Below are 288,358 nucleotides of genomic sequence, written 5' to 3'. Positions count from 1 at the left end.
TTTATAGCACCATACCGGTTCCATTTAGAACCTTATGACCATGGTACTGTACTTTATAGAACCTTAAACAAACCTATCTGGTACTATATAAAACCATCATATTTTAATGTATATGTCCTCATGGTTTACTGTTTCTTTAATCTTTGTTTTTAGCCGAAAAATGTCTCCCAATCCGTTTTGCTCTCTCTACACCTTCCTTACCAATGTCTTTATATTTCTCTTAGTGCCTGCCTGCCTGCCTGCCTGTCCGTCCCTCTGGCTCTCTATCCTTATCTTTCTCTGCCTCTTCCTCACCTTTCTCTCTCCTCTTTCCATCCCTCTCCCTTAATCTCATCCCTCGTCTTCATTTCCGGGCCACTCTGCTACCTACACCAGAGAGAAATGGCACTTAAGGTACAGGGCCAAGCAACAGGCCTTCAAGGCAACCATCCAGACAGTCGTGGTACTCCCAGCCCTCCCAGCCAAAGAGCAGCTGTTTTTCCCCAGCCATGTCCACAGCCCCTGGCCTGAAAGGAACCACCACCTCTGCAGAGGGCTTTTATAAACCCATAAATCATTCCTCCACTCAGCCGAGTTATGAGTCAGGGCCCTTTGCTTCACTTAAATGCATAATTAGTTCATCCCTTCACTAATTAAGAGCTCAACCAGAATGAAATATGTTGGCAAATTTTGCTACTGACAGAGACATTTGGGAATTTTTTAAGACCCAGCCCTCCGCCCTCACCCGCGGACCCTACTTCTTCCTCTCTCGTTTCCTCTTTCCGACCCAGTTGAAACTCTTAGTTCCAATTCAGACGCCATTAAAATAGAAATGGGATGAAATGAGATGGGAGGGCGGGGGGAGATTAAAAAGTTATGAGCAGAGTTTCTTTTTCCAGTTTTCGCTCATTGTACAGTACGTCACCTAAGGTAACCTTGGTGGTGTGGTGGTATGGCAGCAGGACATTCAGCGTTCCTTCTTATTTTGAAAAATGAGTTCAAATATATTATTTTAAAACACCTGAGGTGTGCAGAATACGAGTTATTCTTGTTGAAGATCTGCAGTGGGCAGCACATAACTTTATAGGCATACGACACCTAACGGCTGCCAATGCCCAGAGGTGGAGCCATTCCTAGCTTTAATTTACTGGTAATTTATAACCGAGCTTAATGAGATTCATACCCAAGGCACCGTTGGCAAGGGTTTAACTAAACAAGCTCACACAGAAGCACTACCAATGCTAATATGTAGTACGTACCATCTAGCATTAAGCCAGACATGAAATGCTCTTTCGTTTCAAATATATATTTAATTTTTTCAGAAAATGAACCTTGCTGGTTGATGACGGTGCATTTTTTTCATTCTAATAATTTAGACGGTCAAAATGTTCTGCTCAAGAATTCAATAGGTGGTATAGTTTTCAACATAAACCAACATCACAATGTCTGAAGCCACAAATTGAATGTCCAAGAACGTGATGCATACACATCAGCCCAAACTATTTAAATGTTGAAATAGGAGACAGCTCAATCTTGTAAATAAACTGGTTTAATGGTGAGAAAGAATGAATAAGCCCAAATAGTACTTAAGCCTACAAAGCACTTTCATTTTCCCTAAATCTTCAATTCCATAGTTCCACTGAATAGTTCCCCTCAAATGAACAGTGTATTCCACCCTCCCCTCTCTCCATCTCTCTCTCTTTTTCTTTTGTTCTCTCTATGGTTAGATGCCCCCTCTTTTTTTATAGCCCCCCTTCTCTCTCTCTCTCTCTCTCTCTCTCTCTCTCTCTCTCTCTCTCTCTCTCTCTCTCTCTCTCTCTCTCTCTCTCTCTCTCTCTCTCTCTCTCTCTCTCTCTCTCTCTCTCTCTCTCTCTCTCTCTCTCTCTCTCTCTCTCTCTCTCTCTCTCTCTCTCTCTCTCTCTCTCTCTCCCACCACTTCCACAGTGAGTATCTTGCCCTCAGCCTATAGGACAGTCTTTGATCAGTGGTGCTAGTGATGTGCTAACAGTCACTGACCACTGAAGGTCAAGGGCAGAGAGGGACTCGACATGAAGCTCCAATTAGATTATTACCAAAGTAAACAGTTCATGGAGTTCCTTTTGGACTTCTAAATGATATGAATGTTCATAATGAGGATATTTATGCAGGTTTTATTTCCTACCTAGTTTTGTAAAACCCCAAGTTCAAATTTCAACTAAATTCCACACATGCATGAAGAACTTACTTTGTTTTCTTTTATTCCACAGGCCTGGTCAGCAGAGCTGAACATGCATGTACATACAGTATGAGGTTGCTCCACGAGCTGACTCCAACACAGCTAACTCAAGCACAGCTAAATATTACTCTATAGTACCTACCTACTAACCTACTCATCTAGCGCAAGAATCACCCCTAAGCTCATTCTGAGGTTTCTGAACCAAACTGATTGAAGTGTAATAGGGCTGTGAAAATGTAGAACGTGTGTGTGTGTGTGTTTTCGCCTGAGACCAAAGTGAGCGCGCGTGCGTGTGTGTGTGTGATTCTGACTGAAGATGACCTTCAATATCGTCGATGAGCAGACATCATTTGATAGCTTCTGACACGTCGTAAATGATAGCTCAAATCACAAAATCACCCGACGTTGGATCAAGGAGAGGCAGCTGAGCTGGGGAGGGGAACAGAGAATCAATGGGCCAGAGAATTGGGCCACCTTTTTTTCATTGTTACACAGTGTTTGACTGGGAATTAATAGAACAAGGGCATGGGAGATTAAACCCTAAATGCATTTGTATGGAGCTAATGGAAGGAAGGAAGGAAGGAAGGAAGGAAGGAAGGAAGGAAGGAAGGAAGGAAGGAAGGAAGGAAGGAAGGAAGGAAGGAAGGAAGGAAGGAAGGAAGGAAGGAAGGAAGGAAGGAAGGAAGGAAGGAAGGAAGGAAGGAAGGAAGGAAGGAATGTGTGTTTTAATGAATGGATGAATGAATGAGAGTTGAGGCAAACTGTTGAAAAGTTCGACATGTAGGTACTGTATGTAGTGATTGCGTCTGTCTGAGTCATTCATTTGTCTTCATATAACTCTACTCTAATTTGATGAAGTTTAATTCAACATTGATTTATATTTGTTGTGCTCTGGTAGCCGTTTTAGCGTGTGGGCAAGCGACACACACACACACACACACACCCACACACACACACACACACACACACACACACACACACACACACACACACACACACACACACACACACACACATACACACACACATACACACACTTTAACCCGATTTCAATTTGCATTCCTCTTCTATACATGCATAACCATTCCTTGTTCTCTCCTCCGCAGAAAGCAAGGAACATCTGTTGGAGATCATTTAACCAGATGTAACCAACATCCCCAGCTTCATATTCATTTTTCAATGCAATCAAAAAACGCTCCGGCACATTCTTGTTTCTAAGCCTTTTGAAACTCCTCTTTCTACTCCCACTGTTTTCTGTTACAGTACTCTCTCTGTTACACACACACACACACACACACACACACACACACACACACACACACACACACACACACACACACACACACACACACACGCACACAGACACGTACATTGGTTCATACTCACATAACATGATAAAAGAGGTCACTCGTTTTTTGGATAGGAAGTTGGCGCATCTTAGATAATGGTCACAGATTGGGTAGTAGTATTGGGTCATCCCTCGCCATCTGGTGTAGTGAATATTTGAATCCCAAACGGCACCCTATTCCCTATACAGTGCACTACTTGTAAACAGCCCTGATCGAAAGCAGTGCTCTAAATAGGGAATAGGGTGTCATTTGGGATGCAGAACATATGTGAATATGGTTTATGGACTCCACTATGGACTTCCTACTGTCAAGCCATTGGACATTATTCAGGTGTCTGGTAAATATGCTGTCATCTCTGAACAGCCGCCAAGTTACGAAACAGTGCTAATCATTGATTATGGTGTTTCTTTATTTCTACTATTTTCTACATTGTAGAATAATAGTGACGGCATCAAAACTATGAAATAACACATATGGAATCATAAACAAAAAAGTGTTAAACAAGTCTAAATATATTCCATATTTGAGATTCTTCAAAGTAGCCACCCTTTGCCTTGATGACAGTTTTGCTTGATGACAGCGTGCAAAGCTGTCATCGAGGCGAAGGGTGGCTACTTTGAAGAATCTCAAATATAACAAATATTTTGATTTGTTTAACACTTTTTTTGGTTACTACATGATTCCATATGTGGTATTTCATAGTGTTGATGTCTTCACTATTCTACAATGTATAAAATAGTAGAAATAAAGAAAAACCATTGAATGAGTTGGTGTGTCCAGACGTTTGACTGGTACTGTACATATATATATATTTTATACCATTATATATCTTTTTTACGTGTAATTATCCCTGTATTTTAGGCACTAAACTATATCCACATACTGTTGGCATCAACATCAACCACCATAGTGGTTAGAGCGTTGGGCTAGTAACCGGAAGGTTGCAAGTTCAAATCCCTGAGCTGACAAGGTACAAATCTGTTGTGCTGCTCCTGAACAGGCAGTTAACCCACTGTTCCTAGGCTGTCATTGAAAATAAGAAATTGTTCTGAACTGACTTGCCTAGTTAAATAAAGGTCAAAAAATAACTATAGAATAGTCTAAAACTGGTACCGGGGACATTTAGATGAGTATTGTGGTGCTTGTGGGCGTCCTAGAGTGAAACGGATAACACCACCGTGTTCGTGAGAGTTTCCATGAACACAGTGGTAGTTTCCCCTTTATGCAAGTTTGTTACTGGATAATTTGGCAACTTGAAATAAATTGTCTCATTTGAATATTTTGGATTCCTGGCAGCATAAGAAGAAAAAAATGTTGTATGTGAGACGGATTACACTGTAAAAAATCACACTTTAAGGATCATAATTTCAGAACTTAATGCGTCCTCGTTTCAATGTTGATCACAGCCATGTTCCAGCATCCTCTCCGGTGAGACCAGTCAAATAGTGGTAGTATTAATTCCTGTCTCACTCAAACACTCTTTGAGGTATTTTATAAATGGCGTAGTGGAGCTTAAAACCTCCACAAACGTCTCTAGAATCTCCTAATTGTACTGATTGAATTAGGAATGATTGCAGCTTCATAGGACCAAATGTCCTCAGGTCAGAGTAGAGAAAAGAGATTGTTTCTCTGTTCGGACAATCAAGCATATCATTTTTCTGTCAAGAGAAAAGCAACAAAATATAAAAGAAAGTCTGTAAATACGGCACAATGTGTTAGTTCAAGAAGACGTTTTATAGATCAGATCACGTAGATCAGATCACATAGATCAGATCACATTAAAAAAAAACACTTCTTCAGATCACGGTTCCTTTTGATGGGAGAGTGAGGCAGAAAGGAAGGAAACCCCTGCTTGGGCCTGAACCAGCTCAGGGTAAAATACTGCTGTGGTTTGCTAGTTTCACAGGTTGCGATTAGCATGCGTTAGTTGCAGCAGTCTGACACTGGCCCCACACTACACTGGCTGACTGGCTAACATCCTTAAATCGGTGGGCAGACAATCTTTGAGAACTTAAAGCAGCAATTACAGTAAGGTCAATCGATAATGACAGGTTTCAGACAAGGCTAAACGACTTGATTGAATTTTAAAAGATGGCATAAATAATGCAAGGGCTTATGGGTGGCCAGACCAGAGCAGTCCAGTGGCCTGTGTTTAACCAAATGTATGTAAAGCAAGGAAGAAGCTCTTCTGCAGACCACAACTCTCCCTTTTCCTGCATTAATGAACTAAGTGTTAGGGGCAGGCCCGTGTCATACAGTAGCAACTACAGTCAAGCTGTCATTGGAAATTAATGGGCTTCAGATTGCCTTATTTCTTCTGACTCCTGCCACACACAGCTAATGTACTGTAGGGCAGATTGAGGTTAGCCTGTGAATAGGCTTGCCAGCCATGCCAAAAGAGGGTAACAGTGTAAATCATTGACTGTTTTGTGTTCTTAAATTATTTATTTTTACTGCTAGTGCTTTGATGCTGTGACTGATTGAATGTGCCTGGTGTTTAAGCAGCATTTAAGCACGGGCTTAGCCCTTACTGGCCCAGAAGAAGATTTAAATTGAACATGCAGAGTAATTAGTCTTCTAAGTACAGCTAAACTGCAGTTCAAAGGAACAAACAAAAGAATTACAAGTGCATAAATTAGCCTTTTTCTTTCATGCCATTGTGGTCGCTAGCTATGCTGAATAGAACAGTTTTATTTTATGAAGATCTACCAACAATCATTTACGCTCCGTCCAATGACAACTATTGTTTCCTTACTGCAATCCCTCCCTCCCTCCACACAAACACACACACACAGACAGACACACGCACACCTTGTATGGGTTGTGCTCATAAAGCATGTCGCCCATTTCATCAACATTTTCTCTTCCCGTCTCCCCTTGTTCACCTCCGTTGATTCTGACGGGAGAGAGGCAAAGAAGGAGAGGGAGAAATGTATGTGGAAGTTTGGCTCCTTATAAACCTAACATCTCCTCAGCCTCGCTCCCCAGCCCCCCTCAACTCCCCCTCCCTCCCCTCCCTCCCTCCCTCCCTCCCTCCCTCCCTCCCTCCCTCCCTCCCTCCCTCCCTCCCTCCCTCCCTCCCTCCCTCCCTCTCACACCAATACCCCCACCCCTCTCCCCACTCTGATAAACCCCCACTGAGTAACAGTATCTGGTATACCTGTACTTACAAGGCTAGTAGGCAACTACCCCATTGCAATCATGTCTGAACCAGTTCATAAGCTCATCGTCTTCGGTTGTAAACACGTGTGCATGAAATAAAGATGAACATCAGAGGTTGCCAGGGTACCTGCCGCTCTCTATGATCTGAAGGGAAAGAGACAGGACTTACTGTAGCAGAGGGGTTCAAAAGGAATAGCAGGATTTCTTTCAGTGATTTCAGTTTCTGAATGTATGACTCGGGTCCTTTGAGTTGTATTGTTATTAAACTAAATGAAAACTGACCGTTCCTCTATTTTACCGTTGTATTCCTCGCGAGTCTAGACTGGACAAGGGGACATTGTAAGCAGTTTGCTGATGTGGAGTGGGACTAACATTCAAAATCTCTCTCTTTCTCGCTCCCTGGCTATTCAAGCGATGATCAAGGGCTTCACATTCACAACGTCATCCCCTCGTTTATTTTTTTCATCCGCCTTCTCTCGTTCTCGCCCTTTCAAAAGTCCAGACTGGCCAACACAGAGGGCTCTCTCTCTCTCGACGTCTGTCTGCCTGTCTCTCTATCTGTCTGCCTGTCTGTCTGCCTGTCTGTCTATCTGTCTGTCTGCCTGTCTGTCTGTCTGTCTGTCTGTCTGTCTGTCTGTCTGTCTGTCTGTCTGTCTGTCTGTCTGTCTGTCTGTCTGTCTGTCTGTCTGTCTGTCTGTCTGTCTGTCTGTCTGTCTGTCTGTCTGTCTGTCTGTCTGTCTGTCTGCCTGCCTGCCTGCCTGCCTGCCCTCCTGCCTGCCTGCCTGTCTGCCTGCCTGCCTGCCTGTCCGTCTGTCTGGCTGTCTGTCTGTCTGTGCGGCAAGTGGCTTAGCGATTAAGAACATTGGGCCAGTAACTCACCAAAGGTCACCGATTTGAATACCTGAGCCGATTAGGTGAAAAATCGGTTAATGTGCCCTAGACCAAGGCACTTAACCCTAACTGCTCCTGTAGATCACCCTGAATAGGCAGGCTGCTAAAAAAGAAAGAGCAGGGTTGGCCTGGCTAGCAGCTGACGGTGTGTCTGCCCTGGAATGGGGAGAGAACGAACCCTGAGAGCGGGTTTACACATCAAACAGTTCTGTGACACATGCAATTCCTAGAACTGCAGTGGTTTATTTTGGAATTTGGTCCAAAATGAAATAGTTTGTGTCATCGACATAGCCGCTGTACAAGTTGTGGATTCAGAGTGTGACACATGGGGAATTCAGTCAATAAGAGACCCAGTCTAGACCAAAGTCTGATCTAATTCCTGCAAATGAACCAGAAAGAAATACGACCCTTGGCAGCAGGGCGAAAACGGATCAGAACAAAAAAACTTCTGAAACATTTGACTGGAGTTTAAACTTTTTGAAGCCTGTAAAATCAAAGCAAAACTCTGGCTGCAAGTGAGTGAGTGTGTTTCCCTCTTTACTCTTGCAGTACTCTGTAATAAGCTTCCATCGCTGACCTTCTAAATCTATTGATTGTTGGCAAACAAAGATAGCCACTGGCTAACTGCTTATCTCAATAGACTATGCTCTATTGCTTTCTCGTCCACCTCAAATCCACATCACTCTTCTTCCAAATGAAGGTCAGCCATTTTGGAGCTGTGTGTCAAGCCAGATCTGCAATGGCCTCACCGTGTGACTGAAATCAATAGCAAATTAAGAATATTCAAATGACAGCTGTTGACACTGGGAGAGACACCAAGGTAACGACATGTATTTAAGTATTGCCGTCTTGTTGTCCACAAATCCCACGGTGATTAGGTCCAATGAAATTAAATCATTTGAGTAACATTGTGAAAAATCGCTTATCTTGACAAGGGGTGGATATTGACATTTTGAAGTTAATCAACTGTGACAATCACAGGGATTATTGCAGATCCTTGATGGAATGGAAAATAGACTGTCGGCAATACTATATTGAACCTGATATTTTCCTAAACTCTAAGAAACAAAGAAACAAATACTTTTTCGAGACTTCTGACTTAATACTTCACATGTAGTCATCATACGTGACACACTACCTGGATTCGGTCTTATGTAGCTACATTTGAAATTCTGTCTTTTACATTGGATAAAAGGAGAGACTCAGAGCCACAAAATGGTATGCCATACACTGCATTTGAGGAGACAATGAGTAAGTAATTCTGCTTTGAAAGTTGATCAACGTGTAAACTCACTTTTGAGATAACCGCCTTTCAATGTTTTGGTACTACTATTGGAGAGCCCTTCTTTGTCTTCACCCATTCAGCATTGTTCACACCCTCTTAAGCCTTAGCTCCACCCATCTCTTTAAGGGTTGATTTGTGCATTCTGTACTAACTTGCAAGCTACTTCCAGACATCTAAGAGAGAGAGAGCAGTACAATGAACATCGCCCTGGCATAGCTGGTTAGGCTGTTATGTCATCCAGACCGTTCTGCAACTGTGCTGTCAGAATGTCCGTTCATAAAATGCATAGCGTTTCACGTTCAGAGCGCACACTGGACACTCTGGCCAATAAGTTTTTAAAAAATCATACCGTCCCTAGGAGGGGTGCGTCACTTGAGTGGGTTGAGTCACTGATTTGATCTTCCTGTCTGGGTTGGTGCCCCCCCTTGGGTTTGCCGTAGCGGAGATCTTTGTGGGCTATACTCGGCCTTGTCTCAGGATGGTAAGTTGGTGGTTGAAGATATCACTCTAGTGGTGTGGGGGCTGTGCTTTGGCAAAGTGGGTGGGGTAATATCCTTCCTGATTGGCCCTGTCCGGGGGTGTCCTCGGATGGGGCCACAGTATCTCCTGACCCCTCCTGTCTCAGCCTCCAGTATTTATACTGCAGTAGTTTATGTGTCGGGGAGCTAGGGTCAGTTTGTTATATCTGGAGTACTTCTCCTGTCCTATCCGTTGTCCTGTGTGAATTTAAGTATGCCCTCTCTAATTCTCTCTTTCTCTCTTTCTTTCTCTCTCTCGGAGGACCTGAGCCCTAGGACCATGCCTCAGGACTACCTGACACGATGACTTCTTGCTGTCCCCAGTCCACCTGGCCGTGCTGCTGCTCCAGTTTCAACTGTTCTGCCTGTGATTATTATTATTTGACCATGCTGGTCATTTATGAACGTTTGAACATCTTGGCCATGTTCTGTTATAATCTCCACCCGGCACAGCCAGAAGAGGACTGGCCACCCCACATAGCCTGGTTCCTCTCTAGGTTTATTCCTAGGTTTTGGCCTTTCTAGGGAGTTTTCCCTAGCCACCGTGCTTCTACACCTGCATTGCTTGCTGTTTGGGGTTTTAGGCTAGATTTCTGTACAGCACTTTGAGATATCAGCTGATGTACGAAGAGCTATATAAATACATTTGATTTGATTTTGAAGTAGAGTTGATCCGAAAGATGACCTCACAACCACAGTCAAGCACCCAAGCTGGCTAGCTACTTCCAGACACAATGAGAGAACATCCCACTCTGACCATTTTACTCACCCTAGCAGAGCTGGTTAGGCTATTTTCATGTTATCCAGAGCGTTGGTGACTGTGCTGCTGGCAACAATTTAATTATGCTTTGTTGCCGATTGAGCGTTCAGAGATGTATCAGTTATTCTGCGCTCTGGTACACTAAGACGAGAGTCTTTTACTAAGAAACATAGCTAGATAGCTAGCTAGGTAAACAATGAATCCCAACGCGTGACGTAACTTTAGTTAGAGAGCCAGCCAGCTAACGTTAGCTAGCTAGCTAACAGTACACGTTAACTTGAAATGAAAATACTTTGTCAAAATTAGGAACGTGTAATATCTGAAAATGTAGCCTGCTAGACATCACGGTTGGACGCGTCTCCTGTCTGATGCCATGCATGGTTACTCTTAGTTTGAAGATGTAATGCAGACTGGTGTTTTCTCCATCTCCTTAGCTATCATACTTGAATTGCACTGATTTCAAAACTCGGTCCTCCAGAAAGTGGAGAGCATACACATAACGTTAGCTAGCGAGCCAACCAGCTAGCGTTAGCTAGCTAACAGTACACTTTAATAACTTGACATTAGGTTTATGTAGTTTTACTACGTGATAATATATATATTTTTTAAAGCTGCGTTCGACACGATTACCTAAACATACTGACCAGCTCCAATAAGAGGCGTGCTATAATCCAAACTCATCTCTTGGCATGTCCAGCCCACTCATTATCTCAGCCAATCATGGCTAGCTGGAAGGTTGCTCACTTTTTCTGCGGCTAAACTAACTAGGCTCGTAATTTAACAATTGTATTCGTATTTTCCAGACAGTTCACATGTTCGAGAAGGCATTTCTGCCCCAAAAATAATTTTTATAAAAAAACATGTTTTACGTTCACCCGGCTCTACTGTGAAGTCCTGACTTGTGACATATGCCTAGTTTCCTGAAGTGGGTCATGTATCTATAATGCGGTATTGGTTTTGCTTTCAGTTAGAAATCATCAAATGGGTATGCATTTTCAGATGCAGGATCTTAATTTGATCACACGTTTATTGCTGATCATTTTCCTGTGTCACAGGAAATGCAGATGATTAACATAAATTCACATAATCCGCACTATATTCTTGTAATAACAGTATTTCACTTTTCATGAAGCCTCATTTTGACCAGTTAATAGCCTCACCACCGATCAAGCAACATTATGGACTAAACATTCACATCCTGTTGCTGCAGGATTATTTTGCTGCAACAATTCTACATCTGTATCTGGCTGCGTCAGGTGTGTGTGTGTGTGTGTGTGTGTGTGTGTGTGTGTGTGTGTGTGTGTGTGTGTAAATCTTGTGATTTTGATGTGTGATGAGCGATCGCAGCTTGACGGCTCCCCATGTAAAGATAGAGAGACAGGTGGCGCCGGGGAATCTGACAGGTTCACAATGAATAGTATGCAAATTAGGCTAAGGATTATTGTGTTTTACCGGTGTGCTTGAAGACAACCACCGGCGGCCATGTTTATGAGTGTGTGTGTGTGTGTTTATGAGCCTGTGACGCAAACACAAGTCAATAATAAGAGGTGATCAACCATGACGTATGCAGTGAAGCGCTGTGAATGCTACGTCAATCTGTCTCCCCCCTCCGTCTCTCCTGCCTCCCGGGCTCCTTAGACAACTCTGTCAGGTGGTAGAGGAGTGATAAAGAGGGGCTCCTGCCTGGCCTCTGAGGAGCCCCCTGTCTCACACGCACAGATAGACAGACAGACACACACACTGACAAATGCAGGCAGGCACACACACACGGACGAGTACAAGCGCACGCACACACGCACGCCCACACGCACGCCAACACACGAAGAGCCCTAGCCGTCAGCCTTCGAACACAACACTTACATGTATGTCCTGGAAGTTTGATGACCTCAAAGTGAAATTCTACACAGAGTTGATGTGCAAATGAAAATGAATTATAAGATGGGGAAAATACTGACTATAACTAAAATGTTAGTCTGTTTTATTTACATATTTCAAGAGACAGAGAGCGAGAGAGAGAGAGAGAGGGAGAGAGAGAGAGAGAGAGAGAGAGAGAGAGAGGGAGAGGGAGAGGGAGAAAGCAAGACAGCAAGAGAGTGGGCGAGAGAGAGAGCGAGAGCGAGAGAGAGAGAGAGAAAGAGAGAGAGTGAGGATGACTCACGGCTCAACACCAGATATATTGTGCCCCTTTCCTTCCCAGTTGAGCTGCTCTCTGTCTTGCATCCTACATTTCAGACTTTTCCAACTCTCCTCGGCACCGCCACATTACAGCAGTGGTGTTTTATCTCCTCCTCTAACACATATTGTAATTCCAGCTTAACAGGGTTTAATGCGACCTTGTAGCTTGATAGCTTGCAGATGAGCTGTCTGATCCCTCTATAAGGATGCCTGTCCTTGGATCGGGAATGAGGAACAGGGGCGGGCGAGAAAGAGGGGGAGAACAGGGAAGAAGAATCTGGGGAGAGAAACCAGGGATCCTTTCACAGTTGAGGATTAGAACTAAGAGGGAAAGAGGGATGGGAGTGCTTCTTTTCAACTGGAAAATTATAGTATTCTTCAGGCGACCGAGCATGTTGTCGAATGAGCAGTGAACACGCTCTGTGTATTATGGAGGGAGGGATGCGTGTCATGTCATGTCCTTAATTTGGTCGAATAGCAGAGCTACGTGCCTCCCCCCGCTAACGTTATACATATATATAGGATGTGTTGGTTAACTTGTGTGTGTTTATGAGGGTTGTGTGTGTGTGTGTGTGTGTTTATGAGGGTTGTGTGTGTGTGTGTGTGTGTGTGTGTGTGTTTTTGTGTTTTGACTGGTCTCGCTCCCCCTATCAGATAGGTAATTCATTAGGACTGATGGATTTAGGGGCCCGCGATAATGATCTCGCTGTGACATCTCATTTATTCATCTCAAGGAGAGACAGAGGCGTTCACGTGGCTGATACACTGCCTTTACAAAGTGATATAGCCCTACAGACACTCAACCTCACACACACTCGCATACACACACACGCACGCACGCGCACACACACTCACAAAGTCACCCACCAAAATCTAAAATATTCCTCTAATGAACATATTCATAACTCTGCAGAATTGGGCGTCCCTAAGAGATCCCATATTCAAGATCACTGACATGATAAATAGCCGTGCAACGTGGGCTAAAAACTAATTTCACCGGAGACAAGTCCCTCATCATCCTCGATAACAACCGGGGTCTTCTCAGCACGTCTCAGACCCAAGGTTATAACTGGAAGAAACCATTACAGCAAGACAGATCGTCAAACCTACGGGGACCCCCCCCAACACACACACCTCCGTTCCCAATGCCTATCAAAGGCAATTTGTTTATTTCCATTCTGATGGCCAGCACCGAGCTGTCACATCACTACTGCATATTCCAGCTATTCCTACTGCCTCCTCCACACTCCTCCCTATTTCTCCATTGGTACAATTGGCTGCTCAGCACATTTAAAACACATTAAAATGTGCTTGGCAGCTACCTATTGTTACCCCCCTCTAGCGGTACCTCCGTAGGTCCTTAATGTGATGTATACCATAGCAGTGGGTAACAGCCCTCACCATCCACCATCCTTTCCTCATGTCTTTTTTACTGCGTTCCAAATGGCACCCTGTTCCCTATTTAGTCCACTGCTTTAGACTAGAGCCCGGAGGCTCTGTGCAAAAGTCTTGTTACTATCTAGGGTTCCATTTGGGATGCGGAGTCACTCTCCCCTGCAACATGCAAAATTCAAGGCAAAATTTCTTTCTTAGATTGTTGTGTGTCCAGCATGGATCAGGAACATTCCACATCCGCAGAAATACCGTAGCAGTATCCGTAGCAGTAGTCTAAAATACCTGACTCAAATCAACAGGAATCCTCAGGTGAGCTGCGACTCAAGTTGCACTAAAATGTTCGATGATTACAAATATTATCATATCACAAACTAAGGTTATTTCCTTCTGGCAGAAAAAATCCCCCATTAAATCGAAAACCATTACATCCACTTGCGTCCAATCATTCCTATTGTGCTCTCTTAACTCGATCCAACCCCGCCTCTCTGATTGTCGAGGCAATTCCAATTAACTGGTCATTTGTGTTTGTTTGCTGTCGGAGGCTGGAGGGAGTTAACGTGCCCAGGGGGTCGTGGCGGAACCGTGCCTTCATGATCTCCTGATCTGTCCATTGATTATAGAGGTTGATACGATGGGGCCTAGAGGGTGCACCCGGCTTCCTTGTAACACAGCCTGCTGTTTGCTCCCCAGGTCTTAGTGAGGCTGTGGAGGGAGGGTTGGTTAGATCTGTGGGGGTTGTAGACAGGGGGTAATCTTTGTGTGGGGAGGAGGGGAGAGTGAGTGTGGGGAAAAGGTTGTGGTTGCGAGGTGTGTGTGCGTGCGAGAGAGAGAGAGAGAGAGAGAGAGAGAGAGAGAGAGAGAGAGAGAGAGAGAGAAAGCGAGAGAGAGAGAGAGAGAGAGAGAGAGAGAGGAAGACAGAAAAACAAATCACTGACAGACAGCGCCACACACACAGAGTGTGTGTTGTTTGTGAATGTGTGTGTGTTGCTCAATGGCCCAGGCAGCAGCCAACCACTGCTGTCGTCGTCTCCCCTTCATTCCTTCCCTCCTCCTCCCCCTCCACCCCATTATCGCCTGGCGCATCAATGCAGCCAGTGTAATTGGAATGATCAAACTCGGTTTTCCAATAATGCGGACACTATCATCACCTCTAATGAAGTGGATAGTGGCTCTGACGGCTCTAGCTGAAACCGCAGCTGGGGGGGGATACACCTGGGCCATGTCCCAAATGGCACCCTATTCAAAGTGCACTTCTTTTGACCAGGGACCAATAGAAAATAAAATATGGTGCCACCTGGGATACATCCTTGATCAAAATGGGCTAACGCATTTGTCCTCCTCCACCACCAAGCATTTTAGATGGCCGGTTTGAGTGTAATCTCTGTGTAACATTGGTGGGAAATGGCGTCACAAACTATAAAGATGTGTTTGGATACACGGGGTGTGACATGTTAAACATGGCTCCTTGGCCTGGTACTGGAGAACAATTGAGAAGTCAGTAGGTGAGATGATGGTCTATACTGTACAGTAGAATAAGAGGGGATGGCAGGATGGTGGTCTACTGTATTCAGTGTCTATTCAGGGTCTGATTGGGTGCAGTGGAGGTGTTCTGGTTAAGCTAGGGGATGCGCTCTCTCTCTCTCTCTCTCTCTCTCTCTCTCTCTCTCTCTCTCTCTCTCTCTCTCTCTCTCTCTCTCTCTCTCTCTCTCTCTCTATATATATATATATACTCCAGTATCAGTTACTCCTAGGCTTTCCATCCCATCCTATCTAGCCACACACACAACTCCATTTGTTCCGTCAACGGTCTGAGCGAGCAGCTTGTTAACTGCTTCACTCCAGCGAGCTTCGGCAGTGATGGCAGGGAGGCAGCGGGCTGCACTGGCTGGGGGCTCTAATGGCCGACACAGCCAGGGAGACAGAACCTGGCCAAGGAAAGGGAGGGATGGAGTCAGAGGGAAGGGGAGAAAGAGATTGGGGGGGTAACCATAGTGAGAGACACGGTAGGGTAGCCTAGTGGTTAGAGTGTTTGGACTAGTAACTGAAAGGTTGCAAGTTCGAATCCCCGAGCTGACAAGGTACAAAATCTGTCGTTCTGCCCCTGAACAGGCAGTTAACCCAGTGTTCCCAGGCCGTCATTGAAAATAAGAATCTGTTCTTAACTGACTTGCCTAGTGTGACGACCCTCCCACTCTGTCTGCCGTATTCTGTCTTTGTTCTTGTTTCCTTATTAGGATGCCGGTGGGTGGAGTTTGGAGGGTCGTCAGCTTCATGGGAAACACCTGGGCCATGTGTCTCCCAGGATAAATATACCTCTTCCAAATTCATGGGGGAGACTCTCTCCATGCAGACACCTTTGTAGATTGTGTTGGGGTTCTTGGTGGCCTTTTGTTTGTTTGCTTTGGCACCTTTCAACACCCTGCATTATCACATTCATGCATGCAAAACACTCACTTACACTACTGATTACTGCTTACACACACCATTGTATATTTTCCTTAGTTGCTTTAGTTAATAAATATATATTTTGTTACTCCTTATCTCCACGTTGTCTCCCTTTGTTACGGGCTTTGAGCCGGTTCGTGACACTAGTTAAATAAAGGTAAAAGAGAGAGAGATAGTTTACTGTAAATGTTTATTTCACTTTTGTATAATATCTACTTCACCTGCTTTAGCAATGCTATCATATGTTTCCCATGCTGAGAGAGAGAGAGAGAGAGAGAGAGAGAGAGAGAGAGAGAGAGAGAGAGAGAGAGAGAGAGAGAGAGAGAGAGAGAGAGAGAGAGAGAGAGATGCGTGTTTCTGATCATTGAAAAACAACTGATATGTTTAGATGTTTCCATCTAACAAAACGTTGGGGATGGAGAACTCGTAAAGAAAGTGTTGTGTGTGAGAGAGACATGTCAGGATGGGTGGACAATTGCTGCAGTTTGCTGTCTCTGTACTTCTCAGTGGACTTAGTGGGTAGCGTCCTGCCATGTTTCCAGAGTGCTTCAACAGTGCTTCGTGGGGGTCACACACAGGGCTTCTGGGTTGAAAGAAGAGCTAGTCCGTTCTTTTTTTCATTTCTTCAGGGGACGTGTGTGGTTGTAGTGCGTTTAGGGCACGTTTCAAAATCAAATGTCTCTCATCTTGTTCATGTCGGTGTGGCATCATCAGTTTATGTTTACACGGATACCAGAATAATACAATACAAAACCTGAGGAAATGACATTTTGACAAATTTAAAAAGGGCCCTACATCACATCTAGTTCATTGTCGGTGTGTTCAGTACAGTAATCAGCTATGTTTACACGGATATCAAAAATAATACCTTGATCCATCTGCAAATAGGGCAACACAATGGAAATCTGAGGAAATTACACTCTAGCTGGAAAATGTTCTCTTGCGTTTTTCTCTCAGGAGAGCGTGACATGGGCTTGTTATTCATCATTCATGAATAGGAAGATAATGGTTATTTTGAGCAGCGTACTCCACGATCCCAAAAAAAGGTGAACGAGAGGAGCCTATTTTGCCAGAGTTAAAGGAAACACTAACACTCTAATTGGTTAAGGGTGACTTGAAATAAAGGCATGCATTCCAAATGGCACCCTTTTCCCTATATAGTGCACTACTTTTGCCTAGGGCCAAGTAGTGCACTACGTAGGGCACAAGGTGCCATTTGGGATGCAGACGGTCTTGTTTCCTTGTGAGCGATAGCTATAATAAAGTGTTCTTGTTTGAGGAGTTTTGATAACATTTGGTAAAGTAAGACATTCATACCATATAAAGTATTACACATTACACAACATGGCACAAAGCTGGTTTCATGGTGTTGTGAGTCGAGCTATTAGTTAGAGGGTGGGAGGGTTTCCAGTGTTTGTTTGTTTACTGATGCTGCATGGGACTGAAGAAAAAACCAGACATCAAAACGGCCAGCACCATCTGTTAACAAAAGGAAAGTCTATGACCTAGTTTGAGCGCAGATCGCTCCAAATGCTGGATCTCCTCTCTCTATCTCTCTGTCTGTCTGTATCTCTCTACTCTCCTAGATCAAACATCTCTCTCTCATTATCTTCCTATTGAAAATAGAGGCTATGGTAAGAGACACTCCACTCTGTCGACTACACCACACGTAACATGACATGTTGAGGTCCATTAGGCTGCTGTGTGTGTTTTTTATTTTATTTAACTAGGCAAGTCAGTTAAGAACAAATTCTTATTTACAATGAGAGCCTAGGAAAAGTGGGTTAACTGCCTTGTTCAGGGAGCAGAACAACAGATTTTTACCTTGTCAGCTCAGGGATTTGATGCAGCAACCTTTCGGTTACTGGCCCAACGCGCTAACCACTCGGCTACCTGGCTGCCATGTGCTTGTGCTTGGTTACACTGTGTCTTTAACATGGAGCCATTGTATGGAACTAGAAGTGCTGTAGTTTACCACTAGCAACTATGCTACCACTTGTGGGCTTGAACTAACTGTATGTAGAGCGAAGAAAAGTGAGTAACTGACAACAGAAGATGAATCGGTTAGCGATTATACTCCATGACAGCAGACAGGGAAGCCAAGTAAAAAAACTAAAACAAACGACACAGACCACAACATAAAAAGCCAGCCTCCTGTTGGGAATAATAGAAAGCCACTGAAAAAAGAAGACAAACAATTGTGGTTCCTATTTAAAGCCGGGGACGGTAATTGGTGATGCACCTGTGCAATTGTTCCTGAACGCTGTTGAAAAGAGGTATGGAAAAAAATACAAAAATACGAAAATGGAACAACTCCACTGGGGGACAAGCATTATTATTCGCAGAGACCAACAGAAAACTCAAATAAACGGTTGGAAGAAAAGGAAAATAGAACGGCCATTAGCTTTTGATTAAAAATATTTTTTAAAGTGAGGACAATTTTCTGTTACATTTTCTATTATTTCCTATTTCGTAACAGGTTGGAACTGAACAAAGCCTGTTGAGGAAAATGGCCCCAGTGACTATAAACAGGACTGGTAGTGGTGGTTGGTGGTGGTTTCTACAGTGAATACAGTGATTTAATCTTTGACTAGTTTCTCAGTTGGCTACCCAAAGCATCTTCCAGGATCAAGCTACCAGTCAAGTATGGTGGCTGGTGGTTTTGCACACTGCATACAAAGATTTCAGCGTTGGCTAGATTGCCATTTTATTTGGCTATCAAATGACTTCCAGAAACATTGTTAGAACTACCACACAAACAAGGCAGGCTACTCCACAAGTGAGACATTTTCAGTTCTTCCTCCGGAGACAACCAGTTACAACCAAACCTAACCAATTTTTTGTTTTGAGGTTTCATTCATTTCATTTCTCACGGGATCTTATTTATCTCTCTGTATCTAATTCCCCTCTCTCTCTTGATCTGTGGATTGAAAAGCATGCAAGCAATTCCATGGTGCTGACAGCTGTCCTGCTCCTCCGTGGAGCGAGAATCACACTTTGTGTCTGGGACTGGTGATGAGAGTTACTGCCTGCGTCCCAAATGGCATATTGAATAGGCCGCTATTTGGGACACTATTGGGACATTATTATTACCACAATACCCGTCATGTTGTTTGTGGCTATTTCTTGACCTCTCGCAGTGTTACGTTTCAAATAAGGTTCTTGATTTACATTTTCCCTTGTCCTGTTGTCCGCAGTATTGACTTCCTGAGTTGGGGTGCTGCTGGAAATGTTGTTCCTGTATGTTAGAGTTCAGTGTGGTCATACTGTTATTGACGGTTAGGTTGACTTGAGTGGTTTGCACCTTCATGGTTGAGTTTACATTTCCTAAGTGTTGGAATGTTTGTTCCCCGGTAACTTTTAAGGGTAATTTATGTTTGATTTAATTAACAGATATTACCTAAGTTGAAGATGTATTACTGAACTAATTTGTTTGTTCTCTACATTGGATGAATGGAAGCTTTACTTTCGAGTGACGATAAGCCAACCAAGCAAGGTATGGCTTTATAAACAGGGAGCTATGTCGTCACGCAAGCGAATGCACAAATAGAACCCTAGGGGTGCTGGGGCACCTCCCCCTTTGCCGTCCTATGAAAAAAAAGTGCCTTTTTGATTGGTGCCGGGTTTTTTTTCTCTATAAATTGCCTATCCAACTAGATCATTTCTCGTTAACTCATTAATCAAAAAGTCTTCTCCCCCGCCCTTCTGCCACAGTGAGTGTGGCAGTGCGTTGCTGCGCGTGTCCTCGCCACATCGTCACATGCACGAGCTTCCCACCTGCACCAGGCAGTGATTTTTGAAAGGAATACCAACATAGGTTACTTTGACATTTCGAGAATGTGTTGTGTCATGGTCAGGGACACGAAAGAGGGCGACTGCAGTTCACATCTGTTAGCAGCAGAGCAAGTTCAAATCGAGTAAATAATAGTTTGTGGAAGTGTATGAATGGAAGGAAGGTAGATTTTGAGCGCCTGCCCCATCAAAGGTCTGAGCACGACCCTTCCTCCACGTATAGTCTGAATTCGTTTCATGAGGGTTGCATAATTCCATAACAAACAACGATAGGGTGTGGCGACATCACCATCAATTAGTTATGATACAATATGCACAAAAGATACGTTGATATTGCGACCACGCAGTACTGCTGTTTACTAAAACACTCTCTCCCTCAAGGTAATAGCCGTAAATAGGCAGTCATTAATTGAGGCCAAATATTTGGAGTCGCTATTAAGTGTTTAAGTATTCATTGAGATTCATAAGATGATACATCCTATATACACAGAAAGAGCAACTTGCCTGCAGACTTATCTACCTTTCAAGTTATCTTTCAAATGAGCGTATACATTGTCAAGATGGCATTTTATGATAGTAAAATACAAAACGTATTAAAAGACTTGAGTACAATGAGTATATCTGGGAAACACCTTTTTATCTGCAATTCAAATTTTAATCACTGCCTTGTTAATTAAAAAACTCAAGCACACATCATTTTTATCAAATCATTCCACATTAATTGAGTCTCATTATCAGAAAATCATCATCAATCTGAAGTCCTGAGACTCACATGCCCCCCCCCCCCCCCCCCAAAACCCGTATCTTTCCTTTTTCTATTTTTACCCAATTTAAACAGAAAATGTGCTGGACAGCTATTCAATGAGAGGGTGCTCCAAACTCCGCACTTCAACATCAAACATGTTTGAAGATTGCAAATATTCACGATGTTAGGAAGCTTTTAGGAAGAGGAGGATAAATACCTCCGATATTATTACAAGTATGCAGAGAGAGAGAGAGAGAGAGAGAGAGAGAGAGAGAGAGAGAGGGAGAGAGAGAGAGAGAGAGAGAGAGAGAGAGAGAGCGAGAGAGAGAGAGAGAGAGAGAGCGAGAGAGAGTGAGAGAGAGAGAGAGAGAGAGAGAGAGAAAATCATTCCTTGGACTACAGTAGCAGACTAGACAGTCACAGTACCCTGAACTGTGTCCAGCAACAGCAGATCTATTCCGAATGTTGTTTCTTTCTATATACAGTACTTCTCTGGCGTAATCGTCCTATTTAGAAGGAGCTTATAGACAAGGTATTCACTCCACCAGTGGGTGTCTTGTGGAAGGATAAGCAGTGGATGAGAGGGAGTATGACATGGTGATATAAGGCTGAACAGGGCTTTTCCTCTCTCTAGCTTGGGCCCAAACATCACTGCCCTCGGACAGGGGGATCACAGGTACACAGACTGCAGACTGCCCCACCTGTTTCCTCCAGGTTTCTTTCCTGTTCCCTACGGAGACACCAGAGAAGTGAGTTCCAGGAAATGAGATGGAAATTTGTCACACATGCAGAGGCGCAAGTACACACACACACATACACACACACACGCAGAGTCACACACACACACACACACACACACACACACACACACACACACACACACACACACACACACACACACACACACACACACACACACACACACACACACGCAGAGTCACACACACACACGCAGAGTCACACACACACACACACACACACACACACACACACACACACACACACACACATGCACATGTGCGCAGTCACACACACACACACACGCACGTGTGCGCAGAGTCACACACACACACGCACACACGCACACGCAAACGCACACACACACACACGCACACACACACACACGCACGCAGAGTCACACACACACACACACACACACACACACACACACACACACACACACACACGTGTGCGCAGAGTCACACACACACACACACACACACACACACACACACACACACACAGAGGTGCAAGTACACACACACACACACATACACATGCACATGTGCGCAGTCACACACACACACACACACACACACACACACACACACACACACACACACACACACACACACACACACACACACACTATAGCCCTTCTTCAAACACACACACACACCTATTCCCTGAGCAGCTGGTGCAGCCGAGAGCTCTTTCAACTCCTCTCCACAGAGAGAGACATAACTCTCATGACTAATTCTGTAAGGCTTAGCTAAACTGACCTCCCGACCTCTGTCCCTGTCATGCCCAAAGTTTCTCCAAATTGTGGCAAACCCTTCACATAACATTCATTGGCCATGAAATGTGATTATTCTTCAAGGCGGTGATGAAGACATTTTGGCGAGTGCCGACGAAAACAGCAGCTTTCTTCCTTCCCCCAAAACAACAAAAAACATAAATCACAACTAAATTAATATGATGCATATTAGGCTCGAATTACGTATGCCTACTCTTTGGATCTCAGTCCAGACATCTGCAGGAAAAAATATTTTCTATCATCTTTCCGAGTGATGTGACTTATAACATACTCAATCCTCATCTCTCACTAATGGTTTTTGACAATCTAGGGAATCGGCCGGTAATTCAATTTTGGCAGGGCTCTACAATGCAGAGAGAGAGTGTATGTACTGTATGCTTTCATTGGAATACTCTAATCAATCTATAAAGCCATGGAGGTTTAGGTTTAGTGAAGGGTGATGATAAGCATTAGGTTTAGTGAGGGGTGACGACAAGCATGGAAACCATGGTCCCATTCATTAGGGCAGACAACGGAAAACATTTTCAAACGAATTGCAACAGAAAATGAAAATGAGCATTTTTGATTGGACGAGTCCAGGAAGTACCTCCCCATTTCCGTCTGTTTATATCCATTTGGAATACAGCCCATGTAATAAGGAATCTGTGACCGGTCTCCATTTTACAGCAACCACCAATGGATTACTACTGTAGCCTATATGTGTGAGACTTATGGAAGCTTAGACACATTTTGAGGTGTAATCCAACCGTTAAATATTTCATTAATTCATTAATTTGATGAATAATGACGAGGATAATTTATTAGTCGTAATTGGCCTACAGCTGCAGAGTTAGGTGGAACATCACTCACGCTAAACACAGAAAACAGAGACATCCTAAATGGCTAAATGAGATTAATCTTATTTTTTTGATCTAATAGGGTCATATGAACACAGTTCTAAGAAAACAATGCATCCATAATCATCTGAACGAAGTAATATTGTCTCTAATCAACGAAGGTCATGTTTTTGATTAGCGAACAGAAGCCTGAATGCGTCAGCCCAATGAACTACCAAGAAAAATGACTCACCTCGCGTACAATCATCCACTGGTCTTGTAAAACATGCTTCTGTAAAGCCCCCTTTTAAAATCAATGCAAAAACCAACAAGGATTTTACTGCACCCAATAAAACCATGTCTTGGAAACCATTTCTCACAATCAAATCTCCAGCTATAATTACAAGTGATAATTGTTTGTTTTAGCTCAACAGAGACAGTGATAGGATGGGATTATATTACGTGTGAAAGAATAACTGTTGACTGAAGATTCTATCGATATTTCATAATGTAATTAACCTAGTGTAATACTATACTACCAGTTCCTACAAGGCGAGCACTCAGTCTGGCCCTTGAAGGTAGTCTAGGACAGACTGAAGTCGAGTCTCAAATGGCACCCTATTTATTATTTCTGGAGAGAAGTAGTGCACCATATAGAGAATAGGCTGCCAATTGAAACACAACCTGATGAAATCTGTCAGAGGACAAATAAAGTGAATCAATCAAAAGTGAACAGGAATCTACATGCTTGGTGGCAGTGGTGGGATCCAGACAGGGGCAGAATATAGTGACCATATAAAACTGAAATGGCACACTATTTCCTATTTAGTGCACTATAAAACATAGTGTACCACATATAGAATAGAGTGCCATTGCAGACAAATTATTTAACACTGAACAGGAAGCTACATGCTATCTTACATTTGGTGGCAGCAGTGGGATCCAGGCCTGGGTACATTATGCAGAGACCATATAGCTAGTTGGCCTATATATCAAAAACCAACTGACACCAATGAAAGTTCGGAAATGGTGTTGGATGAAATGAGAGGACATGGGGGTGAGGAAGATATAGTACTCTGGCTGTCTAGATGAAGATACAGAAGATATAGTACTCTGGCTGTCTAGATGAAGATACAGAAGATATAGTACTCTGGCTGTCTATATGAAGATATAGAAGATATAGTATTGTAGCTGTCTAGATGAAGATATAGTCAATATAGTACTGTAGCTGTCTATATGAAGATATAGAATATATAGTCCTGTAGCTGTCTAGATGAAGATATAGAATATATAGTCATGTAGCTGTCTAGACGAAGATATAGAATATATTCTATAGTAATGTAGCGGTTTAGATGAAGATATAGTACTGTAGCAGTCTAAATTAAGATATAGTACTGTAGATGTCTATGTGAAGATATACAATAGTACTGTAGGTGTCTAGATGAAGATATAGAAGATACACAATAGTACTGTAGCTGTCTAGATGAAGATATAGAATATATAGCACTGTAGCTGTCTAAATGAAGATATAGTACTGTGACTGTCTAGATGAAGATATAGTAGATACAGTGCATTATGAAAGTATTCACCCCCTTGGCATTTTCCCTATTTTGTTGCCTTACAACCTGGAATTGAAATAGATTTTTTGGGGGGGGTTTGTTCTTAACTGACTTGCCTATTTAAAAAAGGTTAAATTTAAATAAAAAGATTGAAATAATAATAATAAATCACACGGATGTAGACCAGAAAACACACACACACAGTTCTAATAAGAAGTATGCGGCTGTTTGAAGTTAACAACAAGCATGTATATTCTGGGCTCAGTTTTTGACAGTGCAACATTGAGGTCATGCTCAGCATTGTTTCTGTACTTGTTTTTTAAGTAGAGTTGTGAACCCTGACTCACATAGGTACGTGGTGCCAAACAGGACCAGAAAATCTACTGCTTTCTTAGCCAGGCAGGAGACCGCTTCCTGCTGTAGATGAGCAATCCAGAACTGTGTGTTCGCCTCAAAAAGTACCTTGCTTCAATCAGTTTATTCCAGTTCAGAATAAAAATGACTTACTAGACTTATTTTCAACAAGAACTTCTACAGCAAGATGTACATTAGGCCTGATCATTTGTCATCTTTATCTGTACTGTTACTAAAGGGTTGCACTATCAGTAGCTAACTTAAATTATTTTGCTAATGTTAGCTATTAGCTGTGTACAAGGCCAGGGAATTGTTTGAAAGAGAAACTCACATATACTAATATGAGATAGTACTCCCTTATCTCTGCTTATCATCACCTTTTATAAAATAAGAACAATGTCTTGCAAGCTGACTTACTTTTCCACTGTTTCCTGAAGCATTCTGCCCTTTTTCTGAAAGAATTCCCTGGGTGTACCGCCATGCTGTGGATGTTTGGTCAGGACGTGTCGTTCTATGAATTTGTTAGTATTGATTGACTCTTTAGTAAGAACTTCCCCACACCAAACACATTGCGGGAGCTCCTTGTTAATTCTCAAAGTTTGTATGAAAGAGAGAATCTCATTGGCTTTTCATGACGATTGAGGTCAGTCAGAACTTGTTGCGAGCATGAGTCCATTTGGCATGTGGGAATGACAAGTCATTGGTTTACAGCGCATCATCTGCTGTTGAACGACAGCGCTGCAGCGTGTGTCGTGGAGTGATCTTCAAGAAAACTCCAGAAAAAAATATCTGGTAAGCCGCGAAGCACAAGGGCATCTCCCTCTTCCACTCACGCAGTTGACAAACTGAGCAGAGACAGCTGCTAAGCAGAGAGCGCACTGAACAGAGACCGCAGTTGCACTTGGCCAAATCAATTCATTAAATAATTCTTAATTTACTTATGTCACGACCCACCATTAACAGGTCTTCAAGAAAGGCTGGTCTAGATGAATATATAGATGATATAGTACAGTTGCTGTCTAGATGAACATATAGTAGATATAGTACTGTAACTATCTAGATGAAGATATGGTAGATATAGTACTGCAGCTGTCGAGATGAAGAGATAGTAATGTAGCTGTCTAGATGAAGATATAGTACTGTAGCTGTATAGATGAAGATATGGTAGATATAGTAATGCAGCTGTCGAGATGAAGATATAGTAATGTAGCTGTCTAGATGAAGATATAGTACTGTAGCTGTATAGATGAAGATATGGTAGATATAGTAATGCAGCTGTCGAGATGAAGAGATAGTAATGTAGCTGTCTAGATGAAGATATAGTACTGTAGCTGTATAGATGAAGATATGGTAGATATAGTAATGCAGCTGTCGAGATGAAGAGATAGTAATGTAGCTGTCTAGATGAAGATATAGTACTGTAGCTGTATAGATGAAGATATGGTAGATATAGTAATGCAGCTGTCGAGATGAAGATATAGTAATGTAGCTGTCTAGATGAAGATATAGTACTGTAGCTGTCTAGATGAAGATATAGTACTGTAGCTGTCTAGATGAAGACATTGAAGATATACAATAGTAGTGTAGGCATCCCGGTGGCCTTCATGTGATAATAAACCAGGTGACTGACATAGTGGTTGATAATCATATCATCAGTTAAACCAGGTGACTGACGGATTGGTTGATGATCATATCATCAGTTAAACCAGGTGACTGACGGAGTGGTTGATTACATATTTTTCTTCTTTATTTCACCTTTATTTAACCAGGTAGGCCAGTTGAGAACAAGTCTCATTTACAACGGTGACCTGGCCAAGATAAAGCAAAGCAGTGCGACAAAAACAACCACACAGTTACACATAAACAAATGTACAGTCGATAACACAATAGAAAACAAAAATTGAAAATCTATGTACAGTGTGTGCAAATATAGAAGAGTAGGGAGGTAGGCAATAAATAGGCCATAGAGGCAAAATAATTACAATTTAGCAGTAATACTGGAGTGATATGTGCATATGATGTGCAAGTAGAGATACTGGGGTGCAAAAGAGCAAGAGGGTAAGCACTAATATGGGGATGAGGTAGTTGGGCGTGCTATTTACAGATTGGCTGGGTACAGGAACAGTGATCAGAAAGCTACTCTGATAGCTGATGCTTAAAGTTAGAGAGGGAGATATAACACTCCAGCTCCAGAGATTTTTGCAATTCGTTACAGTCATTGGCAGCAGAGAACTGGAAGGAAAGGCGGCCAAATGAAGTGTTGGCTTTGGGGATGACCAGTGAAATATACCTGCTGGAGCGAGTGCTATGGGTTGGTGTTGCTATGGTGACCAGTGAGCTGAGATAAGACGGGGTTTTACCTAGCAAAGACTTATAGATGACCTGGAGCCAGTGGGTTTGGTGATGGATATGTAGTGAAGGCCAGCCAACGAGAGCATACCGGTCGCAATGGTGGGTAGTATATGGGGCTTTGGTGACAAAACGGATGGCACTGTGATAGACTGCATCCAGTTTGCTGAGTTGAGTGTTGGGGGCTATTTTGCAAATGGCATCGCCGAAGTCAAAGATTGGTAGGATAGTCAGTTTTACGAGGGTATGTTTGGCTTTATTGCAAAATAGGAAGCCGATTCTAGATTTGATTTTGGATTAGAGATGCTTAATGTGAGTCTGGAAGGAGAGTTTACAGTCTAACCAGACACCTAGGTATTTGTAGTTGTCCATATATTCTAGGTAAGAACCGTCCAGAGTAGTGATGCTAGTCGGTCAGAAGGGTGCGGGCAGCAATCGGTTGAAGAGCATGCACTTAGTTTTACTAGCATTTAAAAGCAGTTGGAGGCCAAGGAAGGAGTGTTGCATGGCGGTGAAGGGCCAGATATATACAGAATGGTGTCGTCTGTGTAGAGGTGGATCACCAGCAGCAAGAGTGACATCGTTGATATATACAGAGAAAAGAGTTGGTCCGAGAATTTAAATCCCGAAGAGATTGCCAGAGGTCCGGACAACAAGCCCTCCGATTTGACACACTGAACTCTGAGAAGTAGTTGGTCAACCAGGCGAGGCAGTCATTTGAGAAGCCAAGGATATTGAGTCTGCCGATAAGAATACAGTGACTGACGGAGTCGAAAGCCTTGGCCAGGTCGATGAAGACGGCTGCACAGTACGGTCTTTTATTGATGGCGGTTATGATATCGTTTCGGACCTTGAACATGGCTGAGGTGCACCCACGACCAGCTCGGGAAACCAGATTGCACTGTGGAGAAGGTACGGTGGGATTCTAAATAGTCGGTGATCTGGAAAGGTGGATTTTTTAAAAGTAGAACCTCGAATTGTTTGGGCACAGACCTGGACAGAACTCTGCAGGCTAACTCCGCCCCCTTTGGCAGTTCTATCTTGTCAGAATGTCACGAAACGGCTCGAAGTTGGTGACAAAAAGGTAGACAACCTGGAGATAAGGAATTACAAAATATATTTATTAACTGACGTAAACTTAATACAATTAACAATGGTGTGTGTAGTCAGTAATCAGTAGTGTAAGTGAGTGTTTGCATGCATACATGTGATAATGTGGGGCGTTGACAGGTGCCAAAGTAAACAAACAACATCTACAAGTGTATCTGCATGGAGAGAATCTCCTCAATGAATGGGGAAGAGGTGTATTTATCTCGGGACACATCCGGGCCCAGGTGTGTCCTATGTCGCTGACGACCCTCCCAGCTCTGCCCGCCGACATCCTAATGAGGAAAACAAGAGCACAGAGAAAGAATACGGCAGACAGAGTGGGAGGGTCGTCACACCACCACCCATAAAACCAGGGACCAACAAGGACCCTGGAACATCATACCAGTCACACAAACAAAATACTCTGCTGGATCCTAGTAAATTACCCAGCCTGCGTCCCCCCAAAAACTCTTGCTCTTCCCATCTGCTGAGGACACCAGACCGAACCACAAGAGAAATGACTATCACACTGGGCACCACAGAAGAGAGATGAGATATATATGGAGCTTCCCCAAAACCTACAATAACTCAACCCTAGTCTTCGTGCGGATTTGCGGTGGGTAATTACGCAATGTAGCCCGCTGGCAAGGATTCCCCCAAACCACGGATTCCCCCAAGCCACGGGTGTGCCCTCTAGACAACTGCTCAGTCCACGGACACCCCACAAAAAAAACAGGGGAAACCCAAATCTCCCACTGAGGTACACAACTGATTGTACTCACCTCTTCGGACCGATGTCCCAACAGCAAGTAGAGCAAGAGTCTCCAACCTGGGATGGGGCCTGGAAACTAACCAATGTACTCTCTCCAACGCAGCACACAACCAACTATCCACTGCAGTTTCAAGTTTACCAAACAAACAAAGGCAACCAATACTGGGCCTACCAAACACTACAACTCAAAAAAGCTGTAACAAAAAAATGCAAACAAAGCACCTACAGAGTTTTCAAACATTAACTCCATGTTTTCTCCGAAACACAACACCTTCAAGATTCCGGATGAGCCCCCACTTGTCACGAACCGGCTCGAAGTTCGTAACAAAAAGGGAGACAACGTGGAGATAAGGAATTACAAAATATATTTATTAACTGAAGTAAATTAAATACAATTAACAATGGTGTATGTAGTCAGTAATCAGTAGTGTAAGTGAGTGTTTGCGTCCATACATGTGATAATGAGGGGTGTTGGAAGATGCCAAAGTAAACAAACAAAACAGCCACAAAAATGCCACAACCAAAATCTGTAAGTGTGTCTGCATGAAGAGAGTCTCCTCAATGAAGGGGGAAGAGGTGTATTTATCCTGGGACACACCCAGGCCTAGGTGTATCCCATGTTGCTGACGACCCTCCCAGATCGGCCTGCCGGCATCCTAATAAGGATAACAAGAGCAAATAGAAAGAATACGGCAGACAGAGTGGGAAGGTCATCACAGAAAATGTTATAATTAGGGATGGAAATTTCAGGATTTGTGGTGGCCTTCCTAAGCCAGGATTCAGACACGGCTAGGACATCCGGGTTGGCGGAATGTGCTAAAGCATGAATAAAATAACTTAGGGAGTATGCTTCTAATGTTAACATGCATGAAACCAATGCTTTTACGGTTACAAAAGTCAACAAATGAGGCCACCTGGGGAATGGGAGTGATGCTGGTGGCTGCAGGGCCTGGGTTAACCTCTACATCACCAGAGTAACAGAGGAGGAGTAGGATAAGAGTACTGCTAAAGGCTAAAAGAACTGGTCGTCTAGTGCGTTTGGAACAGGGAGTAAAAGGAGCAGATTTCTGGGCACGGAAGAATAGATTCAAGGCATAATGTACAGACAAGGGTATGGTAGGATGTGAGTACATGGGAGGAAAGCCTTAGCATTGAGTGACGATGAGAGAGGTTTTGTCTCTAGCGGCACCATTTAAGCCAGGTGAGGTCACCGCATGTGTGGGGGGTGGAACAAAAGGGCTAGCTTAAGGCATATTGAGCAGGGGTGGAGGCTCTACAGTGAAATAAGACAAAAATCACTAACCAAAACAACAATAGACAAGGCATAATGACATTAGGGAGAGGCATGTGTAGCCGAGTGATCATAGGGTCGAGCTGGAGGCACGGCGATTCAGACAGCAGGCCGGGCTAGCAGATCCATACCATATTGGGTGAGGCGGGTTGCAGGAGTGTATGTTCAGTCCATAGATGGAAATGTTGATTAAAAAAATATACAAAAAATATAATAAATATTTACGAAGAAAATTATATATACACGGGACTGGACAGGACAAGACAAACAAAACAGACATCCGACTGCTACGACATCCTGGAACAGATCATCAATCTTGGAAAAGTCATATTGTCAGTATGAAAAAAACAACAGTGAATGATTCTGAGAGGACCAGAACAGTGTCTGAAAGAGCTAATTAAACGATATAGGGAACAAAGCTCAGACAGTCAAAGTAGCCCACCATATAGGGAATACTGCGCCATATCAGGCACACATAGCACACCATATAGGGAATACTGTGCCATATCAGGCACACATAGCACACCATATACAGTAGGTGTCATGACTGTCCTGATCAGGTCAGGTTACAGGAGACCACAACCCTACAGATTATCTCTCAACCCCAGGAGAAGAGATCTAGGGGTCTGAAGATGTGGGGGTTTTATGACCCCTCACGCCGCTGGTAAATCTCAGGCCACAGACAAATTCCTTTGTCCTGTTACTATGGAGAACCAGCCTAAGAACATTAAACATGAAATAAAGGGTCTTTGGAACAATGGTTTCCGTCAGCCACAATGGTGGTCATGACGGTAGATGGAATATGAAAATGTATGTCATTTTTGTTTTGATATTAAAGGTTAATAGATGACATTATTGCGAAAGCATTGTAACGTGAAGAGTTTTCCTAGTATATGTTTGATGTTTATACATTATACGTTGTGTGGAAAATGTCCAAATCAAAGGGAATGTTTTGGTAAAGATGAAATGTGAAGTTATGGCTTGGTGTGTGTTTAGAGAGCCACATACATCCACATGTTACCCTCTGTGCCAATTCCCCTCCCCCTGTCTCTTTGTGCTGGAAGGGTACACAGAGGAGAGCTCCAGCGGAGCAACAGTCTGCATGCCTAGAGGCAATGGTCCCATTTCAGAGAGCACTGGTGTGCGAGCCATAGCTGGTCAAACACAGAACAGACACAGAACCCACCCCTCCCATCCTCCCCTATTCAACCAAATGGCTAAGGGTTGCCACTCAGCCACTCTTACACTATAAGAGCTGTCACCGTGCATGTCACAGTGCACTCCACAACCAGGGTTAAAAGCCTTGCTTCTGAATAGGGGACCTTCTGTGACTGACAACAGCACACGTGCCTACTCCAGGGCCGAACAAAAGAGGCAGTCACAGTCTAGGATAAACATGTCTGCCACCAAGATCAGAGACACATATTTCTGTATATTCGGTGCTCCACACTGTGTCGTCTCTGTGCTGAGTGCTGTTGCAGAGAATGTTCGATTTCTGTATGAACACATTCTACACTTTCTCTGACTATTGTTCAAACATTGTGTAAATGTCACAGAGTGTACAACACATTATTAGGAACACCTCCCTAATATTGAGTTGCAACCCCTTTTGCCCTTAGAACAGACTCAATTCGTTGGGCCATGGATTCTACAAGGTATCGAAAGCGTTCACAAGGATGCTGGCCAATGTTGACTCCAATTCTTCCCACAGTTGTGTCCAGTTGGCTGGATGTCCTGTGGTGGACCATTCTTGAGACTGGTGAGCGTGAAAAACCCAGCAGCGTTGCAGTTCTTGATACACTCGAACCAGTGCGTCTTGCACCTACTACCATACCCTGTTCAAAGGCACTTAAATATTTTGTCTTGCCCATTCACCCTCTGAATGGCACAATACACAATCCAAGGCTTAAACATGCTTATTTAACCTGTCTCCTCCCCTTCATCTACACTGATTGAAGTGCATTTAACAAGTGACATCAATAAGGGATTATAGCTTTCACCTGGATTCGCCTGGCCAGTCTGTCATGGAAAGAGCAGGGGTTCCTAACGTTTAGTCCACTCAGTCTGTCACAAGTGGTGCTTTAGGCTGATCCATTGCATTCTGACAGACTGTTTGCATGACAATGTGTTGCATGACTGCAACCGAGGCCGGCTTTCTCTCTAAAGCATGTTGTTTGGATGTATTTAAAAACAACATCTGATAAGTCTTATAATGGGTGAGTTTGGCGGTTTTTATTGGGATACACAGTGTTTGTATCCCAATGAACGTGTGTGTGCACAATCACGTGTATTAGTGTTTCTCTTCATATCTCTTTTTTCAGTCAGTGCTTTCCATAATATAATGGTCATTACATTGCTCAACACCAACGCAACAGCTGCATGTCATTAACTAACTCCAGTGCTGTCAGCTTTTACAAATGATACGACAAGTGATTTTCTGCCCTGCGTGACACTCGCTCCTAATGAAACTCTACATTTCTGTTCAATACTTTCCCACTATTGAGTGTCTAATATGACAGGTGAACACTTTACGGGGTGCCATGGAGCGTATATATCTTTTTTTTTTATAAGCGATTTGATAAGAGATGATTTGGAGTGTCACACAGTGGCAACGGAGTGTGTGTGTGTGTGTGTGTACAGATGTGGCCGCTCACCATGTATTCCATCCAAGCTGCCCACTCTCTCCCTCAATTACAGTGACATAGTGCCATACAGAACAACAAACACCAGCTTCCCTCTTTTTTCCCTGTTTTGTTCATCAGAGTGCCCACTCTGAAGAAAAAGAAAAACATCCCCTTTAAAAGTACACTTACATTGGGAGCTTCATTTATCCCTGACATGGAAAAAAACTTGAGTAATTCTGTTGTTACTCAGCCGTAATACGATCCGTGTTTAACTTTACCGCGCTTGCGTTTGAATATTAGTCATTTCCCCACCTATTGATTCCTTTAAAAGTGAATTTGTGCTTTGGTCTTAGGTGCTGCTTGCCAGACAAAGCCTTCATGTAGTTATGCTTTTTATTATGGTAAAGCCACAGTTGAAAGCAACTGTTTGCTTTCGAAATAATTGTCTGTTTGAAAATCCAGGTTGCCGTGGAGAAAGTATATCCCGATTTGATTAAGATGACCTGGATTATGGGGACAGTCCAGGAAGGCAATAATAATGTGGGTTATTGGGACACACCAGAAAGGCAATAACGTGGGTTATTGGGACACACCAGAAAGGCAATAACGTGAGTTATTGGGACACACCAGGAAGGCAATAACGTGGGTTATTGGGACACAGCCAGGAAGCCAATAACGTGAGTTATTGGGACACACCAGAAAGGCAATAATGTGGGTTATTGGGACACACCAGGAAGGCAATAACGTGGGTTATTGGGACACACAAGAAAGGCAATAACGTGAGTTATTGGGACACACCAGAAAGGCAATAATGTGGGTTATTGGGACACACCAGGAAGGCAATAACGTGGGTTATTGGGACACACCAGGAAGCCAATAACGTGAGTTATTGGGACACACAAGAAAGGCAATAATGTGGGTTATTGGGACACACCAGGAAGGCAATAACGTGAGTTATTGGGACACACCAGAAAGGCAATAATGTGGGTTATTGGGACACACAAGGAAGGCAATAACGTGGGTTATTGGGACACACCAGAAAGGCAATAATGTGGGTTATTGGGACACAACAGGAAGGCAATAACGTGGGTTATTGGGACACACCAGGAAGCCAATAATGTGGGTTATTGGGACACACCAGGAAGGCAACAATGTGGGTTATGGGGACACTCCAGGAACCTTCTTCCATAACCTTCCTCCATACAGCTTCTATCTGAAGGCAGACTGTTAAATAGTCACCACTACCTGGCATCCGGCCAGTACTCTGCCCTGAACCTAAGTCACTGTCACTAGCCGGCTACCACCCGGTTACTCTACCATGCACCTTAAAGACTGCTGCCCTATGTACATACTCATGTAACACTGGTCACTTTACTAATGTTTCCATACTGTTTTACCCCCATGAGAAGTATACTGTTTTCTAGTCAAGCTCATTCCTATTTAACTATTGCTGTACATATACTATTCTTCAGATATACTACATATACTATCCATATAATGCCCGTATTATCTATACATCCAATAACACACACACACACACACATATATACAGTATATTTATACTCCTGACTACGACATTGCTCGTCCTAATATTTCTATATTTCTTAATTCCATAATTTTTCTTTTAATATTAATCTATATTGTTGTGTATTGTTAGATATTACTGCACTGTTGGAGCTAGGAACACAAGCATTTCGCTACACCCACAATAACATCTGCTATATACTGTATGTGTATGCGCCCAATAACATTTGATTTGATTTGATTTTGAGGGAACAAGGTGGAGGAGATAAGGGAGTATCTCTCAGGTGCTTATGAATGTTTTGAATTGAATTGAATTAGATAAAGGCCTATAGCGGTCCTCCAACATTTAAAAGAGGAGGAGGAAGGATAAGAGAAAAAGCCACTTTTGGTTTTCATATCATCTCTCCCCAGGCAGACAGAGGGAGGAAATGGGTATACAGACTCTTCCCAGCAGGTATAGTGGCAGGTATCACTACCGACTCCCCACCCGCGACACACACACTAAACCTGCCCAACCTTATCAGTATCACTGCCCCCATGCTAAACCAGCCCAACCATTATAGACACAACGATAAGCATTCTACAAGTGACATCATTTAGTTTTGATGATGGTACTGCTATATGGATTTTGGGAGGTAAGTTCACTATGTCACGGATCATCGCAAGGTCAATAGGTTTTTAGCTCTATTCTGGATATTTCTATAATTCAAATGCATGTGTTATCTCACATCTTCTCCGCGTCCACTTTTGAGCCGTATTCAAGCCATCTATGGGGTCTTATCGACGTTCTACAATTCACTGATTATTTTAAGGATCACTTGAATTCTGCTCTACATCCTTCACGACACCTTCCTCTCTCCACTAGAATACCTTGGCAAAGGATGATTTTGCCCCAGGGGTTGAGATAATGAATTCTATATCTAGTATGATAAAATGTGAAATGTCGATAACACACATGCAAGATGTCTGCCTCCATTGTGAAATCATGTTTGGCGTTTTGTTTTTGTTTTTCAGAAGAAAGGATGGTTTTCTGAAGCAAACTTCTGTTTTTTCTCTTTTCTCTTCATAACAAAAGAGAACATATTTTATTCTTCCCCTGGGTGAATACCTACCTTCCATCCTTCCTTTCTCTGCTTCAAAGACAAAATAATTTGCTCCTCTGCAATTAGCTTTTAAAAGGCGTTTCTCAGACCCTATTGACTCGTTGGTTTATCTTTTCGCTATAGAGATGGAGTAGGCAACACAAATAAAAGTCATTATCACCAGTGTGCTCTTCACTATGCTCTACCTTTTTCTACAAGCAATTTGTCTGTGTTTGCTGCCATTTCTTCCCAAGATTGAATGTTACATTTAGTGCCGATCTCGGCCACCCTGGCAGTCTGACAAATGGAGCCAATAGGCGGTTTGGGGAGACACCTAGTGCAACAGTTATTGAAGTTGATCACTTATAATTTGCATATAGATAAGGCATTCTTCGGCAGACTAAATGTTTAGCATATAAATTAGATGTGTACTTTTTTCTTCTGAAAGGCCAAAATGTATTGAGCGGAAAAATTCAAACAAATCTCTGTGGTATGGGTGTTTGAAAAGTTTAGGAGCGCCCTCAGAATTTAATAATTGTTAAGATGTCAGGATGTTTGTTCCGGGCATAATGGCTGTCTGCAATTACCCTAACCACTTTGGCCTCAGTGTTGATCCATACCCTCTATATTGGTGAATCATACAAATGTGTTTCTCGACGATTTCAAAGCAAAATACGTCTGTACATCCTTTCACAGCTCATAAAAACCAAGCAGCATCTGTATACAAGTTCAACATACAAGGAACCCTTAATTTACACAAAAAGATTCCCCTAGAGCTATTTAAATATCACTCACAAGTTAATATTTATATCAAGGCCATTCCCTTCTATATTTAGCTCAAACATATGTGTATTAAATACCCAAATACCTTTGGGGCTTATTAGGCTATTCACCGGAGGTCCTGCTACAGCAATTGCCCTGTATATAAAGAACCTGGATGGGTTAGCAGGGATAAGGAGCTCATCAGAGACTGCTGGGATAAGCCTTGTTAATACGCTATGAGTTAAATGTCACACTGTTAAAGCAGACTGCTATTGTACATGCTGCCAAGGATGGAAGGAATTACCAACAAGGTGATACATTTTCAAATGACTATGTAAAATGGGGTTCTGTCATCAACAATTGCAGCGTGGTATGAATGCGAGTTATGTCAATTCTGCTGTGAAGGAATACATATGGTTAAGCTTAGCCCGGTAGGAACCTTGTGATCTTACGTTGGTAATGTGTAAAGCATGTTATCATCTGTGTTTTATTGGTAACTAACATTTCACATATGAATGGTTATATTCTCTCAAACCATGTAGATGAAGTGTAATAAAATATTAAATAAGCATAGGGCCAAGAACACAACCTTGCGGAACTCCTTGACTTTGATACTGAAACAGCAGATTGTGCAAGCACTGAGACCGTAGTTATCAATACAAGCATTGGTGTTGAATACAGCTCTTTCATTTTCTTTGTCCTTCAACTTTGCAAGTTTGTGTCAAACAGATTCTATTCAGTCAGTATTTATGGATGTTTGCACCATAGATATGTATTCCCTATTTGCAGTGAGGTGTCTCTCATACATAACAACTTTTGATTACATTCACCTCTTTTCTGTCCATTGTTTTGGTTTATCCATGGCAACACAGTGACCTGCCACTGCCAAGGAAAAGCAGGTCAGAACTGTATGAATGCTGGAGAGCCTTGTCGGATTAAACCAATTTGAGATGGCTTCCTTTTCCTGGCTCTCAGAATAACAAACTGTAACTTGTATTGGGTCCACAGAATGTTCTGCATCTGAAAAATGGAAAATAACTATTCACATCGAATCTGTACTGATTAAGAAGGACATCAGTTAACCAGAATAAGTCCATTAAGATAGGAAGGGTCTCTGTATTTTCTACAAGGCACCTCAAAGCACTTGAATTAACATGTAATTATTCAATATCACTGGTGTTTTGGAAAGGCCTGATCTATTTGATGATCTAATTGGAGAGTTGCCCTTTAGTGGTGCCTTTGAAGTGGTAGAGAGTCAGTCCTGGAGGACGATTTTTCTAACTCTCAAATAGGCCATTAACTCTCAAGTATGATCAAAATTCCAAGTCTCAACACCTCAATTTGGTCATATCAGCACTCTAATATTAGGTAATTGTGCAGTTTATGGGCCCTTTTTTTACTTTCCTTCCTAAGACTTGCAGAGAGAGTGAGGGAGAGGGGCTATGAAAAAGGAACACAAGTAGAGCGGGGTAAAAAGGAAAGAGAGGGAAGGAGAGAGAAAGGGAGGTAGAACGGGAGGGGAGAAAACGATGAGCAAAGCATCTTGGATTTGACAGATGGACTGATCTACTTCAGGGCACAATCAGGGGAGGGGAGGTCATGCACCATGGAGCAGGCAGAAGGTCAGGTGAGGTTTGAGCAAGCCAATTTTACCCATAATATCAATAAATCAATAATGACAGTAGTCATCCGAATCGGTGCTTCAGCAGGACAAGGAAAAAACACACAGCTCTATGGCCATTAGGCAATCACACTATATTTGAAGGGAAGGGAAGGAAAGGAAGGGTTATCAAAGTGGACCACAAAAGGCTAAGATGGTAAGCACACACACTCTTAGAAAAAAGGTTCCAAAAGAGTTCTAAGGCTGTCCCCATGGGAGAATCCTTTTTGGTTCCAGGTATAACCATTTTTGGTTCCAGGTAGAATCCTTTTGTGTTCTTTGTAGAACCCTCTGTGGAAAGGGTGGAACCCAAAAGGGTTCTACCTGGAACCAAAACTAGTTATTCAAAGGGTTCTCCTATGGGGAAAGCCTCTTTTAGGTTCTAGATAACACCTTTTTTCTAAGAGTGCAGGGTACTTTTTTAGAGTTACCTTCACAGCTTAATATACTGTGAAAAACCAAACCTGGAACTCTTTCTCTGTGACATAAGAAAACCTGACAACCTTGTGATGTAGGTTATTATATCAACAGTAGAACAGTCTACAATAATACAAACTATCATAGGTAATTGTTCTGTCGATGGTCTTTTCTTCCCCTTTGTGGTTGGTCATTATACTGTCCAAAGAGAACGATCATCATTCTCCAAATGGTTGTAGAGTGTTCAAATAGGCATAGCTTAATTGCCTAATCGTAGGTGGTTAAGGCTCCAGGAAATGCATTTGGCTTGCATACTTGCCAAGATAATCTCTTCATTAACACCTAGTTAATATGCTTCTTCTACCTACAGAGTCACTCTATAGTAATAGCTTTTTGTCCCCTGTCGAGTGACTCGGCTACTGCACCACTTAGGAACGCCAGGCCCCACATTTCATTCCCCAAGAGTGAACTAAACCCCTACGGATGGCCAAGTCTAAAAGACCAGGCAAAGAGCATTGGGCATCGCTTCAAAACCGTGCCTCAATTGTTCTGACCTAAAAATGTTTTTCCCATCGGAGCCAAGAGCCGAGCTACCGGCCAGTTTCTCTCCCCAAACTGGAGGGGCGAGGAAACTGGGGGCGCTCGTGGCTCCAACTCCAAAGCTGCCAGTGGTGGTAATGAGGCGACCCGGGAACGATGGTCCTATTTCAGCTACTGTATTAGCGCTCTGAAAGGTTAACCCTGAGCCCAATTAATTCAACCAGTTAAAAAGGTCAGTGCACTTTGTAAAGGGCTAGGGAGCCGATACGCTAGTGGCTTGCGTATCTACGACGAGCTCATTCCTCAAGCATCATCATGATTCATTATAAAGTGGCAAACATGGTTTAAACATGATTGTAGGGGCCGAGAATCTGAGAAAGGTAGTGGATGTGGTTAGTGGCATAGTTTGCCAGCTTTATAATCTGCAAATGGAGAACAATTGCCATCTTTATTTGGCTGGAATAATCTGGTAGGACTCCCCCTTTGTCTGTTCAACTAACAATGTGCAGTCTGAGGAACAGAAGAATATGTAGCAGTGCAAAGAATGAATGGTAAAAAGACAAAACCCTTGCAATGAATAAAGTGAATGGTAACAGACATAACTATGGGGGTAAACATATATACTGATCAATGCCAGTTCAAAGGTGCAGATAGCTATATTTCAAGACATGGTTGCCCTACTTTCGAGGCAGTTTTAGAACTATGCTCAAAGTGTATTCGGGTAGAACACATTGTACAGTATGTTATGCCTTTGGAAAACGGAAACCATACCAACCGAACAGCATAACCTACTTCATTAGCACACTACACTCACAAACATCTCCCTCACATTTACACGAACAACCCATTGCTCTTGTGTAACAAACTAATTAGCGATGGATGTGTCATTTAATTAAGTCATTAAGTCATTTGTTTCTCGATGCTTCGGATATTCTGATATGAGTCATTAGTGCAACAACACGTGTACCATTCTATTCTTAAGAGAGACTGTGGTACGGTAACAAAGGTAGTCCAACTCCTCCTCTTTCCTTTTACTCCCCCCTTCTCAATTATTCTCTTTAAATTAACCACCTGCAGAGTCAGGTGGGGTAGGCCAGATCAAAGGGCCTAGCCTGGGATAATTAAGATCTGATCCTCTGGCTCCCCTTTGAAAACCAATCTATCACTTTCGAAAACTCAGAATATTGCACTTTTATTTGAAAGGTGTTGACTTAACTATGAGTGAAGTGTGTGGTGTAGCGAGGAGACTCTAAAACAAACTGTCACTAATAATGTATGAACACTTATCAAACATATTGTTACGATATCTGTCTTGTCCCTTCTGCGTAACATCACACATGTCCTCGTTTACTCAGAAACCCCCAGACATCAGCTACCCACTTGAACTTGACCTGGAACGTCCAAGGTCTTGATTGACTAGTTAAGTATTCATTCTGGTCAGCCTCCCTGTGTAACTAGCTTGACAAATAAAGAACTTTTGTGTTCCTTCTGTGAGGATCAGAGTAGCCATCCAAACTAGTTCATTACAGTTGCCACCGGTGGAGAGCACGGAGGACAGGCCTGTGGCAGAGCCAGACAGAACTTGATACACCTCGCCGCGGTGATAATTGAATGCGACGGTATTTTCATGGCGACTGAGAGAAGTGAGAGAAGAAAATGAATTAAGAGGATGGGTAGTGGACGGTGGTAGGAAGGACAGATGCTGATGAGCAGAGAAAGAAAGGGGGTAAAGTAAAGTTGAGTGTCTCCACTTTGGGACTTGGCACATATATTATCAGTCTTGGGCTTTCTTCCAATATCCAGTATCCACAATAGCATACCACTTGAAGAAGAGAAAGAAGAAGAAGAATGTCGTATTCCTTTCTCTCAGCATTGCATTAATTCAAACCCCCCCTGTGCATGTGGTTCTGCCTCTCAGCATTGTGGGGATGGAAAGGGAACTTATTCTCACGCATTTCATAACTCCTCTCGGGAATGTTCTTAGAGCCACACTTCACAAGGAAGACTAAAGAATCAAAGGCCTAGGGATCAATAGGTTTCCATCGCTTGAATGTTTGTGTCAATATCAATATCTATCATAGTGCAGTCACTGCATTGTTTTCGGGTGGCATAGGAGGTACAGTATGCAAATCAAAATGGAGGCACATTTCAGCGTTGGACCTAGAGAGCTGAGCTGGCTGCACTTTCCCATTAATATTTATACTTTAATATGAATATCAATGGTTTTCATAACCACATTCCTCTTTATATCTCTCCTCCCAACTTGTTTTCCCAGAGCTGGCCACAGTTTACTGATCTCTTCTCAGTGATCCATGCAGGGAGGCATGCTTACACACATGCTATACACAGACACACAAAGGCAGGCACGGATACACACAAACACTCACATGCACACACACGCATGCAGGACCCCCCCACCACTACCACCCACACCCTCCTTCTCTCTGAACACCCCTGAACAGTGTTGGCTAAGTAATGTTCTTCACCCTTCTCTCTCCAAATGGGACCTTTAAGATATATTGGCCTTTGAAATGTTTGGATGATGAAAATGGAAATTCCCATTGAACAGGTTCTGGAAGCATCTTCCAACCTCACAGTGACTACAGCTTTAATCTCTTTCTAAGTCTCCAGACCTCCCACTAGTTGAAATTGCTCCCTGCATTTAAACAGAAGAACATCCATTTACAGTGGAGTTTGGAGGAAAAGGAATACAGGAATTGAAATTGCTCCTTGCATCAGGTTAAAAGCATCCATTTATGAGTTCGGAGATGGAATACGCAGCTAGATTTGCTTTTGAAGATCGCTTAGGTAAAAGCAACAGAGTCTGTTTGTGCTTGGTATCGGCTGTTTACCATTCCCCCGGGTTTCATACCTGACCTACCAAATCCGGAGAGAGAGAGAGAGAGAGAGAGAGAGAGAGAGAGAGAGAGAGAGAGAGAACTCTCCACAGGTCATAAACACGCTTTGCCCATCAGGACATCTTTCTTTGTTTTTGTTTTTTAAAAGTGTATCTTTTCTCTGTCTTTCTTTTCCCCTCTCACTCTTTTTTTCTAGGGGGAAGATGGGATAAAAGGTGTGTCATGTCCTGTTCGCCGAGCAACTCACCATTGTGAAGAGGTTCTCCACTCCGTAACGGCATTGTATAAATAATTCAGCAAACACTGGAATAAGACACAGATTCTATTCTTTTATCTTTAAGTTAGGGGAGATGGAAGAAATTGTACACGAAGAGACTCACACAGGGTGATATCTCTGCTTGGGCGATAAACACAGCACTGGGAAAGATAATGTGGAGATAACTTCGCAAGGCAGGACATCCCCATGTTGTTATGAAAAAGGGGAATCGTGGTGTTGTTGTTCAGGCCTTTCTTTGCATTATGGGTATTGTAAGGATGACCGTTGCGGTGGATCAGTGAGGAGGGCGACCAAATGCAGGTGCTTCAGGATTAACCTAACAAATTAACGCTATTTAAAAATATGTACAAAATGTACAAATGAAAGAAAGGCTATGTATACATGGCTCAAAGTATTTCAAGGCACTTTAGCTCTGGCCTGGCATAACCCTCTCTCCTCCCTGTCAAATGGCAAATCACAGCTCCTCATAGCCTTGCAGGAAACCACCTGACAGGAAACATGACTGATCAACCAGTCAACAGTTACGTACATGGTTTCAATAAGGCAATAATTCACAATTAACACATCAAGGAAATAACATTGGAATTCCCATAAACGCACACATTTCAATAATAGTGTGAACCCTTGTCAAAAGGACATGAAATGAAACCATAAAAACTATCCTCCCCGGGATAATCTTTCCGTGTCGCGCGCCCCCCTGACACAAGATAGAATTGCTTGTCTCAAAACCAGCTGACCTCCCAAACCAGGAAGAGCAAGAACCCTCGACAAACAGTGAGTACTAATAATAATGATTTATTAATCCTTTACAATGAACAGGCATACAATTCATGAATAATGCTAAACATCTTTACATTGTCAATAATGATAAATAGATCTCGGAAACCGCCGCAGCTCAACAGACAAATGCCCGCATTTAAAGGTTCCCAGACTGTGTCTGGGAGGAACTGTGTCTGGGAGGAACATTGTGGGGACGTCACAAAATATAAACTGTCCAAATATAAACTGTGCAGATGATTAACAACGTTTATACAACGTTTCTTTTAGTGTGCAAAAATCCTTCACCTGATGGTTCAAGAACGTTCCCAGATTATTATTTTTGTAATGTTCTGTAAAAGTTCCTAAAACATTTCTTCAGGCTGTTGGAAGATTGTGGGGAAATGACAACAGATAGGTTCCCAAAACACTAAAACTGGAACTTAATGGGAATCTTAGGTAATGTTCTGGGAATTTTCCAGGTTTGCTGGGTAGTTATGTGCTCACAATGGTGTATTATTCATTAGTCCAAGCACAAGCGTTTGAAAGGTAATGTGGTATTAGTCACTGTACTACACTCAAAACCTATGCAATAACAAACGTGTTGACGCTCAGACCACACCCACACAAATCAATGGCGTCACCATGGTCCCCTGAGACTGTACCCAATAAAGATAGTCAACATCACAGGTCTGCAATGTTATTACTTACTGACCGAACCACGTAAAGAGACAACCATTAAACATTTAACACAAAGCAAGTGCATTCAATGTGTCACCAAACAGACCACTGTAATTGTATTAGGTTCCATTGGATCAATAGCCACACGATGATACACAGTACATACCCCCAAAGCCTTTGGTATCCAGCACGTTTCAAGACAACATGAATGTGACATTTGAAAGAGGCTTACGTGGGTTGACTGCTTGGCCTGTTGTCGTAAAAGGTCAGGTTTTGATAGAGTCCTTCGAAATGTGACTGCAATTTACCCTTTGAGTCTGATAATGAGACTAATATCAACATAGAGCACCTTATGTGTTACATACGCTCATAATCAAACACATGTTAGTCCAGCTCTACCCGTGGATGTTCTGTACAAAATCCCTTCCACCAATTGTTTAAGCTAGTTCTCTCTGCAGCTTAGTGCCAACTGTTTTGTACAGTACGTTACTGAGGAAGCCTCTGAAACCTCTATTGGAAAACACTAATACAACCCTAAATATAGGTATGTTTTACAAACCACATGAAGCATACTGTTAAAAGTCACCATTTGGTGTCATCTTCCCCTTGCCACCGCACACACACCCTCCAAATAACCTATTACAGATACTGTCAACCGGATCGTTACCGTGGGAATTACAGTGTCTGTCTCAAAAGATCATAACAATGATTTTGAGCCAAGTTGGCGGTGGCGATAAAACGTGTGAGCTTTTTAAAAACTTTGTCAAAGTAATATAATAATTAAAGCTCTTAAATTAGACTTCTTTCTCCCATTAAAGAGGACAGCGGGGGGAGTCAAGTGAATAGCAGGAATATTGATTTTCGCATCAATCTTATATACAGACTGACAGTGAAGATTGCTGCTTGGTTCTCCTACAAGCCGACTCACAATCTCGTCTCCTTCACATGTGTACTTGCCAATGGCAGGTTTGTACCCCAATCCATTTCATAACAACATCCATCTTCTCACCTCAGGGTCCTCTGTAGGCAGTTAGACTCCAAAATAGCTGACTTAGCTGTATTCAATTAGGGCTTTTTGGGGGAAACTGAGCCATCGCTGTGCAGCCTGGTCTCAGAGACTAGAAGTAAGATAGTAAATGGAAATCTGGAAATCTAAAATTAGTATGATATGTTATGTTTGGTATTGTTACAGAGGATTACTTAAGACAAACACTAAAGTAGGGTGGGTGAGCATATAACAAATATCTAGTAACCCAAAGGTTGAATGTACAAATCTCATTATGGAAAACTTTAGCATTTTAGCTAATTAGCAACTTTTCTACTAGTTACTACTTTTTAGTTACTTTGCAACTACTAAGCATGTTAGCTAATCCTTCCCCTAACCTTAGCCGTTTAACTTAACTCCTAACCCTAACCTTAACCTACCTAGATAATGTTATCGACAACAAATTGGAATTCAGAACATGTTATACATTGTGTAAATTCGTATTGTACAAAGGTTGCATCTATGCATTATAGTGACATACCTCAAGGACATGTAGGTGTAGGTGCAGTAAGCTCAGGGAAGAACAAGGTCTCTGGAAGTCTCTAAGTTTCCTTTTGATGTAGATTATTGAAAGTGCTGCTTGTGCCTATGAAAGGAATTTGAGTATATTTGGAAGAGGGTGAAACTACTGTATAGACTGTTTCCTTGCAATTATGTGTGAGTGAGTTCACTGTGAGTGAGTTGACTGCTTAGTCAATAGGGACGATGATAGACAATGACACATGTCTTTTTTATTTTGTTAATTCAAAGTCCCTAAGCAAAATGGTTGCTTCCGGTCCTGCTGTGTTGAAGGTGAGTGGCACATTCACAACAAACTCACAATTGCTTCCAATTTGAGGGCTCTTACATTTCTTGGAATTCACATTCCCAATAGGCCTACTCTATTGAATGCCACTGTTAGGTGCCCTCAGATGGCCAATAAACAGACCAATCATCAGGAGAAATTCCAATCTCCAAAAGCCATTCAAATGTCAATTGACCTACATTGCATTGTACATCTTTCATTTTTCATCAAGGTTCCCCTGCTTTTCTCCAGAAAAACACAAGTGAACATCTCTCTAGACTAGAATGACAAATAAAAAAGGAAGGAAGGTGGGAAGGAAAGAAAGAGGGAAAGAGAGAAGGGAGGAACTAAGTTACTAACTTTCCAACTAACCAACTAACTACCTAGTAAAGACACTATCCAATGAACAGAAGATATGAAGCTGTAGTAACATGATACAAGAGTTCTGTATGGATTGGTAGAAAAGACCTACATTCAGTTTCGCCAGGCATGATCTATTTAAGTGATAATGCCCTCAAAGCCGGTGTTTGGGGAATATATTGGCATGGAGTGCCGGCCCTCGACTTTGTCTCAGGTCTATATATCTTCCAAACACCTGCTTCTCTGGCATTATCTCTTAAGTAGAGACTGGTGAAACTGAATGCAGGGTTACTATTAAAAAACAGACAGTGTGTTCTGGGAACGTTCTTGCAACATCAGGCAAATGTTTTCGATTCAGCTGTGGGAAAATTTATATCCACATCAAAGTCCTTTCCTAACACTCACAATCAAAGAGCGTCAGAAATTGAACTTTTCTTGGATTCCTTTTGAAATAGTGAGAACAAATGCATACACATATTGAGCTTTTATGTACAGAGTATATCCTGGTGGTTTATAGTCTTTTAAGGGTTCGAGGGTTGTACTAGAGGTATTTTTTTTACCAATCCATACAGAACTCTTGTACAATGCTATCTCAGAACCTCAGTTCAATTGGAACTCATTGGCTTTCAAACCACTTCGGTATGCTACCGTTTGGCTGGAAGCGGTACCAGTAGCCAACTCACATATTTTTACATACTGAGCAGGCGGTCATGTTCAGCTTCAGGGTTCGCAGGCAATACCAGGAAAAATGCATTTCGCTAATGACTAAATGTGGAGCCATTGACCCCCGCGTCAATTATGGTACAAATAAGAAGCCAGAAGACAGTAGATCATCCATAGCGTGAGTGCTGATCCTTGTTGTCTATAGGCTATGATCAGGAACAAGAGGGTAAGGCTTACAACAGAAGGCCCTATAAAATGACCAACTGGGTTCATATCACATGTCTGCATACCAACATAGATTCACCGGTGTTATCTGACAAAACCGGTAAGTTCAAGATTCAGAGATTTTGGAATGATTGTATCCGTTTAAAAACCTTAAGAAGGATTAATAACTTCAGCTACATGGTATAACTGATGGATGGGTGGGTGATGTGACAGAAAATAAGGATTTATGCTCCATTTCATTAAAATCTCATTAAAGCCATAATCATTCCTACAATAATTATTTACAGTTGCCTCTGTAAAAGTTGAAATGTTGATCATTCTTTAGAAGCCTTGGTCCCGTTACATCACATAGCCTTATTGGGCTATGTCCCAAATGGCTCCCTATTCCTATATTTCCCTTGTCTAAAGTAGTGCACCATAAAGGGAATATGGTACCATTTGGGAGGGACATTAGACATATGGCAGTGGTTTAACATGAAATTAGCAAGAAGATTAAACGGCTAAATGGCATTTTTCCATCCCCAGGAAATGTTCAGTCACTGCATCCCAAATGACACCCTGTTCCCTATATAGTGTACTACACTCTTAGCAGTAAAGGTGCCTGGTAGAACTTTTTGGGTTGCTACACCGGCAAAACCTTTGCAGTTGAAAAAGGTTCCTCAAGGAACCCCTCTGAAAAGGGTCTTCAAGGAACCCCTGCGTAAAGCATAAAATCAGAATCTTTTTGTGATGGGAGGGGTTCAATTTGGAACCTTTTTAATAATATATTGTAGAGGTGGCAGAATGTCAGATGGGAGACGTGGCTTATTGGAGGAGTGTGTCACGTTCTTTCAAAATCGAACCCAGAAGCAGACCAGGACAAGGAGAGTAGGAAGAAGGTGAGTATTTATTTACAAGTGAATGTGAATGGGTAGATATATCCAGGTGGCGTAGCGGGCAGCGGTGGTGAGTTGATGGGAGTAAATAGGTGGATCCAATGGGGAAGCGTAATCCGACGACGACCAGGCGGGAATGGGGTAAATAATCCGGGTGAGTAATGTTCATGGCTAACGATCGGTCCGGGCTTATGAAGAGGAGAGATGATGATCAGGACCAAGTGTGCAGATAGCTGATGGGATACAGGTGCGGGTAATCAGAACTCCCAACTGGCTACATTGCCCGCCAACCAGACAGGGTGCGTTCCAGGACGCCGGAAAAAACACTCCAGGAACACAGGCAAAAAACAGACTCAGGAAACGGGATTCGTGACAGTACCCCCCCTCCGACGAACGCCACCGGGCGGACTACCCGGAGCGCCAGGGTGGAGGCGGTAAAAGTCACGAAGCAGGTCATCGTCAAGGATCTGACGCCGAGGAATCCAACTCCTCTCCTCAGGACCATATCCTTCCCAATCCACTAAATACTGGAACCCTCGACCCCGCTGTCTGGAGTCCATGATGCGGCGCACCGTGTAGACAGGACCACCTCCGATCATCCGAGGAGGAGGGGGCAACAGAGGACTGAGGAGAACCGGCTTGAGGCAGGAGACATGAAAGGTGGGATGTACTCTTAGTGTAGCAGGCAACTTGAGTCGGACCACAACAGGATTAATGATCTTCTCCACTACAAACGGACCAATGAACTTCGGTGACAGTTTCCTCGACTCAGTCCGTAGAGGAAGATCCCGTGTAGCCAACCAAACCCTATCCCCAACGGTATAAGCGGGGGCAGGAATACGGCGACGATTCACCTGGATCTGATACCGGTCAGAAACCTTAAGGAGGGCCTTCCTGGCCCGATGCCAGGTGCGGTGGCAACGACGAATGTGGGTCTGGACAGAAGGAACCGAGAGATCCCGCTCCTGAGAAGGAAACAAGGGAGGTTGGTAACCGTACAGGCACTGGAAGGGAGACATCCCAGTGGCAGATGAAGGGAGAGTATTATGAGCATACTCGACCCAGGGTAATTGAGAGGACCAAGAGGTGGGATCAGAGGAAACAAGACAGCGCAGCGTGGACTCCATCTTCTGGTTGGCTCTCTCCGCCTGACCATTAGATTGGGGGTGAAATCCAGATGTGAGACTGACTGTAGCTCCAATGGCCAAACAGAAGGATTTCCAGACAGCAGAGGTAAACTGAGGACCACGGTCAGAAACAATGTCACAGGGCAACCCGTGGACCCTGAACACCTCCCTAACCAGGATCTCGGACGTCTCAGTGGCAGAAGGCAGCTTGGAGAGGGGAACAAAGTGGCCAAACTTGCTGAATCTATCCACAATGGTCAGAATAACCGTGTTACCAACAGAAGAGGGCAACCCCGTGACAAAATCCAGGGCCAGATGCGACCAAGGTCGCCGGGGAATAGGTAGGGGGTGAAGAAGCCCAGAGCTGGCCCGATTGGTACTCTTATTCTGCGCATAAACAGGACAAGCGGCAACAAACCTCCGGGTATCTTCTCCCATGGCAGGCCACCAAAATAGTCTGCGCAGTAGCGCCATAGTCCGAGCAACACCAGGGTGACAAGCTATCTTGCTGGCGTGGGACCACTGAAGGACAGCAGAACGAACCGACTCAGGCACGAACAACCGACCGGGTGGACCGTTATCGGGCCCGGGCTGTGTCCGAAGAGCCGCCATCACCTCCTCCTCAATCCTCCATGTAACGGCTCCCACGACAACGTTCTGGGGAAGAATCGTCTCAGTCTTGGCCCCACTCTCCTCCGTCTTGGAGAACATCCGGGACAGGGCGTCCGCCTTCCCGTTCTTCGACCCAGGTCGGAACGTCACGGAAAAATTGAAGATTCCAAAAAACAAAGCCCACCGGGCCTGACGGGAGTTGAGACGTTTAGCCGATTGCACGTAAGCCAGATTCTTGTGGTCAGTCCAGACCACAAACGGTTGCTCCACTCCCTCCAACCAGTGACGCCACTCCTCCAAGGCAAGCTTCACAGCGAGAAGCTCCCGGTTACCCACATCGTAGTTTCTTTCAGCTGGAGAAAGACGACAAGAGTAGAAGACGTAGGGATGGAGTTTACCGTCAGTGGAGCTACGCTGGGACAGGATGGCGCCCACTCCCACATCAGACGCATCCACCTCCACAACAAACTGACGGGAAGTGTCAGGTTGAGAGAGAATTGGGGCGTTGGTGAATCGGCTCTTCAAATCTAGAAATGCTCGGTCTGCCTCAGGAGACCAACAGAACTTTCTGGTGCAAGACGTCAGTACAGTTAAAGGGGCGGCCACCTGGCTGTAATCACGGATAAACCTCCGATAAAAATTCGCTAACCCCAGAAGTCTCTGGAGCTGCAATCTCGTACCGGGCTGGACCCAATCCCGAACCGCCCGAACCTTCTCTTGGTCCATCTTGATCTCTCCCCTGAAGATGATGTACCCGAGGAAGGACGTCGTGTGGGCGTGAAAATTGCACTTCTCATCCTTCACGAACAGACGGTTCTCCAATAACTGCTGCAGGACCTGCTTGACATGCTGAACGTGGCTAGAAAGCTCCTTCGAGAAGATGAGGATATCATCCAGGTAAACGAACACAAAAATCCCAATCATATCTCTCAGAACGTCATTCACCATACTTTGGAACACAGCAGGAGCGTTGGTCAGTCCAAACTGCATCACCTGGTACTCGAAATGTCCCATCGGAGTATTGAACCCAGTCAACCACTCGTCCCCCTCTTTGATCCGAACCAAATGATAAGCATTACGTAAATCAAGCTTCGTAAAAACCGTAGCACCCTGTAAAGAATCGAAAGCCTAGCTCATCAAGGGCAGGGGATACATGTTCTTGACCGTAATATCATTCAAACCCCGATAATCAATACACGGTCGAAGAGAGCCATCCTTCTTGCTCACAAAAAAAATCCTGCTCCCAGAGGTGATGACGAGGGCCGAATGAGACCTGCAGCTAGAGACTCCTTGATGTAGGTCTCCAAGGCCTCACGTTCAGGTTGAGAGATACTGTATAACCGTCCCTTGGGAAAGGCGGCTCCAGGAAACAGATTAATCGCACAGTCATAAGGTCGGTGGGGAGGAAGGGACAGAGCCTTCTGTTTACTGAATACTTCACCCAACTCGTGATATGTTTCTGGAACCAGGGACAAATCAGGAGGAGCAGAGTCACTGACCTGACTGGAAATGGCAGGGGAACAGGCAGTTCCAAGGCAGTTAGCATGACAATCAATGCTCCAACTAGTTACCTTACCCGTCACCCAATCAAACGAGGGATTGTGTTCCTTCAGCCAGGGGTAACCAAGAACCAGAGGAACATGGGGCGAGGACAGAATGAAGAAGGAAATAAACTCTGAATGATTCCCCGACAACAACATCTTAACCGGTTCAGTCCTCATAGTGATCCGTGCCAGACTACTGCCGTTCAGAGTGGTTGCTTCAATGGCTTCCGGCAATTGCTCCTTGGAAAGCCCCAGCTGTTCCACCAAGTCGGCATCAATAAAGCTGCCATCGGCACCTGAATCGATGAAAGCGTTCATCTCTAAGCTCTGATCCTTATTCATAAGGGTCGCAGGAAAATGGGGTCTGACAGGATTCTTGAGAGGTTGAACTGGCTCGCTAAAATTCCTCCCAAAACTAGCGAGCCGGGCAGTTTAGCAGGCGCTGTGGACAAGCGGAAATGTAATGTCCTGAGCTACCACAGTAGAGACAGCTGTTGGTCTCACGTCTACGTTGGCGCTCCTCCCTAGTTAGCCCGTGTCGCCCCACTTGCATTGGTTCAGGATCTGGTGGCAAGACCCCTCCACTAATCCCGTGTGGGGAATAACGATCAATACGTTCTGGTTCACTTCCTGAACCGAATGGTAACCGAGTTGCTGATTGATTGGATGGGCCCCACTGCTTCTCCCTCCTTCTCTCTCGGACTCTATTATCTACCCGAATAGATAAAGTGACCAAGCTGTCTAGGTCACTAGGCTCTGGATAGGATATCAGCTCGTCCTTGAGTTGCTCCGACAACCCCTGGTAAAAAGCCGCTTGTAGTGACTCCGCTTGTAGTCACTCTCCACAGACAATGTCCTGAACTCGATCATAAAGTCTGCCACACTGCGAGCTCCTTGGCGAAGAGTGAACAAACGTTTAGCTGCGTCCTTACCTCGGACTGGATGGTCAAAAAGCCTTCTCATCTCTCCCGTGAATACCTGGTATGAAGCCATGCAGGTCTCCTGTCGTTCCCAAACGGCTGAAGCCCATTCCAGAGCTCTTCCACGCAGCAGTTCAATAACAAAGGCTATCCTAGCCTTGTCAGTGGCGTAAGAATGGGGCTGCAGATCAAACACTAACCCACACTGCATAAGAAACGAACGGCATCTTCCCAAATCCCCTTCATATTTATCAGGCGTCGGTACCTTGGGTTCACGGAAGGAAACCGCACCAGACACGGCAGGTGAGATGGGTGAAACAGGTGGTGAATGAATCACCGGCAAACTGAGCTGATCCTGGATTTGTGTCAAGCTAGCAGATAAGTTATGGATTGAACCCGCTATCTCCTGTAGCGCCGTCTGGTGTTGTCCCAATGTCTTCCCCTGCTGGGTAATGGCATGGCAAACGGAGTCCAGGTCCGCTGGGTTCATCCTTGGCCGGATCGTTCTGTCACGTTCTTTCAAAATCGAACCCAGAAGCAGACCAGGACAAGGAGAGTAGGAAGAAGGTGAGTATTTATTTACAAGTGAATGTGAATGGGTAGATATATCCAGGTGGCGTAGCGGGCAGCGGTGGGGAGTTGATGGGAGTAAATAGGTGGATCCAATGGGGAAGCGGAATCCTCCGACGACCAGGCGGGAATGGGGTAAATAATCCGGGTGAGTAATGTTCATGGCTAACGATCCGGCAGGGAATGGATGTCAGGTCCGGGCTTATGAAGAGGAGAGATGATGATCAGGACCAGGTGTGCAGATAGCTGATGGGATACAGGTGCGGGTAATCAGAACTCCCAACTGGCTACATTGCCCGGCAACCAGACAGGGTGCGTTCCAGGACGCCGGAAAAAACACTCCAGGACAGAACACAGGCAAAAAACAGACTCAGGAAACGGGATTCGTGACAGAGTGGCTTTAAGATAGTTATTTTTAATAGCTATTTTATGTTCACATCTGGAGCTGGAGCTATTGTTGCGAGTGGCATGTTAATGACTGATCGATATCTCAATTCATTCTTATTCTAAATTGCTATACATTTCAACATGTGCAGACCTTCACAATCAACCGGATACCCCAAATAAACAATTTTGGATAAGCCTAAATTAATTATGGGCATGGTTGACCACCCCCTTCCCTCCCAGCACTCATTCTTCTGGCGTTTCAGTTCGTCCTCCCAATGGCACATGTTCAAAGTGGATGGCCCTTGATAAAGTCTCTCCCCTGAGCCGCCACTGTTCTTTACAGTCCATTATGTCTTTGTCCATTTTCCTACCAGTACACCAGCAGCATGAGAGAAGTTTGGACGGGATCTCTCTCCATGCTCACTCCACATGGACTCATGCCGCACTCCTGAGAGAAAGGGCAGTTGTTGGTTCGACTGGGTGCTGTGTATAGGTTACTGGCTCGGACACAGGTCTCAAGGTAGAAATAATGAAGGACCATACTGAAGGCCATTGTTGTCATTACCTCAGCCAGTAAGGAGGGGTTTACATTGGGTTTTTCAGTACATATCTTATAAAGAGAATTTACATGTGTGCAACCAAAACTCGGACATTAGATACCTCAAAGATTTTCATTTGTGTGCCCTTTATGGTGCATCCTTTCCCCAGGAAGCCTTTCAAAAGGAGAGATACAGAATCATGTCAACAAGAAAGACGTGGTAGCAGACATTCCATAAGTCTAGGAAGAAAGAAAATAGACATCTTAATCTTTCTGAACATGTTGCATTGAAATACAGTGGCTTGCGAAAGTTTTCACCCCCTTGGCATTTTTCCTAGTTTGTTGCCTTTACAACCCAGAATTAAAATAGATTTTGGGGGGGTTTGTATCATTTTATTGACACAACATGCCTACCAATTTGAAGATGCAAAAAAATATTTTTTATTGTGAAACAAACAAAAAAATAAGAAAAAAAACCTGAAAACTTGAGCGTGCATAACTATTCACCCCCCCAAAGCCAATACTTTGTAGAGCCACCTTTTGCAGCAATTACAGCTGCAAGTCTCTTGGGGTATGTCTCTATAAGCTTGGCACATATAGCCACTGGGATTTTGCCCATTCCTCAAGGCAAAACTGCTCCAGCTCCTTCAAGTTGGATGGGTTCCTGCTGGTGTACAGCAATCTTTAAGACGACCACAGATTCTCAATTGGATTGAGCTCTGGGCTTTGACTAAGCCATTCCAAGACATTTACAGTATATCACAAAAGTGAGTACACCCCTCACATTTTTGTAAATATTTGAGTATCTTTTCATGTGACAACACGGAAGAAATTACACTTTGCTACAATGTAAAGTAGTGAGTGTACAGCTTGTATAACATTGTAAATTTGCTGTCCCCTCAAAATAACTCAACACACAGCCATTAATGTCTAAACCGCTGGCAACAAAAGTGAGTACACCCCTAAGTGAAAATGTCCAAATTGGGCCCAAAGTGTCAATATTTTGTGTGACCACCATCATTTTCCAGCACTGCCTTAACCCTCTTGGGCAGGGAGTTCACCAGAGCTTCACAGGTTGCCAATGGAGTCGTCTTCCACACCTCAATGACGACATCACGGAGCTGGTGGATATTAGAGACCTTGCACTCCTCCACCTTCCGTGGTGCCCCACAGATTAAGGATGCCCCACAGATGCTCAATAAGGTTTAGGTCTGGAGACATGCTTGGCCAGTCTATCACCTTTACCCTCAGCTTCTTTAGTAAGGCAGTGGTCGTCTTGGAGGTGTGTTTGGGGTCGTTATCATGTTGGAATACTGCCCTGCGGCTCAGTCTCCGAAGGGAGGGGGATCATGCTCTGCTTCAGTATGTCACAGTACATGTTGGCATTCATGGTTCCCTCAATGAACTGTAGCTCCCCAGTGCCTGCAGCACTCATGCAGCCCCAGACCATGACACTCCCACCACCATGCTTGATTGTAGGCAAGACACACTTGTCTTTGTACTCCTCACCTGGTTGCCGCCACACACGCTTGACACTATCTGAACCAAATAAGTTTATCTTGGTCTCATCAGATCACAGGACATGGTTCCAGTAATCCATGTCCTTAGTCTGCTTGTCTTCAGCAAACTGTCTGCGCGCTTTCTTGTGCATCATCTTCAGGAGAAGCTTCCTTCTGGGATGACAGCCATGTAGACCAATTTGATGCAGTGTACGGAGTATGGTCTGAGCACTGACAGGCTGACAGGCTGACCCCTTCAACCTCTGCAGCAATGCTGGCAGCACTCATACGTCTATTTCCCAAATTTAACCTCTGGATATGACGCTGAGCACGTGCACTCAACTTCTTTGGTCCACCATGGTGAGGCCTGTTCTGAGTGGAACCTGTCCAGTTAAACCGCTGTATGGTCTTGGCCACCCTGCTGCAGCTCAGTTTCAGGGTCTTGGCAATCTTCTTATAGCCCAGGCCATCTTTATGTAGAGCAACAATTTCACAACAACTACCCTATACACACAAGTGTAAAGGAATGAATATGAATATGTACATAAAAATATATGAATGAGGGATGCCCGAACGGCATAGGCAAGATGCAGTAGATGGTATAGAGTACAGTATATACATATGAGATGAGTAATATAGGGTATGAAAACATGATATAAAGTGGCATTGATTAAAGTGGCTAGTGATACATAACATCAAGGTGGCAAGATGCAGTATATGGTATAGAGTACAGTAAATCCATATGAGATGAGTAATGTAGGGTATGAAAACATTATATAAAGTGGCATTGTTTGAAGTGGCTAGTGAAAAATTTAATTACATCAAGATGGCAAGATGCAGTAGATGGTATAGCGTACAGTATATACATATGAGATGAGTAATTTAGGGAATGTAAGCATTACATAAAGTGGCTAGTCATAAATTGATTACATCAATATTTCCATTATTAAAGTGGCTAGAGTTGAGTCAGTATGTTGGCAGCAGCCACTCAATGTTAGTGATGGCTGTTTTAACAGTCTGATGGCCTTGAGATAGAAGCTGTTTTTCAGTCTCTCGGTCCCCGCTTTGATGCACCTGTACTGAACTCGCCTTCTGGATGATAACGGGGTGAACAGGCAGTGGCTCGGGTGGTTATTGTCCTTGATGATCTTTTTGGCCTTCCTGTGACATTGGGTGTTGTAGGTGTCCTGGAGGGCAGGTAGTTTGCACCCGGTGATGCGTTGTGCAGACCTCACTACCCTCTGGAGAGCCTTACAGTTATGGGCGGAGCAGTTGCCGTACCAGGCGGTGATACAGCCCGACAGGATGCTCTAAATTGTGCATCTGTAAAAGTTTGTGAGTGGTTTTGGTGACAAGCCAAATTTCTCCTGAGGTTGAAGAGGCACTGCTGCGCCTTCTTCACCACGCTGTCTGTGTGGGTGGACCATTTCAGTTTGTCCGTGTTGTGTACGCCGAGGAACTTAACTTTCCACTCTCACCACTACTGTCCCGTCAATGTAGATAGGGGGCTGCTCCCTCTGCTGTTTCCTGAAGTCCACGATCATGTCCTTTGTTTTGTTGACATTAAGTGTGAGGTTATTTTCCTGACACCACACTCCGAGGGTCCTGACCTCCTCCCTGTAGGTCGTCTCGTTGTTGTTGGTAATCAAGCCTACCACTGTAGTGTCGTCTGCAAACTTGATGAGTTGAAGGCGTGCATGGCCACACAGTCGTGGGTGAACAGGGAGTACAGGAGAGGGCTGAGAATGCACCCTTGTGGGGACCCAGTGTTGAGGATCAGCGGGTGGAGATGTTGTTACCTACCCCCACCACCTGGGTGCGGCCCGTCAGGAAGTCCAGGACCCAGTTGCACAGGGCGGGGTCGAGACCCAGGATCTCGAGCTTAATGACGAGTTTATGGTGTTAAATGCTGAGCTGTCATAGATGAACAGCATTCTTACATAGGTATTCCACTTGTCCAGATGGGTTAGGGCAGTGTGCAGTGTGATGGCGATTGCCTCGTCTGTGGACCTATTGGGGCGGTAAGCAAATTGGAGTGGGTCTAGGGTGTCAGGTAGTGTGGAGGTGATATGGTCCTTGACTAGTCTCTCAAAGCACTTCATGATGACGGAAGTGAGTGCTACAGGGCGGTAGCCATTCAGCTCAGTTACCTTAGCTTTCTTGGGAGCAGGAACAATGTGCCCTCTTGAAGCATGTGGGAACAGCAGACTGGGATAGGGATTGATTGAATATGTCCGTAAACACACCAGCCATCTGGTCTGCGCATGCTCTGAGGATACCGTCTGGGCCTGCAGCCTTACGAGGGTTAACACGTTTAAATGTTTTACTCACGTTGGCTACAGTGAAGGAGAGCCCGCAGGTTTTGGTAGCGGGCCGTGTCAGTGGCACTGTATTGTCCTCAAAGTGAGCAAAAAGGTTGTTCAGTCTGCCTGGGAGCAAGGCATCGTGGTCCGCGACGGGGCTGGTTTTTCTTTTTTAGTCCGTGATTGACTGTAGACCCTGCCACATACCTCTCATGTCTGAGCCGTTGAATTGCGACTCCACTTTGTCTCTATACTGACGCTTAGCTTGTTTGATTGCCTTGCGGAGGGAATAGCTACACTGTTTGTATTCGGTCATGTTTCTGGTCACCTTGCCCTGATTAAAAGCAGTGGTTTGCGCTTTCAGTTTTGCGTGAATGCTGCCATCAATCCACGGTTTCTGGTTTGGGAATGTTTTAATAGACTCTGTGGGTACAACATCACAGATGCACTTGCTAATAAACTCGCTCCCCGAATCAGTGTATTCGTCAATGTTGTTGTTCGCCGCAATGCGGAACATATCCCAGTCCACGTGATCGAAGCAATCTTGAAGCGTGGAATCCGATTGGTCGGACCAGCGTTGAACATACCTGAGCACGGCTGCTTCCTGTTTTAGTTTCTGTCTATAGGCTGGGAGCAACAAAATGGAGTCGTGGTCAGCTTTTCCCAAAGGGAGGGCGGGGGAGGGCCTTAAATGCGTTGCTTAAGTTAGAATAACTGTGATCTAGGGTTTAGCCAGCCCTGGTAGCACAATCTATATGCTGATAGAATTTGGGGAGCCTTGCTCTCAGATTAGCCTTGTTAAAATCCCCAGCTACAATGAATGCATCCTCAGGATATGTGGTTTCCAGTTTACATAGAGTCGAATGAAGTTCTTTCAGGGCCGTCGATGTGTCTGCTTGGGGGGGAATATACACGACTGTGATTATGATCGAAGAGAATCCTTTTGGTAGATAAGGCGGTCGGCATTTGATTGTGAGGAATTCTAAGTCAGGTGAACAAAAGGACTTGAGTTCCTGTATGTTGTTATGATCACACCACATCTCGTTAATGATAAGGCATACACCCCCGCCCATCTTCTTACCAGAGAGACGCTTGTTTCTGTCGGCACGATGCGTGAAGAAACCAGGTGGCTGGTAAAATCAGCTAGCGTGTCTCGAGTGAGCCATGTTTCCGTGAAACGAAGAATGTTACGGTCTCTAATGTCTCTTTGGAATGCTACCCTTGCTCGGATTTTGTCTACCTTGTTGTCAAGAGACTGGACATTGGCGAGTAGTATGCTCGGGAGCGGTGCGCAATGTGCCCGTCTACGGAGCCTGACCAGAAGACCGCTCCGTCTTACCCTTCTACGGCGCCGTTGTTTTGGGTCGCCGGCTGAGATCCGATCCATTGTCCTGGGTGGTAGGCCAAACAGAGGATCCGCTTCGGGAAAGTCGTATTCCTGGTCGGTTAGTTGACATTGCTCTTTTATCCAATAGTTCCTCACGACTGTATGTAATAAAACCTAAGATTTTCTGGTGTAACATTGAAAATAACAAGAAATAACACGTAAAAAAACAAAATACCTCATAGTTCCCTAGGAATGTGAAGCGAGGCGGCCATCTCTGTCGGCGCCGGAAGTCGCCGATGCTGCCACCACCATGCTTCACTGTGGGGCTTGTGCCAGACATAGCATTTTCATTGATGGCCAAAAAGGTCAATTTTAGTCTCATCTGACCAGAGTACCATCTTCCATGTGTTTGGGGAGTCTCCCACATGCCTTTTGGCAAACACCAAACGTGTTTGCTTATTTCTTTCTTAAAAAAATAGCCACTCTTCCATAAAGCCCAACTCAGTGGAGTGTACGGTTTAAGTGGTCCTATGGACAGATACACCAATCTCCGCTATGGAGCTTTGCAGCCCCTTCAGGGTTATCGTTGGTCTCTTTGTTGGCTCTCTGATTAATGCCCTCCTTGCCTGGTCCGTGAGTTTTTGTGGGTGGCCTTCTCTTGGCAGGTTTGTGCCCAATTCTTTCAATTTTTTCATGATGTATTTCATGGTGCTCCGTGGGATGTTCAACGTTTCTGACATTTTTTATCACCCAACCCTGATCTGTACTTCTCCACAACTTTGTCCCTGACCTGTATGGAGAGCTCCTTGGTTTTCATGGTGCTGCTTGCTTGGTGGTGCCCCTTGCTTAGTGGTGTTGCAGACTCTGGGGCCTTTCAGAACAGGTGTATCTACAGTTGGGGCAAAATGTATTTAGTCAGCCACCAAACGTGCAAGTTCTCCCACTTAAGAAGATGAGAGAGTCCTGTAATTTTAATCATAGGTACACGTCAACTAGGACAGACAAAATGAGAAAAAAAAACAGAAAATCACATTGTAGGATTTTTAATGAATTTATTTGTAAATTATGGTGGAAAATAAGTATTTGGTCACCTACAAACAAGCAAGATTTCTGGTTCTCACAGACCTGTAACTTCTTCTTTAAGAGGCTCCTCTGTCCTCCACTCGTTACCTGTATTAATGGCACCTGTTTGAACTTGTTATTATTATAAAAGACACCTGTCCACAACCTCAAACAGTCACACTCCAAACTCCACTATGGCCAAGACCAAAGAGCTGTCAAAGGAGACCAGAAACAAAATTGTAGACCTGCACCAGGCTGGGAAGACTGAATCTGCAATAGGTAAGCAGCTTGGTTTGAAGAAATCAACTATGGAAGCAATTATTAGGAAATAGAAGACATACAAGACCACTGATAATCTCCCTCGATCTGGGGCTCCATGCAAGATCTCACCCCGTGGGGTCAAAATGATCACAAGAACTGTGAGCAAAAATCCCAGAACCACACGGGGGGACCTAGTGAATGACCTGCAGAGAGTTGGGACCAAAGTAACAAAGCCTACCATCAGTAACACACTACGCCGCCAGGGACTCAAATCCTGCAGTGCCAGGCATGTCCCCCTGCTTAAGCAAGAACATGTCCAGGCAAAACTCATTGTGTTTGGAGGACAAAGAATGCTGAGTTGCATCCAAAGAACACCATACCTACTGTGAAGCATGGGGGTGGAAACATCATGCTTTGGGGCTGTTCTTCTGATAGGGACCAGGATGACTGATCTGTGTAAGGGAAAGAATGAATGGGGCCATGTATCGTGAGATTTTGAGTGAAAACCACCTTACATCAGCAAAGGCATTGAAGATGAAATATGGCTGGGTCTTTCAGCATGACAATGATCCCAAACACACCGCCCGGGCAACGAAGGAGTGGCTTCGTAAGAAGCATTTCAAGGTCCTGGAGTGGCCTAGCCAGTCTCCAGATCTCAACCCAATAGAAAATCGTTGGAGGGAGTTGAAAGTCCGTGTTGCCCAACAACAGCCCCAAAACATCACTGCTCTAGAGGAGATCTGCATGGAAGAATGGGCCAAAATACCAGCAACAGTGTGTGAAAACCTTGTGAAGACTTACAGAAAACGTTTGACCTCTGTCATTGCCAACAAAGGGTATATAACAAAGTATTGAGATAAACTTTTTTTATTGACCAAATACTTATTTTCCACCATAATTTGCAAATAAATTCACAAAAAATCCTACAATGTGATTTTCTGGATTTTTTTTCCCTCATTTTGTCTGTCATAGTTGACGTGTACCTATGATGGAAATTACAGGCCTCTCTCATCTTTTTAAGTGGGAGAACTTGCACATTTGGTGGCTGACTAAATACTTTTTTGCCCCACTGTACTTTCAGTTTTTTCAGAATTCACTTCACTGCACATATAGAGGGATGCTTGCGCTACCGGTGCTTGCACATATGCAACTCAAATACACAGCTGGAATGCCGACTAAGCTGTTTACGTGTCCCAATAGTTTGAAATATTGCTCAGAAAACCAGGTGTTTTAATTTACATATGCTTACTTCAATTTTGACCGTACGCTGATTAAGCTAAGCAGAGTAAAATGTTTTCATGACTATATCCATACTCGCCCTACTGCCACAATCAATTTAACATCGAATTATTCGTGTGAATGTACTCATGAAAGCTGCAAAACTGTCAGTGTTCAACTTTAACATGTTATGGCAATACAACAAAATAGATGAACAGGAATGACATTTTCTTAACGGCTGGCCAAAAGAAGATACACAAGAAGTATTTGGATACCTGCTCGTTGAACATCTCATTTCTAAATCATGGGCATTAATATGGAGTTGTGTTTTACCACGGGGAATAGCGTAATTCCTTGCCAAATCCGCCCAATTCGTCTTATTGATTCTGCGCTGGGCCCTCTCTGCACGCACACTAGAGCTCAATTTGAATGCTCCAGCCCAGTACACTACTCTGCCGTCAGACTCGACTCCACCGTGTGTGGCTCGTTCATTTCTGGTCGCGTCTGTTGGCTGTCATGAGACATAAATGAAATTGATGACAAGATTGTTTCATTCTTGAGCATGCAGAGACACAAGCATTGCGCACAGGTCTATAATAACATATACCTTTAACAAACCACACCTCAAACTGCTATTTCCAAAAAGAGGATGATGTCTGGATCAGCGGACGAACTGGCCAATCAGTGGTCTATTCACATGAATATTTTTCATGACCAGTATACCCCACACAGTTCTGTTGTTATTGTATGCCAACACCATTCCAATAAAGAAACATAGGTAATGAAAAAAGAATCGAAGCAAAACTATTATTTCAGTCATATTGTAATTGATATTGTAGTAGGTCATATTTCATGGAAATCTGGAAACACTGAACAGTTACTTGAATACCTTTTCTCAAATAATAACAAGTTAATAACTGGACAATGTCTTTAATGTTCTGGTTGCACAAACATCATTTTTATTAGGCTGCTGATCTTTAAAAAATGCCGTTGCTTTATTGCGCTAATAAATCCCTCTGTGCGCACATTAACCTTTATGTCATGACATAATGGAACATCTAATTGGCAAGAGTCTAAGGTGTCAGAGCACCTGCTACATTAAAGTAATTTAGATGCATTTCAGGAAATACCGTTTCCTTTGGACAGGAGTACATTAAAAACCAATTACTTTGATTCCGGTTAATAAAAAGAATGACTTCTGAAGCACTGTGAAGATTATAATGTGTTGGACATCCTGGTCCCTAATCACATCAAGCATCGTTATACATTGACACCATTGATTTGACTCTGATATGAACATCGTCAGATGTTATCTATCTGGTGAAAGCTATGTTGAATAGGTATTTATCGGTCATATCATATTCGATTACTAGTGGGCTATCACCATCAGTGTGAAAGCCACGGCGCATCTCTCTCTCTCTCTCTCTCCCGTTTTCAGCTCTCGCTCTCCTCTCGCTCTTGCGTTCGGGTTCTCTCACAGTCTCCCTCTCATCCTGGCGCACATTCGGCAGCTCGGCTTCGATACAGCTCCTCCCCTATGTGGTGGCTCCCGCGACCAGCTCCTTGAACGTGAACAGTTTAGCTGAAGAGCGCTTTTCTAAATACCCCAACAATCTCACCGACTTCGGGAGGAGTTGGTCCTCGGTTGGATAAGGTTTTCCCGCTCCGTGTGTTGGACAAAAATCTCTAACAATACCAGCAATGGATACTTGGCTTGGCTTCTGCCCAGGCTTGCACTTAACTCTGTGTACCTGGTTTCTAATCTCTGCTCATACCCCGCTAAATGCCAAGGCGGAGATAACTTGCGCATCGTGCCAGTCGCCGGTCCAGCTACACCTGAAGGAATTACAGCTGGATATCGGTACGCACGCGGCTGATGGTACGAGGCAGGCGGCCAAAGCTCTGGAACAGGTCCCGCTGGAGCGCCAGCTACTCGGAGTTACTGACCAAAATACTGGAGTACCAAGCGACACCCAACAGGCAGGTGTTCTTGTGAATGAGCCGAGATTCAATGACGATGGAATTACCCCAAAAGTCACGCTGGAAGATTTAACTGGGTCTAGTGAAAACGAAGAAAGGTACCGTGGGGAATATAATATTGGGGTGAATGATTTGGGTAAAGTCAAGGATGGTGCTGAGGATGTTGCGTTACAGAGAGCGAAGCGAAGCGGTCCCGAAACTCCCGAGTTTAGGGAGAGCCTTATGACCAGTGGCCCGGGTTTAGAAGGAGAGACATCGGATGAGAGAAGGAGTCCTGGTCCGTTACTGGACGGACACAGACTGGGCCGATCTGAATTCAAGTGGAACAGGGATGAGGGTCGAGGGACTTCCAGAGGAGATGATCCCAAACTAAGCAGCACTACTTTCGCCTTGACCGGAGACTCAGCGCATAACCACGCAGTGGTTTACTGGTCGGGGCAAAACAGCAGCGTAAGTGATGATTATTCACCATTTGTCATGTGTATTTGTTTTTCACAAAATAAACATTTGTATATTATGAAGCACCACGGTTCGTCAAGGACCGTAAAGGCTTATTTTATCCAAACTGTTTTCCGCACGGAAATATTCGCTTGTTTTAGCGAGTTATGTGTCCACTGTAACAGGTGCATTGGTTCAGTTGCGCACAGCAGGGCAATATCCCACATAGGTTTCAGCACCTCCAGAAGCATTCGGGGCCAGGTTGGGCTGGTATTGCTATTGCACACGGAGATATGCTTGCTTGCTGCAGACTCCGTGCCCGTGCCATACCGATAAGCAGCATTGCTTCACATAGGGGTTGGAAAACACTCACTATTCTTGCGCATATAGGTTACTTTAACAGTGAATTCCACTAGTTTTAGTTCATTTATATGTAATGAATACGACTGAAATAAATTATAACTGTTAACGTGCCCTGTATTTTGCAATATATATGTTTTGTTATAGATCGTTTATATGTCGCTTTGGATCCAATATTTTTCATCCAATCTTGGCCAATTGATCGGGAAGATTTGTAAATATTTTTGACGGGGATATGAATTATTTGAACTCTTTACTTGTAATAAAGATATTTCGCATTGAATGAAAGCAAGCCTATGTGGTCCTCTGAATTGCTGGCTTGTTCCTGTTGCTTCTATGTTCACAATTCCTTTACAAAAGCCATAGATTTAATAGGCCTAGTTTAATAATTATATTCCATGCCTATGAATTATGTGGACTTTATATGCATATTCACCATTCATATAGATTTTTTATAAATTAGTCTGCAGACTATCTTCATGCCAGAGTAAATTCTATTCAGAATAATGCCTCGCTCCTCAATCGGTGCACTGGTTACCTGCACTTACACAGCCACTCCAAAGGGTGGCGTACAATGTACGAGAGACTATCATTGTGCTTCCTAAAAGCTACATCTGCAGTGGTGTGTTATTGTAGGGATACAGAGCCTGAGACAATGGTCTCCAATGGAATCATCCAGGGACGGACCCTAGTGAAGCCTGAACTTCCCTAGCAAACATTCACAGCACTTAGAACACTGTTCTTAATATGCCTTGGCATATGTGATCAATACCTGTGGTGATGAGCCCGTAATAGCAGCTTTACAATTGCACAGAGGAGAACTGGTATGTCATATCTGATTTTGGTCCATAAATGTTGTTCTGCCACCAACATCTGTCAGTCTACATAAGGGTATTAATTGGTGATGCACTACAACCCATCTCATCCTCTGTGAGTGAAGACAGCTTGTACTTTAACTGAGGTCACAATTGAACGTGTAGGCCATGTTAATGATAGGACCTGTCCCAGTTCTGGCTAATACTCCAGGTTTCTAATAAATACCAGGTTGTTATGACACAGATGAATCATCTTCCAGAAGCATCATTCCATCCCAATTTGATTTTGAAACGGCTGGAATACTGACATGATTTCATCCCCCCTAAAAGGGCTTAGAGGCTTTCATTTGAAACAGAATAACATGGTGAAATAAATTGAAGTTATTTCCACAATCATGCAGACTCAAAGAAGAGAAAGCCACTGGGCTCTTTTAATAATTCTTATATGTTTCTTTTGTTGTTGTGGCTGCCTCTTTTTGCTTGATTTCATTTGGATAAAAAAAATGAATCCCTCAGTTTCAGTCCTCTGTCCGAAATTATTATGACACACTGCATGAACTTGCTTTTTTAACTCACAGTGATGGCTGCGGCGGTTTGGGGACATTGTGTGTGTGTGTATGTGTGCGCGTGAGTGTGAGTGTGCGTGCGGACTCTGTGTGTGTGTGTGTGTGTGTGTGTGTGTGTGTGTATGTGTATGCGCTTGGCTCTGTGTGTGTGAAAACGTTTTTCTGGGTATATTGTCCACCACAGCCAGCCCAACTCCCTGCCTCCGTTCCCCCAGTTGTAAATCTGTAATAGTTATCTTGAATACGGAAATAGGCATCCATTTTGAAATATTTTCTTATGGCCAGGCAAGTGGGATTGACTGCCTACTCAAGCATGTTTTCTTCAGCTCTCAGACACTAGTACTGGACTACTTCATCTTCATTGGGCTTTAGCTCCTGATTGAATGGGTGATGAATTATGCCCTCAAGGACGGCCTGATGGAGCCTGAAGTTCTCTAACTCTAACTTAACCACAGCAGTTAGGGTTGGTGTGTGTGTGTGTGGTGGGGGTGGGTGGCTGAACGAGTCTACTCTGGCCTCACCCATGCATTCACTCAATTGTCGTTGTGCCACCACACTCCCTTTCCATCTTTTCCCTTTTTTGTTTGTTTTTTACTTCTACTCAGAATGCTCCGCTTGTGCTCCCTGATATGTGTTGTGCCCTGTGCCACTACTCCTCTAGGGTGACCTGGGTAGTAGAGGTGTTATGGTGTGTTCTGTTCCCCAAGGCAAGTGGTACCCTCTGAGGCAGGTAGACAAGGCTAATGTGGTCTCTTCTCTGTCTGTCTGTGTGCTTGAGCCCTGGGTGGATACTAGCCTCCCTATGGGGAGAAAGCCTCCCTATGGGCCGAGTGTCCAGTTTCTCATTCTCAGTGGTGTTTATGAATTTAATGGCAGGGTTCCTTCTTCCTGCCAGTGTGGATACAAAATGGCCGCCATTATTGTGCTTCATGCTTATCACTACTATCATACATGCCACTTTCCTAAGTGATTTTCAACCTTGATAATGTATTTCACCCATCCACTCGCTTTTGAAGGCATTGCTTCCAGTAATGCACTTTGCTGATAGTAAATATCTACATACGGTATATGTCAATAGTGCAGGAAAATCGTGTGTTGTATCATGAAGAAAAAACATCAAGATAAAAAAGATATATGGCCACTTTTTTATCTTGATGTTTTTTCTTCATGATACAACACACGGTTTTCTCTTTGTTCTTCATACATCCAGTGGGGAAAACCTAAATATGAATTTGCATAAGATGCAGATTAGGACTCTGTGAGTGGTCTTTAATGTAAGGAGAGTTCATTATAATATCTGGCAGGTTATCAATGTAGTTAGCTGGTTAAAATGCCTACATCTCTTTCAGAGAGCTAATTGACACACACACACACACACACACACACACACACACACACACACACACACACACACACACACACACACACACACACACACACACACACACACACACACACACACACACACACACACACACACACACACACACACAAAGTCGTTTAAGATACCCATTTTGTAAGGCTACAGTAATGTACTGTACATGAGGAACTCTTTCATACACATTCATTAACTATACTGTTGGCATACTGTCTGGACCATAATTGGAGACATTTCATTTCTTCAATAATTGCAGTACATTTAGTAGACTTAAGCACCTGGCTCCTCAACCTGAATGAAGGAATATGTTAGTACACATGGATTCTTCCCCTCAAAATAAACTGAAATGAATTGAACTGAAATGAACTGAAATGTTCTGAACTAAATTGAAATGTATTGAACTGAAATAAACTGAACTAAACTGAAATGAACTGAACTAAACTGAAATGAACTGAACTCAGCTGAAATGTACTGAAATTAATTTTACAAACTGAAATGAATCGAACTGAACTGAAATGAACTTCCTTAGTCAACCACATCCACTCGTCTGGAAGAATATTTTTGTTCGCCAACCCCCTTACTGCACCCCCCAACAGTGAGGAGAGGGTGGCGTAGTCGGTTGGCATAGCTAAACACAGCTCTGGCATCCATGCAGAGACCTGGAACATGATTTAGGATGTACACAGTGGCTCGTTCCTAGCCCTGTCTGTGTCTCTTCTCACCCCTTGGATGGCTTCCCTTCCATTTAGTGATGCTAATGGCTTGAAAAGTGGCACTATTTTGCTACCTATCGCTGTGGAACGAACTAACTGCTCTAGAGGAAGAACAGAAGAGAGGAGGATAGGATGGGATAAATAATGCACTCTTCCAAAGGGACTCTTCCTCTTTTCATTCCTCCATCCCCTCCCCTCTTTGTCTACGTCGTGTTTACAAATGTGTTTTCCCAGCCCTTGTTTCCTCTCTGCAGTGGAAGTAGTGAAGCTTGGTGGCAAGTCGTCATGCGCCGCCATGACCAAATGGAGGATTCGTCTTGACTTGCCCCCAAGAGCTAACGTCTTGGCACTAGACCCAACCTTTTCCGGCTAGCGTTTAGCATCTTGTTTAGTCGCTTTATCAAGATTGACTACATGCATAGATAACTTTATTATCTAGTTAATGGACTGGATTGAGAGAAACTTGTGAAAGGTGATGGAATTATACATAGGGTCCTCGTTTTACCTTAGTGAACTTTCCCTGGTCGGGCCAGGTCATGAAACTCCTTGTCATACCTGCTCTCCAAGACCGACCGATGAAGATAGTTTAATGTAACTACAGTTGGCTTATCAGCGTTTGATAGAAACACATTAACCCAGTATGCCTGCATTGATGCTGCATTGATGCCTACATTACAACACATTCAAGTTCAATTACACTCACATTACATAGCACCTGCTGTTGGAACAGAACAACATCTAAGACCTCAGAAGTCACTAAAAACCTTGAGACTTCCGTCTCCTGCATGGCTCGGAGCTACCCATTGGATGAAAGGTTCTGAAGGCAGTCAATCACCAAGCTAATGGTCTCATTATGTTTCCTGTGCCATCGCCACGGTAGAGGTACTAGAGTAGGCCTTTGAGGAAGGACACGTTAAGAATGTATGACTTGAGTGTAATAATACGCTTGGCCACTGATCCCGTTCTGCAATACAAGGATTTTGACAGAGCACTGAGCTGCATTTGTGGCGTACGTGTGTGTGAGTTTGTCAGTGTGTGTTAGAGAGAGTCTGTGTGTGGGTGTTAAATACATTCATATAAAAGTGTCAAATGTGATCTTCTTCATTCTATTAAACCTCTTTTTCCACAGGGGGTATCTCAGGATAAAGTAGGAGCCGACCGTGACATTGTCTCTGGATCTCTAACAGCTGATCCCAGTACAGTTTGGATGGTAGTGGTTGGACTGATGTAGTCTGACTCTCTCTAATTCTCCAACACCAGTTTTGCATGGTAGTGGTTTGACTGCATGGTGCAGTGTAGTACGTAGATCGAAATAGGTGGTATATGCAGCATGCTCCCCCTGGGCACAGAGTCTTGACCTTTACCACCGTTTTTTTAGGCAAAGTGCGATACCTTGTAACGTCGATCTCTCTTGGCATTTCCTGAATGTTAGCACACTAGGCAGAACGCAATGACTAAGTAATAATGTCAGAGAGGATGTTGAGGTGGGAGATCCCCTACCTCTCTCTCACTCACACTCCCCCCTCCACCCCTCCCCCGAAACACTTTCCCTCCCCCTTCCTCTTTCTGTCACTCTCTCTCTCTCTTTCTCACTCAGTCGGGTGAATGGTGTCACTCTTGTGAGGGGTTGCCGTTGGTGCAGACCAATAATGACACATTATACCCCAGGACCCACACTCAATTAACACACTGTCTAATTAGAATAATCTAGCGGTTTATCTATGAAAAAGACTGCGAGTGGTTGTAAAACTGGGCCACGCCACATTAACTTTACTATCCCCTTCTCCTTCTCTTTTTATTCCCATTTATATTTTAATGATAATAACCTGCTCAAACATCGGCCATTACCAAACATATTGCGTAAGCATCTTTCATTTAGTGGAGGGAAATTGATGTGGCTTGATGATAGAAGATGTGCTAACAGAGTCAGTCTGGGGAAGCAAGCAGTATGTGACTTCGAACTCCTGTCTCTCCCATTGTATTTTCTAAAGGAAGATAATATTCCTCTCTCTCTCTCTCTCTCTCTCTCTCTCTCTGTATCTCTGAGTTTGACTATTCTCATGAAAGTCGCCTCTAAACAAATGATAGTCACCCGCTCTGCATTCACACATTTACATTTTTAATAACTCTTTAAGAGAAGTAAAGACGAGCTTGATTTGAAACCTAATAATAGAGCAGGGCTCAGTAAAACAGAGAGAGAGAGAGAGATCATAGATATCAATGCATTATTCATTTGCCTTCTGTTTAGAGGAGTTTTGCTGAGTGGGAGGGGCATCAGAAAATGAGCTCGCTAGGTTCACTGCTTTGGAGTTTTTTTTTTGACAAAATGTGTGATTGTTATGAATGAAAAGGGCCTGGAGTTATCCCTGACTGCATATCCCAATACTTTGGGCCCATGTGATAGCCTATACTTAGTGCCTAAGGTAATACTCTGGGCCCTTCTGATAGCCTATAATAACTAGTGGCCACAGTTTAATCAAGTCAGGAAATGCTCCGGGGCCTAGTCATGAAAACACTTCACCACTAGGAAGGTGTTGTCAATGTGGACCTCATGAGGTAAGGTGGTAATTGCCCTTAGGTAAGGTGTTAATTGCTTCCAAATCTCTTTGATATCGTACGTAGGCTAGCACCTGTCTGCTCCATTGGACAATAGCCGATTTCTACCTACAGACAGTTTACATAAACACAGAAGGGTTGTTACTGCTCTCCTTATGTATCTGGATATTACCTGTCTAGGGCTGCGTCCCACATGGCACCCTATTCCCTATGTAGTGGCCATATAGCTCTGGTCAGAAGGAGTGCACTATGTAGAGTATAGGGGACTCAATCAGTCATTTGGGACTCATTCTAGCAGGCCTCAATAAAAAGTCAAGGAGATTGCCTGACATCCTGGTATGTCTGGGTGTGTGCCTTGAAGTTTCCTCAGTCCCCAGATTGATTATACTGTAAATAGCTACTACCACTGTTGTTGTTGAAATGTGAGGCCATAAGGGGGAAATGATGATGCAACTTTGTTTTAATGAGGGAATGTGATATACTGTAAGTTGATTATACAGCAGTAGCATTACTTAACAAGTGTTTGGTGGTAAATTGCTGAATGAGAGTTTGGCACAAACACACACACAAACAGAAAAACACACACATCACCCCCTGTTAATTAAAGTATGTAAAAATCATTAGTTACAGTCTCTCTCTCTCTCTGTTCATACTTTATTATAAAGCCTGAGTTCAGACAGAGTTGAGTTGAAAACCTGCAGTAATGTTGAGTAATGAATGGTAACAAGCGTGTAACTAAATAAATACTTCCCCTGACACATTTTTGGTGTTTCAGCTTACACACTACTTTTAGCTCTTCTGGCTGCTACGTCGACAACGCAGCAATTTTCTGCAGCGAGGCCCATTGAGCTGAGCACAGCACATAAACACATCCTGGTTCTCTCTCTCCGTCTATCTATCTATCTATCTATCTATCTATCTATCTCTCTCTCTCTCTCTCTCTCTCTCTCTCTCTCTCTCTCTCTCTCTCTCTCTCTCTCTCTCTCTCTCTCTCTCTCTCTCTCTCTCTCTCTCTCTCTCTCTCTCTCTCTCTCTCTCTCTCTCTCTCTCTCTCTCTCTCTCTCTCTCTCTCTCTCTCTCTCTGTCTGTCTGTCTGTCTGTCTGTCTGTCTGTCTGTCTGTCTGTCTGTCTGTCTGTAAGTATTATTTTTGGGGGGGCTCTTGAAAACTAAACAGTGCATCTCAAGAGATTTCATCCTAACAAAATGTCAAATAAATAAATACCTCTCTCTCTCTCTCTCTCTCTCTCTCTCTCTCTCTCGCTCTCTCTCTCTCAATTCAATTCAATTCAATTCAATTCAAGGGCTTTATTGGCATGGGAAACATGTGTTAACATTGCCAAAGCAAGTGAGGTAGACAACATACAAAGTGAATATATAAAGTGAAAAACAACAAAAATTAACAGTAAACATTACACATACAGAAGTTTCAAAACAGTAAAGACATTACAAATGTCATATTATATATATATATATATATATATATATATATATAGTGTTTTAACAATGTACAAATGGTTAAAGGACACAAGATAAAATAAATAAGCATAAATATGGGTTGTATTTACAATGGCGTTTGTTCTTCACTGGTTGCCCTTTTCTCGTGGCAACAGGTCACAAATCTTGCTGCTGTGATGGCACACTGTGGAATTTCACCCAGTAGATATGGGAGTTTTTCAAAATTGGATTTGTTTTCGAATTCTTTGTGGATCTGTGTAATCTGAGGGAAATATGTCTCTCTAATATGGTCATACATTGGGCAGGAGGTTAGGAAGTGCAGCTCAGTTTCCACCTCATTTTGTGGGCAGTGAGCACATAGCCTGTCTTCTCTTGAGAGCCATGTCTGCCTACGGCGGCCTTTCTCAATAGCAAGGCTATGCTCACTGAGTCTGTACATAGTCAAGGCTTTCCTTAATTTTGGGTCAGTCACAGTGGTCAGGTATTCTTCCGCTGTGTACTCTCTGTGTAGGGCCAAATAGCATTCTAGTTTGCTCTGTTTTTTTGTTAATTCTTTCCAATGTGTTAAGTAGTTATCTTTTTGTTTTCTCATGATTTGGTTGGGTCTAATTGTGCTGCTGTCCTGGGGCTCTGTAGTGTGTGTTTGTGTTTGTGAACAGAGCCCCAGGACCAGCTTGCTTAGGGGACTCTTCTCCAGGTTCATCTCTCTGTAGGTGATGGCTTTGTTATGGAAGGTTTGGGAATCGCTTCCTTTTAGGTGGTTGTAGAATTTAACAGCTCTTTTCTGGATTTTGATAATTAGTGGGTATCGGCCTAATTCTGCTCTGCATGCATTATTTGGGGTTCTACGTTGTACACGGAGGATATTTTTGCAGAATTCTGCGTGCAGAGTCTCAATTTGGTGTTTGTCCCATTTTGTGAAATCTTGGTTGGTGAGCGGACCCCAGACCTCACAACCATAAAGGGCAATGGGCTCTATGACTGATTCAAGTATTTTTAGCCAAATCCTAATTGGTATGTTGAAATTTATGTTTCTTTTGATGGCATAGAATGCCCTTCTTGCCTTGTCTCTCAGATCGTTCACAGCTTTGTGGAAGTTACCTGTGGTGCTGATGTTTAGGCCAAGATATGTATAGTTTTTTGTGTGCTCTAGGGCAACAGTGTCTAGATGGAATTTGTATTTGTGGTCCTGGTGACTGGACCTTTTTTGGAACACCATTATTTTGGTCTTACTGAGATTTACTGTCAGGGCCCAGGTCTGACAGAATCTGTGCATAAGATCTAGGTGCTGCTGTAGGCCCTCCTTGGTTGGTGACAGAAGCACCAGATCATCAGCAAACAGCAGACATTTGACTTCGGATTCTAGCAGGGGGAGGCCGGGTGCTGCAGACTTTTCTAGTGCCCGCACCAATTCGTTGATATATATGTTGAAGAGGGTGGGGCTTAAGCTGCATCCCTGTCTAACCCCACGACCCTGTGTGAAGAAATGTGTGTGTTTTTTCTCTCTCTCTCTCTCTCTCTCTCTCTCTCTCTCTCTCTCTCTCTCTCTCTCTCGCCATAGCTTTTATTGTTTCCTTCTCTTTATGTCTCTACTATATCCATTTTATCACCCTCACTATGGAAAGGTTTTAATACGCAGGAGGAACACTAGGGCAAGCAGTCTGCTTTATGTCATTGTTATCCTGTGTCCCAACTATGATACTCTTGATACCTGTATAACAGTAAATAAGGAAATACTGAACTCTGCAGGTATTGTCTGTAGCTACCACTTCAGGGCAGCCCAAATAAAAGCCTCACAACATATGTTGTCTGCCACCAATGCCTCTCTGTGTCTTTTCCCAACTGGGGTATAGCTAGCTAGCAGTAACAGTAGCGCCTACCAACAGCTACAGTTGTAAGGATCTGCATTTATTTTCTTGGTCAACCTCATGTTCTGTGTTGTTGTGTTCTTGAACATAGCCCTGTTTCTTTGTGTTCTTGAACATAGCCCTGTCTTTCATTTTTGTTCATTGATTTCACCTGTGTTAGTTACTCAGTTCAGTTCATTCTATTTGTGCCTTTTGTGAGGTATTGTTAATTTTGACTCTACTAAGCCTTTCACTAGCTTGTTTGTGAGAACCAGTTATGTCTCTCCACTACAACGCCGGATTCCTGCCGTAATCCCTGGACCATTACTCCTGATCTTCACAGCTAGCTAGCTAGCACCCACCGAGTTACCCAGTACCGAAGCTATCCCTGAGGCCCACCTCGAGGCATACTCAGTTGTTCACCCGGACTCCACCAAAACACAGCTAGAACCCACTACTCCACCGGCTCCTTGCCGTAAACTCTGGACCTTGGCACCGGATCACCGCTGCTGCCGATTGGCTATAGTGGCTAACGCCCCTGCCCAGAAGCTAGCACCAGTTAGCTGTGAGCCAGGCGCCTCTCCCGGCTAGCAAACTAAATTACTATAACTACAATACCTCTTTCGCCATCTGGCTTGGCTCCTTTGTCGACACGGCGCCCCACCGCACCACCACGACTGGTCTGCCGACGACTACTCCATCCGCTGTGCCTTCAACCGGCCTCCGTCGGACGTCGGAGCAGACACTTCTACGAGCCCCAGGCTACTAACTTTAAATGTTGTGTCGCCCGCGTGCTAGCGTAGTAGCGACTACCCTTTTCCATCTATTGCTGCCCCCTGGACCCTGTGATCACTTGGCTACATAGCTGATGCCTGCTGGACTGTCCATTAATCACGGTACTCCATTCTGTTTATTTTTTGTTTATCTGTCGGCCCCAGCCGCGAATCGACCCTCTCTGCCCAGTCATCGCCATTTTACCTGATGTTGTTGTTTTAGCTGATTAGCTGTTGTTGTCTCACCCGTTATTGTCTTAGCTAGGCTCTCCCAATCAACACCTGTGATTACTTTATGCCTCGCTGTATGTCTCTCTCAAATGTCAATATGCCTTGTATACTGTTGTTTAGGTAGTTATCATTGTTTTAGTTTACAATGGAGCCCCTAGTTCCACTCATCATGCCTCAGATTCCTCCTTTGTCCCACCTCCTACACATGCGGTGACCTCACTCATTATAACCAACATGTCCAGAGATACAACCTCTCTTATGATCACTCAGTGCCTGGGCTTACCTCTGCTGTTACCACACCCCACCATACCCCTGTCTGCACATTATGCCCTGAATCTATTCAACCATGCCCAGAAATCTGCTCCTTTTATTCTTTGTCCCCAACGCTCAAGGCGACCAGTTTTGATAGCCTTTAGCCGTACCCTCATCCTACTCCTCCTCTGTTCCTCGGGTGATGTGGAGGTAAACCCTGGCCCTGCGTGTCATCAGGCACCCTCATTTGATGACTTCTGTGATCAAAAAAGCATTGGTTTCATGCATGTCAACATCAGAAGCCTCCTCCCTACGTTTGTTTTACTCAGTGCTTTGGCACACTCTGCCAACCCTGAAGTCCTTACCGTGTCTGAATCCTGGCTTAGGAAGGTCACCAAAAATTTGGAGATTCCCATACCCAACTACAACATTTTCCGTCAAGATAGAACTGCCGAAGGAGGAGGAGTTGCAATCTACTGCAGAGATTGACAGAACTTTGCAGGCTTACTTTCCAGGTCTATAACCAAAGAACTTCTAATTTAAAAAATTAATCTCTCCAGAAATAAGTCTCTCAATGTTGCCGCCTGCTATCGACCCCCCTCCGCTCCCAGCTGTGCCCTGGACACCATTTGTGAATTGATCGCCCCCCATCTATCTTCAGAGTTCATTCTGTTAGGTGACCTAAACTGGGATATGCTTAACCTCTCTGCGCACAGAACCCGCTAGCGGGCTGAAATCCCACAACATACGGTGATCGCTACATAAATAGTAATATTAAATATTCATGAAAATACAAGTGTCTCACATGTATCGAAAGCCTAGAATCTTGCTAATCCAACTGCGTTGTCAGATTTAAAAAAGGATTTACTGCGAAAGAATAGGATGCAATTATCTGAGCTTAGAGCCCCATAAAAACAACAATTTTAACCAGCACAGGCGTAACATAATCACAAACTGCATTAAAATAAATTGTTTACCTTTGACGATCTTCGTCTGTTTGCAATTCCAATGCTCATTGTTACACATGAATGATCTTTTGTTTGATAAAATCCATTTTTATAGCTTAACACGAAACATTTTGTGAACAGCTTGTGTCGTGAATTCCGTCTCATTCCATTTTCGACGACACATTCCAGGTAAATAACTCACACAGAACGTGACTTTTCCAGTCATGTTTGGGGTCACTGCAATCAACTGGTTTGTTTGTAACACAATCAAACCTGATGGGTCATTTCGCGGGACGTATTGACTGAAAGAATCCGATTTGAAGACAACAAGTCATGACACCATTGTGCACCAATGATTTGCCCGCTGTTTCATTGATTGACTATCTTTTAACCCAATGACCACTGATCCTCTTGAAATCTAGCTGGGTAGATAGCCAATGAGCTGAGGTGAACGGCAGTAGGTCATGTTTATGTGTTGCAAGACCAACCCATGTAGTAAGCTCCAGCGTAAAGAGAATAATTCGCTATTGAAGTTTCATACCGGAAGGAGAAACACCTATTACGCACTGCATTGTTGGATAAACGCGCAGATTCAGCTGTTTATATATCAATCATTATGGCGACTAAGTCAGGGAAAGCTAAATCTAAGTCTAGAAATAGAGATGTACACACAATGTCAGAATAAATTGATTTGGAAAGTGAGACAGAGATTGTTGTAGGACGATTCATTTAGCGATTGTGGAGGAATATTTTTTGAACGGGAGAGGACATCGTTTTGGACTGGTAAGTTCTTATCATGCTAATGCCCTTGTTGGAAATTTATAATATACAATATTATTTGTGAATTTTTTTTAAATTTTAGAAGCAATATATAGACATGTAATGCGTGTGTCTGCCGCCCCACCCCACCCCCAAATGAAATAGCCTATTCAAATAGGCTGTTGATGGGAAGGCAGGCCCACAACAATGGCCAAAGTGAAATGGAGACGGTAGATACAGCTGGTCTGTTGTAATATAATAAAGACAGTAGATCTAGCTGATCTGTCATAATATAATAGAGACAGTATATCTAGTTGAAATGTCATAATATAAAAGAGACAGTAGATCTAGCAGGTCATAATAATATATTCAACCTTATGTTCCCTGTACTCTATATGTATATATGTTTATTATGCCTGTTGATACAGGGCTCATATGTGAAACTATTCTAACTTAACATTTTCTTTCACAGTGACACTGACTCCGAATGGCAGCCCCCAGGGCCAAGGTTTCCATCCCCCACTGAAGCTGGTTCATCCAGCTCCTGCCACAAGTGGTGTTCATCTGCCTACATTTATTTCTGCAGAAATGGATATGCCTCAGGGCCAAAAGGGCACAGCATGGAGGCATCGCTGTGTTCTTTGCAAAATTAAGTCCCCCATCACCTGCGCCACATGCTTGGTGACCCTCTGTTTTACAGCAGAAAGAGACTGCTATGGCACCTGGCATCAGCAGCACAATATTGTGTACGGCTTTGGCAAAGTGGGTGGGGTTATATCCTTTCTGTTTGGCCCTGTCCGGGGGTATCATCGGATGGGGCCACAATGTCTCCTGACCCCTCCTGTCTCAGCCTCCAGTATTTATGCTGCAGTAGTTTATGTGTCGGGGGGCTAGGGTCAGTTTGTTATATCTGGAGTACTTCTTCTGTCTTATCCGGTGTCCTGTGTGAATGTAAGTATGCTCTCTCTAATTCTCTCTCTCTCTGAGGAGGACCTGAACCCTAGGACCATGCGTCAGGACTACCTGGCATGATGACTCCTTGCTGTCCCCAGTCCACCTGGCCTTGCTGCTGTTCCAGTTTCAACTGTTCTGCCTGCGGCTATGGAACCCTAAACTGTTCATATTTACTCTTGAGGTGCTGTCCTGTTGCATCCTCTACAACTACTGTGATTATTATTATTATTTGACCCTGCTGGTCATCTATGAACGTTTGAAAATCTTGGCCATGTTCTGTTATAATCTCCACCAGCACAGCCAGAAGAGGACTGGCCACCCCTCATAGCCTGGTTCCTCTCTAGGTTTCTTCCTAGGTTTTGGCCTTTCTAGGGAGTTTTTCCTAGTCACCGTGCCTCTACACCTGCATTGCTTGCTGTTTTGGGGTTTTAGGCTGGGTTTCTGTACAGCACTTTGAGATATTAGCTGATGTATGAAGGGCAATATAAATACATTTGATTTGATAGAGGACTGAGGGTCTTCCAAATATTGAAAGTGTGTAAATAGTTACCCATGTTATTTTGTAAATGTTTTTTTTTCTTCTGTGGGGTGTGTTAGAATACCATGTTGGTGTTTTGTATATAGTTATTTGTTTCAAAATGTATACCTTCACCAATTTGGCCACTTGGGTACATTTGGGCTACTTGTGTGGGACACCTGGGTGACTTCATGATAAATATCATGTAGCACACTCATTTTTGAAGTTATCATTCTGAAACTTTGCAGAAGTACTGTTGCCCTCTTATGTTTTCACTGAAATTGTCCCCATCATCCTATCTGAATGTTTGTTTTATCTTGTTCATTTTAAAGATTATACAAAAATAAAAATAAAAAACGTATGTTTTTTTTTCATTGTATTATCTAAACCAGATCTATTGTGTTATATTCTCCTACATTCAATTCACATTTACACAAACTTCAGAGTGTTTTCTTTCAAATGGTACCAAGAATATTCATATCCTTGGTTCTGTGCCTGAGCTACAGGCTGTTAGATTTGGGTATTTCTTCAGGCGAAAATTGAAAAAAGTAGGGGGGTAGCTGTAAGAGGTTTTAACGGCAGTCCTACAATCAAAGCTAGATGCCCTCAATCTCACACAAATCATCAAGGAAAACACCAGGTACAACCCTAAATCCGTAAACATGGGCACCCTCATAGAAATATCCTGACCAACTTGCCCTCCAAATACACGTCTGCTGTTTTCAATGAGGATCTCAGCGATCACTGCCTCATTACCTGTATCCGCTATGGGTTCGCGGTCAAACGACCACCCCTCATCACTGTCAAACGCTCCCTAAAACACTTCTGCGAGGAGGCCTTTCTAATCGACCTGGCCCAGGTATCCTGGAAGGACATTGACCTCATCCCGTCAGTCAAGGATGCCTGGTCATTCTTTAAAAGTAATTTCCTCACCATCTTAAATAAGCATGCCCCTTTCAAAAAATGCAGAACACAGAACAGATATAGCCCATGGTTCATTCCAGACCCGACTGCTCTTGACCAGCACAAAAATATCCTGTGGCGGACTGCAATAGCATCAAATAGTCCCCACGATATGCAACTTTTCAGGGAAGTCAGGAACCAATACACGCTGTCAGTCAGGAAAGCAAAGGCTAGCTTTTTCAAGCAGAAATTTTCATCCTGTAGCTCTAACTCCAAAAAGTTTTGGGACACTGTAAAGTCCATGGAGAACAAGAGCACCTCCTCCCAGTTGCCCACTGCACTGAGGCGAGGTAACACAGTCACCACCGAAAAATCCATGATAATCGAAAATGTCAATAATCATTTCTCAACGGCTGGCCATGCCTTCCTCCTGGCTACTCCAACCCCGGCCAACAGCTCCACCCCCGCAGCTACTCGCCCAAGCCTCCCCAGCTTCTCCTTCACCCAAATCCAGATAGCAGATGTTCTCAAAGATCTGCATAACCTGGACCCGTACAAATCAGCTGGGCTAGACAATCTGGACCCTCTATTTCTAAAACTATCCACCGCCACTGTTGCTACCCCTATTACCAGCCTGTTCAACCTCTCTTTCGTATCGTCCGAGATCCCTAAAGATTGGAAAGCAACCCCGGTCATCCCCCTCTTCAAAGGGGGTGACACCCTAGACCCAAACTGTTACAGAACTATATCCATACTGCCCTGCTTATCTAAAGTTTACTACCTCAGCCACGCTCAAGGTACTAAACAATATCATAACCGCCATCGATAAAAGGCAGTACTGTGAAGCCGTCTTCATCGACCTGGCCAAGGCTTTCGACTCTGTCAATCACCGTATTCTTATTGGCAGACTCAATAGCCTTGTTTTTTCTAATGACTGCCTCGCCTGGTTCACCAACTACTTTGCAGAGAGAGTTTAGTGTGTCAAATCGGAGGGCATGTTGTCTGGACCTCTGGCAGTCTCTATGGGCGTACCACAGGGTTCAATTCTCGAACCAACTCTTTTCTCTGTATATATCAATGATGTCGCTCTTGCTGCGGGTGATTCCCTGATCCACCTCTACGCAGATGACACCCTTCTGTATACATCTGGCCCTTCCTTGGACACTGTGCTAACTAACCTCCAAATGAGCTTCAATGCCATACAACACTCCTTCCGTGGCCCCCAACTGCTCTTAAACGCTAGTAAAACCAAATGCATGCTTTTCAACCATTCGCTGCCCGCACCCGCCTGCCCGACTAGCATCACCACCCTGGACGGTTCCGACCTAGAATATGTGGACAACTATAAATACCTAGGTGTCTGGTTAGACTATAAACTCTCCTTCCAGACAGATATTAAACATCTCCAATCCAAAATCAAATCTAGCATCGGCTTCCTATTTCGCAACAAAGCCTCCTTCACTCACGCCCCCAAACTTACCCTAGAAAAACTGACTATCCTACCGATCCTCGACTTCGGCGATATCATCTACAAAATAGCTTCCAATACTCTACTCAGCAAACTGGATGCAGTCTATCACAGTGCCATCCATTTTGTTACCAAATCATCTTATACCACCCACCCCTGCGACCTGTATGCTCTAGTCGGCTGGCCCTCGCTACATATTCGTCGCCGGACCCACTGGCTCCAGGTCATCTATAAGTCTATGCTAGGTAAAGCTCCGCCTTATCTCAGTTCACTGGTCACGATAACAACACCCACCAGTAGCACACGTTCCAGCAGGTATATCTCACTGATCATCCCCAATGCCAACACCTCATTTGGCCGCCTTTCCTTCCAGTTCTGCTGCCAGTGACTGGAACGAATTGCAAAAATCGCTGAAGTTAGAGACTTATTTCCCTCACCAACTTTAAACATCAGCTATCTGAGCAGCTAACCGATCGCTGCAGCTGTACATAGTCCATCTGTAATTAGCCCACCCAATCTACCTACCTCATCCACATACTGTTTTTATTTGATTGACTTTTCTGCTATTTTGCACACCAGTATCTCTACTTGCACATCATCATCTGCTCATTTATCACTCCAGTGTTAATCTGCTAAATTGTAATTATTCGTTTATTGTGTTATTGGCTTGTTTATTGTTTACTCCATGTGTAACTCTGTGTTATTGTCTGTGTCACACTGCTTTGCTTTATCTTGGCCAGGTCGCAGTTGTAAATGAGAACTTGTTCTCAACTAGCCTACCTGGTTAAATAAAATGTTAAAGAAATTATAGCCTTCAGTCCTAGTTTTGATTCACCTGCCTGTTTGCCTACGTCTGTATGACCATTGCCTGCCTGTGACCACGATTCCTGCCTTCTGCAAAGGTCGAAATAAACCCCTGCTGCGCTTTGCACATGAATCTACACATTTTTCTCCCTGAGTATTCATTACAGAATACCTCACCTAAAAACGGAATTGATTCAGTGGAGCAACATCAGCGCCTAACCCAGCAAGAGGAGCGTCTTCTCTGCCTACCTATCCCTACTCCTCCGATGCCAGGTATCGTAACCCATAGCCCTCCTTCATTCATATCCATGCCTGGAAAATATGACGGTTCACCTGGGAAATGTCAGGGATTTCTGATGCAATGCAGCAAATACATTGAGCACAATCCCACTAACTTTGCCACCGACAAGAGCAGGGTGTATTTTGTTGTCCCTACTCACAGGCAATGCCGTGGTTTGGGCCACCACCATATGGACTGAACAACAACACAGAACTCAGATCTGAGACCCATTTCCACACCCTCTTCAAAGAGGTATTCGATCACTCTCCTTCTGGCCGTCCTATAGGAGGCCTCCTCATAGAACTTCAGCAAGGACGCAATTCAGCTGCCGACTATGCCCTCAAGTTCCGCACCGTGGCTGCAGGGAGTGGATGGAGTGAGGCTGCTTTACCTACCGTCTACTGAAGAGGGCTCAACAGGGAACTTCAGGCAGAGCTGGCCTGTAGAGGTGACCTTCAGGATTTAAATCAATACATTCGTATGTCCATCTCCATCAACCAGCTCATCGCCGCCAAAGAACTCTGCCACCCAGGAACCCGAAACCTTCTCTTTCCATGATTCCGTCATCCCGTCCGAGTCTTCCAGAGTCCATGCAGTTGGGCCATGCTCCTCTCCCGTGTGTCAAACATCAAAGGTGGATCCATGAAAGGCTCTGCCTATACTGTGGAGGGAAAGATCATCTACTCAGCCATTGCCATGTTCGCCCCCCTACGGAGAGATGAGAAGGGTCCCTCCGCTGCCATGCAGGTAGGCGTGTCCTTATTTCTAAATATCTCCCAGAAGCAGTTCTCCATCCCAGTATTGATAACCGTGAAGGGGGTTACTAGGTACATAGAGGGCTTGATAGATTCGGGAGCAGCAGGTAATTTTATCGGTCACCAGCTAGTACAAGAGCTTGACATTGATCTAAAACCTGTCACCCCTCCCTTTAGGATTAACACCCCTGGACAGGCAGCCATTGGGCATGGGCTTCATTGCCCACCTGACACAGAGCGTCACCCTCCAATCTTCCCGGTCTGGAAGATTGGAGTCTTCCACACAGAAACCATTCAAATCATGGAACTCTCATCCCCCAAACAGCCACTCTTCCTCGGACACCCCTGGCTTTGTCGTCACGACCCTGCCATCTCGTGGCGACAAGGTGAACTACTGTCCTGGTCTTCTACCTGCTTCACCAGTTGTCTCAGCCTAACCTGCTGAGCCACCACAATTGAGGACTCTGCCTCTGCTGTGCCACCCACCATACCATCTGAATACGCTCAGTACAGCAATGTCTTCAGCAAAATCAAGGCCTCCACTCTGCCACCACATAGCCCAGGGGACTGTGCTATTGACTTACTCCCTGGAGTGTCCCTACCGAAGGGCCGTGTTTACCCCCTATCTATCCAGGAAAATGAGGCAATGGAGAATTGCATTGATGAAACACTGGAAAATGGTTTCATTCGCCCTTCTTCTTCCCCGGCTGCGTCCAGCTTCTTCATTGGAAAAAATGACAGTACTCTTCGTCCATGTATTGATTACCATTCCCTGAATGACGTCATGGTCAAGAACCGTTTCCCTCTTCCTCTGATCCCAGCGACCCTTGAAAAAGCGGGCCGCGCCAACATCTATACAAAATTCGACCAGTGAAGTGCATATAACCTTGTCCGTATACGTGAAGGCAATGAATGGAAGACGGCCTTTATCACCACACGAGGGCACTACTAATCCCTGGTCATGCCCTACAGCCTTACTAACACCCCCGCCGTCTGCCAATCCTTTATGAACAAGATTTTCCAGGATATGATCAACCGCTTTCGCATCGTCTACAATGATGACATCCTGATTTACTCCCACTCCCTGAAGGAACACATGCATTATGTGCAAAAGGTTCTTCAATGGCTCCTTGACCCTTAACGTTTATGTGTAGACTGAAAACAGCACCTCGGTAAACTTCCTTTGTTTTTTACTGACAACTGGAGGGGTCAGCATGGATGAGAACAATATCACCGCCGTCAGTAGCTGGCCCAAACCCACCACCGCTAACTTCTTATGGCTTGGGGGCAGTATTTCGACGTCTGGATGAGAAGTGTGCCCAAAGTAAACAAAGTAGGATATGCATATAATTGGTAGATTTGGATAGAAAACACCCCACACTTTCCAAAACTGTTAAAATATTGTCTGTGAATATAACAGAACTGATATGGCAGGCGAAAACCTGAGGAAAATACATCCGGGAAGTGGGATTTTTTGATGTGGGTATTTTCAATTGAATGCCTATAGAGTATCTAATGGGTTAGGACCCAGATTGCAGTTCATATGGCTTCCACTAGATGTCAACTGTCTTTAGACATTGTTTCAGGCTTGTTTTATGAGAAATGAAGAAGAATGAGACCTTTTTGTCAGTTGACTGAGGAAGAATGCATAGCTGGTTAGGCACGTGTGACCAATTCGGCACCCTTCGTTGTTGTTCCTTTATATTGAATACGCTATTGTCCGGTTGAAATATTATTGATTATTTAGACAATTGACAACCTGAGGATTAATTATAAACATTGTTTCACATGTTTTGACAAACTTTACCGGTACTATTAGGATGTATTCGTCTGCATGTTTTGACCACCTTTGAGCCAGTGGATTACTGAACAAAACGCGCCAACAAAACAGAGTTTTTGCGATATAAAGAGGGACTTTATCGAACAAAACAAACATTTGTTGTGTAGCTGGGACACTTGTGACTGCGAACAAATATGAAGATCTTCAAAGGTAAGTGATTATTTTTAACGCTATTTATGACTTTTGTAATTCCTTTACTTGGTTGTAAAATGTTTATGCTTTTGTAAGTGGGGCGCTGTCCTCAGATAATCGCATGGTATGCTTTCGCCGTAAAGCCTTTTTGAAATCTGACAAAGTGGCTGGATTAACACTTGTATTTTTTATGAATGTTTATTATGACTATTTCTGTATTTCTAATTTGGCGCCGTGCAATGTCGACTGGATGTTGTCGAGGTGGGTCGCTAGTGGATTGCCTGCGCCAGAAAGGTTAAGGAACTCCAACGTTTAATTGGGTTCTCCAACTACTATCACCGGTTCATTTGGCACTTCAGTTCTACTGCCGCTCCCCTCACTGCCCTTACCAGCCAAAAGACCCAGACCCTTCAATGGACTGATACCACCTTGACTGCCTTCCACAACTTGAAACGCCTCTTCACCTCAGTTCCTGTCCTTCGCCAACCTGATACGACCCTTCCTTTCACCCTGAAAGTGGATGCCTCCGAAGTAGGAGCCATACTCTCTCAGCGAGTGGGAACACCCCCAAAATCACATCCCCGTACCTTCTTCTCCAGGAAATCCTCCACTGAGAGGAATTACGATGTGGGGAACAGAACTCCTTGCCATCAAGCTGGCCCTCGAAAGGAATGGCACCACTGGTTGGAGGGCGCACAACATCCCTTTCTTGTCATAACAGATCATCGTAATCTGGAACATATCAGAGGGGTCAAGAGGTTATAGTCCAGACAAGCAAGCTGGGCTCTTCACATGCTTCCATTTTCATGTTACTTATGTCCCTGGAAAGAAACATGTAAAAGCTGATGCACTCTCCTGCCAGTTATACATTCGACCAGTAACTCAGACCCTACACCCATTCTTCCTTCCTCTTGCATTATGGGACCGGTACAGCGGGAGGATCACTATGTCATACAAGAAGCCCTAACCTCAGACCCGGTTCCTCCTGAGACACCTGCTGGGAGGAGTTTTGTACCAGCAGCTGTTAGACCCTAACTGATGCAATGTTGTCACACATCCTTGGGGTCAGGACATCCGGACATTACATGAACCAGCAAACTTCTAGTCCGTAAGTGTTGGTGGTCCTCACTGGCATCAGACATAAGGGATTACGTACTCTCCTGTCCAGTCTGCACCCAAACCAAAAGCCCTTGTCATCTCCCTTCTGGTATGCCTCAACCTTTGCCAATCCCTCACAGACCCTGGTCCCACATAGCTGTTGACTTCATCACAGGCCTTCCTGAATCCTCTGGTAACACATCCTTGTCGTAGTAGATAATTTTTATAAAATGTGTTGTCTTGTTCCTCTTCTTCATTTACCTAACGCCATGGAATTGGCTGAGTGTATGATCCAGCAGGTGTTCCATTTGTATGGGATTCCGGGGGACAGCGGCCCCCATTTTGTCTCCCGGGTATGGCAAACGTTCTGTGACTGACTGGGGGTAAGCCTTTTCCTAGCTTGTTTGTGAGAACCAGTTATAGCCTTCAGTCCTAGTTTTGATTTACCTGCCTGTTTGTCTACCTGTGTATGACCATTGCCTGCCTGTGACCACGATTCCTGCCTTCTGCAAAGGTCGAAATAAACACCAGCCGCGCTTTGCTAGTGATCGAGGCTTATACTATTGTAAGCCTCAAACAACATGGGTAACATACTTTAAAATAATATGTTGATGAATGTCTTTGTCTGTAACGTTGTTTCACTTAAAATCCAAAGTGTTGTAGTACAGAGCCAAAACAACAAAAAATGTTTCACTGTCCGAATACTTTGGAGCTCACTGTACATAAACTCATTACATCTCCAAATGGGAGACGACAGCTAAGGTTCTAGTGTGTTCAGGGATTCCCCTGCACTCTAACAGTGAATACATTGTTGTGTAATCCCACTACACTGAAAGTAAGTCGGTTATAAACTCAACAAGAAAATAAACGTCCTCTCACTGTCAAATGCTTTTCTTTTCAGCAAACTTAACATGTGTAAATATTTGTACGAACATAACAAGATTCAACAACTGAGACACAAACTGTGACTAACAGAAATTGAATAATGTGTCCCTGAACAAAGTGGGGGTCAAAATCAAAAGTAACAGTAAGTATCTGGTGTGGCCACCAGCTGCATGAAGTACTGCAGCACATCTCCTCCTCATGGTCTGCACCAGATTTGCCAGTTCTTGCTGGGAGATGTTACCCCACTATTCCACCAAGGCACCTGCAAGTTCCCTGACATTTCTGGGGGGAATGGCCCTAGCCCTCACTCTCTGATCCGACAGGTCCCAGATGTGCTCAATGGGCTTGAGATCTGGGCTCTTCGCTGGCCATGGCAGAACACTGACATTCCTGTCTTGCAGGAAATCACGCACAGAACGAGCAGTATGGCTGGTGGCATTGTCATGCTGGAGGGTCATGTCAGGATGAGCCTGCAGGAAGGGTACCACATGAGGGGGGAGGATGTCTTCCCTGTAACGCACAGCGTTGAGATTGCCTGCAATGCTAAGCTAAGTCCGATGATGCTGTGACACACTGCCCCAGACCATGACGGACCCTCCACCTCCAAATCAATACCGTTCCAGAGTACAGGCCTCAGTGTAACGCTCATTCCTTTGACGATAAACGTGAAGCCAACCATCACCCCTGGTGAGACAAAACTGCGACTTGTCAGTGAAGAGCACTTTTTGCCAGTCCTATCTGGTCCAGCGATGGTGGGTTTGTGCCCATAAGCGACATTGTTGCCGGTGATGTCTGGTGAGGAACTGCCTTACAACAGGCCCACAAGCCCTCAGTCCAGCCTCTCTCAGCCTATTGCGGACAGTCTGAGCACTGATGGAGGGATTGTGTGTTCCTATAACTAGGGCTTTTGTTGTTGCCATCCTGTACCTGTCCTGCAGGTGTGATGTACGGATCCTGTGCAGGTGTTGTTACACGTGGTCTCTGGGACTACGGGATGCTGGCCTTCCAGGCAGAGTTGCAAAGGAAAAGCCATATCTCAGATAAAAAGAAAAGTTTAAGATGGGCAAAAGAACACAGACACTGGACAGAGGAACTCTGCCTAGAAGGCCAGCATCCCGGAGTCATTCTTCAGTCATCATTCTTAAATGGAAGAAGTTTAGAACCACCGACACTCTTCCAAGAGCTGGCCGCCCGGCCAAGCTGAGCAATCGGGAGGTGGGAGGGAGGTGACCAAGATCCCGATGGTGACTCTGACAGAGCCCCAGAGTTCCTCTGTATTTGTATTTATTATGGATCCCCATTAGCTGCTGCCAAAACTACTTAGTGCATGACACAAGTAATTTTTCCAACAATTGTTTACAGACAGATTATTTCATTTATAATTCACTGTATCACAATTCCAGTGGGTCAGACGTTTACATACACTAAGTTGACTGTGCCTTTAAACAGCTTGGAAAATTTCTGAAAATGATGTCATGGTTTTAGAAGCTTCTGTTAGGCTAATTGCTATCATTTGAGTCAATTGGAGGTGTACCTGTGGATGTATTTCAAGGCCTACCTTCAAACTCAGTGCCTCTTTGCTTGACATCATGGGAAAATCAAAAGAAATCAGCCAAGACCTCAGAAGAAAAATTGTAGACCTCCAAAAGTCTGGTTGATCCTTGGGAGCAATTTCCAAATGCCTGAAGGCACCACGTTCATCTGTACAAACAAAGTACGCAAGTATAAACACCATGGGACCATGCAGTTGCCATACCGCTCAGGAAGGAGACGCGTTCTGTCTCCTAGAGATGAACGTACTTTGGTGAACGTATTTTGCTCCTGTAGTCCTCTGCAAGCAAGCAGTTGCTACATTGAAAGTCAGCTCAGTCCACATTGTCCCGGAACAAAGCAAAGTAAACGAAGCTGCTGCAATGCTGGAAACATTCAATAGCGGCCTCCATTTGAGATCACCGAGCCAGCTAGGCTAGCTGGGCATTCGCGTCCCTCCCCTGTACGGAATCTGGCAGGATCCCGGGATAGACAGCAGCGCTCACAGCAATTTAGCCCAACAGAGCCGCAGGATTCAACATAAAATAAGTATATAAAACACTGTCAGCTTTTAAGCTTGAGAGGATCTGTAGAGCAGATAGGTAAGAACTCCCCAAATACAGGTGAGCCAAGCTTAATAGCGTCATTCCCAATTACTCGAGGCTGTAATTGCTGCCAAAGGTGGTTCAACAAAGTACTGAGTAAAGGTTCCGAAAATGTATGATAATGTGGTATTTGAGTTTTTTACTTTAAATACATTTGCAAACATTTCCAAAAACCTGTTTTTGCTTTGTATTACTTTGGGGGATTGTGTGTAGATTGATGAGGGGGGAAAACATTTAATCCATTTAAGAATAAGGCTGTAACGTAACTAAAGTCAAGGAGTCTGAATACTTTCCGAATGCACTGAACGTGTGTGTGTTTGGGGGGGGGGGGGTGAAATGAAGCGTAACCAGTTCAGAAGGGAAACCTGAGTGTGGTTGATTGCATCAGCTGATATTGCACCAATTGGATTCACACGCCAATTACATGCAGTCTATTTAGTTGACCAGTTCTACACATGCTTCCTCGATGCCAGATGTCACCCGCTCTCATGCGCTGGTGTCTCTTGCTGCTGTAACTAGCTGTTACCCTCTATGTTTGCTGTTTCTGATATCCCACCACCAACCCAGCCTCCACCTGTATGGGTTCTGTTTCTTCCATCAGGGGATTTGATATAGCATATCGTGCTCACTGACTGTAGTTATAGTACCATCTTCATATGATGCTTGGCTTTGGCAGTGAGCTACCCTGATGGAGCAGAGCCCTATTGACAAACCATGCATTGTTATATTTTCTAATGGGTAAATGTACACGTGGGGTTTTCTTTCTGAACATACTTTGCACATAAGGGAAGTGTGCAATCAGGATTGGTGTGAGGGATGTATTTGTGAGAAAGAGAGACAGATAGAAGGACAGAGAAAGAGAGAGAGAGGGTTGTGCATGTGTTTTTATTCAGTATAGACCTATATCCTAAGACCTACAGTATCAACCATCCTCTCAATACACTATGTTTCCTAGTTAGCAGTGGGGACATCATATTATCACTTACAATCTAGCCTGTGTGGGCTGTCTGTGTGAGTCTGTTGTGGATGGCAACATTCGCAGTGCCTGTTGGCCCATCCTCAGGAATTGCCTGTGTCCATCACTAGAGGGAGTGTTCAGCCTGGGGAAGATTTACACTAACATGGGCCAACGGACATGATGAGTAGATGGAGCTGGAGTGGTCTGAGACAGGGAGATAGAGGGCTAGGAGAGAGGTTGAGAGGAGAGAGAGAGAGACAAACAGAGAGAGAGAGAGAGAGAGATACACACACATAGGCACACACAGAGAAAGAGAGACACACACACAGAGAAAGAGAGAGAGACACACACACACAGAGACATACAGAGACAGAGATAAATACAGACGGAGACACACACTCAGCACAGAGAGTCATTACTAACTGGAGTTCGCTCATGTTTAATATCCATAGTCTGACTTGCCTACTTAAATAAAATTAAAATAAAATTAAAATAGTCTCTACCACCACTGTGTCAGTCTTGGCCTCAGTCTCTATTTAAATAGCTTCCTCTTGCTCTCTGTCTCCTGTCTCAGGCCAAGGTTGTTCGTTGCCATTCCCGTTCACAGCTCACTTGCCACATATGAAAATATGTATGTGGGTCTAATTGAATTTAGTGATACATGACTTGACAGATAAGGAAGCATTTGTAAAGCAGGCTGGCTATGAAATATAATGCATTCTAACTGGTAAACAGGCCACTGTCCCTCTGTATTCTTCCTTCATATTGTAAGCAGTGTTTCAGCAAGTGCCGAGGAAGTTTGAATGGAATTGGTTTGTTTTGTTAATCTGTATTTACTGATGTGCGATTATTGGAACAGAGCAGGCCTCTCTCTCTCTCTCTCTCTCTCTCTCTCTATTATTTACTATTATTTGACCCTGCAGGTCATTTATGAACATTTTGACACCTTGATGAACAATCCGGCCTTAATGGCCATGTACTCTTATAATCTCCACCCAGCACAGCCAGAAGAGGACTGGCCACCCCTCAGAGCCTGGTTCCTCTTTAGGCGTCTTCCTAGGTTCCTGCCTTTCTAGTGAGTTTTTCCTAGCGACTGTGCTTCTACATCTGCATTGCTTGCTGTTTGGGGTTTTCGGCTGGGTTTCTGTATAAGCATTTTGTGACATCTGCTGATGTAAAAATGGCTTTCTAAATACATTTGATTTGATTATAAGAACACAGCAGGCTTTGTGTGATTGCACAAACTGCAGACATTTGTTAGTATGACAGCATGGCTATAGTGTGTTTATGCTTGACTTAACCTGTATTTAATGTAAATGTATTACATGTACTATACATACATGCAGAATTCAAGCTACACTTAATTTGAACTCTGCCTGACATTTGACATGCATTGTGTAGAATAGACATTAGTCAAAGCTGCTATGATTTAAACAAAAAAACTATTCTGGTATTCTAACATCTCAAGATGAACCTAGAAGAAGACAGAGGTTAAAGCGGATGACAATACATCAAAATATATTCATATTTGTATATATACCTTCTATCTACCTTTTCTTCTTACTCAACAGGAACGGCATTAATATCATATTTTGTGTCATCGCCATGCCAGCTGCAATAGTCATGAAATTTATGAGACGCTATTGCTGCAACTTGTGCTTGTCCGAAGTTGTCAGCGACATTTTTATTTAAAAAATGTCTTGTTGTTGTAAGTTTACCCCATTTTCCTGATATACAATTGCAGTCTTGTCTCATTGCTGCAACTCCCCAACAGGATCAGGAGAGGCGAAGGTCAAGTCATGCATCCTCTGAAATCTCACCCGCCAAACCACGCTGCTTCTTAACATCCGCTCACTTAACTCTGCAGCAGCACCAATGTACCGGAGGAAACACCATTCAACTGACAACCGAGGTCAGCATGCAGGTGCCCGGGCCTCCAAATGGAGTCGCTAGAGCACGAGGAGCCAAGTAAACCACCCCAGCCAAACCATCCCCCTAACCCGGACACCAATTGTGCTCTGCCCTATGAGACTCCCAGTCACAACACACCCTGGGATTGAACCCTAAGATGTAGTGACACCGTAACATAGTGCCTTAGATCACTGCACTACTTGGGAGGCCCGGCAACAACAATTACCCCCCCTCCCGAGCTCAGAGTGATGGGCACCAAAGAGCTGCTGTGATGTCAGACAGGGCCGGGTCAAACCATTCACTGACATACCGAGGGGGGTTGGGAGCGCCACAGTGTAGAAAACCTCAGGAGTGGGTCCTAATACAGTAAACAGTATTAGGGCTGGGTCTGATACTGTTAGCTGTTTAAGACATGATGCTATATATTGGGTGTTAGGTATGTGACGGTCATGGATTTTTGGCTGCTGGTTATCTGTCAGATAAATGACCGGGGTCACGTTATAAAATGAAACATATTGGGGTCTGAAAATATGGACAATTTCGATAAAGATGGACAGTAATGACTGAATACTATTATAAATGAATATTATAAAAACGGAGCTATATATACTGTATGCTAAAAACCGTTGGAAAATGATCTAATTTTATGCTAAATACAAATGCTCAGAGAAAGAGATTTTGTTTAACAAGTAATTAAGTTTTTCTCGTAAAGGTAGGGGTAAGCATTTTTTTAAACGACCAAAAGATTCTTATATGTTTGGAATGTTTAGTCCTACATATATTCCTAGCACAAAAGTACTACATCAAGCTTGTGACTCTACAAAGTTGTTGGATGCATTTGCAGTTCATTTTGGTTGTGTTTCAGATTATTTTGTGCCCAATAGAAATTCATCGTAAATAATGGATTGTGCCATTTTTTTAATGTTATTGTAAGTAAGAATAGAATATGTTTCCAAACACTTCCAAATTAATGTGGAGGCTACCATGATTTCTGATAATCCTGAATGAATCGTGAATAATGATAAGAGAGAAAGTTACATAGGGTCAAAGATCATACCCCCTAAAACATGTGGGATGACAGGTAGCCTAGTGGTTAGAGCATTGGGCCAGTAACAGAAAGGTTGGTGGATCAAATCCCCGACCTGTCAAGGTCAAAATCGGTTGTTCTGCTCCTTAACAAGGCTGTTAACCCACTTTTCCTAGGCTGTCATTGTAAATAAGAATGTGTTCTTAACTGACTTGCCTAGTTAAATAAAGGTAAAATAAAACACCATCCCTTGTTATTGTAATGGTGAGAGGTTAGCATGTCTTGGGGGTATGATCTTTGACCCTCTGTATAATTTCTGTTGAAACGGTTAGGACAGTTATTTTATTTTCATGACAGTCTTCATCCATAATCTGCGGTTTCACGATTAAGCAATTAGCGTGCCAGTCCTAGGTGTTATGACAGTAGGCCTACTGTAGGAGAGATGTGCTCTAGTATGTTGTATTTCTACAAAGATGTAAAGCCTTAGCTTTACATCTTTACATTCACGATTCATTCGACACAGTCGATAAAGAAGGCAAACAAGCCAGCTTAACTGAAAAACTGAAAAACTAACCAACAACCAACAACAGCCCCCATCATAGAGCTCACAGAGCATCCAATGCTTACATTTGATCACAAAAGATTGAAAAAAAAACAGTCAACGAGAGAACTATCTTATTTTTTTATCAAATGCTTATCAAGAGGGAAGTCTTTGAAACAAAATAAACTACCGGCTGTGTGGGGCTGCTGACTACACACATGCAGACACAGACACACAGACACAGACACACAGACACACAGACACATACACACAGACACACAGACACATACACACACACACACACACACACACACACACACATACACACACACACAGAGAGACACAGACACACATTTGGAGATATACATTTAAAAGATCTGAAAACACGGTGGATCTGGGAAGTATCATTTCCTGCTTCGCTGCACTATGGCATCATGGGATGTCTAATTCAGTGGAGTGGAAAGCAGACAAAGAGAAGCGCAAATAAAGGCATTCTATTCCACACACACACACACACACACACACACACACACACACACACACACACACACACACACACACACACACACACACACACAACAAGTAAAGACAGAGAAACACATACAAAGAGAAACCACACACAGAAACATTTTGAAGCGACACACACACACACACAAACACACAAACTCAAGTACACAACACATACACACACAGAGAGACACACACAGCCCACAATGCCTCAGCCATAATTTAAAATGAGATATTAAGCGCTTAAAAGTGACTCTAGAGTAGAGGGAACTACATAGAGGGAACTAAGTAAGAACATTGGGGGTCAAATCTAGATGTAGAATCTCTGTCACTACAGTCTCTGTCTTAATCATCTCCATCTCACACATGTCAAACGCATGTGTTGTCTATATGATCAGTCATATGTGTCTGTCAATACATATGTAGCCTACAGAGTGTGGAGGAATTCAATTCACAACTCCATATCTAGTGTAGTGCTTTGGTTCTGAACCCTATTGAGTCCCCATCTTCAAAAGAGGATTCCACTGTACAACCCCACATACAGTGTCACGTTGTCTAATGATTGGAGACAGGCACAGGGGGTTTTATTTACTCCACCCAAGAAAAAGAACGAGGTGTAAACCTCTAAACAACACCGGTAAAACAAGTGTACAATAACACGTAGCCGATACAACAGCACAGGTACTCACAGGACTAACGGACATGGTAGCAATAACCGACAAGGACAATGGGCAACAGTGGGCACAAATATAACATACTAATCAGGGGGAATGGGAACCAGGTGTGCGTAATGAGACAAGACTGTCCGGGGTTGGTGGTAATGAATCCAGTTCAGTGATGCCTAGAAGGCCGGTGACTAGACCTCCGGAGCTGGTGAACGGAATGAACAGCAGTACCTGGGGATCCGTGACATACAGTATGGATTTACTATCTGTAAAGAGTATCCCACCGTACAATCCTACATACAGTATGGATTCACTATCTGTAAAGAGTATCCCACTGTACAATCCTACATACAGTATGGATTCACTATCTGTAAAAGGAACCCACTGTACAATCCTACATACAGTATGGAATCACTATCTGTAAAGAGTATCCCACTGTACAATCCTACATACAGTATGGAATCACTATCTGTAAAGAGTATCCCACTGTACAATCCTACATACAGTATGGATTCACTATCTGTAAAAGAGTATCCCACTGTACAATCCTACATACAGTATGGATTCACTATCTGTAAAAGAGTATCCCACCGTACAATCCTACATACAGTATGGAATCACTATCTGTAAAAGAGTATCCCACCGTACAATCCTACATACAGTATGGATTCACTATCTGTAAAAGAGTATCCCACCGTACAATCCTACATACAGTATGGATTCACTATCTGTAAAAGAGGATCCCACTGTTTAATCCTACATACAGTATGGATTCACTATCTGTAAAAGAGGATCCCACTGTTAAATCCTACATACAGTATGGATTCACTATCTGTAAAAGAGGATCCCACTGTTTAATCCTACATACAGTATGAAATCACTATCTGTAAAAGAGGCTCCCACTGTACAATCCTACATACAGTATGGATTCACTATCTGTAAAAGAGGATCCCACTGTTTAATCCTACATACAGTATGGATTCACTATCTGTAAAAGAGGATCCCACTGTTTAATCCTACATACAGTATGGATTCACTATCTGTAAAAGAGGATCCCACTGTTTAATCCTACATACAGTATGAATTCACTATCTGTAAAAGAGGATCCCACTGTACAATCCTACATACAGCATGGATTAACTATCTGTAAAAGAGGATCCCACTGTACAATCCTACATACAGTATGGATTCACTATCTGTAAAAGAAGATCCCACTGTTCAATCCTACATACAGTATGGATTCACTATCTGTAAAAGAGGATCCCACTGTACAATCCTACATACAGTATGGATTCACTATCTGTAAAGAGTATCCCACTGTACAATCCTACATACAGTATGGATTCACTATCTGTAAAAGAGGATCCCACTGTACAATCCTACATACAGTATGGATTCACTATCTGTAAAAGGAACCCACTGTACAATCCTACATACAGAATGGATTCACTATCTGTAAAAGAGGATCCCACTGTACAATCCAACATACAGTATGGATTCACTATCTGTAAAAGGAACCCACTGTACAATCCTATATACAGTATGGATTCACTATCTGTAAAAGAGTATCCCACTGTACAATCCTACATACAGTATGGATTCACTATCTGTAAAAGGAACCCACTGTACAATCCTATATACAGTATGGAATCACTATCTGTAAAAGAGGATCCCACTGTACAATCCTACATACAATATGGATTCACTATCTGTAAAAGGAACCCACTGTACAATCCTACATACAGTATGGATTGACTATCTGTAAAGAGTATCCCACTGTACAATCCTACATACAGTATTGATTTACTATCTGTAAAAGGAACCCACTGTACAATCCTACATACAGTATGGATTCACTATCTGTAAAGAGTATCCCACCGTAAATCCTATGTACAGTATGGATTCACTATCTGTAAAAGGAACCCACTGTACAATCCTACGTACAGTATGGATTCACTATCTGTAAAAGAGGATCCCACTGTACAATCCTACATACAATATGGATTCACTATCTGTAAAAGGAACCCACTGTACAATCCTACATACAGTATGGATTGACTATCTGTAAAGAGTATCCCACTGTACAATCCTACATACAGTATTGATTTACTATCTGTAAAAGGAACCCACTGTACAATCCTACATACAGTATGGATTCACTATCTGTAAAAGGAACCCACTGTACAATCCTATATACAGTATGGATTCACTATCTGTAAAAGAGTATCCCACTGTACAATCCTACATACAGTATGGATTCACTATCTGTAAAAGAGTATCCCACCGTACAATCCTACATACAGTATGGATCCACTATCTGTAAAAGGAACCCACTGTACAATCCTACATACAGTATGGATTCACTATCTGTAAATAGTATCCCACCGTAAATCCTATGTACAGTATGGATTCACTATCTGTAAAAGGAACCCACTGTACAATCCTACGTACAGTATGGATTCAATATCTGTAAAAGGAACCCACTGTACAATCCTACGTACAGTATGGATTCACTATCTGTAAAAGAGGATCCCACTGTACAATCCTACATACAGTATGGATTCACTATCTGTAAAAGAGGATCCCACTGTACAATCCTACATACAGTATGGATTCACTATCTGTAAAGAGTATCCCACTGTACAATCCTACATACAGTATGGATTCACTATCTGTAAAAGGAACCCACTGTACAATCCTACATACAGTATGGATCCACTATCTGTAAAAGAGGATCACACTGTTTTATCCTACATACAGTATGGAATCACTATCTGTAAAAGAGGATCCCACTGTTAAATCCTACATACAGTATGGATTCACTATCTGTAAAAGAGGATCCCACTGTTTAATCCTACATACAGTATGAATTCACTATCTGTAAAAGAGGATCCCACTGTACAATCCTACATACAGTATGGATTCACTATCTGTAAAAGAGGATCCCACTGTTTAATCCTACATACAGTATGGATTCACTATCTGTAAAATAGGATCCCACTGTTTAATCCTACATACAGTATGAAATCACTATCTGTAAAAGAGGATCCCACTGTACAATCCTACATACAGCATGGAATCACTATCTGTAAAAGAGGATCCCACTGTACAATCCTACATACAGTATGGATTCACTATCTGTAAAAGAGGATCCCACTGTACAATCCTACATACAGTATGGATTCACTATCTGTAAAAGAGGATCCCACTGTACAATCCTACATACAGTATGGAATCACTATCTGTAAAGAGTATCCCACTGTACAATCCTACATACAGTATGGATTCACTATCTGTAAAAGAGGATCCCACTGTACAATCCTACATACAGTATGGATTCACTATCTGTAAAAGGAACCCACTGTACAATCCTACATACAGAATGGATTCACTATCTGTAAAAGAGGATCCCACTGTACAATCCAACATACAGTATGGATTCACTATCTGTAAAAGGAACCCACTGTACAATCCTATATACAGTATGGATTCACTATCTGTAAAAGAGTATCCCACTGTACAATCCTACATACAGTATGGATTCACTATCTGTAAAAGGAACCCACTGTACAATCCTACATACAGTATGGATTCACTATCTGTAAAAGGAACCCACTGTACAATCCTACATACAGTATGAATTCACTATCTGTAAAAGAGGATCCCACTGTACAATCCTACATACAGTATGGAACCACTATCTGTAAAAGAGGATCCTACTGTACAATCCTACATACAGTATGGATTCACTATCTGTAAAAGAGGATCCCACTGTACAATCCTACATACAGTATGGATTCACTATCTGTAAAAGAGGATCCCACTGTACAATCCTACATACAGTATGGATTCACTATCTGTAAAGATTATCCCACTGTACAATCCTACATACAGTATGGATTCACTATCTGCAAAAGAGGATCCCACTGTACAATCCTACATACAGTATGGATTCACTATCTGTAAAGAGTATCCCACTGTACAATCCTACATACAGTATGGATTTACTATCTGTAAAAGAGGATCCCACTGTACAATCCTACATACAGTATGGATTCACTATCTGTAAAGAGTATCCCACTGTACAATCCTACATACAGTATGGATTCACTATCTGTAAAAGAGGATCCCACTGTACAATCCTACATACAGTATGGATTCACTATCTGTAAAAGGAACCCACTGTACAATCCTACATACAGAATGGATTCACTATCTGTAAAAGAGGATCCCACTGTACAATCCAACATACAGTATGGATTCACTATCTGTAAAAGGAACCCACTGTACAATCCTATATACAGTATGGATTCACTATCTGTAAAAGAGTATCCCACTGTACAATCCTACATACAGTATGGATTCACTATCTGTAAAAGGAACCCACTGTACAATCCTACATACAGTATGGATTCACTATCTGTAAAAGAGGATCCCACTGTACAATCCAACATACAGTATGGATTCACTATCTGTAAAAGGAACCCACTGTACAATCCTATATACAGTATGGATTCACTATCTGTAAAAGAGTATCCCACTGTACAATCCTACATACAGTATGGATTCACTATCTGTAAAAGGAACCCACTGTACAATCCTACATACAGTATGGATTTACTATCTGTAAAAGAGGATCCCACTGTACAATCCAACATACAGTATGGATTCACTATCTGTAAAAGGAACCCACTGTACAATCCTATATACAGTATGGAATTACTATCTGTAAAAGAGGATCCCACTGTACAATCCTACATACAATATGGATTCACTATCTGTAAAAGGAACCCACTGTACAATCCTACATACAGTATGGATTCACTATCTGTAAAGAGTATCCCACTGTACAATCCTACATACAGTATGGATTTACTATCTGTAAAAGGAACCCACTGTACAATCCTACATACAGTATGGATTCACTATCTGTAAAAGGAACCCACTGTACAATCCTATATACAGTATGGATTCACTATCTGTAAAAGAGTATCCCACTGTACAATCCTACATACAGTATGGATTCACTATCTGTAAAAGGAACCCACTGTACAATCCTACATACAGTATGGATTCACTATCTGTAAAAGAGGATCCCACCGTACAATCCTACATACCGTATGGATTCACTATCTGTAAAAGGAACCCACTGTACAATCCTACATACAGTATGGATTTACTATCTGTAAAAGGAACCCACTGTACAATCCTACATACAGTATGGATTCACTATCTGTAAAAGGAACCCACTGTACAATCCTACATACAGTACGGATTCACTATCGGTAAAAGGAACCCACTGTACAATCCTACATACAGTATGGATTCACTATCTGTAAAAGGAACCCACTGTACAATCCTACATACAGTACGGATTCACTATCGGTAAAAGGAACCCACTGTACAATCCTACATACAGTATGGATTCACTATCTGTAAAAGAGTATCCCACCGTACAATCCTACATACAGTATGGATTCACTATCTGTAAAAGGAACCCACTGTACAATCCTACATACAGTATGGATTCACTATCTGTAAAGAGTATCCCACCGTAAATCCTATGTAGAGTATGGATTCACTATCTGTAAAAGGAACCCACTGTACAATCCTACGTACAGTATGGATTCAATATCTGTAAAAGGAACCCACTGTACAATCCTACGTACAGTATGGATTCACTATCTGTAAAAGAGGATCCCACTGTACAATCCTACATACAGTATGGATTCACTATCTGTAAAAGAGGATCCCACTGTACAATCCTACATACAGTATGGATTCACTATCTGTAAAGAGTATCCCACTGTACAATCCTACGTACAGTATGGATTCAGTATCTGTAAAAGGAACCCGCTGTACAATCCTACATACAGTATGGATCCACTATCTGTAAAAGAGGATCACACTGTTTTATCCTACATACAGTATGGATTCACTATCTGTAAAAGAGGATCCCACTGTTAAATCCTACATACAGTATGGATTCACTATCTGTAAAAGAGGATCCCACTGTTTAATCCTACATACAGTATGAATTCACTATCTGTAAAAGAGGATCCCACTGTACAATCCTACATACAGTATGGATTCACTATCTGTAAAAGAGGATCCCGCTGTTTAATCCTACATACAGTATGGATTCACTATCTGTAAAATAGGATCCCACTGTTTAATCCTACATACAGTATGAATTCACTATCTGTAAAAGAGGATCCCACTGTACAATCCTACACACAGCATGGAATCACTATCTGTAAAAGAGGATCCCACTGTACAATCCTACATACAGTACGGATTCACTATCGGTAAAAGGAACCCACTGTACAATCCTACATACAGTATGGATTCACTATCTGTAAAAGGAACCCACTGTACAATCCTATATACAGTATGGATTCACTATCTGTAAAAGAGTATCCCACTGTACAATCCTACATACAGTATGGATTCACTATCTGTAAAAGAGTATCCCACCGTACAATCCTACATACAGTATGGATTCACTATCTGTAAAAGGAACCCACTGTACAATCCTACATACAGTATGGATTCACTATCTGTAAAGAGTATCCCACCGTAAATCCTATGTAGAGTATGGATTCACTATCTGTAAAAGGAACCCACTGTACAATCCTACGTACAGTATGGATTCAATATCTGTAAAAGGAACCCACTGTACAATCCTACGTACAGTATGGATTCACTATATGTAAAAGAGGATCCCACTGTACAATCCTACATACAGTATGGATTCACTATCTGTAAAAGAGGATCCCACTGTACAATCCTACATACAGTATGGATTCACTATCTGTAAAGAGTATCCCACTGTACAATCCTACATACAGTATGGATTCACTATCTGTAAAAGGAACCCGCTGTACAATCCTACATACAGTATGGATCCACTATCTGTAAAAGAGGATCACACTGTTTTATCCTACATACAGTATGGATTCACTATCTGTAAAAGAGGATCCCACTGTTAAATCCTACATACAGTATGGATTCACTATCTGTAAAAGAGGATCCCACTGTTTAATCCTACATACAGTATGAATTCACTATCTGTAAAAGAGGATCCCACTGTACAATCCTACATACAGTATGGAATCACTATCTGTAAAAGAGGATCCCACTGTTTAATCCTACATACAGTATGAAATCACTATCTGTAAAAGAGGATCCCACTGTACAATCCTACACACAGCATGGAATCACTATCTGTAAAAGAGGATCCCACTGTACAATCCTACATACAGTATGGATTCACTATCTGTAAAAGAGGATCCCACTGTACAATCCTACATACAGTATGGATTCACTATCTGTAAAAGAGGATCCCACTGTACAATCCTACATACAGTATGGATTCACTATCTGTAAAGAGTATCCCACTGTACAATCCTACATACAGTATGGATTCACTATCTGTAAAAGAGGATCCCACTGTACAATCCTACATACAGTATGGATTCACTATCTGTAAAAGGAACCCACTGTACAATCCTACATACAGAATGGATTCACTATCTGTAATAGAGGATCCCACTGTACAATCCAACATACAGTATGGATTCACTATCTGTAAAAGGAACCCACTGTACAATTCTATATACAGTATGGATTCACTATCTGTAAAAGAGTATCCCACTGTACAATCCTACATACAGTATGGATTCACTATCTGTAAAAGGAACCCACTGTACAATCCTACATACAGTATGGATTCACTATCTGTAAAAGAGGATCCCACTGTACAATCCAACATACAGTATGGATTCACTATCTGTAAAAGGAACCCACTGTACAATCCTATATACAGTATGGATTCACTATCTGTAAAAGAGTATCCCACTGTACAATCCTACATACAATATGGATTCACTATCTGTAAAAGGAACCCACTGTACAATCCTACATACAGTATGGATTCACTATCTGTAAAGAGTATCCCACTGTACAATCCTACATACAGTATGGATTTACTATCTGTAAAAGGAACCCACTGTACAATCCTACATACAGTATGGATTCACTATCTGTAAAAGGAACCCACTGTACAATCCTACATACAGTATGAATTGACTATCTGTAAAAGAGGATCCCACTGTACAATCCTACATACAGTATGGAATCACTATCTGTAAAAGAGGATCCCACTGTACAATCCTACATACAGTATGGATTCGCTATCTGTAAAAGGAACCCACTGTACAATCCTACATACAGTATGGATTCACTATCTGTAAAGAGTATCCCACTGTACAATCCTACATACAGTATGGATTTACTATCTGTAAAAGGAACCCACTGTACAATCCTACATACAGTATGGATTCGCTATCTGTAAAAGAGGATCCCACTGTACAATCCTACATACAGTATGGATTCACTATCTGTAAAAGGAACCCACTGTACAATCCTACATACAGAATGGATTCACTATCTGTAAAAGAGGATCCCACTGTACAATCCTACATACAGTATGGATTTACTATCTGTAAAAGGAACCCACTGTACAATCCTACATACAGTATGGATTCACTATCTGTAAAAGGAACCCACTGTACAATCCTACATACAGTATGAATTCACTATCTGTAAAAGAGGATCCCACTGTACAATCCTACATACAGTATGGAATCACTATCTGTAAAAGAGGATCCGACTGTACAATCCTACATACAGTATGGAATCGCTATCTGTAAAAGGAACCCACTGTACAATCCTACATACAGTATGGATTCACTATCTGTAAAGAGTATCCCACTGTACAATCCTACATACAGTATGGATTTACTATCTGTAAAAGGAACCCACTGTACAATCCTACATAGAGTATGGATTCACTATCTGTAAAAGAGGATCCCACTGTACAATCCTACATACAGTATGGATTCACTATCTGTAAAAGGAACCCACTGTATAATCCTACATACAGAATGGATTCACTATCTGTAAAAGAGGATCCCACTGTACAATCCAACATACAGTATGGATTCACTATCTGTAAAAGGAACCCACTGTACAATCCTATATACAGTATGGATTCACTATCTGTAAAAGAGGATCCCACTGTACAATCCTACATACAATATGGATTCACTATCTGTAAAAGGATCCCACTGTACAATCCTACATACAGCATGGAATCACTATCTGTAAAAGAGGATCCCACTGTACAATCCTACATACAGTATGGAATCACTATCTGTAAAAGAGGATCCCACTGTACAATCCTACATACAGTATGGATTCACTATCTGTAAAAGAGGATCCCACTGTACAATCCTACATACAGTATGGATTCACTATCTGTAAAAGAGGATCCCACTGTACAATCCTACATACAGTATGGATTCACTATCTGTAAAGAGTATCCCACTGTACAATCCTACATACAGTATGGATTCACTATCTGTAAAAGAGGATCCCACTGTACAATCCTACATACAGTATGGATTCACTATCTGTAAAAGGAACCCACTGTACAATCCTACATACAGAATGGAATCACTATCTGTAAAAGAGGATCACACTGTACAATCCTACATACAGTATGGATTCACTATCTGTAAAAGGAACCCACTGTACAATCCTATATACAGTATGGATTCACTATCTGTAAAAGAGTATCCCACTGTACAATCCTACATACAGTATGGATTCACTATCTGTAAAAGGAACCCACTGTACAATCCTACATACAGTATGGATTCACTATCTGTAAAAGAGTATCCCACTGTACAATCCTACATACAGTATGGATTTACTATCTGTAAAAGGAACCCACTGTACAATCCTACATACAGTATGGATTCACTATCTGTAAAAGGAACCCACTGTACAATCCTATATACAGTATGGATTCACTATCTGTAAAAGAGTATCCCACTGTACAATCCTACATACAGTATGGATTCACTATCTGTAAAAGGAACCCACTGTACAATCCTACATACAGTATGGATTTACTATCTGTAAAAGGAACCCACTGTACAATCCTACATACAGTATGGATTCACTATCTGTAAAAGGAACCCACTGTACAATCCTACATACAGTACGGATTTACTATCGGTAAAAGGAACCCACTGTACAATCCTACATACAGTATGGATTCACTATCTGTAAAAGGAACCCACATTCCTCTTCCATGTCTGCTGTCTGTTTCCCTGCAGCACTGCCACTACACTCAGAGTCTGAAACATCTGTCACATGGAGTTTACTTTCACAGAGAGGATTACATTGCGGTTTCGGTACACAGTACAGTAAGCAACACATTGTCCAGAATCTGTGATTATTGTTTTGGCAGAACGAGTGGTGGAGAGTATTAAAACGTTACCTACAGTGAATTAAGCAAATGACGACACCATCATAGCAGCGATGTTGGTGACCCCAACGTTAACTCCTTTTAATCATGTTCATTCAAATGGGTTGGAGGGGTGGTGGTGGTAGGTATGTGTGTGCGTGCGGGTTAGGCCTTGCGTGTGTGTGTGTGGCCGTAGCTCAGTGTGTGTGCGTGTGTGTGTGTGTGCGATACTCCTGAATCCATTCCTTTCGTGCTGAATTAAGTCAATGGTGTCTTCTTGGGAGTAAACATTAAGCTTAACTCGGCATGCACAGTCTTCTAACTCTTTCACAAATGCTTGCCAGTAGTCTGGCATATGACAGCAATCCAGAAAGGTTAAGCAGCAGCATATGGTTCCTAAAGGAAAGAATCTGTGTGAATTGGCTACTCTCCAAGTCCCCAAAAGGACAAGGAACTCAGGCAATAAACTTGTCTGTGGATTATTATTGAATTCCATCTATTTGATCTATTTGATCTATTTTTTAAATATATTTTTTTCACTCCTATAATTTTTTCTCGTGGTCTTCTCTCCTCTCCGTTTATTTCTCCTCTTTCTCTCCTCCCTCTCCTCCTATTCCTTTTCCTCTCTCCTTCCTTCTCTCCTCCAAGTGTCCTTCAATTTCTGTGTTAGACATCAAGTGCCTGTCTTATTCATTGGAATGACCTTGAGTACGATGTCTTTCTATTTCCACATTAATGATAAACTCCTTCACCAGAGAGCGGTTGGCTACACTTTTCACCCTCATCGGAAGAAATGACATACCTGTTGAGCCAAATTGACATTTTTTCATTTGACAGACTGTGGCCATTTCCTCCCAGGGGATCGTGGGTAAATTAGCTTTCAAAACAAGGACGTATATACTGTAACTATGTCGTGATACGAAACCTTCAGCCCCGCCCCTTGGCCGGCAGCGGGGTGCTAGAGGTGGTTAGCGCTCCGTTCCCTGGATAGGCAGGGCACTCTAGATGCTTTAGATTATGTCGGTATAATCAGGACCGCTCGCATGGTCCTGCTTCTCTTCCTGTATCGATGGTTGTCCGCGTAGAGAAGTCTTTTGCCTTGTCACTCCCACCGGTCTAACTCTAGCAGAGATGTGCGAACCCCACTATGTCCTCGTAGACTATTTACCCGCTATTGGTCCTGGTTTGATATTATGCTTTACTCTACTAGCATCTATTATTCCCTTAATATGGTTGAGTGTTTCCTTACTGTGATCTATCTAGATTTAAGATGTGAGAACTTTAGTCAATTAGTTCCACACCTTGCACGTCTGCTATTGCCTCTTGGATAATAAAACTTAGATAGATCTATAAGACATTAATGTTCACACCGGACACAATAACTTGTCTTTTTATTGGTAGCTATTTTGTTATAGAGCATTGGTCTCTGTTTTCAGTGTCCCGGTAGAGGGGAGTGTCAAAGTTGTTATCTCCCGTGCCGTTAACTGCCTTGAGAGGGCGGGTACTCGAAACAAAATAAAACTACCGTTTATTCTGTTTTTTGTCTTTTACAATCAACAACATCAATTTACACAATTTGTTACCTGGTTACATACAGCGTTACTCAAAACATGCAAATGCCTTAATGCTCTAAATGCCTGGTACAATGATAACACTTATCTCTAATAAAATATAATATTTCAACTTAATTACCTTTAAAAGATGACAGGGAGACCCACGAGATCAGGAGCGGTGTTTCAGTCGGTCTGAGTTCTTTAAGAATTTAGTTAGGTAGCGACTCCCCTCTACTGGCCGAGAGGTTGAATTGGAGTCGGTGGTTTACTAAATTTAGAGATTCAAGTTTGGACTGGATGAGAGAACCCACTGGTGATTCCCTGCCCCAATGGAATATCAAAGAGTCTGTGGCACGCAACGAGGCCGAGGTACTGAGCTCAATCGAGAGGTTAAGTTACTAAGACTTTCTCTGGATGTAATTTGCATAAGTATACACGCACCTGGTCAGTAGGCGACAGGGTCAATTCAGATAACCATAGGTATAAGCAAGGGATCAACTAAAGGACTAGAGTGACTCTCAGTCCCGTTGAACTACCGCAGCGTCTGTGGCGCGCAACGAGGCCGAGGTACTGAGCTCAATCGAGAGGTTAAGTTTCTGAGACTTTCTCTGGATATAATTGCAATCAGTATACACGGACCTAGTCAGTAGGTGACAGAACAGCTGTTCAATAGTTAAACGGTATAAACCAGAGTCCCTTCTCAGATCCAGCAAGTTAGAATCTTTGTAACTTGAGTTTAGGCATCAATGCCTTTTAAAGTCAAATGGTTGTCTTAAAAATTCAGAATTCAAAAAGTCAGCGCAGAAGTATCGGCAGTCTCTCTATATATACCTTTTTATCCATCACTCGAGGTCACGTGAGTGTCCTCCACTCTAGAAACTTGGAGGACACACAGCTGATTAACCACACATTAACAACAGTTCATATATGGGCATCCGTTTATGACAGTGCCCTTACTCTTATAACAGTACATATATGGGCATCCGTTTATGACAGTGCCCTTACTCTATCAGCAATGAGTCTAACAGCTGTTCCCATTCAGAAGTGTCACTTGAGGCAGAGGGTGGTTCTTCCTGACACCATTCTTGTTCAGTAGTTGGTTGGCTTGAGTCATCTTCTGGTGACGTTGCCCAATCCGGTATTTCGGTAGGCGTGGTCATCTCTGTCTTTACCATTGGTGGGTAAGGCAGGGGAAGAGGACCAGGAGGTAGATCCATTTGGCGTTTCGCTACAACTACAAATGAAGTACTACAGTAGCCCCTAACAGCCAATGTATTCAGCAACTTACCTGAGGCTTCTGCTGGCCAATCACTGCTTTGTGTTTGCCTGTCAAGCTTGCCCTAACGTTTGGCTTGCTCTACCTCACACTCAACGACAATGCCATCTGATATTATCAATAGCCTCAAAGCAATTGTACTATAGGTAATTCAATTTACGAATTTGGCCCATATTGTGAAATATGCAATATGCAGGAAAATAGGGCCAGAGAGAGAGAGAGAGAGAGAGAGAGAAAGAGAGAGAGAGAGGTTGAGAAACCTGTTGGACAAAATCGTGCCTCAGGTTCTTGTTTCGGTTCGTGTCTATCAATATCCATACACGCGGAACAAACATTGCATGCATCACATAGTCTGTGTTGGGAGCCTCCCCCAGTTCAACGAGTCATTCATCTCTGTCATTTCTCTTCAGGCCTCTTGCAGCTCATAAATCCACTATTGGGATGAAAGATTAGGGAGCCAAGATGGAGGGGGCTTTGCAGTCTTCCCCCACAATGCATGGACCATGTGTCCTAAAACTTAAGTTCCAATGAAGTTTCTAGTATGGAATACACTTATCCATGTCTAAAATTGAATAAACTGTTTTATTTCTGTTCACCCTTCCCATCGGGCAAAACTGGTTGAGATTACGTCATTACAACCGTCATTATTACCTTCGTTCAACCAGTATTCCACAGTTTTGGCCACTGGGTTTCTTCTAAGAGTGTGGATCCTTTTTCTCTATTTCATCAGTTTCCATGTTGTAAACATGTATGACAAAACTGTATCTCTGGACTTCGAGAAAGAGAGAGAGGAGGACAGAGAAGGGAGAGAGAGAGAGAGAGTCAGGTCACATTAGAAATGCTCCCCAATGGCCGCATTTTCACAGGTAGCCAAATTCTGATTTTCTTTCCCACTAATTGGTTATTCGACCAATCCCATCAGATCTTTTCACATCAGATCTTTTTCAGAGCTGATCTGATTGGTCAAAAGACCAATTTGTTCAAAATGATCAGAATTGGGCTCCTTGTCTAAATGCAGCCAACGGGGGATCAAATCAAATGATATTGTATTTGTCACATGCTTCGTAAACAGCAGGTGTAGATTAACAGTGTAATTACTTACTTACCAACAATGCAGATCATTTTTGGTTGTCGAAATAATAGAAAAATAATAACACAAGGAATAAATATGAGTACTGATAACTTGGTTATATGCAGTACACGGGTTGATGTGCAGGGGTACGAGCTCATTGAGGTACAGTAGATATGTACAGGTAGGGAATAAGTATAGGTAGGGAATAAGTGATTAGGCAACAGGATTGATAATAAACAGTAACAGGATGTGGTGTACAGTTTGTCTCTGTCCCGGGAGGCTGTAGTGGTGTAGGATACTGGCTCGGAGCATGAAGGGGAGGATCACTGCGGGAGAGAGGGAACAATGTTTTAGAACTGTCCTGGTAATTAAGCACCATCGTACAGAGTAAACCTCTCTCCTCTCCTCCGCTCAGCTCTTCTGATCATCCCTCCATCTCTCCCCTCTGTCTCTCTCTTTCTCTTCTGTTCTCCCTCTTTTTATCTATTCTCTTTCTTTCTCTTGTTCTCTTCTGCTTTCTCTCTTTTTAACTTTCTCTCTTTCCCTCTCTTTCCTTCTCTATTTATTTTCCCTCACTCTCTCTTTCCGCTCCCCTCAGTTTTTCTAAGTGGGGAAAGGAAAGGAGGCCAAACAAAGGGTATTCATCTAGCCTTGTAATTAACGAGGACCGTCAGGTTTTCGCTGGTATATTTGATACGTCTTCAAATTCTATGAAACTCCTGATTTTGCATAAAGGTACCTTGCAGTTAATTACGGCATGTTAATTATTTTGGAGTTATACTTCACCATTTTTAGATCAAGGTCAGTGATTGATATATTGGGGTTACCGGTGACTTAAATTTCACCACGGTTTTTAATCATGCAGTGTTACCTGTTTGAGCTACACAATGGTGTGCTGTAGTCAGGGGAATTCAGCCCAGGCATTTTATCCACATCAGCCTACGTCACAGTGCGCGTTGCCAACAAGCAGTGAGTGAGGTGACAATGTAGAATGTGCTCTTTCTACTGTACGATTATAGGCAGAGTCGCAGCAGGTCTCTTTGCTGATGCCATGTCACATTTTAGTTTAATTTTTTTTTGTGTGTGTGTCAACCACCTACAAAATGGTCCAGCCCATCTGGCATTTGCCAGAATTGCCAGATGGCCAATCCACCCCTGGCTGGAGTATGCCTATGTGGTATCCAGATGATATTGATGTTGCATTTCGGTTATAGAGTACTGCATGACATCCACATATTTCATGTAACAAGACGCATGAAAATACGAGTATAGGCCTAGATTCTCATGTTTCGGGCCATAGATAACGGTATGATGCTATAGTTTCATGTTATCCATCCAACGTGGAGAAAAACTGACATTACGGCGATATACTCAATCCAGTGATGTTCCCTCTTTGATGCCATAGCAGTACATGACTCTCGTCACTCAGACCTTCTTAAACTGTATTTATGAAGGAGGGAGGGGGAGAGAGAGAGGGAGTAAGAGAGTCCTGTGGGAAGTAGCGAGGGAGGTTGTAGCTGATAGTTCCTCTACCCCCCTAGGCTAGCTACCTAAAGGTCTTCCTTCCATCAGTCAAAGAGAACGCTGACGAACAATCAAGCTCCTCTCATCTCCTCTCAGTACCTGCTGCTGCTCCCTAGAGGACAGGTACAACGTTGCAATGTGGCTTTTCACTCCTGTTGTGAACTGTACTGGTCCACATACAACATCTTGGATACAGGATGATATTACAGTAGCTCTTACATTCTGTAAGGGTTTCACTCAGTCTTCATCAGTGTTATGTAATCCTGGTCCTGGGGACCCACAGTATGTGCAGGGTTTTGTTCCAGCCTAGCACTAACGCACCTGATTGCACTAAACATCTAATCATCTAATCACCCTTGTAAAGTTAAATCAGGTGATAGTGCAGGGCTGAAATAATAGTCTGTGTGTCTCCATGGCCAGAATGGGAGAACATTGATCTAGATAGTTCCCCATGTTATTATAATCATACATGGAAGGACATTCTGTGATTTGTTCAAAACACCTGGCAGACACTAATTCAGTTTAAAAGTTGTTGCATATTTGTGTCATTTGAACCACCTTGCTATGGAGTGGGGAAAGAACAGGGGTCAGGAGGTCACAGGCTAATATGTGAGAGCTTGTCGGGTTCTTGTTTTTACCAGGGAGTTATGGAACAATGAAAGAAGTGAGGAGGGTGTTGAGTGGAATGAAAATTCATGGATTGTGTATATTCTGGATAAGGAGGCCTATAAATCATTTCAGATGATTTTCACTGTCTTTGTTCTTGATTTTATAATGTGCAGTATATTTAATTTATCTTAATGTCATGCTACAGTTTCAGGATGAATTCATCATGATTCCATCAGTGAAATGCTGTCCTTTGCTCTCCTATGGTTGTTTTTGTATTAATCTAACCAATACAGTTAGACAATAATTCTGTCCTCACTTGTCAATCTGCTCCTCATAATTCACACCTTATCCTCCCTCAATTACTCCCATGTAGCCCAATCTAGCAGGGAACTCATGTTTAAACAGGCTTCATCCCAGATGGCATCATATTCCCTACATAGTACACTATTTTTCACCAGGGCCCAAAGGGTTCTGGTCAAAAGTAGTTCACTATGGAATAGGGTGCCATTTGGGATGAAGTCACAGTGTGAAAAGTTCACCTCTTTAAGGGCCTATGACCTTCAAATTGGCAATACCAACAGTAAGGCAAGGCTTATGCTGTATGATGTAAATGCATAAAGGTGTTGGGCAAGGGCATGTGAATGGACTTTAATAACAATGAATACTAAACAAAAGCAACAAACCGACAAACAAACAGTTCTGTAAGGTGCAGCAAAAAAAACACTAAACACAAAATAACTACCCACAACCCATAGTGGGAGAACAGGCTGCCTAAGTATGGATCTCAATCAGGGACAACGATTGCCAGCTGCCTCTGATTGGGAACCATACCAGGCCAAACACATAGAAATAAAAAACAGAGAACACAAAACATAGAATGCCCACCCCAACTCACTTTATTTTTATTTATTTTTATTTCACCTTTATTTAACCAGGTAGGCAAGTTGAGAACAAGTTCTCATTTACAATTGCGACCTGGCCAAGATAAAGCAAAGCAGTTCGACACATACAACGACACAGAGTTACACATGGAGTAAAACAAACATACAGTCAATAATACAGTATAAACAAGTCTATATACGATGTGAGCAAATGTGGTGAGATAAGGGAGGTAAAGGCAAAAAAAAAAGGCCAGGGTGGCAAAGTAAATACAATATAGCAAGTAAAACACTGGAATGGTAGATTTGCAATGGAAGAATGTGCAAAGTAGAAATAAAAATAATGGGGTGCAAAGGAGCAAAATAAATAAAATACTGTAGGGGAAGAGGTAGTTGTTTGGGCTAAATTATAGGTGGGCTATGTACAGGTGCAGTAATCTGTGAGCTGCTCTGATAGTTGGTGCTTAAAGCTAGTGAGGGAGATAAGTGTTTCCAGTTTCAGAGATTTTTGTAGTTCGTTCCAGTCATTGGCAGCAGAGAACTGGAAGGAGAGGCGGCCAAATAAATAATTGGTTTTGGGGGTGACTAGAGAGATATACCTGCTGGAGAGTGTGCTACAGGTGGGAGATGCTATGGTGACCAGCGAGCTGAGATAAGGGGGGACTTTACCTAGAAGGGTCTTGTAGATGACATGGAGCCAGTGGGTTTGGCGACGAGTATGAAGCGAGGGCCAGCCAACGAGAGCGTACAGGTCGCAATGGGGGGTAGTATATGGGGCTTTGATGACAAAACAGATTGCACTGTGATAGACTGCATCCAATTTGTTGAGTACGGTATTGGAGGCTATTTTGTAAATGACATCGCCAAAGTCGAGGATTGGTAGGATGGTCAGTTTTACAAGGGTATGTTTGGCAGCATGAGTGAAGGATGCTTTGTTGCGAAATAGGAAGCCAATTCTAGATTTAACTTTGGATTGGAGATGTTTGATATGGGTCTGGAAGGAGAGTTTACAGTCTAACCAGACAACTAAGTATTTGTAGTTGTCCACGTATTCTAAGTCAGAGCCATCCAGAGTAGTGATGTTGGACAGGCGGGTAGGTGCAGGTAGAGATCAGTTGAAGAGCATGCATTTAGTTTTACTTGTATTTAAGAGCAATTGGAGGCCACGGAAGGAGAGTTGTATGGCATTGAAGCTTGTCTGAAGGGTTGTTAACACAGTGTCCAAAGAAGGGCCAGAAGTATACAGAATGGTGTCGTCTGCGTAGAGGTGGATCAGAGACTCACCAGCAGCAAGAGCAACCTCATTGATGTATACAGAGAAGAGAGTCGGTCCAAGAATTGAACCCTGTGGCACCCCCATAGAGACTGCCAGAGGTCCGGACAGCAGACCCTCCGATTTGACACACTGAACTCTATCAGAGAAGTAGTTGGGGCGGCAGCGTAGCCTAGTGGTTAGAGCGTTGGACTAGTAACCGGAAGGTTGCGAGTTCAAACCCCCGAGCTGACAAGGTACAAATCTGTCGTTCTGCCCCTGAACAGGCAGTTAACCCATTGTTCCCAGGCCGTCATTGAAAATAAGAATATGTTCTTAACTGACTTGCCTGGTTAAATGAAGGTAAAAAATAAAATAAAAATAAAAAAATCTATCATTTGAGAAACCAAGGCTATCGAGTCTGCCGATGAGGATGTGGTGATTGGCCAGATCAATGAATACGGCTGCACAGTAATGTTTCTTATCGATGGCGGTTAAGATATCGTTTAGGACCTTGAGCGTGGCTAAGGTGCAAAGTAGAAACCAGCTCTGAAACCAGATTGCATAGCAGAGAAGGTATGGTGAGATTCGAAATGGTCGGTAATCTGTTTGTTGACGTGGCTTTCGAAGACCTTAGAAAGGCATGGTAGGATAGATATAGGTCTGTAGCAGTTTGGGTCAAGAGTGTCCCCCCCTTTGAAGAGGGGGATGACCGCAGCTGCTTTCCAATCTTTGGGAATCTCAGATGACACGAAAGAGAGGTTGAACAGGCTAGTAATAGGGGTGGCAACAATTTCGGCAGATAATTTTAGAAAGAAAGGGTCCAGATTGTCTAGCCCGGCTGATTTGTAGGGGTCCAGATTTTGCAGCTCTTTCAGAACATCAGCTGAACGGATTTGGGAGAAGGAGAAATGGGGAAGGCTTGGGCGAGTTGCTGTGGGGGGTGCAGTGCTGTTGACCGGGGTAGGAGTAGCCAGGTGGAAAGCATGGCCAGCCGTAGAAAAATGCTTATTGAAATTCTCAATTATGGTGGATTTATCAGTGGTGACAGTGTTTCCTATCTTCAGTGCAATGGGCAGCTGGGAGGAGGTGTTCTTATTCTCCATGGACTTTACAGTGTCCCAGAACTTTTTTGAGTTAGTGTTGCAGGAAGCAAATTTCTGCTTGAAAAAGCTAGCCTTGGCTTTTCTAACTGCCTGTGTATAATGGTTTCTAGCTTCCCTGAACAGCTGCATATCACGAGGGCTGTTCGATGCTAATGCAAGAACGCCATAGGATGTTTTTGTGTTGGTTAAGGGCAGTCAGGTCTGGGGAGAACCAAGGGCTATATCTGTTCCTGGTTCTAAATTTCTTGAATGGGGCATGTTTATTTAAGATGGCATCCTCTACTGACGGGATGAGATCAATATCCTTCCAGGATACCCCGGCCAGGTCGATTAGAAAGGCCTGCTCGCTGAAGTGTTTCAGGGAGCGTTTTACAGTGATGAGTGGAGGTCGTTTGACCGCTGACCCATTACGGATGCAGGCAATGAGGCAGTGATCGCTGAGATCTTGGTTGAAGACAGCAGAGGTGTATTTAGAGGGCAAGTTGGTTAGGATGATATCTATGAGGGTGCCCGTGTTTAAGGTTTTGGGGAGGTACCTGGTAGGTTCATTGATCATTTGTGTGAGATTGAGGGCATCAAATTTAGATTGTAGGATGGCTGGGGTGTTCAGCATGTTCCAGTTTAGGTCGCCTAGCAGCACGAGCTCTGAAGATAGATGGGGGGCAATCAGTTCACATATGGTGTCCAGAGCACAGCTGGGGGCAGAGGGTGGTCTATAGCAGGCGGCAACGGTGAGAGACTTGTTTTTAGAGAGGTGGATTTTTAAAAGTAGAAGTTCTAATTGTTTGGGTATTGTTTGGGTACAGACCTGGATAGTAGGACAGAACTCTGCAGGCTATCTTTGCAGTAGATTGCAACACCGCCCCCTTTGGCAGTTCTATCTTGTCTGAAAATGTTGTAGTTTGGAATTAAAATTTCCTAAGACAGGATTCAGACACAGCTAGAACATCCGGGTTGGCAGAGTGTGCTAAAGCAGTGACTAGAACAAACTTAGGGAGGAGGCTTCTAATGTTAACATGCATGAAACCAAGGCTATTACGGTTACAGAAGTCGTCAAAAGAGAGCGCCTGGGGAATAGGAGTGGAGCTAGGCACTGCAGGGCCTGGAGTAAAATAAGGGTGCGGCTAAAAGCAATAAGAATTGTTCGTCTAGAACGTCTGGAACAGAGAGTAAAAGGAGGTTTCTGGGGGCGATAAAATAGCATCAAGGTATAATGTACAGACAAAGGTATGGTAGGATGTGAATACAGTGGAGGTAAACCTAGGTATTGAGTGATGAAGAGAGAGATATTGTCTCTAGAAACATCATTGAAACCAGGAGATGTCATTGCATGTGTGGGTGGTGGAACTAATAGGTTGGATAAGGTATAGTGAGCAGGACTAGAGGCTCTACAGTGAAATAAGCCAATAAACACTAACCAGAACAAGGCAATGGACAAGGCATATTGACATTAAGGAGAGGCATGCTTAATCGAGTGATCAAAAGGGTCCGGTGTGTGGAGAGGTTGGTTGGGGGTCATGGCGATTTAGACAGCTAGCCAGGCCATCGGTAGCAAGCTAGCATAGGATGGAGGCCTGTTATTAGCCATCTCTTGCGTTCCGTCAGTAGATTAGTGGGGTTCCGTGTGGTAGAGGGGATTAATCAAAATCACACAACAACAACAAAAATAAAAACAATAGATATAGTTATAGAGGCCCAAGAAGAAAAAATAAATAATAATAATAATAAAAATAAATAATTAAATTGTCAGATTGTCTATTCAGATAGCAGCCGATAAGACAGCTAATGGTTAGCAGGCCGCAGATGGGCGTTCAGGTAACGTCGCGACGGAGGAGCCAGCCGGATAACTCCTTCGGGTAGATAACGTCGGTAGTCCAGTTGTGAAGGCCCGGTGGGGCTCCGCGTAGGCAGTAAAACGGGTCCGGATAGGTGACTGCAGCCCAGGAGTGATTGATGGAACTCTTCAGCTGGCTAGCTCCGGAATAATTGGTGTTTTCTCCGGAAACGACGAAAGCCGATAGTCACACGGATAGCAGCTAGCTAGCTGTGAGATCCAGGTATGAATGTCCAGAGTTAGCGGTTGAAATCCAGGGACATGGAGAGAAAATTGGTCCGTTATGTTCCGTTCCGAGCTGCGCTGCGCCGTACAAAACTGGCGATAGATTTTCGAGCTAAAGGAGAGCTGATGACCACAAACTGTGGTTAGCTGAATACTAACGATTTGCCAGTAAAGAAGCTAACTACCTTCTGAACTAGCTTCTGAACTAGCTTCTGATTAGCTTCTGGATTAGCTTCTGGCTAGCTTCTGGCTAGCTCCTGGCTAGCTCCTGGCTAGTTTCTGGCTAGCTTCTTGGAGTTTCTGGCTAGCTTCTTGGAGGATTACAGATTTTAGGTAAATAATACTTTTTTATAAATATAAATTGGTGAGGCGGGTTGCAGGAGAGTGTTTTGAAGATGAGTTTATGGAAAATTAAAAAAATGTATGTGAAAAAAGTTGTAAATATATATATATACGGGACACGACAAGACGAGGACAAGAGACGTCTGAACTGCTATGCCATCTTGGAATAGAACCCAAGACGCCCTGACCAAACTAAAATAGAGACATAAAAAAGGAACTAAGGTCAGGACGTGACAAACGGCAGATTTTTTATGGATTATCTACATAGGCGTGCAGAGGCCCATTATCAGCAAGCATCACTCCTGTGTTCCAATAGCACATTGTGTTAGCTAATCCAAGTTGATAATTTTAAAAGGCTAATTGATCATTAGAAAACTGTTTTGCAATTATGTTAGCACAGCAGAAAACTGTTGTCCTGATTAAAGAAGCAATACAACTACTATGTACTATGCTTCCTTAACAACGTCTACTGTCATTACTCTTGCTCAGCACAACTTAAGAGCATATGAAGCAAAATGACATCCCAAAATGCTTTTTAACATTAAACCATTGTTCCTTTGAAACAATAGCCAACAATAACCAACCTCTTAATACATGGAATAAAGTTTTTGCCTGTAGCTTTTCTTTTAATTAATTTAAATAAACATATTAACAACTTTCCTCAATAGTTTATTCCCCATGTTTACATATACAAACCACAGCAATACAAACTGCATGTAAGCTTTGAGGAAAAAAAGGTTGGTTTGGTAACTGTTAATTATTGTCCTTTTGTTATGTAGACCAAAGAAAATGAACATACTAGCAACAACAGGAGGATGTGGTTTCTTGGGGGCAGAATCATAATGACTGGGAAATAAATACATAATATAAATATATAATGTGACCTCTTCATTAATTGTAGCAGGGAGACTGCTGAGAAGTGTTTCCTCTCACATCGCACCAACACTGCCACCCTCTCTCATCATATTGGAGGAATTTGAGGAAGGAATGGGGGGTCGGGGGGAGAGGGTGTTTGTGTGTGTGGTAAGCGGACTCATTGGCACATTTGCTCATCTCTGGAATGTATTTATCAAACAATTATTTACCTGATATTTTCAACTATTTTTACATGGTGAAATGGTTGTTTATTGTGATGTTTTTAAGTGTTAGTGTATGGGGTACTGATGGTAGATACTGTGTGGGGTACTGATGGTAGATACTGTGTGGGGTATTGATGGTGGATTCTGTATGGGGTATTGATGGTGGATACTGTATGGGGTATTGATGGTAGATACTGTCATGACGTTGCCCTCTTTGGGTACAGCGAGCCCCATCCCCCTCTCCCTGTCTCCTACACCCAGGCTGCTGTGGTCAGAGAGAGGTCGTAAATTCCTGGAGGAGATTATCTCCTCATGGCCACAGTATAGAGACAGGGTGAATTTTCATAGAAGAGAACAAAGGAATTTCTTCCACCTCACAGAACTTGAGGTCCGAACCACATTTATGTTCTGGAGAAGGTATAAAAGATTGGTGGAGAATCCAGCTACGAACTGGTCCGTTTAGTACAATTTTGTGAAACATGGGAGACAATACGGCCACATTACCATAACGCTGTTTATATAATAGCCTCAGATATGAGGCTTACATCTAATTGTTGTATAAGATGAATGAGTGTGGATGATACTGTTTGTGAAATTGTGTAATGTGATTTTGGACTGTTTAATGAAGGAAACTCCAATTCCCTTTGGAGTTTAACAAAATCAATAAAAAACCCACTTTGATAATTCCTCAACAGACCATGTTTCTCTCCATTACAAGAGGACAAAGGTTGCAGACCAGCTTACCTCGATAATGAGAGGGCCAAGGTTTGAGGCGATTGCTGAATCTTTTAACCATCCCACGTGGTTAAACTCTTAGACTATCGATACCGACAGAATAAGAACAAGTCTTTGATATTAATTACTAGTCTGCAGCTAGGAATTCGGTATCATTGAACGCGAAGAACGACAACCGCCGAAAACATCTATCCATAACGACATGAATGAATGTCACTCTGAACTATCCATTCTAACCACGACAGAGAGGGTGGACAAACTCTCCAACAGAAACAAACTTTTCAACAGAGACCCCGACGACACACTGAGTGTAAATATATATATTGATTGCAATTGTTCCCGAATGAGTGAGCGTTCATGTGCAAAGGATTAGCATTTCAATTGTTCTAATTATCAACTATGTGTTGTCTTATCTCCCTTTTGTACACCATGCCGCAATGCCGGGTTTATCCCACTATGGAAACTCCGTTATCATGAGACTGGGTTTGTGCAGATAACCAACAATTTACGACGTTTGGAATGAGACTAACGTGAGGTAAAATAAAGAAGAATTCATTAATCAGAAGACTATTGATCAGATATGAAAATATCTGAAAAGTTATATTAGGAAAATTATAACTTTGTAATCTGAATATTTTCCTTGGTGCCCCGACTTCCTAGTTAATTACAGTTACATGATTAATCAGTTTAATCGCATAATAATAATTACAAGAGTCATTTGATAAAGATTAATCTTCAGTTTAATGATGCCAAAGACATGACAATACTGTATGAGGTATTTATGGTAGATACTGTACTGTATGGGGTATTGATGATGTATTCCGTATGGGGTATTGATGGTAGATACTGTATGAGGTATTGATGGTAGATACTGTAAGGGGAATTGATGGTGGAGATGCTTTAGAGATGGAAAACGTAGTGGCAACATGGGAAAATGTACAAAGATATGCATAGATAGGTCTAACACCTTTTGAAAAAACTTTGTTGTCATCAGTCTGCCATTGTTGTCATTAGTCTGCTCACAAAGTGCTCTAAGTTCAGTTGGTGCCCACTGCTGCTAAAGCAGACCATAACACTATAAGTATGATCTATTCTAGCCTAACGGTCTAAGTGACCCAGGTCACACATTCACAAAGTGACTCAGCACAATGCTGATCTAGGATCAGCCCCCCCCTTCTTAATCATGATTTAAAAGGCTAAATGGGTCCTAGATCAGTACTCCTACTCAGTGGTGTAAAGTACAGTACTTAATTAGAAAAGCTTAAAAGTACTTAGAACATGGTGTAGTTTTTAGGGGTATTCGGATATAAAAAAAATACAAATAATAAATGTGCCGTCGGGTTTTCTTAATATAAGGTATTTTAAATTATTTAAACTTTTATTTTTGATACTTATGTATATTTTAGTAATTCCATTTACTTTTGATACTTAAGAATATTTATAACCAAATACTTCTAGACTTTTACTCAAGTAGTACTGGGTGACTTTCACTTTTACTTGAAGTATTTTCCATTAACGTATATTTACTTTCACTCAAGTATGAAAATTAAATACTTTTTCCACAACTTCTCCTTCTCTGAGATGCTTCGTTTATACAGGTCCAGGAAACTAGTCCAACAAGTAAACACTGTTTTCCAGGATCCGTCTGTTTTTTTAAATACCAATTTGTATTCTTGGCGTGGGTGTAAGACAAGGCTGGCAGTGCTTTGCTCTCAGTCTGGCAAAGTAGGCCTTCATTCTGGGAGCATATCCACTCAGTTTCACTAGGTGGTGCAGCAATTAACTATACACAGTGAAACTGGCTCTTTATTTAAAATCTTCTCTGTAGACAAATGGCTACTTTGTAGTGAAGATGTGAAGGAAAACTTCATGTGAATAAGGTAGATTGACATGTAGATTGACATTAGGGAGGTAATTAAAGCCTACAAAACAGCAAAGTAACATATTTGAAAAAACTTCTTTGCATTTCCATACATTGAATGACTAGAGTATGTATTGTGGATTCTTTGAAGAAACACCACTTTCTTTCAGACTCGGAAATAACAATGTTTATTGCTGCATGTTGGGTTCTGAGGGACTGCATATACTGTAGGCTACATACAAGTTGACAAAAGAGACCAAAAATATACAGAGCTAAAGTTAGACTGTTGCCGTGACAATCTGGCCCAAAGGGATCTGAAAGTAGTGCACTTCATATGGAGTCATTTTGGACACAGGCAACCTGGAAAATAGTTACAGGGGAGAGGAGGGGGATGAATGAGCCAGTTGGAAGCTGGGGATGATTAAGTGGCCATGATGGTATGAGGGTCACATTGGGAATTTAGCCAGGACACCAGGGTTAACACCCCTACTCTTATAATATATTTAGTGACTTTAGAGTGTCAGAACACCCGTTTATGGTCCCATCCGGAAGACAGCACCTTACACAGGGCAATGTCACCAATCACTGCCCTGGGGCATAGGGATCTCCTTAGACCAGAGGGAAGAGTGCCTCCTACTGGCTTTCCAACACCACTTCCAGCAGCATCTGGTCTCCAATCCAGGGACCGACCAGGACCAGCTCTTCTTAGCTTCAGAGGCAAGCCAGCAGGATTACTCAGTCAGCCACCTCAGTGAACATTTTATTTTCCCGTTATGCTCAGCGGTGCAAGTGCACACAGAGGACTAACAATGGACATTCTAATGACTCCCCACACTGATTAGCTTGATAATTTAATTCAAATGGAATAATCACCAAAAATAATGAACAATTAAACACAGTATTTTGAAGTACTGTGCTTCATTTGACTCTTTAAAAGCTTTTAATTTGTCCACATTTCATTGTACATTAATCATGGTTCTAAAGCAGAATCAGATGTCCAATCATATGTAGGCAACAGTAACATCATACCATAATTCAATATACTTCATGCAGATGTAGGATCTTAATTTGACCTTTTGTGATTTACATAAATTCACTGAAAATCCACACTATCACATGATTATATTAACAGTATTGTACTTTTCATGTAGCATTCTTTGGGCCAGCTTATTGCTAACCACCGATCAAGCAACATTGTGGACTAAACGTTAAAATCCTGTTTCTGCAGGATTATTTTGCTGTGACTGAATATTGGTCAAATTAATATCCTACATCTGTATGGAATCCTTTGATGACGACGTATAGTCTTGATGTTTCTGATTCACAGCGTCTAATTAGATTGTACATGTCTTTACTGTAGCAAAGTTTGTTTGATTCCAACACATCCAGTACATCTAGTATGACACTTAAAATGATGTAACCTTTTAAACCCCTTCTCTTGTCTAAACTCTTGCACAATCCTCCTCATTAAGCAAACAACAAGTGGTACATGAGCTGCGTTGGATCAGGCTTTCATTTTGCACCATGTTCTAAGACAATACACAACATCAAGTAGTTGATGGTTATAGAAGGTGGTTGATGGCTATAGAAGGTGGTTGGTGGTTATATAAGGTGGTTGATGGTTATATAAGGTGGTTGATGGTTATATAAGGTGGTTGATGGTTATATAAGGTGGTTAATGGTTATATAAGGTGGTTGATGGTTATATAAGGTGGTTGATGGTTATAGAAGGTGGTTGATGGTTATATAAGGTGGTTAATGGTTATATAAGGTGGTTGATGGTTATATAAGGTGGTTGATGGTTATATAAGGTGGTTGATGGTTATATAAGGTGGTTGATGGTTATATAAGGTGGTTGATGGTTATATAAGGTAGTTGATGGTTATATCAGGTGGTTGATGGTTATAGAAGGTGGTTGATGGTTATATAAGGTGCTTAATGGTTATATAAGGTGGTTGATGGTTATAGAAGGTGGTTGATGGTTACTTTTGTCCTGGCTTGAAAAGTTTTTATTTTCCCCCTATCAGTTTGTAGCTTTTTTATTCAGAGTGGTGGAGGGGTGGGAGGGGGTTGTTTAACCCTCTGTTGTTTCGGGTTGCTTCATATTACAGTATTTGTGGCAGTTCTATTTTCTATTTCATTTTTGCGCTGCGATGGCTGTAGCATTAGACATTGACAGGGGATAGTATTTTCAGATGGCTCTCACAGGGCTACAATTAAGCAACTCAGAGATGGAGGATAGAAGAAGAACATATCATTTTCCCTCCTGCGTGCTTGCACAGGGGTCATCCTCTCTTTCTTTCTTTCTTTCTTTCTCTTTTCTCCTCCTTATCTTCTTTCTTTCCCTCTGTATCAGTCCTCTTCTTCCTACTTCTCCTCTCCTAATACTATGTACTTAAAAGGATCATACAGACACAAGATTCCCTGGAGTTTTGACTGAACACTCTCTCCTCTTTGATTGTTTCGCACAAGCCAGGTTCTTTTGAATTATGTCAATTCGACTCAAAATGGACGTGTAGAATTATATGACTCAACTGGGCTGCAGATCTGGCCTGGGAGTGGCCTAGCCAGTCTCCAGACCTGAACCCAATAGAAAATATTTGGAGGGAGCTGAAAGTTCGTATTGCCCAGCGACAGCCCCAAACCTGAAGGATCTAGAGAAGGTCTGTATGGAGGAGTGGGCCAAAACTTGGTCAAGAACTACAGGAAACGTATGATCTCTGTAAATGCAAACAAAGGTTTCTGTACCAAGTATTAAGTTCTGCTTTTCTGACGTATCAAATACTTATGTCATGCAATAAAATGCTAATTAATTACTTAAAAATCATACAATGTGATTTTCTGGATTTTTGTTTTAGATTCCGTCTCTCACAGTTGAAGTGTACCTATGTAAACAGGTCCACAGTCTTATAAACCATGATCTGACAATGGAAGAGGCTGTTCAGAGAGTACAGCCTAATGTATACAGGTCCACAGTCTTATAAACCATAGTCTTACAATGGAAGAGGCTGGTCGGAGAGTACAGCCTAATGTAAACAGGTCCACAGTGTTATAAACCATGGTCTGACAATGGAAGAGGCTGGTCGGAGAGTACAGCCTAATGTTAACAGGTCCACAGTGTCATCAATTGTGCAAACATTCCATAGGGAAAACCAATAAATATGTACTCGTTCTTTACTTTTCTTCTACTTTACTTTTATTTACTACTTTACCAAACTGTCTGATTCTAGAATAGGCTATGTAAAACAAACTTTATATTTATTTTCTGTGTTACTATATAGAGAATAACGTAACTGGAAAGACATGAAATGACCCACATTCTTGTTTTTGTGGACGAGGCTGGGTTCCATCTGGCCAAAGGCAGGAGGCGTGGCTGCAATCTCATTGGACACCGGGTCACAATTGGCACACCAGGCCAACGTGGGGGCAATATTACAATATGTGTTGCCATTTCTGAGAATGCTGTGAGCACACATATTCCACACATTGGGCCCTGTAACACCCAACTTCTCCTGGCCTTCCTAAATACTTTACAGAACACGAACAAGGTTTAGTTAGACCAGATTTGCCAAATTATGTAATTGTGTGTGTCGTGTCTTTACTATCATTAAATCATGTAACTGTAATTAACTAGGAAGTCGGGGCACCAAGGAAAATATTCAGATTACAAAGTTATAATTTCCCAATATAACCTTTCAGATATTTTCATATCTGATCAATAGTCTTCTGATTAGCGAATTATTTATTTTACCTCACGTTAGTCTCATTCCAAACGTCGTAAATGGTTGGTTATCTGCACGAACCCAGTCTTCACTATGAGTCATCCATACATCAATTGTCTTAAATCATTTACTTATTAACTAACTAAACAATCACAGAAGTGCACAAACAAACAAAGTAAATATGGGTACAAGAAATGATAGGAGAATGTACCCTAGTGGGCTAAACCGACATGGGGGCTTGTTAGACAAAAGGGAAGTGGGGGTCGACTAAGAAGTCACTACAGAGTTAATAATTATACCAATAATCCTTTGTACATTAACGCTCACTCATTCGGGAACAATTGCAATCAATATATATATTTACGCTCTGTGTGTCGTCTTGATCGCTGTTGAAAAGTTAGTTTCTGTTGGAGAGTTTTCGTCCTCTCTCTCTCTCTCTCTCTCTCTCTCTCTGTGTGGTTAGGATGAATCGTTCAGAGTGACATTCATTCGTTTCGTTATAGAATGGATGTTTCGGCGGTTGTCGTTCTTCGCGTTCAATGATATCCCGAATTCCTAGCTGCAGACTAGTATAATATCGAAGACTTTTTCTTATTCTGTCGGTATCGATAGTCTAAGAGTTTAGCCACGTGGTATAGTTAAAAGATTCAGCAATGGTCTGCAACCTTCGTCCTCCTGTGATTGAGAGAAACATGGTCTAGTGATAATTTCTCAAAATTGGGGTTTTATTCAGAATTGCAGAAAAGGGGCTGTCCCAGGATGCCTGACCCTAACTGGGCTCATAGGCGGTCCTTTGTGTCACGGCCGTCCTCCTCTTCATCTGAAGAGGAGAGGCGAGAAGGATCGGACCAAAATGCGGCGTCGTAAGTGTCCATGGTAAATCTTTAATAAAGCAAGTACTGACACTGTATACAAAACAATAAACAAATGACGACCGTGAAGCTACAACATAGACAATCACCCACAAACAAAATAAATACAAAACAAAGGAAATAAAGGTCAGAACGTGACACTTTGATTTAGTTCAACTCAAAAGGGAATTGGAGTTTCCTTCATTAAACAGTCCAAAATCACATTACACAATTTTACAAACAGTATCATACCCAATCATTCATCTTATACAACAATTTGATGTCAACCTCATATCTGAGGCTATTATATAAACAGCGTTATGGTATTGTGGCCACACCGTCTCCCATGAGCTTCCCCAAGTTGTACCAAATGGACCAGTTCGTAGCTGGATTCTTCACCGATCTTTTATACCTTCTCCGGAACATGAAATTTGTCCGGACCTCAAGTTTGTGAGGTGGAAGAAATTCCTTTGTTCTCTATGAAAATTCACTCTGTCTCTTAAACTGTGTGGCCATGAGTCAAGGTCTTCTCCTCAGGAATTTATGATCTCTCTCTGACCACAGCAGCCTAGTTGAAGGAGGCAAGGGGGAGGCAGGGAGAGGGGGATCGGGCTTGCTGTACCCAAAGAGGGCAACGTCATGACATACCCCCCCTGGTGGTTTGGATCTTGTTTGTCCTGCAAGTAACAAATCAATGCAACAGGTGTGACAGAGATGGTCACAGAGCAGAGGACTGGTGTTTTAAAGACGAAATTTGTCACAAATGCAGTAGAAGTGGGCACATTCAAAGAGCATGCAGAGCATGCAGAGCATGCAGAGCATGCAATTCAGTCACAACAGGAAAACTGAAAAATTGAAAGGGTCTGTGAATGCACTAGCAGAGAACAGTGGCAGTGATTCAGATGAACGATTAATTGGTACAATGGAGTTAAACACAGTGACTTCTCCCAGCAGTAGCATAATATGGTTGACACCAGATATCGAAGGCAAACCCCTCAAAATGGAGCTGGACACAGGATCTGCAGTGTCTATAATTTCCACTACTGTCTACAATGAGCACTTCAAGGCTATCAAACTGAAAGAACACAAATGTGTTGCTGAAGACCTACTCAGGAGAGAGATTGAGCCCAATGGGGGGGCATTGCAGGTCAGTGTGTGGTATGGGGAACTGGCCCCCCATTATTTGTCAGGGAATGGTTTTCAAAAGTAAAGCTGAACTGGTGTGACTTGAAAATGCTCCACACGTTCCAGTCCAAAGAGAATGGCACAGACCAAACACTGGAACACTTGCAGAAGAAATACAACACAGTGTTCAGTGATCAGATGAGAACAGTAAAAGGCTTCACAGCCAAACTTGTACTGCGAGATGACGCAACCCCGAAATTCTGCAAAGCCAGATCTGTTCCATACTCCCTGAGACCAAAGGTGGAAGCGGAAATCGATCACTTACAGGATACAGGGATCCTGACGAAAGTAGACAGAAGCGAATGGGCCACACCCATAGTTTCTATTGTGAAGAAAGACGGGTCTGTTAGAATGTGTGGGGACTTCAAGGTAACTGTGAATTCAATGTTGCATGTGGACCAATACCCCCTACCACGTCTGGATGACATCTTTGCTGCACTAGCTGGTGGGAAACACTTCAGTAAAATCGATCTGAAACAGGCTTACCTGCAGCTACCGGTTGAAGAGAGCTCCAAACAGTACCTGACAATAAACACACACAAAGGTCTATACAGGTATAACCGCCTGGTTTTTGGCATTGCATCGGCCCCAGCCATTTGGCAACGAACTATTGACCAGATTTTGCAAGGAATCCCAGGAACCCAATGTATCCTGGATGACATGATCATAACAGGACGCACCGACAAAGAGCACCTGTCTAACCTGGAAGATGTCCTGAAAAGACTGAAAGAGTATGGTCTACAGGCAAACTTACAGAAGTGTGAGTTCTTCAAAGACAAGATTGTCTTCTGTGGACATGAAAATGACTGCAATGGATTGCACAAAACACAGGACAAAATTGAGGCAGTGGTACAGGCACCACGACCACAAAATATCACAGAAGTGAGATCTTTCACGGGACTGATCAATTACTACAGAAGATTCCTCCCAAACCGTTCAGCAGTACTCCAGCCTCTAAATCAGCTCCTGGAAAAGAATAGGACATGGCGGTGGACAGAGCAGTGTGAAAATGCATTTCTGGAGGCAAAACGGCTCATAACATCTGAACAGGTCCTGATGCATTACAACCCTGAAATGCCAGTGAAATTGGCTTGTGATGCGTCCCCTTATGGCTTAGGGGCCGTCCTTTCACACACACTGAAAGATGGGTCAGAGAGGCCAGTTGCATTCACGTCACGAACATTGAATGATGCAGAGAAAAACTACTCACAAATCGACAAAGAAGCACTGGCACTAGTGTGGGGCGTCAATAAATTCCACCCATACCTATATGGCAAGCGTTTCACACTGGTTACAGATCACCAGCCGTTGCGGGATCGAGGCACCACCAGTACAGAGCCTGCTGAGAAATGGCAGCAGGCAGGTGTGAGTGCATCTGCATGCACAGTGAGGCTTTTGGAGGATGTCCTGGTGTCAAGAAGGGCAGCAAAGAAGCCACTTCTCTCCAGGAAAAACATCAGACAGACTGATATTCTGCAAAAGGTACAGGGATTGGACTGCTGAGGACTGAAGTCATTTTCTCTGAATCTCCTTTCCTATTGTTTGGGGCATCCAGATAAAAGCTTGTCCGGAGAAAACAAGTTGAGCGCTACCATCAGTTCTGTGTCATGCCAACAGTAAAGCATCCTGAGACCATTCATGTGTGGGGTTGCTTCTCAGCCAAGGGAGTGGGCTCACTCACATTTTTGCCTAAGAAAATAGCCATGAATTAAGAATGGTACCAACACATCCTCAGAGAGCAACTTCTCCCAACCATCCAGAAACAGTTTGGAGACGGACAAGCCTTTTCCAGCGTGATGGAGCACCTTGCCGTAAGGCAAAAGTGATAACTAAGTGGCTCGGGGAACAAAACATAGATATTTTGGGTCCATGGCCAGGAAACTCCCCAGACCTTAATCCCATTGGGAACTTGTGGTCAATCCTCAAGAGGCGGGTGGACAAACAATAACCCACAAATTCTAAGCATTGATTATGCAAGAATGGGCTGCCATCAGTCAGGATGTGGCCCAGAAGTTAATTGAAGTTAATTGAAGTTAATTGACAGCATGCCAGGGCGGATTGCAGAGGTCTTGAAAAAAAAGGGTCAACACTGCAAATATCGACTCTGCATCAACTTCATGTAATTGTCAATAGAAGCCTTTGACACTGATGAAATGCTTGTAATTATACTTCAGTATCCATAGTAACATCTGACAAAAATATCTAAAGACACTGAAGCAGCAGACTTTGTAAAAATTAATATTTGTGTCATTCTCAAAGCTTTTGGCCATGACTGTATATGACATGTAAGAAATATGTAAAAATGGACATGCAAATGTGAATTTTCTAAGAGACATGTAACACATTGCTACAAACATAAATTGCCTGTATACATACAAATGTGCATATTCCTTTTCAGTATTGACTTTTCCCAGTAAACTTTTACCTACTGTGGAAATCGGTAAATAAAAGCTCAGTGTGATACACAATAACATTCAGCTAGACAACACTGACATTCTTGTATAGTGCATTAAGCCGTCAGTGTCAACAAAAATGTAGAACAAAGCTGAAATTTGTATATAACAAACATTTACAAGGTTGACTGCCATGGTGAAAAAACATCGAAACATTTTGACCAGTACGGCTCACACGATGACATTTTTTTTTATTCAGGGTACTAATTTTGCCAATTTACTGACACAATAATTCGATTTTGAAGCATAAATGAAATGTTTTGGGTGAGTTTCTACATTTTGCAGACATGGAATAGAGTTGTGATGTCCCATAAAACAGTTGTGACAATTGCACTTAAAGTTTCGAGAATGTTAAGACAGTTTTAAAAAATGAGTGAAAGCGATTGGGAAAAACTGTAATACACTTGTACATGTGCGAAATAGGACGAATATGAGCACCCAAATTATTATTTTTATAAAAATCACATGGAATTAGATATACTGTATTCTGAAGAGTGTATTCTACTCCTTTCACTGGAGAAAAACATCCTACTGGCCTTGTTCATTTATCAAACGAAAGGTCAGAAAACAATCTTGAGCGTTTTATCCTGTCAAGGATAGGATGCTTAGAAGACAAGTACAGAATTATGGCATTTCCTTGTTTGATATTATCCCTGGTAAAAAAATAATAATATATATAAACAATTGTTTCTCTGTTCTTTCGTCTTTACACTTTGTGAGAAGCTTCTGTGTCTGTGTGCTGTCTGAGAGTAAGTATCCCTGTTAGTAAACACTATTCGAGCAATACTCAATAATTGGTTTCAGAGATAAGGTCTGCCTTGTTCACAATGGGGATAACTCAATCCCTGATCTTGTTAGAGAGCTTTTAGGGGATAGAGAGGATCGACAGACTCTGAGTCCAGCCTCCTGTTTTTATCTCGCGGACACCATCTTCTCTCCGATGGCTCGCCTTAAACCCCATAATGGTCTCGGGAAAGATTACATTAAGCATTCTACTACGAATCTGATGAAAAGATTGTACAGCTAGCCAGCCACATACAATGAGACGAGGACAAAACGGCACTGTCTGACTGTCTGCTCGCTTGGATGTTTACAGTTTCTTCACACGTCTTTCTGTACTACAGTAATTTGAGCTAGCCAAGCAGCCGTAAAGGCTACCATTGCAGTGAGATTTGCAATTCAGTCCTTCATTTCAATCATTGTGACTTGTGTATTTTAGCAGTGTGTAAAAACAGTTTCATGTCAGTGGTCGACCCATGGTCCTGGGAGGTCCCCAGGGAGGGAGTTAAGGAAAGTATTAAGGAAAGTAACATCATTATTTCATCAAGCGGAGTAAATGTTTTCAGCTTTTGTGGCCAGGGCTTGATATAAAAATCGATGCGGTGGATATTGAACCGTGGCCTCCCCTGAGGGAGCACTGGATGTAACGGATCTCTGTCTTCTCTGTCTCCAGGTTTATACATTCATCTGGCAGGGTTTTGACATTATAGTACACTTTAGAAATATACCAATTACACCAGACTCAATGCTGATGTACAGTATCACATGTGTAAAAGGCTTATAGGTGATTATGTTGGTTCAGAAGCACCCGTCGGCACCATACTAGGTAGCAGGCAGTTATTGTGTTGAATTATTTGAAGTACCATGAAGCAGGGCTTCCAAAACTCAGTCCTTGGGTCCCCCCACCCCCAACTCATCAAGCTTTGAGTATTTGAATCAGATGTTTAGTGCTAAGGCAAAAACTAAAACGTGCACCCAGTTCTTGAGCTCTGTTTATTGAAGCAGCTTTGGGTCATCTTAGGAGGTATAACAATTCCCGGGGGGGACTGTAGAGAGACCCCTATCCTAGCTCCCCCCACCCCTCCCTTCCTTTTTGAGTATTTTCTTAGCCATCTCAAATATGACAAATATTAATATTACCGTGCAACATGAACCCGCATGCTGCTAGGGTTTATCTCTATGTTACATGACCTGGTCGTGAACCTCCTTACGAACCTTCTTACTCTACTGGGGTGTTCTGAGGAGAGATCTAGTTTGTCTGGTGCATTTCCTCAAGTGTTAGTGTTAGTGGGGAAGCATCGCCCTCTTAGAAGTCATTTAGCTTCAAAGTCCTACCCTTTAACTACTTACCACAGTTTGGAAACCAAATCTGTATGTACAGTATGCTCACTTAATCTGTTTTTCAGGAGTCATTTCACTGGACAATCTGTGCCAAAGTGACAGTAGCTGTGAAGGGCTGGACATTTGGGTTTGGAGCCCAGTTGGTACCCAGTTGATTTGATTTGACGTTGGAAGGGAAGCTCTACAGAAAGAGAGAGACGGTCTGGCGGTACAGATCGACCCCTGTTATCAGTCTGTTATCCCAAGCAGACCTCTCTCTCTCTTTCTCTATATCTCTCTCTGTATCTATTTATCGCTCGCTCCCTCGCTTGCTTAATTGCCAAGTAGGGTAGAAAGTGCTTCACAGATTACAGCATCCAGGAGGGCCAACTATGATGATGCTGTCCTGTGTCACGGGTCCATGTTTTGCACAGAGAGTCATAGAGAATGTTTGGTAACATTTCAAATTACACTCCCCCTATACTCTTACCCCTAAAAAGCATAGCACTGATAATGGCACCAGGTGTCAATCTGCAGTGACAAAATGTCTAGTCGCCAAGTGTTAATTATACCATCCGATTCAATTCTTAGATTGTGAAAGATATTTTGCAAGACATTTTTATGTCCAAGGGTTGACTGTACATTTTACCCAGGTATCCCTTGTCATGCAATCGCATTGTCTCTCTTTAATGCTTGTAAAGTAAAACATCTTGTCTCTGAATCACAGTCATCATATTCCGTCATAAAACACAATGTGTGACAGGGAGAGGATCGAGGCAAGAGAAACCATAAGGTCTCTCAGACAGTTTACAACACTGTACTGTCATGTGTTCCACCGCCTACACTGCAACCCTCTGTGTAACGTTATGCAAATTCAAAACAATGAAAACAGATGAACACAACACAGCTCGATTGGTAGGTTTGAAGCGGAACTTTTATTTTGGAATAATATTCGGCCGCGTTAACGTACTCCGGGATCTCATTACGTCATGAGGGACGAGGCATGTTACGGTGGTCATTGCCATGTCATGCTAATTGCTAATGTTTTCCAACCATGTAAATGAATTAAACACACACATTAGTTGAGCTTTAATGGGTGCTTCCATGTTGTATAAGCAAAGCCTTCACCGGACATTGCACGCGTAGATGCATCAATTCTCAAAACTAGGGTTAAAGGGTTTATAAGCACACAAGGCTCACCATCGTGGAGACGGCTTCTGTCTTTCCTTTAAACATCTAGCAGTATTGTCTCATTACTATGTATCTCATGTGTCGACGGTTCAGAGTTTCGTTTAGCAATTACAAACCGACAATTAACATTACCTCATCACGTATTGATAATGTCAGAGCGTGTCACAATGAGCTGGAGTAGTGTGTTATGATTGGCTGACCATCATGGGGAATTTGCCACTGAAACCTCTCGCTGACAAGCGGTTGATGGACTCCATTGGTAAATGAGAGAATTGCAGTGACAGTCATCTCGTCACAGCTATTTGTCCACATGTTCATTTTAATATGCTTTCCCACGGAATATAACCCTGAAACCAAAAAGGACATGACTTATCTAATCATCAACTAAATTATTGAGAGAAGGTTGACATTGCCATCCTAAGCCTATTACTTCTCTCCTCAAACCTAGAATAAGTCCACACTGGAGGTTTTGTAGAGAAAAACATTAATAGACAGAGTGAAGATTTTTCTGTTTTAGGAATGTGGTCCTAAGTGGTCAGGACACAATGTTCATGGGCCATTTAGTTGTAAACACATCACTTCTGATGCCATCTGTTTTCCTTCAAGATGAAATCAAATCCCACAATGCACTGTAATTAGACATGGGGAGAAAGTCCCCTCCGTCGCTCTGGTTTGTGAAAAATAATAACATTTAAGATATCCACGGGAGTCCCGTACTCACATGGTAAGGGTTCTCATGTCATCCTGACAAACTTGATCTAAAGGACAAATGTTGTCAACAAGGCATTCAAACAACTTTCAAATCCGACCTACTTCAAATCTGTTGAATAATTATAGTTTTCCCTAAATCATCTGTGGAAGATCAGCCAGATGTCAAGTTAATTAGTACCCTGAATAAGCTTTTTTTTCATAGTCAGAGTTTCAGTTCACAATACCAACTATGAATGGTGAAACATGGGGAACACTATACGCCAAAAAACAACGTGGAGGGCCATGGGTTAAACCTCTGACAGGCAAGAGTCAGTTGAAAAATTGCACAAAGTGGTGCAGGAACGATCATTTCTGGAGGCAAAGAATGTGAATAATAGTCATTGCTGCAGTGAATCATCATCAGAAAGTGAAAAACAAGTGGAGAGAGGGGAGATGGAAGTGGAGCCGGTGGTGGGGTGGAGTGAACAGGGGAGGGAGGAGACGGTTGGAGAGATGAGAGAGAAGAGAACAAATTGGATTGTGCCTTCGACGGGTATTTATGGTTCAGATTGTGTACGAGTTGGGAGAAAATGTGAGGATTTAAGGGATGAGGTGTGTGATGAAGGAGGGATGATGAGGGGAGCTGGAGTGATGTCTTGTGTGGATCTCTCGATTTCGGTAGGAATTCAGCCCGTGTGAAAAGCAAAAGAAATCTGAGGATGCGGAAAGAAGACCACATTGGCTATGACAAAAGTGTGGGAACACCAACTAAAGCACAATGGTGAGGATATGATAGGAGCGGATAGAGAGGGAGGGAGTGGGCCGGGGTTCAAGGTTGTTGCCTGGATAGGACTAGAGTGTTGTTAGAAGTGAAGAAGGATACCTGAGGAAAGAATGTCAATAAAAGTGTTTTGACATTAGAAAAATGTGATGTGACATTGTCTTGCTCTTTTGGATGGAGAAGGTACTGAAGGAAACAATTAACTTGTTGAAATGGGTTAATGATTTGCCAAGGCCTATTGTGCTGTTAAAGAAAGTACATTGCAGTTTATTAGTATGTATTTTATTAAACAGACTTTTTAAAATAATAAATGATACACTCATCAGCCATTGAATGCCTTCAACATATGACCCCTCATGGATTTGAATTCATAATACATTTTGAGTCCTTCTCTCATCTCCTTTGTATAACCACAAAGTACAGTGCTCTTACACACTGAGAGGAAGAGCCTTGGATCTCAGCAGTTTTTTGTGAACGTAATGGATTCATTGCTGCTCTACTCACATTCAAGCCCAAGGCAATGTTTAGTCACTTCATTAAAATGGGACACAAACGGAGAGTCCTGTAGTTTCTGCTCCATTTGACTCTGAGAAGTTCAGCCGGAATTGTCCTACTAGAGCTACACTAAAGATCCAGTGTCTTTGAGATTCTCTACTGGAGAACAAGGGTGATGTGAAATTACTACAACTCATGAGAGATGTGAAGCTAAACAGTTAACATCTATGTGTGTAGAGATTCTCAAATTCAAAAAAAATTCTCAAATTAATAACTATGCTAATATGATCAATATAAGTAAATGTAACGGATGTGAAACGGCTAGCTAAGTTAGCGGTGCGAGCTAAATAGCGTTTCAGTCGGTGACGTCACTTGCTCTGAGACCTTGAGTAGTGGTTCCCCTTGCTCTGCAAGGACCGCGGCATTTGTGGAGAGATGGGTAACGATGCTTCGAGGGGTGACTGTTGTTGATGTGTGCAGAGGGTCCCTGGTTCACGCCCGGGTATGGGCGAGGGGATGGTCTAAAGTTATACTTTTACATTGGTGCCATGACCCGGATCACTGGTTGCTGCGGAAAAGGAGGAAGGTCAAAAGGGGGGTGAGTGTAACAGATGTGAAACGGCTAGCTTAGTTAGCGGTGCGAGCTAAATAGCGTTTCAGTCGGTGACGTCACTTGCTGGGTAATCGAGATGGGTAACGATGCTTCGAGGGGTGACTGTTGTTGATGTGTGCATAGGGTCCCTGGTTCGGGCCCAGGTATGGGCGAGGGGATGGTCTAAAGTTATACTTTTACATAAAGAGCATTACAGGGGGTTGCTTGAGACTATTTACTGAAGAACTCTGATTATGAAAAATGATCACAACTCTCAACTTATGAAAGATTGAGAATGACATGAAAAAGTGTACATCTGTGTACCAAGAGTTCATTATGTCTCTGACGATTCCACTTTTTCGTATATGACAGGAAAAACAGAATGCATTGACATTCCCATTTCAAACCCCTTGGTAAACAGCTCACACCATCTGTTCCTAAATCCAATGAATTACCTTTCAGGGGAATACATGTTGAAATGCTATGGCTCCCAGTTTGCCAGAGGCATGGAGCTCCCAAAGCCTTTCTCTCCATGTTCCTGACATGGTTTGGGCAGGAAGCCGACAGTGACAGAAAATTGGTGTATGGAAGTGGCTTCGTTTCATGTCTCTCTGATTGGATTGTAGAATTGACTTGGGAGTGTAAGGCTGCGTAAGACCATAGACATGCTAGATAACCCCGCCCTTGATGTTGTTTCGATGTTGTCTCCAAAGTCTATATTGTATTAATTGAGTTTATCCTTCTCTGAATCTTCTGATCATTAAAACAAACATATACTGTATGTTGGCAGGATGCGTCTCAAGAACCATAAATGTGTCTGAGCTTGTAAAGAGACTTCTAAGAATGTGTTTTGATGTGTGTAGCACTGGAGAAATATAGAGTGGGTTTAAGACCATTTTCAACTCTGGATGGAGATAGTATTTTGTGATATTTAATGCGTTAACACAAGATTCAGTCTTTGAAATTGACTAAGGAGTAGAGCGGAAGGGAGAAACTACTCAGAGAGGATGTAAATGTGGTTTAATGTGAGAGAGGACAGCAAGAAGGTGGAGGACACCCTCAGGTGGTTGGCAAAGACGAACAGGAGGAAAGTCTGTGACCAGCATGATAGAAGGACAGAGGGAAGAACAGAGAGCAGAAAAATGAAACATGTTGAAGAAGTACACAAGTATCATCTGCATAGGAGTGATAGGAGGAAACTGGGAAAGGCAGTGAGATGTCCCAGTGAGTGGGTGTCGAGTGGGAAAAAACAGCGCTGAGAACAGAGCTCTGGGGTACTCCAGTGTACTGAGGTTAATGAACAGAGCAATAATCTCCAGGAGGCCAGATGAAGTGAATGCCATTGGAAGAGTGGAGAGGAGAGCAGACCTGCATTTAGCCTACTGCCGGGTTCAGAGATCTGCACCACAGCGGGAAATTGAGAGCAAAAAACTAAAATAGTAATTTTTTAGGTTTTCAAAAAGAAGGGTGACATCTTTGTTCTGTACACCCCTATATGTTGAGGACATAGAGATCAATGAATAAAAAAAATTGTTGCACCAAATCCCTGGATATCATTGAATGTTTTTGTCGCTTGGGAACTTCGAATGTGGACTGTACGCATCTGAAACCACCCTGCTTCAGGCTTGGGCAGTGGCTATGGTCAATTGATAAGGAAGCCACAACAATCAAGTCAAGTGTAGTGGCTTCATTATCAATTGACCATAGCCATAAAATTATAGAAAGTCCCATATAGGAAGAGAGTCCATCGATCTGTATCAGAGTTGAAGTGTTCAGGTGTTCAACTTCCAAAAATGTCAAGAGTTTGACATCCAGAAATGTAAGAGTACAACATCCAAGAATCAGAGGTGCACATGATTCAAAGATGGAGCACTGCGTGTGTGTGTGTCTCAATCAGCCGCCTATGTCCCCCCAGTATTAAAGTGATGAATGGCAATTCAATCACTGAGATTTCATGACACTGCATGCAAGTTCACCTAGTGCAAAATGAGTAAAAAGCATTAAAAGTAGCAGTAGAAAACCTCTATTGAAAACAACCATCTTGAGCGATTCCCAGAGTGCTTCCACAGCAACAACAGCAAGAGTAACAACAAAGGAATGCAAACATTAATTATATTACTGTTTCACACACAGTTGTTGAGTAGGACCTATTTTTCCACAGTTCCAGACAGTTGGTGACTTCTCGCGTGGGGATTTGCTGCTGTAATATACGTGCACTGAACGAGTGAAAAAATGAAAGGGCATTTGTAAATGAGCCTTGTCAGTCATTTGTTGTATTTACTCTGCATGTTCACACAGCGAGTTCATATTGTCAAGCTACGTTTAATTTTGCGGTGGTTAAATATGAGATCAATTCACCTAGGGTGAGCCATATGAATTGGGTCCCTGTTGTAGCCCTGTCCTCATCTCTTTCAGTCACATTTAACTCATATACAGTGACTTGCAAAAGTTTTCACCCTCCCCCTTGGCATTTTTTTCTATTTTGTTACCTTACAACCTAGAATTAAAATAGATTTTTGGAGGGGATGCAAAATATTTTTGGTGACACAAACAAGAAACTGAACTTGAGTGTGCATAACTAGCCACCTTTTCAACAATTACAACTGCAAGTCTCTTAGGGCATGTCTCTATAAGCTTGGAACATCTAGCCACTGGAATTTTTGCACATTCTTCAAGGCGCGACTTCTCCAGCTCCTTCAAGTCGAATGGGTTCTGCTGGTGTACAGCAATCCTTAAGTCATATCACAGATTCTCAATGGGATTGAGGTCTGGGCTTTGACTAGGCCATTCCAAGACATTTAAATGTTTCCCCTTAAACCACTCGAGTGTTTCTTTAGTAGCATGCTTAGAGTCATTGTCCTGCTGGAAGCTGAACCCCCGTCCCAGTCTTAAATGTCTGGAAGATTGAAACAGGTTTCCCTCAAGAATTTCCCTGTTTTTAGCGCTATTCATCATTCCTTCAATTCTGACCAGTTTCCCAGTCCCTGCCAATGGAAAACATCCCCACAGCATGATGCTGCCACCACCCTGCTTCACTGTGGGGATGGTATTCTCGGCGTGATGAAAGATGTTGGGTTCGCGCCAGACATAGCATTTTCCTTGATGGCCAAAAAGCTCAATTTTAGTCTCATGTGACCAGAGGACCTTCTTCCATATGTTTGGGGAGTCTCCCACATGCCTTTTGGTGAACAACAAATGTGTTTGCTTCTTTATTTCTTTAAGCAATGGCCTTTTCTGGCCACTCTCTGGAGTGTACGGCTTAAAGTGGTCCTATGGACAGATACTCCAATCTCCGCTGTGGAGTTTTGCAGCTACTTCAGGGTTATCTTTGGTCTCTTTGTTGCCTCTCTGATTCATGCCCTTCTTGCCTGGTCTGTGAGTTTTGGTGGGCGGCCACATGAGATCATGTGACAGATCATGTGACACTTAGATTGGACACAGGTGGACTTGATTTAACTAATTATGTGACTTCTGAAGGTAATTGGTTGCACCAGATCTCATCTCATCATAGCTAAGGGGGTGAATACATATCACACACCACTTTTACGTTTTTCATTTTGTAGAATTTTTTTAAATAACTATTTTTTTTCATTTTACTTCACCAATTTGGACTATTTTGTGTATGTCCATTACAAATAAAAATCCATTTAAATTACAGGTTGTAATGCAACAAAATAGGAAAAAACGCCAAGGGGGATGAATACTTTTGCAAGGCAATGTAGCAGTAGACTGGGAAACTAAATAGGAAAAACACAGTCCTGCAAGATGGACAACGTTTTCTCACCCCTTCTTCTGCTAGGTTGCCAAAACAGAGATAGTTCCCAAATTGTTGAAGCATGAAGTGCTTACAGCATCGCTCAGGGCTAAGTTCAACCATTTCACTCTAGAAGGGGGAGAGATGTCTATTGAATACGTCATTGTTTATAAGCCTAGTCAGTGAGGAGATTAACTGGGAGAAATCTTGCTTGGTGGAACAAGGGAGAGGCACAGGGATGAGAATATCAATTACTCTTCAGACAATTCGCACCCTTGTTACTACCAGCAAAATATTCTGCAAAAATAGACCAACTTTTTAGAAAATGAATTGGTCATCAAATGGTCATAAATAGATGATATTTGTTAACTTTAACATTATTATCAGGGCATATTATATTATTGGTCATAATCTTCACAATCTTAAAATGACATTCGTTATTCATTTTCCTTTTAACCAGGCACTGATGCAAAGTTAGCGAGGGTGCACTGAGGTATGATAGAACCATCAAGGTCCATGAGAGACATGACATGAGAGAATGATCAATGCAATTGACTAAATGACAGAGCGGATCATATCCCTTAAACCTCCTGTGGGACAGGTGTTAGCTTGAGTGACAAGTCACAATTATACCCCAACTAACAAGGGATACTCACCAAGAGTAAAACTAATTAGGACCTGGGAGATATCAGATCAGGTAAAAATGATTTTTTTTAAACCCAGCAAGGTTTGTCTCAGGTTGTGATCGTACTCATTGGGATGCAACATATTCCTATTGATGGCAGCTGCTTTGGAAGTGTTGCAGTCTCGCAGTCACGCTGACTGGTTGCACTTGCCCTTTTAAGGCGCTCCTGTCTTTCTGTCTCTGTCTCGCAGACTTGGAAAGCAGGTGTTTGACAGCTGATGGGTCTAGCTAAGTCGGGGAAAGAACGCTCCTGATCCCAGTAATGAGGTACATGAGAGGGATTGTGTCCTTCATTTGACTTTAACACAAAAGTCTTTAAACAAAACTGTTTGGATTTTGTCTGGGATTTTCTTTGTTTCTTCTACTTTGAGGCTAAAGAGAAGCAAGTGTCTCAGAAAGGTCTCATAAGGTGTTTTCAATTATTTTCCATTGCCTTTAATCTATTTCTCCATCTAGTTGAATGTACATAATCCGTTTTTCAGTGTAACTTTCTTTGCTGTGTTTCCAGACTAGAATACCAGTGACATTTAAATTAGGCGATCATGGGAGATTGAATGCGTGTTTTGTGGCTAGTATGGGCTTATGGGTAATGCCATTAGACATAAAAAGAGAATAATCTATCCTTCATACTGCATAATACTCCCTTAGTTATAAAACGTGGAAATGTTGAGTGCTGTTATGATGTAATGGACATTTAAATAACTAAACAAACTCAACCCTCATCACCACATCTGTCATTACGAAACCCTAATTATTCAAATAATTAGGTTACGCATCATCCCACTTTGTAATTGGAATCCAACCAGGCATCTACAGTACAACAGATTCTGCTTTGAAGAAGTGAATAAAAACAAAGGGTAAACAAACTAAAAAACTAAGTCAGATTACTGTATCTTGGCTAGTCATCGTTGGACCCTGGTTAAGAATACATGATCATAGAGGAGAGTCCCAGACGGTCTCTTTGTGAAACAGTGATTGTCTGTGACGTATGGACATCAGACGAGGATACACACTAAGTAGACAGACAAAGTGTTTTTCCAAATATCTCAATGACTCCTTCCTTGTTCGTAAAATGAGATAATATTAAGGAGTAATGACTGAAGGTGATTTTGCTGCGAGGCTTAATACTCTCCGACTTTCTTAAGTATTTGGAGTAGTCGTTAATCGATAGTCGTTAAGGGGTTTTAATAATTCTTAACATGGCAAACACATGCAAAGAATATTGTTTTACATCAAATTATGTATTTGTAGATCAAGGGAGGGCAAGACATTTCACTTGGTATTGTGCGGTAGATAATGAAAATGACGTTGAAAATGGTGGAGTTGCCCTTTAACTTTGGTTTTAATAAAGAGGCCAGTCGTTTTCCAGGTGGCTCGACAAGCGTTTCTTATCAAAGCCCAAAAGTACAGGGGGAAGAGAGAGAGAGAAAAAGGTTAGATATGGGAGGATGAGAATAAGTATTTTGCCGGGGACACCATATGGCACACACCTAACATGAGTGAAAACCAGCGGAGCCATGAGCCGAGGCAGGAAGGATGATGGATTGTGTCGAGGTTAAAAGCAAAGGAAGTGAAGAAATAAGTCATATAAAATCACATCTTCATGATTTCATTCGTTTTACCGAGAGGCACTGGAGCTTGTTATGTTGTTAATGGTGTCAACTCTGACTCTCTTCCCTCGCGGTGCTGTTTTAGCTGCAGAATAGAGTTGGAATGAACCATTTAGTACTTGATGGTGGGTTCACAACCTCTTTCCTTGTGTAGTCCTGCACTCCATCCATCAACTGCCCACTGTGGTGTGGTCAAGGTTTGCTGCCTTGGTCAGTGTTCTGTTTTCCTAGCCTCTGGTCCAGCAGAGTGAACCTGACCAGTGGAATGTTGCCAGATTGGATTTGTCTGAATACCCCCTTTTGTGATGTGCTGGTGGTATGGGGGTAGGCAGGGTGTTAAAATTAATATAAATGACCAGGATGGTTCTGTTACCATGGAGTTCTGCTAGTCTGTCCATAGTGAAATTTAAGAGGAATTTAAATTGCCTGAGCAGATGGGGGTTGTGTAATTTTACTGGGACTGGGAATCTAAAAATGGAGGGGGAGTTGGAATCAGAGATAGTTTGTTTCTGAAATAGTCTTGTTACCTGCACATAGCCATTATAAATCCATGTTCTGTGACTGTTAACTGTCGTCATGTGATAACATTTACTTGGATGAACATAAGGTCATCCATCCCCTCTCTGGTAGGGATTTGAGAACATTTTAATAGTTTATAACTCTGAAAAAAACACGATTGGGACTGTTACTAAGACTATATAAAACGTTCAGTCTATTCTCTTGAGACGGTATTAAGACTGTTGTTTCATTAATAAGGAACATATTCATACCTAAGTACCTCAGAACACCTCACAAAACAACAGGATTGCCATTCAAGGTTAATAAGACTGCCTATCAGATATCACATTTAGCATCATGTTACATGTCCTTAATCACTGTAACTGTCCTGCCTTTCACTTTCCATCAGCAGTTTCTGATCTGAATTTGACCTTCAGACTAAAGTTCAGCCTAGAAGCTGGTAGGAGCTTGTAGTCCGTCAGGCTTGATGAGGTGTCATTAGAGAGTGATTGATATTGTCAAATGGAAGTGTGGCGGTGAGAAAAGGCAACGTTTCCCCCTCAGGCAGACGTCTGTATTAATAAAACATTAGTAGGAATAAATCACCAGCTCTGTCTGTGCCTTCAGAGGTACTTAATGATATTTGTTTTACCTCAGGTAGGTATACGTGTTTAGATACAGTACTAGCACTTCTAGTACTGTCCTAAAAGTCCTAAAAGAAAAAACCCCTGTGAACTTGTACCCACGTCACATTTCAACAAACATCTGTTCCGTCCGTGATTGCTAGGCAGCAACACTTCTTCTGTGTACAATTATTTTCCCTCCTAGCTATTTCAAATACAATCATTTGAAATATCAATCATTTGTCACTGGTTTCTAAAACCATTTTCATTCAATTGGTTGTGAATTAAATCATTATAGTGTTGGGGGAGACAATGTTTTGGCCATTACCTGGTGGTGATATTGCGGGAGCTTGTCGTTTTGTTTACCAGAAAGCCATTTGGAGGTAATTAGTTGTGCAAATATTTCCAATTTAATCTATATTCATTGTCCCGACTTGCTGTCTCTTTGTATTGTGCCTTTGCATGATAAACAGGGCAGTAACGATGAGGAATTCAATTCTGTCTGCACAGGACCATTCTGAATCTAAAGTAGATTCACACACCAGCTGAAACAATTAAAATGTGAAATTGTCTGTCCTTGTCAAAACTTCTAATTCATGTGTAGCCTACTTAGTTATGTGTCACATTCATTACACAGGACCATTTTCTTTCCTATATGGATAATGTGGACTGTGTTTCCGGTATGATAATGTTTTTAAAGTAATGTTCCAGGTACTGTAATAGAGATACATGTGATTTTTGTTTGGCTAAAGCATTTAACCAAAGGCTACAATAGAAATGGACCGTGTGTACCCTCAAAACTCATGGGAGAACACATGTTGATTATTTAGGAACGTCATGGGAATGGCCACATTACATTGTAAAAGAGGAATGACAAAAAACATTTTTTCTCATCACTCCATTCATTTGGAGCATGTTACAATGTATAATTTTGTCAACATTTGTGTTCATCAGGCCTCTCAAATCCTCAGTGACAGAAAATGAGGATGATCGTCATCAGAAGTTCATCACAGTGTAATGATGGGGATGAGAGTCGGTATGAAGCAGGGAGGAGGGAAGCCATAATAGAAAGAGATTGGAGTGGTGGCTACACTGGCAGAGCTCACAGCTCACCATAATGTAAAAAATACCTTGTTGAAGAGCTGCCAACATACATTAAATAAAGTGCAATCCTGTACTCACTCACTGAGTGGGTTAACAAGGCAATCTTCATGAGGAGGGGACTGTGGCAAACCCCCATGTGGGAAAACAATGGGCCTCATTCAAATCCAACCCAATCTGAGAAGCCATAAACCAAACACTTGCTCGCTCGCTCGCACACACACACAAACACACACACACACACACACACACAACCTGAATAGCCTTGAAATAGCATGTAGCTTTGTGTTTTACCACACCATTGAAAATGTGTTTTCCTGAGGACCCCTGCAGGCAGGTAGATGGTGGAGGAGAAGAGATGGTGGGAATAAGGACGTCTGGCAATTGTGCTGCTGGGAAATGACAGTAAAAGGATTTCCATGTCAATCACTGTCAGTCACTTTGCTAGCGGAGGCTATTCACCCCTTAGCGATTCCATTGACTTAAAACTAACAACAGCTGATATCTATAGTGCATTCCGAAAGTAGAAACCCCATAATGACAAAGCGAACACAGGTGTTTATAATTGTTTTATAAATGTATTACAAATGAAAAACAGATACCATATCAAGTTCCTTGGCATCCTTATCACCAACAAACTAACATTGTCCAAGCACACCAAGACAGTCGTGAAGAGGGCACGACAAAACCTATTCCCCCTCAGGAGACTGAAAAGATTTGGCATGGGTTCTGGTATGGCAAATACTACAGAGGGTAGTGCGTACGGCCCAGTACATCACCGGGGCCAAGCTTCCTGCCATCCAGGACCTCTATCCCAGGCGGTGTCGGAGGTAGGCCCTAAAAATTGCCAAAGATTCCAGCCACCCTAGTCATAGACTGTTTTCCCTGCTACCGCACAGCAAGCGGTATCGGAGTGCCAAGTCTAGGTCCAAGAGGCTTCTAAACAGCTTCTACCCCAAGCCACAAGACTACTGAACATCTAATCAAATGGCTACCCAGGGTATATGCAATGCCCCCCCCCGGAATGCTGCTGCTAAACTTTGTTATTATCTATGCATCGTCACTTTAATAACTCAACCTACATATACTGTACATATTACCTCAATTACCTCAACACCGGTGCCCCCGCGCATTGACTCTGTACCGGTACCCTCTGTATATAGCGCCGCTATTGTTATTTACTGCTGCTGGGGGTATTTTTTGAAACTACATTGTTGGTTGATGGCTTGTAAGTAAGCATTTCACTGTAACTTCTACACCGGTTGTATTCGTGTGACAAGTATCATTTGATTTGATTTATTTACACAAGTATTCAGTCCCTTTGCTATGAGACTTGGAAATGAGCTCAGGTGCATCCTGTTTCCATTGATCATCCTTGAGATGCTTCCACAACATGATTGGAGTCCACCTGTGGTAAATTAAATTAATTGGACATGATTTGGAAAGGCACACACCTGCTTATATTAATTCCCACAGTTGACAGTGCATGTCAGAGCAAAAATCAAGCTGTGAGGTCAAAGGAATTGTCTGTAGCGCTCCAAGACAGGATTGTGTCGAGGCACAGATCTGGGGAAGGGTACCAACAAAATTCTGCAGCATGGAAAGATCACAGTGGCCTCCATCATTCTTAAATGGAAGAAGTTTGGAAACACCAAGACTCTTCCTAGAGCTGGCCGCTCGGCCAAACTGAGCAATCGAGGGAGGTGACCAAGAACCCGGTGGTCACTCTGATAGAGCTCCAGATTTTCTCTGTGGAGATGGGAGAACCTTCCAGAAGGACAACCATCTCTGCAGTATTCCACCAATCAAATTACATGTATTTGTCACGTACACATGTTTAGCAGATGTTATTGTGGGTGTAGCGAAATTCTACACACGCAGGAACATCTGGCCTTTATGGTAGAGTGACAAGACGGAAGCCACTCCTCAGTAAAAGGCACATGACAGCCCGCTTGGAGGTTGCCTAAAGACACCTAAAGGACTCTCAAACCATGATATACAACATTCTCTTGTTTGATAAAACCAAGATTGAACTCTTTGGCCTGAATGCCAAGCGTCATATCTAGAGGAAACCTGGCACAATCCCTACGGTCAAGCATGGTGGTGGCAGCATCTTGCTCTGGGGATGCTTTTCAGCAGAAGAGACTGGGAGACTAGTCAGGATCGAGGGAAAGATGAACGGAGAAAAGTACAGCGAGATCCTTGATGAAAACCTGCTCCAGAGTGCTCAGGACCTCAGACTGAGGTGAAGGTTCACTTTCCAACAGGACAAGAACCCTAAGCACACAGCCAAGACAACACAGGAGTGGCTTTGGGACAAATCTCTGAATGTCCTTGAGTGGGCCAGCCAGGGCCCGGACTTTAACCTGATCAAAAATCTCTGGAGAGACCTAAAAATAGATCTGCAGCAACGCTCCCCATTCAACCTGACAGAGCTTGAGAGGATCTGCAGAGAAGAATGGGAGAAACTCCCCAAATACAGTTGTTCCAAGCTTATAGCATCATACCCAAGAAGACTTGCCAAAGGTGCTTCAACAAAGTACTAAGTAAAGGGTATGAATACTTTTGTTATGTGGTATCAGTTTTTTATTTGATTACATTTGCTAAAATGTCTAAAAACCTGTTTTTACTTTGCCATTATGGGGTATTGTGTGTAGATTGATGAGGGAACAAATGATTTAATCAATTTAAAATAATGCTGTAATGTAACAAAGTGTGGAAAGAGTCAAGGGGTCTGAATACTTTCCAAATGCACTGTATTAACTGTACCATGATTCGGGCCATGACTTTTCCTGACCACAAAAAAACACAGCGTCTGCTGTGGTTTGCTCTGTAAAATATTATCCACGTCACTGTGAACACATGGCATTTCACTCTGTCTATACAGAGCCATCAGAGTATTGTGCTGTGTCATGAACATTCACATTCATGCTGGAAACATTGACTTCTCACTCTCCAAATGGAAAAGTATAGGCCAAGTATAGCTCTAATGGGGATGGTGAGAACAGCTTGTTGGACACATACACACACACACACACACACACCAGTGTCCAGTTTATCAGGCCAGTGTCCCCACAGTGATGTATATTCTCTCTAGACTCCTTATCTGAGATGACATCATGCAGTAGATTTGGCACGGCCACACAGAGAAGAGTCCCTCACCATGGGATAAAGAGCTGTGTAGATTAACCTCAAACCACAAAGGAGTTCCTTACTGGGTGTCAATAAGGCTGTTCAAAAGGCCTGTCTCTTGAGGCTTATAAGGTATTTCTTTGGCAAATGGGCAGAGATTTTATACCATACTCTAATACGTTATTTAGTTGTAGTGTTTAGCAGACATTTTATACCATACTCTAATATGTTATTTAGTTGTAGTGTTTAGCAGACATTTTATACCATACTCTAATATGTTATTTAGTTGTAGTGTTTAGCAGACATTTTATACCATACTCTAATATGTTATTTAGTTGTAGTGTTTAGCAGACATTTTATACCATACTCTAATATGTTATTTAGTTGTAGTGTTTAGCAGACATTTTATACCATACTCTAATATGTTATTTAGTTGTTGTGTTTAGCAGACATTTTATACCATACTCTAATATGTTATTTAGTTGTAGTGTTTAGCAGACATTTTATACCATACTCTAATATGTTATTTAGTTGTAGTGTTTAGCAGACATTTTATACCATACTCTAATATGTTATTTAGTTGTTGTGTTTAGCAGACATTTTATACCATACTCTAATATGTTATTTAGTTGTAGTGTTAGACAGACATTTTATACCATACTCTAATATGTTTAGTTGTAGTGTTAGGCAGACATTTTATACCATACTCTAATATGTTTAGTTGTAGTGTTAGGCAGACATTTTATACCATACTCTAATATGTTTAGTTGTAGTGTTAGGCAGACATTTTATACCATACTCTAATATGTTTAGTTGTAGTGTTAGGCAGACATTTTATACCATACTCTAATACGTTTAGTTGTAGTGTTAGGCAGACATTTAACAATGTTTACTTTAAGTGTCAAGGCAACAGAAGAGCTATTTTGTTCATACAGCAATTTCTTTAAAGGGCAAATGGGATTGGGTTGAGTAAACGCATGTCATTATCCAGTAGTGAGTCAACAGTTTACTGTGGAGGGGCTCCTTGGTGATACAAGTGCCAGAGCAAGATCCTTTAATTAATCTTACCATGTTGTATCAACATCGCTGTGCCTCTTTGACTCTCTCTCTCTCTCTCTCTCTCTCTTAGACACACACACAGGCACTCACACAAATGCCGGTCACACAAACATGCATGCGTGATACGATGACACAAACACTAGCTCCTACATACACACAGATGAACGCATGCACACACACACACACACACACACACACACACAACATCCCTGCATGCAAGCACCAACACACACACACCTTCTGTTTGCCCACCTTGACTGCTAAAGAATTATGGCATTACATTCAGTTTGACTGACTGCTGGACTGCGAGTATGCGTTAGCCCTGGACAGCTGTCTAGCCCACAGTGAAATGTGATGGATGAATAGGGGAGCTATGGGGGACATATGGAAATACCCAGGCATGAAAGAATGGAAGAAATTCTCTGTCTGGGCCTTTGTTTCACAAACTCACTCAAGGCGAATTGCCCATAAAATAATAATTGCAGTTTTTATTAGGGACGAGAAAAAAGCAATCTCAATGAGGTTGCCGATTGTTTTCAAAAACAGAATCAATAATCAATCTGGATTTTATCGACTGCGAATCATTTTATAGACTGCGAATCATCCCCTCTTTCCCAAATAGCTCCTTAGGGGTAATTTGTAAAGATTCACTGGCTAAGCAAACACATCGAGATGCAGCTGTCTGCTGTTTAAGAGACATCTGTCCCTCATTTGTAGCCAGAAACAGTACGGAGGGTCACCCACAGCATTGAGCGGGGTGGTGTCTGTGATGACAGGCGGTGGACATTAGGATTGACAACGTGGGTCATTGTTTGTGACGAAGTGGCAGCCGGGTAAGTCACCATATTTGCCGACACCATTAGTCAGCTAGAAGGGCCCAGACCAACCATTCAGGAGAATTGATCTGGAGAGTGTGTGGTGTATTATATATGTGTGCGTGTTGTTGTTGTAGTGGTGAGAGAGAGAGAGAGAGAGAGAGAGAGAGAGAGAGAGAGAGAGAGAGAGAGCGAGAGAGAGAGAGAGAGATTGTGTGAGGAAATACTGCTAATGTCTTGCACGTGTGTGTGAATGTGAAACTCGGAGTGTGTGAGTTGTGTCCACCACTTCCATGAGAGCTGGCTGAATACAGAGCTAACGATGAGCCTACAGTCTTCACATGGCAGACTGAGGTTGAAAGGGTGACAGGGGGTTGGCGTGTGTTAACCGTCTTCTAAAAGGCCCAGTCCGCCAGAAGAACCCTTGACAAGTACCTCTTGGTCACCTTATCGTTCACATTTCAGATAAGAGGTTCATGCCTCTGAGTTAATCATGAAACCTCAGATAGAGATTAGAACTTTTCAATTGACCAGATAACCTTTGGTGAAGAAATGTGCCGACGAGCTGTATCATCCAAAGGACTTAAGGAAACTGTCGGGGGGTCTTGGTTTGGGTTTAGGTAATCTTGGTTCACCCAGAACTAAAGTCTTTCATAATTGGTCAGATGCTCGATTAAGTTCTGAGTCCATACGTGTTAAGAGAAGCGATAGAATGAGGATGAGAACCGGAATGAAGAGCTCCGCCCTCTCTCTTTGCAAGTTATCGGCAAGTCTATGGGAAAATTGTCCCCTCCCCTTCCGAAATTCGAAAGTTGATAACATAAGCGAGATCCTGATTTGTTCTAAAATAACCAGTGATCTAAAACCCAAGCACCGGAACTAATGATCTCACGCATCCCGTTGTATAGTGACAGATCTACGGTACTATTTATGGTTACATACAAGTCTGTAAACGAGAGGTAAAGGTTAAGGCAATACTGTCAGGAAACAGGTCCTTCAACAGGTCCTTCAGGTCCTTCAGGTCCTTCAACAGGTCCTTCAACAGGTCCTTCAGGTCCTTCAGGTCCTTCAGGTCCTTCAACAGGTCCTTCAACAGGTCTTTCATTTTACATTTGCTCACTTCTCAAAGTACAGACCGGGGTACACTTTTTTATTAAGATTAGTCCAGAATGTTTCTTCTGATGTGCCTCTGCTGCCTCTGCTGCCTCTGCTGCCTCTGCTGCCTCTGCTGCCTCTGCTGCCTCTGCTGCCTCTGCTGCCTCTGCTGCCTCTGCTGCCTCTGCTGCCTCTGCTGCCTCTGCTGCCTCTGCTGCCTCTGCTGCCTCTGCTGCCTCTGCTGCCTCTGCTGCCTCTGCTGCCTCTGCTGCCTCTGCTGCCTCTGCTGCCTCTGCTGCCTCTGCTCAAAGTAGTTTCTGCAATAATATTGTGAAGTGCACGGATGCACTGTGTTTTGAAAGCCAACTGGGGGGATGGTTGGGACCCTGCCTTAATGAACCATATAGGAAGCAATGTCAATAAAGGTTTTATGGTCTTATTATTTGAAACTCTGCCTGGTTTCACTGGCTGGTTTCATGGCTTTGGAATATGGATGAGGTAGGCTTGCAAGCAGTTGTCTTGCAAAGCGTTATAGGATTATATAAAGTTAATATTTGACTGGTTGCAGGTTTTGATTCTCAGAAATTTAATCATAGGAGGGGCATTTTTATTATTTTGCTGAATTCGACCAAAATATGAAGTAGCAATGACAGCAAAAGCCAATGCTTCCTTATTCCAATATATAATGTCCCAAAGATTCTACTCTGCACTCCAACATTGAATAATTGGAAAAGTAGTTTTGTTGTTGTCAGTAATATGTCGTCTTAAATCAACATTGATTTTGGAAGTTATTGCTTAGGGTGTTTCAGTTTATGGGTAAATGAGAATATATATCTGCAATGCTGAGAGTTTGCGCTACGTGCATTTAGTTTCCTCCACGGTCCAGTGCTTTTGTTTAATTGATTCCCTCAATGTACATTCATTTATTTCGGCTTCCTGCATTCCGGTTGACAATTCTCCTTTGTCAAACACACTGAGGTACATGTAAAATGCATAAAAAGGGACCATTTATAGTGTTACAATTTACAAAAAAGTAATTACTCGTATGTATTTAAACATCTCTTTCCTTCCATCCTAATTCAACAAATCTTCCCTAAATCGTCCCTAATGTATAGATGATTTTGTCTTAACAAGACTGCAGTGTATTTAGAGTTTTTTTTTGTTATTTAGATCTGAAACATCAGTCAGACCGAACCAACCTGGTTAGAGCGTTGGGCCAAACTAGGTATCCCCCTTTTCCTTTCAGGCCAGGGAACGGAGCCGTTGTTTGCATTTGCCCATCTGAAAATATCTGCAGGGCAAGAACCAAATTCACCTTCCAGGCCCACAGAGACAAAGGCTAGAGCAGGAGAGGATGATGGGAAATAAAACAAACAGGAATCCACTAAAGGAGCTTGTGCTAAGACAACGGGCCACCTTTTAAATGTTAATGATGATGATCATTGTACAATTAGAGCGAGGTGACAATGCCAATTTGTGTACGTGACTGGAGAGCCTTTTATACTCCACTGGTGCATTGTACTTTCAGCACCTCCTCCTGTTAGTAATAAGGTTGTGGTCAGGATAACGTGTGTGGTTTTTATTGTTCAGTAGATGACTAATATGAGACCCTAATAACGTTGTAGGAAATTCCTGAGAGTAGAGTATGACGGACACACCAATAAAGTAGTTTTCAACCAGGGAGTTGTTTGCAATTTATGAAGTTGTTAAGATAATCAAAGTATAATACAACATGCCAACATTTTATTTCTTAACATAGCAGCAGGTGACACTGAATGACTCAATCACGTAATTGACAGCATATCTAACACATCAGACATCACAAAGCTACCAGCAACGTTTTACTCCACAGAAGGACACCGGCCCACTCTCAATTTACAGACTGCAATCCTTAAAGCTCTGAAGGCAAGGTGCCAGTTCTAATTCACTGCAGTCTACAAGCCGTCCGATTGGTTGACTCTACTCCAGCAGAGAGAGTGAGAGAGAGAGAGAGAGAGAGAGAGAGAGACCTGGGAATAAAGTCACTGAAGGTTTTGATCTTGAGGAGTGAGAAGTACCGCAATGTCCTAATTGAGCTGACTTTGAGCCTCTGCATGACCAGATTACACCTGACCTGAAAGCTTTCCGAAAGCATACCCACACTCGTGTGCCTCCGCCAAAAGTGTTCAACCCCCGTTTATTCCTTGCCTGATAATGAGGCCTTTCCTTGGAATGATGCATTAGCCTGAATGGATACATAGACACGTTGCCATAGCTGTCATTCTTCAATGTGATATTGATGCTTTGACAGCTTTATTAACCTGCATGCTTTCCATGGTTTCTTCTATTTATAGTCAAGGTAACTTAGGAGAGGAGCAGGAGGAGAGATAGTCAGATGTGCAGAAATAGTCAGACATTGTACTGTAGCTACAGCAAGACGAGTGCGATTCTTTGATGTTTCTAACACATTTTTTAAAAAGAAACAAAGGGCATTAATAAGCAGTAGGATACTAGGCTTCTTGGGTTATGAACAAGGCAATACCAAGTGTTAGTTGTGTTGTTGTTGTGTACTGGCTGTTGTCACAAATAAAAATGGCTGCTCATTTAGAAGTTATACCTCTTCTTTGGCATTTGCAGGATATCCGTCCCTGATGTTGATGTATTCCAAATGGATGTTTTTTCTCTCAATATATTACTTTCTCCCCTACTTTCTCTCCCTCCTGAAATCCCGGTGTAGCTACAACATCGAAATCACGCTTTGCAGAGAGCATCCATTGTATTAACCAAGCTTGTTGTGAACGGTGTGTCGAATGAATCCGCCAAGACTGGAAGTCTATGATTATCTCAAATCACATCAAATCAAATGTATTTATATAGCCCTTCTTACATCAGCTGATATCTCAAAGTGCTGTAGCCTTAAACCCCAAACAGCAAGAAATGCAGGTGGAGAAGCACGGTGGCTAGGAAAAACTCCCTAGAAAGGCCAAAACCTAGGAAGAAACATAGAGAGGAACCAGGTTATGAGGGGTGGCCAGTCCTCTTCTGGCTGTGCCAGGTGGAGATTATAACAGAACATGGCCAAGATGTTCAAATGTTCAGAAATGCCCGCATGGTCAAATAATAATAATCACAGTAGTTGTCGAGGGTGCAACAGGTCAGCACCTCAGGAGTAAATGTCAGTTGGCTTTTCATAGCCGATCATTCAGAGTATCTCTACCGCTCCTGCTGTCTCTATAGAGTTGAAAACAGCAGGTCTGGGACAGGTAGCACGTCCGGTGAACAGGTCAGGGTTCCATAGCCGCAGGCAGAACATTTGAAACTGGAGCAGCAGCATGGCCAGGTGGACTAGGGACAGCAAGGAGTCATCATGCCAGGTAGTCCTGAGGCATGGTCCTAGGGCTCAGGTCCCCCGAGAGAGAAAAAGAAAGAAAGAGAGAAAGAGAGAATTTGAGAGAGCATACTTAAATTCACACAGGACACTGGAGAAATACTCCAGATATAACAGACTGACCCTAGCCCCCCGACACAAACTACTGCAGCATATATACTGAAGGCTGGGTCAGGAGACACTGTGGTCCCATTCGATGATACCCCCGGACAGGGACAAACAGGCCCACCCAACCCCACCCACTTTGCCAAAGCACAGCCCCCACACCACTAGAGGGATATCTTCAACCACCAACTTACCATCCCAGCATGCTAGTGCCAAAATCCCAAAATATCCCTTTAAGAAAATAGGGATTCATGGAAAGGCATTGACTCGGTCTGGGGCGCCTCTGACAAAGAGAATAAATGTGCATTTCATTGTAATAATCAGTCTAAGCCCAGTGGCCTTATCTCCGTAGCATGCTGAAAATCTAGAAGCACAGCACACAGTCCCATGTGGACTGAATCAAAGCCACTCGTGAGACTTAATAGTCTTAATTCACCTCCCTCAACAGCACATCCTTTATTTTCTAGTCCACACTTAGAGCTATAAAGTCGATTAGAGCCTCACAACAACAGGAGGCCTGGTATTTAGGTATTTTGATGTGCCAAAGGAGATAATACAAGCTTGGAGGATTGTGATTTGGGCCGGTTAGTTGTTGCAGGCGTGTTATTTACATGAAAGGGTTGCATAAGCAGTGATTCTTTACTTTAGAATAATATTTCAAAGAATTAGGCGAGATGATTATAGAAAATGGCGTGTTCTTTGAATGGGCTTGAGTTTGTTGTGGAATATATTTTAGTACACATAAAGCCTTGAATAAAAAGAAAAGAAGACCGTTATTTGTCGTGTTATAGAACAATCCATATGCAGTACTTGTAATCTTTCGTTATTCAACACTAGTAAGCTATACTTTCTCAAATGAGCATTTAAGTTCTTTCAGCACCTATTGTTCTCGTCAGCAGTGTAGAACATCTCCCAGCTTTACTTGTTAGCTGACTTCTGAAATAGTTTCGTTTTCGTTTTTGAGTGCTCTATTGAGAATAATGAAGAGCTACTTAACGTATACACGTTGACAGATCCTTGTTAATAAACCCATGTCCCTCTCCACTCCGCTGCAGAAATCTCAGAAAGAGAGAGGGAGAAGAAAGGAGCAGAGCTCTCACATTGTCTTATTATCATGCTCAATTTAATTGCTAGGTAAAAAGTCTGATGATCAAAATTAGAACATGGGCTTTGGGTTTTATCTTTTCCCCTCCAAGGCTGGGACCTTTTAGACTTCAAAATGGTTAATAAAGAGTCTCTCTAACACACGAGTATTGCAACTTCACTAGATGACTGTTCAGTTAGAGTCCTGTAAGGATACCTGAGGTTTAAATTACCTTTATATAGTGCATATGTTCTCTTGTAGGGCCAACACTTTGCTAGACAATTCAAGCTACTTTCTGTATCACGGAAATAAATGTTTTAAAACGTTCACATGACCTTTAGTGCTCATAGGGGTCAAATTGTAGGTCTATCGCCACAGCTAAATGATATATACAGTATACAGTTCAGCTAACCCTACATCTTTTTTGATGCTGATGTGATGGATCATATATTGAACCTTGTTCATCCGCATGACTCAAGAGCAGACTGCCTAGCCTTTAGCTCCAGGGGCTCTAACTAATCGGTCTTTATTGGCTGTCCCCACTACACTGTAGGCATAACTGACCTTAAATCTCACCAAATCACCACAGCTTTTTCTGTGAACCTCCATAGTGACCCTACAACCCTGCGAGCGTATCCCAGGCCTAGTCCGCATTTCTGGGGTGACTCATCGACCTGTGAGGTCGCTGGATGACCATGGATTTCTGAATTAATCATACTAGGCAACTAATGGCAGAACTATTTCTTAGGGCTGCCTGGAACTGGGTGATAAGTAGTGTATAAGTGACCATGCCAGACCTGAGCCAATGGATAGACCTTCAGGGCCTGTGTTCAATCATGACAGCTGAAGAGTGACTTTCTGTATGACTGAGTCACCATGTTTACCAATTGACCTCAACTGTATGCATATATTACCTAACATCAAATTGTCACTAATCTACAGAATGCAGTCCTAATAAGGACACCGTGATAATATTCGGTGTAATATTTCTGTTGGTTCTGTCTTAGTTGTGTTTTTAAGAAGAAAAAATTGCACTTTAATTGAACAATAATTTCCGTGACTCATATAATTAAATCTCCTCACAATTAAAAACACTTTTTTGTTTTCTTATCCTCAACACTCCAAAATTCAGTTAAATGATTTAGTAATTCCCAGGTCTATTTTAACCAACAGGGCTCTTTTGAATTGTAAGTATGGAGTTAGATATTAATTTGCTGCCATTTAAATAATTTACTGATTTGCTTTCAGGACCATGTCTCTCAACAGGGGAAGATAATGGAAATGAATCTGTGACAGACAGACTGTGTTACAGTAAGTGTATTTACACACTGTTTTCATCCCCTTTGGGTCTGTGAATCGCTAACATCTCTCATCGTTTACTCTGGAAAGACATAAATCACAAAAAGTGCAGGGAACAACAACTGCCAAAGCGATTCTCCAAAATGGCTGATCAATCATAAACAGTCGCAAATAGCAATAATGGATGGCATCGTGACTGGTGGGATGGTGGGAGAGGATTGGCATGGTAACACACACCAGCCGTCGTCTACTACCCTGACACTGTTTTATCAGGATGTTAATGCTGGCGGGTGGCCCCCCCAAGTCGAGCCGCGTTATTGGTGGGCCGTATCACATTGAGCCAATGGATCACTTGGTTGATGGATGACAGTGACCATTCCCCCCGGTGTCACCTGCTGAGGGAGAAACCATATCTCAATGCAGGCCACTAAAAGGACAACATATTGAATTTTTAATTGCACCTGACAGATGTTATGACTACACCGGCACACTATCGGTAACACTCCACTTTGAAAAGGGTCATCTTTATTTTTTAACAACTCCTCCTCCATATTGGATACAGCTAGGTGACTGACAGGAAGAACAAAGTTGAAAAAATATAATTATGAGATGCCGCTCCGAGTTAATCAGGTTCTGTCGCCTCATCATGTCACCTCTGAGGAAGATTGACAATGACACACACTGGTATGCCTGTGGTGAAGAAAGACTCCCTCCCTCTTTCCCTCACCTCTTCTCTGCCTGACAGGGGGAACAGAGGAAAATGCCAGAGCTGTGAAAAAAAGAGAAGATGAGAAAAGACTCCAAACTAATTCCTGTCCCTTATTTGATTAATAAAGTAGAATATGTCTCAGTAACCACAAATGATATGTGTGGTTAAATTAAATGTAAAGGGAAAGTGTTTGGGATTTGTTGCAGTGGGTGGAGGAGGTGTTCGGTCATAGAAGATGTTGACATTGAATCTAATTGCACTTTGAAGAATATATTTAGACCATTCAGTTGTCTTGCTACTTCTATTGTAGTGAACTCTCCACTTATGGCCGTGTTCTTAGACCCTAGTCTACTTATGTCTTCTACCCTGATGAACACTGTGCATTAGACCATACCAACGCCCCAGTATATCTCCAAACCTGGTCTCACATCACATCATCCTGCATTTTCTCTGTCTCTTACTCCTTAACCTTCTTGTATTTTACTCCTTTACTCTTTTAGTACTTGTCCTGTGATTAATGTACCAGGAGAGACATTGAAGTCTCTGGTCAGAGGTTCACGGTTCAAAGTTGAAGGTAGAGAAAAGGAAGGAGATATATCACCACTCAAGACAGAAGATAAGATGGAGTCAGAGAGGGAGAGTGTCTGGGTCCGCCAGGCCTGGCTTGTGCTTTTATCCTTCTTCCTCAGTGTGCACGTTCAAATCCCCACCAAGGATTCTACTGGGCAGCCAGGTAGCGTTTGATTCCCTTGACTAGCTCCAAGACCTAGCGCCAGCCTGCGAGACAGTTGCCCCATGGGAAGGGAAAAAAGGGTGACCGTAATGTAATATAAGAGAAAGACACAGCTTGTGCCCTCACTCTGGAAATGTCAAACATACAGAGCAGATACAGAGAGTATTGAAAGAACACTTTTGATGACAATTTAAGTTAGCATTAAGTTAGCTTTTCCAGAGTTCCTGTTTGCCAGGGATTAGGGTTGTATTAGTCTGACTCTGATCTGTTTGTGCTGTACAGTAAACTCATATGTTTGTTAGGTTGTTATGCCTGCTGTTATACCTAGCATTTGATCTATGTCTGTGTCTGATGAGATGATGATTAATGATGAGACATATTGGATATGTCTCCAGTTTGGACAATAGGGTACAAACTGGTCATGGTGACTTTGTTGTGAGCAACAGCAGCTGTGACCCAGTCTCACCAAACGTCATGGTCTGGTAGAGAGTTGTATCCATCCCAATGATAGCTGTGCCTGGTTAAATGTTACTCTTTGGTTTCCAGAAAATATCGATCCAAAAGGGCACCGGGAAGAATCATTCTGTCCCTGTGAATGTACAGGGACATTTCAGAAACATTTAAGTTGTTATGGTAGCACTCTTCTATCACTGGACATTGAAGTAGAAATTGGAAAGTGTTTATGACAGGTGATTATGAAGTGGAATGCCACCACATAATGCCCTCAGATAAAGATAGAAGAAGGTTGTGTAGGAATGTGCCATATAATGGGAACATATGGAAACCAGTGTATTTCTGTTGGTGTGAAAGGTAACATCTTCCAAATTTACGAAAATAAGCCATTTCTCTTGAGATGGTTTAGTTAAATGAAAATAAATATTGACTGTGTTGTGTATGTTTCAGGTGTATTTGTGTAATAGCCTATGACAGTGGTGTGATCAATCGATCACGTTTTAAAAACCAATAGTTAGGTGAGAACTCTCTCACTTTGCATTTCATGGAAGGTATTTAATTCAAAATCCAAACAGACCACCCTTCCGCTTTAACGAGCATTCAGTAAATATAAATTGATTTTAATTAGGCCTCCTCCTTGCTGTAGGGAGAGAGATAGAGGAGGGAGGAAGAGAGAGAGATGGGTGGAGCGAGATGGTAGAGAAGAGAGACAGAGATAGGAGACGGAGAGAGAGAGGAGGGGCGGAGAGAGGGCCCACTCTCCCTGCTCCCGGTTCATCCTCTCCACCTGCCCATTGGACTGAGGCCTATACCTGGAAGTGAGGCTGACGGTGACCCCAAGCTTCGACATAAAGTCTCTCCATACCTGTGATGTGAATTGGGGGCCACGGTCGGAGACAATGTCCTCTGGAAGGCCATAATGCCGGAAGACCTGCTGGATTAGTGCCTCGGCGATCCGGAGAGCAGTAGGGAGACCAGAGAGAAGAATAAAACAACAGGATATTGAAAATCTATCCACAACCACCAAAATGGTGGTGAAACCGTCAAAGGAGGGGAGATGGATAGATGAGACCAGGGATGCTGAGGCACGGGAAGGGGAAGGAGTTTCCCTGCTGGAGTGTTACGGGGGGATTTGGATGCGGCACATACGGATCAGAAGTTGACGTAGTGAGAGACGTCCTGCGCCAAGGTGGGCCACCAGTATTTTTCAGAGATAGATTGGGTAGTGTGAGAAATACCTGGATGTCCAATTACAACAGTTGTGTGTGTCCAGGTCAGCAGCCGATCCCTTATCCCTGTGGGAACGTAGATGCACTCAGGAGGAGGAGGACAGTTATTGGGCGTGGGCTCCCTCTCCAGAGCCTGGCAGATGTCTACATCTACGTCCCAGAACACAGGGGCTACTACTGTAGAGGATGGGATTATAGATACATTCTGGACAGGACCCTCTCCCAAATTGTAGAGACTGGACAGGGCATTGGCTTTGGTGTTCTTTGAACCTTGGTGATAGGTCAGCGTGAAGTCAAATCTTGTGAAGAAAAGGGTCCACCTTGCTTGGTGTCAATTCAGACTCCTAGCTGTCCGTGTGTACTCCAGGTTCCGATGGTTCGTGAGAATGACGAATGGGTCCTTGCGCCCTCCAGCCACTCCGCAGGTCCAGTTTGGTAAAGAACCAGGCCCCGCGGAGCTGATCGAGGGCTGTTGGCACCAACAGGAGAGGTTAATGGTACTGAGTGGTGATTTCATGGAATCCTCTGTAATCAATACAGGACGCAACCTCCATCGTTCTTGGCCACAAAGAAGAAACCAGCCAATGCAGGAGAAGTGGACGCGCGGATAAAACCTTGTTGGTGTGCCTCTTTGATGTACTCCTCCATGGCCTGGGTCTCAGCCACCAACAGAGGCTAGATGGGTCTGTGCAGGGGCGCAGAACCTGCAAGCTTGATGGCACAGTGCCAGGGGCGATTAGAGGCAGGTGGCATGGGTCTTGGAAAATACATACTGCAGGTCCTGATATACCTCCAGGATGTTATGCTGAAGGGTAACCACAGAACTCTCAACCGATGTGGAACCACAGGGATGGGGAAGCAGGTCCTCCGGCTTACAGGTGACCAGTCTGTGATTTTCATCCTCGACATTGAGATGGTGGGGTTATGGCATTGAAGCCAAAAGAGGCCGATGATGATCTTGGGAACAGGTGATGAAGAAGGGGATGTTCTCCTGATGAATAGACTCCACAGTGAGGGGGAGTGGTTGGATGATGTGTATGATGGTTCCTGATCATAGTGGCCTATTATTGAGGGCTTTAACCGGGAAAGGAGAGGAGAGCGGGTATGAGATGATGTTAAGAGAGGAGGCAAGGGTCTGGTCAATAAAGTTCCCCTTGGCACCGGAATCCACTAAGGCTGGTGACAGAGTACATGAGGGACATCAACTAGTGTGATGGACACCAACAAGGGTTTAGCAGAAAGTGATGAAGAGGGAATACTCACTCCTGTCCCAGGAGTTGGGAGATCATGTGACAATCCCTCTGCTCTTGTGGATCCCAACGTTGTAAAGTAACAGACACCACTGGAGCTGGTGCCCTCCTTGACCACAATAAAGACAGAGCCCCATCTGTCTCCGTCTGTGTCGCTCTGCCGCAGGGAGATGTGTGACCTCTACCTCCATGGGTTCAGGCTCTGATCCAGAGTGTTCACTGAGGGAGGGAGAGAAGCGATGAGAGTACCGATGCTCCCAAAGTGGGTTATCCAGACGGATGGCCGTTGCGAGGTCCAATGAGAGGTGCATCCAAGGAGAGGTTGTCGTCTCGACAGGTTAGTTCCTTCTGGACCTGCTCGCGCAGCCCTCTTCCGAATAGCATAGGAAACGCCGGCTCATTCCATCCACTGGGTGCTTTTACTGTCCGGAAGGTGAGAGTGTACTCGGCAGCTGTCTGTTCCTCCTGTCGCAATTGGAGTAGGCGCTCACCCCCGTCTCTGCCTTCCTTTGGATGATCGATGATACATTTGATCAGAGCCATGAACCCCTCATTTGAATCTAGCTCCTCCTCTCCTCTCTCCCAGATGGCCGTAGCCGGCCTCCCAGTCAGCAGAGAATTAACAGTGGCAACCTTGTACCTCTCGGTTGTAGGGGCTCCCATCTGGTGGGCAAAGTAGAGGGAGCACTGAAGTAGGAAACCCCGGCATTTACAGTAGATGGGTTGTAGTCATATTCATCTAGGGGGGACAAACGAGCATCTCTGACCTGAGCGGGTTGCTGAATGGGCTGTTGTGCTGGCTTGTTGGGTCAACTGCCTGTAGAATATCCTCTGCTAGTTGACTGCAATGACTCCAAGGTATGTTTGAGACATTGCACACTGCAAAGAACCTCTTCCATAGCCGTCCCCAGTTGTGCCAGCTGGTTGTGGTGTTGAGGAAGAAGGCATCCCTGCTCATCGACCCATATTCTGTTTTCCTGCTGCTTCCATTGTTTGAGTCAGTAGTCTGTAACGAAGACGCTGAGAGTCGAGAAGCAGGTGTTACATTTAATAAAACAACAAACATGGAATGAGACAATATAGCAGTGGCATCTACACATAAACACATAAACAATACTGACTGGGGAAAGAACCTAAGGGAGTGAGGTAATGGAGTCCAGGTGTGCCTCATGATGAAGTGGTTAGTATATCGGGGATGCGAACGCCAGAGGGGGAGTAGAGTGACATCACTTTATCATTATGGGGTATTGTGTGTAGATGGCTGAGAAAACATATATATTCAATCCATTTTGAATTCAGGCTGTAACTAAACAAAATGTGGAATAATTCAAGGGGTATGAAAACTTTCTGAAGGCGCCGTAGCTAAATTCTAAGTGTGCAATCAAGTAGAATAGATACTGAAGTCTTTGAATGAGAGGAATCGTTGTGTAAACAGGCAGAGGTCTCCTTAACCTACATCTATGCACGTGTCTCAAGAAAAAAATAAGATATAATCAGCAAATGGTCAACTACTACTACATTCATGTTTTAATGATTATTATGTGATATGTTCCATAACGCCGCTACTGTGTGGTTATTGCAAGAATGGTGCAACACTGTGGTCGCAATTCTGCGCCAGTTTATCCACAAGGACACAGACATTCTGAGGTGTTATTTTATTAGCCAGGCGTTTCCACCACACCACACTGATTTAACACTCCTGAGGGACTAGATACTCATTCACTATTCACTGCTGAAAAGCACAGTTAATTTAGTGTCCTTGTAACCGTGCCGCATAGCTTTGACCCCGGCGATAGACACCAGCAGTTTGCGAGGCTAATACAATTAAACTTCCGATTGGCTTGGAGGAGATATGAACTGTTTTCTCAAAGTCATTAGTGACCTATCATTAGCGTGCCGCAGAGCTAAATCAGCATTCAAAGTTGTGTTCGCTACTTTGAATTGGGTCTTTGTGGACATGGGACATTTAGTTATGCAAATAACATGTTTTCACCACAGTTGGTTAATTGCGAGGCAACAAGCTGACATTTTCTTCCATGCATTGCCGGTCAATTAGGGTTTTCGAAGAGGGGAGAGTATACTTGAAAAAAGGCTGCCTAGTGAAATGTAATTCTTTACAGTTTGTGTCATTCGTATTGCATTGAATCCATTGTCAGTCGACTAAACAGAACCAACAAAGATCGGCATTATGTAAACAAACTTGACAATATGTTTCAAGGAGTTGCTGAATGTTCAGTATTCTTTGCAACCGCCCCACATTTATTGATTTCACCGTTTGTATTCCGTTTGTGGCATTTCGGAGACATGATTATGATTTTCATGACGGTGATACAAGCTGACAGGATAAAAGTATTCTCTGGGATTTCAGCTGGTGCCCCAGTTATTCAATGTGCATTTTCTATTCATGCTGTCATGGAGGGGGACTGCTTCCTGTCTGTGTGGTGCCACCCCCTGGCAGAGGAGAGCAAGCTTGTCTGACAAAACATCAGACCCCTTCAGAAATCTCCATACACAGGAGCATGCAAGCGCACACACACACATGCATACGTACACACACACACACACACACACACACACACACACACACACACACACACACACACACACACACACACACACACACACACACACACACACACACACACACACACACACACTCTCACTATCAACACTCCAAGAAAAGCTCCGTTTTGCTTTGCATATTACAGGCATGGCATGAATCCAATTTCCTTCTTCTACGTTATTATTCCTCTCTCTCTACATTGCCCTCTCTGGCAGTGCAATCTTGCTTGGCCTGAACCATCTGCTCACAGTCTTAGGAGGAGCAGAGAGGCCCCGGGGTGGTGGCACCGTCTCTCAGAGAGAACCATCAGTGGCTCCCCAGTGAGGTCCAGGCCAGTCCTTGGGGCTCTTAAGGCCTAGCCAGGCTAGTGAGGCCAAGCCTGGAGCCTGTACACATGAACCACCGAGGTCAGATCTAACAACTGGTGTAGGCTTTATTCCCTTCTCCCTCCTGAGTTCCATTTTCCTGATGCATATCTCTAAATGTAGTCAGGCAAGATGAAGAGAGACAGCTAGCGAATCACCTTGCAGCGAAGTGACTCAAGTCAGGCTTGTCGGTTTACTTTAAGGAAGCATACGCTTGGCGCAAAGCGGGGGACGGTAACAAGAGACAAGTATTCAAATAAATAATTAAAGACAGATTCTATTTGGTTTGAAACGTTAGATAACAAAGCGACTGCTGTGAAAATAGCATTTATTATGTAAAAACTCATCCCTCCGTGCGCACTTTCAAGTCATCTGTGTCGTGACAAATGGTAAGTAATTAAGGTTCGAGTCATTCTGTTCCATGTTCTTGTATTTAACAAATTCCAGCATCAACCTTGGAATTAACGACGCAACCCGGAGGTGGTAATGTAAATCGTTAGTAACGCTGTGACCATCTGGCTGTTGTGGCATTTATATAAAGACAGTGTTGTCTTCCCAATATTACTCTTCGTTTGTCTCCTCCACAGACTCCATATGTGCCCAGGTTATAGCCTACCATATGCTGAATTCCAAATCAATCCCTTGGCCCTTTCTACCCACTAGCCTCTTCTGTAGATCTATGATAGGTTAGGCTGGATAGGTTTAAGCAGAATGGTAATAACATTTTAACAATTTGCCTTCTAATAGGTGGGGGGGGGATTTTTGCCATACAGCTTGGACCTACAGTAATACAGGAATACAGGAATACAGGAATACAGGAATACAGGAATACAGGAATATAATCCTGCAGCACAAGGAAATGTAAATGATTATGTGAATTATAAGTATATATATATATATATTTTACATTGCAAACTTCATAAGCCTTTTTAAATGTTAAATACACTACAAGTTGAACATTTCCTACATGACAGCCTAGGAGGAGTTATAGGGGTTGATTTTGGATTCTGTGATGGACGCCACTTCAGGCTTCACCGAGTCCAAAAAACACCGAGTTCTCTGGTCCTCTGTTGTGATATCAAATCTGACCAAAGCTATGGGAACAGAGGGGCTGACTGCAGGATCATGCTTGTTTTTGTTGTTTATGCTGGTTTTGATTGTTTTTTAATAGAATACGTAGGTTGGTGTTCTTCTAAGAGAATATAACATAAGTGTGCCAAGTCTCTCTTGTCTTCTCAGAGAATAACCTGTGGCAATTCTTAAAGGCTTATAACATACTTATAACACCTGTGATGTCTGTTTTGTTTCCAGGTGATCCTGATTCTGACCAAACTCTACGACTTTCACCTGGGGAGTGTTACAGAGAGCACCTTGTGGAGGTAAGACAGTAGCCTTTCTTCATATCTCCTTCTCTCTCACTTCCTCTCTCCCTCTTTCTTTCCCTCCCTCCCCTGACACGTATTCAGAATCATCATAGGAACAATAGTGCAGTGCCCCTCCATCTTTCTCTCTCCCTACCCCTTTTCTCTTTCTCTCTTCCCTCACTGCTTTGTACAAGACTGCTAGATACAAAGCAGCATTGCACTACTGAGCATTGGGCAGGGTGCCCCAGGTGAACAATGACTAGTCTCTGCTCTTGTGACTGCATGTTTAACATGATGTACCACTGATGTACCTCTGTCCCCCTTCCACTTTCCCAGGGAGACTAACACAAAAACAACACTGAGTAACACAAGCGCATTAAAAATACACTGACAAAAGGAGAATGATATAAGCCCCCTTTGAGTCAATGGGAAGCTATGAGCATTACCACCATCAATATATTTTTGTACCGGTGTACCGGACAGGTTGTCTTCATTCATTACTTTCGTTACTGTTTTTTCTTGTTCTTTTTGCTGGTAACTGTAGTGGTGACACAGTAAGAGCTTGTGGTCCTTTCAGGCAATTGTGTGTGTCAACACAATGAAAGTTGAATGATTCTTGTAAGATTATAGCGATGCGGCTCTCGGTGTGTTTGTGGGACCCAGATAGTTAGACTGTGACGTGCGTAGCTAACTCTCCTGTTGAGTGAGTCAGACTGACGACAAGGAAGAGAGATGGAAGGAGAGAAGGGGAAGGAGAGAGAGGGAAGTAGAGAGAGGGAAGAAACAGACATTCCTAATTTAATGTTCTGTGTTTTGTTATTCCAAGACTTACATTTAGTGAAAACTATAAAACCCTTGTTTTTTTTCCATGTGTTTCAGTACAGCATTTATTTTCCATTGTGTAACAAGGGAGGATTCAATCTTCATCTTTTTTTGTTCATTTCATTTCATTTCAATTCATATTTGTATTATTGTTAGTTACACATAATACTGCACCATGTTTGACTCCAGTACAGACTCCAGTAATTGGGCTTGTTTAGATTGCCAGCTACAACACTATCCATTACAGTTACTAGATACCTGTCCAAAATTGTAATCAGTAACGTAACTTTTGGATTACCGAAACTCAGTAATGTCATGACTCACCTGTGAAGATCTGAAGGATCAGGTTACAGTGGGTCCACTCTACAGCGCCCTCTCTCTCCCATGGAGGAGGAGAGGGGTGAAGTTGGCCGTTTTATGACTGTCGTAAATACCTTGTAGAAACTCTCCCTCTGGGCTTTGCAGGAGGAGGGGAAAGAAACCTCTTTGTTACAAGGAGATTCCTCCCACCAAAACGGTAACATCAAAAGGTTGAATAATGAAACACTATTTCTGTAATCCAAACAGTTGGAATAGCCCTTGGGTACTGAAAGAACAATTGTCAGATCAGTTGTTGTTTTGGGATCTCATTAAGGATGGTATAACAACATAACTGTATCTCTGAATGTGTATATTTCCCAGTTATCAGATTTACATCTAAATGTTGTGGAACTTATATGATTAAATATGAGAAGATGTGAGAAGATGAAATGTGCCTTCTAAATTAGAATTGTTTTTCATATAAAAGTTTGAACCAGTCAGTTACCGCACCCACGTGAGCACAGACATTATGTCGACGTCATAGAACGGCCCGTTTGCCAGAGTGCTTAAAAGGACTGGAGGACGGGAGTCCCCACGTTGAAATGGCTACAACTCTATAGACCAGTTACATGCAACGTGAGCTGAAAGGTACGAATGGTTAGAAACTCTGAAACTCTCTGTCCATATTTACGATGGGCGTATTTTTCACATGTATGTACAATAAGCCCACTATCTGTCTCTCCCACTGTCTTTCCCGCTCTTTATTTGCCACCACCCCTTTCCATTGTCTACCAAGCCATCATATCAGGTTAGTCCACGAGGGACTTTTCATTGCATTGTCTAGTGATCAATGTGTGAGCTATCCTGTTTGTGTGTTTATGTAATTCTGCGTGATTATTTAGTTAGTTAGTTAATATATAATTAAGCCAATTTGTGTATAGCTGATTCATCATTTATTCTAGGGTTCATGCAAATATCCAAGAGTTTGCAACATTCAGAATGAGACTGAAGGTAAATACAATGAATTAATTGACTGTGACTAATGTAAGATATATTTATATCTTTAGAGTTTAGTTGGGAGATAGTAACTGGTTAAATAACTTTTTTCTGTGGTGCCCCAAATTACTACTTAATTAATTGTTATACGATTGAAGGTGGTATGTAATCAGTTTAGAAAATAACATGCAAACATTAATTATAGTCATGACACGACAGTAACGTAGTCTGATTACTTTCTGTTACTTTTAGATGACCTTCCCCTGTATCACAATCGGCCATGATTGGGAGTCCCATAGGGCGTCGTCTGGGTTTGGCCAGTGTAGGCCGTCATTCTAAATTACAATTGGTTCTTAACTGACTTTCCTAGTTAAATAAAGGTTCAAAAATATATTAAAAAATAAGAGGCATTAGAAGATGACAAAAATATATGTTACCAATTGAATGACATCTATTTCAGGATGAATCAATGTTAAAGTTTACATAGCTGGCCATATATGGATGTTAAATCTTACTTTACAGGTTGGTTATGTAGGCTTCTTCTAACCCATCACTTTCTACCTGTCACGTCCTGACCATAGAAAGCCTATATTTTCTATGGTAGAGTAGGTCAGGGTGTGACTAGGGGTTTTAGTCTAGTTGATTATTTATATGTGGGGTTCTAGGTTTAATTTTCTATGTTGGGGTTTGTGTATGATTCCCAATTAGAGGCAGCTGGTAATCGTTGTCTCTAATTGGGGATCATACTTAAGTTGCATTTTTTATTTAGTGCACGTAGCATCTCCTTAGTCACGGTTCATTGTTCGTTTATTGATTATTGTTTTGTGAGTTTTATTTAATAAACATGCGGAACTCAACATACTCTGCACCTTGGTCCGACATTCATTATTATAACGATTGTGACACTACCACATATAATAATACAATTAAATTATATATTTACATTAAAAACCTAAGTCTATCAGTATTCTAGTCATTACAATAAATGTTATACCCCTTGATCTTCAACAATAGGACTTGGAAATGTGGAAGTATAGATTAGCCAAATTGTTTTACCTGAGCATGACCCCAAAACGAAGGACGTATTAGCAAGGCCTACTCTGTGGTTTTACGATTTTGTTGTCCTGGAGGACTGAATGGAATCATTAATTCGACCTAATAAATAAATGCTGCGCTCATGTAATGGCATGCTTTGATCACTACTGAAAAGTGCTATTTACATGTGAAAAATGAATGCCATTTGCTGCATTTGCTATAGTCCTATTGTTTACCTTTTTGTTGGTGACACTTTCATATCTTGATAATATGTAGCTGTTTAAAGGGCAAATCCACAGATGAAACAATAACAAAACGGACACCCTGCATCTGTTTTGGTAAAATGCTGAGGGGTGGACCTGGAGAAATGTAACCACTCTCAGATTAATAGGCAGAGCTATGGATGCAAGTGTTGAACATCCATGATATTAAAAGCATTGTTTTAACCATGTTATGAGGCTATACAGTGTTTGTTTACATTTACACTGTTTACAAAAATTGGGGGTAAAGCAAGCTTATATTTTGGGTTCTCATGGAGTGTGACAGTTGAAGTAAGCTCATGAGCCATGTATAAGTTATATTCTTCAAGAATCAATGGATAACTGTCACACGATCTGTAGTTGCTACATCCATTTTTGGACTTATACATTATTTATAAGTCCAAAAATGGATGTAGCAACTACAGATTCCCCCTTTCTATCAAAAGGGTGCAAGTTTGAGCATGTATCCATTAGGCCTATGGATTTTTTTTATCAGCATGAATTAGATGGAGCATTAAAAGCCCCACTTTTATTCCATAGGCTTGGATCCACAATATGCAGCTGTTGCAAGTGTGCATTTGGTTTGGTGTGCATTTGGACTGGCTGTCCACTGGTTTCAAAAACAATGATTTATAGGGTGCTTAAACTTCTTGAATTCAACCATTAAACAATGGTGTAATAATCCAACAGGGGCAGGCAATAGACAGGTCAAGGCAGGCAGGGGTCAGTAAATAAGAGGTGGGGCAACGGTACAGTGGTTTGCAAAAGCATTCACCCCTTTGGCATTTTTCCTATTTTATTGCCTTATGACCTGGAATTAAAATAGATTTTTGGGGGTTTGTATCATTTGATTTACACAACATGCTTACCACTTTGAAGATGCAAAATATTTTTTATTGTGAAACAAACAAGAAATAAGACAAAAAGACAGAAAACTTGACCGTTCATAACTATTCACCCCCCCCCCCCCCCAAGTCAATACTTTGTAGAGGCACCTTTTGCAGAAATTACAGCTGCAAGTCTCTTGGTGTATGTCTCTATCCCATTTAGCCACTGGGATTTTTGCCCATTCTTCAAGGCAAAACTGCTCCAGCTCCTTCAAGGTGGATGGGTTCCGCTTGTGTACCGCAATCCTTAAGTCATACCACAGATTCTCAATAGGACTGAGGTCTGGGCTTTGACTACGCCATTGCAAGACATTTAAATGTTTCCCCTTAAACCACTCGAGTTTTGCTTTAGCAGTATGCATAGGGTCATTGTCCTGCTGGAAGGTGAACCTCCATCCCAGTCTCAAATCTCTGGAAGACTGAAACAGGTTTCCCTCAATAATTTCCCTGCATTTAGCGCCATGTATCATTCCTTCAATTCTAACCAGTTTCGCAGTCCCTGCCGATGAAAAACATCCCCACAGCATGATGCTGCCACCACCATGCTTCACTGTGGGGATGGTGTTCTCGGGGTGATGCGAGGTGTTGGGTTTGCGCTAGATATAGCGTTTTCCTTGATGGCCAAAAAGCTACATTTTAGTCTCATCTGACCAGAGTACCTTTTGGCGAACTCCAAACGTGTTTGCTTATTTTCTTCTTTAAGCAATGTTTTTTGCTGTCCACTCTTCCGTAAAGCCCAACTCTGTGGAGTATATGGCTTAAAGTGGTCCTATGGACAGATACTCCACTCTCCGTTCTGATAGCTTTGCAGCTCATTCAGGGTTGTCTTTGGTCTCTTTGTTGCCTCTCTGATTAATGCCCTCCTTGCCTGGTCCGTGAGCGGCCCTCTCTTGGCAGGTTTGTTGTGTTGCCATTTCTTTCCATTTTTAATGATGGATTTAATGGTGCTCTGTGGGATGTTCAAAGTTTCTGATATTTTTCAATAACCCAACCCTGATCTGTACTTCTCCACAGCTTTGTCCCTGACCTGTTTGGAGAGCTCCATGGTCTTCATGGGGCCGCTTGCTTGGTGGTGCCCCTTTTGTAGTGGTGATGCAGACCCTGGGCCTTTCAGAACAAGTGTATATATACTGAGATCATGTGACACCTACATTGCACACAGGTGGACTTTATTTAACTATTTATGTGACTTCTGAAGGTAATTGGTTGTACCAGATCTTAGGGGCTTCTTAGCAAAGGGGGTGAATACAGTGAGGGAAAAAAGTATTTGATCCCCTGCTGATTTTGTACGTTTGCCCATTGACAAAGAAATGATCAGTCTATAATTTTAATGTTAGGTTTATTTGAACAGTGAGAGACAGAATAACAACAACAAAAAATCCAGAAAAACACATGTCAAAAATATTTGCATTTTAATGAGGGAAATACGTATTTGACCCCTCTCAATCAGAAAGATTTCTGTCTCCCAGGTGTCTTTTATACAGGTAACGAGCTGAGATTAGGAGCACACTCTTAAAGGGAGTGCTTCTAATCTCAGTTTGTTACCTGTATAAAAGACACCTGTCCACAGAAGCAATCAATCAGATTCCGAACGCTCCACCATGGCCAAGACCAAAAAGCTCTCCAAGCATGTCAGGGACAAGATTGTAGACCTACACAAGGCTGGAATGGGCTACAAGACCATCGCCAAGCAGCTTGGTGAGAATGTGATAACAGTTGATGTGATTATTCACAAATGGAAGAAACACAAAAGAACTGTCAATCTCCCTCGGCCTGGGGCTCCATGCAAGATCTCACCTCGTGGAGTTGCAATGATCATGAGAACGGTGAGGAATCAGCCCAGACCTACACTGGAGGATCTTGTCAATGATCTCAAGGCAGCTGGGACCTTAGTCACCAAGAAAACAATTGGTAACACACTACGCCGTGAAGGATGGAAATCCTGCAGTGCCCGCAAGGCCCCCCTGCTCAAGAAAGGACATATACATGCCCGTCTGAAGTTTGCCAATGAACATTTGAATGATTCAGATGACAACTGGGTGAAAGTGTTGTGGCCAGATGAGACCAAAACGGAGCCCTTTGGCATCAACTCAACTCGCTGTGTTTGGAGGAGGAGGAATGCTGACTATGACCCCAAGAACACCATCCCCACAGTCAAACATTATTCTTTGGGGGTGTTTTTCTGCTAAGGGGACAGGACAACTTCACCGCATCAAAGGGACGATGGACGGGGCCAAGTACCGTCAAATCTTGGGTGAGAACCTCCTTCCCTCAGCCAGGGCATTGAAAATGGGTCGTGGATGGGTATTCCAGCATGACAATGATCCAAAACACACAAGGCAACAAAGGAGTGGCTCAAGAAGAAGCACATTAGGGTCCTGGAGTGGCCTAGCCAGTCTCCAGACCTTAATCCCATAGAAAATCTGTGAGAGGGAGCTGAAGGTTCGAGTTGCCAAACGTCAGCCTCGAAACCTTAATGACTTGGAGAAGATCTGCAAAGAGGAGTGGGACAAAATCCCTCCTGAGATGTATGCAAACCTGGTGGCCAACTCCAATAAATGTCTGACCTTTGTGATTGCCAACAAGGGTTTTGCCACCAAGTACTAAGTCATGTTTTGCAGAGGGGTCAAATACTTATTTCCCTCATTAAAATTCAAATCAATTTATAACATTTTTGACATGCGCTTTTCTGGATTTTGTTGTTGTTATTCTGTCTCTCATTGTTCAAATAAACCTACCATTAAAATGATATTTCTTTGTCAGTGGGCGAAAGTACAAAATCAGCAGGGGATCAAATACTTTTTCCCCTCACTGTAAATATGCACGCACCATTCTTTTGACTATTTTGTTTATGTCTGTTACTTGTAATAAAAAAATATATTTCAATGACAGGATGTAATGCAACAAAATTGGAAAAACGCCACGGGGGATGAATACTTTTGCAAGGCACTGTACAGGACGGCAGGCTCACGGTCAGGGTAGGCAGAGGTCAATAATCCAGAGCTGGGGCAAAGGTACAGGTCAGCAGGTCAGCAGAGTGGTAAGGCAGGCAGGCTTAGGGTTAGGGCAGGCAGAGTGGTAAGGCAGGCAGGCTTATTGTCAGAGGCAGGCAGAGTGGTCAGCAGGCAGGCTTAGGGTCAGGGGCAGGCAGAGTGGTCAGGCAGGCGGGCTCAGAGTCAGGACAGGCAGAGTGGTAAGGCAGGCAGGCTTAGGGTCAGGGGCAGGCAGAGGGGTAAGGCAGGCAGGCTTATTGTCAGGGCAGGCAGAGTGGTAAGGCAGGCAGGCTTAGGGTCAGGGGCAGGCAGAGTGGTCAGGCAGGCGGGCTCAGAGTCAGGACAGGCAGAGTGGTAAGGCAGGCAGGCTTAGGGTCAGGGGCAGGCAGAGCGGTCAGGCAGGCAGGCTCAGAGTCAGGACAGGCAAGGGTACCAACCAGGAGGGCGAGAAAAAGAGAGACTGGGAAAAGCAGGGGCTGAGACAAATCCGCTGGTTGACTTGACAAACAAGATGAACTGGCAAATGACAAGAAGAGAACACAGGTATAAATGCACAGGGGATATTGGGGAAGATGAGCGACACCTGGAGAGGGGTGGAGACAATCACAAAGACAGGTGAAACAGATCAGGGTGTGACAGTTATTGGGTTCAAATACACATTTAGATTTGTGAACAGCTATCCACAACAACCACAATCCATAAGCCGCAAATAGCTACATGAGAGAGCAGCAGTGTGATTTGGCAGGTACAGTTGCCTAGTGGTTAGAGCGTTGGGCCAGTAACCGGAATGTTGCTGGATCGAATCACCAAGCTGACAAGATAAAAAAATCTCTTGTTCTCTTGTTCATGGCAGTTAACCCTCTGTTCCCTGGGTGCCGAAGACGTGGATGTCGATTATGGCGTCCCCCCGCACCCCTCTGATTCAGAGGAGTTGGGTTAAATGCGGAAGACACATTTCAGTTGAATACAATCAGTTGGACAGCTGACTAGGTATCCCCATTTCCCAATGCGCTATGTAGATATCACAAACTGCAGTCATCCTTACCTCCAAACATTTATTCAAGCTGGATAATCTTTGGGTGCCGACAGCAGTCGCACCATTGGAAGACATAACATGGACTTTAGCATACAAAAAAGCCTATTCCTGCTCATTTCCCGCGATCCATCAAACACATTTGGTGTGTCATCATAGTGTTCTCTGACTTGTGGTCAGACACTCTCAGGTGGAATAGACTGAAACTTGTGCCTTTTTTCAATGCGGATTTGTAACGAGATTCGTCTTCCTCTGATGCGGAGTGTGAAGGATCGGACCAATATGCAGCGTGGTACGTGTCCATGTTGAAATTTATTAACACTGAACACATAAAACAAAATAACAAGGAGAACGAACGAAAATGAAACCACCACTAAAATGGGGAAAACATGCTGCCTAAGTATGATTCTCAATCAGAGACAACGAACGACCCCTGCCTCTGATTGAGAACCATACCAGGCCAAACACATAAATACTACATAGAAAAAACAACATAGACTACCCACCCCAACTCACGCCCTGACCAAACTAACACAAAGACATAAAGGAACTAAGGTCAGAACGTGACAGGATTTGAATGTTATTGAGAAAACAGAGAAGTGTCAAAGATTTTGTTTCGCAAACATCCTTTCTGAATTTCAAAGTAATCCTCAAAGTAATCATCTAGTTTTTCAAAAGTATCTGTAATCCGATTACAATTTTTTTCTGGTAATTTAACGGATTAGAGTTACAGTTCTTCACATGTATCTGTTCCTCCACAACCCTGACTTTATCTGTATGTGGCTATGGGATTTCAAGGTTAATACCTCTCTTCAGAACACATCCACCCTTCTTTTATGAGGAGGTTTTCAGAGAGAAATACAGACGAAAATAAGACTGACAATGACAACTGGTTTGTATGGTTTTTCCTTGTGCAGTCGTCCAGCCATCTGATAACGTAAGCATGCTCCTCTTCCCTCTCCATCCCCTTATTAGACGCTTGATTGTGGTCTTAATGATGTGCTGTAAGGTGAAGTCATATGATGACAACAGACAGGAATTACTGTTAATAAAAGTGACATTATGCAATATTATAATGATCTGAAATGGGATTGCACTGTACAAGTGGATGTCGAATGCAATGGATATCGAGTCTGGTAATTATTTCATGTTGTGAGAAGTGTGAAGTGGTATTGTTAGGTTAGAAGGTTAGATTAATTGTGTAATTGTGAAATTAAGTGTACTGTATAACACAACATACAGTATTTTAAGGGCATTTATGGGCATTTGTTTTAGTGAGTCTCTGTCACACATTTCTATGAATACTTTCCCAGCTGAAATGTATCACAGTTCAAAGCTCTCCTGCTGTGAATTAGAGTGTGTCAATTCGCTCCTTAAATGTCCCGTGAAAGAAAGAAAACCTTTAAAATGTCTGGGTAGGCTGCTATCAGATAAGCTGCTGTGTCTACTGAGAAAAAAGTGGCTACTGTACGAGGAACTCAGAAGGCATCAGTGCCATGGTGAAGGGTATATACTCTGAACAAAGCTCTGGCTGACTAGACGTGCAGGTCTTCTGAATGTAACATGTAGTGATTTGGAGTGGAGAGGATTCCCCTGCAGTCAAATAGTGGAATAGGGACAGAGAGAGAGAGAGAGAGAGAGAGAGAGAGAGAGAGAGAGAGAGAGAGAGAGAGAGAGACGAGAGAGAGAAAAGTGAGAGACGAGCAAGACAGAAGATACAGAGAGAAAGACAAGAAAGAGAAAGACAGAAAGAGAAAGGTTAATCTGGGCCATCCCTTCCATCTCTCCCTTCCCATTTAAACGCTCCTTCCCCCCATCCCAAATGTGCCACTGTGGGGTCAGGCAGGGGTGAGGAGTGACAACCTTTCAAATGACATCATTTTGCTAAGCTCACTCACTCAGAGGCTGGCTGATATTTCACAGGTCAGTGCCTATAATAAGGCCTGTGTCGCAGAGAGAAGGGGACCTACCTGATGTCTCTGATCTATTACAATTGGACTTGGACGTTACCTCAAAACCCCAGAGGCGCTATAGAACTTTTTTATTGGAATCCAATACTTCCTCAAGCAGGAACTCTCAGAAAAGGCCTATGACTGAGATCTGATTATGATATTTAATTTCAACATCTGACGTTATAGGTTTTCAGATCGATTCTCATATGTTGTCGAATATCTATGTTTATCATATTGTGTTATCATCATGTTGAGGCGCATACAGTATATTCCATACCAAAGCTGCTCAATCTAGATTATTCATAAGCAGATCCAGGACTCGGCTCAAAATGAAGAATTTGCCAAAACAGTCCTTTTGCGTCAACAGATAGGCTTTAGTCCGTGGCATTGTAACGATTTGAAAGAATTCCTTGATAAACAATATCTACATCTTCCGTTTTACAGTGAAACTGCTATGAAAAACACTCACAGGTTTGCCCTCCATATGGGATTTCTAGTCATTTCAATGGGCACATTCTTCTCCCCTCCCATTTCCTGGTGTCTGTTACACTAATCACTCATTCTATTATAGAAGAGGTTATTTATGTAGCTCCTTTCTCTCAATATTTAAATTCAACCCTTTTAATTACATACTCTGGGGTTTCCACCCATATCCTGAAGCACACTCTAATTTACATTCTGTCATAAGAGTAAATGGTTGGATTTCATCACCAGCTCTAACCGCCAGCAGGCTTATATTACACGTTTTCAATACAAATGCAACTCAAGAGCAGCTCCCTTTTAAATCCGCAGCTCTCGGATTTGTTCGTGGTTATCAGGTTAAAATATCATCAAGCCACCACGTGTCGGAAATAAAGGTTAATTGATTGATCCTCTTGAGCGTGAGCTTAATTGATTGTTTTTTCGTGCGGCACAGAAGTTGTCATTCGATCTCTACGACCCTCTACCTCGTTGTTGTGATACTAGGTTTGTTTTGGGGTTTCTAACTCACTGGACTTAATAAGTCCATGTACAGGCCAGTGTGTACTAGTACAAATTGTACACTGACCCATGCATGCAGACAGTACTGTACATGTTGCCTCAGACATGATAATGCAATGTTTTGTAATCTATCTGGCCTACAAGTTATGCAGTGTGTGGTCTTAGAAGTCTTGAGTAAACCACTGGGTTTCTGACATAAATACTACAAGAAAGGCTACTTTCTGACAACTGTTGTTAGGGGTCCTGATTGGTTGCCTGTGGTTGCTTGCTGTTGATGTGGGCCTACGTGTGTGTGTTGTTTTTAGTTTGCCTACCAATTGCCCCTACCACATGATAGTGAAACCACAGAGCTGTCATGGATGCCATTTAGATTATGGATGGACTTTTGCGAACTCTGTGACAGAGTTCTGAGAATATTCCGGGGACTGAGAGAAGGTGACTGTCACGAACGTCGTAGTGAGGAGACCAAAGCGTAGCGTGAATCCATACTTTTAATGTAAGACGAAAATAACACGAAGTACACTAAACAAACAAAACAGAATATCAAAACGACCGTGACCACTATAAACACTGAGTGTAAACATGCAACATCACATAGACAATAACCCACAAAATACACAAAGATGGCTGCCTAAATATTGTTCCCAATCAGAGACAATGATAAACACCTGCCTCTAATTGAGAACCAATCTAGGCAACCATAGACATATATAAACACCTAGATGAAAACAACCCCATAAACCTACAAAACCCCTAGACAGTACAAAAACACATACATCACCCATGTCACACCCTGACCTAACCAAAACAATGAAGAAAACAAAGAATACTCAGGTCAGGGCGTGACAGTGACAGGGATGTGTCAAGAGAGAACAAGAAGAACTGCCTCAATGCCAGCCAGACTTATCTGATCCCTGTGAACCTGGCCTGGAAAACAACATTATCCATTTCAATGAAAAAGATTAGTCACGATGTTACTTCTTCACCCTTCTCTTCCTGAAGTTTTGGGAAGATTTTTCTTTACTTCGTCCTTCAGATCAACTCAGCCCACCTCCCCATGATGCCTGAGTTATAATTTCCACATGATAGGCTCTGAAACTACTTATAGAGAGGGAGAAGGAGGAAATAGATCAAGGATGTAAGAGGTGGAATATTGCTTCCTCTCACTTTCACTCTCTCTGAGAGTTCTCCTTTTTTGTCGTAAGGTCGTTGTCCTGTTGGATGGTGAACCTTCGCCCCAGTCTGAGTGCTCAGGAGCAGGTTTTCATCAAGGATCTCTCTGTACTTTGCTCCGTTCCTCTTTCCCTCGATCTTGACTAGTCTGCCTGTCCCTGACGCTGTAAAATATCCCCACAGCATGATGCTTCTACCACCATGCTTCACCATAGGGATGGTGCCAGGTTTCCTGTAGATGTGACACTTGGCATTCAGGCCAAAGAGTTGAATCTTCTTTCTTCCTATAAAATCCTGATTGGTTGAGCTCTGCAGAGATGGTTGTCCTTCTGGAAGGTTCTCCCATCTCCACAGAGGAGCTCTGGAGCTCTATAAGAGTGACCATTAGGTTCTTGGTCACCTCCCTCACCAAGGCCCATTCCCTCCCGATTGCTCAGTTTGGCCAGGCAGCCAGCTTTTGGAAGAGTCTTGGCGGTTCCAAACTTCTTTCATGATTGAGGCCACTGTGTTCTTAGGGACCTTCAAGGCTGCAGACACATTTTGGTGCCCTTTCCCAGATCTGTGTCTTAATTAATACAATCCTGTCTCGGAGCTCTACGTACAATTCCTTCGAACGCATGGCATTGTTATTGCTCTGAGTGTCAACTGTGGGACCTTATATATGCATGTGTGTGCCTTTCCAAATCGTGTCCAATCAATTGAATTTACCACAGATAAATGTTTCAAGTTGTAGAAACATCTCAAGGATGATCAATGCATACAGGCTCTACCTGAGCTCATAGCAAAGGGACTGAATACTTATGGAAATAAAGTATTTCAGTTTGTTATTTGTAATACATTTGTAAAAAAAAATCTGATTCCGTACAATCATCGCTAATGCTAAAGTGCACACGGAAAAAGTGTGTGGAAGCACCTGTGTGGAAACACAACTGTGTGGAAGCACCTGTGTGGAAACACAACTGTGTGGAAGCACCTGTGTGGAAACACAGCTGTGTGGAAGCACCTGTGTGGAAACACAGCTGTGTGGAAGCACCTGTGTGGAAGCACCTGCTTTCAATAGACTTTTGTATTCCTTATTTACTCAAATGTATCCACTATTTTGGCTGTTACCTGTACATTACATAAGAAAATGAAAAACTTCATTTAATCTACTGGCCTCAGCTTCCTCTAGTTGTAAATAATGAACGGGAAACAGTTGTGCTTGTGCCGTATCCGCATAGCCAGAGCAAAGGTCCCACCTAAAGATTATACCCGAAAACCTGCTGCTGTGCCCTGACCCGAGCGTGACTCCACCAAGTCACACACAACAACCTTAATTCATTGTGAGGAAAGGGCAGAGTGCGTGTTAGGGTGTTGTCAGGCAGGAAGAGGTTCTGAGGTGACCACACAATGAGTCAACACTATTGCGTTTCAGGTCATTGGCGATGCTCGGCGATGAGCGGGAAAAGAGCGGATGTCGCTGACTCGCTCGTGGATTTGTCTCGGTGTGACCTAAAACGCTCTCTTCACCCTCGTGCAGAAATAATCACGCCTGGAGGGGGAATCTCAAACTTTTATATGTTTATTGAAAGATTTGTTTTGGAAAAGAGCTTTGTGGAATGTGGAGAACAGGGGAGAACACGAGGTCAAGCTAAATCGCTTGAAGATGCACAGTCACGAGTGAAAGAGGAATGTTGAACGTGACAGAGGTATCAACGAGACCGTATGTGAGGTCACTTAAAAACATCCTCCAAATGTCAGTGTTTCTTCCGCTATAGTTCTTCACAGCACTTCAAGAGTGCATTTGTGAATGAAAGTAATGACACGCAAACATGCCATGAAGGCCACGATAAAAGTGCCTTGAAAAAATGACTTAGGTCCATAGTGAGATTTAAACTTTCATGTCTCATAGTTGTTTTCCCCTGTGTCCAGTAACTTGATCAAAGTGCCATAAAAGTAGGATTTGTGAAATGGAAACGTTCATGTTTTTCCCCCTGTGTCCAATAACTTATGACAAATGCTGTATCTTGTGCTCACTCTTATCTGTTATATCCGTACAGTTCCATGTTAGGATTAGGTACATTGGGAGATTGAAACATTCCTGTCTCATAGTTTTTCTCCTCCTCCAAACTGCTCAGTAACACTTGACAAATAACAATAATACATTTAGGGGGTGCTTATATCTGTCCTGTTACAAGTGTGTCATGGAAATGTGTTTCTTGCATATCCCAACTCCCCCTGAGACACCCGCAGGGAGTGGGGTTACGACCAGGGTCACTATTGCCCAGCGCCCCTGGAGCAATTTGGGTTAAGTGCCTTGATCAAGGGCCCAGCAACATATTTCTCATCTTGTCGGCTCCAGGATTTGAACCAGCGACCTTGCCCAATGCTGTAAACCTCCAGGCTACCTGCAATAGCTATACAGTACCTACAGTACCTTGGTTCTTATCTAACATCTTCATTTCCCACATTGGGAATATTCTTTGACTTCCTAGTTTATTATCAAAAAGCCAGAGAGCCTAGATGGTGTAGTGAATCTGTTTCTGCATCAGACACATTTCCCTGTTCCTGCTGTTGTAGTTTTGTTTCACGCATGGACTGTTTCATATTTCCTCTTCCTGTCTCTGTTGCCTGTTTCTCATTTTTCAAGGTCACTCCAAGTGTCGAGATAAAGAAGAAAAAACACATCTCCTCTCACTGATTGGACCCAGTCAGTAAATGTGAATGTTTTTCCCTCCATTATTCATTCACGCTTGAGTTTCCACCCTCCTACATGTCTCTCACCAACGATCCACTGTGCTCTTCCCGCAAACACCTGCAAATATCTTTATGTACCCTTAATGTGTCAATTCTCCAAAAGTTATTTTCAATTATGCTTCAATGGAGGAGAGATTATTCTACAGCTAGTGTACCTTAGGGGTGAGAAGTGTGTGTGTGTGTGTGTGTGTGTCTCAATGCCTCTGCGTTGTGTATATGTTCCAACAGATAAACACTCTGACAGCTTGTACAATGCTGGTCCCCTTCCTGAGATAAGGTATGCTGATGGCAGCAGAGATGATTAAAAGCTGTATTTGCAGCCTTTGCTCTCGACCCCTTCCTCTGCTGACGCATTCTCTTCATTCTTTATCCCCCTCTTCATTTTCTCCTCCCTTTCTTTCTCTCTCTCTCTCTCTCTGTTTCTCTTTGGCATGCAAGCGCTAGTGGAATGGATTTTCACAGTCGTCACAAAACTTTCAGCTCAGCTATTGTCTCTGAACTCAAAATGACAGCAGTTTGATGATGGGAGGCTCTTGTGATTTGTCCCGGAGATGTGATTGTTAATGGTGTATATTAAGGGTTTAGATTAGCCTGAGACAATGTGCTATCACAGTCCCTTTTACTGTGGGCCTTATTATCAGATAACTGTTTCTTTATGGGCCCCCCGACTCTGCAGAACATTTTCTACCACATTATCTGTGTTGACTGCACTTCTCTAATTTGTTTTTCAAGAAGGTAGAGATGGTTTCCTCTTTTTGAAGTTGAAACACTTTTTATTCCAGAATCTCACAATGTGATCTGCTATGAGGAATGATAATGAAGAGTTAGAACAGTTTGGGTGTTGAATAGTTCAAGTCAGCTATTTCCCGTCAACTATTCACTTTTTTCCCTTTTAGTCAGGTATTGCATGACCTTTTCACATTACCTCTTGTCATCTGTCTCTTATTAAGATCTCTGGCCCCACAGTCTCTCTGCTATCCAGCACTATCTATCAGAGCAATGATGGTAATTCATGCCCATTGCGGTGTGTCTCTACCAACCAAAATCTCAGTCGCTAAACTCTCATTTTCCTTGTCGTCCAGAGGTCTCAGCATCCATCCAGACAGTTGACTCATCGGGTCTAGGATCTGGTGTTTGGACCCATGTTGCATCTGTCATTCCCTTGCAGTCTGGCTACAAACAAAAATAACCTGTAGTATCTCAAACAATAGCTGTAGAAATGTTTCACTGTGGATTCAGACGTTGTGTTCAGAAACCTTTAAGACTGGATGCCTGGGCTTCGTCTACGTTCAGAATAATGTTCAAGCATGTCAATCAGAGGAAAGATCATGTTTAGTGCCTGAAGGCTTGATCTTGCCTCTGGGTTTTCAGCTAAGAACTTTCCTGTTTTCTCTCTTCTCTCTCACAGTTGCAATGTCAGGTAAAGTTGTTCCTTTTTGTTAACCACACTTCTGACACTAACAACCCGACCATGTAAAAGTTTTGGGCCCCGGTAGAAATTTTGGATAAGGTTTTCCAGTTTTTCTCCCTGGCTAGTGTGTCTGGTGTCTTAGTTACGCTAGCACACAGTTACTAACTCTTTGGTTTGGTCAGTGGCCAGCCAAGTCAGATGCAAGAGACCAAGAGAGGCATCAGTCCGTGAGCTAGCTGTGCAAGACAGCTCACCAACCTTTAGTTTCCCTGCTGGATCAATACAGGAGTAAGACCTCTGAGTCAGTTGCGCTCCTGAACGCCCCAGTCTTTATCTTTTTTTGTATTGTGTGTTACGACAGACTGAGGTGATTTGGTTTGGGAGTTTGGTCCCACTCTTGGATTTGAAGCACTAGGTTTTTTCCTCTCTCCCCAGAGCCTGGTCTCCACACGCTGCCTCTGCACACCAACAACTTAAATGTTACATGCAGCCATCTGGCAAAGCCTCACAACAATGTCTAATGTGATTTTTGGTCACAGATTTTTTGTTGTTGTTACTGTTCATTTGATGTTCATAAAGGAACATGCACATTGTTTTCTCCCTCTATCTCACACCCCTCCGAAATTGATTTAGTTATGAAAAAGCTCCTCACTTTGTCAGGGAAGATGGAACCTGGTCGAAAGGGGGATTTGATTTCCGAGAAGAAACATCCAGGATTCTGTTATTTCCCTGGACTGTTATATGTATGTTACATATTCAGCAATCGGCAGTATGTGTCAAGTTCTGACAATAGTTCTGTTATTTTACTCTTTGTTTTAGTATGGTCAGGGCGTGAGTTGGGGTAGGCAGTCTGTTTGTTTTTCTATGTTGGTTTTTGTGTTCGGCCTAGTATGGTTCTCAATCAGAGGCAGGTGTCGTTAGTTGTCTCTGATTGTGAATCATACTTAGGTAGCCTGGGTTTCACTTTTGGATTGTGGGTGTTTGTTTCCCTGTGAGTGTTTGGGCCACACGGTACTGTTTCGGGTTTTCGTATATTTAACGTTTATTATTTTGTTCCAGTGTTCAGTTGTGTTTTTGAATAAATCAATATGGACACTTACAACGCTGTGTTTTGATCCGATCCTTACTCCTCCACAGACGAAGAGGAGGAAATCCGTTACAGTATGAGGTGCATGGCTTTAGAGTTTACGAATAATCTCGACATGAATCTTCAAACAAGATTTAGCCTCACTCTGTATATTACCCCTCAGTGTTTACTTTAACATAATATTACTTAGTACTTAGATTCTAATCTCTTTCACTGTCGGTATATTGTATTCTGAAGCAACTGCCTTTCATTGCTTGGAAAAGAAAGTTATTGGATTGAAGCTCCTAGTATATTAGAGTTTAACTCTAGGATATGAGAGATGTTTTCTCTTGCCTCAAACAGTGTACAAATGGAATGGATGATTAAACTGCTTCAAGCACTCTTATTTACCTTGAATAACTGACTTCTTTACTATAGTGAAAGCATTTCATCACTAATATCCACACTACCTCAGTGTTTCTTCCGCAATGCAGGTAGACACAATTACAGCAGACAGTGTAACTACTGCAGTGCCTAATCCCTTCTCTGATAGTCAAGGAATATTTCAGACTGCTGCTATCTTCCATCAGCAAGCCAATACCCCATTAGTTTCAGATGCCTTGGAAGGCGTTGTGATATTTCATAAACTGCTACTCCAACAGCAAGAGCGAGTATTAGCTCTCTACTGTGCTGCTGAAGAAACGTCAGCTATGTTTCGCTCAGAATTGAAATTCTGAAGGCAAATTAAGTTTGGTCTTTTTCTCAGAATCTCCCTTCACTTGCAACACTGCTTCTGGCTCTCTCTGTCTCAACCTCCCTCAACACATTGTATCCAGACCAGAACCTAAACACCAAACACCAGATAAACAACCGTCTCGGTGGACAGGGGCTGATGAGGAAGAAATGACTGAATAGAAATTAAGGAAGAAAGAGAAGTGCCTATTGTATGGCGGTGTAGCCAGGTTGAAACACTGCAATTGAATGCTAATTATGAGTACAGCTTCCTTCCTCACAGACACTCATGAATATCTATTCATTCTAGGTTTTGGAATAACAAAAAAGGCACCGTGGAAATCAGACCAACTGAAAGAGACGTTATGGTTTAGAGGTTTGATTGAATGCATTTCTGTCTGATTGTACAGTCTGTCTGTGACACTCTCACACCAGAGCCTTAGTACTTGAGGATAGAACTAAGTGGTGAAAAGTAAAATGGATTCATAGCCTACATACAATAGCACACAGGAACTTGCTATCTCTTCAATTTATACTTGGCAAGCAACTCAGTCAGACAGTATTCTGTGTCTTTGCTGTAATGTCCCTGCCTGCCGCGGACATGAGAAGACTCAAACAACATAACGCAGCCTGTGGGAGCTCCCTAGTGCTCGGAGGCCCATTCCATATAAAAATGTCCCTCTCCAATCAGTCATCGCCCCATTCATTTCTCCAACTCTTTAAAAACAAAATCTCCTGTAGAAGCTGTCAGCACGCCCTCATGCAGTGTCTGTCTCTCTCGTTATTCTACTTTGTAATCATCGTGACCGTCTCTCCCCAGCACTCAGGGATGAACTGGAATGAGGAAAGATCTTGTTGTAATTTAAACCGATACTCTATTACTGGCAGAGCTGCACTACTCTCTGCCGACTACGCCATCAGGAGGAGAAGAACCTGAAGACCTATAAAATAAGAATACGTTCCCATTCGTCTTTCCTCACTCATACTGTAAATTGCACCGCACATCAGAAGGGGGTTAAATGCTGAGTGGGTGTGGACTTTTTGCAGTCTTCAGATTTAAATAATTAGGTAATCACAGGGACATGGTAGCTATTCTTAGGCTCATGTGAACATGCACACACAATCAGTACGGAAATGTAGCCTGTCTATACAGCGTTTTTCAAAACACCAGATAGGCTACAGAAATAAACTGTGTTTTACACCTGCATTTTGAGCTGAAAGTCATTCATGTTAGCAGCCAACATCAGCTAGGGATATATAGTGTCACTTCTCTGGTGTCCAGAGCAAGCAAAATCATACGGCCTATTTTTAATCGGAGGTTACAGGATCATAAGGAAAACATGTCTGTCTGCACCATTCCATCACTTTGGAGGGCAGCATGCTTGCAGAGTGCTTGTTGTTAGCCTGGTTGCCCTGTTATTCCTCACAAATGTCATACTAAAATGACCATGATATGTTAAATCTTCATTCCATAATATTGAAAGCAGTGCAATGTTAGAGCTGTTTATCTTTAGACATACACTGAGTGTATAAAACATCAAAAACAACTGCTTTTTCCATTACAAAGATTGACCAGGTGAATCCAGGTGAAATCTATGATCCCTTATTGATGTCACTTGTTAAATCCACTTCAATCAGTGTAGATGAAGGGGAGGAGACAGGTTAAAAAGGATTGTTAAGCCATGAGACAATTGAGATGGTGTATGTGTGTTGTTCTGATGGTGAATGGGCAAGAGAAAAAAATAGAAGTGCCTTTCAATGGGGTATGGTACAGTAGTAGGACCCAGACGCACCGGTTTGTGTCAAAAACTGCAACGCTGCTGGGTTTTTCAGGCTCAACAGTTTCCAGGGTGTCTCAAGAATGGTCCATCACCCAAAGGACATCCAGCCAACTTGACACAACTGTGGGAAGAATTGGAGTCAACATGGGCCAGCATCCCTATGGAACGCTTTCGACACCTTGTAGAGTCCATGCCCCAACAAATTGAGGCTGTTTTGAGGGGGAGGGCAACTCAATATTAGGAAGGCATTCCTAATGTTTGTTATACTCTGTTTATAGCCAATGGGCACCCAAACTTGGCCTTTCTGAAATATGAAATTAGATCAATCAAATCACCACGTAGCCTGTTCTGGAAAAGATGTGTCAGTAGTAAATCTCTAAAAGGGATTTTATATTGATGATAAACGTAGATCTATTCTGTTTTTATTTTTGATCACTAATTTGGATATGTGTGTCCACCTTTGTGCTCCAGTGCTGATGACTGGTCATTGGTCAACAATCAAGACGTGCAACCTTTTGGTTCTGAATGGCTGAGAATTTAAAGATGACTTGCAGGATTCAGAACTACAACGACAAAATGTGTATAAAACCAACAAAAAATTGGGTGGGGGGGAAAAATTATACTACCACTAAAAGGGAACTTTGGAGACTGGAAAGGCAAATGGGAGTGTGCTCTGCTCTGGAGTTAGCTAACAGCTCATTTTGTATTGCTAAATTATTCCAGCTTCCTGAATTCCGGGCACATCCACATGTTTTTGCATTCGTCATATTTCATTTCAAGGTAGTCATAAATTACTAAAGGTATTAGGCCCCCAGGCATCTGTGAATGGTTTGTTTCCATAAGCACCTATCAATAACTGGTTATTATGCTGGTGTTATAACACAGGAATGGTTTTTGCTCTGTGCAACATGGTCGTATAATTAGGTTGCATGTTATAGGATCAAGCACCCTAGATTCCTGTAGTTATAAGGGTGAGAAAGCCAATGTGTACAATAACAGGGCTATTTCACATGACTTGGTTCAAAGCCAAGATGATTTAATTAGGTCAGAAACCTACCTTAAGATGTGGTTGTGGTTGGAAGTAGGTGTCAGTAAATAACCACTGTCTATAAGTCTGTATGTCTGTCTGTCTATACATTGAACTGCCTGTCTGTCTGTCTGTATTTATCTCAGTCTAAACATATTTTTTTCATTTACAGATCAACAGACTATGGATCCACCTATGAGAGGATGAATGACAAAGTGGGATCTAAGACTGTGCTGAGTTACCTGTATGTCTGTCCATCCAACAAGAGAAAGGTAAGACAAACTTCAAAAGAGTGATTTTCAATAACACATAACTGACTAAGTCTTAATTACATTTAGTTGAGTCAACTAGAACTGAATTGTTCATTGTTCATTCTCTGCTGCCACTAATTGTTATTTCTGATCAAATCAAATGTTAAAACGAAGTGAAGGTTAGACGGTAGACTCAAATAAATATGGTTTGAATAAATCTTTTCTTTCATGCTTTTAAATGTTTTTGTAGTTTGTGAGATAACCAAAGTTTAATGACCATATTTAGCAATTCAAGATTGCTACCAAGAAACACTTACTCATACTGTAGTTATGGCCCCAGGACATTTACCATGACACAACACAGAGACCAAAAAATACCTTTTAGAAAGAAAGAATCTTGTTGTTTTGTAGATAAATGCTGAAGAAAAATGAATCTTCTCTGGGCAAAGTTTCTTTTTATTCTGGGAAGCAGACCATCTTTTCCACATTATAACACAGGTGTCTCAGTCTCTCCTGAAAACATTCTAAGGGTCATGTTAAGGTCCGTCACTAGCAAACCGTCCATGAATAAACTTTTCTCTGTTGGTAATGTGAAGGGAAAAGGGCCCCAGCTGGCTTTCTGGGCCTCCCGAAGAGTCAAATCAGTCCATAGATCACTAGCGCTGACCCTGAAAATCCCTCCATGGAAAGAGATGGTTTGTGGGATACCGAGCTGATGGACTTAACCCAGGTCAGCCTTGAACTCAGTAATACCTAGGTCTGGCCCTGTGACTATTTTCCCACTGGCCGGCCGGACTTAGCGATAGACCCTATAGTCTAGTTGAAGGTAGAGTATGCCCATTCAGCACATTTCCCAGGTACAGGGATATAGGCTAACCGATCCAAAGACACACAAGATACATGGACAGGCAGCAGATTTGCTGCAAGGGCTTTATCATCTCCCTTTTAGGGTGATAGACTGAGGATCTTGTAGTTTTCTTTACCCCAGTTAGGGAATTACGTTGTAGTAGAAGCTAGTCACGAGATACTATGATGTCCAGATGCCCTCGTCAGGGCCATGTTTTGTAGACAACCACTATTGACCTCAGGCTTCCACCGATCCACGATCCTCCTCACCTTATCTCTTATCTCATTATTGATGGATGAGTGCAACTCTCTACTGGATAAGCTGGGACGTTTTCTCCTCATTGCATTCCAGTGGCCAAGCATAACATGTGTGTGTAGCATGGGAAAAACACCACGAGGATTATCTCTATATCTGTTGAGATGAGGCAGTAATGACCCTTAAATCACCATGACAATATATTTGTGTATTTAATGCCTCAATGGTGTTTTTTTATCCCACGTGAATATAGCATTACAATCGATTGGTTTCCACGCAACAATATTCTGTTAACGTCACCGACTATATCCTCATGTTGTCTAAAGGTAAAAAGACAGAGGCTTGACCTTTCAAGGAGCAGATAATAGATTTGAATGATGGTGCTGACATTTATCTTCACGCTTGTGAAGAAAACACCCATCATGAATTGCCCTTATGCATGTTCAGCCTTATTCCGAGGTCTTCTGCACAGTTTGACTCACAGCCACTGATAATAAGGAAGAGTCTAGCATTCTCAACGTATGAATAGAATTAAAAGACATAGAATGAATAGACATTCTATTTCTATGGTTGTATCTAGAGTGATATCCCAATTCACCAGAATTTAGCCTTTTTATACCTTCCCTACAGACTGCTCACTCACAGATAGGTCGCAATTGATCTGGGTTTGACAAGATTATTCTGCTGTGAGAAATCCTCTCCTCCGCTCCTCCCCTTGTTTGTGGTCAGCGATAGATCAAGCACCGTCCAACAGCAGGCTTCAGCCCCTCAGACAACACAGCAATGACTATCGCACTCCTCGCTTGATGATTAGCTGGACTCCCACCAACTAGCTGAACATCAGCAGATGACATGCCGAGGTTATCCCTCCAACCTGTATTGATCTAAGCTTTGTAACTAGCCTCACTCCTCTTTATTCCCGGGAGATCGATTGGCAAATGGATGTGGAGCAAAATCTTAATTACCCGGCGATGCGATGGTATATTTGATGAGGTGAAAGTTATTGACGATGATGTGAGCTGTTACATAACCTCCCCTCGTGGAACTTCGTGCCTGTTAAAACTGATTCAGGAACAGATGGACATGCCCATATCCATATGATCCACATAAACAATTTCCGAAAGGAAATGAATTCAATCTACTGAGAGATGGGTTATGAGAAGGCTTTTAGTCCAGTTATGGTATTTGTCCAATACATTTTTCTACATTTTGTAAGAGAAATTATGTTTAAATAGGGTTTATTATTGAATATGTCACATGGCAAATAATATTTACCGTGCAGGAAGTTAAATCAGGTTGGTTTAAGATGAATCATCTTTGGCAGTTAATTAATACATTTCTTATCCAATTCCTTTTATTGTCAACATATAAAGTGTAATATTACACCTTCCAGTAAATGCAACAGTGATACAGGGGATATACAGAGTACAGCTATACACACAGCTATACAACAAGCCCTCAATAGACATATGTCTTAATATGAAATGTATTACAGTAAATATAAAGTTGAAAAGGACTCACCTAAATTATTATTAGAGAGCTGAGAAACATTCAGTGTCTCCTTGTTCAGTGGTGAAGAAACACTGATCCACGCAGACCCTTCAATGACTTGTAGCATTTGTGCTTTCCCCTCTAAGTGGTGAGACAGAGAGAAAGGTCCTGACAGAAGAATAAAAAATGCAAGGTGAAATACAATTTCCACTCATAATAAATGCTGTCGCTTAATACAATATTATGAGAAATTATTAGACCTGACGTTAGAAACTATTTAATTACATGTGACAAGGCCCTACGACTCTGGGAGAAGTAGACGGGGCCATTCACAGTCCCTCATCCACTCAGTGAGGGCAATGACAATGGCAAAATTCGAAGGTGAGGTGAACTACAAAAAAATTGAAGAAACATATTTTTTTAAAGAAAAAAACTGGCACAGAGTCCGCAGTCTGTTTATTGGCTTTAATGAAAAACAATGTATCTAAATCACCACCAGGGAGGATTCCTAGTTAAAGCTGGGGAAAGAGGGGTGGGGATTATTCCTAGTTAAAGCTGGGGAAAGAGGGGTGGGGATTATTCCTAGTTAAAGCTGGGGAAAGAGGGGTGGGGAGGATTCCTAGTTAAAGCTGGGGGAAGAGGGGTGGGGATTATTCCTAGTTAAAGCTGGGGAAAGAGGGGTGGGGAGGATTCCTAGTTAAAACTGGGGAAAGAGGGGTGGGGAGGATTCCTAGTTAAAACTGGGGAAAGAGGGGTGGGGAGGATTCCTAGTTAAAACTGGGGAAAGAGGGGTGGGGAGGATTCCTAGTTAAAGCTGGGGAAAGAGGGGTGGGGAGGATTCCTAGTTAAAGCTGGGGAAAGAGGGATGGGGAGGATTCTTAGTTAAAGCTGGGGAAAGAGGGATGGGGAGGATTCTTAGTTAAAGCTGGGGAAAGAGGGGTGGGAAGGATTCCTAGTTAAAGCTGGGGAAATAGGGGTGGGGATTATTCCTAGTTAAAGCTGGGGAAAGAGGGGTGGGGAGGATTCCTAGTTAAAGCTGGGGAAAGAGGGGTGGGGAGGATTCTTAGTTAAAGCTGGGGAAAGAGGGGTGGGGAGGATTCTTAGTTCAAGCTGGGGAAAGAGGGGCGGGGATTATTCCTAGTTAAAGCTGGGGAAAGAGGGGCGGGGATTATTCCTAGTTAAAGCTGGGGAAAGAGGGGTGAAGAGGATTCCTAGTTAAAGCTGGGGAAAGAGGGGTGGGGATTATTCCTAGTTAAAACTGGGGAAAGAGGGGTGGGGATTATTCCTAGTTAAAGCTGGGGAAAGAGGATGTTATTTTTGTCAGTGACAAATGCACTGCTGCTTTTTCCAATTCAAATCTGTTGCAGTGAAAGAAAACACAGCCGTTTGTGCTGTGACACTATCCAAGTCACGCTTTCCCCTTCTCCTTCTTCTGTCTGGGTTTAGTAGTTAATTATCATTAAAGCCAGGTATCAGGTTAATGTCTTATTGCATTACATCACAAAGAGAAAGCCTATCTGAGCTATATATGTCTTATTAATCAATACATCTATGGATTACTTTGAGAAAATAGGGATATTTTGGTGTTTTCAGAGTAATGAACTTTAATGAAAATGTCTGCTTTACTTCCCCCACAAATACATTATATTATACCAAGAAATAGATACAATGTAGTATTTAATATTATATATCATACAGGCTTCCAAACAAAGGGCTTCATATTAATTAAGTTGTGTCAATGTTGTGTACTTTCACAGTATCTTTGGTTTTGGGTATGTACTCTAATTTACAGAATTATACTTAATACCTACATTTGCATTGCTATTATGATTTTAGTTTTACAGATCTTACTCTGTTATTGCTTTCTCAATAGGCTAATTTCTAACAAGTATGCAACAAAACATTTACATTTTCACTGAATTCCTGACGAAATGAAAGTAGAGACTGTATAATTCCTAGCATGGAATTAGAATTCCCGCCACTGTGGTAACACAGAGCATTCCACAAAGACATTATTCTTTATTGCACAAATATTTGTTCTTTCTTATCACACATTTAAATATTGTTCAAAACAAATTGCATTGCCTAAACATGTAGTCACGCATGGTGAATGCAAAGTTGTGGAGTTCTCTCTTCCTTCACAGCGGTGTTACAGAATACCATAACACAGCAGCCTATTGATCTACACTATGTTCTTAAAACTGATCCTATTCTTTTACATAGCAACTTATTGTTGCAGTTGTGTTGTGGCCCCCTCAAAGGTCCACAGGGCCATTCTGAACCACCTCTATCTCATTAAAGGGAATGTATCTGGAGAGGGGTGACTGGAAGCCAAAGTGCACCAAAGTGTAGACCTGTGCGTGCACTGGAAGAGGCCAAAAAACCATGGCAACAGAGCACGAGAGGCACATTTGTAAAATGAAGTCCAAAACAAAGTGAAGGTCTTAGCGCTAGTAACAGCATGCTGCATGCCAACCACTAGACCTGGAGTGCTGATATGGTGACCCCTTCTCTCTCTCTCTCTCTCTCTCTCTCTCTCTCTCTCTCTCTCTCTCTCTCTCTCTCTCTCTCTCTCTCTCTCTCTCTCTCTCTCTCTCTCTCTCTCTCTCTCTCTCTCTCTCTCTCTCTCTCTCTCTCTCTCTCTCTCTCTCTCTCTCTCTCTCTCTCTCTCTCTCTCTCTCTCTCTCTCTCTCTCTCTCTCTCTCTCTCTCTCTCTCTCTCTCTCTCTCTCTCTCTCTCTCTCTCTCTCTCTCTCTCTCTCTCTCTCTCTCTCTCTCTCTCTCTCCACCCTCTCCCTCTCTTCCAGATAATGGTGCTGACAGACCCTGAGTTTGAGAGCAGTGTGCTCATCAGCTCGGATGAAGGAGCGAGCTATCAGAAATACCGCCTCAGCTTCTACATTCTAAGCCTTCTGTTCCATCCAACACAGGAGGACTGGGCTCTAGCCTACAGCCACGACCAGAAGGTGAGCTCCATGTCATTTTTTGGTTGTTTGATACAGTACGCTTTGGATTTTGAACTGTGATACACAGTTGGATAAAACTCCAAGCTATACATTTTTTACCTTATTTCCATCTCGGTTCCAACGGCACCGTATTAGTTTATTGAACATTCTTCTGATTTAATGATTTATTTAGCTGGAAGTTTTGATTAGAATATTGATTATTGTTATCCATTTGATGTTACCTTATTTAATTACCATGGCGATATATTTAGAGCATTGAAAATGTTTGTGTTATAACATGATTCCAACTACACAGTAACTTTACTTGTAACTACTAATGAACATTATAATATTCGTTAGAAGATGTCAGCACTATAGGCCTGCAAACCACATACAGCGACTCTGCAGTCCTATACACCTATGCTCTCATCTGTAACCTTCACTGTACAGTAGTATCAGGAGAGCTCTGTACCCCCCACTCACACACAGGTCACATCCCATATAACCCCCTGTGAAGAAGACCTACCATTATGGCCAAATGAGTCTTACCTGGCTACCAAGATGGCTATCACAAAGGGGAGTCTGGTTGAGGTGGAGCAGGGACAAGACTGACACCTTGGGTTGCTAACTGACCCCAATATCGGTCATAACAATGAAACCTGGACAGATCCAGAGGTTGTAATTTGTTACACTTTCGGTCTGTGATGGCCTTCATTTTAGAATGCCGCCTATACGAATTTGAAACAGAACCTTTTGGGCTGTTTAGTGTACACTATAGATGTTGGTGAAATTTTGTTTGCATTAAAATGATGAACCATTGTGGACATGGAACACCCTCAGAAGACGAACCATTGTGGACATGGAACACTCTTCGACAACATACTTACCGTTCTGATGAAACGATTCCTTAAGCACTGATGCAATGTGGAATCCAATGGTGATTAGTAAATTAGATCATGTAGTATATTTCATTGAGAGTCAATACAAGTGCAACTTTAAAACAGTCTGTCCTGTACTGATAACAAGCTTTGTCAGATCACTTTACTATTTGTCTTCAGTCTTTTTGTATTCAATGCAGGTCAATCTTTATCTCTTTCCTCAATGTCTGTTCTATTTCGAGTTCTAGAACTCTGGCTGACCTCTTATCTCAGAACGTGTGCTCAGGGTAAAGACATTACTATTGATGTAGCTGTTCCTCTCTCTCTCTCTCTCTCTGACTAAGGGCGATACAATTAGTTAGTTTGTGACACTTCTCACAAAAGTATGTGGGTGGAAAGTGCAGAAACAACTCAAACATAATACAGAACCATTTTTCTTCCTGTTCTTCTTTGTTCCTTTGTGGCTTTTCCATTGTTCAGGTCTCCTAATTGACTTCAGTATTAGAGCTGCTTGTCTTATACATCTTTTGACAAGAGCTGTTATGCTAGACAGCGTCAGGCCCGGGTTGTTTAGTGCAGTTCAGTTATTTATGTAACACCCTCCCTGCTGTTAGATTCAAAGAGAGAAAGCATAGATAATATTTTTCTGAACGTGTTTATAATTTGAGATGTATTGTGTTGGGGGGAGGGGGGGGTGGAGTGTAGGAAGCTAGTGGTGGAAGTGAAAAAAAGTCCCCACAATTCAAGTTGTATTCCATTCTAAACATATTGCATCTCGGCTCACACACCACGTTGGACCTGCGAGACAAGGCTTTGGGTCCCTAATGGATAGTGTAAGGGATATGTTCATCAAAACGTTAACTTGGTGGGACCGTTGAGTTCAAGTATTCAGTACACATTGCAATTGTCACGTGTGCTTCCTCTCCGGCCTCGAGGTCACCAGGCTGCTCGTTATGGCGCACACCTGTCACCATCGTTACGCGCACCTGTGCATCTTCTGACTCACCTGAACTCCATCACTTCTCTGATTACCTTCCCTATATATGTCACTCCCTTTAGTTCCTTCCCCAGGCATTATGGTTTCTGTTTCATGTCTGTGTATTGTTCTTGGTTTGTCATTTTGTATTATGTTGTGTTTATTTATTAAAACACTCACTCCCTGAACTTGCTTCCAGACTCTCAGCACACATCGTTACAGCAATTACTGTGGTCACTTGGGGATATGGGGTTTTGATTTCATTATTAAGTTAGAAGTGTTAATGAGAGCAAACAATTCACTTCAGAAAAAGCTGCTAGTGTAGATAAAATGACATTAGCACAGAAAGACAATGAACATTGATTGTACAAAAAGATCCAGTTTATGTCCATGTATCTATTGCCAGTCTATGACGAAGCCTAACAATATCTATCCTGTTTAAGTTCAACCTTAGTTCCCTCAGCTCCAGTCTCTGTGTTTAATACCCTTATTCAGGTTTCTGGTGTTGTAATCAATTGGTTTTTGGTATGTCAAGAGGAGAACCCCAGGTGTCTGACATAACTTTGTTTTCCCCAAATAATGTTCCTGTCAGCCACCTGTAGTCTCCCCACTCAGACGCACAATGTCAGATGAAGAACGTAAGTCTACCGCATTCTGTACAACAACCAAATCAGAGTTGACATGTTGGAGATGCATTTATTCACACTTCTTTTCAACCTTTGAAAAAAGTGAGCAAAAATGTTTCACTTCAGATGTATCAACAGAAACAGGTCACATTTCTTTACACAGTCAAATGAGTTCACAGTATCCAACGTTCCAAGATAATAAAACATAATAACTCACAAGTGAATTTGGATCACCTGCATACACTATTTGCAGCCTGGTCACCCAGCACCACAATTACATTGCAGGCAACCCTACACACCGCCTAAGCCCCGTTTGGGTTATTTGTAATTCCTTCCACTGGGGGAAATAATCTGTATTGCCAGACAGCGCTGCTAGAATAAAGCATCAGTGTATCTCAGGTTTATTTGTGACTTCTCCAGTCTCTTACTCACTTGCCCTACATTGCGTATGGGGATTTGATTGGCCCCTTGTCTGCATTAGGTTTGTTGGCTATTACAGATAGCAGGATTACTGTCATTAGTCAATAGACTATAACTAAATGTTGTTGTGGAGGGGGGTCATCCTGCTGAGGATAAAGCTGGAGAAGGTGTTGTGGAGGAGGCTCTTCCTGCTGAGGATAAAGCTGGAGAAGGTGTTGTGGAGGAGGGCCTTCCTGTTGAGGGTAAATCTGGAGAAGGTGTTGTGGAGGAGGGTCTTCCTGCTGAGGATAAAGCTGGAGAAGGTGTTGTGGAGGAGGTCTTCCTGCTGAGGATAAAGCTGGAGAAGGTGTTGTGGAGGAGGCTCTTCCTGCTGAGGATAAAGCTGGAGAAGGTGTTGTGGAGGGAGGTCTTCCTGCTGAGGATAAAGCTGGAGAAGGTGTTGTGGAGGGAGGTCTTGCTGCTGAGGATAAAGCTGGAGAAGGTGTTGTGGAGGGGGGTCTTCCTGCTGAGGATAAAGCTGGAGAAGGTGTTGTGGAGGAGGTCTTCCTGCTGAGGATAAAGCTGGAGAAGGTGTTGTGGAGGAGGCTCTTCCTGCTGAGGATAAAGCTGGAGAAGGTGTGGTGGAGGGAGGTCTTCCTGCTGAGGATAAAGCTGGAGAAGGTGTTGTGGAGGGAGGTCTTGCTGCTGAGGATAAAGCTGGAAAAGGTGTTGTGGAGGGGGTCTTCCTGCTGAGGATAAAGCTGGAGAAGGTGTTGTGGAGGGAGGTCTTCCTGCTGAGGATAAAGCTGGCGAAGGTGTTGTGGAGGGAGGTCTTGCTGCTGAGGATAAAGCTGGAAAAGGTGTTGTGGAGGGGGTCTTCCTGCTGAGGATAAAGCTGGAGAAGGTGTTGTGGAGGGGTGTTTTCCTGCTGAGGATAAAGCTGGAGAAGATGTTGTGGAGGGGTCTTCCTGCTGAGGATAAAGCTGGAGAAGGTGTTGTGGAGGGGGTCTTCCTGCTGAGGATAAAGCTGGAGAAGGTGTTGTGGAGGGGGTCTTCCTGCTGAGGATAAAGCTGGAGAAGGTGTTGTGGAGGGGGTCTTCCTGCTGAGGATAAAGCTGGAGAAGGTGTTGTGGAGGGGGGTCTTCCTGCTGAGGATAAAGCTGGAGAAGGTGTTGTGGAGGAGGTCTTCCTGCTGAGGATAAAGCTGGAGAAGGTGTTGTGGAGGAGGCTCTTCCTGCTGAGGATAAAGCTGGAGAAGGTGTTGTGGAGGAGGCTCTTCCTGCTGAGGATAAAGCTGGAGAAGGTGTTGTGGAGGGAGGTCTTCCTGCTGAGGATAAAGCTGGAGAAGGTGTTGTGGAGGGAGGTCTTGCTGCTGAGGATAAAGCTGGAGAAGGTGTTGTGGAGGGGGTCTTCCTGCTGAGGATAAAGCTGGAGAAGGTGTTGTGGAGGGGGGTCTTCCTGCTGAGGATAAAGCTGGAGAAGGTGTTGTGGAGGAGGTCTTCCTGCTGAGGATAAAGCTGGAGAAGGTGTTGTGGAGGAGGCTCTTCCTGCTGAGTATAAAGCTGGAGAAGGTGTTGTGGAGGGAGGTCTTCCTGCTGAGGATAAAGCTGGAGAAGGTGTTGTGGAGGGAGGTCTTGCTGCTGAGGATAAAGCTGGAAAAGGTGTTGTGGAGGGGGTCTTCCTGCTGAGGATAAAGCTGGAGAAGGTGTTGTGGAGGGAGGTCTTCCTGCTGAGGATAAAGCTGGAGAAGGTGTTGTGGAGGGAGGTCTTGCTGCTGAGGATAAAGCTGGAGAAGGTGTTGTGGAGGGGGTCTTCCTGCTGAGGATAAAGCTGGAGAAGGTGTTGTGGAGGGGTGTTTTCCTGCTGAGGATAAAGCTGGAGAAGGTGTTGTGGAGGGGGTCTTCCTGCTGAGGATAAAGCTGGAGAAGGTGTTGTGGAGGGGGTCTTCCTGCTGAGGATATAGCTGGAGAAGGTGTTGTGGAGGGGGTCTTCCTGCTGAGGATAAAGCTGGAGAAGGTGTTGTGGATGGGGTCTTCCTGCTGAGGATAAAGCTGGAGAAGGTGTTGTGGAGGGGGGTCTTCCTGCTGAGGATAAAGCTGGAGAAGGTGTTGTGGAGGGGGTCTTCCTGCTGAGGATAAAGCTGGAGAAGGTGTTGTGGAGGAGGTCTTCCTGCTGAGGATAAAGCTGGAGAAGGTGTTGTGGAGGGAGGTCTTCCTGCTGAGGATAAAGCTGGAGAAGGTGTTGTGGAGGGAGGTCTTGCTGCTGAGGATAAAGCTGGAGAAGGTGTTGTGGAGGGGGTCTTCCTGCTGAGGATAAAGCTGGAGAAGGTGTTGTGGAGGGGGGTCTTCCTGCTGAGGATAAAGCTGGAGAAGGTGTTGTGGAGGAGGTCTTCCTGCTGAGGATAAAGCTGGAGAAGGTGTTGTGGAGGAGGCTCTTCCTGCTGAGTATAAAGCTGGAGAAGGTGTTGTGGAGGGAGGTCTTCCTGCTGAGGATAAAGCTGGAGAAGGTGTTGTGGAGGGAGGTCTTGCAGCTGAGGATAAAGCTGGAAAAGGTGTTGTGGAGGGGGTCTTCCTGCTGAGGATAAAGCTGGAGAAGGTGTTGTGGAGGGAGGTCTTCCTGCTGAGGATAAAGCTGGAGAAGGTGTTGTGGAGGGAGGTCTTGCTGCTGAGGATAAAGCTGGAGAAGGTGTTGTGGAGGGGGTCTTCCTGCTGAGGATAAAGCTGGAGAAGGTGTTGTGGAGGGGTGTTTTCCTGCTGAGGATAAAGCTGGAGAAGGTGTTGTGGAGGGGGTCTTCCTGCTGAGGATAAAGCTGGAGAAGGTGTTGTGGAGGGGGTCTTCCTGCTGAGGATATAGCTGGAGAAGGTGTTGTGGAGGGGGTCTTCCTGCTGAGGATAAAGCTGGAGAAGGTGTTGTGGATGGGGTCTTCCTGCTGAGGATAAAGCTGGAGAAGGTGTTGTGGAGGGGGGTCTTCCTGCTGAGGATAAAGCTGGAGAAGGTGTTGTGGAGGGGGTCTTCCTGCTGAGGATAAAGCTGGAGAAGGTGTTGTGGAGGAGGTCTTCCTGCTGAGGATAAAGCTGGAGAAGGTGTTGTGGAGGGAGGTCTTCCTGCTGAGGATAAAGCTGGAGAAGGTGTTGTGGAGGGAGGTCTTGCTGCTGAGGATAAAGCTGGAAAAGGTGTTGTGGAGGGGGTCTTCCTGCTGAGGATAAAGCTGGAGAAGGTGTTGTGGAGGGAGGTCTTCCTGCTGAGGATAAAGCTGGAGAAGGTGTTGTGGAGGGAGGTCTTGCTGCTGAGGATACAGCTGGAGAAGGTGTTGTGGAGGGGGTCTTCCTGCTGAGGACAAAGCTGGAGAAGGTGTTGTGGAGGGGTGTTTTCCTGCTCAGGATAAAGCTGGAGAAGGTGTTGTGGAGGGGGTCTTCCTGCTGAGGATAAAGCTGGAGAGGGTGTTGTGGAGGGGGTCTTCCTGCTGAGAATAAAGCTGGAGAAGGTTTTGTGGAGGGGGTCTTCCTGCTGAGGATAAAGCTGGAGAAGGTGTTGTGGAGGGGGTCTTCCTGCTGAGGATAAAGCTGGAGAAGGTGTTGTGGAGGGGGGTCTTCCTGCTGAGGATAAAGCTGGAGAAGGTGTTGTGGAGGGGGGTCTTCCTGGTGAGAATAAAGCTGGAGAAGGTGTTGTGGAGGGGGGTCTTTCTGCTGAGGATAAAGCTGGAGAAGGTGTTGTGGAGGGGTGTTTTCCTGCTGAGGATAAAGCTGGAGAAGGTGTTGTGGAGGGGGTCTTCCTGCTGAGAATAAAGCTGGAGAAGGTGTTGTGGAGGGGGTCTTCCTGCTGAGGATAAAGCTGGAGAAGGTGTTGTGGAGGGGTGTTTTCCTGCTGAGGATAAAGCTGGAGGGGGTCTTCCTGCTGAGGATAAAGCTGGAGAAGGTGTTGTGGATGGGGTCTTCCTGCTGAGGATAAAGCTGGAGAAGGTGTTGTGGAGGGGTTCTTCCTGCTGAGGATAAAGCTGGAGAAGGTGTTGTGGAGGGGGTCTTCCTGCTGAGGATAAAGCTGGAGAAGGTGTTGTGGAGGGGTGTTTTCCTGCTGAGGATAAAGCTGGAGAAGGTGTTGTGGAGGGGTCTTCCTGCTGAGGATAAAGCTGGAGAAGGTGTTGTGGAGGGGGGTCTTCCTGCTGAGGATAAAGCTGGAGAAGGTGTTTTGGAGGGGGGTCTTCCTGGTGAGGATAAAGCTGGAGAAGGTGTTGTGGAGGGGGTCTTCCTGCTGAGGATAAAGCTGGAGAAGGTGTTGTGGAGGGGGGTCTTCCTGCTGAGGATAAAGCTGGAGAAGGTGTTGTGGAGGGGGGTCTTCCTGGTGAGAATATATCTGGAGGTGTTTTGTTTTTGGAGGATGTGTGCATTTTCACTAAAGCAGATGGGTGGAGGTGTGCTGTTACATAGAGATAGGAGTGGGGAGCCAATGTGCCAACAACAAGGAAACAGATTGTTGCGTGTGTAAGAAACAACTTGTTTGTCGTTGTCAGGCCTCTCTTGTCATGCACCTCTGTTCCTTTGGTGATATGGTGGAGGTGTGACATCCTTTTGGTTTTTCATCATGTCCCGGGCCTCTTTATATTGAGTTTAAAGCACCAGTTGATGGACTGCCTCTTCAATTCAAACCATAGGCTGTACTCTGTGTGTGTGTGTGTGTGTGTGTGTGTGTGTGTGTGTGTGTGTGTGTGTGTGTGTGTGTGTGTGTGTGTGTGTGTGTGTGTGTGTGTGTGTGTGTGTGTGTGTGTGTGTGTGTGTGTGTGTGTGTGACAGAGAGAGGGAGTGAAGATGATGAATTAAAGTTTGTTTATCGGTTTTGAAACAGGGCCTCCAGAATATTCTCACTTTGTTCTATCAATTTACATTCCAAACCCCCAACTATCTGAGATTTCTTAACACTTGGTCAAAATCACTTATTTTCAATTAAACTTATTGGCCCATATTACAGTGACAGTGAGGGAGAACACGGTTTGCATACGTCCCTTCCCTGAGCTGGCACTGATGGTGATCTGACACTTTATTACACCTCTCCCACTCCCTCTCTTGTTTCTCCCTGTCCCTGCCTTTTGAATCCCCCTCTTCTCGTCCGCCGCAGACAGAAGTTGGAGTGTGTATCTCAGTATCTCGGCCAGGTACAAGGCTGGCATTTACCTTTGCAAATAGGATCAGCTGGGTATCAGTGCCAGAGCTGCCAACCTTCCATCATTATTCTGTGGGGAAGACATAATAGTCGACTTGATGGATTCTGCTTCGCCTCTTAACTACAGTCCAACAGCCTTGTTCTGTAGCCGGCTCCACTTTCATATGTCACTAAAATGACCCGCTCTGCATTTTTTCTTGTTTATCAGTATGATAAAGTCTCCCTCTGAGGTAGAGCGATAGTGAAAGATGTAGTCATTTTGAAACCATTAGTGTTCACGGTCATTTGATCCTGCCAGACGCAGCATTGGTTTCCCCATCATCTATTTTAAATAGTGGATTATCAATGCAGCTTCCTTTTTCAGTGGAATGTCGATCTGGACTGGAGTTGGTCTATACTGGAGTTGGTCTATACTGGAGTTATCTATACTGGACTTATCTATACTGGAGTTGGACTACACTGGAGTTGGTCTATACTGGAGTTGGTCTATACTGGAGTTGGTCTATACTGGAGTTGGACTATACTGTAGTTGGTCTACACTGGAGTTGGACTACACTGGAGTTGGTCTACACTGGAGTTGGTCTATACTGGTGTTGGACTATACTGAAGTTGGACAACACAGGAGTTGGATTATACTGATGTTGGATAATACTAGATGTGGTCTGTAGTGGAGTTGGGTTGTATTGGAGTTGAACTATACTGGAGTTGGATTGTACTGGAGATGGTCTATACTGGAGTTGGTCTACACTGGAGTTGGACTATACTGGAGTTGGTCTATACTGGAGTTGGTCTATACTGGAGTTGGACTATACTGGAGTTGGTCTACACTGGAGTTGGACTATACTGGAGTTGGTCTATACTGGAGTTGGTCTATACTGTAGTTGGTCTACACTGGAGTTGGACTATACTATAGTTGGTCTACATTGGAGTTGGACTATACTGGAGTTGGTCTATACTGGAGTTGGACTACACTGGAGTTGGACTACACTGGAGTTGGTCTATACTTGAGTTGGACTATTCTGGAGTTGGACTATTCTGGAGTTAGACTACACTGGAGTTGGTCTATACTGGAGTTGGACCATACTGGAGTTGGACTATACTAGAGTTGGACTATACTGGAGTTGGTCTACACTGGAGTTGGACATACTGAAGTTGGACTGTACTGGAGTTGGTCTATACTGGAGTTGGACATACTGAAGTTGGACTGTACTGGAGTTGGTCTACACTGGAGTTGGACACACTGAAGTTGGACTATACTGGAGTTGGTCTATACTCGAGATGGTCTATACTGGAGATGGTCTATTCTAGAGTTGGATTCCACTTTCTCGATACAGAATACTATACGTTGTTGCTGTTGTGCAGGGTTGGTATTTGCTAAAACTTCCAATCAGATACTCAACCTGGGCGATTCTGCCTCATGTACTGTAGATTTGGACAGCAAGCCAAATTGTACTCGCAAAGGTGTAATCTACATTATTGATTTTACTTTTCCAGAGCATCAATTCCAGTATATCTAACCTGTAGTGTTATGCTACACACCAGGGAGTAATTATCTACCTTTCCCATGACATTAATAACCAAACACAATGAAAACGCCCGGAGAATGCTTTTTCATTAGCATTTTCATTCGCTCTTCGCTGCAATTCATTCCCACATATATACCACTTAGACATACATTCAGTGCCCGTTTAATTTGTTTGGGGAACCTTTGATGCCCTTGAGGCTTAGAATTTATTTGTTTAATGTGGCCCGGATATTGGCTCTTTAGGACAACATTAGTATTGTCCCAATTGGAGTGTGAAATTATATGGGGTCGTCATTGCACAAAATGTCATTGCACAAATAGTGCAGAAGGAGGAAAAAAATGTATAGTTCAAGACTGCTGCGTTCACCAGAAAAATCCTTGATGTAATTTCCCATCCACCTCCCCCCATCTCTAGTCGTACGCCCCGTCCACTCCCCCACATTTCCCCTAATGATTGTAACTTGCCCATCTCCACCTATCCTCTCTCAGAGAAAATCTACCATATGTCCTAAGGAGTAGGGGCACAATCTCGTTTCCGTAAGCTTTTTATTTAAAAGAATTAATGATGTCCTTGTGCCATTTTGTTGATTTGGCGTAATGTGGTAAGCTGATTTACTCTACCAGTTGGCTAATTGTCACGGACATCGTCGTGGGAATGACCGGACCAAGGGGCAGCGTGGTAAGCGTACATTTTCCTTTATTTATGTAACCGTCGCCAACAAAACAAGAACCAAAACAACAACCGTGAAGCTTACTAGGGCTATAGTGCCACTAACAAAGTCAACTATCCACAAAATACAAAAGAAAAAAGGCTGCCTAAGTATGATTCCCAATCAGAGACAACAATAGACAGCTGTCCCTGATTGAGAACCATACCTGGCCAAAACATAGAAACAGAAAACATAGAAATAAAGAAACTAGAATGCCCACCCTATTCACACCCTTGCCTACCCAAAATAGAGAATAAAAGCCTCTCTATGGCCAGGGCGTGACACTAATGGTAATGGGTGACTGAAGTTGACAGGCCCATTTTGGGTTGTGGTATAATGCTGTTGCTGTTAGTTCATTCACTATGTGGTAGGAAACCCCATTCGAGGTCCATGTTAGGATGGTTGTTACATTAACAATTGCATGTGCATTCATAACATATCTGCAGGGGTTTTAACATGTTCATCGTGCCACCACGGAGACATAAACCAATATGTCTATATATAAAAGATATAGTCCCAAGCTTATTGTAAAGCTGAACTCCCCATAAGGTGAAACAGTGCCACTGTTCCTCCCAGCACATGTGTTATTGCTTTTGTTTAGTTGAAGTAACTGAGGAGAGGAACATCCAGCATCACAGTAAAAATAAATCACAGTACATACTCTGCTGTTCTATCGCACATGCAATGACATCAGAGAAAAACAAAACAGTACTCATTGTTTGAAGGAACTTTGATGTTGTAACATTGCAGATGGACATGGCAGTTTCATCATTAAGGATTCCAGCTTTAAATACAAACCTAGTGTTTAGTAGTAATCTACCATACAACATGGTATATAGCAACATCACCCTTTCAATTTGGCATATTTCATGTACTCTTATGTTTGTATTGTATTGAGTATGAAACAAACATTGTAGATAATGTTGCCAATATGTCACAGTCCAGCCTACTTTGTAGTATACTAGTTTGTGTGACGCAGGTCATTGTTAGAAGGAAATATCCTCTGAAACCCAATAGGATACAACATGTTGTTCAACTGTGCCGTACACTTACTTAGAGAGCAAGGTGACACAGAAGTATAAGAATCATGATTTTAAGAAACATCAGGGTGCATTTTGGAAGGGGAGCAAACTAAAGTCATGGGGGCTGAATAATGAAAGAGAGAACACCCGAAAATATACATTTTACCTTTTGTCTCTCATCCTGAGTAGAGTGATAGATGGACCCTTACACCCCCCAGGGTGTAAGGGTCGAGTTCGGCAAAAAAGCAAAACGTACACTTCAAGGGCATGTGAAAATATCTGGAGGATAGCTTGGCTTCTCTGGGATACACAGGGATCATACTGAAGAGGTACGACCCACATCTGGACAAACCCATCATCAGTCTGTCAGGGTCAAAGGATTTGGAGGTATTATCAGTCTGGAGAGAGAGGCAGGCTGGGAAATGAGAAAAAAACACTGACTGTCGAGAGAAACGGCCACATAACTTTTGTGGCAGAACTAACTTGTATAAATGGAGAAGACTCAGGGAGAGGTAAAATGTTGCTAATCACTAAGGTGTTATATCATCAAAACAACATATACGGTTGTTCTCTTGACACTTTCTACCTCAGTAACCTTGGTGATTAGGTTTCTCCAACACTTGTTGCTTGCCATTGTCTTTGCTTTTCAAAACACACAGCCCACAAATAAATGTGACAAACGTTGGTTGTTGGTGCTTAGCTGAATGGATCATTTTTTTCCATTCCTTTCTCCCAGGGGGGCAGCTACCAAAAAACGAATCAGGAAATGGTAAGAATCAGCCTTGTTGGGCGTGCCACACAGTCCCTCCAGTCCTTCTATAAGCAAACATTGCTTGACTTAATCCGCCCTAATGATGCAAATGTACGCAGTTAATTATTTTCTACACAGAATCGTATCGCCACTAAACATTAGCCCAAATGCAACGAGGGACATCTGTCTCAATAAAGTATGCAGAGCGAGAAAATAAACAGATTTTTTTTTCTGTCTTCATTTGAATTACATTGACTGTTCAAAAGTGCATAAAAATTGAATTCTGTGGTAATAATAGTTATATGTGGGATATTGCCTTTCTGTGGATGGGTTTCAGCTCTTATCGTTGGAGGAGTCTCCTTCAGATAAGCTGGTTTAAATCAATCCTTGTCTAATAGGAGTCTGTACATTTCTAAATCCCAGAGTGCTTTCGCTTATAGGATCGTCTCTTGTCATTGTAATCCGTGGCTGACACCTTTCTGCTGCTCAATACTGATTCTTCATTCTAAAACCTCCCGTTTCTGACATCGAGAAGACTTAAATAGATGTACTGTAATACAGAGAGAGCAGTAAACCATTTTTCTGATTTAAGAGCTTGTGTTGTGTTAGCAGAAGCAACATCTGCCCCTTATGTGTGTTCCCAGACCTGTAGCCAGGAAGTAAAAGTTTAGTATCCAACTGTGGTTGTATTATATAATGTGGTGCAGACTCTGCAATGGAACACACTGTATGACAAAATGGCTTCCTTACATCAGCAGTTTCACTCCTCCGCATAAACTGATCCTGGAAGATGATGTTGATCTTGTGCCAAAATGGTCCCCACAGTCTCCAACACTGCAGTGCATAGGCCCACTTTGTCATGACGCAACCAGCAAGGTGCTGAGGAGTGAGACCCCAAAATGGTTCCTCCACAATAAAAACACACTCCTGTCTATTCATTTATTAACAGTATGTGCTTATCTATATCCAAAATATCCTCCACCACCACCGCAGTGCCTTCCTTCTCCCACCCATCGTAGACCTGGATGTGTCCCTGCAAGGTATTGCTGGTCCAGAGACAAAATGGCTGCACTTCCTCTTCCTCCACTGTGGTGTATTTCTCAGCTCAAAACCCTTCCAGATGGCAGGTATCTTTAGTGCTCAGCCCACTTGTCAGCTGAAGCTGCACCAGGTCGGCTCCTGTTGCAGTTGACTGGACCCAGCAGGTCCTCTCAGGACACCTTTAATGGACTTTAATTTGAAACACACTGTCATGACAATGCAGACCTCCATTTTGCCTTTAACAATGGACTAATAAGTGCCCATATTGCCTTTAGCAGTGGACTAATAAGTGCCCATATTGCCTTTGACAATCGACTAATAAGTGCCCATATTGCCTTTGACAATGGTCTAATGAGTGCCCATATTGCCTTTGACAATGGTCTAATAAGTGCCCATATTGCCTTCAACAGTTGACTAATAAGTGTCCATGTTGCCTTCAGCAGTGGACTAATAGTGTCATTTTCTCTGCGTTTACCTCGTAGCACTTCAAAGCATAATTATTCCTAATTGGATAACAATGCAGACATACCAAGCCTAAGTATTAGTTGGGTATTATTATTTTGCATTGTGAATCACCACGTTTTTTCACAGTCTAGACATGCAAAGGTAATATACTTACTTACACATCCACACACATTATTCCACCATAACATGAACCTTTTAAAATCTCTTTACGCACCACTAAACTACACCTATAAAAGGTGGCTGGGTCTAGGAAGAGTTGTTGTTGACGAGTTTGCAGAGCGTATTCAACCAAGCGGAATAGATGACTGAGCTCAGCATTCATCACTCCTCCCCACCAGAGACTACACATTTGGTGACATTGTGAACCAAAGCAGTTGCAGCTCCATTTGAACGGCTGCTATCAGTTGTTATTTAACTGGGTTAGTGCAGATGTGTGCCCCCTTAAGATCCACCCACGGTGGTGGGTAATACGTCACCACAATGTGAGAGGGAATTGGTATTGGTTTACAGGAAAGTGGGCTCCATTAAGCGTGTGATTTTCCGCTTACATGTTTAGCGATACGGTATGCTCTATGTATGAGAATACATGCTGTTGCCATTGCAGCGTGTTTCATTTTTAAGTGTCTTCAAACTCTGAAGATTATTACTTATTAGATTAATTAACTACATCAAACTCTGGAGTTCATCACAGAGTATCAGCTCTACTGTACAGTATATGGACATAGTTTACATCCCAAATTGCACCCTATTCCCTATGGGGCTCTGGTCAAAAGTAGGCCACTATATAGGGAGTAGGTTGCCATTTGGGACTCAACACGGTCTTATTTCTATAGAACATACAAGGGAGGGGTGACAAGTGATGCAGTAGTTTGTGCTCCGGAGCAGACCATTTTACTCGCCCTAGCAAAGCTGGTTAGGCTCTTTTTATGTTACCCATAGCGTTGGTGACTGCAACTGTGCTGTTGGCAACACATTAATTTGGCTTTTTTTGCCAACGTTTACTGACACCGGCCATATTCAACGGGTGTTGAGCGTTCGTAAATTTGCCAGTTATTCTGCGCTCTGGCACACGACGAGAGTGCTCTGAAATCGGAGTAGATAGCCAGAGTGAATTTACCAGCTACATCTATTGACAGTTGTCGAAGTGACATCATAAACATTCTATTGAAATAGTTACTTGCATAGTGGAGTATTTTGTTTAAACTTGTAGCTAGCTAGCTAGCTAAACAATTAACCACAATCCCAACTCATAATGTTACTACCCTGCATGAATATGCAGGTAACTAACCAACCAGGTTCAATGTTAGCTAGCTAATATTCGGCTATAACTAGCAATGCAAATGGCTCTGAGATAGAAATAATATTACTACGCAGATCACATACGTAATATTACCTAACTAACCAGCTAGCTAACGTTAGCAGTAGAATTTAACTTCAAATGAAAATGACTTTGACTAAATAAAAAATGTGTCATGTCTTTCTGAAAATGTAGCTAGCTAGACTCTCTTACCCCTATACATGGATTGACGCATCTCCCTCTCTGTCACGGTTGCCATGGTTGCCCTTAGTTTGAGGATGTAATCCGGAGCCTTCAGTGTTCTCTTTTTGACTGTGTCTGCATATTTGCAGTCAAATGCCAGAATTTTCCCCATCTCCTTAGCTATCAAAGTCTAATTCCACTGATTTCAAAACTCGGTCCTCTAGAAAGTGGAGAGTAACACTTATACAGTTCTACTACGTGATATCTTTCAAAAAAGCCACGTTAGAAAGGATTACCTACACATACTGACCAGTTCATATTATAGACAGAAACCTGCTACATGGCAGACCAATTCAAACTCATCTCTTAGGATGTCCAGCCCACTCATTATCTCAGCCAATCATGGTTAGAGGGAAGGTTGCTAACTTTTTCCATGGATAAACCAACTAGGCTCGTAATTTATCAATTTTATTCATATTTACAGATGGCATACAAGTTTGCACATTCAAGTTCACATGTTCAGGAAGGCATTTCTGCCCTAAAAAGCATTTTGATTAAAAAAAAGTTTACATTCAAATAGTGCTCCTGTGAAGTAGTGACACGCAACATACGCCTAGTCACCTATTGTAAAGTATTGTTTAGGCTTCAACTCTAGGCTTCAATATGTAGCCTGAAGTATGGCACCAACAAACTTGACAAGCTCTGATACTATTAGCTTGCAATCCAATTTTAGATCTATACTTGAGCTGCTACTGTATAAAGTTAATAAATATGAGTTGATTGTTGCCCTGTAGCACACTGTAAATGAAGCGTCCTGTTACTAATTTGAAACACATTCTGCCATCTGCCTTGCAAATGACTGCCACTTTGTCCCAGGGCTCATACAGAGCTCACAGTAGACTAAACATCCACAAGACCCAGACTGTTGTCAAATGATGCCATCCTGTTTCCTCTATGTCAATCAGGATCCAGTCATCACCTCATAGCTACTACCATAATGAATAGGTAGTGATAGTACAGTGTTCACAAGCATGTGTTGGTAATATCATGTACTGTATCTATGTACAGCTACTAAAAGAGATCATGTTGAAGGGATGTCTGTCTATATTGACCACAAACTGTATAGTACAGATTCTATACAGGTCCACTCTGGCCAAGACACTCTCAGACTGGCCAAGACACAGTCAGACTGGCCAAGACAATGTCAGACTGGCCAAGACACTGCCATACGCTGTGTGCTAAGAGGTGATGAACTTTTCCTTGTGGAGACATGACTTACAGCTTTTGATGTATCAGTCACAGTAATATGCTCACATTCACTCATAAAAAGCACCTCCAGATATGAAATTGACTATTCCCATCTAAATGATATCAGTCATATGGACAATGTTAAAATAATTCCCATTTATTCCTTCCTTTAAAGACAAAGGCATTTAAGATGACGCCGGAGAGGATGGCTGACATGCTCATAACCAACTGTCTATTTAGTTTTTTTGCATCGTTTGTAACTGATTTTTGTACTAATTTTGTACATAATGTTGCTGCTGCCATCTCTTATGACCGAAAATAACTCTGGACATCAGAACAGCGATTACTCACCTCGAGCTTGACAAAGCTTTTTCCTTTAACGAGTCTGACGAGAAGGTTATACTGCTTTCCCGGGAACAGGCCCAAATCCCCTTCATTTGCGTGAAGAAAAGACAGAGAAAAAGGGGTTGGAGGTCAGGCTGCCTTCTGAGCGAGTAAACTTCCACTGCCATCCGTTGAGGAGTATACCACCTCAGTCATCGGCTTCATCCATAAGTGTATTAACGACATCGTCCCCACAGTGACTGCACATACATTTCCCAACCAGAAGCCATGGATTACCGGCAACATCCACATCGAGTTAAAGGCTAGAGATGCCACTTTCAAGGAGCAGGACACTAATCTGGATGGTTATAAGAAATTCCGCTATGCCCTCAGATGAACCATCAAACAAGCAATGCGTCAATACAGGATTAAGATTGAATCCTACTACACCGGCTCTGATGCTCGTTGGATGTGGCAGGGCTTGAAAACTATTACAGACTACAAAGGGAAACCCAGATACGAGCTGCCCAGTGACACGAGCCTAACAGATGAGCTACATGCCTTTTATGCTCGCTTCGAGGCAAGCAACACTGAAGCATGCACGAGAGCACCAGCTGCTCTCTCGGTAGCCGATGTGAGCAAGACCTTTAACCTCTCTAGGAATGTGGGACGCTAGTCCCACCTGTCCAGCATCCAGTGAGATTGCAGAGCGCCAAATTCAAATACAGAAATACTCATTATAAAAATTCAGAAAAGATACAACTATTTTACATTAAAAAGAAATTGGGCGTGCAAAATTATTCAGCCCCCTTAAGTTAATACTTTGAAGCGCCATCTTTTGCTGCGATTACAGCTGTAAGTCGCTTGGGGTATGTGACACAGCAGGGTCCACTCAGACTGCTCTTACTCCCTCATTTTTCAGAATACAAGCCTGAAACCATTTCTAAAGACTGTTGACATCTAGTGGAAGGCATAGCAACTGCAATTTGAGTCCGAAGTAAATGGATACTGTAATGGCATTGAATATAACACTTTACAACAAAAGGTTTTCACCTGCCAAATCAGTTCTGTTATATTCACAGACACTATTTTAACAGTTTTGGAAACTTTAGAGTGTTTTCTATCCAAATCTACAAATTATATGCATATCCTATCTTCTGGGCCTGAGTAGAAGGCAGTTTATTTTGGGAATGCTTTTCATCCAAAATTCCAAATGCTGCCCCCTACCCTAGAGAAGTTAAACAGGACATGTACTCAAAGCATGCACGACCAACTGGCAACCTCTACCTGACCAAGTCATGTTTCAAGCAGACTCCATAGTCTCTGTGCCCAAGGAAACAAATGATGATTACCACCCAGTAGCACTCGTGTCGGTAGCCATGAAGTGCTTTGAAAGGCTGGTCATGGTTCACATAAACAGCATACTCCCAGATAACCTAAACCCACTCCAATTCGCATTTCACCCCAACAGATCCACAGATGATGCAATCTCAATCGCAGTCCACACTGCTCTTTCTCATCTGGACATAAATAACGTCTATATGAGAATGCTGTGTAAGATCTTGGAGCCTTGACTGTGATGCCCACTCTTTGGGGTTGCAACACACCAAATGCATCAGCGATAACGTTTGTACATAATGTTCTGCGTTTTCCCTGAATCCACATTAAAATGAATTATTCTTTAGATGAAGAGGCAACACATGCTGTGCAACAACTTCTGTGCCCTCATGTGCCGTGATGTTTTTGCTCTTGTACATAATCAGATGTTTTCATTAATCCACTTGACATGTTCTCTAAAGCGTACATTGTTTATCTACCTAGCTTAGGCACAAGAACCATGACTCGCTTTTTCTGTCTCTCTTTCTTGGTAAACCGCATGTTCTACTTAAAAAATTATTCAGTTGGTGTCAACGTTTTGCAAAAGTACACAGCTAAACAAGCCTCAGAACACAATAACATACATACCGCCATATGGATTTAAATTGAAATCCTCAACATGAATAGATGAGCGGAACCAAAAACGGTTATCCTCTAGGCCAATGGCACTTCTACACCTGCTCTTCAACAGGGAAATATATGTATTTTTAGGCAAGTATATTCTTAATTTACAGTAGGATTCTGGATTTGTATTCTTCCTCTGATTTATAGGCGTTGGTTTCCATTAGTTTGATAAATAATTTGATATATAAGCACTCCGCTTCATTTGGTCACCAGGAATCAATCAAAGGTTTTGCTGTTCCAGGATAAGCAAACGATAATGTTAAACCTATTTTGCACCGAACATATTGGACTCGAAGTGCTTTATCTATACCACGCACTAATTTACAATTGGAAAAGGAAACAGTATAGGTCTGGAAACAGGATAGTCTTAACATGAATGGTCTGAGTTATAATGATGATGTCAGTTTAAAACTTCTTAGGGCTGAGATCTCGCTAACAGGATCGATATGACAACAGCCAGTGAAAGTGCAGGGCGCCAAATTCAAAACAACTGAAGTCCCAAAATTAAAATTCCTCAAACATAGAAGTATTTCACACCATTTTAAAGATACACTTCTTGTTAATCCCAAAACAGTGTCCGATTTCAAATAAGCTTTACGGCGAAAGTACCACAAGCGATTATGTTAGGTCAGAGCCAAGTCACAGAAAAACACAGCCATTTTTCCAGCCAAAGAGAGGAGTCACAAAATTCAGAAATAGAGATTAAATTCATCACTAACCTTTGATGTTCTTTATCAGATGACACTCATAGGACCTCATGTTACACAATACATGTATGTTTTGTTCAATAAAGTTCATATTTATATCAAGAAATCTCAGTATACATTGGCACGTTATGTGCAGTAGTTCCAAAAACATCTGGTGATTTTGCAGAGAGCCACATCAATTTACTGAAATACTCATAATAAATGTTGATGAAAATACAAGTTTTATGCATGGAACTTTAGATACACTTCTCCTTAATGCAACCACTGTGTCAGATTTCAAAAAAACTTTAAGGAAAGAGACCAAAACAAGCCAAACAGATATCCGCCATGTTGTGTAGTCAACAGAAGTCAGAAATACCATTATAAATATTCACTTACCTTTGATGATCTTCATCAGAATGCACTCTCAGGAATCCCAGTTCCTCAATAAATGTTTGTTTTGTTCGATAATGTTCATCATTTGTCCAAATAGCTACTTTTGTTAGTGCGTTTGGTAAACAAATCCAAACTCACGCAGCGCGTTCACTAGGAGCAGACGAAATGTCAAAAAGTTCCGTTACTGTCCGTAGAAACATGTCAAACGATGTGTAGAATCAATCTTACGATGTTTTTAACAAAAATCTTCAATAATGTTCCAACCAGAGAGTTTCTTTGTCTGTAGAAAAGCAATGGATCGCGAGCTACCTCTCACGTGAACGAGCGTCACGAGCTTGTGGTACTCTGCCAGACTACTGCCCCAAAGAGCCCTTATGAGCCCCTCCTTTACAGTAGAAGCATCAAACAAGGTTCTGAAGACTGTTGACATCTAGTGGAAGCCTTGGGAAATGCAAAATTACCAATATCCCACTATATCTTCAATAGGGAATGAGTTGAAAAACAACCAACCTTAGATGTCCCACTTCCTGGTTGGATTTCTTCTCAGGTTTTTGCCTGCCATATGAGTTCTGTTATACTCACAGACATCATTCAAACAGTTTTAGAAACTTCAGAGTGTTTTCTATCCATATATACTCATAATATGCATAGCATCTGGGACTGAGTAGCAGGCTGTTTACTCTGGGCACCTTATTCATCCAAGCAACTCAATACTGCCGCCAGCCATAAGAAGTTAAAGCTATGTCAGCCTATCTAGAGTGTCACGCTTTATTGCTCACTGGTACGCTCTTCCCTATTATTATCCTGCCATGACTCAAGCCCACTGTCACTTTACTTTCTCCTTTGTGATAAGTAGACTGATATGTTCTCTATCTCTCTTTTCTTTCTCTTTTTATGTTCTTCGTCTCAGTTGTACGCATCGCTGGACTTTGGGAGAAAATGGCAGCTGGTTCATGAGCATGTGAACAGGTTCTACTGGTGAGTCATACGCTTGTCTTCTTTCTTTCTTTCCTTGTTCTCATCATCCTTCTCTTCCTCTCGTCCTCTTGGTTGTCCTGTTCTTTTCCTTTGTCTACTCAGACTCTCATCACAAACAGTTTTGGAGCATCACTAGCACGTTTTTTGCTTTCTGCAATGCAAGAGACTGTGAAGGATATTGATAATATGGCAACAGTTTTACGGGCGCCCAACAAACTGTGCTATTATGTGGGTTTTTTGCGTTATTTGTAACTTATTTGTACATAATGTTTCTGCAAACGTCTCTTACGGCAAAAAAGAGCTTCTGGATACCAGGACAGAGATCACTCACCTTGGATTAGACAAAGATTTTTTCTTCAACAAACAAGACGTTGCAGACATTACCGAAAGCTGCCATTACCGTCAATACTACTCGCCAACATGCAATAACTTCTTATGGGCAGGTGGGACAGTAGCGTCCCATCTGGCCAACATCCGGGGAAATTGCAGAGTGCAAATTTCAAATTACAGAAATACAAATATTTAACATTCATGAAAATACAAGTATTATAAATCAAAATAAAGCTTAACTTCTTGTTAATCCAGCCGCTGTCAGATTTCAAAAAGGCTTTACGGTGAAAGCACACCATGCTTTCACTGTCTAAGGACAGTGCCCCGCATACAAAAACATGAAAAATATTTTTCAACCAGGCAGGTGCGACACGAAAGTCAGAAATAGCGATATAATAAATGCCTTACCTTTGAAGATCTTCTTCTGTTGGCACTCCAAAAGGTCCCAGTTACATCACAAATGGTCCTTTTGTTCGATAAAGTCCTTCTTTATATCCATAAAAACTCAGTTTAGCTGGCGTTCTTCATTCAATAATCCACCTGTTTCTCTCCTTCAAAATGCATAGAAAATGTATCCCAAACGTTACCAATAAACTTATCCAAACAAGTCAAACAACATTTATAATCAAACCCTAGGTAATCTAATATGTAAATAAATTAAATCACCAGAGATAAGTAAGAAAGAACGCGCATGGAAACACTACAGCCAAAATGGGAGCCACTTAGAAAAACTACAGGGGGTGCTGAAGATGGTGGCGAGTGCAGATGAGAGTTCAGCTTGCTCCGAGTAACCTTAACTTTTATCCCTTTCAAACTTATTTAAATGTAACGGAACTTGGCTTATAGTAAACACAATAGAGAACAGCGCTTAGTTAACCTCTAATTTGATCTGAAACTTTGAGAAATGGAAGACAAACATTTGTGAAAGAGCAAAGGGAGGAGAAGGCAGTTGCTGGCTGAGTACTCATACATTGGAGAAAAACCGCCACCTGACTCCTCGGGAGAAGAAATGGAGGATTCTGGACATTCGGTTGATTCTGAAAGTCATATGGTTGACTGTAAGAATGTGCATTAATGCTGGTAAGATATTCTCTGGTGGTTATTGAAAATTAAATAACTCATTGTTATTGCATGATGATTTAAAAAATGTGATTACGAATCTAATTTCTGTTTACTGGAGTTTAGCTATATCTAATGCAGAATATGGGAAATATTGGGAACTGCTGAAATTTAAAATCCGCTCAGCCTGTATTACTTATGGAAAACGGCTTGCTATAAGAAGGTGATGTGAGATAGCTGAACTCTCTAAGACAATTGCGGATATCACAGAGATTGAGCATCTTGATCTTAATGAGAAAGCTAAATGGAATGATTTACAGAATCAACTAGATACATTGTATGAAGAAAAGGCTAGAGGAGCTTTCATAAGATCCAGAAAACAATGGCTTGAAAAAGGCGAAAAGAACAGTAGATACTTTTTTAATTTGGAAAAGATGAGAGGAGAACTCAACACACTTCAGAAATGTAAGATTAATGGGTTACCACTGAGGATAGAGAGTTGTTATCAGACTTTACCACTAAGTTTTATGAGAATCTTTACTCCTTAGATAACAATTTGAGTGACTCTAAGGATCTCTTTGATTCTATAGAGTTAATTCTGTTAGTGAAGATTTCAATCAGTCTTGTTGTCAATATTTATCCGTTATGGACATCCAGTACGGGGTTGCTCAGTAAAAAAAAAAAATCTCCAGGTTGTGATAGATTAACCTCTGAATTTTACAAAACCTCTGAAGAAATAGCACCCTTTTCACTTGAAACCTTTAAGGAGGCTTTAAAGAAGGGAGAACTACCTGCCTCTCTGAAGCAAGGGGTTATTACTCTAATACCTAAACAACACAAGGATCTCTTAAATATTGATAATTGGCGCTCCTAAATGATGACAAAAAAATGATAGCCTTAATCATTGCAAAAAGGTTAAAGTCTTGCTTGAATGATCTTATTGATGAATGTCAATCAGGGTTTATGAAAGTGCGACATATATCTAATAATCTGAGGTTGGTGTTAGACTTGGTTGAGTATTGTGATCTATTGGATGACTTCCCTGTTATCCTATTTTTGTTTTTTTTAGAAAGCAATTGATAAAGTAAGTCAATGTTATCTTTGATTGTCTTAAGCATTTGAAATTTGGTCCTTTTTTTGTTGATGCTATTAGAACTCTGTATAATGGTGGCAATAGTGGTATCAAACTCTGTCATGGAACAGCCTCAAGGTTTAACATTTACAAAGGAATACGACAAGGTTGTCCATTTTCACCTTTTTTATTTTTGTTAGGATCTCAAATTTTATGCTCATTAGTTCATAAAAGTCCATTTGAAGGCATTAGAGTCCAGGCCAGAGAGATCAAGATATCCCAACTGGTGAATGACACCTCACTTTCTTTTGAAAAATGTATCACAAGCGAGATTAGCATTGAATTTATTCTGCCTCATTGCTTTCATTCCTAGAGATGTAGGAGATGCTCTGTGTGTCTGTCTGTGTGTGTGTGTGTGTGTGTGTGTGTGTGTGTGTGTGTGTGTGTGTGTGTGTGTGTGTGTGTGTGTGTGTGTGTGTGTGTGTCACAGTTTGGATCACCACTTTATTTTCAGAACTTGTGATGTCAGCATAAATGTAGAGAGGATTATTTATTCAAGCTTTTATTTCTTTCATCACATTCCCCTTGGGTCAGACATTTACATACACTCAATTATTATTTGGTAGCTTTGCCTTGAAATGGTTTAACTTCGGTCAAACGTTTCGGGTAGCCTTCCACAAGCTTCCCACAATAAGTTGGGTGAATTTTGAACCATTCCTTCAGACAGAGCTGGTGTAACTTTGGAAGTATGCTTGGGGTCTGTGTCCATTTGGAAGACCCATTTGGAAGACCCATTTGCGACCAAGCTTTATCTTCCCGACTGATGTCTTGAGATGTTGCTTCAACATATCCACATACTTTTCCATCCTCATGCTGCCATCTATTTTGTGAAGTGCACCAGTCCCTCCTTCAGCAAAGCACCCCCACAACATGATGCTGCCACCCCTGTGCTTCATGGGTGGGATGGTGTTCTTCCGCTTGCAAGCCTCCCCCTTTTTCCTCCAAACATAATGATGGTCGTTATGGCCAAACAGTTCTATTTTTGTTTCATCAGACCAGAGGACATTTCTCCAAAAAGTACGATCTTTGTCCCCATGTGCAGTTGCAAACCGTAGTCTGGCTTTTTTTATGGCAGTTTTGCATAGGTGGCTTCTTCCTTGCTGAGCGGCCTTTTAGGTTATGTCGATATAGGACTCATTTTACTGTGGATATAGACACCTTTGTACCTGTTTCCTCCAGCATCTTCACAAGGTCCTTTGCTGTTGTTCAGGGATTGATTTGCAGTTTTCGCACCAAAGTATGTTCATCTCTAGGAGACAGAACACGTCTCCTTTCTGAGCTGTATGACGGCTGAATGTGGTACCTTCAGGCGTTTGGAAATTACTCCCAAGGATGAACCAGACTTGTGGAGGTCTACAAAAAAAATGCTGAGGTCTTGGCAGATTTTTTTAAATGTTCCCATGATGTCAAGCAAAGAGGCTTGAATTTGAAGTTAGGCCTTGAATTACATCCACAGGTACACCTCCAATTGACTCAAATTATGTCAATTAGCCTATCAGAAGCTTCTAAAGCCATGACATCATTTTCTGGAATTTTCCAAGATGTTTAAAGGCACAGTCAAATTAGTGTATGTAAACTTCTGACCCACTGGAATTGTGATACAGTGAATTATAATTGAAATAATCTGTCTGTAAACAACTGTTGGAAAAATAACGTAATGCGCAAAGTAGATGTCCTAACCGATTTGCCAAAACTCCAAGACTCCAACCTAAGTGTATGTAAACTTCTGATTTCAACTGTATATATATTTTTTTAATCTGTCCAAGTTAGTCCACTATACCCATTAAAATGATATAATACAGTGATATACAGTACAGTGATTCTAACTTTAATTATGTGGCACAGCCTTGCCGGTGTACAGTGCCAGACAAAATAAATACAATATGTAGGTTGTTGCGCATATACACTTTTGTGACAGATACCACTTTTTGGTAGAATAACAAACCCACAGCGTCTGGTTGTGTCTGAGGGTAATGTGACATTTTGTGACACAGCTCTGGGGAGAACGTCCTCACATGGAATGGCATTGCTATTTTATTGACATCATTGTTGAGACAACGCTGAAATGAGACGTCTATATCTGGAGTGGAATATCCCTGCTGAGACACATCTCCCTTTGTTTATTGTCTTCTTCCCTCCTCTTCCTCCCTCCTCCGCGCCGCTTCAACCCTTCTCGTCTCCTCTTCCTCTCTGTCTACCCTGCTCCTCTTCCCTTCTCCTCATTACTTTACCCCTCCTTCCCCCTCCTCCTCTTCATCCCTCCTTCTCTCCTCGACTTCTTTAATCCAGGTCTGTAACGGGTCTAGACAAGGAGTCAGATCTGGTTCACATGGAGGCACACACCCCCAATGGACGTGAGTAGCACTACACACACATACACACACACAAACTCACCTCTCTTTTTCTCTCTGTCACACACACTACAGAGAAATGCCCCCACATTCACAGTCCAACTATCAGCCCTCTAAAATAGAAGAGAGCGAGAGTCTGTCAAGGAATAAATTCCACCCTGGGTTTAGAGTTGTGTCCCAGGGGAGAGACGGTGGATTTCCCCACTGATAAATGCAGTGCACGATACTTGATTAATATGGCCTTTTCCTCTCATCCCTCTCACTCTGGGAGTGTCAGCTCCATAACTCGCCACGGCAACACCACCCAGGGTCATCCATAGGTGAAATTGTGAGATTGTTTATTCTAGCTATCTGCTGCTGCTGTTGTTAGAGCCCCGGAATCAGAGACAGTTTAGTTTTCTGTACACAGAGAATGCTCATAGTTGATCATGTTGAATAGTGACAAACCTACAACTTGACATACTGTATTGTATGAAACCATCACCATTATAGAATGGAAACCACAACATACTGGTCAAATTACAATTATATATATAAACAGTCAGTACACTGTCACAAGAGTAATGGTATCTCCTCTAGTGCATGTCAATCACAAACCATACACAATTTCCCCTCAAGTTCAATTCATACAGACATATAGCCTCGGTTTCCAGGCATCCTCACGTTCCCGAGAATAGGGGGCCTGATCCTGTGGTGGAAATTCTAACCAAAAGGAGAGAGACTGTATTCCTCAAAACAACCTTATAATAAGATTTGCAACAATGGAGCAGTTCACTATGCACTTCAACAGTTGTTGCAGTTGAGGCCCAACGAACAGTGTCCGGTCCCAGCTTTTATACAGAGGTACATCCTTTTTGTACACGTGGCAGTCAGCAGATAGTGTGTTAAAGGCAATTAGTTGTCTTTGCAGATTTAGATAGCCCGAGGGCTCAACCGTCTAACTGCATTCACAACAACAAACGTTAGAATGTGCTCCTTTCTGCAAGTTTCCGTACATGTGACTTCCTGTAGATAGTAAACCCACAGGGTGTCACATGCTGTGGTCCCACCCAAACGGATTTTAGCCAGACGTCAAGTCTTATGACTAAGTCACACAAAGACAAGTTTGTATCAGGTTAGAAAAAACACTAGCATATAAAAATAGACGATTCTTAATTAAGCAGTTAAACATGGGATAGCATGATTAATTATGTAATTTTCCACGATAATCCACAGCTGGATGAATCCAGATATCCAGTAATCTCTATCTCCTCATCTTGCAGGTATACAGTATGTAACATGCCGGGCTCTAACGTGCTCAGAGCCCAACAGAAACTATCCCTTCCCTGGATACATCGACATCAGTTCACTGGTGGTCCAAGATGACTATATGTTTATACAGGTAAGGCTCTGTCTGAGGAGAATATAATGTACCATATTGTATGTAGACCATGAAGCATTGCATAGGATAAGCATCGTTAGCCATCAATATTATTTTTTATTTTATTTTTATTTTTTATTTCACCTTTATTTAACCAGGTAGGCTAGTTGAGAACAAGTTCTCATTTGCAACTGCGACCTGGCCAAGATAAAGCATAGCAGTGTGAGCATACAACAAAGAGTTACACATGGAGTAAACAATTAACAAGTCAATAACACAGTAGAAAACGAAGGGGGGGTCTATATACAATGTGTGCAAAAGGCATGAGGAGGTAGGCAAATAATTACAATTTTGCAGATTAACACTGGAGTGATAAAAGATCAGATGGTCATGTACAGGTAGAGATATTGGTGTGCAGAAGAGCAGAAAAGTAAATAAATAAAAACAGTACGGGGATGAGGTAGGTGAAAAGGGTGGGCTATTTACCAATAGACTATGTACAGCTGCAGCGATCGGTTAGCTGCTCAGATAGCTGATGTTTGAAGTTGGTGAGGGAGATGAAAGTCTCCAACTTCAGCGATTTTTGCAATTCGTTCCAGTCACAGGCAGCAGAGTACTGGAACGAAAGGCGGCCAAATGAGGTGTTGGCTTTAGGGATGATCAGTGAGATACACCTGCTGGAGCGCGTGCTACGGATGGGTGTTGCCATCGTGACCAGTGAGCTGAGATAAGGCGGAGCTTTACCTAGCATAGACTTGTAGATGACCTGGAGCCAGTGGGTCTGGCGACGAATATGTAGCGAGGGCCAGCCGACTAGAGCATACAAGTCGCAGTGGTGGGTAGTATAAGGTGCTTTAGTGACAAAACGGATGGCACTGTGATAGACTGCATCCAGTTTGCTGAGTAGAGTGTTGGAAGCCATTTTGTAGATGACATCGCCGAAGTCGAGGATCGGTAGGATAGTCAGTTTTACTAGGGTAAGCTTGGCGGCTTGAGTGAAGGAGGCTTTGTTGCGGAATAGAAAGCCGACTCTTGATTTGATTTTCGATTGGAGATGTTTGTGCAATTAGATATGTGCAATTATTGGCATTTGTTATGTGTTATGCACAACTTGGTTTGGTTAGGACTGGGAGGGGATTTACATATTTTACAGCACAACATGCAACAACTGGTTGTTCCGCAGGTTTGAGAAAATGGTATGATAACTATGAATATTTATGATGAATTGTTATGTTGACACATTGTATGAACGGCAGTATGTTCTTGATTAGGATAGATATGGGAACCATTGATAGACGCAAAGTTTTTTAACTGTTAATTTTGCATTCAGACCCATTGACTTTTCCCACGTTTTGTTACGTTACAGCCTTATTCTAAAATGTATTTAATATTTTTTTCCCTCATCAATCAACACACAGTAACCCATGATCACAAAGCAAAAACAGGTTTGCATGTTTTTTTTGCAAATGTATAAAAAAACTAAAACAGATAACTTAAACACATACGTATTCAGACCCTTTGCCATGGGAAAGTGAGCTCAGGTGCATCCTGTTTTTACTGATCATCCTTGAGATGTTTCTACAACTTGATTGGACTCCACCTGTGGTAAATTAAATTGATTGGACATGATTTGGAAAGGCACACACCTGTCTATATAAGGTCCCCCAGTTGATGGTGCATGTCAGAGCAAAAGTCAATCAGTAAGGTCAAAGGAATTATCCGTAGAGCTCCGAGACCGGATTGTGTCGAGGCACAGGTCTGGGGACAGGTACCAAAACATTTCTGCAGCCTTGAAGATCCCCAAGAACACAGTGACCTCCATCATCATTAAATGGAAGAAGTTTGGAACCACCAAGACTATTCCTAGAGCGGGCCGCCCGGCCAAACTGAGCAATTGGTGCAGAAGGGCCTTGGTGAGGGATGTGACCAAGAACCCGGTGGTCACTCTGATAGAGCTCCAGTGTTCCTCTGTGGAGACGGGAGAACCTTACAGAAGGACAACCATTTCTGCAGCACTCCACCCATCGGGCCTTTAAATTAGAGTGGCCAGATGGAAGCCACTCCTCAGTAAAAGGCACATGACAGCCCGCTTTGAGTTTGCCAAAATACACCTAAAGGACTCTGTGACCATGAGAAACAAGATTGAACTATTTGGCCTGAATGCCAAGCGTCACGTCTGGAGGAAACCTGGCATCATCCGTACAGTGAAGCATGGTGGCGGCAGCATCATGCTGTGGGGATGTTTTTCAGTGTCAGATACTGGGAGACTAGTCAGGATCGAGGGAAAGATAAACAGAGGAAAATACAGAGATGAAAACCTGCTCCAGAGCCTCGGACTGGATTCACCTCCAACAGGACAAGACCTTAAAGCACATAGCCAAGACAACGCAGGAGTGGCTTCGGGACGTCTCTGAATGTCCTTGAGTGGCCCAGCCAGAGCCCGAATTTGAACCTGATCTAACGTCTCTGGAGAGACCTGAAAATAGCTATGCAGCGATGCTCCCCATCCAACCTGATAGAGCTTGAGAGGATCTGCAGAGAAGACTGTGATAAACTCCCCAAATACAGGCGTGCCAAGCTTGTAGCGTCCTACCTAAGAAGACTCTAATCTGTAATCACTGCCAATGGTTCTTCAACAAAGAACTGAGTAAAGGCTCTGAATACTTATACATTTGCAAAAATGTGTAGATTGATGAGGGGAAAGAAACTAATAAATCAATTTTAGAATAAGGCTGTAACATAAAAGATTTTGGGAAAAATCAAGGGGTCTGTATACTTTCCAATACTTTGTCATTTTGACCTCCGAACCTTGACCAGTTGTTACGCTGCATGGATATTTTATTTCTAACCACACAGTCTGTATAAAGAAAAGGCACACCTGCAAACCTTTTGTTTGAACCTTTATTCAAGAGTCTGCATTGGCACACTATTCTGATTCAGATGTGAAACCTAGGGAGTTTTATATTCTTCCATACCAGTCCCCATGTATGTCATATTAATCATAATTTATGCAAGAGACAGACATCTGGTAATGTGCTGAATTCTAAGCAATGCTGGTGCAATTTTGGGGTCATGTTTTAAGTTCCCTCCCACCGTCTGAATATGATTTACTTTGACATTGTGCAAATGAGGATGCATGAATTTAAAAGTAAACAGTTAATTAGGAATAATTATCCTGACAATCCAGTCCATTATAAATAACTTTTCCATCCAAATTGAACTCCAAAGGACTACCTAGTTGTTTGAAGTATTTGAAGGGGAGAGTTTTGGATGTATTTCTATTAGAACATGAATTAGGGCCAGAAGGTTTTCCAGGTCAGGTCACATGGTCAGGGAAAATTCCTGGTCCTAACTATTTCAATTAGAGCCAAAACCTTTCCCTTGAGGAAGTGGCTTGACCAGGAAAACTCTAGGCTCTTTTATTCTTTGTCAGCGGTTCAGGAATAACTCACAGCCCTAAACCTGATGCCTTGGAAAAACTCTGCCATCTAGTTATAGCCTAAGCAGAGCCAAGACTTCTTCAAATTCAAGTCAAATTCTTTCGGAAAAATACAGGTTCTACACATGATTGGCTTCATTCTGCCAGAATAATGGAAATTAAGATTTCTGGTTTCTTGCCGTGCTTGAGGCAGCACTACAGACCCGGGTTCTATCCCGGGCTGTGTCACAGCCGGCTGTGTCCAATGGAGCCATGAGTCGGATTTCCTTGCCCTGTCTCGCTCTAGCAACTCTTGTGGTGGGCCAGGCGCTTGCACGCTGACTTCAGTCGCCAGTTGCAAGGTGTTTCCTCGAACACATTGGTGTGGCTGGCTTCCGGATAAAGCGTGCAGTGTGTCAAGAAGCAGTGCGCCTTGGCAGGGTCATGTTGTTTCGGAGGACGCATGTTCTTGACCTTCGCATCACCTGAGTCCGTATGGGAGTTGCAGCGATGGGACAAGACTGTAACTACCAAAAGGAGACCTCGAAAGTAGAAAAAGGGGTAAAAAAAATAACAACAAAAATAAGTTCTGTGGTCTAAGAGATCCCTCAACTATGTTTGACCACACTCATACGTCTCCCTAATTAAACCCACAAACACTCAACCTATACCTCCTACCGCATCTTCAAGTCAGGGAACCTACAAAGTTTTATTGCGTTGCATCACAACCGAATGAATTCTATGAAAGTGTGTAATGAAAATTCAATCATCCCAATATCTCTTTCAGTTCTCTCTCATTGAAGTGCACTTAGAAGCACACTAAGAGGCCTAATTAGTTCTGTCATATGATAATGATCCTTTTTCACCTCCCCCTTTTCCAAACCAGAAAGCAAGCAGCTTGTTTTGTGGATTAATTATCGATTAATGGAATTACGAAAGAGGAAGTGGATTAAATAAATTGCTACCTAGTGCTGAGGCTAGGACAATCACACTTTTGTTGACGGAAATTGTTCTCCTGTCCTGAGAGTCTCCGAAGCCTGTGCTCTAATTACAGGTTTCTAACACTTTCTTCCCCGCTGGCGGTGTTTGTACTGCATAAGCTAACAGCAGCTAACAGCTCGAGTGTTTCCTTGCTGAGGCGCTGGTATCATTAAGGACGACTTTCCTAAGACAGGCCACTGAGCATTGCATGGGAGAGAGTAATGAGGCTATTGATTCTCACTACGAGATATTTACCCAAGTCTACCTTCCACACCACAAAGAGCATCGACAACAGGAGAGGACGTGAGAGGAGCAGTTTCCTCTGTATGCTAGCTAGGAGATCTTATTGTTATTTTCTCAATTGAAACGTCTGGAAATAGACATTGAACTGTCTTATGTGTCAATGTTCCTCTCTGACAATGAAGTATATGTCTTTACATCATAAACAATGTCATGCATGTTCACTTGGGTGAAGGTTGCAACATGAGTAATGATTGATACCTTTCTGAAGTTTTTAGATGAATCCAAGTAGTTAGTTCACGTGATGTGTACTGTAGCGCGGACACATTTTGAACACAAAGGGAATACTCAGTGTCTTGGCTCAATGTGTTCCAGGTTACTACAGCAGGACAGGCCAGCTACTATGTGTCCTACCAGAGGGATCCATTCCTCAAAATCAAACTGCCCAAATATTCTCTGCCTAAGGTAAGCCACATTCATTTTACAGTGATAAACACATGCCTACAGTGATACATACAGTAGAACAATTATTCAGATTGAATACTTTTTTTTCTTTCTTACTTTTTAACTGTGCATTGTTGAGAAGGGCTCGTAAGTAAGCATTTCACAATAAAGGCTACACCTGCGGCATACATAGAATGGGACAAATCAAATTTGATTTGAAGTAACCAACAATTTCCCCCTTTGTTTTCTCCTTTCAACAAAAGGACTTAGCTCTAGAAATATCTGTAGCAGCACTACACAATGGTGTGTAGTCTCATAGTGTGCAGTCTCACTCTTCTATTGTAGCTGTTAAAAGACACTATATGTTGTGTAGAGAACATTGGCAGCTATAGTGTTAAACATTCAATATGCACACAGGACCTGATCTTGTGATGCCCAACACGTACTCGGCAGCTTGTTATACAACCCCAACCCACAAGATCCATCATCTCTTAATGAATCCTCGAACCTCTCCAACCCCTCCATCCTCTGTCACCAGGACCTACACATCGTCAGCACAGACGAGCACCAGGTCTTCGCGGCAGTGCAGGAGTGGAACCAGAATGACACGTACAACCTGTACCTCTCCGACACCGAGGGCATCCTCTTCACCCTGGCCATGGAGAACGTCAAGACCACCCGCGGCCTGGGGGGAAACCAGATGCTGGACCTGTATGAGGTAAGTGTCCACAGTGTGTTTGTGTGTGTGTGTGTCTGGAGAGAGGGGGTGTGCGCACACAACCGGACTGGTAGCAGCCTTGTTAATAGGTCCCGATGTCATTAACATTCATTGCGGCTCCCCCCCCCCCCCCCCCCCCCCCCCACCCACCAGGTGTGATGGAGGGAGGTAGAGGAGTGAGATATGGGTCTGATCTTCAGAGTCAGAAGTCATGAACAATGTTATTACTACTGCTGCTGCTCAATCTAACATGTGTGTTAATGGTTTACAAAAAGAGAGTTAGTATTAAAATGAATGGTCACAGCCAGTGGGTAAAACTGGTTGAAGTTACAACAATCCAGTTTTCCATTCAGTATGATGTTGTTTTAACTAGTTTAACCCTCTGGGTATTTATGCATGTGCTAATCACAAACTGTTATAAACTGAAGTTATGCTCTATGTATCGCTGTAAAGTTTCACTTTAATCTTCTTTTTTTCTGAAGAGGCAGACTATTGCTCTTGGTTCCTCTGAAAAAGACTAGATATAACTCTGACCAAAGTACTTTGTAGTAGTCCCAAGTATTGTTTAAACAAACCCTGGAGTGTTGGGCTTCAGAAGGCCAATGGGCTCAAAGACTAAGAGAGGAATCATTCACTAAGTACTTTGAGCTCAACAGGGAACAGAGAGACTGAGTGAAAGCAACAGGCTTTTACTCTTTTCCCTGGATTGTCAAATAATGAATTGCATTTCGTCAGTATTCTCTCACTTTCTCTTTCTCAGTCTTTCTCTCTCACAAATAAATTATATTATTCACTGGAATAAAACCCTTTCCCCCCTAATTTAGACTAATAGGAGTAACTTGAGTGTCAGTGGGATTCAATCTGGGCAATCTTCCCTTCAATCAAAAAGTTTTTCTCTAACTCCCAGTCGACTTAGCCATTTAGTGTTAGGTTTTTCATTCAATCCATCTCCCAGAGGTATGAACTTCAACACGAAATATTACAGAACATCCTAACAGCCCAGTGATGAACTACCTGATTCCCTAGTCAGAGCTACAAATAGCTTTTGAATGAGTGAGTGGTAGGAGGGAGGGAGGGAGGGGTAGCTAGATGATTTAGGTAGTGCAATGGTCATGATGAGGATGCTCCTTTCTGTTAGCCTAGCGGTGTGTATGTATTAGCTCTCTGCCAACCCTCTTAACCCCTCCCCCAATTTCTTGCTGTTGCTAGCTAATTTGTCCTGGGATTTAAACATTGAGTTGTTATTTTACCTGAAATGCACAAGGTCTCCGACAATTAATCCACACATAAAACGGCCAACCGAATCGTTTCTAGTCATCTTTCCTCCTTCCAGGCTTTATCATCTTTGAATTTATATGGTGATTGGCATTTACACTTTTACCACAACAACCGGCTAAACATTTTGTATTTCAATCACCCACGTGGGTATAACCAATGAGGAGATGGCATGTGGGTACCTGCTTCTAAAAACCAATGAGGATATGGGAGAGGCAGGACTTTCAGCACGATCTGCATCAGAAATAGAAAGGAGTTTTATTTTAGCCCTTGGCATCGCAGACACTCGTTGGCGCGTGCGAGCAGTTGGGTGCAATAATTGAATAACATGGATTTCTACATTTATTTTGCCTTGCTCGCGCACGCAACGTGTCCGTTCTGGTCAGCATGTCAGGCGCCGCTCCAGAATGTCCCATAAGTGTTCAATTGCGTTGAGATCTGGTGACTGAGACGGCCATGACATATGGTTTACATCATGTTCATGCTCATCAAACCATTCAGTGACCACTCATGTCCTGTGGGCGGGGGCATTGTTATCCTGCAAGAGACCACTCCCACCGGGATAGATCTGCTTCACCATAGGTTGAAGTTTATCCCTCAGAATGGCTGTGTATTTATTGGGATTTACCTTGCCCTCTAAGGGGTTGAGTGGACCTAAACCATGCCAAGAAAAATCACCCAACACCATAACAGAGCCACCAGAACCCTCATTTACTCAGGTGTTTCCTTTATTTTGGCAGTTACCTGTAGGTCCATATGTAATAATACCATATGACAGCCACACATAGGTCTATACATATTACTAGATATCACTATTATAGTCAATGAGACATTGATGCCAATAATCATCATAGTAATGTACTGATGGCTATCATTATTAGTACTGTAAACGTTTTGATTTAGTACCTAGTTAAAATATTAGCTTGCAGGAATTGTACTCTGCTGTTGCCAGGGGCAAGGTGGACAACAGTGTTTTTTTTTTTTTACCTTGTACCCTACCTCACCTGTTTTCCCACTGTGATATATCTTGACAGAGGTAATATCTCCATCAATACTGTAGTACCAGCCTACACTCCCTTGATATTACACCTCTGACTACAAGTTGCTATACCAGAATGGAGATCTCAGTCCCTGTCCTTCACTTCAGCAGGGACCCTGTCCTTCTCTACAGCAGGGAAGTAGGGACTGTGGGTGGAAGATGTGACAGAGGGATGGGTGTGGGGACGACGACAAATAATTACCGCTGTGATTGACACGTCTGGTCAGGGGAGGGAGGGGCCCCATCCCGCCTCATTAGCTGTGTCAATCCCGGGTGGCCGTTTTTCGGTGACGATGTCAAACGTGGCGCCTATTAGTGCCACTTATACTGATAAGGTGATACGACTGAGGGTCCTCAATGTCTGCTGCAGTATCTTATTTAAAGCACAGTCGTCAGGTTTACCCCAATCACATTTCCATCCTGGATGTGTTATCGTAGAAAGACAGTTTGACTAAGGAGGCAAGGAGCCATGACTTCTCTCTCTCTCTCTCTCTCTGTGAGTGGATGCCACGTGGATGTGACAGTTTATCAGTTTTAACGTCCAGCGTGGTAATGTTGTCACAACAGTGGTGGGCAGTTGATGGGGACGCAATTAAAGGGAGATAATTAAAGGAGACTGGTTTTGTGACCAGTCTGATGTCTGTCAGAATAGCCGCGGGAAGATGTTTGGGGTTTGGGGTGCTGAGAACTTTTTGTTGACTGTGGGGTTGCGGGGATTATTTTTGCCCACGCTACAGACAGCTGTAGCAGCCCGCTAATACAGGACTAGTAAAGGACCAGTACACTACTTTTGTGGAAAAATGTAATTTGATATATATACAGCATATATACACTACCGGTCAAAAGTCTACTCATTCAAGGGTTTTTCTTTATTTCTACTATTTTCTACATTTTAGAATAATAGTGACAAAATCAAAACTATGAAATTGCACATATGGAATGCAGAGGATCATTTCACTAGAGGTACCAGCCTTAGAAATTGCAGCCCAAATAAATGTTTCAGAGTTCAAGTAACAGACACATCTCAACATCAACAGTTCAGAGGAGACTATGAGAATCAGGCCATCATGGTTGAATTTCTGCAATGAAACCACTACTAAAGGACACCAATAAGAAGAAGAGACTTGCTTGGCCCAAAGAAACACAAGCAACGGACATTAGACCGGTGGAAATTTGTCCTTTGGTCTGGAGTCCAAATTGGATATTTTTGGTTCCAACCGCCGTGTCTTTGTGAGACGCGGTGTGTGTGAACGGATGATCTCTGCATGTGTATTTCCATCCATTAAGCATGGAGGAGGAGGTGTTATGGTGCCACGGTCTGTGATTTATTTAGAATTCAAGGCTCACTTAACCAGTGTGGCTACCACAGCATTCTGCAGCAATACACCATCCTATCTGGTTTGGGCTTTTAAGTAAAAAATTTATTTCACCTTTATTTTACCAGGTAGGCCAGTTGAGAACAAGTTCTCATTTACATGGGATAAACAAACGTACAGTAAATAACACAATAGAAAAATATATATACAGTGTGTGCAAATGTAGTGAGATTAGGGAGGTAAGGCAATAAATAGGCCATAGTGGCAAAATAATTACAATTTAGTAGGCTTAGTGGGACTATCATTTGTTTTTCAACAGGACAATGACCCAACACACATCCAGGCTGTGTAAAGGCTATTCTTTACCAAGAAGGAGTGTGATGGAGTGCACAATCCCCCGACCTCAACCAAATTTAGATGGTTTGGGATGAGTCAGACTGCAGAGTAAAGGAAAAGCAGCCATCAAGTGCTCAGCATATGTGGGAACTCCTTCAAGACTGTTGGAAAAGTATTCCAGGTGAAGCTGGTTGAGAGAATACCAAGATTGTGCAAAGCTGTCATCAAGGCAACAGGTGGCTATTTGAAGAATATATTTTATTTGTTTAACACTTTTTTGGTTACTACATGATTCCTTATGGGTTATTTCATAGTTTTGATGTCTTGAAAACCCTTGAATGAGTAGGTGTTCTCAAACGTTTGCCCGGTAGTAGATATATTTGTATTAAAATTTAAATAAATAAAAATTCAGGGGGTGTTGCAGCACCCTCAGCACCCCTACTTCCCGCAGTTATGTCTGTCAGGGTGCATTTTGGGTACTGTTTAGTGCCCCAAAATAAAAATATGTGATCTGTTTTAGTGGTTGGATTGGCTAGTTTAGGTGTCTGTTTTAGATTTTGTTCTCTATTTCCCCCTAGGTAGCAGGTATCAAAGGCATGCTGATTGCAAACAGGAGGCTAGACAACCAGGTGAAGTCCTACATCACCTACAACAAGGGCCGTGATTGGAGGTTACTGCAGGCCCCGGCGACAGACCTGGCTGGCAACGACATCCACTGTATACTGGTGAGTTATACTGATGTAACGGCTCATCGCTGTGGTAATCAATCATGATCTAAGACTGCCTGAACTCTTTGAGGTGCTTTCCCAGACCCAGGTTAAGCCTAGTTCAGGAGTTAAATAAGCATACTCAAAAGATAATCTCCATTCAAAGTTTATTTTAGTCCTGGAATATGTGTTCAGCTCCCTTCAAGTTATGTACATCAATGATAACAGTCGTGTTACATCACAGGCTCAAGGAAGTTTGCTTACTCATCTTAGTGGTTGGGGAATTACTTTACATAATCACATTTAAGCTATGATATCAAGACACACTCCTTGTTATTTACAGTTCTTATTCATTTAGGTGACCTATCTTTCCTTTTATCCCACATGAGGCGACTGTAAAGGATAACTATGTAGAGAAATAATTTTGAGACATTAGCAGTAGAGTTCATACTGTTTATTAAAAGCATAGGGAGGCAATTGTGGGGGCTGCACACCGTGCGCTGAGTGAGCTACAGGTTGAATACGATTGTGCATTTACGTAATATTTTAATTACAGATTCAATTTGATTACCCTGTTAAATCCTGTTTCCCTTGGTGTCCTTACAGCAATGTCATACTATGAATTAGCAAAGATGAAAGAGCAATTTTTTTTGTGGGGGGGGGGGGGGGGGGCACTGTGAACAGATACAATTGACTTTTGTTGTCGGCTCACCCCTGAGACTTTTTAAATTATTTGTATTTTTTTATTTACCCTTTATTTAACTAGGATAGGTCAGTTAAATAACAAATGATTATTTACAATGACGGGGGCTGGGGGAAAAAGGAATATAAAAAAAAAGGACAAAACACACATCACGACCAGAGACAATACTACACTACATAAAGAGAAACATAAGACCACAACACAACATGACAACACAGGATGGTAGCAACACAACATGACAACATGGTAGTGTCGTGTCTTTACTGTCATTAAATGAAGACTTAGTTTTCTTTATCAAAGATTCTCTGTAATTAGTATTATGCGATTCAACAGATTAATCATGTAACTGTAATGAACTAGGAAGTCGGGGCACCAAGGAAATATTCAGATTAAAGTTATAATTTTCCGAATATAACTTCAGATATTTTCATATCTGATCAATAGTCTTCTGATTAATGAATTCTTCTTTACCTCAAGTTAGTCTCATTCCAAACGTCATACATTTTTGTTATCTGCACAAACCCAGTCTTCACTATGAGTCATCCATACATCAATTGTCTTAAATCATTTATTTATTAACTAATTAAACAATCACAGAAGTGCACAAACAAATAAAGTAAATATGATTACAAGAAATGATAGGGGAATGTGCCCTAGTGGGCTAAACCGGCATGGCGGCTTGTTGTACAAAAGGGAAGTGGGGGTCGACTGCGATAAGACAACACACAGTTGATAATTATAACAATTGAAATGCTAATCCTTTGCACATGAATGCTCACTCATTCGTGAACAATTGCAATCAATATACAGTGGGGCAAAAAAGTATTTAGTCAGCCACCAATTGTGCAAGTTCTCCCAAGTTCTCCCATGAGAGAGGCCTGTAATTTTCATCATAGGTACACTTCAACTATGACAGACAAAATGACAAAAAAAATCCAGAAAATCACATTGTAAGATTTATGAATTTATTTGCAAATTCTTTGTTCTCTATGAAAATTCACTCTCTCTATACTGTGGCCATGAGGAGATCATCTCCTCCAGGAATTTACGACCTCTCTCTGACCACAGTAGCCTGGGTGTAGGAGACAAGGGGAGGGGGATGGGGCTTTCTGTACCCAAAGATGGCAACGTCATGACAGTAGCAACACAACATGGCAGCAGCACTACATGGTTGCAGCACAAAACATGGTACAAACATTATTGGGCACAGACAACAGCACAAAGGGCAAGAAGGTAGAGAACAATACATCACGCAAAGCAGCCACAACTGTCAGTAAATGTGTCCATGATTGAGTCTTTGAATGAAGAGATTGAGATAAAGCTGTCCAGTTTGTGTGTTTGTTGCCGCTCATTCCAGTCGCAGCGAACTGAAAAGACAAGCGACCTGGATATGTGCGCTTTGGGGACCTTTAACAGAATGTGACTGGCAGAACGCGGGTTGTATGTGGAGGATGAGGGCTGCAGTAAATATATCAGATAGGGGGGTGAGGCATAAGAGGGTTTTATAAATAAGCATCAACCAGTAAGTCTTGTGACGGGTATACATAGATGACCAGTTTACAGAGAAGTATAGAGTGCAGTGATGTGTCCTATAAGGAGTATTGGTGGCAAATATGATGGCCGAATGGTAAAGAGCATCTAGCCGCTCGAGACCACCCTTACCTGCCGATCTATAAATTACATCCCTGTAATCTAGCATGGGTAGGATGGTCATCTGAATCACGGTTAGTTTGAATTTGGGGTGAAAGAGGAACGATTACGATAGAGGAAACCAAGTCTAGGTTTAACTTTAGCCTGCAGCTTTGATATGTGCTGAGAGAAGTACAGTGTACCGTCTAGTACTTCTATGAGGTGACTACCTCAAGCTCTAAACCCTCAGAGGTAATAATCACACCTGTGGGGAGAGGGGCATCCTTCTTACCAAACCTCATTACCTTTGTTTTGGAGGTGTTCAGAACAAGGTTAATGTTAGCGAAAGCTTTGTGTAGAGTGTTACACAAAATCCAGGGAAGGGTCAGCTGAGTATAAGACTATCATCTGCATATAAGTGGATGAGAGAGCTTCCTACTGCCTGAGCTATGTTGTTATTATAAATTGAGAAGAGCGTGGGTTCTAGGATCGAGCCTTGGGGTACTCCCTTGGTGACAGGCAGTGGCTGAGACCGCAGATGTTTTGACTTTATACACTGCACTCTTTGAGGTAGTTAGCAAACCAAGAATGGAAGGGTCTACCGTATGAAAAGCTTTGGCCAAGTCAATAAAAATAGCAGCACAGCATTGCTTAGACTCAAGGGCAATAGTGACATCATTGAGGACCTTTAAGGTTACAGTGACACATCCATAACCTGAGCGGAAACCAGATTGCATACCCGAGAGAATACTATAGACATCAAGAAAGACAGTCAGTTGATTATTGACAAGTTTTTAACAACACTTGATAAACAGGGCAAAATTGAAAAAAGTAAAGACGCACCGTGGCTGCCTTCCAAACAATGGGAACCTCCCCAGAGAGGAGAGACAGGAAAAAAAGGTCAAAGATAGCCTTGGTGATGATAGGGATAGCAACCTTAAAAAATGAAAGGGTCTAAACCATCTGACCCAGATTATTTTTGGGGGTCAAGTTTAAGGAGCTCCTTTTGCACCTTGGACTCAGTGACTGCCTTCAGGGAGAAACATTGTAGTGGGGCAGGGGAAAAAGAGGGAGGACTATTGGCGCTAGTCGTCTTAGAAGGGGTGGGATATGTGGAAATGTCGAATGGGCAAGGAGGCATGTGTAACGGCAGATCTCCTCTTCATCTGAAGAGGAGTAAGGATCGGGCCAAGATGCAGCGTGGTAAGTGTTCATGACAATATTTTAATAAAGACAAAATGAACACTCGAACAAAAACAATAAACAACGTGAAATCTACAAAATCTACAACACAGTACCGTGTGGCGACAAACACCCACAAACCAACAGTGAAACCCAGGCTACCTAAGTATGATTCTCAGAGACAACTAACGACACCTGCCTCTGATTGAGAACCATACTAGGCCGAAACAGAAACCAAACATAGAAAAACAAACAGACTGCCCACCCCAACTCACGCCCTGACCATACTAAATAAAGACAAAACAAAGGAAATAAAGGTCAGAACGTGACAGCATGGCTGAGTCAAATAGGAATCCTGCATTAATGAAGTGGTGATTAAAGAGCTACAGTGCCTTGCAAAAGTATTCGGCCCCCTTGAACTTTGCGACCTTTTGCCACATTTCAAGCTTCAAACATAAAGATATAAAACTGTATTTTTTTGTGAAGAATCAACAACAAGTGGGACACAATCATGAAGTGGAACGACATTTATTGGATATTTCAAACTTTTTTAACAAATCAAAAACTGAAAAATTGGGCGTGCAAAATTATTCAGCCCCTGTACTTTCAGTGCAGCAAACTCTCTCCAGAAGTTCAGTGAGGATCTCTGAATGATCCAATGTTGACCTAAATGACTAATGATGATAAATACAATCCACCTGTGTGTAATCAAGTCTCCGTATAAATGCACCTGCACTGTGATAGTCTCAGAGGTCCGTTAAAAGCGCAGAGAGCATCATGAAGAAGAAGGAACACACCAGGCAGGCCCGAGATACTGTTGTGAAGAAGTTTAAAGACGGATTTGGATACAAAAAGATTTCCCAAGCTTTAAACATCCCAAGGAGCACTGTGCAAGCGATAATATTGAAATGGAAGGAGTATCAGACCACTGCAAATCTACCAAGACCTGGCCGTCCCTCTAAACTTTCAGCTCATACAAGGAGAAGACTGATCAGAGATGCAGCCAAGAGGCCCATGATCACTCTGGATGAACTGCAGAGATCTACAGCTGAGGTGGGAGACTCTGTCCATAGGACAACAATCAGTCGTATATTGCACAAATCTGGCCTTTATGGAAGAGTGGCAAGAAGAAAGACATTTCTTAAAGATATCCATAAAAAGTGTCGTTTAAAGTTTGCCACAAGCCACCTGGGAGACACACCAAACATGTGGAAGAAGGTGCTCTGGTCAGATGAAACCAAAATTGAACTTTTTGGCAACAATGCAAAACGTTATGTTTGGCGTAAAAGCAACACAGCTCATCACCCTGAACACATCATCCCCACTGTCAAACATGGTGGTGGTAGCATCATGGTTTGGGCCTGCTTTTCTTCAGCAGGGACAGGGAAGATGGTTAAAATTGATGGGAAGATGGATGGAGCCAAATACAGGACCATTCTGGAAGAAAACCTGATGGAGTCTGCAAAAGACCTGAGACTGGGACGGAGATTTGTCTTCCAACAAGACAATGATCCAAAACATAAAGCAAAATCTACAATGGAATGGTTCAAAAATAAACATATCCAGGTGTTAGAATGGCCAAGTCAAAGTCCATACCTGAATCCAATCGAGAATCTGTGGAAAGAACTGAAAACTGCTGTTCACAAATGCTCTCCATCCAACCTCACTGAGCTCGAGCTGTTTTGCAAGGAGGAATGGGGAAACATTTCAGTCTCTCGATGTGCAAAACTGATAGAGACATACCCCAAGCGACTTACAGCTGTAATCGCAGCAAAAGGTGGCGCTACAAAGTATTAACTTAAAGGGGGCTGAATAATTTTGCACGCCCAATTTTTCAGTTTTTGATTTGTTAAAAGAGTTTGAAATATCCAATAAATGTCGTTCCACTTCATGATTGTGTCCCACTTGTTGTTGATTCTTCACAAAAAAATACAGTTTTATATCTTTATATTTGAAGCCTGAAATGTGGCAAAAGGTCGCAAAGTTCAAGGGGGCCGAATACTTTCGCAAGGCACTGTATGTGCTTCTTGTCAGTAACAGCCACATCAACATTAACGGACAAGGAAGCTGTGAGGAGCAGAGTTTATTCTCCAGGTCTTTAACTGTTTTCCAGAACCTCTTAGACCCAGAGAGAGAACTGTTGCTTAAAATAATCAACTTTGGCCTTCCGGATAGAGTGCACTTATTTATCATTTAGCTGAACATGAGCCTGTCAGCCTTTCACCAAATGTAATTCTTGAGGTGGAGTAACTCTGCAAGATCACTGTTTTTAATTCAAATTTTCTTTACGGGGGTGTGTTTGTTAACTTGTTATGGCTGCAATTCCACTAACGGGATAAGTGTCTTCACCAACCGCTGAATAGCATAGCGCTACATTCAATAAATATTTTTTCATGAAATCACAAGTGCAATATAGGAAAACACAGTTTAGCCTTTTGTTAATCCACCTGTCGTGTCAGATTTTGAAATTATGATTTACAGCGAAAGCAATCCAAGTGTTTGTGTAAGTTTATCGATCCACAACAAAATATTAAGTACACTAAGTATACATCAGGAAGCTTGGTCACGAAAATCAGAAAAGCAATCAAATTAACCATTTACCTTTGATGATCTTTGGATGTTTTCACTCACGAGACTCCCAGTTACCCAACAAAATGTTCCTTTTGTTCCGTAAAGATGATTTTATATCCAAAATACCTCCGTTTGTTTGTCGCGTTATGTTCAGAAATCCACAGGAAATAGCGGTCACGACGACGCAGATGAAAATTCCAAATAGTTTCCTTAATGTCCACAGAAACATGTAAAATGTTTTTTTATAATCAATCCTCAGGTTGTTTTTAAAATATATAATCGATAATATATCAACGTCAAATGTCTTTCACAGTAGGAGAGGGAAAAGCAATACCTATCAAAACTCTGTTGCGCGAGCAAAACTCATGTGACCACTTGAAGTGATGTTATCGTTCTGGCTCATTTTTCAAAATAAAAGCCTGAAACTATGTCTGAAGACTGTTGACACCTTGAGGAAGCGATCGGAAAATGAATCTGGGTCATATCCCTTTAAATCCAAAGGGAGGCTATGGAACATGGAGTTTTCAAAATAGAAGCCACTTCCTGTTTTGATTTTCCTCAGGGTTTCACCTGCAATATCAGTTCTGTTATACCTGCTTTTTAGCAAGCAGCTATAACAAATCAGCACAGGTCATTTCACTAAGCAGCCTTTATGAACACTGGCTGTAAAAACAGTTATCACTAAGATCATTACAGAAAACAGCAGACTGATACCTATCTTTATTATTTGTGAGGATAACGTCGATGAGAGTAGCCTTTTCTGTGTATTTGGAGTCATACCCTGTGGGATTGGTAATAATCTGAGAAAGATTTGCCGCTCCCCATTGCTTTAGGCCTTGGTCAGGTGATTTAAGCATGTCCCAGTTTAGGTCACCTAGCAGGACAAATACAGACTTCGTGTAAGGGGCCAGGAGAGAGTTTAAGGCAGGTAGGTACAGGCCAGAGCTGATGGAGGACGATGACAGTCAACAAAGAGCTATTAATGCTTAAAACCAGCAATTGAAATTGTTTGGGGACAGACTTGGTGGAGACAACCAGGCACTGAAGGTGATCCTTGGTAAAGATATCCACTCCCCGACCTTTGGAAGATCTGTCTTGCCTGCAAAAAGGTCTTAACCAGAAAGGATAACATCAGTATTCAAAACACTCTTCCTTAACCACGTCTCAGTAATGACCAACACATCTGGATTGGAGCTGTGAATCCATACTTTCAATTGAGCCATTTTAGGTAGTAAGCTTCTAGTGTTAATGTGCAGAAAACACAGGCTTTTACGAGAGCAGAAATCAGTGAAGCAGATATCGGCGCACAAGTCAGAATTGGGGCTAGCAACAGCGCACGTTTCCAGATATCAGCAGTAGTAATACAATCAAGGCACGGCAGAGGACAGGGAGAGCTCTGCAGCGTTTATTTATAACATTTGAATGAGCATTAGATGGCAACAAGATCATATTGTACAGCAATTTCAATCAAATAACATGAACACAAAGCCGGCGAGAGGTGCTCAGAATAGGATGGGAGGCCAAAAGTCTGTAACCAATAGACAGTCAGAGTCCCGAGTGTGGCAACAAACAGTCTGTCCCACGGTTGGGCAAACAAGAACGTTCATAGTCAACAAAGCGTGCAGGAGTCATGAGGCAAATACCAAAATGCAGAAGAAAAAGCTATTGTAAAGTCACTCGCCCCAACAGTACGTGTATGGCGGGGGTACCTGTACCAGACAGGGGACACAGGCCAGGGCAGACAGTGAACAGATTGCCAGAAAGAATCCAAGCAGCAGTGCAGCAGGCAATGGGAGTAGGTGTTACACCCACTTGGGAGAATATTTTATTTCTGTAGGCGGATCTCTTGTAGAAAATGCCAGTGGGATGGTCTCTGAACAGCGAGAGGGGCGTCAAAGGCTTCGGAATTTGGGCGGGGTAAACTGAGACTCCTGCCATTTATTGGGCTCGAAGGCTTCGACACCTCTCACTCACACATCCGTGCTAATTGAAGCTGTATCTGGTCTCAGTCCCAGGGCGGATGGAGTCGTCAGGTCTCTGCTGTTTGTTTGCCAGGGCACTCTCTGTATAGCTTGGGAAAATGAATCCTTGGTCGTAGTAACCCTTCCAGGAAATTTGGTGCAAAACAAGGTTCTAGGTTTGGAGTTTTGACTCGGGAGTGAAGGTTATGCTGTGGAGGGCAGCATCCTGTATATGTCCCTGTTACGAATCCCTTTTGGCCCGACAGTCTAGGGGGGGATGGTAATGAGACCCGTAACATAACTCATGCAAATTATAATTGTGACAAAGTAAAAGTGTGAACGAAATAACCAAGACAACTGAAATCTACCGTCAAACTCAAAGTTTATTTATAAAACACACGGTAATGGGGGGAGCAGGAAAAGGGGCTGAGCTGGACCCAAGGAAAGAAACAATAAATATACAAAAACACCCCTAAGCTAGACAAGCCTACTTTAACAACAGCTAACTAACTAACCAAAAATACAGTGGGTGGTCCGCCCAGTTCTAACTAGTGTATTTAACAAAGTTCACCTACGGGTAGTGTATGCCCATGGGCGACTTGTCTTGGTTTCCCTCTTTTCCCACCAGCAACAAACACCATAACCAAAAACAATACTCACAGGTGATGACAAAGTGCTATGGGGTGCTCCAACACAAGAGAGGTTACGACACAAAGCGAGAGTGAAACACAGAGTCCTACAGACATGGAATTTACAGAGCGATTGAGCTCTAGAGCAAACAAATGATGGGGTTTTTAAACCAAGGGAAAGGAACTGTGATAGGGTAGGAAACAGGAGGAGGTGTGTCTTCTGATTGATGATTGACTGATTGGGGAGTGATGATTTTCACCTGTGAGGGGAGAAGGAGAGAAAAGAAACACACACACAGGATACACACACACACAGGATAACTGTATCCGTAACAGTCCCTGACGAAACATCCAAGTTTGTCTATCTCCAAATCTACCTTTTTTGTAAAAAACATGTTTAAAAAAGTGAGAGCTCATATGTAGCTGTGTCTCCCTCTCTCTACTTCTCTCCCTTGACTTGATGATTTTATGTATAGACCCTCCCTGTATTAATGACTGATAACGACAATTAAGACAAACTATGGAGAGGCAGCATGTTTTGTTTTGGTCACAAAATATAGTTTTTCTTTGTATAGTTAACTGCCTATGTTAGCATTGTTATTAGCATTTGGTGTAAATGTAACTCACTGGAAGACTTCAGAATCAAAAGGATTCTATTAGGCATTATCTTCAGGCTTTCTGAGATGAAAGCTTGATAAAGACAGCATGGCAGCTTTTCTTTTCCTTATCTCAAGGACCTTCTCTTGAAATAAAAAAGCATATGCTTTGTGCACCTTTAAAGGTCCTTTAGTGTTCTATGTAACATTGGGGATTTGATTGACCAGTGTATAAGTGTATAATGACTTCGTCAAATATAATGGACTCTCTGTCATTTCTCAGCCCTTCTGTTCGCTCCATCTCCAACTGCAGACGTCTGAAAACCCCTACCTGTCAGGCAGCATATCAACCAAGGCCTCAGCACCGGGAATCATAGTGGCCACAGGTGAGAGAATACAGAATGAACATTTGATAGATTAGATTAGATTAGATTACCTTATTGTCCACTTATGTGGAAATTCACTTGACTGAATAGAAAGACATCTATTCAATGTAGGTAATGGTACAAAAGGAGAATAGCTGTCTATCATTTCCAGTTAGTGCTGAAATTTCCATTTGATTGTGAATATTATGATGATTATCCAATCCCTAACATTACTGATAGACAAACTGTAGCACTTCAGATGTTGTCCTTACTCACAGACATTTTGGTGATGCAAAGTCACTCTGTTTATTTAAGTGGGCCAGTGCAGACTGAGGACACATGACACAGCAGATTATGTTTGTGTGTGAGTGTGTGTTCGGGTAGCTCTACACAACCCTCTGCTTTGGCCCAGGTCATCACTCGCCCCGGCGCCCTCACACACACACACACACACACACACACACACACACACACACACACACACACACACACACACACACACACACACACACACACACCGTGTTAGTCAGGCTAATTGAGGTAGTATGTGCATGAATGTATGGTTAAAGTGACTATGCATACATGATATGCATATATGATAAACAGAGAGTAGCAGCAACGTAAAAGAGGGGTTGGGGGGCACACAATGCAAATAGTCCGGGTAGCCATTTGATTACCTGTTCAGGAGTCTTACGGCTTGGGGGTAAAAACTGTTGAGAAGCCTTTTTGTCCTAGACTTGGCACTCCAGTACCGCTTGCCATGCGGTAGTAGAGGAAACAGTCTATGACTGGGGTGGCTGGGGTCTTTGACAATTTTTAGGGCCTGACACCTCCTTGTGTAGAGGTCCTGGATGGCAGGCAGCTTAGCCCCAGTGATGTACTGGGCCGTGTGCACTACCCTCTGTAGTGCCTTGAGGTCGGAGGCCGAACAGTTGCCATACCAGGCTGTGATGCAGAGAGGGTACGCTCGATGTTGCAGCTGTAGAACCTTTTGAGGATCTGAGGACCCATGCAAATCTTTTTAGTTTACTGAGGGGGAATAGGCTTTGTCATGCCCTCTTCACGACTGTCTTGGTGTGTTTGGACCATTATAGTTTGTTGGTGATGTGTACACCAAGGAAATTGAAGCTCTCAACCTGCTGCACTACAGCCCAGTCGATGAGAATGGGGGTGTGCTCGGTCCTCCTTTTCCTGTAGTCTACAATCATCTCCTTACTCTTGGTTACGTTGAGGGATAGGTTGTTATTCTGGCACCACCTGGCCAGGTCTCTGACGTCCTCCCTATAGGCTGTCCCGTCGTTGTCGGTGATCAGGCCTACCACTGTTGTGTCGTCTGCAAACGTAATGATGGTGTTGGAGTTGTGCCTGGCCACGCAGTCATGGGTGAGCAGGAGGTACAAGAGGGGACTCAGCACGCACCCCTGAAGGTCTCCACGGTTGAGGATCAGCGTGGCAGATGTGTTGCTACCTACCCTCACCACTTGGGGGTGGCCCGTCAGGAAGTCCAGGATCCAGTTGCAGAGGGAGGTGTTTAGTCCCAGGATCCTTAGCTTAGTGATGAGCTATGAAAGTAGTATGATGTTGAACGCTGAGCTGTAGTCAATGAATAGCATTCTCACGTAGGTGTTCCTTTTTTCCAGGTGGGAAAGAGCATTGTGGAGTGCAATAGAGATTGCATCATCTGATCTTTTAGGGTGGTATGCTAATTGGAGTGGTTCTAGGGTTGCTGGGATGATGGTGTTGATGTGAGCCATTACCAGCCTTTCAAAGCACTTCGTGGTTACGGACATGAGTGCTACGGGTCTGTAGTCATTTAGGCAAGTTGCCTTCGTGTTCTTGGGCACAGGGACTATGGTGGTCTGCTTGAAACATGTTGGTATTACAGACTCAATCAGGGACATGTTGAAAATGTCAGTGAAGATACCTGCCAGTTGGTCAGCACATTCCCGGAGCACACGTCCTGGTAATCCATTTGGCCGCGCAGCCTTGTGATTGTGGACCTGTTTAAAGGTCTGACTCACGTCGGCTACAGAGAGCGTGATCTCACAGTCGTCCGGAACAGCTGAGGCGCTCATGCATGTGTCAGTGTTGCTTGCCTCGAAGCGAGCATAACAGTGATTTAGCTCACCTGGTAGGCTCGTGTCACTCTGCAGCTTGCGGCTGTGCTTCCCTTTGTAGTCTGTAATAGTATGCAAGCCCTGCCACATAAAACTAGTGTCAGAGCCGGTGTAGTACGATTCAATCTTAGCCCTGTATTGACGCTTTTCCTGTTTGATGGTTCGTCGCATGGCATAGCAGGATTTCTTGTAAGTTTCCGAGTTAGAGTCCCGCACCTTGAAAGCGGCAGCTCTAGCCTTTAGCTCAGTGCGAATGTTGCCTGTAATCCATGGCTTCTGGTTGGGGTATGTACGTACAGTCACTGTGGGGACGACGTCCTCGATGCACCTATTGATAAAGCCAGTGACCGATGTGGTGTACTCCTCAATGCCATCGGAATAATCCCGAAACATGTTCCAGTCTGTGATAGCAAAACAGTCCTGTAGCTTAGCATCTGGTTCATCTGACCACTTTTTTACAGACCGAGTCACTGGTGCTTCCTGCTTTATTTTTTGCTTGTAAACAGGAATCAGGAGGATAGAATTGTGGTTGGATTTACCAAATGGAGGGCGAGGGAGAGCTTTGTACGCGTCTCTGTGTGTAGAGTACAGGTGATCTAGAATGTTTTCCCGCTGGTTGCACATTTAACATGTTGATAGAAATTAAGTAGAACTGATTTAAGTTTCTCTGCATTAAAGTCTGCGGCCACTAGGAGCGCCGCCTCTGGTTGAGTGGTTTCTTGTTCGCTGATTTCGTTAAACAGTTGACTGAGTGCGGTCTTAGTGCCAGCATCTATCTGTGGTGGTAAATAAACAGCCACGAGTGTATAGCTGAAAACTCTCTAGGCAAATAGTGTGGTCTGCATTTTAAAATGTTACATCATTGCTTAAGAAAAACTGTGCAATATCCATCCAATCATGAATGGTTGTTCTTCTCCTCTCTGCATCTATTCTTCATTGTAATTTACACCATCTTCATATTTTCAGCATCATTTGAATATTTAACTAATGCTTTGTTCCATTTTTATCACAGGGAATATTGGGTCTGAGCTGTCGTACAATAATGTTGGAATGTTCATCTCATCTGATGCTGGTAACAACTGGAGACATGTGAGTTTGGACTGAATTTGGGGGTAAAATCTAAGTTATTCTAATCATATATTTGAATGTTGTAGTTTGTAAAATATATTTTTTGGGACAGCTGGTTCTGCCTTTTGATCTTGAGGTGTTATGAAACTCTCAGTGTTCAGCTAGATGTGTACAAATGGTAACTGTGTGTAAATCATATATTATATTGAATGGGCTGTGTGTCCTGTTTCAGATATTCGAGGAGGAACACAATGTCTGGTTTCTGGATAAAGGAGGGGCCCTTGTTGCTGTGAAACAACCAACCGTCCCCACTAGGCATTTACAGTAGGTTAAAATCTAGTTCAGTGTTTGTATATCTGATAACTGGTTGTAACATGTTAGTACTTCTATTGATGGAAAGAAAACTGTTTTAATTTCACTTTATATATGATTAAACGTATGCAATAAAGATGCAAACATGTTGTCAAAAATCTGAATGGGGGGAAAGTGTTTTTCTTCACAAAGTCCCCCTTTTAGTACTATAACACTGACCTTCTTATTCTAAATTGGAGCGACCACGTTTTGCCTCAGTGAAGACCAACTCAACTGAAACCACATCTCTCTTCTTCTTAATATCACTTTAGGAAAACATTTAGAAATTACTTTTAGCACCAGTCAAGTGTGGAGGATTCCTTCCTTCCTGGTTGTGTCTCCTAGATGATTTAAGTGCACTAGTGGAGGAAAGGAACACTGTTGAATTCTACATAGCAGACTAGGGTTCAATAGTATTTTTTTTATTTCAGTGTTTAATTGAGACATTTAATTGTCTAGAGGGCCAGGTGGGTGGGGGTTGCGCTTTTGGGCCAATTCCATTGGATCCGTTAGGCTAGGTAATGGCAACTAAAGTATTTGAAAGATAAATACTATTTGAACCCAGGCAAGCGCTGTAGAAACCAATCGTGTCTCTCTCTCTTTCGCTCTTCAGAGCTAGGGGTAACAGAACATTTCCTGGCCCTGGTGTCCTCCTAATAGATGTGTATCAATAGTTTGTCTGTTGTCTGAACGTTTAACCAGATGAAGGCATGCTGGCCCATGGAGGTTGGGATGGAAGCTGCAACAAGGGGGCTGCTGCTTCTTGTATCCTAGTGCAAGAGTCTGCCTTGTTGAGTGTTGTTCCCAACCTTGTCACACACAGTACTCTAGTGTTCTCACATCTGAAGTGATGTTGATGAGATGTCAGAATCAATAGAGAACAGGCCCAGCGGATGAAAGTTACCCATTCTCTTTTTGTTTATTTTTATTTGTCTCCCCACACCTCTCCGCCCCTGTTTTGTAGTCGTTAGAACATGAAACGGTTCTATTCTGGTTTGTTTTGTGTGTTGTGTTTTTTCTTCTACATCACCGTCACTGTAGACTGTCAGTAAACTCAAGACTTTGAGTTTTCTCTTCAAGTTGTTATGCCTCCATGCTTTGATAGTCAAACACAGTTCTGTTGTTTTATTCTTCTTCTATTCAGCAGAACGTGTACTAATTGTAGTCAATTAGATACAACCTGAGATTCAGCCAGGTGACTGTCTATGGAGAATATTCACTCCACTGATCTTGAGAGAGCGTCACCCTGAGAGCATCAGGGCTAGAATTCAGAGTAGTAATACTAATCCAGGATCAGATCCCACCGGTCCCGTATAATCTCATTCAATATGATCTAAAAGGTAAAACTGATCCTAGATCAGCACTCCAAGTCAGAATGATAAATATTGACCTTCTTGTTACCGCCAGTCTGAGATGTGAATGGTTGCAGCCCAAATGACACCCTTTTTCCTAGTAGGCTTCACTACTTTAGACCAGAGGCCTGTAGACCCTGGGTGCCATTTGGGATTCATTCAATGTGTTATTGTGTTACTCTGTTACAGAATCAGTTTTGATGAAGGGCGTCAGTGGACCAGACACAGCTTCTCCTTGGTTCCTCTGTTCGTGGACGGGATGCTGGTGGAGGCAGGGACAGAGAACCAGATCATGACGTGAGTCTGGACAATAGAGTAATCGAGGGATGACTTGCAGTGATGAATGATCTAGAGATGGGGGGATGACGTTCCTTTGTCCTCCATAGGAAGTCTTAGAGAGATGGAGAAAAGGAGGGAGGACGTGTTTAATCTTTCTGTCTTCCATTGTTTTGGGACTCTGTTCCTTTTGGTGAAAGGGAAGGGGATGGAGGGATGAGATGGATGACATAATGTGTCTCTCCATCTTGTTCTCTTGGGAACCATGATCCTCTTGGAGGGAAGATATGAGGGGATGGGGAGGAATTTTAATTCAACGATTGCTGATGTCTCATCTTTATTAGCAGACTTTTAAATGGGAGAAAATATTTGATTCATAAGGGTTGTCAGTCTGTTAGCTTAGGACTGAATGCCCCATTGGTGAAACCTTGTAGCGCTGACAACCCTTGTCGAGTTATATTAACTTATGTATCCATCCTTTGGTTTCTCAAGGTTTTTTGGACATTTCAGCCATAGGTCTGAGTGGCAGCTTATCAAGATAGACTACAAGTCCATCTTCAACAGGAAATGTACAGAAGGAGACTATCAGACGTGGCACCTTCACAACAAGGTAATACCTCTTAAACAGGAAGTCAGTCCAACTTATCAATATCTGTCCTTATTACTTAATAACAATGTATTTACATGCTAGTTAGGGACTGTACGTTATATATAATGACGATACTTGGAGAAAATCGGACCTCTCTGAAAAGAAAATGGATGGTCCTTCCTTCAGTAAAATACATTTATACCCTCCCTTAATGATAAAAAAAGTGACCCTCCCCTATACCCCAAATAATAATGAAAACATCAAGTGGATAGCAGAGAATATGCCTACCATTTACCTTCACTCCTAGGACAGACCAGAGCTTTTGATATGCAGTTTTAGAAACCGTTCTTCATTTTATTAGATGGCAAAGTAGCTAGAAAGTTGTGGGTTCAAAGACCACCGCGGACAAGGGTAGTGGTGAAAATATATATCAATTATAACAAAAGCACTGCAGGAATCTATCATCTTATTTGCGTTCCCCAAAATAGCCTTTTATTAACACATTTCCTGCAATTCTACATAATTTGACATGACTGGAGACAGGCAGAATTTTTTTTTATAGCAAAACAGAGCATAACGACGAATGAGCGCATGCTGCAGGGCCAGCGAGGTTTGGATTTCTCTACAGGCTTTTGGTAAAAATAGAGGATAGTCCATGTCTGCAACAGCTAAAGTTGTCTATCAACTGTAAAAAGTGAGCACAACAGAACCAGTTACAACTGAAGTACATGATCATCAATTCATTTGAGAAAAAGCCATTAGTTGTTTAACACAGCAACATTGGGGGAAACTATCATTTTCTATTTTATTCCATGATATTATCGGGAATTAAGGTAAGACCCAAGTGCAGACTGTGTGAAGTAACAGTGTTTATTGTGACAACAGGGGCAGGTAGACGACAGGTAAAGGCAGGGAGGTGTTGATAATCCAGAGTAGAGGCCAGGACGGCAGGCAGGCTCAGGGGCAGGCAGAGTGGTCAGGTGGGCGGGTACAGGTTCAGGACAGGCAAGGGTCAAAAACCAGGAGGATGAGGAAAAAGAGATACTAGGGAAAAACTGGAGCTGAGACAAAATGCTGGTAGGCTTGAACAAACAAGACGAACTGGCAACAGACAGACAGAAAACACAGGTATAAATATCCAGAGGATAAGTGGGGAAGATGGGTGACACCTGGAGGGGGTGGAGACAAGCACAAAGACAGGTGAAACAGATCAGGACGTGACAGATAGTGTTGCTGCAAAATAGATTTGTGTAGATTGTGATTAAGGCATGGGAGTATAAGAGCATCTGCTAGTCTAAATGAACAAACTAGGCATGCGTATTGTAGCTCACCACATGATCCTCAAACCAAAGACTAGCCAAACTCGTGATTCTATTTAATTTTCAGTAATTTATTTTATTTCATTTAATACCGCCTTAATGCGAAATGTACTGTATAAGCATGTTTTTGAAATGCTGTGCACCCCTGCCAGCCTGTAGCATGTCACAAATGTTTCTCAATTGATTTCTTAAATGGCAGGCTATAGCCTGGAAATAATAATACTATAATAGTACATTTTTGTTCCTTCTTAGGCTACCTGTTTTTCCTCCTGACTGATTTAGAGTTATTATGTTGTTTAATAACCTGTTGAAATGTCGAACGTCAATTGATAATGACAGAATCACACATTACTTCTCAAGCAAAGTACATTTCTTGTCTCCTCGGCTATAGAAGGTTGTAGCGTAGCCTCTGCATGGCATAGAGACAAACCAAAAATTACCCATATGCATAGGGGTGGCAGGGTAGCCTAGTGGTTAGAATGTTGGACTAGTAACCGCCGCGCTAACAAGGTACAAATCTGTCATTCTGCCCCTGAACAGGCAGTTAACCCACTGTTCCTAGGCTGCCATTGAAAATAAGAATTTGTTCTTAACTGACTTGCCTGGTAAAATAAAATTACAAAAATTGTAGTCTTGTCTTTCCCTGGCAATTTTCAGCTTGTTTCTAGCATAAAGAATTGCAGGTTAAAGTGTCCTTATGTATCACTTCATATAATCAGGTCCATACACTTTTATTTCCAAAATAACAAGCTAACAAGGGGTAAGGCCTATGCTTTTGGCCATGCTCTTTAACAAAAGCCACAATACCCTCACATACTGTACCTCCTCATTTCGAGTCCTGGTTTTAACTTAACACGCCACGCTCTTCACTGACATAGATATTTAAGGAGTGTATGGTGACTGAAGGAAATGGCTGACAGTCTGTGGAAAGTAGACTATCATTTCATCTGTCAAACAGGTAGGCCTACCTCTTATTTCTTGAATAAGATAAATAGTCTTCAACACAAAGCCCTCTTGTTCTTAAAGTCAAATTAAACTGCTGCTGCTTCCTAGTAATGTAAGTTACGTAAATGACTTGAATATGGCTTATGGTGAGGCCAAAAACTCTGATAAATAGCTTCATTATGGGCAACAAAACATGTTTTTATTAAAATCAATTCTATCAGTAGCAAGTTCACCTCGAGTCTTCCGTTTCATCTTCATTCTCTCCCTCTCAAACTGAACAGGGCATCAGTAGGCCTAGTCTGCAAGCACAGATATACACTTTTCTGGACAAATAAAATAAAAAATCCAGAATAAGTCTTTGACTCGCCTCCTGAAGTGCCATCGTACACAGCACAGTCATTTGTTAGGCAGCACAAAAGGGTTTACATCACCAAGAGCAGGACAGATCGGGGCTCATGATTGGGAGCACCTATCCATTGCAGTGTGTAATGCAGTGAAACCTAGTTTATATACACCACCACAGCAACGCAAAAACTCAGGAAGGAAGTACATTTTCTTAGAAATGTAACTTTGCCCTGTGCTTCTCCAGAAAATGCTCTTTATATAGCCTAGGCTTATAGCATATTGTATAGTCTATGGATAATTTTATTGTGACCACAGTAGTGGCACACATCGAGATAGTAGAATAATTCTCAAAACCTGAGCAATTTGGCATTTCATCAATTACAAATGACCTGACCTTCCCCTGGCCAAAATAAAATAATAAAAAACCCTCCTGACTGAAATTTAAAAAGCATGACCCTTCCCTATTTTCCTCCGGGTAACAATGTTTTTACATGGTAGATAGCGTACTTCCAGTGTTTGGCTAGTTCCAATAAGCTCAATAGGTTAACATAAGAATGGTTTGACTTGCTGTTCTATGCTAATTTGACATTTGAAAATGACATACTGTATTCCCATGTGCGTTCACTATATGGATTAATATCCTGTATGTGTTTCACAGGGCGAGCCGTGTGTGATGGGCCAGAAACAGATATATATGAAACGCAGACCAGGAAACTATTGCATGCTGGGAAAAGACTACGCCAAAGTCCTCTCTGCTGAATCGTGTATCTGTCGGGCCCACGACTTTGAATGGTAATTATAGTGTACTAGTATAATAACTCACAATTGCAGTAAAATAGAACACATGAAAACATGTATTTTTATCACAAATCTAAACATGAGTAGATCAACAGAAGTTTCATTGTCCATAAAAGAGAGAGACATTTGTACGATGCTTTGTGTATGTTGTCCCATTTAATTTAATGTATGTTGTATGTTGTCCCATTGGATTTAATACACTATTTCAGGATCCCATTCATTTGGTTCATTTTCGGTGTCAGCGCTCCAATTATCAGATATTTTGGGGGATAATTTGCTCCTAACGTCTGTCTCTCTGCTTAGCTTGTTTTGCGATGTTTATAATAACGTAGAGAGAATGAGGGTGTTAATAGGACTGTAGGAGTTTTTTTTATTTTTATCTTCAAAAGGCAGGGAAAAGAAAAGCAATGATACATTTTTATATAAATGCCAGCGGTGTCAGGTCAGACAGTATGAGTTTTAATTAGAATCCATTCGTCTCCAGTGATAGTTGTTTTTAATTATTTTGGACTGAAATTATTATATGATACATTTCACAAACTTCCTGACCACATGGCATGTCTCTCTCTCTCTGTCCCTTGCTATCTCTCTCTCTCTCTCTCTCTCTCTCACACTCTCTTTCTATCTATCTCTACAGCTGGTGATAGAGACAGTGAAATTCAAAAATAAAAAAACTATCTCTTTGAGAAACTTCAATGTTCAGAGTGAAAAACAATAAAACTTTTAATTGACTTTGAAGTGTTCACAAAAGTCCAGGGCTGAAATCTTTACTGGTTGCGTATTGTGTAACAGGGTGACATTGCACCGGCCTGTTGTTCTGTTGTTCTGTGAACAAAAGGTCCAGGGGTTGATTCCAAAGTGGGACAGTGACCAGACTGAAAACAGAGGTTATATACTGAACAAAAATATAAACACAACATGCAACAATTTCCAATAAACTACTGACTTACAGTTCATGAGAGAAAATCAGTCAATTGAAAGACATTCATTAGGCCCTAATCTATGGATTTCACATGACGCATCTGTAGCAAACCGCTTGGCCACACAACGACATACACGTGGTCCGCGGTTGTGGGGCCAGTTGGACATACTGCCATGTTCTCTAAAACTACGTTGGAGGTGGCTTATGCTAGAGAAACGAATATTCAATTCTCTGACAACAGATCTGCTGTACTTTCCTGCAGTCAGCATACTGATTGCACGATCCCTCAAAACTTTGAGACATCTGTGGCATTGTGTTGTGTGACAAAACTGCACATTTTAGAGTGACCTTTAATTGTTCACATCACAAGGTGCACCTGTGTAATTATCGTGCCGTTTAATCAGCTTCTTGACATGCCACAGCTGTAAGGTGGATGGATTATCTTGGCAGGAGAAATTCTATTCCTATGGAAAATTTCTGGGGATCTTTTATTTCAGCTCATGAAACAGGGGACCAACATGTTTATGTTTTTGTTCAGTGTATATACATATATATATATATACACTGTATATATTATATTAATAATACGTGAGGAGAGATTAGTATTAATACGTAACCAAAACACGCTGGGAATCTGCACAACTATAATGTACTAAACTGGACACCATACTTTTCTGTGACTTACTGGAAAGAAATGTAATCTATGCGTTACCAAAGCTGTGATTCAGTGGTGCTGTTATGTCCTTAACTGGACACTGTACCCTCATTGGACTCACTTGGTCCCTTATAACTATTATACCAACCAACCAAAACACCATAACTTCACTTGACAGCCTGTCAATAAATTGGAGGAGGTTCTAAATCACACTGAGGTCAGACCAGGCTATAGGGAGTCCTAGGCGGACCTCAGGCTTTGTTGCTTCCTGTTAGTTCTGACTAGGTAATTAATTGATAAATCAATGACAGTTTCGTTATTAGAATGGGCACTTGCCTAACCTGCTTTGCCCAGATGTAAATCACTTTTGATTTGGACGTAGCTAACGTCAGCTGGTGGAAGTCAGCCATCCGTGACCTGGCTGCCTGTGTTGACATGGAGACCCCCAGGGCTCAGTCTTCCTACCTCGTCTGATCTGGAGCATTTGTCAACCGCAGCCCAGTCAATATATAATAATGATGCGTTACAATGCAAAATATATCTATTATTTGTATTATGCTGAGGGGATGGGAAAGGGAAGCTGTAACATATAACACAGGAATAACTGTTGGTCCTTTGGCTCAAAATCATATCAAATTGTATTTATCACATGCTTCGTAAACACCAGGTGTAGACGAACAGTGAAATGCTTACTTACGGGCTCTTCCCAACAATGCAGAGAGAAAAATATAGAAAAGTAATAATAAATACATAGAACAACGATAACTTGGCTATATACACGGGTTCCAGTACCGAGTTGACCTGCAGATGTATGAGGTAATTGAGGTAGATATGTACATATACAGTAGGTAGAGGTAAAGTGTTGATATTGATCACATTCTGTATGTGATTTGTTATAGTGATTATGGCTATGAACGGCGTAGAGAAGGGAACTGTCTACCAGCGTTCTGGTTCAACCCAGCTGTTGTCTCAAGGAGCTGCAGCCAAGGACAGAAGTACCTCAACAGCACAGGGTGAGTTGCACATAGGGACACTATTTTGTAGCGTTTCTATGTTGTCTATTCTAAGTGAAGGCAACGCTTTTGTATATTTCTGCTCAATGGGAGGCCATACATTATCGCTCTGATGTTTTCCATTTCATTTTGTAAAACATTATGATGGTCATAATGTGGTCCATGTTAAAAATCCTGAATATGTATCACACATTTCAAAAGAGAAGTAAAAAAACACATTCCAGCTTACAGTGGCTACAGTGTCTCTCTGTATAGGTTGGCCAATGCTTCTTCATCTTCCCACTGTAATGAAACACTGTCAGGGTGTCACACCCTCTGGCACGGCTCATAGTGTGAATAGTGATATTGGCTATTTAGGCCTGAGTCATTCACCAGACAGTAGATCTATACTGAGTGACATAGTGTACTTCTGAGAGCTGCAAAGCACTGTCAGGAGTCATAGGACACAGATTAGGATGCCTCAGGACAGTGGAAGTCTGAGGAGAACGGTTCATCCTTCATTTATGCATCCGCCTCCCCAAGCTTAAAAGTCAAGTTTTGTCCAGGAGTTAGAAAACATGTTGGAGTTTTGTCAATTTGGCCAACAACTACTGTACGTCTTGTGTCAGACATTAACTTTCAGGGTTAAAAGTACTTTTTAAATTAGTAATTGCTAAGCATTTTTAAGATCAGTCAAAGAATAGCAAGTCTTGTTCACTAGCTCTCTCTCTTCCACAATCACTTTGAGGTTAAAAATAAAAAAATAGCAATTTCCTGTCAAACTTAATTGATGAACGTGAGCAATACCTTAGCCTTGTTAACTAGTAGTGTCATGAAGCCATAACCTCACTAAACCATACTGAACATGTACTAACTAATTCATATGGTATCTTCTTAAGGTACCGAAAAGTGGTGTCCAACAACTGCATCAAGGGAGTCAAGGACATGTACACACCCAGGAAGCAGATGTGTCCCAACAGGGCTCCAAAAGGCCTTTCTCTATCCACCAGAGAGGGCAAGCTTACTGCCGACCTGCACACCAACGTCACCTTCCTAGTGCATCTGGATGAGGTAGGGCTGGGCCAAAAGCCAAAATGGCTTCCTTTTTGTATATCATTATTCTGGGCCTAGGAGCCCAAATGGACGACTTTGTATACATTACTGTTATGAGTTGAATTGATTTTTACCTTAAGCCATGGAATGTAAAACAATGTGCTCAGTAGGCCTGTTACTGAGTAAAATATGGATGTTTCCTATGTTCGGCATGGATGTTTCTCCAGGCATGTATGTAAAGTTACAATTAAACGTTCAGCAGTTGGTGTATATGGGATAACATAACAGGGAAATAATTTCAAGCGTATGTCTGGAAAAACATCCATATTTCACTCAGTAACAGGCCTACAGTGAGTGAGTTTTACACCACATGCTAGTACTACTTTTACAACCATGTATAATAAAACAAAACACATCGACTTTTCATTCCATTTTACTTAAGGTAAAAATCAACACAACATCACCCACACACAGCTACAGGACCCAAGCCCTGAGCTGAGAGACAGAGTAAGAAATAAAGACCTAAGAGAGAGAGGCACCCCTGGAGACCCTGTTATAGAGTGAGACTCAGAGTAGCCTCGTTCTAGGGCCAGGGCCTTGTCTCGCTCCCCTCACTCCCTTGACACTGTTCAACCATCTCACATTAAATTCAGGTGGAAGAAGTGTGGTAGTGCTCTGCTCGGTGCGGTGGTGCTTTCCCCCTGCACTGCAGATAAGAAGTGTCTCTCCCACGAGGTCTCTCCCACGAGGTCTCTCCCGGGCCCAGCTGTCATATTACAGTGTGATGAGTTGAGGAAATTAGGATGTATTTCTTTCATTAAGAGAGGCCTCCTCTGATAAGACAGACATATGCCATGTGGTCAAAAAGTTTGTGAAATGTATCTTATAATCAATTCAGTCCCAAAAGAATTAAAAACAACTATCACAGGGGACTAATGGAGGTGAAGAATCTTCATGGCATTGGGTTTAATTTATATTCATGAAGTCCAAGATGGCAGTATTTCTTGGGGTGATCAAATGAGCCTAAATATGTAATGTGTGGTAATGCTAGGTAGTGAACATGGCAGTTGAGGAAAAGAAAAAGAAAAAAAGGAGAGAGGGAGGGGGAAGAAAGTTTGATGTTTTAAGAGAGGGATGGGATCTGCAGTGTCACATGTCAAGTTTTCATTATCACAAAGTGACCTTATAGCATGTCATGTGTACTCCAACCAGATTTACTGTACATTAGCTACATTATAGCATGTCATGTGTACACCAACCAGATTTACTGTACATTAGCTGCCTTATAGTATGTCATGTGTACACCAACCAGAACCAATGGAATAGTCCCAAAAGTGCAAATCAGTCCATCTAGCTCTCCAGGCAGGCTCAATCAAACACTCAAAGCATTTTAAAGAAAGCTCTTTGAACCCAGGTATGACAAACCATCATCACAACAACACTGACATCACACCATTTATACCATCCTTTGTGTGTTGACATTCACCTGAACAAGAGTACATTACACAGTCCTACTGTGTCTGGACCTGAACTAACAAAACCCCTCATTGTCAACCAGCGCTGCTGTCCAGACCATGATGCTTACCCTATTATGCATTTTGGATTTTGAGGCCCTCTGAGTCACACACGGAGCCACGGACACAAAGCTTGACATTTAGCCAGCATGCCAGCATCAGTCTCATGCAGATTAGCTAGCGATCCCAGGACACCTCGATATAGAACTAGAAGTGTCCAGAGAATGTGAACATCAACAAAAGCCTGAATGACATCGACGCCACTGAAAACCTAAGTGCCATTGCGAGTGACATTTTGGCAAAGGATTGTGGGCCATTACAGTTCCACACAATAGCCGCCGACGTTATCCCTTTTCTTCCATTCTATTCTGCCTTTCTTTATTCAGCTTATTCATAGTTTATCATTTTCAGTGTACAATGGCGTGAAATATACCCCCAGAAGCCTTCTCGTGTTTTTATACTCTGCTGTGCTTGAAAAAAAGCAAAACATATAGTGAATAAAATGAAAGAGAGAGAGAGCGAGAGACACACACACACACAAACCTCATTAGGTGTAACAGGCAAACACACTGCTCTCATGGTGGGGCAGAATATGATGCAACCATACTGTTTGGGCTGGTGATGACTGCTTGTGTCTGTGTGTGAATTTAGCCCAGCAGTCTGTTGACTAGTGTACCTTCCACCCTACTGTCTCTTGATTATTACACTACCTTGACCTTCCTGTGGTTCTCTCTCCCTCCATCACACACATGTATGCACACACACACACACTCACACCACAGGGACTCATGTCAGACTCAGGATGCATGCTGATGTAGAGGTGTCACAACACAATCTGTTGGACTTCTGACAAAAACAGACAAAGATGCCCTGCCTGTGCTCATGCATGCTTAGTGCTGATTACTGAATGGCACTGTGGTTTTGAGTTATTGTATTGAACCACATTAAAAATATTTAAAAAATCTTTATTTAACTAGGCAAGTTGGTTAAGAACAAATTGTTATTTACAATGACGGCCTACCAAGGAATAGTGGGTTAACTGCCTTGTTCAGGGGCAAAACAACAGATTTTGTTCTTTGTCAGCTCGGGGATTGAATCCAGCAACCTTTTGGTTACTGGCCCAACGCTCCAACCACTTGGCTACCTGCCACAAACAATGATATGCATTTAAGTCTATAATAAACACAAGTACAAGCATCTAGCCTGGCTCTCAAATACAATGGAATTGTTTTATATATATATATATATATATATATATATATATATTTTAATGTAACTTTAACTTAATTTTAAATGTTTTGTCATAATTGTGTCTATTTCTTTCTTTCTTTCTTGCTATCTTTCTTTCTTCATCTTTAGTCCTTACTTGAGACTTTACTTGCTTTCCAGGGTGACTCAATGAGAACCAACATCCAACTGGATTTCGGAGATGGCACGGCAGTCTCCTACTCCAACCTGAGCTGGATCGAAGAGGGTATCAGACATGTTTACAAGACGGCTGGGATATTCCGTGTCTCAGCCTTGGCGGAGAACACCCTGGGATTTGATACTACCACCTTGTACCTCCATGTTACGTGTACGTCACCTCTAGACATTCATCTATTTTGTCAGGGATATTCAATTCCCGCCATTGAGGAATGGAGTACTTCTGGTTTTAGTTTATACTGTACCTGGTAGATAATTGGTCAGTTATTGTGACATCGGCCATTGATTGACCAGAGTGGTCACTCATCTGGTGACCCTGCTCTGAATCAGTCCCTGATTGGAGGGAAAGGATAGAAAACAATAGTGCTGTGGTTCTCAAGGATCATAATTGAATATCTCTGCCTCATATTTATCTGTAAATAACCACCTTACTAAATATACAGCAGTGTACAATGGAGCCAGTTAAAGACAAAGTACCAGAATGCTCTGCACGTAGTACAGCACTTTGATGCTCTCTCGCTCTTGTCATCTTGTAATGAACAAGCCAGCCAAATGTCAAGTAAATAATAGTGACAAATATAACATGCTCATGTCTAAAAGGCGTCAAGTATTACCCAGCTCTTTGAAGTGCTGTGTTTGAATTGCCACCTCGTCTCCTGATTTGAAAAGTGAGGCTTTAGTCAATTACTGGTGCCATTTAAGTGCTGTCTCTAGTCGCCACGACACTTTCAATCAGTGTACTTTGATATTTTTGATGTCATTGATTCTGCTGGTGTTTTTTTTCTCCATGGTTTGGTACAAATTATTATACTTTAAAAAAAGTTGTACCCCTTTTTCTCCTCAATGTCGTGATATCCAATTGGTAGCTGCAGTCTCGCCACATCATTGGAACTCCCGTACCGACTCTGGAGAGGCGAAGGTCGAGATCTGTACGTTCTTCAAAATAATACCCTTCCAAGCCGCACTGCTTCTTGACACACTGCTTGCTTAACCCAGAAGCCAGCCGCACCAATGTGTCGGAGGAAACAACGTCCACCTGGTGACCGCAGTCAGATTGCAGGCGCCCGGTCCGCCACAAGGAGTCTCTAGAGCGCGATTGGACAAGGACCTTGTCCAAACCTTCCCCTAACCCGGATGACTGTGCTCCACCTCATGGGTCTCCCGGAACCGGCCGGCTGTGACAAAGCCTGGGATCGAATACGGGTCTGTATTGACACATCAAGCACTGTGGTGCAGTGCCTCAGACCTCTGCACTCGTCCACCTGGTGACCGCAGTCAGATTGCAGGCGCCCGGTCCGCCACAAGGAGTCTCTAGAGCGCGATTGGACAAGGACCTTGTCCAAACCTTCCCCTAACCCGGATGACTGTGCTCCACCTCATGGGTCTCCCGGAACCGGCCGGCTGTGACAAAGCCTGGGATCGAATACGGGTCTGTATTGACACATCAAGCACTGTGGTGCAGTGCCTCAGACCTCTGCACTCGGGGGGCTGTTTGGCACATTTTGAGGTAATTTACAGGGGAGAGAGAGTGCAGATGATGCTTTAAGCAATGTGCCAATCACGATGCCACCATAATTTTCAAATTGGAATATTTTTAACACCCGACACAGATTAGGGAGCCTGACCAAATGCCTCACATCACACACACACACACACACACACACACACACACATGCACATCTGCATAGACACAAACCTAAAAGATGGAGACACACAGATACGCACACTTTCTTTCTCTGTCACACACATCACAAACATACACAGACACTAACACTCACACATGCATACACTGCATGCGTTTGAAAGCTAGGATAAAGATTAGTCTCAGTTAAAAAGGATAACAGAAGTTAACAGACGCCCAGGTGGAGACGTACAAGCCTGAACGCCGAGTCACACCACTGTCAGCCGGAATAAAACTGTTAAAATACTGTGTTATATCTTTCCGCTATAGAAACCTTCACCACTTAGATCACGGTAATGCCACGTACACCCACGTCAGCTGCTATTGCGGTCTCTGCATGGTAGACCACAGTATTACTCACAAGGTATCACCTCAAAAACAGGATAATGCCAATGTGTTTTAAGTCGAGAATAAATCTTGTTCTTCAACTAAATTCCATCAAAACTATAAAACATTATGACAGTTATGACATTTGTTGAGGAAGTTTTCATTCACCTTCCCTTTTCAGCTAAAGTAGTCTTACTGAGAAGAAGATCCCACACACCACCCCAGTGATAATGATAAGTGATACTGGCAAGCTCAGTGTGAGAGATCTTCTTTTCTCTCATTCTTCATTTAAGAAGGTTGCTATTTCTTTTTTCCCACGCACCTGTAAAATGAATCTCCGGATGTGCCAGTGCTTTTCATATTTAAACCAAAAAAGTATCTAAAAATAATATTTCCATGTGCTAATGCTTTTCCTATTGTTAAATAGGCAGTCTCAAGCAATGTCCTTGTAATTACAATCATATATGGATTCTGAATCATTCAATACTGAGTCTGAATCATCCAATGCTGAGTCTGAATCATCCAATACTGAGTCTGAATCATCCAATGCTGAGTCTGAATCATCCAATACTGAGTCTGAATCATCCAATACTGAGTCTGAATCATCCAATACTGAGTCTGAATCAGCCAATGCTGAATATGAATCATCCAATACTGAATATGAATCATCCTCTGTGTTTGTATCAGGTCCTGTGGAACATGTCCAGTTCCTGGCTCCATTTGTGGCGATCAAGAACAAGGAAGTAAACCTAACAGCAGTGGTCTGGCCCATCCACTCCAGGACCGTCACCTACTTCTGGTGGCTGGGGAACAACACTGAGGTAAATTAGACTTAAAACACTTGGTGTACAGAGAAGAGGGCCTAGAACCGAGCTCTGTGGGACTCCAGTGTTGTGTATAGTATACAGTATATGTGGGTTACCAACTATACAACTTTTGTTATACAACTTACCCTATAATGCCATATACTGTACATGTACTGCAGTTGTGGCTGGTGTCACTGTAACTAAATCAGAGGACAGGCTTATTGTCATGGCTGAAACAGAAACCAATTGAACAGCATCGAACACATCAAAGACCTGGTTTTCATTTCAGTTCCATTCCATTTCAGCCATTATTATGAGCTGTCCTCCCTTCAGTAGCCTCCACTGATGTATATATGGGTTATACATGATGTCTATGGTATTAAATACATTGACCTCTTCTATTAATGAAGACGACTATGATAGAGGCGGAGCCGTCTCTGATCTTATATTTTGTTCAGACAGCTTATTAGTATGTCATAAGTTATGACCATAGCTGCATTGGTTCTAGGTATTATGGGGAGGATGTGTTTTGTAGGGTTTTATTCAAGTCAGATGCTCCGACTACTCTAAGTGAGAAGTTGTTATCATCTGGAATGGATTTCTTTCATGTTCTGGGGTTTTAGCCGCAAGGTTTTAAAGGTTTTAAAGGTTTAAAGGTTTTAGGTGAAGGGATTATGACATGATCAAAGTGTGATCATCCATTTTGTCCATGTTCCCTCTTCCTCCAGCCGGTGATCAGCTTAGACGGGAGCATCTCGTACACCTTCACCAGCGAGGGAATGAACACGGTTACGGTCCAAGTGTCTTCAGCCAACGCCATACTGCAAGACACCAAGACGATAGCAGTCCAAGGTTCTCTCTCTCTCTCTCTCTCTCTCTCTGATCACCCTAATCAAATTATTCTACAAAATGTAATGCTAATTAGCACATCTAGCAGGCATCTCACTTGGTATGCAACTTTTGAGTGTACTTTACATTTGAATATGTCAGGATATATGCGAAAGGGGACATTACCCCAATTATCTAAGAAATCACTTAGCAAACAATCATCTCCTCTTGTCAAACCATGAGCACATGCATACTGTGCCCACACACTCACACACACCAACATCCCTGTCAGCTTTCCCACCCATCAGAAGACAGTTAGAGGAGGGACACAACCAGAACAAAGGACAGTGGGGAATGAGGAGGATACCTTGAGAATAATGCACCTAGATCAGGGGCTGAATTAACGGTCTGTTTCTGTTTCTCCCCTGGGTCTCTCTCTCTTTCTGACAGAGTTCTTCAAATCTCTGCTTTTATCTTTCTCCCCTAATCTGGACGAGTACAACCCTGATGTCCCCGAGTGGAGACAGGATGTGGGGAGAGTCATTAAGAAGGCTCTGCTCCAAGTAAGCGTGAATTCCTTCCTCTCTCATTCTCCCTCTCTCTGGTCTCTTTCTATCCACTCAGACGCTTTGGCGTTTGCCCTCGGGCTGTCCTGTGATTCGTTTTCACACAGGTGCGAGAGGCTCGGCATCTTCTTCCCCCCTCAAGGCAGCTTGATGAGCCCTAACAACTTATTTTCAGAAGTCGGAGCAATGAAATGCGTTCTTCTGAATTAGCCTGGAATGAAGGAGATCTTAGGCATTACTATGACATTGGATGTGCATAGTATCTGCGGAGGAGAGCTAGAGCTGATATGTCATAGTTAAGTGTGTTACTCTTCCACTTCGTGTGTTGGTTTTGGCCTATAGTGTGAGACTTGTGGTCTCTCAGTGTTTTCACCATCTCCACAGTTGATTTGATATGAGAGGCGCCTCAGGCGAGCTAGGCTGAGAGCCAGTGGAGGGAGCTACTGTGATATGGGTCAAAGTGAGGCTTTGTGAGGGATAAAGTGCACTTTGTCACCTGGGAGTCACATAGTATGTTCATGGCAGTATAGTATAGCACCAGCCAATTGAATTGTGTTGAACTGAGGGGCTCACTCAGATATAGAAAGCTTGAGCTATTAATTGCTAGCCTCAATAGACTGTTACAGCACCTCTTTTCATACAAAACATTTTGTTATACAACCTTTTGGGACCTACATACATTATACGGTATCTATTGAGTTTATGAACACTAGTTCATGTGTCATATGCTCCTCCATATACAGTTTAATCCTATCAAACCATCCCTCCTTTCATCTCTCTTACCCTTTCTCTAAAAGGAAATCATATTAAGGCCTATTCATCCTTGTACTGCTAGAGTTGACTTAGGGTTCATAGTCTAGATATTGTGCAACAACCGCCATACAAAGTGTTATTAGAATTTTTCTCTTCATTTCTCTTTTGGTTTTCTGCGGTTCACGTTCAGTTCACCTTCAAGATGAAACATATTCCATCGTGTCAAAGTAAACAACTCCCCACAATAAAGCAAAGATTGCTGCAAAACCGCAATTAATGTCAGGGTCCATTAAACTGCAGTGTTGCCGTACTACGGTACAGCTCAATGGCTGACAATAGTGAGAGCAAGGCAGGGCTTTTGCTCCTCAGCTGATTACAACCCACAGGCTTATTAATAGAAGTTTGAATAGGGAGTTCAGTAATATCCCCCTCTGGTTTCAGCACCACTTGTTAGTTCACCACTCAGTGGGGTGCAAGAGGTGAACATGTCCTCTTTTTTCCCTAAGAGAGTGCACTTCTTCTGGGCATCCCTTTCTCGCTCTTGCCCGTCCTTCATTTCCTGGGTGACGACTGTACTTTACCTCACAGAATAAAATCATAGGTATAGGTGAATCATCATAACCTATTTATAACAACATTGTTGGAAATAATGCACTATGGAAGGAGTTAAGATAGAATAACCCAGTATCGTCAAGTTCACGACGAATGAAAAACACAATCCACATCATGGTGTGTTTACAATAGTAATTAATAATTGACCACTGTTTCATCTTATTTACTTAGCTTTGCATACAGTAAGACTGTGAGGAAGCCTCTCCGAAAATGTTTGCTGTTAATTAAAATATTAAAGCAACAAGATACAGTTCTGAAGAGGTGGTTTTACAACCATATTTGGGCATGGACAAAGTTTCCTCCAAAACACTCACTCATTTGACTGTCTGACTCACCTTCTCTCCTCCCTTAACGCAGATCAGATTTTTCACTCCAGCCAATGAGTTTGGGGGCACAAAATGCCAGCGCTACCCAAGTACACAGAGCCAGATGAGTTTTTAGACTAATGAGTGATCGCAAAGAGAACAAATACAAGCTGAGTGTATTGATTTTTACAGGGGCTGTTGCATCATATCCCCTTCCCTCTCCCCTTCCCTCTACCATTCATACTATACCTCTTTCCCCTTATTGCAAGTCATTCCTTTCCTCTTTATTTGTCCATTACTTTGCTACTTAAATTGTGATTTTATTAAGGCTTGATAATTGATGTGCTTCAAATGTATGTGATTTGCCATAAAAACATTAGTGGCTTTTAAAATGGACACTGATTGCTGGTTGGAACCTGTGCCTCGCTGGTAAATCCAAAGTGGATGAAGGCCATTATAAAGAAAAACATTTAGTAATAGCTATTTTGAAGGCGTGGAGAAACAGTTGTTTGGCAAGACGTACTTTTCCCATCAAAAAATAAATACACTTTTACGAAAACATGGAGTTTGAGATTGGATTGAAAAAAGGATAACACTTTATTTGACACCTAGGGTCATAACACATTAGGACACGGTCATAAGCATGTCATAGTAGGTCATAACAGCTGAAACAACTTGTCATAAACTGTCATTATATGGTCATAACATTATCATGGCACATATATTTAGCCTGTTGTGACATATTGTGTTATTTTATGGCTGGTTATGACACCTACATAAGAGTGTCAAAACCCACAAAACCTACCACACAAATCAAACCATTCCATTACACTGTAGCCTACTTGTAAACAGTAGGTTTATGTTCTATTACATTTTCTAAAATGTACCATATTAACTTGCAAACACACATTGATGTCAGACATGTACCTACCCCAATACTCTGTTGCTCATGACTGGCATGAATGCAGGAGCAGATTTCAGGAGCAGGACAAGACACCATATTTGTGACTGATGACCAACATAAGGGCATGTACGTGATAGACCTATCTGGCTAATATGATTGTGATGATCATAATGCTTCTTGACAGTGTCATGAAGTGTATTAGTCCGAGTAAAATAACACAGGATGTTCATAATGCTTCTGGACAGTGTCATGAAGTGTATTAGTCCGAGTAAAATAACACAGGATGTTCATAATGCTTCTGGACAGTGTCATGAAGTGTATTAGTCCGAGTAAAATAACCCAGGATGTTCATAATGCTTCTGGACAGTGTCATGAAGTGTATTAGTCCGAGTAAAATAACACAGGATGTTCATAATGCTTCTGGACAGTGTCATGAAGTGTATTAGTCAGAGTAAAATAACACAGGATGTTCATAATGCTTCTTGACAGTGTCACAAAGTGTATTTTCTTAGTACAAGTAAAGTGACACAGGATGGCCATAATGCTTCATGACAATGCGTATTTTCCACAAGTTATTCCAAATTTGAGGAAAAAAACATATGCCTGTAAAGAATTCATCACAACAACAACATCAAATGACTTAACTCTAAATTGTATTATTTATGTTACATTTTTTCCCTGCCAAGAAGCTTCATTTTTCCTTTCCCATTTTCCCTTCCTGCTTCTCCTCTTCCAACGTATTATGCTTGCGCCTGCAGTTAACAGTTCCAATAACTGGTAACGCTACATATACATCTTTAGAATGTTGTGAACAAGCAAACTTTGATTCCAAAATATGGAAAAAAAAGTTGTTGTTGTAAGGGTAATAGTCATAAGTTCCAAAGAGGGTGTTTGTCCTTCTCCTGTATTCATCCCAGTCATCAGCAACGGAGCATTGGGATTAGGCACATGTTTGCCATCAATGTGGGCACAATTACAATGGTAGAATTTTTTTATATAGCATACTATCTACAAGTAGAATGGATTGGTTTGCCTTGTGTGGCAGGTTTTGTGGGCTTTAACACTCTTACATAGATGTCATAACCAGCCATAAAATATTGTAATATACAGTACCAGTCAAAAATGTGGACACCCCTACTCATTCAAGAGTTTTTCTTTATTTGATACTATTTTCTACATTGTAAAATAATAGTGAAGACATCAAAACTATGAAATAACACATATGGAATCATGTAGTAACCAAAAAAGTGTTAAACAAATAAACAAATATTTTATATATGAGATTTTTTAAAGTAGTCAACCTTTGCCGTGATGACAGTACACCACCCCTCCCGTGTCACAACACAACGGATTGGCTCAAACACATGAATTTAACCTCATGAAGCCGGTTGAGAGAACGCCAAGAGTGTGCGAAGCTGTCATCAAGGCAAAGGGTGGCTACATTTTATATTTCTGAATATAAAATCAGAAATATATTTTGATTTGTTTAACACTTTTTTGGTTACTACATAATTCCATATGTGTTATTTCATAGTTTGGAGATATTCACTATTGTTCTACAATGTACTGTAGAAAATAGTCCAAATTAAGAAAAACCCTTGAATGAGTAGCCGTGTCCAACCTTTTGACTGGTACTGTACAGTATGTCACAACACGTCTAAATATATGTGTCATGACAGTGTTACGACAATGTTATGACAGGTTATGTCAACTGTTGATATATTATGACATGGTTATAACCGTGTCATAATGTGATATGATGCTAGGTGTTAAATGAATAAAGCGTTGTATTGGTTATTAACACATGTTGGTCAAGCCCAAAGCTATTTCATTGTCCCCTCCCTCTACTTTGATTTCAAACATGTTAAATATGTATATAATCTAAGGGCAGTGTTTTTGACTGTAGACTAAGAATACCATACAAGTATGAACTTATTGTAACAGTACTGTCCATTGTCAACAGGTGTCAGACTTTCCAGAGGATCAGCTGTTGGTTGCAGTGTTTCCAGGTGTGCCAACGGCCGCTGAGCTCTTCCTGTTACCACACAAGAACCAATCAGAGGGCAGGAAAAAGAGCGAGGAGGAGCTAGAGCAGGTATGGGATAGTTCGATTGGACACTGACATTTTGAGTGTTATTGTAATTCTGTCATGGCATGTATGACAAATAGTTTCCAATCCTTCACACCAATTCACACAATAGGATAAATGCATTGTCATGGCTGAAATGACACACACACACGCATTAATTCTATGCGCCGAGTCCGACAATTGAGACAACTGAACCAATGTGGTGGGTGTCGTGACGAAACAGCAAATATTATTAAAAGTGTGACAATTGTTTGATACTTCGTTCATCTCCTTCAACAGATCTCCGAGATACTTGCTAGCGCTCTGAACCAGAATCTGGTGGAGTTTGAGCTAAAGCCAGGAGCAAGAGTAATTGTTTACATCACACAGCTAACCTTGGGTAAGGAAAGAAGTTAGTATCAAGATAATTACATAAATGAACTGTATGTACTGGCACGAGAAATCATTATTTTCTCTACATATTGTTTTTTTTAGCTGTGCTTGTTTCTTTTTGTGATGTCATAAATGCAATGTCATTTACTGGCGCTAACGTCTTCATATTTGTGTAGCATTTTTTGGGGTTCTGGATTTAAAATGCCTTATACAGTATGTTTGTCACAATCTTGGGTGTATGAAGATTGGAGGAGGACGTGGGAGGAAAGGGGGGATGGATTTTATTTGAAGTGGAACTCCTTGAGGCAATTGATGTTTTATATCTGCCATCGAGACGACCCAAACATCTGTTCACTGTCTTTTACAGCCATCCAACCACAAAATGAGTGTTGCACTGAGTATAATTATGTTGATTGTTTAGTCCTTGAGAAAAGGACAAAAAAAAGAGAAGTTTGGTTATAAATGCATGTGGAATTCAGAATCGCCTAAAAAATAATCAACAACATTACACCAGTTTGAGTATTGGCTCAGAATGAGACAAACAAATAACTACTCTTGGCTGCAATTAAAATGCTTTTCCAGCGTCCACCCAAAAACAACACAAATCCTCTTTCACATTGGAAAAGATTCTCAGTTGAAAGTATTGGAATGGATACAGAGCAGTAGTCCAGCCTTCTACTACAGTATATACTGTACATCTACAACACCACACTCACTGCACCAGCTGGCTTCTTATATTAGAGTTGAGGGTTAAAGTTGGAAGTGAACTTACGGAAAAACCACATGATTTCACATGTGGAAAATCACATAATTTCACATAAATAAGTAACTTTTTGGAACTCTTCACGTTTTTTTTTCTGTAATGGTGGGAGTGGGGGTTGGAAAGGGGATTGCCAGGTTTGACAGGTCTAATAGTACATATTTTGATAGTTCTATTAGCCAAGTAATCCCAGAGAGAACACATAGCCTTGAGCTGGCCGACTGTGGCTTAAAGGACTAGGTATACACAAGCTGGTCTGCGGGTGCTGGACCATAAAGTGTGCGTGTGTGTGTGTTTGTGTGTCAAGGGTGTGTAATACCACAGAGAGAGGTGTTAAATAGTATAATCAGCACCACATACCCCCAGTTTATTCCACAGTAAGTGTTGCACTTTATTTGTGACAGTTATTGATGTAAAAGGCTTGATTTAAACATAACTTGGCATTTACCTCTGAATATGAATGTTGCTATGCTTGTTTAAAGCAGATGGCTTTTAGTTGGAGAAAAGGCAACCATTGAGAAATAGTAATTACACGCTATCACAGCCTGGGACATTAAAAATGCACTATCATTGCCTTGGATCGACCCATAATACATAGCCAGATTTATTTACTTGAATCAACAAATGGGTTAAAGTGAAGCATATGCATTGACTGTATGTATCCCTACTGTAGCAGACTGTTGTGATGCAAAATATACATCTCAACTGTACCACCATTATTGTTATTAGTGACACAATATTATACAGTATAGGATCAATATTGACAATGAAGCAGGAACATCTCCAAGACGTTCCCAGATTAGTCTTTATTGTGTTGCTCTGTTCTTGTTATGTTTAATGTCTGTCTTCCTCTACCCTCTGTTACAGCACCCTTGGTGGATTCCATGCCGAGACACAGCAGTTCAGCCATGCTGATGCTCCTATCAGTAGTATTCCTGGGTTTAGCAGTGTTTCTCATCTACAAATTCAAGAGGTATATACTGTACTGTGTGATTATATATTTGAACACTGTATCCCAGCACTGCTCTAATCACCTGTCATCGTCATTAATAATGCATATTATAATAATATGCTAGGTTGGTAGGGCCTGCATCAATAATGAACTGAAGACGTTTCTTTGAAATAACTTTTCAAATTTCCTTTATACTGTAGATGTAGTAAACAGATTTAGAGTGATTTGGATGCATGAGGCACGTGTTGGAATCAGTGATGTTATGTTAAGAAAACTATCATTCAATTGCTTAATATGCTGTTGTCATACTTTGGCTGTTAGTAGCTGAATTATTAAAATTGTGAAAAAGTCTGCGTAAAATGCATCAATTATGGATATTGAAATTCCCGGATGAATCTAAAGAAGAAGCAGATTTATTGAAATGTCACACCCGACAAAGTAAAACAATTAAGTAACAAAATGACTTGGAATTTGAAATAAATTGAAGTACTTATAAATATTTTTCTGAGATTATGCAAAATGTACACTACCGTTCAAAAGTTTGGGGGTCACATAGAAATGTCCTCAGCTAGTCTAAAGAAGGCCAGTTTTATTGCTTCTTTAATCAGGACAACAGTTTTCAGCTGTGCTAACATAATTGCAAAAGGGTTTTCTAATGATCAATTAGCCTTTTAAAATGCTAAACTTGGATTAGCTAACACAATGTGCCATTGGAACACAGGAGTGATGGTTGCTGATAATGGGCCTCTGTACGCCCAAGTCAGCTGTTCCAGCTTCAATAGTCATTTACAACATCAACCATGTCTACACTGTAATTCTGATCAATTTGATGTTATTTTAAATGGACACATTTTTTTTTGCTTTTCTTTCTAAAACAAGGACATTTCTAAGTGACCCCAAACTTTTGAATGGTAGTGTATATAAATTAGGAGTACAGTCTTATATCGCTAAATTGATGTCATATGGCCATTTAATGATGTATAGATTAAGAATTTCTTAGTTGGATATCTAGTGGCTTCATGATAATAGGGGGATTAGTATAGTTTTGTCAACATACCAACTCCAAACAAAAAGTGTAATAGACATATTGGAGAAATGTTGCCAACGGGACAGATCATCATTGAATAGTCATTCCCTATTGTAACATGGCTGTTGTCTGTCTACATTTACCAATCTGCAGAAAAATTCCCTGGATTAACATATACGCGGAGGTGAACCAGGAGAAAGAGCAGGAGATGATCAGTTCGGTCAACCAGAGCGACAGCACGCCTAAGATCACCCTCAGTGAGTTCACTACGGCCAAAGAAGTCATGGAGAAGGAGATGGACGCCAGGGTTAAACGTAAGATACATGGTCTGATAAATCATTTTTTTAACAGCAAATTGCTCATTTGGATGAACTTTGGATGAACTATGAACTTCCAACAATATTACACATACATTGTCCAAATTAATTTTATTGGACTAGAACACATATGGGTCATATATCCATGTATAGAAATGTTGACTTTTGACCTGCAGTGTAAACAATACATAGTGTTTATAAAGTCTACATTGTTTCTTTACATGGAATTAACTGGTAAGAAAAAGGGAGGAGTAGTGTATCTTCAGAAGGAAACTAGGAAACAAACGAAGCAACATTCTTTCCGCAATATTAAGCTGATCAACCCCTTAAGAAAATACAAAATAAAAAGGAAACAAACGAAACAATGGGTCAGCCACTAATGTCCCACACGTGAAACAACAGCTTAAGATATTTTGATAAGACATTGTAATGAAACCCCAGTAATTAACAGGCAGTATCAGTGTCAAAGTAGGTATTTGTTTCACAGACATCAAAGCCTCTACTACCAGTGGACTAACCTAATGTTGTTCTTATGTGTGTTTTTTCTCTCTACCCCAGGGCGAATTGGACATGCCTGCGAGAGCACAAGGGAGATTCCTAACTGTACTAGCGTGTAAAGCCAGGGAAGGAATGCAACACATGTGTACAGACAAAGTATTGCCATTTTGAGGGTTCTCTCTTTTTTGTTTTCTTTTGTAATTTCTCAAACACAACACCAATGTTAATAGTTTTCTAAGGGCCTGATTTATACTGATGTGCATGGGTGTCTTGCTTGATAGCATCTATGCGGCGAATCTGAAATCCACTCAACGAGACAAGTTTCAATTACAAGTATGAGCTTCTTAGGCCTACTGTTACGCAATTTGAATTAAAAAGAAACGTTACATTTTCAGTCCGTAATTGTCTTATTTTATGGACTTTTTTCAAAGCCTTTATCAAAACCTACGAAGAGAGTTATGTACATTTCTTAATGTTTTACTTTTCATGAGGTATAAGAGTTTTTGTCTGTATGGGCCATCATGTCTAGATCTCCGATCTAACAGGGAATAGTATGGAAAATGTACCATATTATCTTTAGATATCAGTTATCACTCTGTATATACTATATGTATGTTTACTTTTCACACGCTTGTAGTAAAAGTACAATGCCAAACACAGGAGATCTAGTCATGGCCTGTCATCAGTTCTTAAAAGTGTGTTAAAAAGCAAGATGTTACTTATAGAAAGAGATCAACTTTTTTTAAATGATGTCCTTGACTTGTGCATGTTATTATTAAGGACGAGATGTATGTGTTGTAGATAAGCAAGTATTGTAAATAGTTATTTTCTATTCATTAAAAGAGCTCAGTCACTTTTACATACAGTATATATACAGACTCGCATATTCTTCATTTGGTTGATTTATGGCTATACAATATATCTGACTTGTACAAAGGGTTTAACTGTTAAAGATGGGCATCATTTTCTAAATATCAAACCAGGTTAACACAACGCCACCCCTGCTTGAAATGAAGTAAAACACATAATTGGTGGTAATTTTTACCTGCATCTCAAGGTTAAACTCTTTGTAACAGACGACACTAGCCATAAACATCATGGGATTATTTCTATGAATGTAACGAGAAAAGTGGAATCAACCATTTACGATCCGTGGATATCATTTGTGTCTGATTCATCAAGATGATCCCACATTGTTGTCGATGTCAAATTGTTATTACTGATGAGTATATTGTTCAAGGCCCATCAGCGTGTCAAGGACAAGTATCTTGGGGGTATTTTGCAGTGATATAGTGTATCAAGTCCTTTGCTGGCATCTATTCATAGAGTGTTCTGTCTCTGTAAAGCATATCAACTCTCATAGAGTTTCATGGTAATCTCCTCAAACATTATCTCTCAAACAATATCTCCATACAAGAAGGGAACAAAACAACTTTGTGTTGACTTTCCACTCATCTGATGAGGTGTCTGGAGTAAAAACTACACAAAACAATGATTTTTTAACCCCCATCCCATCCGTTTGAGTCTCGTCAAATTATCCCACTGTCAACACATTTCATCAGCTTCATTTAGAAGTTACAAACTTACTGTTGAGTCAAGTTCCACCACTTAAATTCCCTAGCGTGGTGAAATACACACAATAGTATAAATGCTAGCTAGTAGCTAGTTTCCTCCACTACACTGCTGTGCAATGCAGTCCTCCCAAAGCTGTCATCAGAAAGAGCAGGAGCAGGAGCTTCAGTCAGCCAGCAGCTTGAAGGCACGGACAGGTCCCCTGGCAGCAGGTGTAGCCAGTCTGGCGGTAAGCGGAGATGAGTGGATGATTAAGCAGCGAATTCACCATGCCGAGCTATCCCACAATGCCGTGCGTGGAGTCGGCACGTGACGACACACAGAGGCGGGAATGGCGGGGATGTTTAGAGAATGTTGCAGAAGGAAAGTGTTTCCCATGATCGTGTACATAAGTGTGTTCAGTAGTACAGGAAAGGGGTGGAGCTTCTGTATCTGTAGTCCCTTGTTACATTGTAAGGAGAGTGGAGTTACATTTTAATAGGAGTGTTATAGCAGTTGTCAAAGCAAGAGGCATTCTCCCTGACAGGACATAACAAAGCAACACTTTGTTTTGTTGAACGATAATTGCATCATCCTCACTCATCTGACTGTCCCTATTTTGTTTGTTGTTGACAAATCACTTTGATGTTCTCAATGTCACGCTGGCTTTGTTCAAATACTTATTAAAAGAAAACAAGATTAACGTAGTGACAGATAACGGGAATATTAAATTGTTTTTTCTTTGTGCCATCTCTGCCAACACCAGTTCCTAAGGTGACTCCTCCACTGGCAGACAAAGTTGAGCTAGCTGAGCTAAAAGGTTACTGAGAGTTCATCCACGTGAATAATTCCTTTTATTTCTCCTGAATTCCTTCAGAAGGCATTCCTTCAACATGTAAGGCCATTATAGCAGTGGATTACAACCATTCATCCCATGAGCCTCGAAGCTCTTTTTGCCCCTATGAGCTGGAAACACGCGTTGGCATTTTCGCCATGGTTGTTGATCATTCAACAGTGCTAAGTTCTTCAGACATGCTTCAGAGGCAAGACCTATTTTGAAAATGTATTTTTCTGTACTGCTGCAGGTTTGTAGGGAAAGTGGTGGTAGGTTGTAAGGCAACAAAATAGGAACAATGCTAAGAGGGGTGAATACTTTCGCAAAGGCACTGTAATTGGGTTTTGTTACATTTGTAACAGTTTGTGCGCTTATATATTGGTGTAGATATTTTATTCCGTGACATTCGTTTGAAAAAGTTTTCTCTTGTGTTCGTTGCTTGCCATCAGATTCCATTGAGCTGGTTTGATTAGTTACAAATGTTGAACACCTAATATAAGCTAATCTATGAAATCGGAAAGGGAATCAAGATTGTGGGAAAGGGAAATTAAGAAACCTTAGTGTACATAGATGCAGTAATGAGGTCAATGGAACTCAACCAAATGAATGGAAATGTCATGGAAACGCGTCGGGGAAAGATGGCCTGGGGGAAATGTCCTGAAACTCCTCATTGACCCGCAGCAAAATGTGGCTACACTTAGGCTATTGTTTATATGTGTATTTCACACTATGTTGAGGTAGAAATCGGAGTATAATGCATGTATGGATCTCATTGTGACCAATCAACTGCGTTACAGTTAAAAACGACTTTGACTACCAGCACAGATTTCTGAATAATAGCTATGCTACCAGCTTATACGAACAGGAGTTAGCATTTAGCAGTCACTTCTTCAAACCTGAAATGGGAAAACTTCTAAAATATTATGCACACTTTAGTAACCACTTAGTGGGACTGTTACAATACATCAATCATGACGGATTTGACTATCTACTTTGTTAGGTCAGATTTGATGAATGTGCGCTAATCTCCGTGGTCTGCGTTCCATTGACCTCTTTACCACATGTATTATGATTCTAAGGGCAGACCATTGTAATACTCTTCATTGCACAAATCCTACAAATGCATGCATCATCAGTGCTGTTCTGTTTCATCTTAATTTCAATATTTCTACTGTGAAGAAAATGTCATTTTGAAATGGTTTCAAATAAATGTATTTTTCTACATCAACGCATTTCTCTCTGTGTAATGGAATTCATAAAACTCTGAGAAGGGTAATAGGAGGTGATTTGCACTGCATATTAATCTGACATTCTTATTGCTATATCCCACACGTTACTGTGTGTGTGAGTTTGTGTGTCTGCATTCTTGTTTCGAACCTCTGTTTATCTCTCTCTCTCTCACGCATTTGCTCTCACGCATTTGCTGTCTCAACCTCTGAACGCTCGGCTATGAAAAGCCAACTGACATTTACTTCTACGGTTCTGAGCGGTTGCACCGTCTATAAGCACTGTTTATATTATTTCACCCTGCTGGTCATCTATGAACATTTGAACAGCTTGAAGAATGAGACAATACTGTGCAGCTGTATTCATCGACCTGGCCAAGGCTTTCGATTCTGTCAATCATCAAATTCTTATCTGCAGACTCAACAGCCTTGGTTTCTCAAATGACTGCCTCGCCTGGTTCACCAACTACTTCTCAGATAGAGTTCAGTGTGTCAAATTGGAGGGCCTGTTTTCCGGACCGCTGGCAGTCTCCATGGGGGTACTATAGTGTTAAAATCTCAGGCAGACTCTTTTCTCTGTATACATCAATGATGTCGCTCTTGCTGCTGGTGATTCTCTGATCCACCTCTATGCAGACGACACACTTCTGTATACCTCTGGCCCTTCTTTAGACACTGTTAAATAACCTCCAGACGAGCTTCAATGCCATACAACTCTTCTTCCGTGGCCTCTAACTGCTCTTAAATGCAAGAAAAACTAAATGCATGCTCTTCAACCAATCGCTGCCCGCACCTGCCCACCTGTCCAGCATCACTACTCTGGACGGTTCTGACTTAGAATATGTGGACAACTACAAATACCTAGATGCCTGGTTTGACTGTAAACTCTCCTTCCAGACTCACATTAAGCATCTCCAATCCAAAATTAAATCTAGAATCTGCTTTCTATTTTGCAACAAAGCATCCATTCCAGCAACTCATGCTGTCAAACATACCCTCGTAAAACTGACTATCCTGCCGATCCTTGACTTTGGCGATGTCATTTATAAAATAGCCTCCAAAACTCTACTTAGCAAATTGGATGCAGTCTATCACAGTGCCATCCGTTTTGTCACCAAAGCCCCATATACTACTCACCACTGTGACCTGTGTGCTCTCGTTGGCTGGCCCTCGCTACATATTTGTCACCAAACCCACTGGCTCCAGGTCATCTATAAGTCCTTGCTAGGTTAAGCCCCGCCTTATCTCATCTCACTGGTCACCATGGCTGCACCCACCCGTAGCACATGCTCCAGCAGGTGTATTTCGCCGGTCACCCCAAAAGCCAATTCCTCCTTTGGCCACCTTTCCTTCCAGTTCTCCGCTGCCAATGATTGGAACGAATTGCAAAAATCACTGAAGCTGGAGACTGATATCGCCCTCACTTACTTTAAGCACCAGCTGTCAGAGAGCAGCTCACAGATCCAACTACCTCATCCCCATACTGTTATTTTATTTTTTATTTTTGGCTCCTTTGCACCCCAGTATCTTTACTTGCACATCCACCTTCTGCACATCTATCACTCCAGTGTTTAATTGCTAACTTGTAATTATTTTTCCACTACGGACTGCGGTTGAAAATTAGCCGGCTGGCTAAAACCGGCTCTTTTACTGAAACGTTGATTAATGTGCACTGACCCTGTAAAAATAAAATAAATAAACTCAACTCTGGCCTATTTATTGCCTTACCTCATTTATTGCCTTACTTCACCCACCTTACCTCATTTGCACACACTGTATATAGACTTTTTCTATCGTGTTATTGACTGTATGTTTGTTTATTCCATGTGTAACTCTGTGTTGTTGTTTGTGTCACACAGCTTTGCTTTATCTTGGCCAGGTCACAGTTGTAAATGAGAGCTTGTCAACTAGCCTTTCTCAATTAGCCTACCTGGTTAAATAAAGGTGAAATATATATATATATATATATATATATATATATACAGTGGGGAGAACAAGTATTTGATAACCTGCAAAATCTGCAGTGTTTCCTATTTTCAAAGCATGTAGAGGTCTGTAATTTTTATCATAGGTACACTTCAGCTGAGAGACGGAATCTAAATCAAAAACCCCGGAAAATCACATTGTATGATTTTTAAGTACAGTGCCTTGCGAAAGTATTCGGCCCCCTTGAACTTGGCGACCTTTTGCCACATTTCAGGCTTCAAACATAAAGATATAAAACTGTATTTTTTTGTGAAGAATCAACAACAAGTGGGACACAATCATGAAGTGGAACGACATTTATTGGATATTTCAAACTTTTTTAACAAATCAAAAACTGAAAAATTGGGCGTGCAAAATTATTCAGCCCCTTTACTTTCAGTGCAGCAAACTCTCTCCAGAAGTTCAGTGAGGATCTCTGAATGATCCAATGTTGACCTAAATGACTAATGATGATAAATACAATCCACCTGTGTGTAATCAAGTCTCCGTATAAATGCACCTGCACTGTGATAGTCTCAGAGGTCCGTTAAAAGCGCAGAGAGCATCATGAAGAACAAGGAACACACCAGGCAGGTCCGAGATACTGTTGTGAAGAAGTTTAAAGCCGGATTTGGATACAAAAAGATTTCCCAAGCTTTAAACATCCCAAGTAGCACTGTGCAAGCGATAATATTGAAATGGAAGGAGTATCAGACCACTGAAAATCTACCAAGACCTGGCCATCCCTCTAAACTTTCAGCTCATACAAGGAGAAGACTGATCAGAGATGCAGCCAAGAGGCCCATGATCACTCTGGATGAACGGCAGAGATCTACAGCTGAGGTGGGAGACTCTGTCCATAGGACAACAATCAGTCGTATATTGCATAAATCTGGCCTTTATGGAAGAGTGGCAAGAAGAAAGCCATTTCTTAAAGATATCCATAAAAAGTGTCGTTTAAAGTTTGCCACAAGCCACCTGGGAGACACACCAAACATGTGGAAGAAGGTGCTCTGGTCAGATGAAACCAAAATTGAACTTTTTGGCAACAATGCAAAACATTATGTTTGGCGTAAAAGCAACACAGCTCATCACCCTGAACACACCATCCCCACTGTCAAACATGGTGGTGGCAGCATCATGGTTTGGGCCTGCTTTTCTTCAGCAGGGACAGGGAAGATGGTTAAAATTGATGGGAAGATGGATGGAGCCAAATACAGGACCATTCTGGAAGAAAACCTGATGGAGTCTGCAAAAGACCTGAGACTGGGACGGAGATTTGTCTTCCAACAAGACAATGATCCAAAACATAAAGCAAAATCTACAATGGAATGGTTCAAAAATAAACATATCCAGGTGTTAGAATGGCCAAGTCAAAGTCCATACCTGAATCCAATCGAGAATCTGTGGAAAGAACTGAAAACTGCTGTTCACAAATGCTCTCCATCCAACCTCACTGAGCTCGAGCTGTTTTGCAAGGAGGAATGGGAAAAAATTTCAGTCTCTCGATGTGCAAAACTGATAGAGACATACCCCAAGCGACTTACAGCTGTAATCGCAGAAAAAGGTGGCGCTACAAAGTATTAACTTAAGGGGGCTGAATAATTTTGCACGCCCAATTTTTCAGTTTTTGATTTGTTAAAAAAGTTTGAAATATCCAATAAATGTCGTTCCACTTCATGATTGTGTCCCACTTGTTGTTGATTCTTCACAAAAAAATACAGTTTTATATCTTTACGTTTGAAGCCTGAAATGTGGCAAAAGGTCGCAAAGTTCAAGGGGGCCGAATACTTTCACAAGGCACTGTATATACACTTTTTTTCTATCTAGCCTTTATGGCCATGTACTGTTATAATCTCCAACTGGCACAGCCAGAAGAGGAGCCACCCCTCAGAGCCTAGTTCCTCTCTAGGTTCCTTCCTAGGTTCCTGCCTTTCTAGGGAGTTTTTCCTAGCCTTTTTCCTAGGCTGGCTATCTGTAGAAGCACATAGTGACAACTGCTGATGTAAAAGGGGCTTTATAAAATGTATGTGATTGATTGATGGGTGTCCAACTGTTGCAGTGTTAAAACATTGTAGAGAAAAATACAGTTTTGGGAAAACCAGCGTTGAAAAAGCTCAACTACAGCAGATACCTTTACTCAAAGTCTAACAACTCCAGTTTCTCCTAATTCCTCAGCACTGGAGTCATTAATGAGCCAGCAAACCGAGTCACAGTGCACCGTCTGAAAAACCTTGATACATTACACCTGCTTCAGCCAGCTACAGAAGCTACAGCCAGGAGCTGAAGTGTACACAATGCTCTCCCAAGCACCAACACTGCAGATCAGAATCAGGCATCACTTACTTACACTGCTGCAGGCATTTAGACAATGTACTGCTCTATTCCTGTCTGTCACGATGTTACTGTGTGGAGAACACATTATCTACAGCTATTAGGGAGATATGTGTGTGTGTGTCTCTAGTGACGGGCATGTCATTAGCAAATAGCAGCTACAACAGTTGATGTAAAATACTTATGGTAAATGCAAAGGCTGCAAGAGACAAAGGTTGGGCATAAATATTGTCAATGTGATTAATGTGATAGTTTGTGATAACTGTCACCGACACTTGTTCGGAAATGATAAATGTAGTTTTGTGTTAATCTTTAAGCTTCCGAGTTAATCTTCCAATACTGCAGTCATGTTATACAGTAAGTTCCTGTTAAAGCTGTATCTCATTATTGTAGATACTATACTGTTTCTTGTTGTAGATACTATAGTGTATCTTGTTATTGTAGATTCTATGCTGTCTCTTGTTACTGTAGATACTATACCGTATCTTGTTATTGTAGATACTATACTGTATCTTGTTACTGTAGATACTATACTGTATCTTGCTATTGTAGATACTATAGTGTACCTTGTTACTGTAGATATTAGTCTATCCTGTTATTGTAGATACTATATTGTATCCTGTTATTTTAGATACCATACTGTATGTTGTTACTGTAGATACTATACTGTATCTTATTATTTTAGAGAAGATATATATCTTTAGAATATTTTCCAAATTTCCTTTACGGTAGCGAGCTCACTGCGTGTCTCCTTCCTGAACCCAAACAGGTGAGAGGTATTACTATAAGGCACTGGTTTAATTATCACCACGGCATCAGGATGACTTCACGGTATTATGAGATACCACTTCCCCTTCTGATCCGTTCTACTGCCATTCTTTTGACACTAACAGGTAAATCGTCTTTAATTTGACATCCACGCCGTGTGACACCTGCTACCACTCGAACGTCAACAATGAGCGTTGTCTAACAGGCCATGTTTTTTTTTCATTATCCTCTAGCCGCCTGTAGCCAGAAAGAGAGGACGAAGCGGTAAAGAATTGATTGGAGGCAGAATATTTGCACTTGATAAAATACCCTTGTCAAGAAAGATGGCAGCATTGTCATCTGCGAAGCCACCGTCCCCTCTAGGGATTGGGCCTTCACCAGACAATAAGAGTACTGTCACTTAATGGAGAATAAAGACTCTACTTCGATTGCAGTTTATTTAACTTTTGCAGTTTTCTGTCTATGTTGGCAGATGGACCGACTTGGCATAAACAAGGGACATTTGTCTTGACTCGCAAAGGGAAAGCTTTCAGAGCAGCCTCATTATACCTAGGGTTAGATTAATATTGGGGCCTTTCTCAAAATGTTACAGGTATCTTAGGCTGCGTTTACACATGCAGCCCAATTCTGATATTTTTCCCACTAATTGGTCTTTTGACCAATCAGATCAGCTCTAAAAAAGATCTGATGTGAAAAGATCTGATGTGATTGGTCAAAAGACCAATTAGTGGACAAAATATCAGAATTGGGCTGCCTGTGTAAACACAGCCTTAGAACCCTAAACACATACTCTAACTCTTGGAGAGGGTTGCTGATAAAATCAAATCAAAGGTAAAGAAATAGGTAAAGAAATAAAACAACAGTAAAAAGACAGGCTATATACAGTAGTGAGGCTATAAAAGTAGCAAGGCTACATACAGACACCGGTTAGTCAGGCTGATTGAGGTAGTATGTACATGTAGAGATGGTTAAAGATAGACATGTGGGATGTGTAATAGAAGCTTGGTTCTAGGCTAAAGTGTATTTACACATTGTTTTAATGTGAGCAGAGCTCCCACACTGATATTGGTTAGGATGGCACTACTGTGAAGAGGTGATTTGATCATAAGGATGTACATTTTGTTAAGACCGCCCAGGGCCCAAGACTGTGTGTTATGGTGCTTAGGATAGTTGATTGTGAGTGAACATAACGGCAATTTCAACAGCTAGTGTTTTCTGTAATAAGTGATTTCATGATTACTCCATTACTCCCACATGTCACTAAAAATGACTTAAGTTTCAGTGTAATCATTCAAACATTGACTATCAAAAAACGTATTCATGTAGGCCCATTGTGGTATTGCACAAACAAGTCATGTCATGTGATGTGCCAAGATGTGGTCTTACTTGAAAACGGCAACATCATCATCTTGTGTCTCCCATTGAGCATAACATAGAGGGAAAACCACCTCCATAAGCATGTATTGCCTCTGACTTGGGGTTATTTTCCTCTGCTAACAACAGGCAGGCTAGAGGACATCTTTCCCTTGTCTTACATCCCACAGGGACCGGAAGAGGACAAGAAGCCATTACCAGAGGTGGCTTATGCATATTGTAATAACAATAATCCATTTATTAAATCTACCACAAAATCACATTTACAAAGAAGGCTTTTACATAAACAGAGGCACTTAGCTAGATGAAAAGCAAGTTCAGCAAATACTTATACTGAAGAGGGGATGGACATCAACCTCTGTCGACTGTCATAAGAGAATCGGTTTGATATCAAATTCCCTTAAATGAGCTCTGAAACGTTTTGACTCTTCAAGTGGGAGTAAGTTTATACATTTACCATTAGAGATTATCTTAATAAAAAATGTGAAATGAGTGCTACACCATAACAACAACATGTAATATTCCTTCTAGAGTCCTACTACAGACTGAAGAATCTGAGGAGACGTACTGCTGTCCACAATATCTCCCAGGGTTTATGGAGCTGTCAGACATGCAGGCGTTTTTGATCAATTAGCACGACAACACCGGAGGCTATTTGTTGTAACTCAAAGGCTGAATATGTATCCTTGTACACATATCTTGGTAACTTTATTATGAAAAGTTATCTGCACTAAACACGTTTGGACATGAGCTCCACCCGAAGCAAAAATGAAATACACTATGTTGTAGTTTAACTTTAATTTATGAAGGTAATATAATTGGCTAAGTCAGATAGCAACTCTATGACCTCGTGATAACATGGAGCATACGGTCCAGCTGCACTACAGAGATTTAGAAAATAGATAAATAAGGGAGATATGGAGGATCCATTAGGTAGATAATGAGCTTATTGTCAATATCGTTTTATTGATCATAATGTAGATATTTGGATTAGCAATATCCATTAAAAGATAAGTGTATGCACGTAAGTATATCAAGGCATAAGCATGAACTTGTTAAGTTTGTAATATTCTGTCGTGTGTCTTGTGTCATGTGTCTGAGAGTGAGAGAGAGTGAGACAACCAACTCGCTCGGTTGTCATGTGTTGTGAACAAAACTAAAAGGGTGACATCCAAAAATGTGTGGATGGGATCAATAAACCCATCATCTTTGGGACACACTCCTGACTTGAATGATGCAATTCATGTTCCACTTTTAAATAATAAAACAAGCATGAAATTCCAATGAACAAATCCCCCCTGTGGTTTAATATTTAATTTGGGAAGTATTTAATCTGTTACATGTCAAGTCTCAAAATCTTTTGTATGAAATTGCGCAAACCTCAAACATATGGCATTGTGTGCTGGTATAGAGCTTCACATTGAGGCCGGCAGGTCGAAAGTGGCTATCTGAGGGTCTAATTAGCCCCTACACCCTCTATAATTTCATATGGAATAGCTACTTTTCATAATTTGGCCAAGTAGATAGTTGGTTCATCGCTAGTTCAAGGACAAATCACTGTACATTTGTGTGAAATGCTGCACATTACACTGTCTAACATTGGACTGTGGAGACAAGATAACATAACCTGTTTTCTATCGCTTTCCCTCAATGACATGATTTGACTCACCTTAGAGAGAAAACATAACTGATACCTTATGTAAGTGGGGTTGTCAGCCCTCACCTGCACTGAGCAACATATACTCAATGGTTTTGGAATTTCATGACACTTTTAAAACTCTTTGAAGAAGTGTGATCCCCAAACCAATCTTAAAACAGCATCTGTGCTTTCATTTTCAATTTCACAGCCATCAAAGGACCAAACTGAATGTGTCTAAAGCTATTGTGTCTGAAGCTATTGTGTATTCAGATCATCAAGCTCCTTACACAATGCTGCAAGGTTTCAACTCTGAGCTTGAGCATGGCACCTTCTCAGTGTGCCAGACACATACCCAATTCAGTGAGGCTCATAAATACAAATGAATATCAGTTGAGCTTTTGTTGTTGCTCTTTATCTGTCAGTCTCAAGAGTGGAGGCAATTTTAGTGGAGGAAATGCAGGTACAGTGCCTTGCAAAAGTAGTCACCCCCTTGGCGTTTTTCCTATTATGTTAAATTATAACCTGTAATTTAAATAGATTTTTATTTGGATTTCATGTAATGGACATACACAAAATAGTCCAAATTGGTGAAGTGAAAATATATATATTTTTTAATTAAATTAAAAACAGAAAAGTGGTGCATGCATATGTATTCACCCCTTTCCTATGAAGCCCCCAAATAAGATCTGGTGCAACCAATTACCTTCAGAAGTCACATAATTATTTAAATAAAGTCCACCTGTGTGCAATCTATCAAGTGTCACATGATCTGTCACATGATCTCAGTATATATACACCTGTTCTGAAAGGCCCCAGTCTGCAACACCACTAAGCAAGAGGCACCACCAAGCAAGCAGCACCATGAAGACCAAGGAGCTCTCCAAACAGGTCATGGACAAAGTTGTGGAGAAGTACAGAACAAGGTTGGGTTATAGAAAAATATCCAAAACTTTGAACATCCCACAGAGCACCATTAAATCCATAATTAAAAAATTTAAAGAATATGGCACCACAACAAACCTGCCAAGAGAGGGCGCCCACCAAAACTCACGGACCAGGCAAGGAAGGCATTAATCAGAGGCAACAAAGAGACCAAAGACAGCCCTGAAGGAGCTGCAAAGCTCCATGGCGGAGATTGGAGTATTTGTCCATTGGATCACTTTAAGCCGTATACTCCACAGAGCTGTGCTTTACAGTAGAGTGGCAAGAAAAAAGCCATTGCTTTTAAAGAAAAAATTTGCAAACACGTTTGGTGTTCGCCAAAAGGCATGTGGGAGGCTCTCCAAACATATGGAAGAAGGTACTTCGCTCAGATGAAACAAAAAATTAGCTTTGGCTATAAAGGAAAATGCTATGTCTGGCACAAACCCAACACCTCGCATCACCCCGAGAATACCATCCCCACAGCATGATGCTGCCACCATCATGCTGTGGGGATGTTTTTCATCGGCAAGGACTGGGAAACTTCAAACAGAATTGAAGGAATGATGGATGGCGCTAAATACAGGGAGATTCTTGAGGGTAACCTGTTTCAGTCTTCCAGAGATTTGAGACTGAGACGGAGGTTCACCTTCCAGCAGGCAATGACCCTAAGCAACATTTGAGTGGTTTAAGGGGAAACATTTAAATGTCTTGGAATAGCCTAGTCAAAGCCCAGTCCTCAATCCAATTGAGAATCTGTGGTATGACATAAAGATTGCTGTACACCAGCAGGAAGCCATCCAACTTGAAGGAGCTGGAGCAGTTTTGCCTTGAAGAATTGGCAGAAATCCCAGTGGCTAGATGTGCCAAGCTTATAGAGACATATCCCAAGAGACTTGCAGCTGTAATTGCTGAAAAAGATGGCTCTACAAATTATTGACTCAAGTTTTCAGTTTTTGTTTAACTTAATTATTGTTTGTTTCACAATAAAACGTATTTTTCATCTTCAAAGTGGTAGGCATGTTGTGTAAATCAAATGATACAACCCCCCCAAAAAATATATTTTAATTCCAGGTTGTAAGGCAACAAAATCTGAAAAATGCCAAAGGGGTGAATACTTTCGCAAGGCACGGTATCTGACAACATAAAGAAAACAACAACATAAAGTGCCTTAATAGGGCAGTGGGTCACCATGAGCCAGAACAGCTTCAATGAACCTTGGCATAGATCCTTCAAGTGTCTGGAAATCTATTGGAGGGATGCGACACCATTCTTCCACAAGAAATTCCATCATTTGGTATTTTGTTGGTTGTCAAAAACGCTATTTCAGACGCCGATCCAGAATCTACCATAGGTGTTCAATTAGGCTGAGCTCTGGTGACTGATACGGCCATGGGATATGGTTTACATTGGTGTTGTGCTCCTCAAACAATTCAGTGACCACTTATGTACATTGGATGGGGGCAATGTCATCCTTTGGGGGCATAGCCATGGTATCCAAAATAATGACATGCCCAGCATTTTTATACATGACCCAATTCATGATGGGATGTACATTGCTTCCTTTAGTCAGGAACCACACCTGTGTGGAGGCACCTACGTTCAATATACTTTACAGTATCCTTTTTTACTCATGTGTTTCCTTTACTTTGGCAGTTACCTGTATGTGAAATATATTTTAAACCCATCCACCTGTGCCGCTGAAGATATACACTCAAAGGGCTTTATTCGATCCGTAGTGCTGAAGATACTCTTAAAAGCATGATTGACAGTTTAAGGCAATTTAAAGCAATTTAAGGCAATTCCACAGTTACATTCACAGTAGGCCTAAACGCTGCATATGTCCTTAAAATTTTTACCCAGATCATCCGCAAAACTTCAGTGATGCGAATTGAATCCAGCCCAAAGACTCGCCTTAAAGTATATCTACCAAAAAGGCAAAGCTCACTGTTACGGATACAGTTATCCTGTGTGTGTGTATCCTGTGTGTGTGTTTCTTTTCTCTCCTTCTCCCCTCACAGGTGAAAATCATCACTCCCCAATCAGTCAACAATCAATCATCAATCAGAAGACACACCTCCTCCTATTTCCTACCCTATCACAGTTCCTTCCCCATGGTTTAAAAACCCCATCATTTGTTTGCTCTAGAGCTAGCTCAATCTCTCTGTAAATGCCATGTATGTAGATCTCTGTGTTTCACTCTCGCTTTGTCTTAAACCTCTCTTTTGTTTGAGCACCTCCATAGCACTTTGTCATCACCTGTGAGTATTGTTTTGGTTATGGTGTTTGTTTGTTGCTGGTGGGAAAAGGGGGAAACCAAGACAAGTCGCCCATGGGCATACACTACCCGTAGGTGAACTTTGTTAAATACACTAGTTAGAACTGGGCGGACCACCCACTGTATTTTTGGTTAGTTAGTTAGCTGTTGTTAAAGTAGGCTTGTCTAGCTTAGGGGTGTTTTTGTATATTTATTGTTTCTTTACTTGGGTCCAGCTCAGCCCCTTTTCCTGCTCCCCCCATTACCGTGTGTTTATAAATAAACTTTGAGTTTGACGGTAGATTTCAGTTGTCCTGGTTATTTCGTTCACACTTTTACTTTGTCACAATTATAATTTGCATGAGTTATGTTACGGGTCTCATTACCATCCCCCCCTAGACTGTCGGGCCAAAAGGGATTCGTAACATAAGTGGGGTGCTCGTCCAGGATCTGTCATAACTGAGACCCATGCCGCTCATGTAGATTGTTGTAGTGGTATAGTTCAGTGTTGAGCGTCATAGCTGAAGTAGCATTAGTGTTTGCTATTTTCTTTGGCACTTGTGAAGTAGTGTAAAATGACTACTTTTGATTTGAAATCCTTTTTGGATAACCCTTCGTGGGAGGTTTTTGACAAATGTCGTAGAGTTGATTTAATGACCTTGGCTGACCATTATTCAGTATCGATTCCGCAGAGTTTAGTTAAGGCGGAGGTTAAACAGCTAGTATTAAATGTATTGTTGGAAGAGCAGGTGCTTGTGTTACCGCTGCCTGAGTGTACTACCCCTGTAGGGGATGTTGCTGCTCCTGTAAGCCCATTGGTGTCTGATAATGAGGGAGAGGCTAAAACACCAGCCACATTGTCCCGTTTTGATCCACTCTCCCCACTGTCAAATGGTGATGCCAAAAGGGATTCGTAACACTCACATGTTTTTGGGGGAGCTGAGTAGATTTGTTTTTTTAATGTAAAATGAAATTGCAGGGGCGACTCTAGGATTATCCACTGTCTATAACAGTGGATGGGTCGATAACAGTGGATGGGTCGATAACAGTGGATGGGTCGATAACAGTGGATGGGTCGATAACAGTGGATGGGTCGATAACAGTGGATGGGTCGATAACAGTGGATGGGTCGATAACAGTGGATGGGTCGATAACAGTTCTGTAACCTGTCTTTATGCTGCATCTCTGTCTCAGTAGTGAAGGCAATTTTATTGGAGGAATATATGTGAAATACATTATAAACCCATCCACCTGTGCTGTTGAAGATAGACAACCAAAGACTCATCTTAAAGTTTAGTTACCAACAAAGTTGACGCTTAGCTGTGTCAACAACAGTAAAGTCAGAGAAAAAAAATGGAAACTAGTTTTGGTTTTTAAGAACTGGATATCCCCTTCCCCAAAAGTAATACCTTGGAGATCCATAAAACGGAGTGGGTACTGTGTGGCACGATACACATTTAGTAAGAAAGGAGCCCTGTTGAATGGGAAGAGTCAGTTGGCATAGGAATGAGTGTGGCTTTTTCAGGTCTCACTTTCTGAGCCCCTGAGCATTTTAACTCATCTGTCATGCACAGTTCACTTGTGTACTTGGGGGGCTGAGTAGAGTCTCTCAACTTGGTCTCTTGGTCTCAAGATGTTTTCATCTTGATGTGGCTTTGATCTCGAAGAACAAACACGCTTTTATACATATTAAAGAGGACTATGATCTCATTATGAACTGAAAAAAAAAGTAAAGAAAAAATAATTGTAACTAATCTCCCTGATCCCTGATGTTTGATATTAATGACTTTTGCATCATGTGAAATAAATAAACATGATTTATTATGACATCTTGAAACCCACAGATAATGAAAAATAATCAACAGGCCAGCAGGCCATGTTTGAAACTTGAATCATTAGCAATAGAACAAAATAAAACATTGTGATTATGTTCAGATGTATATCAGAGGGTATCAAAAGTGTTTCACCCACAGAAGTTGTGGTTTTAATTACAATTCCAGCATCTTCTGTCTTTTATTTTCATTTCAAACTCAAAACGGAGATGTGCAATGAAAAAGCAATATGCATCTGCCTGCCGTTGTATTCAGTCAACGGAAAATGAAAGCCAATTCTTCACATTTCACATCTCAGCTGTGATGTGTATCCAACTCCAGATGATTGGGCCAACGTTACCTAAACGTTATATATTTCACCTCGTGATTTCAGGAATTGTTGAAAGATTCTGAAATATTCTAGTAGTTTTTCAAAGCCTGTTTATGTGACTTTTGATGAACATCGATTTCCATAAAAAACAAACAGCGTAACCTGAGTGGAGTGCAGATGCCGAGCGCTACAGAATAACATTGTCACGTTCTGACCATCGTTGTTGTGTGTTTTCCTTGTTTTAGTGTTGGTCAGGGCATGAGCTGGGTGGGCATTCTATGTTGTGTGTCTGGTTTGTCTATTTCTATTTTTGGCCTGATATGGTTCTCAATCAGAGGCAGGTGTTAGTCATTGTCTCTGATTGGGAACCATATTTAGGTAGCCTGTTTTTTTGTTGGGTTTTGTCGGTGATTGTTCCTGTCTTTGTGTTTGTGGCACCAGATAGGACTGTTTCGGTTTTTCACGGTTCTTGTTTTGTAGATTGTTGTATTTTCATCTTTATTAAAGATGTACAAAAATAACCACGCTGCATTTTGGTCCGCCTCTCTTTCACCAGAAGAAAACTGTTACAAACATGAAAGTATGATGATGAAAGACAAGTCCTAATGAAGCATCTGGAATCATCAAATAAGAAGACAACCTGGTGTATTCCTTCTCTCCCTCCCTCCCTGGTGGAATGGATGCTTGTCCTTGATGCTCAGCGCCTTGTAAAAAAAAAAAAAAAATAGGTGGATGCCGTAGGAGGGTTAACAATAGGGTTGGAAAACACATAATTTTCTATGAGTTTGTCTGAAATGTTCCTTAAATGTTTGAAGTACATTGTTTACAGTTGAAGCTCGCCGGGCTCGGTTGAACTCCACCCTGCACATTGGAAACTGACCGTTTAAGGCGTACTTTGTATTTCACAGAGTTGTGTGTCAAGTGGGGAGATGTGGTGGCATTTGTTTCATCACAGCGATGACAGACACCAGCACACAGGGGGATCTTTAATGCAGGTATAGCTGTGTGTAACAGTTTGTACGCAAGTACATGGATGTGTGTTGAGAGGGTGGACAGTTATTTCAACCTTCTTCCACTTATTATTTATGCCTGTAAGTAACTTGACAGAAAACAACAGGTCAAGGATAGGACCGCATAAAAGCTTACCCTGCAAGGTTCAAATATCAGTGTAAAGGTGAATTAGCTTTGATTTCCTCTCTGACTCAGCACAAAATTATGTATCGAGGGAGCTTACCAGGGCGGTTGAATTAATTACAAAAAAGGGTTCTGACCACTTAGGGGCACTTTGGAGTTCATTGGATAAAACACTACTGTATTTGGCCAAAAATATTATTTGGACAAACAATTCATGTGAGTCAGTGATGAGTATTCTCTTTCAGAGGCCTGGAGGATGGTTTTGTCCGTTTAATATTTCACCTCGGAATGGCGATAACTGTAATGAAAGTAAATGCAGAGCTAACTCATGTAAATGGTCAATTTCTTCAATGGCTGAAGTGGCTGAGTTGAAGCCTAATTGAACTAAGTGTTCACTCTGACACTGAGGTTTGGGATATTTATACAGTTCTTTTGAGTATGGCAGTGTTTCCCAACTCTGATCCTCGAGATGTAGCTCTTGACAAACACACCTCATTGAGGGCTTGCTGATTAGTTGAAAAGTGGAATCAGGTGTGCTTGTCCAGGGTTACAACAAACATGCATTACATATTTTACAGAAGGATAGGACATTAGTTTAATATTTCATTGGGCACTGTCATGTTCGTCGTAATGAGTAGACCAAGGCGTGAATAGAGTTCCACATATTTTTTATAAACTGAAACTCATCAAAACAAAACAAATCATAAACAAACCGTGAAGCTATTGGTATGTACTCAGGCAACTCAATGTAGACAAGATCCCACAAACACAAATGAGGAAATGGCTACCTAAATATGATCCCCAGAAAGACAACGATAAACAGCTGTCTCTGATTGGGAACCATATCAGGCCAACATAGACATACAAAAACCTAGATGGCCCTCGTTTAGTCACTATCACACCCCAACCAACGCAGAGAATAAACAGCTTACTATGGTCAGGGTGTGACAGCCACAGTCTCACAGTTTCATTTTCAGAGTTTCTGTGGAAGTGCCTGAACATGTATAGCCTGAATTATCCACCTCCTGGCTCAGAAGAACTACATTCATGACATAGAATCAAATGAAAGCGCGTTCTGTTCCATACTGTTTGTTTATTGGCTACGGTATTGTAGGGCCCTTATTTACAATCAAATGAATAGATTTGTTTTTATAGCTATCTTCACTCCTCAAATGTTGTCAGGCTCAGTCAGAATCTCTGGAATGGATACGTCACAAACCGTTGCATTTTTTATTTCTCTAGAAAGTCCCTCTTAGCTTGACAAGTGGAGCCATTTCCGATACGGCAACTATCAAATCGGAGAAAAAAAGAATGGGTCCCTCTCACCGCCACTTCACCCTTCCCTACCTCGTCACACAATCCTCCAATGAGAAGTATTTAATAGTTTAGCAGAAGCCTCAGTCTAAAGTGTACTAATACTACCTCTTGTAAGTCCAGAGTTCTCCATGCAACAGCAGGGACAGCTGCCCTCGTTCACAGCTCATTTGCTTCTGCTTGTCATCTGTGTATGAATAATAACTCTGCCGAGACCGTTTTTTTCCTTCTACATTTATGTTCCATCGTTATCCCCTGTCACGTATTTCTGTCATTAGTCTCGTGAAAGGAACACCGGAACTTGCGGAGTCGTATAGGTGGGCATATTTGTAGACATTTGAGAGTTTATTGACCACTATCAATTTAGTGAAGTCAGTATGGATTTTATTGAACCACTATTAAACAAATGTTTTCCCTATTGTGTTAACATAATGTTTTGTTGAATTAGTAGACCAATGTATTCAGATATATACAGTGCCATCAGAAAGTATTCACACCCCTTGACTTTTCCACATTTTGTTGTGTTACAGCCTAAAGCAAATGTGCCTAGACAAAATACAACCTTAATGTCAAAATGTAATTATGTTTCCCTTTCCCAAAAATCCAAATGAAATACTAATGAAAAGCTGAAATGTCTTGAGTCAATAAGTATTCAACCCATTTGTTGTGGCAAGTTCAGGAGTAAAAATTTGCTTAACAAGTCACGTAAAAATGTGCATGGAATAATAGTGATTTTTGAATGACCACTTCATCTCTGTACCCCCACATATACAATTATATGTAAGGTCCCTTAGTGAGTTTCAAACACAGATTCAACGATAATGACCGGGGAGGTTTTCAAATGCTTCGCAAAGAAGGGCACCTGTTGGTAGATGGGTAAAAAAAAAAAAAGCTGACATTGAATATCCCTTTGAGCATGGTGAAGTTATTAATTACACTTTGGATGGTCTATCAATACACCCAGTCACTAAAAAGATACAGGCATCCTTCCTAACTCAGTTGCTCTAGAGGAAGGAAAACGCTCAGGAATTTCACCATGAGGCAAATGGGGACTTTGACACAGTTACAGAGTATAATGGCTGTGGTAGGAGAAAACGGAGGATGGATCAACACCATTGTGTGTTACTCCACAATACCAGCCCAATTGAGAGAGTGAAAAGAAGGAAGCCTCTACAGAATAAAAATATTCCAAAACATGAATCATTTTGCAGCAAGGCACAAGTAATACTGCAAAAAATGTAGTTTTGTCCTAAATACAAAGTGTTATGTTTCAGGAAATCCAATACAATATATTACTGAGTCCCACTCTCCATATTTTCAAGCATAGTGGTGGCTGCATCATGTTATGGGTATGCTTTTAACTGGTGAGTTTTTCAGGATAAAAAATGTACAGAATGGAGCTAAGCACAGGCAAAGGACAACTGTTTCAGTCTTCTTTCAACCAGACTCCAGGAGATGAACTCACATTTCAGAAGGACAATAACCTAAAGCACAAAGCCAAATCTACACTGGAGTTGCTTGCCAAGAAGACAGTGAATGTTGCTGAGCGGCCGAGTTAAAGGATTGACTTAAATCTGCTTGAAAATCTATGGCAAGACCTGAAAATGGATGTCAAGCAATGATCAACAACCAAATTGACAGAGCTTGAAACATTTTGAAAAGAACAATAAGCACATTTCTGACAATTCAGGTGTGGAATGCTCGTTGAGCACTCTTTGAGCAATTACCCAGAAAGACTCACAGCTTAATTCACTGACATAGGTGATTCTAACATGTATTGACTCAGGGGGTTGAATACTTATTAATCAAGACAAATGTGTTTTATTTTTCACTTTATTTTTACACATTTTAGCATTTTTCTTCCACTTTGTCATTACAAAGTATTTTGTGTAGATCATTGACAAAAGAATTACAGTTAATTATATTTTAACCCTGTAGTGAGGTGCGTACTGGCGGCAGAGAAGTCAGGCGCAGGGGAGTGTGAACTGATTTACAACGGTGTCGTTTAATATCCATAAACCACCGTCAAACAAAACCCGGTAAATACCAGCATACCATGCATAAGCACTACAAAAACAAAAATATCTCTGAGTGATGTCTTGATAAATATACTTATCCTATAAATAAATATAAATCCTATAAATCCTATCCTATAAATGAATATAAATATGAATCTTTTGAAGGTATTTCATAATGTCACGACTCCTACCGAAGGTAGCTCCTCTTCCTGTTTGGGTGGCACTCGGCGGTCGTCGTCACCGGCCTACTAGCCGCCACCGATCCCTTTTCCCTTATACCAACATTTTTTACCTTGTCAGCTCAGGGATTTGATCTTGCAACCTTTCGGTTACTAGTGCAACACCCTAACCACTAGGCTACCTGCCCCATTTTTGTGAAAATTAAGTTATTTTCCACCCACAACCACATCTCCAATACTCTTCACTGGAGAGAAATAAGTTTTAGAAAAGAACTGTCGTCAGTGATATTTCCATGTGATTAAGAGTCAAAATAAAAAGTATTTTAATTTAAATGAATTAGTCCTTTGAGGTATCATCAAGGAAAGACTGATTAGGGGGACATGGGGGCTGAAATTGGTAATTCATCTCAGAGGTGATTGATGCTTGCTGGGTCAGCATCCCATTTCCATTTTGTCAATAGTGTGCCTCCCAAATTTGACAAGGTGATTCATTCATTAAGATGGAGAAAGAGTGACCAGGCCTTCTAAAGGTAAGTACCTATTTCAAAAAGAGGCAGGAGACTTAAATTAACATGCAGGGAAGATAAATGTAAAACTTCTTTGGATATTTTAAATGTGTGAGAGGAAAATGAGAGGCAGCATGTTTGCAGTGAGTGGTAGGGCATTTTCACTGGTGCTCTGAGAGGTTTGTCAGATAGAACTATACCACATGTGTTTGGTATGTATGTATACAACCTGTACCATTTGTGAGAACAGAGAATAGCATTCAATGGTATCCTACTTACAATAACACAGGGGTGGTCTACCCTCCTCCTCGATAACCGGGGATGCAGACTGTTGCACCTCACCCTTGACATTCCTTGTTACAGGTATTTGTCAGACATATTGTCAGCAACTTTGTCTACATTGTGCAACGTCAAAACCCACACTATTTCCATATGTTTACAACATTTACGAATCTCGATACACTCGTCTTGCCCTCTGCTCTCCTCTGCTGACTGACTAATGGGTTATTGAGTAAATAATCAACTTCTAACGAGTCTAGGTTTCTGTACTAGCCATATGCATAATTAGAGATCAAGTCACCAAACCAATACTTTTCCTCCAAATGTCTTGCATCAGCATAACGTCCTCTAGTGTATGTCTAGCATCAATTGGAGAGATAAACATAATTAGCTGAGAGAAAAGGGCACAGAAAATGTGCCGTTTTTTTGGTTTCAACCACTGGTCGTCCACATCTGAACATAGAAATATAATTATTTGCATGTATACACTCAATATGGCTGTTGGCCTATCCACCACTGACTTGTAGTTCCAGTAATCACATTTCTATGGATGTGATTTCACAAGCTGGCCCAGACATGGCCGCTCCCCTGTGGGGCTTCGACAATGCAGCTGTAGAGGTTGTCAGTTGGCAGTGTCACTGGAACGCCGGTTTCCCACTTGGAAGCTGTTTGAATAGGAAAACATCTGATGCTTTCGTTCCAGTGAAGGCCTTTGTGATGCAAAATTGTTATTGGGTTTTCACTTCTACCATTTATTACTCCAGCTTTGTCTTGTTTATTTCATAGAATGTATTATTGGGTGTGGCCAATTGTGTGTTTTGGTTTATAATGTCATGAATGACTGTATTTAGCAGGTTGTTGACATGGGATGTTCTGACATAAGAGCTGGAGCACAGAGCTGTTCACAGATGAGACATTGGCATCCAATAGGTATATGGTACTCAGGCTGAACAACCTGGTGACAAAGTACCATAACGGTATTAAACACTTACTTTACCAGGTAAGTTGATATACAAGCAAAGCTAGAGGTACAAGTTAAACTCAGAAATCAGAATTCTAAGATGTTTATTCAAGTCAGCTTCCCATCCATATATATAGATAGATAGACCAGGGGTTACGGACTCATTCCTGTTAGGATGAAATTAATAAGGGATCAACCTGTAACTCCCTATATGTGGCAGCACAACCACCCATAGTGTGTTTTTCTCTGTCTGCAACCTCCATGTCCCTGAGTCATCTCACCACTCGTTCCAACGCTGCCCCGGCCTCTTCCCTGCTCACACCTTCTGGGCACCGGGTGTGAAACTGGGGAAAGAGCGAGGTCAGGGAACATGGCAAGCATGGCGTGTTGACCACCATGGGTGTGAAAGAGAGAAA

The 288,358-nt window shown here is 42.3% G+C and overlaps 1 protein-coding gene across 2 annotated transcripts; it reads left to right on the top strand.

Annotated features, from left to right (window-relative positions):
• The first annotated feature begins 62,431 nt into the window (after positions 1-62,431).
• On the top strand, positions 62,432-268,153 carry LOC109877959 (VPS10 domain-containing receptor SorCS3). Of its 2 annotated transcripts, none has more exons than XM_031799705.1 (27): positions 62,432-63,408; positions 161,994-162,061; positions 183,404-183,503; positions 188,882-189,040; positions 209,612-209,679; positions 214,490-214,554; positions 215,814-215,932; positions 220,926-221,015; positions 221,533-221,712; positions 226,257-226,403; positions 235,940-236,042; positions 239,151-239,227; positions 239,439-239,530; positions 241,099-241,206; positions 241,678-241,795; positions 245,042-245,175; positions 247,658-247,771; positions 248,650-248,821; positions 251,677-251,893; positions 254,438-254,571; positions 255,285-255,408; positions 255,835-255,947; positions 260,488-260,619; positions 260,893-260,992; positions 262,613-262,718; positions 263,878-264,038; positions 264,600-268,153. In XM_031799705.1, exons 1-27 carry the CDS (start codon positions 62,680-62,682, stop codon positions 264,656-264,658), a joined length of 3,789 nt encoding a protein of 1,262 aa, XP_031655565.1. In that variant the 5' UTR covers positions 62,432-62,679; the 3' UTR covers positions 264,659-268,153. The 2 variants fall into 2 exon arrangements, with proteins under 2 accessions (XP_031655565.1, XP_031655566.1); XM_031799706.1 differs by having other exon boundaries at positions 62,433-63,408; positions 251,707-251,893.
• Positions 268,154-288,358: the final 20,205 nt, after the last annotated feature.

The sequence above is a fragment of the Oncorhynchus kisutch genome, linkage group LG20 (genome assembly GCF_002021735.2).
Source record: "Oncorhynchus kisutch isolate 150728-3 linkage group LG20, Okis_V2, whole genome shotgun sequence".
NCBI lineage: Eukaryota > Metazoa > Chordata > Actinopteri > Salmoniformes > Salmonidae > Oncorhynchus > Oncorhynchus kisutch.
Note: the sequence above shows the minus strand (reverse complement) of the source record. Positions and strands in the feature narration are given on the sequence as shown.

Coding starts and splice junctions, on each gene's coding strand:
- LOC109877959 (XM_031799705.1), top strand. CDS start 62,680: ATGGATACTTGGCTTGGCTTCTGCCCAGGCTTGCACTTAACTCTGTGT. Junction 162,062..183,403: donor ACAGAGAGCACCTTGTGGAG/GTAAGACAGTAG, acceptor TTTCATTTACAG/ATCAACAGACTATGGATCCA. Junction 236,043..239,150: donor GGGAATCATAGTGGCCACAG/GTGAGAGAATAC, acceptor TTTTTATCACAG/GGAATATTGGGTCTGAGCTG.